The sequence below is a fragment of the Brachycentrus maculatus genome, unplaced genomic scaffold (genome assembly GCF_059751285.1).
Source record: "Brachycentrus maculatus isolate JH-2025_06_01 unplaced genomic scaffold, ASM5975128v1 h1tg000113l, whole genome shotgun sequence".
NCBI classification, from domain to species: Eukaryota; Metazoa; Arthropoda; class Insecta; order Trichoptera; family Brachycentridae; genus Brachycentrus; species Brachycentrus maculatus.
In genome coordinates, this window is record NW_028280866.1 from 437,262 (window position 1) to 669,582 (window position 232,321).

The window sequence follows — 232,321 nt, forward strand, 5'->3', positions numbered from 1 at the left end:
ATATATCCCCACGGCCTCTCCACATATTATCTTCTGTATCGTTTCCTATTGTCATAATCGTAGTTTGTTTAAGATCGGAGATGTACTTTAAATAATTATCTAGAATCCTGTCCGTAGGTTTTGTTAAATTATACGTTTTCGGTATAATCATAAACCCGAGTGGGTTTAATTCAAATTCTTGCTCTATTATCTTGTTTAAACATCGCCCCACGTTATCAATCGCTGCTTCATCATCACCGTCGTAGTAATAAAACGACTGAACACTTATTATTAGAACGTTCACATAAAACAAAGAGTTTTTGAATATCATTTTTAGTACATACTCTTGGTAGTAGTAGATTGACTTATTGGAAACTTGTGAAGGGTGATTTAATTTAACTGGCAATATAAAAGAAATGAAAGTTCCATTATTTCCGAGTCCAATTTAAACTTTTCGGTATTATTAATATAACTTGCCCGAATTCACGTCGGATAGTGAGAGGACTGCAAACTTTTCAACGGCTTTTGTTTAATTTTTGCTAGGGAAATCTATTAAGCTGGAGTTCGTGATCTCGTGGAAGCTATTCATGAGCGGTGTTCGTGCTGCATACTGTGTAAACAACATAAACACACGTACGATGTACGAACACTTTAAACACACAGCTTGTGTGCCTTCACTGCGGTAAATATCGTCACGGGATGCATTCACTGGGACGTTCATAATACATATTAATCACAATATTTTTCCCAAAATGGTGGATCCTTTTTCCCAAATCCGGGTTTTATTTTTACATTATCATATCTCAGCATAGATGAAAAAAAATATATAGAAGTATGAATATTTACTGGGCTTATGACCTGTCATAGATTAGTTAAGTGATCACTTAATACACGTGTAACATTCACCATTCTATCCATGATTGATAAGCAAAATGCTAAATTGTTCAGAACTCATACATATATCATAAATTTAATGACGCTTTATGTGTGAGTTTACTGGGGCCATCTATGGGTGGTTTCATAGGCTGCTGTGAATGAAATAATCGGAAAAAATTATAAACTGCATAAAAAAAAATGAATCAGGCTTTCAGGTGCCTTCCAGTATGTATTGTGTATCCGGTTTGGATCTTACATACATCTAAATAAAAGTATCTGCTAAATAAAATATTTCTCGAACTAACCATAGATGTCCTCCAGTGAACTAAAACATTTATGATATATCGCTCGCTCCTTTCAACAACTTTTTTTTTCAGGAGATCGTTTTTTAAAGTTTAAAAGTATAATAAAATATATTAAAAATAACGATTAAACCACTTATTGAACTTTTTACTGTGCAACAGACCTTTTAAGGTAAAACCTAAATGTTTTTTCTCCATTTGAAAAATATTTAGAGTAATAAAAAATAATAATTAAACAATATGTTTTCTTCAAAATGCAAAAACAACACTTTCTGCCCTGTAGCGGGTAAATATCAAGTTAAAAATATGCCGCTTTTGCTGGGATATTGTACATTTTCTGGGCATTTTGAAAACATGCACAACTGAAAATGGACGATTTTTGAAATATGACGTTGTTGAAAGGAGTGAGCGATATGTATGAGTTCCAAAAAAATTTGAAGTCTGGATGTCTATCATGGGTAGAATGGTGAATGTTGCGTATGATATATTTTTATTATTTGTGTTAAAATTCAATGGTTTAACTAAATTCAATAACAAGTGCGTATTTAAATTAATGAATTTTTTGTTGCATGAATATGCTTTATTAATAATATAAAATAAATTTTAAGTTTTGTATCCGTAAACCACCTCGCTGTTGGGAATACACCATTTATATTTTAATTTAAAGAAACATGTATGTATCGTGTAGATAATATTTTTAAATGAAAAAACATGAAAATGATTTTAAACGTATCGCGTGTTTAAAAACCTAAAACTACCCGTAAATCTATGAATACTGTAGTTAAAAAAAATAAATCTACAATTAATAATATTTACTGGTAGGCTTAAGCGACTTGAAAACAGGAAATAATAGAAATCGAACACCAGGCCTCTGCCTCGAAGTCCACGTCACTACCACCAAACTACAAAAATACTTTTATTATTTTTGTTTAATTTTTAAATATAATAAACACATTTTTTAATACCTCAAAATTGATATCGAAGAATATAGATGTCTGGGAACTTACAGGGCTCATGACCTTTCATAGGATGGTTTAATCGATTACTTTGTACACATGAAACATGCACCATTCTACCCCTGATTGACGATTGATAAAGTTTTATTTATCCTTTAATTGGCACCTTACTTTTTGCGAGTTATCAGCACCATCTATGGTTACGTTGGGTAATTCAAAATTACTATTTCATTTTGAGATCTCGACATAGATGAAGAAGAATATGGAAATCTGGGTATTTACAGGGCTTTTTGCAGATTCGTAAATACGTGAAAATGCTGTGAATAAAATGATCATATTCTCTAGAAAATTTCAAAGACAACCAATCAAACAATTCAATGTATCTAACTCGCACACACGCACACGCGCGTACACACACACACACACACATACACAATAATAATAATTATTAAACCATATCCGCTCCCTGGGTGGAGCATATGGAGTCCACAAACTGTCTCCAGTCTTTTCTGTCGGCTGCCAGCTCCCTTGCATCCTCCCAAGTCAGATCCGCGTGCCAAAGTTCTGACGAGAACTGCCGACGAATTGTCCGCAGCGGTCGTCCTGGGCGGCGCGAACCTGATGCCTTGTGAAAGAGGCAAGCTTGATTAAGCATTATAATACGCACACAAAGCTAAGATAAGCATTATCGATAAAATTAAGAAAGGTGTGTTGAGATGGTTTGGACATGTAGAACGAATGAGTGAGGAAAGAACGGTAAAACAAATTTATGAGGCGAATGTTAGTGGGAAAAGAAGCAGAGGAAGACCGAGAAAAACATGGCACGATCAGGTATGACAAATACTTGAAAGTGGTCAGGTTAGGAGTCGTAACAATCGGCGGGTATGTATGAGGAGATGCATGAACGTGGAAGAGGCGAAGAATGTTTGCAAGGACAGAGTGGTGTGGCGCTCTATTCTCTCTGCCTACTCCTGCGGGGAAGCGGCGTGATGGTTAGTTAGTTAGTTAGTTATACGCACACGATAATTTTAACTGGATGAGGGTACGATACATGGGGTGAGATTCGGCATAATCACTTTCTTTCAAAGTCATATTTTAATTTAATATTTTTTTTTGATTTGAGAAAGTAAATGTTTACATAATTCTGTTTATTCTGTTTATTCTCTCACAACCATGGATTTCTCTCTAGCCAGCAATAATTTTCCTCGGTTGGCGTTTAAATACTTCCAATAAAACGGCAGCGCACTAAAATATTGAACCATTTTATAAAATGCTCAGTCTGTAATTCCTGTAACTGCCGTTTATAAAATGTTTCCCGTATACAAGATGCCGGTACACCCTCCCCTAACGACCGCTTAAAGATTAAACCTTTGGCATTGCAAAGTCGGGAGCTCGTATTTCTGAATGTACCTACGTAATGGGCCCCAAACAGATCTGAGAGACTGGATGGTCCTGAGGTCTGGTATGTGGCACGCTCACAGTTGTTAAACCTGTGAACTTCGTACATCGAAAAAGTAATCTTAAATGATCAACTGTTTTTCGGTTTGATTAGGTTTGTTATTAACGGGAAATTTTTGTACGTTTTTAGTTTGCCACCTTTTATTTATTACTAGTTTAGTTAGGTTAGGTTAGTTATTACCAGGGCTTTTTTAAAAAAAATAAAATAGGTCCCGGAACCCACTTCGCTTTCATCATCATCAAGCTTTTTACTAAAAATAATATTTTCAAATATCATTTAGATATTGATAACAATACCATATTTTATCATTTTGACGAATTATATCAATCTTCTTCTTCTTCTTTTTGTAGATCCTAGGGATCTGTTTGTGCCTCCGCATGTCGCTCTTGGGATGTTGACTCCCAGCTGTCTTTCCATCTTTTCGGAGGTCTGCCTGGGGGTCTGCGTCCTTCAGGGTTACCTTGGAGAGCGACACGTGGAAGTCTGTCTTCTGACATTCTGTTTATATGTTCATTGTATCGCCTTCGTTGTCGTCCCCACCTCACGATTTCCTCCGTCTTACACATGCTTCGGATGTCGGTATTTCTAACTCGGTCTCGCAATGTGTTTCCGGTTATGGATCGGAGAGTCTTCATCTCGGAGGTTCGAAGTGGAGATTTTGTTCTGGAAGTATCTGCTGGTTAAACAAATTTATGAGGCGAATGTAGTTGGAAAAAGTCGGGTATGTATGAGGAGATGCATGAATGTAGAAGAGGCAAAGAATGTTTGCAAGGACAGAGTGGTGTGGCGTTCGATTCTCTCTGCCTACCCCTGCGGGGAAGCGGCGTGATGGTTAGTTAGTTAGTATCTGTTCTTGCCTCAATCCCATAAGGGGCTATTGATCGTACACATGTTTTGTGTATTTTCATTTTACTTTCTATAAAGTGATCATCTAAACCAGCTACGACATGTCGTAAGCCTTGTAAACAGCCAAACATTTAACATCTATGTTAAGATGTCTATATAAATAACTCCTAAATGGACAATCACAAATTTGTGATCTTAAACACACCCAAAATATTACGAAATATAATTAATTGGTTTTGTTCGGTACCAAGTACCGTGTAATGCGGTTTTATTTCCACTTTTTTAATCGAATTTCGTTTCCCTCCAAAGTGAGAAAACTTGAAAAATGGATCAACACAAACAAGTAACTTCTCCCGGTAATAGCATTTTCCTTTCATGTAATTTACGCCGCTTGTTCCGGGATCATGATTATGATGTTGATTGAAAGGCGGAAAAATCAGTCCGCCATAGAGAAGCGTCTTGACTGTAATTTGGCGGGAAGAGCGCCGGCTCTGGCGGGAAAAAGGTTAAGGGGCCAATCAAGTTTAATCATAATCCGTTAAGTGATCTTGAATACCGAATGAGATACTCAAACTCAAATGAATTTTGATCGGATGAAATATTGGAAATTCAAAAATAATGGTATTCCAATGACATTCACTCAATTTTGGAACGATAAATTCTGTGCCTCCTATATAATAAAAAAATACATCCTAATGATTTAGTAACGTAGCATTTTTTCTCATTGGTAAACCTATCTCATAAATTGATTCGCAGTCACTTTGTGGTAATATCAATGTATTTTTTATTTATGTTTCAAACACCGTGCGGTGTGAGAAAATGATGCAGAAAGCATCGAAACACGTGTCACAATAGATTTTAAGAAATAGTGGTATTTACTAAGTAAAACTTAAATTCAAAATGGTAAACCTATCATTATTTTTTCAACAAAATAATTCAAATGTTAGTATGTAACCGTATGTAACTCGGCGAGAATTTAGTCTACCGGTTTCGAGACGCACCCGTCTCTTCGTCAGGACAATCACGATGACAGTATGCAAACAATATTACGCGTCACTACCCAGGGATAAAAATATTAAATACCAATAATAAAGGGTTAAAACTAATAGAATTGGCGTCTTTTATATTTGGAAGTTAACATAGAAAGTACGATCAGGTAAAAAGTTGCGGAGGAAAAGGGAAAGGATCCAAGCAGAGGATGATTCGAAGTAAATTGACTAATACTGTAACGCGTTTTGTAAAACATTTAAAAATTAAAATCAGAAATTGGGGAATGATAATTTATAGACACTGTATAATGGAATTTTCAAAATACGTCCAATTCAAATGAAAGGTTTCTATTTCAAAGGCGCTGCGCATTTAATTATCTGGTGTTGCCAGTACACAAAATGTATGAATTATTTATGATTTGAATCTATTAGCTTTCTGAGCTCCACCAGTTGGCAACACTAAGATCACTTGTTTATGGAAATGGAAACGGTAAGAAAATTGAGCGACATAATTATTTCTCATTTCTTATTCCGACATCTTAAAATATAAACTTTTGAACATTAATCATTTAAAAAAACATACATAGACTTAAGAAAGAAGAGGAGAGTGATAAGATGTATGAAAAAATATCAAATGTTTTCAGAGAGAAAAGTAAGGGCGCCAATTTCACCATTAAAACTGGAAGCAATCCTGCAATTGAAGAATTGTTTCCCGCAGAACCAGAACGCCACACTACTCTATTTTTTAAAACAATCTTCGCATCTCCCACATCATGCCTCACTTCATATGTATGACCTACCCGCCAATTATTCCGACTTCTAACCTGACAACGTTTGACCGAATTTTCCTTGGTCTTTTTCTGCTTCTATTTCTAACAACATTCGTTTCATAAATTAATATCACCGTTCTTTCTTCACTCATTCGATTCACGTGACCAAACCATCTGAGCACACATCTCTTGATTTTATCGATAATGCTTATCTCAGCCTTGCATTCCTTTGATTTGTGTTTTGTGTGACATTTTTTGGTGGAACTACATTTTATATAATAAAATAACACCTATAAAGTTTTTTCTCATTTTTATCGTAAAAAAATTAAATAAGAGTAGATACAAACTACAATAAATAGTTGTTTTTTCCTAATACCACCATTCGAACATCCATCATAGATCTTTTTGGTGCAAATTTGTCTGAGAGATCGCATTTCGACTGCATTCAGTCTATTTTCAACCTTATTTTGCCAATTCCATGCTTCAATTCCATACATCAGGGTTTAGTAGCAGGAAGCCTTTGTGTACTTCCAGTTTAGCTTTCCCCGATTGGTTTTTATTTGCTACAACCGATTTCAGCGCACCATTCACTTTGTTCCCAGCATTCACTCTCCATTCTATATCTTCATCAATTAAAATATGTGTTTAATAATAACGTAAAAAATTGAAGACTTTAAAATGCCAAACAAATAAATAAATGAATTTTATATATCGCTCACTCCTTTCAACAACGTCAAATATCAAAAAACTTGATTTTTCAGGAGATCGTTTTTAAAGTTTAAAAATATAATGAAATGTATTAAAAATAAATATCAAGCCACTAATTGAACTTTTTACTGTGCAACAAATCTTTTTAGATAAACCTGAAGGTTTTTTCTCCATTTGAAAAATATTTAGTACCTACATTAAAAAAAAAAACAAAACCTATTCTTCAAAATGCAAAAACAACACTTTCTACCCTGTAGTGGGTAAATATCAAGTTAAAAATATGTCACTTTTGCTGGAATAAAGTACGTTTTCTGGGCATTCCGAAAACATGCACAACTGAAAATTGTCGATTTTAGATATATGACGTTGTTGAAATGAGTGAGCGATATGTTAATCTAAGAAAGAAAGAAAAAAGATTTCAATAAAAATAAGTTGTAAATTGTTTACCAAGTGTAAGTCCCTCTCCAAGCACAAGAGCTCAGTCTCTTTTTTGGTGAGAACTACGTTTTTAATTTTAAGATTGTTAGAAATGTAAACATTTTATAAATAAATTGAATTAAAATTGTAAAAAAACCTTTTAACCATATTAAATAATTAAATAATAATAAAATAAGTAATCAGAATATGCCCTCGGGTAATTTCTAATTTACATAAGCAAGCAAAACTGTTTAGCTTTGTATTGTGATTTCTTTGATCTTGTGGAAGTAACATAATAATTGATTCTAGTTCAATATTTGAGAAGCTTCAAACTATTGCAAACATTATTTGTCTATTTATTTGGATATTAATTATAACCTCTGGTTGGTTGGAAGATTTATAGCAATAAACCCGGCAACGTATATATACAGGATGCCACGAAATAATTCACCTAGAGTTAAAATAATTCAGTTTTTGCCTGGAATTTTCACTCATGAATTACATGAAATTATAGTAACTTTAAACATAAAGAGTAAATCCACTCACGAGTAGGCATAGGCTATAAAACTAAAAAAGTTGAAGCCTGAGAAGGGTCATGATAAGCGGTATTGCATAAGCCGTAGCACGATTTCAGAGTCACTTGGAAGTTAGGTAATTAAAAAAATTATAATCACCATTTGTGGTTTTAGATTTCAATGTTGTTTCACAGATTTTTAATATTTTAATTTTTTTTTTACTTTTCGGAATTTCGCTTATTTGTTAATAACATACATATACAAACATTCTTACATTTTTACTCTTTTTACATTTTTTTGCGGAGACTTACCAAATCACCTTATGTCTCTTGTCGGCAAAGTTTCACAAGCATTATAAATATTAAAAAGTAAAGATGTTGAGGACACTAGGAGTGTATGTCAAGACAGACGGTTCTGGCGTTCCACCCTCTCTGTCTACTCCTGCGGACAAATGGGGTGATGGTAGTAGTAATAGCAGGAGATAAAGTAAACATATTGTATTTGGTGAACAGAACATTGTGGTATTAAATTCGTGGATATTGAATGATCGGTTTTGCAAAATGTAATATCCAATGCTGTATGTATATGACTGACCGCAACGCAGTGGTTAGATATTCAATGGAAATGCATTTGTAGACTTCTCTGCAATAACTAGAAATGTTGGTGAAAACCAAAAATTATATTTTAATATTTTTAAAGTACAATATCAGTTATTTTGCTTCATAGTATGGCCGGTAAATAAATACTTACATTTTAATAGAAACTAGAAACATAAAAGAAAATTTAGAATTAGCTTGACATCTCCTGGGCATTTACATAGCTTATCTTATAGTCTGTTAAGTCATCTGTCATAGGCTGGTTAAATGATTACTTTACACGTAACATTCACCATTCTACCCATGATTGACAACCACACTAATAAAATTTCTTAAATTTAAAATGTAGAAATATCAATATCAAAATCTTCTAGTACACAACCATGATACACGATTTACACACAACGAAAGTTTGATAGTCCCAAGAATTAACAATATATATCGCTCACTCCTTTCAAGAACGTCATAAATCAAAATTCGTCAATTTTCAGTTAGGCATGTTTTCGGAATGTCCAGAAAATTTACTATATCCCAGCAGAAGCGGCATATTTTTAACTTAATATTTACCCGCCACAGGGCAGAAAGTGTTGTTTTTGCATTTTGAAGAAAAGGTATTGTTTAATTATTTTTTAAAATAAACTAAATATTTTTTAAATGGAGATAAAACCTTCATGTTTTACTTTAAAAGATCTGTTGCACAGTAAAAAGTTCAGTAAGTGGCTTGATATTTATTTTTAATACATTGTATTATATTTTTAAACTTTAAAAACGTGTTCCTGAAAAATCGAGTTTTTTGATTTATGACGTTCTTGAAAGGAGTGAGCGATATGGGAGTCGAACACTTCAATATGTCGTTCCAAACATTTTTAATTTATTGCACGGAGGTCAAAATAAAATATGGAACAAAGGCAAAATAAAGGAATAGGATCGAGAGTTAATTATGTGTGTATTTAAATGGATAAAAACAATAACAAAAAAATGTGAAAAGAACTCCACCGACAACAAGACACACAAGGTGGTTTGGTTGGCCTCTGCAAAAATATTTTAAATACCGCTCATTCCTTTCAAAAACGCCATAAATCAAAAAACTTGTCTTTTCAGGAGAATGTTTTAAAAGTTTAAAAATATAATAAAATGTATTAAAAATAAATATCACGCCACTTATTGAACTTTTTACAGTGCAACAGATCTTTCAAGGTAAAACCTGAATGTTTTTTCTCCATTTGAAAAAAATATGGTACATTTAAAAAAATAATTAAACAATACCTTTTCTTCAAAATGCAAAAACAACACTTTCTGCCCTGTAGCGGGTAAATATTATATGCCGCTTTTGCAGGGATATAGTACATTTTCTGGGCATTCCGAAAACATGCACAACTGTAAAATTTACGATTGTTCTTGAAAGGAGTGAGCGATATGTTTAAAATTCTTCTGTAAATAAATGTATACAATTGAGTATAAAAAGAAAATTTGCCGTGGAGTTTCCTCTCAAATGGACAGTAGTATGAATAAATCCAATATGGGAGTACATAATATTCGAGGAAAGTTATAGTTCCCTCGCAAATTGCTGACACGGCCAAACGTCTGGCAGTTACTGGGAGGAAATTGCAAATTAGCTCATGTCACGGCTGAGCAAATACAAAGGACATACACTTTTAGCGCTGATAACTTTTCTCAATTCCTGTTTCACGAACTTAACACTTCAGAAGTGTCACAAAAGATGGCGCTGCTTAATTTATGGAAGGAAAGATAAAAAAAATATAAATATAATATTTCATTTTAACATATAAACATTCAAACCCTTATCCGCAACCCAATGGTGCATAGGGCACTGTGTCGTATCGACGCAGTGTTTTCTTGATCGTCACTATGTGAAGGCAAGGTGCCTCCTGCGCTTCAGGGACCAGTCCAGTGTAATATTAAATAAATATAAGAGTGTAAAATCACTTATATTTATTTTCACACCCCCTTGGAGATCGAACCCGGGACCTCGAGCGTGCTGATCATTACACTATGGAGGCTGACAACGATGTCAACGATAATTTAGATGACGAATAATATGAAAGTCTGGGTATTTACAGATATGATGACAGGTCATAAGCTGCTGCGGATATTTTTTACTATTTGCAAAAAGCACAGCATCGTCAACACACAACTTAGTCCCTGTCCTTAACTATCCTACCTGCAGATAAGCCTCTAAAATAGATGGTTATTCCTTTAAAAAAATGTCGGTATCGATGAAATTTGGTCATTGGTCAAAAAAATTATAAAAACAGAAAAAAACTATGTAGTTGTTTTAATGTTTATAATGCAGTTTCACCAAGATTCGCGTACCTATGTCAGAACTAAACATTAAAAAATGTAAAATTATTTTATTTTAAGTTTTAATTTTTAAATCACAAAACAGATTTTTGTAGTCTACTAAGTTGTATTTGATTTAAAAATTAATACATAAATTAAAATGGAGTTCTACAAATTAAACGCCAAATTAATATATATCTTATTTTATTTGGTCAATTACTTATAGGTTTCAAGGCAATTTTTTAAAATTATTTTTATTTAAAATTTAAGTCAAATGACAATTGATGAATGAAATCAATAACATAAATATTTTCTCCCTTATTGAAGGGTTAACACTTTATCCTGTCAGCATTTACCATTTATTATTCAGAGTTACAATTCTTAATAACAACAAAAAATAACGGAAAAATAGTGTAAGCATAATAAATCTTCGAATAAAAAATCTCAATTATTCTACTTTCAGTATAATATAAAGATGTTGTGCAAAGTCTACCTATTTCTATTGTTTTGCTTATAAACTTTCAGTATAAAATAAAACAACTTTGATTACCCTTTAAGATTAGTTTAATAAATAGTAACAATGAATTTGGATAATTTACATAGCGTCATTTTCGTAAAATACTACCTCAAAGCATTTTTAGTTTCAAGTTTTTTTTAAATTAGTTAGTTTATACAAGTACATATAAGTACAGTACAGTACAAGTATTAGTTAATATGACAAGTTAAAATTCAACGTATATTTGAATACATAAACAAGAGATTATTTATACCATTTTGGTAGAATTTTTTTAAATATATTTTGACAACCTCAACATAGATGAACAAAAATATGGAAAATCTGTGTGTTTACAGGGTTTATCTTACCATAGGCTGGCTAAGTATGTCCTTCACACACGCGTAACATTCACTATTCTGCCCAGTATTGACAAACACACTACTCAACATTTTGGAATCCTTTTATACAAATGTATTTTTTTAATGTGGAAAATGCAGTAGGTGATAGAAGCAAAAACCTAGGAAACCTAGAAAACCGTAAGGAGACCTAAGAAAACTTGGCAAAATCAAATATTTAATATACTTAGGAGTGATTTATCACTCCTAAGTCAAGAGTCGGAATAATCGGCGGGTATGGATGAGAAGATGCATGAATAAGGAATTGGTGAAGATTGTTTACAAATACATTTAGGCGTTCTATTCTCTCTGCCTACCCTACGGCGAAGCGCTGTTTGTTTATTTAGTTACACATATTGAACATTCCAATTTTTATCACAGTTCACAGTTTGGAAACCATGATATAATTTGAATAAACTTTTGACGTAAGATTTAAAATGAGAATTATTACAGTCCGTTGTGTGAAGCGAGGTTCGTTGTGTGGGTCACGTAATGGACGAACAAAAAGTTCGTTATACCAGGCATTACTGTACAACACTCTCATAATTATAAGATTTTTTTGCTAAATCAGTACTCTTTCTGTGCATTATTTTAGTACTCTATTAGTTACGGCGTTTTCCGGGCAAATGAAGCAGTAAGTCGAGGGTGTAGTCTGCACACAGAGCTATGAGGGTTGTAAAACTAGAATTTTAAGACCGTAATATAAACATACGTGTACATCTCTTGACAATATCTCTTGTGTAATTCTAGGTGTATAATATATTTTAGATCTCTAACGTAAGTATGAAGAAAAAAAAACTGAAATACACCTTTTTTTTGCTCGTTTTTTTTGTTAACTGATTGTCTCTCTGATAGAAAGTTGAAAGGTAGTTTATATTTCTCAATAAAAAAAATGCCCTAAGGGTTCCGAGAACTTTCTTCAAGGGTCACGCTGAAATTTTGGTAGATCTAGTGGAATAGTAGATTTACAGAGGTACTTAAATTGGTTGGAATATATTTATGTTCATGTTTAGTCTAGAGAAAATGGAGATTTTGGGCATCTTGAACATTTTTCATTTGATTTCATTGCTGCCAATGAATAAAATTATATTTTTAATCAAATAGTGGACGGGAATAAAAAAGGGCAAAGAAATTGAACTAAGTATGTAACTTTTTTTTTACAAGAATGTAAGTTATATTAGTATAAAACCACTCACTGAGATTTTGATGTCTACCGGTTTCGAGACGTACCCGTCTCTTCGTCAGAATAATCACTATCGGTCACGAATTGAAACCGGTAGACATAAAAATCTCGGTGAGTGGTTATATACTAATATTATTAACATTTAACATAAAAAAATAAGTAAAAATGACTAACCACAAAGTAAATGATTGAAATATTTATCATATTGAGAATAATATAAATAAGTAATATTATCATAGTATTATCAAAACAAGAAAAAGGGTATTTATAATTTAGCACGTCATAACCTTACTATTATTTTGATATTTAACATAAACTCTTTTAAAATGAAGATTTTGTCAGGCATAAAGACCAATAGACAATTAATGAAATACACCAAAGACAATTCATGAAATTGGGCACAGGTTGGTACTGATTGGAAATCTTGTTATGCTTTATAAGGGTGGCTAAGTTTGTTTTGTAGTTTTAGATACGTCAGTTCAGTGCACGGTAATTTATACTAGAGTATATGAAGATAAAAGAGTGTAATAGTTCTTTACTCCATTTATATGAGGACCTGCCGAATCTTTTTTAAAATATGTATATTTTGTTACAATATAAAATAGTGAAAACAACCATATTTACCTTTTATTTGGTAAACATATTACATTATAATAAATTACTAGCTGACCCGGCAGACGTTGTCCCACACAGGCAGTTAATATTTTTGTAAATTTTGATAAAAGATTCAATCGAAAGGATATGCGAAAATGGTGAAAACTGGTACAATATTAAAAATGGTGAAATGAACGATTATTTTAATGTTAATGTGTGCACTACCATATCGCTCACTCCTTTCAAGAACGTCATAAATAAAAAATCGTCAATTTTCAGTTGTGCGTGTTTTCGGAATGCCCAGAAAATGTACTATATCCCAGTAAAAGAGGCATATTTTTAACTTAATATTTAACCGCTTCAGGGCAGAAAGTGTTGTTTTGCATTTTGAAGAAAAGGTATTGTTTAATATTTTTTTTAAATATACAAAATATTTTTCAAATGGAGAAAAAACCTTCAGATTTACCTAAAAAGATCTGTTGCACAGTAAAAAGTTTAGTAAGTGGCTAGATATTTATTTTTAATACATTGTATTATATTTTTAAACTTTAAAAACGTTCTCCTGAAAAATAAAGTTTTTTGATTTATGACGTTCTTGAAAGGAGTGAGCGATATGTCCTTTGTTTTGCCAGCTTCAATGTGTGAAAATTGATTACATGATTTTCTAACTCGAGAGCGTACGACATGTTGTCAATGAAAAAACATGGATAATACCACGATTTTAAAAATTTATTTAAATAATATATGTTTTAATTTATGTGTAACTTTATATGGCCCTACACGACGGATTTTCCAATTCTTTGCATAAGTTATTTATTAAAGTCTTACGTTTTTTTTTCTTAAATATGGGTATGTACTAAATTTTTCATAATTCCTTCTCTACGATGGACAAAAGAAAAAGAAAATTAAAGAAAATTAAATTAAAGATTAAAGATTAAAGGACAAAAGAAAATTAAAGATTTAATGGACAGTTGTTATAGAAAAATATAGTCGGATCTTTTCAGATCTTTTCATATTATTTTTTGATATCTTATCAAAAATGAAGAAGAATATGAAAGTCTGGGCATTTACGGGGCTGACGACCGTCATAGGCTGGTTTAAGCAATCACTTTACACACGTGTAACATTCACCAATTCTACCCATTATTGACAACCACACTGCTCAATTTCTTGGAAGTTCTATAAATATGAACCAATTTTGAAACATTGTTCTTGAATCACAAGAACTTCATTAGAGACATCTATTGGTGAGATGAAAATACGCTTTTTATTGAGCAGAAACTCTTTTATTAGTATGTGAGGTCCGAATCCCGTAAATGCCCAGACTTCCATATTCTTCTTCATCTTTGATGAGATGTCAAAAATTAATATGAAAATAACTCCTGTAATTGGAGATAATCCAGATTTTGTGAACAAGTATTTGAATACATTTTTTATGTATTTATTTTAAATCAAACACCGATTTTTTGAGTCTACTAAGTTGTATTTTATTAACAAAAACACTTAAAAAATTATATTGTGACAATTGTTTCGCCTTGTTAGGGCATTATCAAACGAATTTCATTCGTGTGTTTTTGTTAATAAAATACAACTTAGTAGACTCAAAAAATCGGTGTTTGATTTAAAATTAATACATAAATTAAAATGGAGTTCTACAAATTAAACGCCAAATCAACAAATATTTGAATACACTCTAAATGTTAATTATGTATTATATCACAGCCACAATTCATCTTTGTTCTCTTTCTCAGCAATATATTTTTTTCAGATCGATATTAATTAAATACACGACGTGTATAAGATATAGCGTATGTGATGGAAACAAGAACTGACACATTATGAACATTGCAAATGAAAGTGTTAAGGGAAGACTCTAAGAGACAGAATTCGAAACGAAGATCGGCGGACTTGTGAGACCGAAGATATCGTACGATGAAGTGGACGTCTTCGTAGAAAAAGAAGAAGATTTTAGAGAGACAATATCAAGAGGAGGAATGAATCAAGAATCCTTAACATTGCCGCTAAGTAGATACCACCAAGTCACCCCCTTCCCGGAAGACCATCAAAGAGATGGAAAGATAGCTGTGCGTCAACATCACAGGAAGAGTCACTTTATTTAAAAAATAACAGATCTTCACATCTAATATAAGAAAATGAAGAATGAGATAACGTTTATTGTATGAAGGCAGATGATCAGTCCTGAACACTAGTCCAAATGAAGATAATATGTGCCATTTTTTTCATCTCATTCAAGGGTGCTTCTGAATGAAGTTCATTATATAATCTAAATTGAAATGTGTACGAATAAAAGTTTTTTTATTCATATTTCAGACTGAGTTTTGAAATACGATCCTTAATTTAAATATCTTGCCTCGGTACATAGTTTCCTATTAGATTCCGACTGCCGGGAAATGCGCGTTAAGTCCAATGATGAGATAAGTTAAAATCCGCAAACTATCGTACCTAGATCTCCACGATATATGCGCACATGCCAAACTGTTTGAATGGAATGATACAATACAAAAGCTACAGCGCTCCAGGTTCCTAATGCAGCTCCAGCCCTCCAGAAACTCCTCCCGTTGCGATGGTTTCAATTAGTTTAAATACACAATCCTCTCAAGAAGTTTGTATTCGAGATAGACTCACAGAAATGAGTTTTGCATTATCTATGGTATAAACGAGATATTGTGTAATTTAGTAAGATATTATGTAATGTATTTACTTTTAATAATTATTACCAATATAAGTATGTGTATTAAAAGCTCTCCCAACCGCAGATGTGATATAGAAGGCTGAAGAATGAATCTCGGCTTTCTGACAGACCTCTCTTGAAAACTCAATTAATTTTATGGTTTATTGTAATATGGAAAATATATATCGCTCACTCCTTTCAACAACGTCATATATATAAATAAGTCAATTTTCAGTTGTGCATGTTTTCGGAATGCTTAGAAAATATACTATAACCCAGCAAAAGCGCCATATTTTTAACTTAATATTTACCCGCTACAGGGCAGAAAGTGTTGTTTTTGCAATTTGAAGAAAGGGTATTGTTTAATTATTTTTTAAAATACTAAATATTTTTCACATGGAGAAAAAACATTCAGGTTATGCCTAAAAAGATCTGCTGCACAGTAAAAAGTTGAAAAAGTGGCTAGATATTTATTTTTAAAACATTTTATTATATTTAAAAACCTCATAAACGATCTCCAGAAAAATCAAGTTTTTTGAAATATAACGTTGTTGAAAGAAGTGAGCGATATGTATTATAGAAATATGGAAACAAAGTTGCATCCCGATTTTACCGATAAAACTAAATATGTAGTTATTTACACTTTAAATCAACGATCAAGGTAACGCTGCACCAATACGATGCAGTGTTCTATACTATTTCGCGAAAGGTCTTTAAGCACAAAAAATCAAGCAAAGCATTTGATGCATGAATATAAACTTTACTCCGTCAATACCACTATTTCTTAAAATCTATTCTGACACGTTTTTGATGGATTCCGAATCATTTTTAAATATGTATTTGAAAATGATGCGGAATGCAAAAAAATACGTGTCAATTTTTTTTAAAAGACAATGTAGTATTTACCAAGTAATATATAAATTTAAAATTGATATATTACCACAAAGTGACTGGCGAATCAATCAAGGCTCAATATTCGATGAATCGCAAAATAATTTTATTTTAACTCATTAAATATTTGACGTGATTGATTTATTTATTTTTAATTAATGTTTTACTTAGTAAATACCACTATTTCTTAAAATCTACTGTGACACGTGTTTCGATGCATTCCGCATCATTTTCAAACACCGTAAACGGTGTTTGAAAATGATGCGGAATGCATCGAAACACGTGTCACAGTAGATTTTAAGAAATAGTGGTATTTACTAAGTAAAACATTAATTAAAAATGGATAGATTTTACCACAAAGTGACTGCCGAATCAATAAATGAAATGATTTATTTATGTTAAAACACCGTTTTTGTTTTGAAAAAATAATATTTATAAAAAAAGATGTATATGGTTTTTATAAAAAAAGAGATGTTGAAAGGTGAGGAGATTAAAAAATCATAAAAATGTTTTTTTAATCTATATATACATATTTTGTCCCCCTCTGTAGTGTAATGGTTAGCACGCTCGGCTACCGTTCTGGAGGTCCCGGGTTCGATTCCCAAGGGGGTTAAAATAAATATAAGTGATTTTTTTCACTATCATATTTATTCAATATTACCTGGTACCTGAAGCGGAGGGCTGATCACCTTTCCTTCATGTGTTAACGATCAAGATAACACTGCGTTTATATGACGCAGTGCCCTATGCACCATTGGGGTGCGGATAAGGGTTTTATTATTAGGATATTATATATACATTCTTAAAAAAGCCAAATTTCAATGAATCTACTTTTTAAAATCATGCGTAGAGACACAACTGGCTTAGAAGCCAGGGCAGAGAAGTGCCGGTCGTCAATTTTAATTTTTTTAAATCCCTTTGACAGTTGTAAACTGTGACTTGTATTCAGAAATACTTGTATTCATTAGTAAAATTGCAATTATGTCAACTATATAGTTGCATTGTTCTACTTTAGCAAGTTGCACCTGCCAAACTAATTACTCCATCAATACAGAGAGAACTCTAGCGCAACAATCACTTGCATAGTACCCAGTACATGTACCAACACTAGAGCAGGTATAAAGACGGAAAGCTAAGTTTATTTATTTATTGGAAAACCAACAGAATATTTACAAAAAAATACCAAAATAACTAACTAACCATCAGGCCGCTTCTCCGCAGGGGTAGGCAGAGAGAATAGAACATCGCACCACCCTGTCTTTTCGAACATTCTTCGCCTCTTCCACGTTCATGCATCTCCTCATACATACCCGCCGATTACTTAGACACCTAACATGACCGCTTTCAAGTATTTGGTATACCTGATCGTGCCAAGTTTTTCTCGGTCTTCCTCTGCTCCTTTTTTCAATTACATTCGCCTCATAAACTTGTTTAACCGTTCTTTCCTCACTCATTCGTTCCACATGTCCAAACCATCTCAATTTACATTTCTTAATTATCTAAGTAAACTTATCCAAGGCATTGCATTCTTGTACGAGAATAGAACTGCATGCATTAGGGTAAGTGGTTCATTTTCGTCCTAGTTTAGCATCTCTACAGGTGTTGAACAGGGATGTGTAATGTCACCGTGGCTGATTAACCTATATATGGATAAATGCATGAAAAAAGTGAAAGATTTAAGTGTTGGATCTAGAATGAATAATCATAAAATATAATGAAATAAAAATCAATTGAATTCCAATTACAGGTTTTCACTAATCAGGTTTTTAGTAATCTAAAAAAAAAAGTCATGTACATAAGTATAACTAGATAGTATTATAACTTATATTTCTTTATCAAATAATCAAATAGTGAAATAGACATCACCAATATTTCTCTTAACGTTTTAAAAGAAACATTGTTGATGTTTATTTCATTAAGCATTACATTCCACATATTGCAGACTCGATTTACAAATTAGTTTTGGTAGGACTTTAAATGGATTATAAATAAATTAAAGGGATTTTAAATAAAGTTTTGTTTCTGGTCTGTGCTATCGGGACTCTAAAAAGCTATAAAAGCTTCATAATTATTTAAAATTTTATAAAGGAAAGTAAAGTCAGTAGTGGTCCTACGGGTTACGATCTTTAATAAATTCATAAATTCATTACTTGGAGCCATCTGTCTATAATTACAATATGATATAAGTTTGGATTGTATAGATTCTATTCGACTAAAATATTTTTTTCGTTTTGAGGTGCACAGTCAAGTAAAACGTAACAGCAGCCGTACGCTGAGTTTGGGCAGTAAGAAGACATAACTTGTGGATAATTGGTGATAAATTACTCAGCTTAGAGAAGTTGTATACCGTATAATTTAAATAGGGGTGCAAGATAGCTTTTTATTGTCTTCGAGCTATTCAAATAATTCAGGTTCTTTGTTGCATTTTACAAATCAATATTTTATGAATACATAACAACACAATACGAAAACCATGTTACAATCCTGAAGAACATTAACAAAAATGTTAATGTTGTTTTTTTTTTCATTTCCTTATTTCGTACCCTTGCTTAGTTATATCTTAAATTTTATATGATGCTTTATAATATTACTACTCACCTTTATTTGCATCCAGTAGTGCATAAGATACTGTATCTAATTGTAGGTATGTTAATTCGATCGTTTTGCGCACCAGGTATCGGTCAGGATAAAATTTAATAAATATTAGAGTAAAAAAACGCATTTCCTTAATAGAGAAAATCTTACGGTCCGATGGTTTTGATAAATACTTAATACACACAATACACACACACCCACACATAGTTGTGCATGTAACACACACACGCAAATGCACAAACACAGACACACACTTACATGTTTTTTTTGTTTTGAGGTGAATAAAATAAAAATGTTTTTTAATTGTAATACCTACATATGTAAAATCAATCATCAAACCTAAAACTATTTGAAAAGGTGAACGATAATTTTTCCAGTTACGACTGGATTTATTTTTTTAAAAAATAATTACATTTTTCGTTACAAATTTAAATAGATTCAAGTTCTAAAAAACATATGAACTGAAAAGTTACAAATTTCCTGAAATCGCCTTGTTACTCCTGGTGCGCCGCAAGTTGCAAAACATTAAGCTACGTAAATTGTATGCTCGCTAGTGATTAGGCGCACATCAGGAGAGCTTTAGCTTAACGAGAAATATATTGTGATCTACGTCGCGTAGAGAATGAAAAGTTTAGTCGAGAAGAAACGTAATAATGAGCAAAGCGTTTAGTAGAAACCACATAAAAGTATAAAATAGACAAATAGTTTTTTGAAATTACTAACGAGTTACTTTAAAGTAATTTTGACAAGTTGAAGTTTAAAAATCATTGGCAGATATAACACAATTTTTTAGTTATAATATATATGCACGATATAACATTTTGAATTTTACGCAGTGGGGTGCGTAGGTAATTTAAATGTGACATTCATACATTATTACCATAAAAAATAAGTACATATTTAAAAATCTTATTAGCACTTCATTCATTCATATATAGCATTCATTTTAGATTGTATATAATCATATGAATTAATGTAAACAATAATTAAAATTAAACGTGGAATATATAGCTACTACAATGTCTTTTTCATCTTGGTTCATCATCAACATCATCATTCATCATCAATATTTGGCTGGTTTTAGTGATCACTTTACGCACGTGTAACATTGACCGATTCTACCCATTATTGACAACCACACTACTTAAATTCTTGGAAGTTCTATATATATGAACCAATTTTGAAACGTTGTTCTTGAATCATTAGAACTTCACTAGAGATGAAAAGAAGCTTTTTTCCTGATGAAAAGAAGCTTTCATATTCTTCTTCATCTTTAATGAGATGTCCAAAAAATTATATGAAAATAACTTCTATAATTGGAGATAATCAAGATTTTGTGAACAAGTATTTGGACACACTCAAAATGTTGTAAATTTCATATTCTTCTTCATCTATGTCGAGATGTCAAAACTCTCTATACGCTACTCGTTAAAACATTCTAGTTTTGACAGCAAATTATTTGAGGTGCATAATTTTCATTTAATTTTGTAAAAAAAAACTGGCTTCTGGCATTGTAATCCATTCGTTATATCAATTTGGCCGACAGTGCAGTGTAGGGCATACAATGATCAGTAGAGCCTTCAATCCCTCCTGTTGACTCACTGAGCACAAAGGACCTGGCTGTGCGCTATTCAGGATTCAGCGTTCACCGCGCGGCCGAGCTTAGTTAATTATTACCGCGATAAGGTATCATGTGACTTTCCAATAATGGCGACCAACGGAATAACAAATGGAGCTTGAATGATTTAAGGAGGCGATATACCATTATGCACCCCATAAACGTAGCAATGCTCAGCTGCACCGCTGCAATCTCTTTACGAATCATTTATTCAATAGGTAATAAATTTCGCATTTTTTTAAACAATGATAACACACACACACACACTCATATATATATATATATATATATATATATTATATATATATATATATATATATATATATATATATATATATATATATATATATATATATATATATATATATATATATATATATATATATATATATATATATATATATATATATATATATATATATATAAATATATATATATATATATATTTATATATATATATATTTTTAGCTTTTCCACTTTATTTTTATTTGACCAGCGACCGGGTTTCATCGTTACCGACATCATCAGACTGGGGATATCGGTAACGACGAAACCCGGTCGCTGGTCAAATAAAAATAATGTGGAAAAGCTAAAAATATTGGTTTTAATCTAATAATATATTAAAATGCAATTCCATCACGAAGTGTCAGTGGGTAATATAAATATATATAGAGCACTGCATCATATAATCGCAGTGTTATCTTGATCTTTAACACATAAAGGAAATGTAATCAGCCCTCCGTGTCAGGTACCAATCCAGGGTAATATTAAATAAATATTAGAGTGAAAAAATCACATTATTTTACCCCCCCCCCCCTCTCTGGGAATCAAACCCGGGACCTCCAGCACGGTAGCTTAGCACGCTAACCATTACACCACGGAGGCAGACAATAGGTGAATATATATAATTGTTATAAATAAGAGAATAAAAAATCTGCAGCTTAATTTGTATGTGTATGTAGAAATTATAAAATATCACAGCAAGAAGGTTAAATTGATGAAGATTGTAGACATTTTTATTATGAGGTTTAAAAAAAATTAAAAGTACATAGTTCGAAAAAAAAAGTAAAAGTTTGATGACTTCAAAAAAATTGAGGAGTGTGGTTGTCAATCATGGGTAGAATTGTGAATTATCTTAAGTGATCAGTACATGACGGGTCATAAATCCTGTAAATACTTTGGCATCCATATTCTTCTTCATCCATGTTGAGATGTCAAAAAGTAAAAATAACTCCCAAGTTGAGAAAACACAGATTTGTGCAGAAGAATTTGGACACACCTAAAATGGTGTGGATATATATATATATATATATATATATATATATATATATATATATATATATATATATATATATATATATATATATATATATATATATATATATATATATATATATATATATATATATATATATATATATATATATATATATATATATATATATATATATATATATATATATAATAATCAATAAATTTTGTTATAATCTAAAGTGACCGCTTAAACCAGTCTATGACAAGTCGTAAACCTTGTAAATACCCAGATTTTCATATTCTTCTTCATTTGTGTTGAGATGTCGAGATGTAAAAATATCTCCTACCATATATGGAAAAAACCCAGATGTGTGCGGAAGGATTTGAACCCACCCAAAGTTGAGGAATAAAATGTTTTCTTCGTTTCTGTTGAGATGTCTCAGATGTATTTTAATAAATAAATTTAAATGGAAAATATCGCAGTAAGTTATAAAATACACAAATCCTTAAAATTTAATACAACATGCCAAAACTTCAAATATTTGGCAATCAAACATTTCAATAAACTCCCTAAAGAAATAAAAAAAAACGATCATTTAAAAATACTAAAAAATTAAAGTTCTATACATTTAAATCTTGAAAAAAGATACAAAAAAATACTATTATATCTTTTATTATTTAACATTAAACCACGAGTGTAAGCCCCTCTCCAAGCACAAGAGCACAGTCTCTTTTATGGAGATTCTTTTATGGATTCAAATGTATTATGTTATAAATAAAAATGTAAATATATCAAATGAATAAAAAAATAAATAAAAATACCAACAGGACTTTCGATTACACTGCTAATAACCCGACTCAATTAACTTGTTCCCCTGTAATTACACAAATCGTCTTTATCGAAAATTTCAAAATATCACTTTTGATCCTACAAAGTATATTGTATTCGCACAAGATACCTTATCATTGTGTATTATCTCCAAACTATCTACCCTTATAAATTGCATTGTCATGAATCTGAATACATCAACCCTCCCTCTACCCCCGCCCCTTCCGACCGCTACCCTGATAGAAATCGACCTGTAATTTTGTTACTCAATCAGTGTTCCTGCCTCAATCAATTTTGTGACGTCATTTCCTGATTTGAATCAGGGGTGGGCTCCGTTCTCACTTCACGACAGAATGATTATAATCTACATTCATTTAGACATCTCAACATAGACGAGGAAAAATATAAATGTCTGTGTATTTGAAGGCCTTATAATCTGTCATAAAGCAGCAGCAGGCACCTCAGTGGTTGGAGAGCTACGTGCAGCGCAGTCAAGGGATAACTAGAAAAGAGTCATTGCTTCTGCAAGGGTCACAACCCTCAGCAATGAGGAATAAGACGGAGAAGAATCTGTCATAAGTTGGTTAAGTGATCATTTTAAACACGTGTAACATTCCCCATTCTAATCATGATTGACAACCACAGTACTCACAATTGGGATTTTTGGATTTCCAAATACACAATTAATCTTAAAATGTTAGTAATATAATAATATAACGCCAATCATCCAGGTTTTTGTCTACCAGTTTCGAGAAGTACCCTTCTTTTCTTCAGGATAATCACAACACCAGCATGCAAACTTATTACACGTGACTACCAATAGTACTATGCACACTAACAGCTACACAAATTGTTAATCACATCCTTAATATAATGATTTTTTCTAATTCTTCCTTCTTATAGATCCTCAGATCTGTCTGTTCCATTATCCGTCTTTTGTGACGTGGACTGTCAATTGTCACGCTATCGCTTTGGAGGTCTTCCAGGTGGTCTACTTCGTCTGGGTCCTCTTGAAGAGCAATTCGGGCCAGTCTATTTTCTTGCATTCTATTGACATGAGCATCCCAGAATCTTCTTCGTTGCCTTCCCCATCTTACTACATCATTTTTCAAATGTTCTCATTTTTTAATTTTAAATATGCTTCTAACCTTATGTTTTTGTCATTTATTTATTTTAAATATGCTTCTTATGCCTATTTATTATACCTGTTTATTGTTTTTATATTTTGCCATGTATTACTTTTGGTTTTTATTTGTGTTCCAGTCTTGTTAACCTTAATCCCATGTCCCAAAATGAGAAATAGAAATTATTCATCGAGAATATTTGATATATATATATATATATATATATATATATATATATATATATATATATATATATATATATATATATATATATATATATATATATATATATATATATATATATATATATATATATATATATATATATATATATATATATATATATATATATATATATATATATATATATATATATATATATATATATATATATATATATATATATATATATATATATATATATATATATATATAAAAAGTTCGTTTGCTTTTGGGTTATCAAAAGCTGTAAATCAATCCGTGCCTGATTGTATTTCCTCCCCTTCCTTCCTCTGGCATTGGATGTACCGGAAGCCGGCAGATGGGGTTTGATTCGCGGTTAACACAGCAGATTGGATCCCCGATATGACTTCTGAACGTTGACAGGGTACTATCACGGACAGTCCAAACTCACCACTTAAACAATACTGAGAAAATTACATACATATATTATAAATCTCATGACGCTTCATGTTCCAGTTTACGGCAGCCATTTATGGTTGATTTGCGAAAACTACTCAACCTTTTATCCGCACCACAATGGTGCATAAGGCACTGCATCATATAAAAGCAGTGTCATCTTGATCCTTAATACATGAAGAAAACGTGATCAGCCCTCCTCTTCAGGTACCAGTAGGTACAGGGTAATATTGAATAAATATTAGAGTGAAAAAAATCACTTATTTTTATTTAACCCCGCCTCGCTGGGAATCGAAACGAGCGTATTGGCTATTACACTACGGAGGGAGACAATAATTAAAGTAAAAAGTAAAGAGACACTATGGAGCCCGTTGTGTTCATACTAAGCGGAATCGACGGTATATTATAGAATAGATATGTAAAAATTTCCCAACATCAATTCCCTATTTATAAAAGTATGTTTGTATTATAATTAATTTAATTTTCCTTTCGATGATATTTTTTTTTAAATTGTTGAATATTAGAATCTCAAAAAGGAGTAATTCAAGGTGAGTCTGTAGGTCAGATAAGTTCTGTGCGACTAATCGTTATGTCGTTAATCCAATGACTCGTCGAAAAATGTGCGATCGTTTTCAATGTCGTTTAGAAGAAACATTTATCATCATTTTCACAATGCGGTTTCCTTTTGAAAACATGGCCGGACAATTGGCCAACGGGCACGTGACTGACGGACATTTGGCCGATGGACATTTGGCCGATGGACATTTGGTCGACGAACATTTAGCCCAAGGACTTTTGGCCAACGAAAATATGGGTGAGGGACACATGGCCGACGGACACTTGGCAGATGTATATTTTAAGGATGGGATGTTTATTTTCATGTTTAACCGACATCTGGCCGAATGAAAACATTGATAGCTTACATTTATTTATTTTTTTATTTATTTTTATTCATTTAATATATTTACATTTTTATTTATAACAAAATACATTTGAATCATTTATACATATGAACAACTTTTATATTTCGATTCGCTGTGCCTCTCCATAAAAGAGACTGTGCTCTTGTGCTTGGAGAGGGGCTTACACTCGTGGTTTAATGTTATTTATCTTTTTTTGTATATTTTTTCAAGATTTAAATGTATAGAGCTTTAATTTTTTTTTCTTAAGTATTTTTATATCATCTATTTTTTTTATTTCTTTAGGCAGTTTATTGAAATGTTTGATTGCCAAATATTTGAAGTTTTGCTGAAATTGCTTCGTGTTGCATTTTGGAGTAGAAAAATCGTTTGAGAATCTCGATGATAAATTTTTGTTAAATTTAAATAATTGTCACCCTTTAGTATTTAAAAAATTGCGGTTTTTTATAAATGGATTCTTAATTTTTTGGATTCTAAATTTGATAATAAATAAATAAATCGATAATTTTAGTGCTTTTGAAAAATAAAATATATTGCATAGGTACCATAAATTGACATTTTTTTAAAAGAAAAATATTTGTGTTTTCATTGTTTCCACAAATTCAATTTCATACTATTTCTGTGAGCCTAAGCGGCTCATTATTACAAATATGTATCAAATTGTGAATCGGGTTCGAACCAAAAAACTCTGACAGAGTCCGTGACACTAACCACGGGACCACAACTCGACACATTTCTAGCTATATTATTCAACGTTTACAAAGAAAAAACAGTTTAATGTATCTTCTTCTTCTTTTTCCTTTAACTACTCCCAACAGTGCATAAGGCACCGCTATCAACGTGTTTTACAAAGTTTTTTTAAAGATTTTTTGTTGTATGGTTATTCTGAAAGTAATGTTTTCAAGTGGTATTATATAATATGAATGATGAATGATAAGAAGAGTATCAACATTTGTCATAAAAAATCATAACATATCCAGTCAAAACGTCTTTAATCGTAATATGTCGAAAACACAAGAATAGTGTTTAGTGTGTCTGCACTGATATATCATCCGTAGAGTGATTTTTCAAATTTTATATTAAATTTTTTATTTGGGTTAGCATGTTTAAAAAAACATTAAAAGATATAAATTAAACACAGAAACACAAATATTAGTATAAAATATTTAGTGTAGATCTAGCAAATGAACTCGTATTTATGAGGGAAAATGTGCATGTGTAAGAGTGTGTGTGTGTGATGTTGACTCTAGTAGGGACATAGTGTGTGTGATGTTGACTCTAGTAGGGACATACATATAACGCAGAGAAGCATAGTTTTTAAAGATCCTGAGAGGACAACATGCTCATCATTCGACTTTTCAGCACAGATTTCAACAACATGTCAACTTGGCTAAAACATGAGTTGTACTCACTAGCGATTCGAAACATAGGTGAACTCCGCGCATAATTAGTTCGAAGGACAGGTACTCTGAATAAAGATTGTGACGTGTGACGCGTACGGTAGCCAGGTACATTATACGTTATTTCGGAATTATCAAGTGTCTGAATAAATAGTAAAAAAAGGTTTTATTTTGAAATTTGAAAATGAACAATTGTTTAGCATCCGAATTATCGTTCAAATTTGAATATGGATTTTCCGCAAATTTGAGTTTCAAAATGTTTGAGCAGCGAGTTCACTGTATTCCAGTTCATCCTTAGAACACCAATATTTATCTTATACACGACTGTGAATAGTGTGAATCCTCTCCCGCGGAAGACCTTTGTTTGAGCGGAGAGCTCTCTCTAAATTTAGAAGCCGATCTATGCGAGCTGTCCGTGACCCCTGGAGCTAGCGACAGTTAGTCGTCTGAACTGTCGCGGGAGCCTTTAAGAAGTGAGAAATCCATCTAAAGTTTTTATTGCCTCGGGAACCACCGAGATTCACTCGCTTCTTTAATCCAGAGCTTTCATCTCGAGACATAAACTTTATTTCAATCCGAAGAAAGACATTATTACGTCCATTTTTTTAACGTGTACATACAGAAAAATTATGGATATATATATATAAATATATATATATATATGTATATATATATATATATATATATATATATATATATATATATATATATATATATATATATATATATATATATATATATATATATATATATATATATATATATATATATATATATATATATATATATATATATATATATATATATATATATATATATATATATATATATATATATATATATATATATATACATTTATATATATATATATATATGTAAATATATAAGGATGTTTCTGCCAGTGTCAAGTATTATTTTTATTTACAAACAAAATAATAATAGAAAACTTAAAAATAGACACTTTCATAAAGTGTATGTCATATTCTTTCCGAAAAATTTTACAATCTAGGTGACGTTAAAAAAACACGATTTTTCAATTAAATAAAAAAATAAACTCTTAATTGAAAATAATTTCAACCTAAATTTGATAGCAAATTTGATCATACTAAATTTGATCATACTGTGATAAATATTATAATTTTAATCTCCTTACTTGGTATACAAACTTATAACCTCTAAACAGTAGTCAAACCCGTTAACTACTACACTATGGAGGCATTATATAAATACTATTTTGAAATTTAATTAAAGTAATATGCAATACAATTTCGTGATTCGTAATAAATATACTAAAATCATTCAAAATTTTACTGTATTAATTTTCAGTGAATAGACAAATTCAGAGTGGGGTGTTCTAGGACACGTTTTCAGTTTTCAGGACCAAAACACTCAACGTAAGGTTGTCAGGTGATGACAAATGACGTCATAAATCCCGGGGCGTCACTTACGTCAGCTGTGTTGGTCCTGGCCCTAGTCGCACAACTAGTGGACTTGACATATTTTTTAAACTAATAAATTAAAACAACTTATTAACATACATTTCATTAATTGATTCGGCAGTCACTTTTAATTACAGTTTTACTTAGTAAATATCACTATTTCTTAAAACCTATTGTGACACGTGTTTCGATGTATTCCGCATCATTTTCAAACACCGTATGTGAAGCTTAAAAGTCCAAATTTTAGAGTTGTTCCTTGGGACGTTGAACGCTGAACCAGGGGTTGGAGATGTTTCTTTTATTTATTTATTTATTTATTGTGTATATCTTTGAATTGAGAAAGCTTTTATTTAGATGTATGCAAGAGCTGAACCCCGGATCGTTTTACATAACGGGAGACGCCTAAAAACATGATTACTTTTTTTTGTGCGTCTTATTATTTGACCAGTTATTTTATTCACAACATTTTGAGTATATTTTAGATACTTGTTCTCAAATCTGGGTTTCCCCACTAAGGAGTTAATTTTACATTTTGACATCTGTCAACAAAGATCAACATCTTCTTCTAACCCTTCTCCGCACCCAATGGTGCATAGGGAATTGCATCATATTGACGAAGTGTTATCTTGATAGCTACATCCATGAAGGCAAGGTGATCACTCCTGCGCTTCAGGGACCAGTACAGGTTAATATGAAATAAATATAAGAGTGAATCACTTATACTTATTTTCACACCCCCTGGGAATCAAAACCCATAACCTCCAGTGTGGTAGCTTAATACGCTTACCACTACACCACGGAGGTGAGGATCAACAAAGACGAAGAAAAATATGAAAGTCTGGGTCTTGCCAGGTCTAATGACCTGTTATAACCTACACTTAAAAACCCTATGACAGGTCATAAGCCCTGTAAATGACAAACTTTAATTTTATTCTTCATCTATCTTCAATTATCAAAATGGAAATCTTATTTTTTTCAAATTTTTGAGCAAGTCCTTCTTTTAATTTAATGTCAATGATTATAAGTACGAGTTGTAGAGTGGAATAACCTGGTAAGTAGTTATGGCGCTAATGGAGGAACTAGAAACGTCCTCGGGATGACAGCCTTAAAAATATAGTTTATAAAATATACACCTAACGTCGTGTCACACTTTCAACTTGAGAATATTATAAAAACTGGTAAATTTATTCAATTTCCTTTGTTTATTTTAAGTATTTTTTTTAAAATTATCTTTACATGGTGTAAGTTTCAAAGGTACACATACCTACTGATACAAATACACTAAATAAAATACAATGCAAAAATAGTAAGTAAAGTTAAACCCTTATCCGCACCCCAATGGTGCATAGGGCACTGTGTCATAAAAACGCAGTATTATCTTGATCGTTTACACATAATGGAAAGGTGATCAACCCTTCGCTTCAGTAGAAATAAAATCGAAATCGACGCCTAGAGTAACTACTTCTAACGATTATCCGCACAAATAATGCATAGGGCACTACCTAGTATCGATGCAGTGTTATCTTGACCGCTATTTACATGAAGGCAAGGTGATCACTCCTGTGTTTCAGGGACCAGTCCAGGGTTATATTAAATAAATATAACAGTGTAAAATCACTAATATTAATTTATTATTAAAGTTATTTGAGAAAATACCACTGTTTAATAAAATCTATTCTGACATGTGTTTCGATGCATTACTCATCATATTCAAACACCGTATGTAGAGTTTATTCCAAATTTTAGAGTTGGGTCGTTGAAGAGGGGGTAGGAGCCGTTTTCATTTGAATAAATAGTAGTATTTTCTTTCTAAAAATTAAATTTAAAATGGTTAGATTTGACCACAAAGTGACTGTCGAATCAATTGATGAAAATATTTGTTTTCACCCCCTCCTGTGAATCGAATCCAGGACCTCCAGCACTTGCCATTAAACACCACGGAGGCGGATAAAAGTAACTTGTTTTAAAAGTTATATAACTAGTTATTAAAAATAACTAGTTACTCCATGGATCACGTTGTTTATTTCAAATTTACAGCTTTTTTCTGTTTTGAAATCTCCTTCGCGCAGTGCTGAAACGTAACGTTTTTGCAGTTATATCGTTATTTCTCCCCATCACAGATTTAACGACTTATCGTAAAATATTAAAGCCGAATAAGGGTTCATGTACCGATATCTGGAATGTCCCATTACTATCCTATTATGTTCGGGGAACAGGGAACACCTAAGTGTTAAGATAAAGTTGTAGTTTTATCGCGTTGTGGAATACACAAATATCGTAAAATGGCATTGTACGCCTACAGTATCATGTAATATGTATTGAATTATATACCAGAATGTTATATATCCATTAAATACAGATAATATATTTTTAACTGTGCACCTATGATCACAAAAATAGAAATATATTCCAACACTCTCCTCAATGAATGATAATTCATCGTTCACTTTATGTAATACTAAGTTGAAACACAAATATCGTAAAATGGCACTGTACGCCTACGGTATCATGTAATATGTATTGAATCTATATTCCAGAATGTTATTTATCCATTAAATACAGATAAAATATTTTTAACTGCGCACTTATAATCACGAAAATAGAAATATAATCCAACACTCTCCTCAATGAATGGTAATTCACCATTCACTTTATGTAATACCACTTTGAAGTGGTATTACACAAGTGAGTATGTGTTTATTCTTTTTCTTCAAACCCTCACTGTATCATGTAAACGCAGTGTTATCTTGCTCGTGAATACTCGTACATGAAGGAATGGTGATCAGACCTCCGCTACAGGTACCCGTCCAGGGTAATGTTGAATAAATGATTCGGCATAAATCAATTAAAAAAAAAAACAAATTCTATGAAGTTTCATTATCATTAATCTTTTGATATATTCAATTATTAAATTGACATCTCAAAGAAGGAATTAAAGATTAATAAAACCAGGTGTCCGTTTAAAAATTGAAACATTTATTTATAATATTATTCATAAACAGTACAATATATCTACATTTCATTTGATCCACATAAACTAACAGATTCTTTGTGGAGTGTCTACAAACTGAAAAATAACTAAATTTATTAATATTAAAAATACAAATCTCCACAAACAACTGAAAAAATGGTCTTGACATCACAGTTCAATACATATAAAATCATGCTTCTAATCTAAGTAAAACGAATTTTAAAATACAAGATTAAAATACTAAGAAATTAAATTTACCAGTTACAAGTTTATTTTGCAAATTTTGTATTGTTTGATCGATTATGTATATATATATATATATATATATATATATATATATATATATATATATATATATATATATATATATATATATATATATATATATATATATATATATATATATATATATATATATATATATATATATATATATATATATATATATATATATATATATATATATATATATATATATATATATATATATATATATATATATATATATATATATATATATATATATATATATATATATATATATATATATATATATATATATATATATATATATATATATATATATATATATATATATATATATATATATATATATATATATATATTTATATATGTATATATATATATATGTATATATATTCAATAAAAGCCTACTTTTTAATATGTTGATATACCTGTAAAACTTTTGATAGGTTTTGTCATGTAAATATTTGATAATATGTATGTTATTGAAGGAAAAAATATTATTGATCGTAATTTCTTGGAAAAAAATTACAAATTCTATATAATTTTGACATATCGCTCACTCCTTTCAAGAACGTCATAAATCAAAAAACTTGATTTTTCAGGAGAACGTTTTTAAAGTTTAAAAATATAATACAATGTATTAAAAATAAATATCAAGTCACTTATTGAACTTTTTACTGTGCATCAAATCTTTTTAGGTAAAAACCTGAAGGTTTTTTCTCCATTTGAAAAATATTTAGTATATTTAAAAAATAATTAAACAATACCTTTTCTTCAAAACGCAAAAAACATCACTTTCTGCCCTGTACCGGGTAAATATTAAGTGAAAATATGCCTCTTTTGATGGGATATTGTACATTTTCTGGGCATTCCGAAAACTTGCTCAACTGAAAATTGTCGAGTTTTGATTTATGACGTTCTTGAAAGGAGTGAGCGATATGTAATATACGAAAAAAATTGTAATTTATAATAAATTATTTTAAATTCAGTTTAAAAGATTTGGTAAAATAGAATCTTTTAAAAACGTTATTATGTTTATTTTACAGATTATAAAAGAAGAAAAAAGAAGTTTTCATAAAAACCGCCTACTTTAAAACAAAAATTTTGGAGAGAAAAGTTTGCGATTGAAATATTTTCTAGAACATATCCCAATATTACTATATCCATGATTCCGCTACGTAATATTATTTTTACACGCTATAAAAATTATTTATTAGCATTGGTAAGACACACAGAACATTAAATAAATATTTTATATAGTATTTTGTTTATTCAAAATTGGATATCATATTATTTACAATTTTTAAGCATTTTCTAAAAAATAATTCACGTCATATAAACGTTATCATCATAATAAAACCATCGACATTTATATAACAATATTTTTTTATTAATAACATATATTATAAAGGGTCATACTTACTTTATAATAATATGTAACATTTAAAGCTTGTGTTTACAGAATAATACTTTTAAAATCTGCGTTCATATTTACAAACAAAAAAACATTTAATAACTCTATATATATCCAAGATCAAATCAACTGTTTATATTTAAAAAAATAATAAAAAATGTTTTATTTTAGATTATAAATAAAATATAATAAAACCCTTATCCGCACCCCAATGGTGCATAGGGCACTGCGTCATATAAACGCAGTGTTATCTTGATCGTTTACACATAAAGGAAAGGTGATCAGCCCTCCGCTTCAGGTACCAGTCCAGGGTAATATTGAATAAATATGACAGTGAAAAAATCACTAATATTTATTTTACCCCCCTTGGGAATCGAACCCGGGACCTCCAGAACGGTAGCCGAGCGTGCTGACCATTACACTACGGAGACGGACTTATGATTATGCGTGTAATAATAACTTGGTTGTTTATAAGTATTTTAAATTGAATCCATGTAATTTATTTATAATATACATCTATACAGACAAATTGAATATTATTTTCGACCTATGCACAAACCCATTGTATTGACCATTTTTTTATTGAAAAATCGCATACGCCAGCTAATTGTCGTCTAAATAAAGGTCATTTTGTTTGCAAAGCTATTCTAAAAAAATACACGTATGATCCGGTGAAGATCGACCAAAATTGTACGATTTTTTTCCAGATGTTAAATATGTTATATAAAGCAGATTTATTACAACATTTTTTTTTACTGACGTTTAATATGTTTTGCCTAAAAAGGGTCTATAATGTGTGATAACTATAGATAAATTTACGTATTTTTGTATTATATTCATTTCAAGCACTTACATTGTGATTTTCCATTTAATAACTTACGAAATTATTTGAATTTATGAAAATGTTATTCTGCAATCTGAAGGACATTTTCAGAAGAAGAGTGAGTACTCCTGATGTTTTAATATATTAACGCAAAATGTATCAACTCATAAATCCAACATAAATATTTGATTTTTTTGAAGACTCACGACTCATAGAAATAGCATATCTGGCAAGAGTCTAGGAGATAGAATAAGGAATAACAGGATAAGAGAAATATGCGAGATCGAAGATGTAGGCAGGTGGGGAAGGCAACGAATGAGACAATGGTATAGGCTTGTGAGGAGAACAGAACCTTCCAGACGTCCTCACACTGGACTGCATGGCCAACCTCAAGGTAGAAGTCTGGAAAGAGATGGATTGACAGCTGGGAATCGACATCGCAGAAGGCTAACAAACAATAGACAACTTAAAAACAGGCCACATGGCCTACACCAAGAAGAAGTAGAAGAAGAAAAAGATTTATTATAAAACAAAGTTCTTTTTTAAGTTGTCACATATTTTCGCTTTAATTTTAAATAAGCGCAACTACGTTGTAATTGTACCATGAGAGATCTTTTAAAATACAAAAATAAAAATAAATTTAAATAAAAAATGTAAAAATCGCATAAGTTTAATATTTGTATTTGTATTTACAAGTAAATGAGTCATTAAAATTATAAGGTACTCTAGAAATAAAAATACACATTTATTTTAGTCATAAACGTAATATTATCTTAATTTAAACAACAATATTCATATCATATTTCTATTCCACAAGCTTTAAAATCTAATTTTAATATAAAACATTATATTTGGATATTGTAAAATTGATCATCTATTAAATATTTTTAGTACACTTTTTTTAAACGAGATATTTATGTATTTAGCTTACAACAAAGCTTAAAATACATGTACCTACAGTTACTTAAAACAAAAAACCATTATTAAATTAACATAAATTAAAATTTTAATACAAAAATAAAGCAATTGTATAAGACCATTTACAGTTGTGCTCGAAACTAGTCGTGTTTACATTAATAAACTCAAAAAGTGGTCTTATACAATTTTTTTTTATTTTTATATTTAAATAATCATGTTATCTACAAACCTAATGCTAAATCTTTGTTTTCTGTAATTCGAATGAAAAAACTAATTATTTGTTAAATCCATACTTTATTTATTGAATTTTATGTTGAAGTTCTGACCAAAAAAGTACGTAAAACTCCAGAAACACCATAAAAAAATATTGATAAAAAAAGTTTCTTTCAATAAACATTAATTTACCATTGTTTTTATTAAATTTATTTTATTAGTGGCATAAATAAATATTGGTTTCACATTTTTAGATTCTTCAAGTATCAATTAAAGAAATATCGTTTTTCTATTTGAAAATGTAAAACATACACGATACATACACAATAAACTATCACACATGCGTGACAAACACATAAAAGTTTTGGACTGTTTTTCGTTATATTAGAAATAGTTTTTTTCAGATTATGCATAGTTAAAAATAGAAATAAATGTCATTTATAATTTATTCACGTATATAATAACATATTCTTTTTTGGTCAAAACGATGAATAGTATAATATGTGTGGATAAATTGAATATGGTAAACATTATCATTTAATTCTATAGTAAAACAAAATGTAAAATTATCTGTTGAATCATTATGAATTGAACTATATACAACACCAATGAGTAATTATTATTAATAAGTATGAAAATTGAAGTACTGAAAAAAAAAATCTGTTTTTTTTGTTACTGTAATATTTATGTACATTCTTCAGCTGCGAAAATTCTTATTAAAAAACATATTAACTAAGAGAAAAATAATACCCTAATTAATATTAAAAATTGTTTTTTCAATGGTTATATAAGTTTTTAACTTACATACGTTTTACTTAGTAAATACCACTATTTCTTAAAATCTACTCTGACACGTGTTTTGAGACATTCCGCATCATTTTCAAACACCGTATTTACCGAGTAAAACGTAAATTAAAAATGGATAGATAGTAAGTACCACAAGTGACTGCTGAATCAATTAATGGTTGTATTAGATTAAGCATAATTTATTATTGTAACGATAAGAAAATATTTCGTAACGTGGATAAAACGCTATTGATTTGCGTACAGAGTAGAAGTAATAAAGTATCAAATATTTTAAAGTCTTATAGCATTTTTAAAATGCTGACAGAATAATTTGTCTTGAGAATCAGATAATTCTCCGAGAATAACATCAATATTATAGGAAGTATTTATTGATATTTTATTTTAATATCAGTTCTTCCTAGTTATAAATCTTGGAACCATAGTTTATTTTATTTATTATATACACAGGTCGGTTGATCAGTTCGGGTACATTTCTTAATCCACACAATACGATTTATGACAAGTATGTCTTTTCATAATATATTTTTTAATGAGTGATTTACACAGAGTATTCGAGAGTATTGGAAGTAATAAATCTTGAATCTTGAATCAAAATAAATATTATTTATTACATAATTAAGATATAAAAAATCACTTTATTCCTATTTATAATTCTTTTAATATGTAGTATCATCCATAGCTTTCATAATAAAAAGTTTGATTACCATGCATTTTAGGTCTTAATGAAAATACTATATTTTTACAGTAATCAGTTTACATGGTCATTCAAGCTTAACAGAATCTAAGAGCGATGATCGTCAATATACGGAAAAGCACAGATTCATTTCACTTTAAGGTTAGGTTAAGTTGAATAACGCTCTCCTTTTTTTATGAAATACCACTTAAGTTTTTAAGTCATATTACACAAGTGAACGATGAATGATGAACGAGAGTGTTATATCGTAGTCATACAGGAGAAAGTGACCAAGTGCATTTCTTACAAAAACGTGATCATTGTCTATTTGATATCTAACTAGCTTATTATTGCCCTGAAAAAATTTCAAAGTGATTTAAAACTTGGAAGTATAATGTATCGACTTGTTAAAAATGACTAACTGCATTGATGTTTATTTTCTGGCCAAGCAAAAGTGACTTAAATGGCCCTCCTGAACATTTTACGTTTTGCTAGTTGGTCACTTTCTCCTGTACGGCTACGATATTACCATATAACCATATCACAAACTTTTCATTTTTCATAACATAAACATTTCATATACACAATTAATAGGTTGAGTTGGGTCTGAGTTAGGTTGAGAGTTGGGTAGGTAAACAAGGTCAAGATTCACTCAGAGGTCGAGTTTGCTTCCAATACTCAATCCATTGTATTACAAGCGATTGAAGAGGTCATCGCTCATCGCTCGATCGCCCGCTTCTCGGACGCTTCTACCAGGAGAACACGGGTTTCGGAAGTTTCACGTGGCACGCGCGAGGGCGGTTCACATCTCGTGGCCCGGGGGGGCGGACGAGCTGCTGCCGCCCGCCAGAGATCACATGACGCAGCAACTCTTGGCTCTGCCCTTCAGCTCGGCCTTCAGGTCGCGTTTGCTCTTACTGCGCCCGACCTGCTTCTAGAAAGAAAAAAAAATGCATAATTTTTTTTAATTGATTCATTTATTTAATCGGCAGCTACTTTGTAATCCAATTTTACTTGGTAAATACCTGGTAAACATGTTTTACTAGGTTTTACCAAATTAACTACCAAAATCCAACAAGTCGGTTTTTTGCTGCCAATACAAAATGCATTAATTTTTACTACCACTACCATCACGCCGTTTTCCGCAGGGGTAGGCAGAAAGGATGGAACGCCACACTCTTCTGTCCTGACATACACTCCTCGCCTCCTTCACATCCATACATCTAGTCATACATGCCCTCCGATTACGCAGACTTTTGACACCGCCAGATTTTAGGTTCTGATTGATCTGATCGTGCCAAGTCTTTTTCGGTCGTCCTCGTTCTGTTTTCCTTCGCACATTCGCCACATATATTTTCTCCATGCTATCTATTCGCTCCACATGTCCATACCACCGTAAAGAGCTCTTCCTAATCTTTTCAATTATTCCTTGTTCAGCCTTACATTCCTTTCTAATATCTTCGTTTTAATTTTATTATATTAATTGTTACATTAATTATATTAATAGTATATTAATATTTACTTTCATTTATTGAATCGGCCGTTACTTTTTAATAATAGCTATCCATTTTTAATCAAAATTTTATTTGGTTAATACCTGGTAAACATGTTTTACAAGGTTTTGACAAATGAACTGCCAAAATCCAACAAGTCGCTACTTTTTTGCTGCGAAAACAATGCATTTATTTTTCATTTCATTAATTGAATCGGCAGTTACTTTGTAACAGCCGTAAACGACCAAATACCGATTAGTCGATTTTTCCAACGTAAATTCAATTAAAGTAATTCAATTAACAACGAAATCCGAGGCTAAAATATGTTTAATAAATGCAATTTTACGTTGGTAAATAAATTTGGTTAGTTAATATTAAAAATCTGTTAAAACTAAAAATAAAATAAAATATTTAATCATTTAAAAAAAAAACGTTGGTAAATAAAGTGTTATGAAATATTGGAAGTTTCGGAAGCTAAGTTCCCATCGTCATCGTAAAAACAAGTGTTTCCTTAATCATTGTAACATGTCTTACCACAAAGTTAATGCCGAAACAAAAAAATAAAATGAAATATTGGTATCAACAAAGTAAAATGATAAACAGTTTTTGAGAATAAGAAAAACGAAACATAAATTTTGTAATTGTAAAACGTCAAAGAATTCCTTTAAAACGATTTTTACTTTAAGTGAGGCCTTGGGAATAAATTTGCATAGTTATATAAGGGTCTAGTGTACAAAATATAACACAAACTGCCGAGAACAGGAGACCCTTTACATTAACACACACAACCCTAATAAATATGTTTCTGTGTTTGCAATATTCTATGGGTATAGTGATGATATTAAAAGGCGATGTTATGGATACTCTCAGAGAATCACTCTAAATCGCTCACTCCTTTCAACAATGTCATAAATCAAAAAACTTGATTTTTCAGAAGATCGTTTTTTTAAGTTTAAGAATATAATAAAATGTATTAAAAATGAATATAAAGCTACTTATTGAAATTTTTACTTGAAACAGATCTTTTTAGGTAAAACCTGAATGGTTTTTCTCCATTTTAAAAAATATTTAGTATATTTAAAAAAATAATTAAACAATATCATTTCTTTAAAATGCAAATACAACACTTTTTGCCCTGTAGCGGGTAAATATTAAGTTAAAATATGCCACTTTTGCTGGTATTTTCTGGGCATTCCAAAAACATGCACAACTAAAAATTTATGATATTTGATATGTGACGTTGTTGAAAAAAGTAAGCGATATATGTTTTATTATTAAACTATTAACATTATATTATCTTACTATTATCATTTAATTTCTTAAAATATATATAAACTGTAATATTAACAAATAAATTTGATAGCTTTTTAATCCCATATATTTATATTAAACAGCCTTGTTAAAATGATTTTTCTTAGTAATATTCTTCCTCTATGGTAAATTATGCATTGGAGTAGGTGAAAAGAAGACGATTTGAGACGATTCCCGAGATTAAGGCAAATGCGATGAAAAAGCTGAAGGACACCACAAAAGAAGCGTTCCAGGACTGTTTTCAAAAGAGGAAACACCGTTGGGATAAGTGTGTGCGTCGGGGAGGTTAATACTGCACTTTGAAGGGAACATAGACATGTAACTTGTAACTAAATAAAACACATTTTGTTTTGTGACGTCAGTCTACGCTTTAATTGAACAGGCCAGTTAGCGTAAATTTCTTGATATGATAAGTATTTTATCATTGGCATCATGTAAATAAGATATCGTTTATACTACAATCCAATTGTGAAATACCATACTAGCTCATTGTTCTTTGAAACGGAAATAAATATAATTTTCAAGGTTCAGATGAAGGGAAATTCAGACCGGTGATATGAAAATTATTTATCCCTTACTTCGCCCCCAATTCTGTCGGCATTGAAATGCCTCTCGGGTTGTCATTTATTGAAACAAAGGATCTGTCAAGAATAACAAAACTGATTTATGTCGGATACTAAAGTATGAATAATGTAAATTCACAAATTACAGTCAAGGGTGTGTTCTTACATACGCAAGAAAACACGGTTTGGGCGGCCGTGTATCCGGCGGGAAATTTCAAATTCAGATTTTTGAACGCTTAGTCGGGTCCATTTTGTATATTGATCAGCACTGAATAAGAAAAAATATATTTATGTATTGATTTATGTATTGATGTCCGCCTCCGTAGTGTAATGGTCAGCACGCTCGGCTACCGTTCTGGAGGACCCGGGTTCGATTCCCAGGGGGGGGGTAAGAATAAATATGAGTGATTTTTTCACTGTAATATTTATTCAATATTACCCTGGACTGGTACTTGAAACGGAGGGCCGATCACCTTTCCTTCATGTGTAAACGATCAAGATAACACTGCGTTTATATGACGCAGTGCCCTATGCACCATTGGGGTGCGGATAAGGGTTTTATTATTATTATTATGTATTGATTTAGCGTTTGTATTATACAACTATAAAAGGTACTATAAGCATTCATCCAAACATATTTTCTAAGTATTCTCAATATTATTAATATTTAAAGCATTTACTTTGAAGATAGTCATTTTTATTTATTTATACTAGTGCACGCTTAACCTCGTAACGCATGTTTGTGCTGAAACCTTTAGTGCATGTTGGTCTTCGGGTCGACCGAAATTCACATGTTTTAAACATTTTGTGTAGTTTTAAGTGTGTAAATGGTGCTATGGTGGTGAAGGGTGGTATTGTTTGCATGCTGTGTTAGTGATTGTCCTGACGAAGAGACGGGTGGACATAAAAATCTCGGTGAGTGGTTATACACTAATAATATTAACATTTAAAAAATAATAATAATAAGTATTTTCATAGACTTAAGTTTTGTACCGACATTTCTTGGAACTGTGTATTACATATGTAGTAAAAAAAAATAAAAAAATAAATTTAAAATTAAAATTAAAATTTAGTTTTCCCACCCACATTTTATTTAAATTTACATCCGAAATTTCCATTTTAATAAAATCATACTTGAAAATCTTATCATAACTTACATAAATGTAATTATTTTTATAATACACTACTTAAATTCACCCAATTTATATCCAATTTGTCAGATTTAAAAAAAAAAAATGAAATCATCGTTTTCAACCCCTGCCTTGTTGTGCACATAACATTTCAGAATTTTGTCAAGCCTCGCACCAATCTGATGATATCGGTAACGACAAACCCGGTAACTGGTCAAATAAATTATATGTGAAACAAACTATATACGTTACTTGTTATTTCATTATGTATATTTTCATACTAAGTAAATGTATTTATATACACTAGAATACATGCATATGGAGCAAAAAATTTGCATTTGATTTTATATAAGTTCCCTCGTATAAAAATAATATAATAAAACCCTTATCCACGCCCCAAAGGTGTATAGGGCACTGCTTCATATAAACGCAGTGTTATCTTGGTCGTTTACACATTAGGGAAAGGTGATCAGCCCTCCGCTTCAGTTACCAGTCCAGGGTTATATTGAATAAATGTTACAGTGAAAAAATCTCTTTTAATCCCCTGGGAATCGAACCCGGGACCTCCAGAACGGTACCCAAGCGTGCTGACGATTACACTGCGGAGGCGGACAAAATCATATATTGAATGAATTATTAATTTAACAGTATTCTTACAAATGCAATGAAATATTATATTCAATTTTTTTTACAAAATTGTTAACAATTGTTTTTAAAATTTCACTTGACATGTATAATTCAAACATAAACAAAAATCCCACAAAGTAACACTGCAATATATTCCTGCCTGTTATCAGGAGCACAGAAGTCGGAGGATAAAATGACTTACCTGTTTTTGAGCGTGGTTCTTGTTAAGTTTTCCTAAAGCGGCTAGGGCGGCCACCTCGAATGCATCCTTCACCCCTTTGACTGAAGTTTTGGCCGACGTCTCTACGTATGTCGTAGCTCCCAACTGTCTACTGACAGCGAGGGCCTGAAAAAGGATAAAACAATATTTTTGTGTTTTAATTATTTTTCTAAAATAGTCAATATAAGTGACCACAAAATAAATGCTATAATTACGTCCATTTTTTTACATTTCAACATCGATAATGATGAATATGGAAGTCTGTTTGCAGGGCTTTCGATGAAAACAAAATATGAGGTAAATGCATTTTTTTAAAGAGTGCTTTAAGCTTGATGGCATTTAAAAGATAATTTTCTGACGAAATTCAGTATTATATGTCTACGGTTTTAGAATAAGTAAACTATTTTTTATGTATAATCAGGAATAAAGAACACGAAAAGGGTTGTAAAATATAATAATATTTACTTTAATGTGAGCAGAACAAAGTTCGAACGTGATTTATTTGACGTTTTTTCGAGTACCCGTGGAGTTTTTAATCACTAGTTTGACGTTTTATGAGGGATGAGTCCAACAAGAACAAATCAATACAGCCAGCTGAAAATATTTCACGTAAACAAAATCAAACATATACATATATATATATATATATATATATATATATATATATATATATATATATATATATATATATATATATATATATATAAATATATATATATATATATATATATATATATATATATTTATATATATATATATATATATATATATATATATATATATATATATATATATATATATATATATATATATATATATATATATATATATATATATATATATATATATATATATATATATATATATATATATATATATATATATATATATATATATATATATATATATATATATATATATATTTATATATATATATATATATATATATATATATATATATATATATATATATATATACATACATATATAAATATTGATTTAACATTTCATTAAAGTTTTACTTGGTAAATATCAATATTTTTTAATATCCTATTGAAACACGTATTTTGTTACATTCCACACTATTTTCAAATACCGTATGTAAAATGAAATGATGCTAAATGCGTCAAAACACAATCGATTTTAACTAAAGGTGGTATTTTCCAAGTTTAATTTAGTTAAAAATGGATACATATTACCACAACGTGACTGCCGAATCATTTGATGAGAAAATATTGATGTTTATTAATTAAGTATAAATATAATAATTAATCACCACGCCCCTCTTCGCCTCTTCCACAGAATTCCATCTTCTTTCATTTAAAAAAACGATAGATGTTTCGTATCGAGCTAAGACACCCCTTATTTTATCAAAATTTTATGTTATATGTTCATATATGTGTTCATCTAATAAATATTATATTGTGTTCTAAAACCCAATTAACCTTGTAAGTGGGATTTAGACTCCAAGGGTTGTACGTTCGTCTTAAATTATCTTACTCAGTGAAGGAATGAAATCAAACAAGACCTAATTAAGGCCGATCGGTGTCAATAGAAGTCTGGAGGATTTTTCATTTAAAACTTTGAGGGTTGATTTCAAACAGGGGAGCGTAATTTACAACATTTACCGACAAGGTCGTCAAACTCTCACCACAAACCTTGGAGATTGAAGTATTTACCTCACGTTAACTCGTCCAGTACCTCTAATACTCGTATATTTCAAATTTGAAAATCATAGTTATATGTTTCTTTTCAATCTACAGCTAAGGCCTCTGACGTCACGAAAAGTCTACCCTGACAAGGTTTCTTCCTGGGGCTATTCATCTTTATTCATCTCGGTCATCTTAACAAGCTTGCTCCGCAGGAATACCGCATCCGATGTACGATTGTTTTCTCTACATTTTATCATGCCTAATTCTCAATTTTCCCCTTCGCATGTTGTTTGGAATGAATACGTTGCGTGCAGTAGTTTGGTAAAACAAAGGTACGTAATATGTTCTTATATTGACGTTTCAACAAAGGTGAAGCAGAATATCTGAGTCTGGGTATTTACAAGGCTTTTGACCTGTTATGGGCGGCTTTAATTGATAACTTTACACGTGCAACATTCACAATTTTTTCCATGATTGAAAACCACACTACTAAAATTCAAATAAAGAACTTCTACATTTATTAATAATCTTATGACATGTGAGTTCACTGGGGCCATCTATGGTGGAATTGATCAATACCATGTATCTATGAAAATTTGAGTAATGTAGTTGTCAATCATGGGTGAAATGGTGAATGTTGCAAATGTGTAAAGTGATCATTTAACTAGCTTATGATAGGTCGTAAGCCTTGTAATTGCCCAGACTTCCATACTCTTCTTTATATATTTTTACATTTTTTTACAAAATAATTATGCCAGTTTAATCAAAAACATAGAATACGACAGATAAAAACAGTCAAACAGTCAAAAGGTGTTTAATAGGTTAAAAAAAATAGTTTATACCTGTTCGCTCGTGACTGGCATCAGATGGTGTTTGGCCAGGAAGTTCTGTATGTCCGGATCTGATCTGAGGTCGCTCCTGCATCCACACAGTATCACTGGAGAGGCCGGACAGTGGGCTCTGATCTCCGAGTACCACTGAGAACAAAAATACTCACATCTTAGTTGACAGAGCGGATATTCTAGCATCACTACCGACACGCGTATCCTGAATAAAACTAATTATCACAACAATTTGGGTGTATCTCCGAATCCAAAAGGTAAGGATCTTGCATAGATTTAAAAGAGTCTCTGCTAAATAAAGCTTACTCAAATCAACCATATACACAAGCCTATGAACTCGCACATGATGTAACGTATGAATCGCATCACAATAACATACTTGGACTCTTCAATTAATACTTAGACTGACGTCATAACGAAATGTACTTTATTTAGAAGTTTCATGACAAGATGGACCCCAAAAATGTTGAGATGGAGACCTTAGGAGAATCAAAGAGGCGTCTGAAAATCTCAAAAATTATGGTCTGACAACATAGCCGCTGTGGGGGGTAGAAGTTGGCTGCAAATAGCAACTGATTGAAGGAAATGGAAGGATGTGGATGATGAAAGAGGCCTATATCCAGTAGTGGAGGACAAGAAGAAGAAGAAGAGTAATGTTTAGGTGGCTTTCAAAGCAGTTGCATCTTCGACGCACACTTATCTCAATGGTATTGATGATGATTATTGGGATTATTATACGTTCAACTTGACATGGAATACTGAGATCATTAACAATGATTATAAGTCGACATTGATATCGTGGTGTGTTTCTCGTTTCATACAATTTGTCTTTGACTTGAGCTTTGATCTTTCTTCTCTCCCCTTTTCTCCCACTCTTTCTTATTCCAGGTATTTTCACTTACTTCAGCCTTCTTCTTGTGTCCAGTATTGAACAAAGGCTCCCGCTTGGACTTCCACAGTTCCCTGTTGGACGTGTTCTTTTTTCGGCGCAGGCCCGCCACTTTCTTAATTTCATTGGACAATCTTGTCTGGAGTCTACCTATGCTTCTGTATCCTGTTCTAGGCCTCCAGTCAAGCAAATTTTTTTCCATCTATCCTTAGACATACGTGTCACATGACCTGCCCAGTCCCACTTTAGCTACACGATTCTTTGAGCCACTTCGGTTACCTTGGTATGTTCCCTTATCCAAAAATTCATTTTTGATCCGTAATGGGTATGTTTAACATTCTTCTCTCCATTGCTCTTTGTGTTACCTGGAGTTTATGTATAATTCGTTTTTTTAGGGTAAATATCTCGAATCCATATGTGAGCATTGAGAGTACACATGCATCGAATGTTTTCCTTTTCAGATGGATGGAAATATGTGGTATTTTTACAGATTGGAATTTTGTAATTGAAACAGTACAAGTACTTATCTTGTAATATAGTGAAACTATTCTGTTATATTCACAAAAAATAAAGAGTGTTTTTTTTTATTTATTAAAACTTGTGTTTTTAAACTGGCAACATTTTTTCTACAGAGTGTCAATTTGACATTTAACAGTTGATTTGTAGTTAGTACTTTTTGCCATTTCACCATAAATAGACTGAATGACCATCGCAAATCGCAGGTTCGGTGAATTGGTCTAAAACAAATTCAGCTTGATCCTCTTTTTAACTCATAAATTTTTTCATCGATGAGGCACATTTTTGGTTAAATGGCCAAGTCTTTGTCGAGACGCCCTTACATCCATTTAAAGTTTCTGTATGGTGTGGTTTATAGGCAGGTGGAATCATTGGTCCATATTTTTTAAAAGCCGTTGCCAGCCAGAATGTTACGGTCAATGGAGAGCGCTATAGAACCATGATTTCTGACTTCGTACCTTAGTTGAATAGCATTGACGTGACAGAGCTGTGGTTTCAACAAAATGGCGCAACACGTGACACTGCGGATGCCACCATCAATTTGTTGCGAGAAATTTAAATTTGTATACCTCTTGGAAAACACCCTATATAAAATAAGAATGACCGAAACGTGATATTACTCGTTTTAAGGACCTAGACTTTACGATCTTTTCATGAATGGCTCATATTGTGTCCGTACTCTTTTGGTCGAACAGTGACTCGTATCCGGACGGAAGCGGAAATTGTATTATTTTCTAATAAGAGTGAGTTATTTTCCGATGGAATTCCTTTACGACCCTCTCTCTGTTAGGGATGTAAAATTTTTATGGGCGTGTTATTTCCAACCCTGATGTATGGAAGTGAAGCATGGAGTTTTTGGAGTTCATGGAGGCAAAACAAGGATAAAAGTGGACTGAATGCAGTCGAAATGTGATCTCTCAGTGCGGCAAAACCAAGCATGATATAAGGAAAAAATGCAAGGATGCGAAATTATTTTAAAAGCATGAAAATGTGATTTTTATTTTTTTATGACGATTATAATTTGAATCACTTAACTAAGCCTAAGACAATCGTTAGTCCTGTAAATACCCAGACTTTCATATTGTTTTCCATCTATACTGAGATGTCAAAATCTAAAAACAGCCCTTATGTGGGGAAACCCATATTTGTGAGCAAGGATTTGGATACACTCAAAATGTTGTCGTATTACATTCGTAAAATTTATATTTGAAGCACTAACTTTGTGATTTTTCATTTTATAATTGAAATATAATTTTGTTTTAAAATCACTTTAAATATTTTATTTTAATTAAGTTATAATAAAATATTTATAGTAATTTTCAAACAAAGTTACATTTTAACAATTATTGTATTTAATTCATTTTTTCTTATTTGTGTTAATCGGGTCGATGTTAGTAGTATCGGGTCAATATTATGTTAGTGACTTACTTTGGTTACGGCGTTCTGCAAGGACTCTGGATCGCTAACAGTGAAGCAGAGAAGGAAGACTCCTGCGTCCTGGTAAGCGAGGGGTCTCACTGTGTCGTACGCCGGGGTCCCTAAAACAAAAATAAATCGTCTATATTCCAATCTGTAAGGAATGTGGGTATGTTGGTGACACATTGGTGACAACAACATAGCTGCAATCGCGGTCATACCCGCAAAGCCTGGTAAGCGAATTTGGTTTGTAATAGAAGCAGAGGAAGACAGAGGAAAATTTGGCATATCAAGTCAAAATAATCGACGTGTTTGTATGAGGAGATGCATGAATGTGCAGTTTATCTCGATCTTCCTCTGCTTCTATTACCAATCACATTCGCCTCATAAATTTGTTTTACTATCCTTTCTTCACTCATTCGATTATATTAATCGTTTAAAAAACCTATGCCTAAACTATCTCAAGACACCTGTCTAAATTTTATGGATAATTTAATTTATTGATTCGACAGTCACTTTCTGGTAATATCTATATATTTTCAATATGTGTTTGAAAATGATACGGAATGCATCGAAACTCGTGTCACATTAGATTTTACGAAATCGTTGTATTTACCCAGTAAAATATAAATATATTTTTTTATCGATAATGCTTATGCCTCGCTTTTTTTCCTTTGTCATAAACATTCGGACATCTTTCATACAACGTACCTAAATCCGTCAAAGCATCCATCTACATCCGGCGCTGCAGTCTGCCTATGGGCGTTTGTCCACTACCCGGGATTTCCGGTTTTGAAAAATGAAAACGACTACGACAGTTTAGCGTGATCGAATTTACGCGCAACGTGTTCACGCACCGATCAAGAGCACCGATCCGAAGAAATATGGACAAAAGCACAAGCCAATTAACGTTTTAAAACGCTAACTGACGTGCCGGACGGTAAAATTCCGCGTAATTCCTGGTAGTGGACAAGCGCCCTATGGCGGAGTTTTCACCATAATCACATAATACCGCGGAATTTTTCCCGCCATTCGTTCCAGCCTTATCTATAAAGTATCTGCTCTGAAGAGAGAATCGCTAATGGCTACATCTCGGTCGCTACCTATGCGGGTTACAAACGACCTATTTGGCCAGAATGGCTCATAGAAAGCCAATGAAACGGGAAGTTTAGACTTTACCGTGGCGGGATTCTGACTTTTCACCGGCGGCCATTACGTTAGCGCGGGAAATCAGTGTCCGAGCGAGGAGTAGTGATGCGAACATCCCAATTTTATAATCGACATTTAGATTCTCGCGAAAAATCGATGAGAAATTATGAAAATAATTATCTGACGTTTCGGTTAGAATATCGAACGTGGTTATATTCGCTGGAAACAAGAGGAACATTTTTGATATCTCAACTATGAGGTTTGTCCGATGGATAGTACGGTTTATGAATAAATTTCTTAAGGAAATTCCAATTAATACAAATTGGCCACTTCGTATTTTTTTCAGTCTCTTACTTATTTACATTTTGACATCTCAAAAAAAAGAAGTCTGGATATTTACAGGGAATGTAAATAGGGTTCTTATAATTGATAAAGAGAATACGTTATATTATTTCTTACTACCCCTGACGTAAAGTGGTATGATGGGTAGTTAGTTAGTTATTCGATCATTCTTGGCAACCGGTTAAAATCTATCGGTTTTCGTCAAAAATCGTATATTCGCATCTCTATTAAGGTTATGTACGAGTTTGACGTCCGCATAAAGGATGTGTTCCCAGATTTAGCGGTGAAATTCGCCATAAACATTCTCGCCTCATTTGGCGAAACGAATCGCTTCCTAATACCGCAAAACTTGAGCCTTTCAAACCCTTTTAACTAATTGGTCCTTAAATGTGGACATCGATAAGATGGAATGAAGAGATTGAAACGTAAAAGAAAATATAGTTTGTTTTCAGATTAAAGGGTAATGAATTCGGATTCAAAGTTACCCAGAAAGGAATATATTTTGATATCTAAGCATCTGATTTCTCTTAATTACAAAATAGAAATCCGTATGTCTTCATAATAAAAATTCTGTAATAGAATTTGTGTAGCATTTTATATGTGTAGGCGTCTAGCTACACCGCCAAATTGGCACCGCTGAAAAATACGAATTCGTTACGGAGATTCCCGAACGAAATCAACGATTGCGGCCAACCGAAGAGAAGAGGCCGAGATTCGCCTGCACCGCTTGGTCCTAACGGACGTGTTTATCTAGCTTCACATTTTTACTTCTATATTTCAATCATTTATAAGATTAAGTATTAATAGTAATTATCAATAATAATTGTAGTGTACGAGCTTATATAAATAAACGATCTGTAAGTAAGAATTCTTTAAATATCCTTTTCTGGCTTCCCGTTTAAATAACGCACACACGCACGAGGTGACCAAATATGTAAGATTTCTAGCTATTTCGATAATCATTAAAGTCATTTAATAGTTCCAACAGAACTTCATATATTTGAGAATCAAATATTTCAATAACCTTTCAACAGATTTATACAAAGAAAAAACTGTTATATCATTAATCTAGTATAAATAATAACTCAATCTCTAAGCACAAGAGTAAAGGCTCTTTTTTAGAGAGGCACAACGTAACTAGTATGAGATATGTTAAAAGAAGAAATGTCTAGCCAATGAATCAAATTGTGTTTGTTTTGTAGTAATACTAAATTAAAAGAATAGATTCAAACAAAACGTACGATATAATTTTTTCTATTATAACAATAATGTTGTAAAACTTGTAAAAAACTTGTAAAAAATGACGTAAAACTTCAGTCGATCTGTATAAATTCAAATACACTAGAGACAATTCTTAAAATATCGTACAGATAGGTACGGATATACTCCAAAATATATAATTTTAAATCATGGTTAACGTAACGAAAAGCGACTACGTTCCATATCGGTTTTTGCCATACGAGGAAGTCATTTGCGAAAATGGCGCTATATAAATTATCCAAAATTATTATCAGTATTATCCAAGTCTGTAAAATTAATTAAATGATAATGAAAAATAAGCAGAGGAACTATGTCGACAATGAGTGATATCAACATAATGAAAATGCGGTTCGTTTTTATAAAGTTGGATTTATACGGCACCATGGTATGTCTGTTGGTCCGGAGTTACTAAAACGCCATCGCTGAAAGAGTTCGCAAAGCTTTTTGTATGATTAATTTTCATAAAAACAGTTTCCCGATGCGGCTTCCTAACACAATTCGTATCATGTCAAAACGTCAGTTGCATAATATTACGTACAGCCCGGCTTTGTGTAGAACAGACGCCATTTTGTATAGATTAATTACGGCGATAAACGAAAGTAATTACAAATTAGCGAGGAATATTCAACGTATGTTTCCACTAATTCCCAGGTTAATTATTTACCAAACCATTAAACTAGAAGCTTCATTTATCCAGTGCTCCGCGGCATACGAATGTTGTGTTTAGTAATGTTGTATTATGTTACAAATACAGAACTTACCTACATATCGCTCACTCCTTTCAAGAACGTCATAAATCAAAAATCGTCAATTTTCAGTTATGCATGTTTTCAGAATGCCCAGAAAATGTACTATATCCCAGCAGAAGAGGCATATTTTTAACTAAATATTTACCCGCTACAGATCAGAAAGTGTTGTTTTTGCATTTCGAAGAAAAGGTATTGTTTAATTATTTTGTTAAATATACTAAATATTTTTCAAATGGAGAAAAAGCCTTTAGGTTTTACCTGATAAGATATGTTGCACAGTAAAAAGTTCAGTAAGTGGCTTGATATTTATTTTCAATACATTCTATTATATTTTTAAACTTTAAAAACGTTCTGCTGAAAAATCAAGTATTTCGATTTATGACGTTCTTGAAAGGAGTGAGCGATATGGTAACATAATCACATCGCCTTCAAAAACATTCATTACAAGAGTAGTGATGCTATACAAGAATCGCAATGAGATAAATCCAAAATATAACTATAAGCGTCTCTGCTATATAACAGCTTTCGAAATCTAACAGAGATGGCTCTAGTGAAGTCACATGTACAGTGTCATGAGATTAATGATATTTGTAGGAGTTCCAACAATTTAAGTAGCGTGGTATAATGGTGAATATTGCACATGTGTAAAATGATCACTTAACCAGCCTACGGCAGGACATAATACCTGTAAATATTGAGATTCTCATATTATTCTTCATCTATGTTGAGATGTCGAAATATAATAATTAATATGCCCCCGTGATTGGTTATCACTGTTATTATCACTTAACAAGTAATGAGAAGAAACCCGATGATGAATAAAAAATGTTTACAAAATATTTTTCAAGTAATGTAAATGACCCGTACCTGAATATTTTTATGGCTCGTTGATTTTGCTTTTCACCTGTCAATGAGAACAACTATAGTTATATACCGACCGACCGAGTTTCTCCAGGGTATGCTTGGCTACAATAGTTTAGAGACTAGAAGGAATGTGTATTTGATTACGCATTTTTATCGATTGTTGCGCGGTATGATCGATAATCTTGAAATTATCCCGAGCATTGGTCTGTATGTTCCCGATAGTTACCTAAGACAGCGTCGGCATAGATTGTTTCACATTCCTATACACAGGACCAACCTGCCGATGGTTATGCCTGTAGGAAGAGCTACCGCTATGTTTAACAATATCACATTGGATATTGATCTGTTCCATGTGTCCGAAGGAGTTTTCCGAAGCGGGATTCTTCTACACCTTTAAGTCTTCTTGCTTACTTTTAATATATACGCCTTGAATATTGTTTGTTATGTATATATTATTTTTTGTTGTTGAATAAATTGAAAATTGAAAATTGAAATTGAAAATTGAAAATACTATATAATACAACGAAACAAGTCGTGTTTAATGAAATAAGTGGAATTATAAAAGTGTTATTTTTTTAATAACCACAATGTAAATGTTTTTAAAATTAACACTAGGTTAAACTTATAAACTTAAACTCTTTTATCTTTTAAACCTAACTAAATCCTTGAAGAAAATTTAATTTTTAAGTACATACGTAGGTACCACGAATACGTAATATGTGAACAGCGTCGAGCTTTATAAAACTGCTTAACTTTACATTAAACTTTGTAACAGAACGGGGGGCGGGCGATCCAAATTAAAAGTAATTTTCGGTTTGACATTCATGCTCCTTGCGAACGTTGACGAATGGAAGCTCGGGGGTGGGAACAGTTCGCAAAAGTGTTCGACTTAAAGTGAAATAAGGGTCGTGAAACGAACGCACATTTCCACATGACGTCGATTCCAAAGGAAAGCTAACGCTTTTACATCGTAGCGTAAATAACTTTTTAAATATTTTTTTGACATCTTCACAAAGATGAATAAGAAATAAATGCTAGAAAACGTGATTTTCAAATATGTCAAGATGTAAAAATTTTTTTTGTAGATAATCCAAATTTGTGAACAAGTATTTGGACACACTTAAAATGTTGTAAATAAATGAACTGGTTAAATTACAAGCTAATATAAATTGAAAATTATGTTTCCCAGCGTTTTTCAAGTTTGTGAATATAATCCAGGATTCGGATTCACAAACAAATGGAAAGAGTCTCTGCTTAATAAAAGCTTTCTTCTTTCCAACATAAATGGGTATATTTAAATCGCACATACTGTGTTGCGAGTGTGATCAATATATCTTGAAGTTCCGAAAATTAAAGTGGTGTGGTTGTCAATCATGGGAATAATTGGGGAATGTTACACGTGTGTAAAGTGATCACCATACGGTTTCAACGTATGTGGTCAATACAAACAATAATATGACAGTAACGTCAAAACTTGACGTGATACAAGCTTGTCACGATATAGACTTTGAATAAGAACGATTAACTTAGTCCAAATCAGTCATCAAAATTTCACTTACAAAATCATTGTTGGCCAGTGTATTTATTGACCGGATTGTTTTTCCGTTACATCCGAAGTTCATTATATCGAGGTTTTACTGTTTAGTTAAAGTCATTGACATTATGTGCCGACTTCCGTATGGAATCCCACCCTGGAAATTTGTATTCATAAAAGTTTTGACAATTGTTTTTCAAGAAGCAGTCGGAAATTGGGAATTTCTCAGTTAAATTAGAAACGTTATCTTTAATTGGGGATTAAGGGAACTGCCGAAGCTATAAATAAAGAGTAAGAATGGCCCGTTATATGTTAATCCTCTTGAATTTTGGTTGAATTAATTGTGACCCATTCTGCGCCGGAGGTAACAGACTGGATAAACATTAAACATAATTAATCGACGAAACTTAAGTGTTTCTTACTACCAATTTGAATAATACGCTTAGAATTAAATTTCCCTTATTGAAAACGCCGCTCTTAAAATATAACGCGGTACCTACCTCAATTAAGTGGATACTTTTTTAAGTGAAACTTGTTGGGCGGCAATTCGATAAAATCGATTATGCGTCATGTTTCTTAGGCATATTTCGTTACACGAAAGAAAAGAAAGAGATAATGTATAGAGCTCTCTCTATATACACATACATATGTACACATACACACACACTCATATATATATATATATATATATATATATATATATATATATATATATATATATATATATATATATATATATATATATATATATATTAATATATTTATACATATATATATATATATATGTATCAATATTTCCATCACTAGAAAATATGCTTTCTATCAGATATATGAAATCATCTACCTGTTACCATCTATCGAAATTCCCCGATTCACTACTATTTTACATCTAGATCTATATTCTATTTTAAATATCTAAAAAACCTCTTTTAAAAACTTCTGATTTGAAACATTCACCAGCAAATCACTTTACTTGCATACAATTTTATGAGGAGGATCAAGTAAGTAATAGAACCAGAGGAAAACCGGGGAAAATTTGGCATGATCAAGTATTTTAAATATTTGAGATCTAATTGAGGTCAAGTTATTGATTATCCCACCTTTGACAAATTTTGTATTTAAATACGAATAGCTGCATTTTTTACATAGTTTGATAATGCTCTTGCAAGACGAAACAGCCGTCACAAAAGAAATAAATTCAGTGGAATCACAAATCTTTTTGCAAATTTACTTACAATAGTAAAATATTTTAATTTAATTAAATAATCACTCACCTGAGGTGTCCCAAACGGAGAATGTAATCTTATAGTCGGTCACATTGTAGGTAGTGCTGTATTTTTCAAATCCAGTTGGAGTGTATGCCTGAAACAATAAATAAACATTGACTAAAAGTCATTTCATACAAAAACATAAGAAAACGCTTGACTAATCAACTAACTAGCAATCCATCGCACTGCTTCCCCGCACAGGTTGGCAGAGAGAATAATACGCCACACCACGTATCTTTGTAAACATTCTGCGCCTCTTTCACATTCATGCATCTCTTTATATATGTACATACCTGCCGATTTTTAGTATTGGACATACTTGATCATGCCATGTTTTCATTGGTCTTCCTTTCGCTCCAATTTCGAGCTTAATTCCCCATAAAAATTTATTTTATCAATCGTTCCTCACTCATTCGTTCCACATGTAAACCATCTAACACACATTTTTTTTATGGATTAAGCTTATCTCAGCCTTGCATTCTTTCTTGCATAGTTTTAACGCACATTCGTCTGAGAGATTATTGACTGCATTTAGTCTACTTTCACCCTCTTTTTGCCAATTTATAAAAATATTTTTTATATATTTTTGTTTATTTAATAAAGTAACGTGTTTTAAATACAATTTGATACAATTTCTATACATTTAAACATATGGCAAACTTATAATTTCAGTTTCGCTGCGCCTCTCCAAAAAAGAGACTGAGCTCTTGTACTCAAGGTTCATTGTTTATTAATGATATGATAGTATTTTTCTTTTCTTTTGTATATTTTTTAAGATTTGCACATAATGAACATTTTCTATACATATATATATATATATATATATATATATATATATATATATATATATATATATATATATATATATATATATATATATATATATAATATATTTATATGTTTATATATATATATTTATATATATATATATATATATATATATATATATATATATATATATATATAAATGTATATTTATATGTTTATATATATATATATATATATATATAATATATATATATATATATATATATATATATATATATATATATATATATATATATATATATATATATATATATATATATATATATATATATATATATATATATATATATATATATATAAATATATATATAAACATAGTTATAGTGAAACCTGCATATGGCGAGTTTCCTTGTTCACAAATAAGTACGTATAGGAAGCAGAGTGTCGAATTTACCATAATATATCACTTTAAACAACCTGAAAGAACTCGTAAAGACATGCCTCCATTTGTCAAAACTGGTACGTAACGAAAAATGTGACATTTTGCAAGTTTCCAAAGGGTGAATAATTTATAACTCAGGAACAGCTCTCTGGTCTGTTACAAAAAGATGAGATTAAAACGAAAAGACTTTATTTAGAAAATTATTAAAATGGGAAAATTAAAAAAAAAATACTTAAAAAAGGTAACGTAAAGCTAACGTGATTTTTTATATTTATTTTTATTTATTTATTTCATAGATACATACATTTTTTTTACTATAAGTATTACGGCCCTTTAGGTATGGCCTGTGTGAGCCGAAATACTAACATGTTAATACACTTTTTTATTTTAATTATTGTTCTTTTTTTTTAATTTTTACATTATATACATTGCATACAATAGATACAAAAACAATTAACAGAATAAGGTTTTACGATACCTGGACTTTAATAAATTCACTTTCCACCTTGTCCTTTCCAACGAGAAGCAAACATCGACGGACACTGTTAAAGACACCATCACTACTGGAATTCTTAATGGTAACGGTCAGAAATTAAATATTGCGTTTGAAGAAATTCTTTGCATGATCAAATATATGACCAAAAGCTTGAAGCGTGGATTTTTTTCCTCCATAGCTTTTCACCATTTAATACTCTCACCCCTTGATATATATTTAATCAAAGACTTTCGTTGGATTGGGACAGCTTTTATTTCTCAAAGACCCTTTATTACGATATATGCAATATCCTAGCCGATTTTTTTAAATACGAGGAAACGCCTGATTTCTTATGCAGCTTATAATTTGACCAGATTATTTCATACACAACATTTTGAGGGCGTACAAATATTTGTTCACTTTTATATTATAACTTAATTAAAATGTCTACCGGAGCTAACTGCTTCCTAATGAAGACTGATTATAATTAAGTTATAATAAAATATTTATAGTGATAAAAACATAATAATTATGTTCACTTATCTGGGTTTCTGCACTCTATTGGGAAAAATTTAAATCTAACTCCATAACATGCTGGGAAATGCCTATTTCTGAGTAGTGTGGTTTTCAATCATGGGTAGAATAATGAATGTTACACGTGTATAAAGTGATCACTTAACCAGCCTATGATAGGTCAGTCATAAGCCCTGTAAACATCCAGACGTCCATATTTTTCTTTCCAGGTTTTCCATTTTGATTTCCTGGGAGGTTTAAATAAACATAAGTATTTTTTGACTTTAATATTTATTCAGTATTACCCTGGATTGGTACCTGAAGCGGAGGGCTGATCACATTTCCTTCATGTGTTAACGATCAAGATAACTATTCATTAATTGATTCGGGAGTCACTTTGAGGTAAAACCTATCCATTTTTAATTAAAATTTTTACTCGGTAAATACCACTATTTCTTAAAAGCTACTGTGACACGTGTTTCGATGCTTTCAGCACTATTTTCAAACACCGTATTGGAACGTATAAACTTAATGATTTTTTTTAATTTAAGATCAAGATAACACTGCGATCATATGTTGCGGTGCCATACATAATGGTAAGTGTTTGAAGGAGAATGTTGAGATGTCAAAAATGTAAAAATAACTCTAGTGGAGATCCCAGAAAATACACAGTCATTTTGACACACTCGAAATGTTATGGAATGACTTTTATTTAATATTCTGTAAAAATTACATCGTTGTCTTTTTGTTGTCAATTTAAATTATAAATAAACGTAGGATATTATATTTGAGCTTGTCTTTTTTAAGTGGACATAATTTTTCGCCGTTTCGATACAAGCGAATGAAAATCCGGAACATTGCCACACGCGGGACAGCCTGAACCGCAGATTTACATAATGTTGTACGGTAAACTGTGCCACCGTACAGATTGAAAATATTACCCGGGCGAGCGGGGAAATTTTATACAGGGCAACATTTTTTCTAGACTGTTTTATGGGCGAATATGTGCGCTTTAAATTGTTCCCAAACCAAATAATAAATGTCGGCCTTTTGGGGAAAGTTTAACAAATTAACATGTCTTTATATAAAATATATTATAAATAACTTGACGTGGTGAAACCACGTTTCTCCTCTAGCCTGGCAAAAATAATCAATTATCAATCGTTTAATTTAATTAGTCTTAGGTACATTTTTCTGTGCGCGCAAATACGTTTTATGGCACCGACCTTTTATAATTTACCTGTCGTAAAACTAAAATGTATTAAAAAAAAAAGGTTTGAATCATAAAAAAACTGTCGCCAACCCGCTGGCCTTTGTGTAAAGGGATTATTTCCCGGCGGTTTTTATTATTATAGTAAAAACATTTGTTTATGATATAGCGCAAATAAAATAAAGTTTGCTAATTGATGTCTAGACGTTGAAAATTTTGGGGGTGGATACAAGCGCACCGTCAGCCAATGAAAAATGGTTTCGAGGGCGTGATCTTCAAGGAGAGAAACCGAATATAACGGGAAGAAATCAGTGGGATCGATCTCTTGGAAGCCAACAGTTGGAAGGATCAGTTGGGAGGAATCAGTCGTAAAAGGAAAGACCGACCAGTCGGACTGGTCGGAATAATCACTTGGAAGCCGGAGGACTTGGAAGTCGGGGACTTGGAAGCCGGCAGTTGGTCGGAATAGAGGACTTGGAAGCCAGCTCTTGGAAGCCAACAATTGGAAGGATCAGTTGGAGGGAGTAAGTCGTAAGAGGAGATCGACCAGTCGGACGGCTGGTCAGTCAGAAGACACAGAGAAGAAGAAGAGTTGGACGGAGCATTCGGAAAATCAGTGGGATCGAGGAGTTGGAAGGAGCAGTCGGGAGAGATCAGGGGGATCGAGCAGTCGGGAGAAATCAGTTAGAAGGAGCATACCTACACCAGGTTTTAAGACTTAAGTGAGGAGAAGAGCGGGAGCTCTACGCCGGGAGAGAGAGAAGATAGAAAAAAGGAAGTTACTCATCCGGAGTATCAAAAGCAGACCCACGCCGGGTCATAAGCCTCAAATTAAGAGCTGAAGCTCTACTAAGAGAAGAAGAAGATAAGAAGCAAGAATCATCGCACGGCGGCCCGTCATAAGAAGAACCTCATCCCAGCATCCCACGGCGCAGCTTTTTCACAAAGGATCACGGCGACCTCAGCATCACGGCGCATCTTTTTCACCAAAGGTTAGAATAAGTTTAATTTAAGATAGGATTAATTAATTTTAAGCTAATTTAAGATAGCAGATAAGATTAGTTTAAGTTAAAGTCGCTTTCGTATAATTTTGATATTTTTAATTAAATTAATTTAAGTATATTTTTTGTGCAGAATTTTCTTTCATCTCCCTACCCCTCTTTCTAATATTCCCAGGGTATATCAGCTTGATAAGGTGGGCGACGTCAAACTTTTATTGAATTTTGTAAAAAAAACATAAAACAATTTATATATGTATAGTATTATAAATTACGACCCACGAAGCGCCTTAGTCCGCCTCCGTAGTGTATTGGTCAGCACGCTAGGCTACCATACTGGAGGTCCCGGGTTCGATTCCCAGGGGGGATCAAATAAATATTAGTGAATTTTTCACTCTAATATTTATTCAATATAACCCTGGACCGGTACCAGAAGCGGAGGACTGATCACCTTTCGTTCATGAGTCAATGATCAAGAAAACACTGCGTTTATATGATGCAGTGCCCTATGCACCATAGGGAGCGAATAAGGGTTTGAATGAAATAGTATTATGAATAACGACCCACGAAGCGACTAGTTTAATCGAATTCTCTTAGTTACATAATATCTATCATATTCATTAAAACAGTTTACTTTATAAAACATTAAAAAAATTATATTAATACTAGTAAATAAATAGATATGCTGGTTATCATTTCACAAAAATACCGCTAAAAAATTGCCGGAGTAAGACAATTATTCCTCATCCTGGCTCCATTCCAACCTATCGTCTTTGTAGTCTGTTGGAGTTCGCTCTCCTCGTTCTCAGGTTGTTGGTCCTTCTTTCATGGGCAACGTCACCTAGGCCATGCATCCGTATCATTTTAGTTTTCTGTAACATCCATGATTTTTTTGGTCCTCCTTTAGATGTGTTTCAAAGAAGATCCAGAGCGATTACCTGGTTCATAATTGGATAAGATAATCTGCGTCCTATGTGCTCATATAATCTCTAAAGCCTTTCTGCTACCTTACGATTGACTTCTTATATCTTCTTCCATTTGTATAATTATATATGTACATATACATATCGCAGTCATACAGGAGTAAGTGACCAAGTACATTGTTTTACAAAAACGTGATCATTGACTATTTGATATCTTACTAGCTTAATATTGCCCTGAAAAAATCGCAAATGATTTTAAACTTGGAAGTATAATATATTGACTTGGTTAAAATGACTAACTGCATTGATGTTTATTTTGTTGCCAAGCAAAAGCGACTTAAATGACCCTCCCGAACATTTTACGTTTTGGTAGTTGGTCACTTTCTCCTATACGACTACGATATGTATATAATTAAATACAAAACTATGAGTTTTACATATTTTTTTTGTAATTATGTATATATAATTTAATGCAGAAAAAAAATACAACAAAACAATTTATTTACAGAAAGTTCTCAATAGATGCTAATTTCTTCTGTTAATTCCAACTGAAATACGAAAGCGGTTTTAAAAATAAACCATTTTTACAACATTCAAAAGTTTCAACTATTTAGATTTTCGATAATGGCCAAAATGGTGAAACGTTACACAGTTTAAAACGCGATGACCAAAGCCAGCCAATCTCCGGTCGCAAACCCTGTTACAAGTGCTAGACTTTCATGTTATCTTTGCATAAATAGATACGTTGTCTCTTTTGAGACATTGTATACCATATATCGTAATATATAACTTTTAAGGGTAAAATTCGTATTTTGGTGCAATAAAAAATCTTAGTAAAATATAAAATCAGTCAGTCAATAATATAAAATTAGTCCAGTATGAAGCAAAATTACATATTATAAATTGTTGTACCTGTAACTTATCTTCAAATAAAAATCAAGGAAAGAGAATAGGTGGGTCCATAAATAAGAGACCAGAATTTATCAAGTGCATATATTTATCTGTAGCACAGATAAAGGCTGCGTTCCGAATTCACAATACACAAGGACCGAGCAAAACCAATATCTTCTAAGCGCATTCAATTTTTCCAATATCCATAGAAGTTTCCAGATTATCTGCTTTGTATTCCCGCCACATCGCGATACAGAAATTATTATCGGTCTGTTGGTATGACTGCACAAAAAACAAGCTCGATAATGCTGCGTTCTTTTTTCGAATACGAAATTGCGGAAAAGAGCGCGAATTCAACCATAGATTTAAATAAATATTTTGAAATATGGACGCGTTCCGCTGTTTGAATTTTCTATGAATTTGAGTGGTGTTTACAAATGAACTCGATAAAACAGAACTGATGCTATTTTTATGGAGAATATTTGCTTGCAGGTTTAAATATAAATAAATATACATGACTCTACACAGGTGACAGGCGCTGTAGCGTAGTTGGGTAGGGGCTCGACTGCGAAAATAGCGTCGCGGGTTCAGTTCCCTCCAATTGCAAAATGAATTCAATTGGTCTGGGTGTTTGTGATATGTTTTTCACATCTACCTTCCCTATCTTTACTATCCTACCTGCAGACAAGTCTCTAAAAGCAGAGGTTTTGAGGGTTATTCTTTAAAAAAATCCTTTAACTCGAAACCTTGTAAGTTACATCAGCTTCGAAATTTTGAGTGGAAAAAAAATCAAAGCATATATATAAATATACATATATAGGTACTAAAAGTGTTCAAAAATAGTATTCAGTTGTAATATTCAAGTTGACTTTATTTCTACGATAAACGAAAAGGTTTAACTTATTTATAGATTTGGCGTTTAATTTAAAGAACTCCATTTTAATTTTAATATTGAATTTTAAAATCAAACACTTTTAATTTAAGTCTACTAAGTTGTATTTTATTGTTAAAAAACATAAAAAAAAATATGACAATAATGGTCACAATTATTGTTTCGTCTAGTTATGGCATTTTAATCTTCACATTCGTTTGAATTAATACAAAACAATTGTCACAATTTTTTCAAATGTGTTTTTAAACAACAAAATACAACTTGGTGGAATAAAAAATTCAGTGTTTGATTTTAAAATTTAATATATAAAGTAAAAGTTTAAAACTAACCGTATATGGTCATGTAACTATTGATTGAAAAAACTTATTTCATCATCACTCAGGAACTTTCGAAGATGAAAGATAAAACTTTAAAGATTCAAGATTTTAATATCGAGATATGCCCTCTAGCTGAGAGATTTATAGTCTGTTTGTTTAAATGGTGCAATCTAATAAAATAAAACTTGAAAAATGAAAGAGTTTTCAGACATACTGAACATTGTATCTCTTATCCATTTTCTGCTCCAAAGCGCATACGCCTTTCATCTTGGTTTTTTATAAAATGAAGGCAAAGTGGTCTTTTTCTTTTGTGTGTGTCATGTCAGGTCCCCCTGACGTCGACTATCATTTGAGAGTAATTGTCTTTGTCTTGGGCAGCTCTGAATAGCGCCTCGACGGTCCTGATCCCCGTCCAATCTCGTATATTCCGGAACCAGGAGATCTGGCTTCTGCCCACACCTCGTCGACCTTTTATTTTGCGTTTTTGATTAGGTGCAATAGTTCGTACTTCTCCCTTCTAAGAACATGCCCCAGATTGGACATTTTTCGGACTTTGATATCAGTCGGCAACTGTCTCCCTGATCTTGATCTTTGGAGCACATTCACGTCCCTGACCATATCGGTCCATAGAATGTGTAGCATTCTAGGATGTAGCCACATTTCGAATGCTTAATCGGTTGAAGTGCTGATCTCAAGGGTCCACAATTCAACTCCTTATAAAAGTACTGACCAAAAATAACAACCATTCTTTGCCAAAGTTTCAGATTGAGGTTATCGTTAAAGAATATATCTCTTATCTGATATGAAACTGTATGAGCGGCCTTAATTCTGGTTTTGATATCGTTTTCTGTGTCGACGTTTTCAACAATAACACTTCCCAGGTTCCATATTCTCTTTATATATTATTTAAATATACTTAATAAAATTCATTTATGTATTAAGCTTTATATAAAATCCTACTTCAAACCTTGAACATAACTGATTTGTAATTTTTATTATAATGCATTGCTTAAATTAATTTTGTAAAAATTATATAAAATCATTGTTTTTAACCCCAGCCTTGTTGTGTATATATCATTGTCAACATATGATATCAGTTACGACAAAACCCGGTCACTGGCCAAACAAAATAAATGTGGAAAAAGCTATGGTTCCTGTTTTATTATTTGAAAAGATTTTATTAATTTTTTGACCATCCACCTGGAAATTGAACCATCATGGTAGCCAAACACGCTAACCATTATACTACGAGGCGGAGTAGTAATTATTATATTTAAAGTGTCTTAAAACGCCATAAAATGAACGGATAAGGAATCTAAGTGAGGAGAAAATGAGAGAACTTGTTAAGAGTATCAATTCTACGACATTCTTAATGGTCCACGTATAAATAACGCCCATTTTAGGCTGCGAGTTTATCCATTATAGCTGTCCCATATATTGTAAAACTTCTATTCTAATGACCTTCCAGGAATATATTTAATCAATTTACAGGATGAGATTGAATATAATAATGTAACAACTATGTAGTTTTGTATATTTTTTTTTCGCCAGGGTTTTGTTGTTTCAGACATCATCAGACTGGTGGAAGGCTAGAAAAAATTCTGTTGTAAAAAATGTTATAAACCCAATAAGGCAAGGGTTGAAAACCATGTTTCCATTTAAGTGAATTGAATGAATTTAAGTAGTGCATTATAATAATTATTACATTCAAGTTGTGGTTAGGGTTTGAAGTAGGATATTGTATTAATGCACAACACTTTTAGTGTATCCAAATACTTATTTCCAAATCTGGTTCTCCAGATAAACATATAAATATCTAATTCATACATAAATTGATACATAAATAAGAATCTTAAAATATGGAGGAAGTGGCACTCAAAAAACTGATCTAAGATGTTCTGGAAATTCATAAAAGTGGAAGTATCTCAAAAACTAGGCACGTTTACTAAGGTCACATTTTCATGTTTTGGTGAGTCATAAGCTGGTCTAACGCCCCTTAAAAGAATACCTTGGTTTATGGGACACCCTGCATATATATATATATATATATATATATATATATATATATATATATATATATATATATATATATATATATATATATATATATATATATATATATATATATATATATATATATAAATATATATATATATATATACATATGTTAAGGGGTACAACATTATACAGTTACGATGCTACATACTCATATACTGTTCTCAGTTCGATAACAACAGTATCAAAAGATATATGGGTGATCCAAGACATCCCTGAAAGTCAAGGGAGATTTCCAATTTACACTTTTCATTTGGCATAGCCATGCGACAGATAAAACTGTTTGTGTAGAACCTTTGATGCGCGATACAGCCTTCAAGTAGGGACGGAGATACGGTAAAACAAAGGGATACACTGGCACAGAAGACAATTCACTCCGAAACTAGATGAGAGAGGATAACACCAACACGGACTGACACGAAGGTTTCGAATCAACAAAGAACATTGAAAAGAAACCTTTGTGAATGCGCCTTTAATCCACTACTTGCAAAAAACAAAAACAAACATATTCCATTACCTGCTTTTGGTAATTGGTTGAAATCCTATTTGTAAAAAGGTTCAAAATACAACGTGTAACGTACCTTATAATAAATTCAATTGAATTCAATCTATTTATTTATAAAAAAAACATACACATAACAAACTAAAATTTCAAGCGTATATACGAACAAAAATCGAAAAAGCAAGAATACTATTGTTAAAGATACAAATGTACCTTGTAATATGCTAAAATACGTTTTTTAGAAACCGAGGATATTTATTATACAATGTTTCAAACGCGCACTTAAGGAAAATTCACTATAACTAGCCATCACGCTGCGTCTTCGCTGGGGTAGGCAGAGAGAATAAAACTCCACACCAACCTGTCATTGCAAACAATTTTAGCTTTTTTCACATTCATGCATCTCCTCATACATTAAAATAATCAATACACAAGGAATATAGGTTCATTATATTCCTAAATGGATTATATTTCGATCGATTTTTTTTTATCAGCAAAAATGTTCATGATATGTATATATGTAATATATTTCCAAATAATTTAATAAACTAAATTATTTTACGCATAGTCAGTCAACAAAACACGAAAAATGACAGCTCTTCCACTGTTGGCATCAACCGACTATAAACTGAGATTACGTGGATGCGTTTGAAGGAATTGCGTTAAAAATCGTTAAATTTGATACAAGAAACATTAAGAAATTCTACTTTTATTGAGATATGTATGATAATATGTGACGCGTTTCGTCTTATTAAGACATTATCAAACACATAATGATATCTTAATAAGACGAAAAGCGTCACATTAAATTTAATATATCGCTCACTCCTTTCAAGAACGTCATAAATCAAAATACTTGATTTTTCAGGAGAGCGTTTTTAATGTTAAATATTATAATACAATAATTAAAAATAAATATGAAGCCACTTTTTGAATTTTTTACTGTGCAACAGATCTTTTTAGGTAAAAGCTGAAGGTTTTTTCTCCATTTGAAAAATATTTAGTATATTTGAAAAAACAATTAAACAATACCTTTTCTTCAAAATGCAAAAACAACACTTTCTGCCCTGTAACGGGTAAATATTAAGTTAAAAATATGCCGCTTTTGATGGGATATAGTACATTTTCTGGGCATTCCGAAAACATGTGCAACTGAAAATTGTCGATTTTTGATTTATGACGTTCTTGAAAGGAGTGAGCGATATGTAAATAAAAGTAGAATTCAATCCAATAACCTTGTTTAATTTTGAAATTGTAACCTAATTTTTTTAAATGGAATTCTACCAAATGTCTGTAGTTACAATAAACTAGGAAACGTATAAATAAACAGGATATTCTTACCGTCTATTTGGTTTGAGACCTATTCATGTATTGTGTTGTATTTCACTGCCTTGTATCATGTCTGCGTAAATTGTAAAACAAAAGGATTTAGAAAAAATAAAGATCTCGAATTTACTTTATTTCTCTCTTTTCAAAGAGACACAATACACAATAGGGTAAGTACCATGTTACCAGCCAAAGTATTTGTCTATGGAATGTGTGTCGATTCGTCTCTTCGGGGAAATCTCACAAATGTGTGACATGCCGGGTGAATTTTATGGAAAACCTCGGCGTGAAGAAATAATAAAACTTCCCTTACTGCATCCAATCTGTACTTGTGAACCAACACAACTTTAAAAGATTCTGAATAAAATCAATGTACGCAAGTAGGTGCTAAGGCAAGCGGGTTGCTAGTTGTTACTGGGGCAAGTTGTTACATCCTAAATAACTCCACCATCACAAGATCCTGTGGCGTGTCAGGCCAGATGGCTTCTTCTGCAAACCCTTATCCGCACCCCAGTGCATAGGCCACTGCATCATATAAATGCAATATTATTGTGATCGTTACATGAAGGAATGGTGATCAGTCTTAGACTTTAGGCACCAGTCAAGGATAATATGTACATATATTTTTTAAAGCTGTCCCACCGCATGCCCAGATCTGATACAGAAGCATCTAGGCTTCCTGACAGATCTGCTTTTGCAAAGCAATTTTTTTGAACTAGGTTCGATATTTATTGAAAATGTGAAACAATATAAAATTGTATCCCGATTTTACAGTGAATTTACATTTAAAAGCTTTCAATCTACCTGTCACTGCCAATCTAAATAAATACAAGTTAAGTAAATGTCCAGGTTAATATTGAATAAATATAAGAGTGAAAAAATCACTTATATTTATTTGACTCCCTCCTCTGGGAATCGAAGCGGGACCTCCTAGAACGGTTGCAGATCGTGCTGACCATTACACTACAGAGGCGGACATCATATCACACATAGAATACTTTGCACCGCAAGATATTCAAATTATATTTTTTGTAAAAACTAGCCCCTTCCTCCCCTAGGTATCTGAATAATATATTAGTCCCACCTCCACCCTTTACAATTTCAAGTTATTCATCCCTGATAAGAAAAGTTTTTTGCACAAAAAATACGTTTTTATAGAAAAACTTCAATGTTACAGGTTGGTGAAATGACTCAACCTGCTTTTGACGTTTTAAATACAAAAGTAAAATAAAGTTATACATATTACACACGGCGTTCTAGATTATTCAGCCGTGTGTCGTTAGCACTTGAAAAGTTTGAGAGACCTATGACATTTACAAAAGCGTTGAAATATGTACTCGTATATACTACAAATACAAATATGGTCTAAATTTTTTTTTAAAAATGTGTTTTAAAAATGTCAAATAACTGGTTGCTGGCTGATGAGATCATTTTTTCTTGGCAGTTATAGCTTGCATCGAATTTTGATACGTCTAATTAGCTGATTCTTCTGAAACGCATAGCTTTTTAAAGTTTGCTTAAGCTATATTTTTTATTAATTTATAAATTCTTTATTGTTTGGACAGAGTTTGTATTCTACCTTTTCGGGAATACACACACACACACACACACACACACACACACACACACACACACACACGCAGACACACACACACACACACAGATGTAAATGTATATATATATATATATATATATATATATATATATATATATATATATATATATATATATATATATATATATATATATATATACATATATATAACGTGGTAATATTTTCCTTTTGAAAATTAAGTGTAAATAATATGTAAAGTGGGTGTATAATAATAAAATAAACAATGTGTTGCTTTGTAATTAAAGTTTATAATTAAAGTTTATTCTTAATTTATCTTTATAATATGTTTCTATCTATCTATCTATCTATCTATTTGATTCTGACAGTTAATAATATTATCGGAAGTCTTTTGTTTAATTCTGTGCGACGCATGCGGCATCTGGTGGTAGAACTGTTTTATGTAGGTACTTTTTGTAAGTACTTAATAAAATGTATAGGTAGGTACCTAGGTATTTTATTACATCTCCCCCCTTGGGGATGAAAATTCATAGTAAAATTTTCACTCGTCCTCCGGATCATCTTCTTGTAGTGAAGGGACTGGTATAAGTTTAGTGATATGATAAAGTTTTTATTTTTATTTTTTCCTCCTATCTTTTTTCCTTCTTTTTTTTTCTTTCTTTTTTTCTTTATTGTTTTTTTTTCTTTCTTTCTTTTTTTTGTATTTTTTTTTTCTTCTTGACCCTTTTAAAGAAGACACAGTTTTTCTCAATCCATTTGTTTTTTTCTTTTGAATTCCTTCATTTTTATTCAGATCTCTTAAAGTATCTTCTAATATAACCAAATGTACAACTTTTAATTGTTCATCTGCATTTTTATTCGATTCTAAAACTGGGTTCCGGCTTAGACAATCTACTTCTAAATTTTTCTTTCCTGGAGTATATTTTATTTCATCTTTCGTAGAAGTTTTTTCTACTTTATTTTTATTTTCATTTTTCAAGCACTGTTTCTGTGTTATTTGTATGTCTTCATTTTTATTCTGATCTTTTAAAATATCTTCTAATTTAACCAAATTTACAACTTCTAATTGTTCATCTGCATTTTCATTCGATTTTAATACTGGATTCCTGCTTAGACAATCTACTTCTAAATTCTTCTTTCCTGGAGTATATTTTGTTTTATCTTTCGTAGAAGTTTTTTCTACTTTATTTTTATTTTCATTTTTCAAGCACTGTTTCTGTGTTATTTGTATGTCTTTATTTTTATTCTCATCTTTTAAATTATCTTCTAATTTAACCAAATTTACAACTTTTAATTGTTCATCTGCATTTTCATTCGATTTTAATACTGGATTCCTGCTTAGACAATCTACTTCTAAATTCTTCTTTCCTGGAGTATATTTTATTTTATCTTTCGTAGAAGTTTTTTCTACTCTATTTTTATTTTCATTTTTCAAGCACTGTTTCTGTGTTATTTGTATGTCTTCATTTTTATTCTGATCTTTTAAAATATCTTCTAATTTAACCAAATTTACAACTTTTAATTGTTCATTTGCATTTTCCTTCGATTCTAATACTGGATTCCTGCTCACACAATCTGCTTCGAAATTCTTCTTTTCTGGAGTATTTTTTATTTTATATTTTGTAGAAATTTTTTTCACATGATTTTTATTTTTAATTTTATCACTAGTTCTTAAATTTCCACGTCTTCTTTGATTATCTTCTAATCGTTTTCTTTGATCATCTTCTAATTTTTCTCTCTCACTCCGAACATATTGTAGTAATTGTTTTAATACATCTAATGTTTCATAATCCATTTCCAATTAACAAAATTGTCGTTTTATAACGTGGTAATATTTTCCTTTTGAAAATTAAGTGTAAATAATATGTAAAGTGGGTGTATAATAATAAAATAAACAATGTGTTGCTTTGTAATTAAAGTTTATAATTAAAGTTTATTCTTAATTTATCTTTATAATATGTTTCTATCTATCTATCTATCTATCTATTTGATTCTGACAGTTAATAATATTATCGGAAGTCTTTTGTTTAATTCTGTGCGACGCATGCGGCATATATATATATATATATATATATATATATATATATATATATATATATATATATATATATATATATATATATATATATATATATATATATATATATATATATATATATATATATATATATATATATATATATATATATATATATTTATATATATACATATATATATATTTAAATCTTCCCATTGTCTGTTTCACTGATTAAAAATAACATATAGACTAAGTTTCGCACACAGTGTTTGAAAATGATGGAATGCATCGAAATACGTGATACAATAGATTTTAAGAAAAAGTAGTATTTGTGAAGCGAAATTTAAAAAAAAATTAATCCATAAGAGTATTACCATAAAGCAACTGCCGAATCTATCTATTGTGCTCAAATCTAGTTTTTTCATTTGTTATAACACATGTATCCCATTTGACACAGCACTAAAGCGTAAATTATTCTTTTTTGTAGTTTTCGTTTTACTGTGAAGTTACTTGGCCCGTACTCTTTGCGTAAAGTTTTTATTTTCCATCTGAAGCAGCTTCTCATTTCCATCCGCCATCCAACCTCTCCCACAAAGCCTCCGAGAGTCACAGAGCGGAGCCTTCAGCCGGATTGACTATTCAATTTTCACCCTGAAAACCGTCCTAAAAACATACGGGTGGATTTCAGTGAGAGACAAGTACTGAAAACTGAAAATATGATTGAGCAAGAACATTCTAGGTTCGAGGAAAAACGCTGTGATTGTTTCAACTGAAATAACAAATAAAAAATATCGTTTAATATATACTCTGAAGGCAATGTCTATCGCTTACTTTAAAAGAAAAAAAAACTATTGGCTTAGTACATATTGTGATGAAAATAAATATTTTATTTTATACAATAAATATTATATAAATATTATGTAATAAATATTATATTTTGTAAATATTTAATGACATTAAGGACAATAGAGTATAAACTATGGAGAAATATGAATCAATGCAAAATAAAGCTGCATTCTTCTAACTCTTATCCGCATCCAATGGTGCATAGGGCACTGCATCGTATTGGCGCAGTATTATCTTGATCGTTACTTACATGAAAGCAAGGTGATCAATCCTACGTTTTAGGGACCAGTGCAGGGTAGTTAAATCAATATAAGTGTGTAAAATCACAAATATTTTTTTCACCTCTCCCTGGGAATCGAACCCAGGACCGGTAAGGTAGTTAAACTCGCTGAGCAGTATATAAAAATAATAATATAGCTACATAGAGTATATAAAAATAAATCTGTGCATTCCAGACAAATTAGCTGTTTTAATGTCTCAAGCTTCGATCACCTACAACTGGTAGGGTACAAGGTAAATTAATGTTACCAACTTGCAATCATTGCACTATATTTAGCGGGCATGCATTTTCGTTGCAGAATCAAAGGCATTTAATACTATTCCATCACTAGTTAGCAACAGTGAGAGTGAGATGATCTTCATATAAAAAGTTGAAATAATTATAAGCATATAATTTTAATCGCAAAAATATGATGATATTTTGCGGATAAATTCTCTTGCAAAAAAGAGTTCTCATATCTCGCATACTTGACTTTCATCCTTGAAATTCCTCCATGTCTTTAAACAAATAAATTCCGGCCAATTTTTGATTTCCTATAGAGAAGGGTAGCATTTTAGGGTCGATGTAAAAATAAAATTACTCCCCTGAAAATAAAACAGGAGGTAAAGCGGGGAGGGGGGATGATATGTAAATATCCGGGAGAGGAGAGATTTACAGGAATTTGGGAAAATTATTTCCCCTTAGTGCCTTCCGCCGTAACTATATGATTTTTATCTGGAACAGCTCCGAGCCGATATTTTATAAAATTTAATAAGTTAGGCACTTGTTTTTCATAGATCTAACTGTCAAAACGCAAAATGGCATAAATGATTAATGTGACAGCTCGAACTAAACTGGAAATAAAAACTACAATATACAATATCCACAATATTTTGTTTCAGCTAATGGAAATACTCACATTATATTCTCATCTAAATAATAAACTTCTCAATCCATAACATTTTGAGTGTGTCCAAGTACTTGTTCACAAAATCTGGATTATCTCCAATTACAGGAGTTATTTTCATATTATTTTTTGACATCTCATCAAAGATGAAGAAGAATATGGAATGTTTTGAATATTGAAAGCATTAACTTTGTGGATCATCTTGATAAATTATTTCGAGAAATAAAAATACTTTGTATTCTGATCCACTCACAAATGTGAGTGGATCAGAATACAAAGTATTTTTATTTCTCGAAATAATTTATAAGAATATGGAAGTCTGGACATTTACGGGGCTTACGACAGTCATAGGCTGGTTTAAGTGATCACTTTACACACGTGTAACATTCACCAATTCTACCCATTATTGACAACCACACTACTCAAATTCTTGGAAGTTCTATATATATGAACCAATTTAGAAACCTTGTTCATGAATCACTAGAACTTCACTAGAGACATCTATTAGTGAGATGTAAAAAAGCTTTTTACTAAGCAGAAACTCTTATATTAGTATGTGAGATATCTGGATTATAATCACACACATGAGAAACGCCAGAAAATACCATTTTCATTTTTATTTAAGCTTATAATTTGACCAGATAAATTATTTACAACATTTTGAGTGTGTCCAAATACTTGTTCACAAAATCTGGATTATCTCCAATTACAGGAGTTATTTTCATATTATTTTTTAACATCTCATCAAAGATGAAGAAGAATATGGAAGTCTGGGCAATCTATATTGAGATATCAATGATGTATGGGTGTAAAAGGTATTTATTATTTTTTGACACCACAACATATATGAAGAAGTCTGGCCATTTACGGGGCTAACGACCGTCATGTTATTTTATGCTAGTTTAAGTGATTAGCTTTGAGAATAGGTGTTTGCGGAGAATCTTAGGCGTGCGGTGGTTTGACTTTGTGAGGAATGAAGAGATAAGGCGTAGGACGCAGCAAATCTTGGTCACAACTGTCGTCAAGAAAAGGCGATTCAGTTGACTTGGCCATGTACTTGGCATGCCTCCTGAGAGCCTTAATCAAGCTTGCCTTTTTTACAAGGCATCAGGTTCGCGCCGCCCAGGACGACCACTGCTGACAATTCGTCGACAGTTCTCGTCAGAACTTCGGGACGCGGATCTGACTTGGGAGGATGCAAGGGAGCTGGCAGCCGACAGAAAAGCCTGGAGACAGTTTGTGGACTCCATATGCTCCACCTAGGGAGCGGATATGGTTTATTATTATTATTATTATTATTATTAACAGATTCATTTACACGCGTGTAACGTTTACCAATTCTACTCGCGATTGAAAACCACACCACTCCAATTCTCGGAACGTCAATATATATTGTTCAAATTTGAAACATAGTGCTTAAATTCATTAGAATTTCACTAGAGACATATATGGTGAGATGAAAAACGCTTTTTTTGAGCAGAAGGTTTTTATTGAGATTTCGTGTGAGGAGAGCGATTACTTAAACTAGCCCATAACGGTCGTAAGCCCCGTAAATGCCCAGACCTTTAAATTTTTCTTCTTCTTTGTTGAGATGTAAAAAAATATATGAAAAATAACTCCTAATTGGAGATAATCCAGATTTGCGAACAAGTATTTGGACACAAGACAGATGTGTGGAACAGAAAGATTTGCGTGGCGTTCTATTATATCATCCTCTGCCTACCCCTGCGAGGAAACGATGATAGTTAGTCAGTTAGTTAACTAATGTTCATAATAAATGTGTTCATAATTACTATACAACGCAGATTTTAAATTTTATTGGTCAATAATTTTCTCTTCATTTCGGTCAAATCTCGACGCTGTGAAATTATTAGTATATCCTCTTGAAAGTCCTTTTTCCTTTATTAATGGTAAAGAATTCCCACAGCAACTTGGCACTTTACGGATACTATTAAGGAATGCACAATTTGTTCTTAGTTTTATGCAATTTCTCTCTCAAGGAGCACGGAAAGAATGCAAGGAGTTTGAGAGGATATGCATTTCGTATTTTTATTTTTCCGCAAAGTGGTTAAGTATAGTTATTCATTTTCTCAACTTCTCTTCGCTTCAAACATTGCTATGGGTAGAAAATTTTCCTGAACTTTTCCAAAATATGAGTGGAATACAGATGGCATAATTTATACATGAAAAAATCTAAATTCTGACAACTTCGTTCTATAACATGCAGCGGAACCTCTCATAACGAGTAATTCGTATAATAAGCAAAAAAAAATGTTAAAATGTTGCAGCTTTAACGAGCGACATTCCGCATAACGAGTTACAGAAAAAGAGCCATTTTTACGACATTCACTTATGAGCCAGGACTTGTGCGCTACTCAAAACAAAAATAATAAAAAAAATTATTGGTATTAATCAGTCTTGTTAAAGAAGCGGTTAGCTTTGAAACCGGTAGACATTGTAATTAAGTTATAATAAAATATTAATAGTGATTTTAAAACAAAGTAACATTTTAATTATAAAAAATATTTCTCTTAACGAGTAAGATTCTGGAACGCATTATGCTCGTTATTAGAGGTTACATTTTATATGATTATAGGACATTAAAAATGATCCTTCGACATCCTTCATCCTTTGAAATACTAAATCACGTCAAGTTATCCTTGATCTTCTTTTGCTTCTATTGCCAACTACATTTGCTTAGTAAAATTGTGCTACCAACATGAAATTTAAATATGTAAACCTCTAAAAAATATCCCTATATATCAAAACATATTTTTTTTAGTTGTAACACATTTTTGACCAGAAAAACGTAAATCCACTCGTGAAAATTAAATTACATATTATATTTTGACATCTAAACATAGAAGAAGAAGAATATTGAAGTCTGGGCATTTACTGGGCCTACGAACGTCATAGGCTAGTTAAAGTGATCACTTTACACACGTGTAACATTCACCAATTCTACCCATTATTGACAACCACACTACTCAAATTCTCAAGCTCTATATATATGAACCAATTTCGAAACATTGTTATTGAATCACTAGAATTTCACTAGAGACATGATGAAGAAGCTTCTTTTTAAAGCAGAAACACTTATATTTGTATACGAGGTCCATGATAACAAGTCAAAAATAATACGGTAAATAACTCCTTTATTTGGAGATCCGTAGTGTAATGGTCAGCACGCTCGGCTACCGTTCTGGAGGTCCCGGGTTCGATTCCCAAGGGGGTAAAATAAATACAAGTGATTTTTTCACTGTCATATTTATTCAATATTACCCTGGACTGGTACCTGAAGCGGAGGGCTGATCACCTTTTCTTCATGTGTAAACGATCAAGATAACACTGCGTTTATATGACGCAGTGCCCTATGCAACATTGGGGTGCGGATAAGGGTGTTATTATTATTATTATTTGGAGATAATCCTGATTTGTGAAAAAGTATTCGGACACCTTTAAAATGTAATATTTACATTATGTTGTAATATTTACATTATGTTGAGATGGTTTGGACATGTAGAACGAATGAGTGAGGAAAGAACGGTAAAACAAATTTATGAGGCGAATGTTAGCGGGAAAAGAAGCAGAGGAAGACCGAGAAAAACATGGCACGATCAGGTATGCCAAATACTTGAAAATGGTCAGGTTAGGAGTCGTAACAATCGGCGGGTATGTATGAGGAGATGCATGAACGTGGAAGAGGCGAAGAATGTTTGCAAGGACAGAGTGGTGTGGCGCTCTATTCTCTCTGCCTACCCCTGCGGGGAAGCGGCGTGATGGTTAGTTAGTTAGTTATGTTGTATATGTAATAGAATACTTTTAGTCCAGGCTCACAACTCAAGGACTACCTACACTGTCTTTGTGTCCTCCCTTCAGACTATCAAACAAACAAAACGCACGGCGAGATAAGCTCGGGGCTCTCCCTCTTGTATGAATAACGGCCAAACTTTCAATAAACACGAAATATTGTATAGTCGTAATAAACACTTTCTTGTAATCACAATATTTGAGTTGGCTCCACTTTGAAGTTATTTATATCAAGATAGTATTGATTCCAACATACATACAAAGGAATCCCGAAATCCGAATTAATTGGGGCTGTAGCCTGTTCGGATTTGTAAAATTTCGAATCACATGAGAAACTTGTAGTGTAGTGTTTATGTGTTTTGTATTGTTCATTTAGCTCTAATGTTAACTTATATGAGTTTATCTTAATTACCTAACGTCCAAGTGACTCTGAAATCTAGCTACGGCTTATGCAACACCGCTTATCATGACCCCACTTAGGCTCAACTTTTTAAGTTTCAAAGCTTATACCTACTCGTGAGTGGATTTACTCTTTATGTTTAACGTTACTATAATTTCATGTAATTCATGAGTGAAAATTCTAGGCAAAAACACTCTGAGGTTGTTTCTTTTGAGGTATATGTACATTATTTGCATTTTTTTGCGTTTAACTAATATTACAGTACTTATGTAGCAATACAGGTACAGTACTGTTTCCTTTTTTTTTTTAAAAATTCAATAATATAAAACAATATTAGGTTTGATATTTTAATTGAAAAACACTTCTTTTTTTACCACTTGAGTACAATAATTTAAAAAAATATTATTTTTTTACTCAAGTGGTAAAAACACAATTTTTTTTCATTTAAAATTTCATCATGTCTTACCACAATGTGAATGCCGATACAATACATAAATTAGAAAAGATATAATGATTTTATGTAGTGTTTTCTTCTGTGCGTGTTTTTAAAATTATTTCCTTCAAAATCTTGTAAAGATTTTCGGAGTTCTGCTTATGGGTCACCATTAGAACATCTAACAAACATCGTTTTGACGCACATTCGTCTAAGAGATCGCATATCTTCTGCATTACAGCATACTCCCATCATTCTTTCGTCATATTTTTTTCCGAAAGAAAAAGTAGTTTAAATACATCCGGTTTTTCTAATATGGATTTTTTTGTTTATTGTTTTTATTAAATTTAAAACTTTCTTATGTGACGTCTCGCATTTGGGTAAAACGATAACGTGTTTTCTTTTCTCGGCGAATTTCCGGAATGTGAGGGAAATGTGTATTTCCTGCACGTCTGCTCCTCCTTATGAGGGCGGGAACACTTCCTGCTTCCCGAAACTAAAACTCTACAAACATAACCAGAGATATCCTTGCAGCAGTAAGACGACGTTTTCATTTAAGCTGAGACTCGTTGAGAGGCAGAGACGTGCTCCTTGCAAGCTGCACCTAGCTACAGCACTCGCAGCAGGTGAAAACATAATAACATGGTGCTCCAATTTCTTCACATGAGTGTCTTGTTGTTATTTCACATAAATATAATATATGTAAAATACATAATCAAAATACAAATATGTTAAAACAAAAAAAAATAAAAATAAATTCTCCACAAGAGTATATTGGTGTGATTTCTCATAAATTTTCATACTCGTTTTTGAAAATCATTCCTCAAAATATAAAATACACTCGGACATTAATTGAGAGTGAAAAATGGTTTTCCAATTTTTTCACAAGAGCGTCTTGTTGTTATTTCACAAAAATAAATATTTGAAAATTCATCCTGAAAAAAGAAATATGTTTGATATAATACTTTTTAAGAAAGTCTGAGACATTACTATTTATCATTAAATTCCTAACTGTCCATCAAACCTCCTCCCTTAGTTTTTCCCTCTACCTCCTTACCTAAACTCCCTTTTTCCTTTGCCCTCCTTTTGGTTGGTTGGAAGATATTGCTTATTAGAAGTAAGGCCGCTAATGCTCTTATTTATTTTCTGTACATGAAGTTTAAATAAATAAATTATAATTGTTTGTAATTTATGTTTTTTTAAATGTTAATTCGTAATTTATGTTTTTTTTAAATGTTGAAGTACTATCTACCCTCTGATTGCAAACAGCTATACATGGTATCAAACGTTTTGATCAATATCACAAGTCTGTTTTTTGTTGGTTGGAAGATATTGATTTTTGGCAATAAGCCAATGTACTTATTTATTTTCTGTACCTGAAATTTAAGTATAATATAAAATAAATGTTATAACAAAAAATCATAAAATGGTATTCTACAAAATTTCATCACATGAGTGTCTTAGTATTATTTCACATAAATATATTTATAATATCCGCCTCCGTAGTGTAATGGTCAGCACGCTCGGCTACCGTTCTGGAGGTAACGGGCTCGATTCCCAAGGGGGGTAAAATAAATATAAGTGTTTTTTTCACTGTCATATTTATTCAAGATTACCCTGGACTGGTACCTGAAGCGGAGGGCTGATCACCTTTCCTTCATGTGTAAACGATCAAGATAACACTGCGTTTATATGACGCAGTGCCCTATGCACCATTGGGGTGCGGATAAGGGTTTTATTTTAATTTTTTTTATTTATATATAAATATTCATCCTCAAAATAGAAGTATTTATTAACTGATTCCGCGGTCACTTTGTGGTAATATTTATTTACTTTTAATTTAAATTCTACAAGGTTGAAATTCAAATTCTATAATTCTACAAGGTTGCCACTATTTCTTAAAATCCACTGTGACAAGTATTTAAATGCATTCCGCGTCATTTTCAAATACCGTGTGTGACACTATTTTCTTCATAAGACAGTTTTGATTATTTTAATGAATATTTATAAATAAACAAAAATAAGAAACAGCTCTAACCCCCTCTTCATACTTCAACGTACCAAAGACAAAACTCTAAAACTTAAATTTAGCTCCACAAACAATATATGAAAACGATGCAAAATGCATCAAAACACATGTCAACATAAATTCAATGAAATAGTGGTATTTACCAAGTGAAACTAAATTTTAAAATGCAAAGATATTACAATAATCTGACCGTTTATACAATTAATGAAACAAATTGTGCACCCTTCAAGTTGTGTTTTACGAAAATGGCACAAAATTTAGACTTGGCTTCGGATATGGTGTTTGAAAATGATACAAAATGCATTGAAACACATCGCTCACTCCTTTCAAGAACGTCATAAATAAAAAATTGTAAATTTTCAGTTGCGCATGTTTTCGGAATGCCCAGAAAATGTACTATATCTCAGCAAAAGTGGCATATTTTAAACTTAATATTTACCAGCTACAGGGCAAAAAGTGTTGTTTTGCATTTTGAAGAAAAGGTATTGTTTAAATATTTTTTGAAATATACTAAATATTTTCAAATGGAGAAAAAACCTTCAGGTTTTACCTAAAAAGATCTGTTGCACAGTAAAAAGTTCAATAAGTGGCTTGATATGTATTTTTAATACATTGTGTTATATTTTTAAACTTTAAAAACCTTCTGGAAAATCAATTTTTTTGATTTATGACATTCTTGAAAGGAGTGAGCGACATGTCAAAATAGATTTTAAGAAAGAATGATGTTTATTAAGTGAAATTTAATTAAAAAAATGAAATATTTAAAAGCAAACCATATTTTATTATTTATTATCAACTAAAGATTTTTTTCTGCAAAGAAATGCAAACAGTTTGAAAAACGCACTTGATGTGTTATTAATTCCACGTCCTTCGCAGGCTCTGTAGAAAGCCAAGCAGTAGAAAGGTTTTCTATCGTTGTGGTTGGTTCCCTGTAGTCTGGAAGGACGATTCAGGACACAAAGGAGTTGCAAGAATTTCTCTCACTGACAGGCAATTACTTGCAATGGCGGAAAATATATAGCGAGGCTTTGTCGGCGTCACTTGCTTTATATCGTAGTTATAAAAGTCGGATTTAACCCACTTAAACTAACGTTAAACCGTTAGGAATGATATAAAAATAATTGATTATTCGTCTTTATTAAGACAACATTATCATATATTTTAACATATCATTCGTAAGTGTAGATTTATCCAGTATCTTATAGACAGGCGCCGTAGCGTAGTTGGGTAGATGCTCGGCTGCGGAACTGGCGTCGCGGGTTCGATTTTCGCCAAGCTCCACTACATACTGGACTTTTGATAGTTTTGCAATGAAACTTTTATGCTTAATTTAAATCAAAATCAACATAAAAGTCTAAATTAAAATCAATAAATGCACTCATTATCGATAATATTGTAATATTAAAACATTCGACTTTGGACGTTGAATTGTATTTCATAAAAAAATATTTTAAAATAAAATATTGAAGTAGTACCTACTCACGACTCAAAGTAGTATTGAAAATCTTATCTGTACACTTTAGTACACATCGCGCGCACAGACTATGAAAGCGCGCCGCTGTCATGTCAAAAGATGTGGGCAGGTATATGTAGTACTGATATTAATGTATTTAAAAAAAACTTTTTTACTCAATACAATGTAACGTCCGATTTGTTTTGTTAAACGTACACTTTTTTTATATACTTCAATTTCATAATATTTCTGTGAGCCTAAGTAGCTCATTATTAGAAATAGGTATCAAATTGTGGTATTGTAGGTTCAAACTAAGAAACTCTGACTCAAGAGTCGCGACACTAACCACAGGACCACAACTTAACACCAACAACTACAACAAATTTTGATTAATTTTCAATTAATGTTTTACTAAGTAAATACCACTATTTCTTAAAATCTACTGTGACACTTGTTTCAATGCATTCCGCATCATTTTCAAACTCCGTATGATGCGGATACACATAGATTTTATAAAATAATGGTATTACTAAGTAAAACATATATTAAAAATGGATAAATTTTACCACAAAGTGACTGCCGAATCAATTAATGAAAATTTGATTCGTTAAATGTCCAATTTCACTTGTAAGGCGTCCAATTTGGTTTGTAAAACATCCAGTTTAAAGTGATAAACCTATTTAAATTTAAATGAAAACAAAGATAAAATTGGAAAACAAAATCAATAAATGCAAATACATCATATTGACACTGTTATTTTATTACAATTTCAATTGAAACGTGTGACGCGAGAGGACGAGCTAGTTGATATGGAGATTACCTGGAAGTGAAATGACAGGTGCGATAAATCTGTGATAATTTACTACCGAGAGCTTTTAGGGAGAATAAATTATTTGTCTGGCTGAAAGAGGATAATAATAAGCCTTGGATTTACAATCAAAATTTATGCTTCTAAAAAGTGAAGTGAATTTTCTTTCACGGTTTTTTTTTTTAAATTACACACTCCAAAAGATTTTTCATCGATCAATTCAGATAGTAAATGTAGTTGACATCAGTAGCACTACCTACCTCTATGATAAAACAGGCCGATAAATCATCATACCCTTATCTGCACTTCAATGGTGCATAGGGCACTGCATAATATAAACGCAGTGTTATTTTGATTGTTAACACATGAAGGAAAGGAGATCAGGCCTCCGCTTCGGGTACCAGTCCAGGGTAATAAGGAATAAATATTAATGTGAAAAAATCACTTGTAATAATTTGCCCCTCTTGTTCTGGGTCGGAGAGTCTTCATCTCGGAGGTTCAAAGTCGAGATATTTAACAAGATATTTAACATATATTGTTTATATATTATATCGTTTTATATTGTTTATATATGTCACTAAATGAACATGACGTTGGATATTTCTTCTTCCTGGATACATCCCAACTTATCATCTTTGTAGACTGTTGGGGCCAGCTCTCCTCGTCCTCAGGTCCTTATGTTATGGACAACGTCACCTAGGCCATGCCTTCGTATCATGTTTTCTCTCGCATCACCCATAAATTCTTTGGTCATCGTCTCGATGTCACAGCGTTTGCCTAGTTCAAAAATAATCGGATTATTTGCATCCTATTTGTCCATACCATCTCAACTGCCTTAAATTTTACTTGGTAAATACCACTTTTTCTAAAAAGTGGAAATAGTGGTATGTACCAAGTACAGCTTAAATTAAAAATTGCCAGTTTAACCTGGTATCATACGAGCCTATATAAATATAATTTGCACATTTAGAAACATGCATGTGCCCATACCATCTCAATTGCCTTTTCTCTACCTTACCATCGATGTCTGTTGAACTTTTTAAACAAAATTGTAAAAGTATAAAATTAATTTGATTTGATTATGAAGTCGAATTATCATACATGCACAAAATGAGATTTTAGTTTGAGTTAGGAGACTATTCTAAAGTATAAAACTTTTCAAATTTGTCTTCAGAAGCATACAAGAAAATCTATAGTTTGCTCAAAGTTTCGCGGAATTCTATAAGATTTCCGAAAGTTCTCGGAATATTCTAAGCTAAACTGAAGAAATTAATTGGGAACATTTTTCTGGGTTATAAATATGGCGAGTTTCATCGAGCAAAAGTCATATCTTCATTCGTCTTACGAAGGAAAATAAGACAGCTACTCTTTCAGATATAAATATATTTAATAAAAGATTAAATAGAAAATCAAAAATGGAATTAAGTAGACAAGATAATTTCGGATCCCGGTGGGATGTAGCGTGACTGTGGAAGGCGTCTTAGTGGAACAGGTGAAAACAGGAGGACTTGTGCGATCAAACGGACCTGCGACGTGAAGTGATGGGGCAAGTAAGCATGGCTACAATCGTCTCAGGATGCCTGACAATCTCTATGTGGAAAAACCCTGGCATGAAAAACGGCAGCAAAATTAAAATATATAAAACTTGTGTGCGACCCATCATGACATATCGCTCGCATATTTCACTTATCCTGGTGTTCTTCATTCTATGTTGTAGACTCTTGCCAGATGTGCTACTTAGATTCTTCATTTCTAACACTCTTAGCGCGTTTTTTGTTACTGCGGTGTCCGCTCTACATCAATCTCATATCGCTCACTCCTTTCAAGAACGTCATAAATCAAAATACTTGATTTTTCAGGAGAAAGTTTTCAAAGTTTAAAAATAAAATACAATGTATTAAAAATAAATATCAAGCCACTTATTGAACTTTTTATTGTGTAACAGATCTTTTTAGGTAAAATCTGAAGGTTTTTTCTTCATTTGAAAAATATTTAGTATATTTAAAAAAATAATCGAACAATACCTTTTCTTTAAAATGTAAAAACAACACTATCTGCCCTGTAGCAGGTAAATATTAAGTTAAAAATATGCCGCTTTTGCTGGGATATAGTACATTTTCTTGACATTCTGAAAACATGCACAACTGAAAATTGACGATTTTTGATTTATGACGTTCTTGAAAGGAGTGAGCGATATGAGATTGATGTAGAGCGGACACCGCAGTAACAAAAAACGCGCTAAGAGTGTTAGAAATAAAGAATCTAAGTAGCATATCTGGCAAGAGTCTACAACATAGAATGAAGAACACCAGGATAAGTGAAATATGCGAGATCGAAGATGTCGTTAAGGGGGAAGGCAACGAATAAGACAATGGTATGCGCATGTGAGGAGAATGGAACTATCCAGACTCTCTCGCGTTGCACTTTAATATAAAAATACAACCTCAAAATAGAAATATTCATCCATTTTTAATTAAAATTTTACTTGATAAATACCACTATTTCTTCAAATCTATTGTCATGTGTTTCGATACCTTCCGCATCATCTTCAAGCACTGTATGTGAAGCTAAGTCATTTTTTTGTCTAAAGTGTTAAAAAAAAAAGATGCGGAATGCATCGAAACATGTGTCACAATAGAGATTTCAAGAAATAGTGGTAAAAAAAAACCCAGTAAAAACCCAGTAAAAGTTACCCAGTAAAATCTTAATTAAATGGATGGATACTATAAAAAAGTGACTGCTGAATATATTTATGAACATTTTTTGGGTGGCGTTATTTGACGATTTTTTTATATGCTTCAAATTTTCAAAACAAAATCTTTATGCGGTAGGGTTTTATACCTTCAAACATGACGGACAAAAACGATATTTTATTAAATTCATGAAAATATCCGGGCAAAATGCCGTAATAAATGACCAGATCAATTTTATCAATAAGCGCAGTGCAGCCGATAGCGTGGAAGATTGATTCACTGGCTCGATATAAGACCTAATGATTTATCGACTGGGGAGGGTAGGTGGCCTTCCAACCCCTAAACCCGCCGAATAGAGCCTTAAAAAATAGGCAAAATATTACACGAAAAAGAAGAAAATTGACTGTTGGATTAATTAAAGACCGCAGAAGAAACGAGACATTTTACTGGACTGAGAGATAAATTGAATCCCATAAGCGTTACTACATTAGTATTTAATCTTTCACAGGCGCCGTGGCGTAGTCGGGTACACGCTCGACTGCGAAACTGGCGTCGCGGGTTCAATTTCCGATAACTGCAAAATAAATTCAAAAAAGATTTATTTTCATTTGGTCTGTATGTTTGTTGTGTATTTTTCACATTCACCCTTTCTATTTTTACTGCCCTACCTGCAGACAAGCCTATAAAAAACAGAGACTTTGCGGGTTATTCCTTTAAAAAAATGTATTTATCATTATGACATGTCAACATAGATGAAGAAGAATATGAAAGTCATAGGCTGGTTATGAGATCAATTTATATATGTATGAAATTCACCATTCCGCCCGTGATTGACAACCACACAACAGAAATTTTCGGAACTTCTACATATCGCTCACTCCTTTCAAGAACGTCATAAATCAAAAAACTTGATTTTTCAGGAGAACGTTTTTAAAGTTTAAATATATAACACAATGTATTAAAAATAAATATCAAGCCACTTATTGAACTTTTTACTGTGCAACAGATCTTTTTAGGTAAAACCTGAAGGTTTTTTCTCCATTCGAAAAATATTTAGTATATTAAAAAAAATAATTAAACAATACCTTTTCTTCAAAATGCAAAAACCACATTTTCTGCCCTATAGCGAGTAAATATTAAGTTAAAAATATGCCGCTTTTACTGGGATATAGTACATTTTCTGGGCATTCTGAAAACATGTACAACTGAAAATTGACAATTTTTGATTTATGACGTTCTTGAAAGGAGTGAGCGATATATAATATTATTAATCTCATGACACTGTATATGTGAATTCTCCTTCTTATGTAAATTCTTGACAGCATCTTTGGTTGAGTTGAATAAACTTTCTATTTAGCAGATTTATGTAGGCTTATATTACACGTGTATAAAGTGATCACTTTACCAGCCTATGACGGGTTTTAAACCCTGTAAATACCTAGACTTCCATATTCTTATTCATTTTTGTCGGAATTTAAAAACAACTCCCAAGTAAATAAACCCAGATTTATGAACAATGATTTGGACACACCGAAAATGATGTGTATAACATATTCTACAATATAAATGTTCCGAGCAATCGATCATCGTACTTCCACTATTCGCAACTATTGGCATGGATATCCCGTTCAAAGAGTAAAATGAAACGTTTCCATATAATTTTGGCCAGAAATCGACAAAAAGTTTTCATCATTTATGTTAAGATGTCAGAATATATTATATGTTACATTTATACGTTGTCCACCTCCGTAGTGTGATGGTCAGCACGCTCGGCTACCATACTGGAGGTCTCGGGTTTAATCAAACCTGGCAATCGCCAGGGGGTGTCAAATAAATATTAGTGATTTTTGTACATTAATATTTATACAAAAATTCTCTGTTCTGGTACCTGAAGCGAAAGGGCATGTCACCTTTACTTCATCTGTCAACGATCAAGACAACACTGCGTTTATATGCAGTGCCCTATACACCACAGGATGCGGATAAATGTTTGAATGAATGAAAAATGAATAAGTTTTGTTATGACAAATGTAAATAAAAATAGAGAATAGGAAACGTATTTCAGTTATACAATATTCGCCCCAAACTTGCCGTCACCTTTCGGGCTAGAGAGCATCAAAGATAAATGCTGAAAAATATAATTTTTCGCATGGCAACACTCGATATATCATTCTGTCTTGACTCTCGGTTAACACTGGAAAGGAAAGCATCCCCTGAGATAGCGGAGAAAGATCAAAACCCAGTAACACCTTTTAAATCATCTTCTCAGGTAGAGGGTTTTCAAGAATAACGCTAAAGAAATGACTAAATTTTAAGAACGAATTATTTTTCAATAGAGCGATATTTATTTATTTATTTTTATTTCATAACTAACTAACTAACTAACTAACCATCACGCCGCTTCCCCGCAGGGGTAGGCAGTGAGAATAGAGCGCCACACCACTCTGTCCTTGCAAACATTCTTCGCCTCTTCAACGTTCATGCATCTCCTCATACATACCCGCCGATTGTTACGACTCCTAACCTGACCACTTTCAAGTATTTGGCATACCTGATCGTGCCATGTTTTTTTTGGTCTTCCTCTGCTTCTTTTCCCGCTAACATTCGCCTCATAAATTTGTTTTATCGTTCTTTCCTCACTCATTCGTTCTACATGTCCAAACCATCTCAACACACCTTTCTTAATTTTATCGACAATGCTTATTCTCAGCTTTGCATTCCTTCCTTATTTCACTATTCGTACATCTATCATACATCGTTTTGTTACACATTCTTCTGAGAGATCGCATTTCGACTGAATTCAGTCTACTTTTATCCTTCTTTTGCCAACTCCATGTTTCACTTCCATACATCAGAGTTGGAACCAGAACAGTTGTGCACTGCCAGTTTAGCTTCCGCTTATAGGTTTAGGCTAAATGCATACCCAGTTTTAAAAAAAAGTTACTTGGTTTTGGGTCACGGCAGCTGAGGGGTGAGTTGAAGAACCTCGTAAGGACTTAAGGGAGGTACACGATGATAAACAATGTTTATACTAAATATGAATTATTCGAGTTTTTGTAAGGGCTGGGTTTAAAGGGTGAGTAAACACGTATTTTTGTTCCCTGTCAAAAAAAGCACGTGGCAAAGATAATGGGAAAATAACAAAATTAAAAAAAAAAGTTAAACGAGATATTTATTTTTGGGCTGTATTTGTAATTTATGATTCTTAATACAGCTAAAGTAGGTACGAAAAAAAATACGTACACAAAATATCTGATTTATAATTCTATAGCCTGAAAATAATAATGGTTATAAATATTAGATTAAGCTCAGTTAAGTTCATTTTTGGGCTATGATCATAATTTATAATTCTAATATAACTAGTATAGGAATAAAAAAATTTCCCAAATAAAAAAAATATAATTTTGAAGTCTAAATAATAGTTACATTGAATTTAAGTTACAACATTTTGAGTGTGTCCAAATACTTGTTCACAAAATCTGGATTATCTCCAATTACAGGAGTTATTTTCATATTATTATTATGGTATTTTCTGGCGTTTCTCATGTGTGTGATTATAATCCGGGATTCGGATCTCACATACTAATATAAGAGTTTCTGTTTAATAAAAAGCTTCTTTACATCTCACCAATAGATGTCTCTAGTGAAGTTTTAGTGATTCATGAACAAGGTTTCTAAATTGGTTCATATATATAGAACTTCCAAGAATTTGAGTAGTGTGGTTGTCAATAATGGGTAGAATTGGTGAATGTTACACGTGTGTAAAGTGATCACTCAAACCAGCCTATGACGGTCGTAAGCCCCGTAAATGCCCAGACTTCCATATTCTTCTTCATCTTTGATGAGATGTCAAAAAATAATATGAATTTAAGTTAAATGAGTGAATTTTTGGCTGTAATCGTAATTTACGATTCATCCATATATTTTTTAATTTACATACAAAAATCAATATATAAAATAAAATAATACTTAAAACCCTTACTATAACTTATTTGTAATTAATAGATTTATATTATCCACACACACTTCGTGATGGTATTGCATTTAAATATATTATTAGATAAAACCAATATTTTTAGCTTTTCCACTTTATTTTTATTTGACCAGCGACCGGGTTTCGTCGTTACCGACAACATCAGACTGGTCTGATGTCCAGCGTTCGCTGGTCTGATGATGGTTTTAATCTAATAATATATTATTTATTATTTTTTTTATAAGGCACTACTTAAATTCATTCAATTTAAATTCATTTTGTCATAAAAATTATACAAAATCATGAATTTCAACCCCCTACTTTGTTGTGTATATAAAATAGCATTTTGTCTACCCTCTCACCATTCTGATGATGTTAGTAACGTTGAAACCTGATCACTAGCCAGATAAAATAAGTGTTGAAAATACTGTACATACAGTTGTTATTTTATTATAATTAAAGTATGTTTTTGTCGGCATAAAATGTGTAAAAGGATAAGGATATCGATGTGCTTCGAGCCTTTCAAATTTCCCCAGAGAAATATCCTTTCAATCTTATACACTTTCATATTCACAAAATATAGTGTAAATTGTAGTACAATGCCCAAAGATCTATAAATGTGTATGTCCATATAGTATAAATACAAAAAAATGAGACAAACTTAGTTAGGTACGTAAATAATAATATGAGAATGAAATGTTTCGAGAACGTTTCAACTCCATCGATTGCAATTTCACTTCTTCCTCTCCTTTTGGCCTTACCTACACCTAATTGGTGCATAAAGTACCACTCCAAACGTTAAATAAATACAGAACAATGAGTATTTTACTTCAGATACCTGGATACAGTAGCAGAATGAGTTTTATGGAATCTGGATAGTAAGGTACTTCAGGAGAGAAAGGGGAAAAAAGCAGATAAAAATGTTCACCAAAACCAAGATCATCACTGGAAGAGAAGAGACTTTACTAAATAACTACTAACCATTATGTCGTTTCACCGCAGGGGTAGGCAGAGAGAGAACATAATGGCACACTCTTCTCTGTACGCAAAAAATCTTAGCCTTTTCCACATTCAAATATCTTCACACACGTATTTTGAAACTTGGAGATTTTTAACATGTCGTTTTACCTTAATTTAAGAAACTGAAGATAATTGCACTTTATTGTAATTCGCAATTTTAATTATCAATTTTAACTTTAAAAAATAATAAAATATACACATTCATTAATTTGCTAGATCTACACTAAATATTTTGTACTAATCTTTTTGTTTCTGTGGTTAACTTTAATTGGTTTGTTTAATGTACATGTATATATTTTAATTGTTTTATTTTACATATCGCTCACTCCTTTCAAGAACGTCATAAATCAAAAATCGACAATTTTCAGTTGTGCATGTTTTCGGAATGCCCAGAAAATGTACTACATCCCACCAAAAGAGGCATATTTTGAACTTAATATTTACCCACTATAGGGCAAAAAGTGTTGTTTTTGCATTTTGAAGAAAATGTATTGTTTAATTATTTTTTAAAAATATATTAAATAATTTTCAAATGGAGAAAAAACCTTCAGGTTTTACCTAAAATAATATGTTGCACAGTAAAAAGTTAAATAAGTGGCTTGATATTTATTTTAATACATTCTATTATATTTTTAAACTTTAAAAACGTTCTCCTGAAAAATCAAGTATTTTGATTTATGACGTTGTTGAAAGGAGTGAGCGATATGTTGCTGTCGTTAAAAAATCAGAAACTCAAACAAATTGATCAATATTCTTAATGGAATTTGTCATCGTCTGTATAATAGTGTGTCTATGGTAAGTCTAGGTATATTTGTAATATTATCTACAGTGTGCTGTATTGGAAAGTGGTCTCGCTCTGTTTAACCACTCAAAATAGGACAAACACTCGTGAAACTTAAATGGAAATAGGTACTCAGGAATTAAATTAATCGGATAAATAAACTGGAAGCTTGGTATTTGGGTCAAAAATTTCCATATCGGAAGCAGGCCGATCCATTAAAAGAGAAAAGAAGGTAGATTTAAATATATTTTATACGTTAATCAAAATACAACTTTGTTTTAAAATCACTATAAATATTTTATTATAACTTAATTTTATATTCCTAAATTTTACTTTTTTGGAATCTGAGCCCGCCATCCACCCGCAGCAGTCATAGAGTCCTGAGGGACTCTCTGTCAGCTGCGCATAGAGGAAAATCTTCAAAATATTTCTGAAGAAATAAATAATGCTCTATTCAATTAATGAGGGGGGAGGAGGATGTACGGACAGAGGCCGACACTTCGTCCCCACCCCTCGGGATCCCCTCAATCCTAAATTTTACTATACGAAAGCTTGATAAAGAAGCGGTTAGCTTCGAAACCGGTAGACATTATAATTAAGTTTTGGACATTATAATTTAGCTAACCGCTGAAGCTTGATAAAGACGCGGTAAGCTTCGAAACCGGTAGACAATATAATTAAGTTTTAGACATTATGATTCAGCTAACCGCTAAAGCTTGATGAAGAAGCGGTTAGCTTTGAAACCGGTAGACATTATAATTAAGTTAAAATGAAATATTTATAGTTATTTTAAAACAAATTTATATTTTAATTATAAGTAAAGAATCATTTCACAATCCCCTCAATAGTAATTTTTGTTCTCATCCTGGCCCTATACGTATTCAATTAGTGCATAAGGTATTACTCCAAAATATGTAACGACAGAGTAATGAGTCCAAGCAGAATGAGTTCAATGCATGAAGCAGGCCGATCCATTAAAATAAAAAAGAAGGTAGATGATGCTATCAGATTGATTTTACAAAACGAAAAATAGTTCATTTACAATGTATTGAGTTTATTATCCCACATATCGCTCACTCCTTTCAACAACGTCATATATCAAAAATCGTCAATTTTGAGTTGCGCATGTTTTCGGAATGCCCAGAAAATGTACTATATCCCAGCAAAAGCGGCATATTTTAAACATAATATTTACCCGCTACAGCATTTTGAAAAAAAAGGTGTTGTTTTTTTTTTTTAATAAACAAAATATTTTTCAAATGAAGAAAAACAGTCAGGTTTTACCTAAAAAGATCTGTTGCACAGTAAAAACTTCAATAAATGGCTTGATATTTATTTTTAATACATTTTTTTATATTTTTAAACTTTAAAAGCGATCTCCTGAAAAATCAAGTTTATATATATATATATATATATATATATATATATATATATATATATATATATATATATATATATATATTTATATATATAAATATATATATATATATATATATATATATATATATATATATATATATATATATATATATATATATATATATATATATATATATATATATATATATATATATATATATATATATATATATATATATATATATATATATATATATATATGACGTTGTTGAAAGGAGCGAGCGATATGGGATAGAGACCGGAGTAGAGCCAAATCTCTTCTTAGAACTTCAGAAATGAAGGCATTGAGGTGCATAACCGGAAACACGTTATGCGACCGAATAAGGAACACGGAAATTCGGAAAATGTATAGTGCGCAGGATATAGTCAGACGGGGAAGACAGCTAAGGTGATTCTGGAATGCCCGTGTCAATAGAATGCAATGAAAAAGACTCCCGAACTGCTCTTCAAGAGATCCCAGAGAGATAAAGACCACCCGGAAGACCTCCAAAAGCGTGAAAGCTGGTAGTCTACGTCAAGAGACGAATTACGGAACAGAAAGACAAAATTTGAGTATTGTAAGTGGTTGTCAATCATGGATAGAATGGTGAATATAAAAATGATCACTTAAAACAGCTAATGACATGCCGTAAGCTCTGTATATAAGCACACTTTGATATTTCCATCCCAATTACTTATTCAGTGTATAAAATGATCACTTAAACATGCCAATGACATGGTGTAAGCTCTGTATATCCGCAGACATTCGTATTTCTATTTTAATTACTTATTCGGAGTAAAAATGATCACTTTAACCAGCTAGGACATGCTGTAAGCACTGTATATAGACTTTCATATTTCCGTCTCAATTACTTGTTCAGTATATAAATTATCATTTAAACCAGCCAATAACATGTGATAAGCTCTGCATAAAAGCAGACTTCCATATTTTCATCTCATTTACTTATTTATCTATATTGAAAAATCATTAAAATATTGATATAGTAAATATTTCTCGTTTATAGATTTGTCATTCAATTTATAGAACTCCATTTTAATTTATGTGTATTTTAAACGTTAAAATCAAACACCGATTTTCAATACTACTAAATTGTATTTTATTGTTAAGAAATGCATAAAAATAATTTTTGTTACAATTTTTTCACCACGTTGCAACGCGTTGTAGCATTTTCAAACGAATGTCACAAATTTATTATTTTAAAACATTATTTTTTAACAGTTAAATACAATTAAAAAAATCAATGTTTGATTTTAACATTTAATTTATAATTATTTCTTATGTGGAGCAAACCCAGCATATGTGAACAAAAATTGGAACACGTTCAAAATATTGCTAATAAAGTTTTCAGCTACCAAATAATGTAAATTAAGGGTTCGGCAACAGACCTGAATAATTCAAACTCTACATTTTTAGTTAAAGACTTAATTTAGTTCAATTTCCAGCAGGCGGTATAACACAATGCGATAAAAAATATATCTTCTTTTAATTACACGGCGTGGTTCGTTAGTGTGTTCGCTACGTAGTTGGATAATGAATTCACGTGTTTCGGTAACTGAATCATTCCTCTGCCCCCTACCCTCTACGCCGGAAACGGAAATCATCGCGTTGATTAATAGCGGTCACTGAATGCATCGGTTATCTTGGTCCACTGCTTAGTATACCGGCCCAAAGTAAGGGACGTCCGCCTCCGTGAAATGTGGTTAGCGCCCTTGCTTCCGTTCACGAAGTTTCGATTCGATTCACTGGAGAGTGATTTATGTATATATATATATATATATATATATATATATATATATATATATATATATATATATATATATATATATATATATATATATATATATTTTTTTTTTTTTTTATATATATATATTTATATATATATTCCATTTGGGTGATATGGTAAGAAGAAGAAGTTGTCAATCATGGTTAGAATAGTGAATATGACACAGTGTATAAATAATCACAACCAGCCAATGATATGCAAAAGGAGTGAATGGGGTAAAAATAGACTAATTGCAGTCAAAATACGATCTCTCAGACGAATTGGCGTCAAAACGATGTATGACAGATGTTCAAATAAGGGGAATGGTCAAATAAGGAAAGAATGCACTTCCATATGTGTTACATTCACCATTCTACCTATCATTGACAACACCAATACTTAAATTTTTGGAACCATGTGTACATATCTTATCGATCTCATGACGCTTAACGATTGAGTACATAAGAGTTTTCTATGGTTGGATTGAATAAGCATTTATTTGAGAGAGATCCTTTTATATACAAAGATCATAAATACGTTTATTTATATAAGGTAGATAATAACTTCAAATCCAGTACATAAATAAATTAAGTGCATTAAGTGATTATTTATACCAAAAAAAATGACAGGACGTTAGTCCTTAAAACGCTTAGACGTCAATAATTTTATCTCAAAACACACCTTCATCTAAATTGAGATATTGATGAAAGCTTCAATAAAAGCAAAGTTTAAACAATGATTTTTTAACGCTATTGAACGACTACCTAATAATAAATAATGGTGTTATACCATATATATTATGGTTGTTTTCTATAACATTAATCACGATATTTTCCTGAAAAATATGATTATCTGTTTACCTTGCTGGAGCCATTCGCAAATGAGTTTCGTCGAGTTAGCAAAACAAAGGCAATATTAAAATCAGACAAAGTAGGAAGAAAAATAAGACTTGTCATGATTTATGTTTAGTACGGAGGTGGAATTTATAACCGGGAAAAGTTTCAAAATACCTGGACTTTTGAGGATTCTCAGTTCCTACGTTGTGAAGCTAACATTACTTTGTTAACAAAATCACTCGAAGTTTTTCATTAAGTTTTATATACAAAGTTACTGGTACCACGATGTGTTCCTGGTAAGACGAGATAGGGGGGTACGCAAATGCAAGAAATTTAAGCAGACAATGTATGGCCGAATGTTAATAGGTTTTGAGATACTGTATTTGGAAATTAGCGATTTTATGAAAAATATCAATTTTTAGGCAGAATAAAAAAAGGCTAATTGATTGCCATTACAATATTTTTTTATTGGTAGGTGACCTAATAACAAAAGCTTTATAACCAATAAAATACCAAAAAACAGTGATTACTATGACAAATAGTGTTTTTCATATTAAATGTATTTTTACGTTACTTGGAAAAAAAATCATACATAAAAAAACACTAGGACATTAAACGTACAAATTATTTAAAAAACATCCTAGTTTCATAAGCTTTTCAAAAATGTATAAAAACCAATATGTTTATAAGAAAAGGATATTAAAAACTATATATATATATATATATATATATATATATATATATATATATATATATATATATATATATATATATATTTATATTTATTTATATATATATGAAGAAGAATAAGTACTAAGGAAATATAGTTTTCCTGAATGCAATCATAACAGGTAAAGGTGTTCAGAGAGGGTTGAAGGAGGAGCCAAGTGTCAAAGTTCGACATTCCAGTTAAATGCAAAATGTCACATACCTCCCTCGGGATGTTGAGAAGTCTGGAGCCATCATTTATAGCCTCCAGCATTGGAAATTCTTCTGACGTTTGAAATGGGTTGTTTAATCCCCGAACTTATCACCGACAAATCTCGCGTCAGGAGATTTTAATTGAATTTTGACTGTTGTGAATTTTTATTTATTTATTTACATTATTTAAAAATTACGGGTACGTTTTTAAAAAAAAAACTTTTCGATTCTACAGCTCGAAAACTATGAATATCTTTTAAAAAAATAAATAAATACTAAACATTTTTTTCAATCGTAGCAATAAAAAATTAGGGTAGGTTTTCTTTAATAAATAAAACGTCAACATTACTGACAATCATTTTTATTTGGGTATCAGTTTTTCAGCCAATTTCGACAAATAACTTGTCATTTTCATAAATGGATCCATTTATCGTCGTAGAAGACACGACAGCACTCGAAACCAATTAGAAAAGCACATGGGAAGATCCTCACGCATTCCTGGAAGCCTGGGTATAACAGACATCAATAGTAGGACAGAGAAAAAGCAATTGATATGGTATGGACACAAAGGACGCCGAGAACCTGATCATATTATCAACGAGGCAATCGCCATGGATCTCCCTCGAAAGACATCTAGAAGAATACCAAAAAAATCGTGGATGCTACAGAAAGATAACATGAATCGAAAGCATTGCCTAGGTGTCGTTATCCATGATAGAAGGACCTATAACCTGAGGACGAGGAGAGCTGTTTTCCAACAGTCTAGAAAGACGATAACAATGTCAACTGGAGTGTCCTTCAGAGACAAAATAAATAATTCACGCATTCATGGAAGCCCGGGTGATCAATAGTGAGGCGGAGGACAGGCAATTGAGATAGTTTGGGCACAAAACACGCAGAGAACCTGAACATAACCAGGTATTCGCCATGGATCTCTATTGAAAGACATCTAAGAGAAGACCAAAAAAATCATGGATGCTACAGAAAGATAACATGAGCCTAGGTGACGTTGTTCGCAATAGAAGGACCTAAAATCTGAAGACGAGGGGATGGAGATGGAGTCAGGAAGGAGAAGATTGTCATTGTAATATATTCCATTTTTTACAACTTGAAAAATCATGAAAGGAGCCTTTTATACAAATGTATACAAACATGCGAGAATAATACCACACCGTAATGGACATAAATATAAATTATGTTATCTTCATCGTAAAAGATAAGGGACGAGAAATAAGATGCTCCCGAGAGAAGAAAACGATGTTTACCAAAACGAGTATGTATACATTTCAAGGGCAGACAAGACTAGGTAATGCGCAATTTCTATTCATTTGGAGACCCACAATCGGACCAAGCTACGCAGAAACCGTCCAATCCGCAATTTGCAAAATTTGACTTTTTGCGAATGTGAAACGGGAGAATATAATGTGGACGGCCGAAAAAGCACGACCGGATCAATCGGAATCTAACATCTGATGGTGTAATAATTCTGCGTAATTGGGGGGCATGTACGACTAGATGTATGGATATGAAGGAAGCTAGGAGTGTATGCCAGGACACAAAGTGTGGCATTCCATCATCTATGCCTACTTTTTTCAAACTTCTACCATTTAAGTAATGTTCTATTATTTTTAAATAAAAAAAACATTAAAATGTAATTATCTTCTTCCTTTTCTTAGTGTTGGCTTTGTGGCCTGTTTTTTTTAAGAGGAATTAGCCTCCTGCGATGTCGAATCCCAGCTGTCAGTCAATCCATCTCTTTGGTGGTCTGGGGGGCCGTTTACCTTGGGGTTGGCCGTGCAGTGCAAAATTGCGGAGTCTGAATGGTTCCATTCTCCTCACATGCGCATACCAATGTATTTTTCATTGCCTTTCCCACCTAATGACATCTTCGATCTTGCATATTTCTCTTATCCTGGTGTAATTATTTCAGCTTGACAATTTGTGGGTTGGGCGGTTTCTGCAAATCACAGTCCAATTTGCTCGTACCGGAGAAAGTGCCCGTAGGATTAAAAATAACTCAAAACATAATTTTATAGTATCAAAACTCACTTTGTATAAGGCTCGATTCGAGTTTGGTTGGGATACTTTTAAGGGATGGTAATTTGATGATAATTTGCATACAAAGTGAGGGTTATTTACAATACACCGCTGGGTATAGTTATACTAAGAATTAAAGCAAACAAAAAAAATCTTAAGCGAATTTTCCCTTTTTAAACTTTGCAAATTTGAAAGAAAAATTTAAAAATCAAGGCTACTGGTAACATATTTTTTCTCGAATGTAGTATGTAAATTTAATCGTATACTCTTAGAGATTAAAAATACCTTTTATGTAGTGTAATGGTAAGTATGTTAACAACCAAAATGAGGTGCAGGGTACGAATACTGACTGGGTAAAAATAAAGCATTTTTTCGTCAAATGATTCGGCAGTCGTTTTGTGGTAATATCTATCCATTTCAAATGTAACTTTTGCTTAATAACCACTTTATTTTTAAATTTCGCTATCTCTTATGATATTTTGGTCAACCAGGAACGTTGGGGTCAACCAATTTGGTCACCTCGTGTGTGTGTGTTATTAAAACGGGAAGCCAGAAAAGGATATTTAAAGAATTCTTACATACAGATCGTTTATTTATATAAGCTCTTACACTTCAATTACTATTAATATTAACTATTAATGTTTAATCTATATTCTCATTAATGAAATTTTGAATTAAAATGTGAAGCTAGTTACACGTCCTTTAGAACCAAACGAAGCAGGCGAATCTCGGCCTCTTCTCTTCGGTTGGCCGCTTTTGTTGAATTCGTTCGGGAAATCTCCGTGGCGAAATCGTATTTTTCAGCGTTGCCAACTTGGCAGTGTAGCTACACGCCTACAATATGAAGAGGAGGAACGGATATTCCATCTTGATATAGGATACAAAAAATCAAATTTGTAGCCCCACCAAAACAAATATAGTCAAAAAAATTTTTTTGTTGGAATGTTTGTTTTGATATATCCACGTATGTATCTTAAAACAATTAAAAAGTTTAAAATATTTTTATTACATTTTTTTATTGATTTGTAGAGCTCCATTTTAATTTATGAATTAATTTTTAAATCAAACACAGATTTTTTGAGTCTACTAAGCTGTATTTTATTAAAAACACATAAAAATCAATATTGTGACAATTGTTTCGCCTAGTTATGGCATTGGTTTGAAAATGCCATCATGACTCAAATAATCTATGTTTGATTAAAAAAATAATTCATAAATTCTTATGAATTATTATTTTATCTCCTGGATATTTATTTTTAATATTGTAAATCGACTTTCAGTTAAATCCTCAGTTGGCTGAAAAAAGTATCCTTTTATATTCAAGTTTTTTACTGACATTTCTTGGTGGAATTGCATTTTATATAATAAAATATACTATGAAGTTTTACAATAAATCATTTAAAAAAATAATAAAGAAATAGTGTAAGACGATTCCTTCTTCCATTATCCAAAAATTCATTAAAAAATAAACTAAATATGTTGACAGCATTTTGAGTAGGTATGTCCTAATACTTCATCACATATCTGAGTTTTCTCAACTTTCACTCTTTCTGACATCTCAATATAGATAAAGAATATGAAGGTCTGGGCGTTTACAGGGATTATGAGATGTCAAAAAAATGTTCATATAAATGATCAATTCTTGAATGGATAATGGAAGTGGGTAGATCTTAAATATATCGCATTATTAGGCCATGTCGTATTTAATTGTATGCCATAAACAATTTTCATTCATATAGTTTTATAAATGAATGTTGTAAAATGTGAAAAATTTAGAAAATGTGAAAAAGTTAGAATGACGTGTGTGGTAAAATAATTCAAAATTAAAAATCCATTATAAAATTATTAAAAAAGAATTGTAAAAAAATATACATTTTGTAAATTAAACCAAGTATAATGGATTCTAAAATAAATTTATGGTAGCAAGCACGATGATAAAAGTTCTCCAACATTAATATAAAATTCCTTACTAAAAGCTTTCGATTTTTTTGTTGCTCTTCAAAGAATTTATCTACGTTTATAACAGCATAATTTTCACCTAACAGTACTTAACTTTTTCGTGTCTTTAAATACAATCTGCGATGTTTTATTCTCTTTACGTGACGATACTAAGCTATATAGAACGATTAGCATATCAAAAACGGTTTATCATCTCAAACTGCCATAGACAGCCATTTACGCCATAAACATCATGTAGTTTATGGCATTTTTCACCGAAATTTGTCTCAACTATTTCTTAAGCACGCGCGACAGATGAATCATGGATGAACGGGTTTCCTATACATACACTGTTAAACGTAATACTCATAAATATATTTATAAAAAAAAACACTTATATTAGACTAGTTTTTGAGTTTATTAATGTAAAAACATCACTTGTTTCGAGAACTACAGACGTTTTCATCAACAGGTGAAAATACATACTGTCTATATTGGTTTGTATTTTAACTAGTTGATGAGAACATCTATAGTTCTCGAAACCAGTCGTGTTCACATTAACAAGTTCAAAAAATTAGTTCTATACGATTGATTCTTAATCTCTTATTATACATTAAAATAACCTTAATTAATTAATTATACATTAAAATAACCTTAATTAAAATTCTTTATTACTTTACCTCATAAAATCAATTTTAAACTCATTTAAAAATGACTTTGTGTCGCGAACTCCCTCCTTACATATGACCAGTACGCTCTTTAAGAGGTAACTCGATATTAAAAAAAAACTGTTAAATGTATGAATGAATGTATCAAGAAAATTATGTAATGTAATGTATGATGTAATGATGTATTAAGAAAATTATGATAAACTTTATTAATACATATTTCGTAGTCGTACAGGAGAAAGTGACCAACTAACAAAACGTAAAATATTCAGGAGGGAATTCAAAAATAAACATAAATTCAGTTAGTCATTTTTAACAAGTCAATATATTATACTTCCAAGTTAAAAATCGCTTTGGGATTTTTTCAGGGCAATATTAAGCTAGTAAGATGTCAAATAGTCAATAATCACGTTTTTGTAAAAAAAAGCACTTGGTCACTTTCTCTTATATGATTACGACATCAGGGCAATATTAAGCTAGTAAGATGTCAAATAGTCAATAATCACGTTTTTGTAAAAAATGCACTTGGTCACTTTCTCCTATATGACAACGACATGCATATCTATCATATTTCAATAAAATGTCTTTGTTATTAGTACATTATACCCACTCATAGAGATTTCAATGTCCTGATATATAGGAATTGATGATTTCAAGTCAGTTTTCGCCATGATTTACTCATTTAGAGTCCGACATTTTCATATTCGCCATTCCACATTTCATAAGCCCATAGTCCAGCCATAGTAAAACGCTCCCTAATCCCCGGCCTAGCGAGGCTTACACCCAACCACGGCTGGCACATTCGATAAGAGAATTAAAAATATTTCCGAATGCATTTTTTAATCCTACTGGCGAAAAATGTGGTGTAACATATTCTGTCAACGGCGCACATAATTAAAAATTAGAAAAAATACCACAAAATAACTAGAATCCAGTTTACAAATCATATGAACAACATCTATGGATAAAATCATATATCGCTCACTCCTTTCAAGAACGTCATAAATCAAAAAACCCGATTTTTCAGGAGAACGTTTTTAAAGTTTAAAAATAAATATCGAGCCACTTATTGAACTTTTTACTGTGCAACAGATCTTTTTAGGTAAAACCAGAAGGTTTTTTCTCCATTTGAAAAATATTTTATATATTAAAAAAAAAATAAAACAATACCTTTCCTTCAAAATGCAAAAACAACACTTTCTGCCCTGTAGCGGGTAAATATTAAGTTAAAACTATGCCTCTTTTGCTGGGGTAAAGTACATTTTTTGGGCATTCTGAAAACATGCACAACTGAAAATGGTCGATTTTTTATTTATGACGTTCTTGAAAGGAGTGAGCGATATGTGTGTGTGTGTGTGTTTGAAATGGAGTAAAATAAAAACATATCTGGGCTCAAAAAATTCAACAGCCTTGTAGGAAAAATCATAAAGAAGAACGATATGAAAATAATTTCATTCATTGATTCGGAAGTTATTGTACTTTGTGGTAATATTTCTATTTTAAATTAAAATTTTATTTCTCAAATACCACTATTTCAATAAAAATAAATAGTGGTATTTCTTTAATTTATTTTTTTTAAACTTTTTTAAGCCTCTCGTTTATAAACAATGGTATTAACCAAGTAAAACTTAAATTAAATATACTTGTAAGTTGTCATTAAAAAAACTAATTTATTTTTTCAGTAAAACGTTTAAAAAAATTGAATCAAAAATGTAAAACAGTCCTCAGTGCATTAAACATCATTACTTGAGATTAATCATGATTTTTTCCCATATCTTATTTTAAGTCCCTTTCCTCCAAGCATAAGAGCTAGTCTGTTTGGGAGATATATTACATATTTTAAAACGCCAAAGTCCTTTGAAGCTTAAGTACGCTTTATCTATCCATTGTTGTAGAGAATCCTGTCCTGAGAATATATATGTATATATATATATATATATATATATATATATATATATATATATATATATATATATATATATATATATATATACACACACTCATAAGTCAGTTAAGATTATGGTTTTTGAAAGAGAAGAATGCAGATCTGAATGTAAAATATTGGTAAACGGAGAGATTTTGGAATAGGTAGATGATTTCGTGTATTTGGGTAGTATGTTTTCTAGGGATGGAAAGATTGATAAAGACATAGAAAGGAGAGTGAATGCTGGGAACAAAGTGAATGGTGCACAGAAATCAGTTATAGCAAATAAAAACCTATCAGCGGAAGCTAAACTGGCAGTGCACAACGGAGTCCTGGTTCCAACTCCAATGTATGGAAGTGAAACATGGAGTTGGCAAAAGAAGGATAAAAGTAGACTGAATGCAGTCGAAATGCGATCTCTCAGAAGAATGTGCGACAAAACGATGTATAATAGATGTTCGAATAGTGAAATAAGGAAGGAATGCAAAGCTGAGATAAGCATTATCGATAAAATTAAGAAAGGTGTGTTGAGATGGTTTGGACATGTAAAACGAATGAGTGAGGAAAGAACGGTAAAACAAATCTATGAGGCGAATGTAATTGGAAAAAGGAGCAGAGGAAGACCGAGAAAAACTTGGCACGATCAAGTATGCCAAATACTTGAAAGTGGTCAGGTTAGGAGTCGTAACAATCGGCGGGTATGTATGAAGAGATGCATGAACGCGGAAGAGGCGAAGAATGTTTGCAAGGACAGAGTGATGTGGCGCTCTATTCTCTCTGCCTACCCCTGCGGGGAAGTGGCGTGATGGTTAGTTAGTTAGTTTTTATGAGTCAGTGTTTGATAATTGTCATTATAAGACAAAACGCGTCACAAATTATCATATACATATTTGTAAATAAAAGTAGAATTCAATCCAATAACCGTGTTTTATTTTGGATATATTACCCAAAAATTCAAAATGGAACTCTACCAACTGTCTGCAGTTACAATAAACCAAAATATCAATTAATTATTTATAAAATATATTTCAACACGACAATGAAACAAAAGCGGACGATTTCAAACATTTGCTTATTTAGAATAACACGTTATTCACTATGATAACAAACATTTTCCGCCGAGGTCGCGTTTTGTTAATATCACAAATACGACCCTATAGATTTATTGCGTAAAGGCGGTTATTGTGTGGGTGAATATTAATTTAATTGTTTGGTACGCACATTTCCTTGTTTGCAATAACAATCAGTTTAATAACGTACTCCATTAACCCTGTCAAACCGAGATCAATAAATTACTGAATTCATTATTTTATTTATAACAAGTGAATTGTAACGTTGTGTTGCAACTAAAATAAAATCTGAATAAATATATAGTTCATGTATTTTGTTGTTGACATCTCAATATGGATGAAGAAGAATATGATATTCTGGGTATTTACAAAACTTATGACCTGTCATAGGTTGGTTAAGTGATCACTTTGCACACATGAAACATTTAGCATTCTACTCATGATTGACAACCACACTACTCAAATTTTCGGAACTCCGAGGTAAATGAATTCTCATGACACAGAACATGAGTTCACAACAGCCATCTATGTTGGATTGAGAAAGCTTTTATTTTGCAGGGACCATTTTATTTGTATGCATGATCCGAACCCCGGATTATTTTTACATACTGGGAAACGCCTGACGACATAATTTTGAATTTTATATGTAGCATGAAATTTGACCAGTTATTTTTATTCATAAAATTTCAGTAGTGTGGTTAAAACAAAAACAATATTAATTAATACTTGCTGATAATAAAACCCAAATAAAAAGTGAAATTAAAATTTTGTACTGACATTTCTTGGTGGAATTGCATTTTATAGTCTGATGATGTCGGTTACGACGAAAGCCGGTTGCAGGTCAAATAAAATTCATGTGGAAAAAAGTACAAAGTTGTTATATTATTCTATATAAAGAGAAATATAATAGGTAAATTTGAAATATAACACTTGTATCACTGATATCACTTCATAAACCATTGCATCAAATTGTTGCAATATATATTTAACCATTGATTACAAGAGGGCTAGGTGATCAGTCTTGCGCTTTAGATACCAGTCCAGGATAATATTAAAGAAATATTAGAGCGTAAAAACTTTTATATTTATACCGGCCCCTCCCTCCCCCCAGGGAATCGAACCCGGGACCTCCACCATAGTAGCCACAAGAGCTAACTATTACGCTCTATGAAGTCGCTTTGTAGATTTAACGATGTTATTTTGGTGTAACATCATTTTAAAATAAAAATACACCTTAAAAATTCCATACATTTAAAACGCTATCCCAATTTTAAAAAAAAAAACAAAAATAATATAATATAAATCCATCGTATTCAAGAAAAAACTGCTTGCTTCGGAATTTCGACTTCGGAATTTGATAAACTTCAAGGTCATGTTGTTATTTTTTTAGAAACAGTCGTTAGATATACTTAAATAAGGGTACTATATATGGTATCCACCCAAATTCAAAAATATCAAATTAATAGGAATAATATTTTTATACCCTTTATTTACAGGATTCGTAACGTACTTTTTGTCCTTGTTATGTCAACTTTGGTCAATTCCAAATGTCGCTTTACTTTTTTGGAGAAAGAGAAAAAAGAGAAAAATATACACAATGTTTTCATGTGATTTTGATAGTACGAACCTATACATAAGGGATGATTGATGGTTGTATTCCTGAAGAAAAAAGGAAGCATTTTTTAACTGATGAAATTCGATTCAAGATTTTCTGAAGAAACTTTCAACAAAATATATGACATTGTATTAAAATAAAAATTATATTATAACGTTCGTTTCTGTAGTGTAATGTACATGCGTTTGGCTACTGTATTGGAGTCTAGGCTCAATGTCTACGTTGTATTTTTCAAAAGTTATATTTATTTGTCTTTTTTTTTAAATAAAAAATAGACTTGAAATCTTTTGAGACACAATTTTGTATATGGTGTGGAATTTTATCAAGCGAATTAGGTTGGTAATAGAAGTAGAATGAAGAAGAATGAGTAAAACTTGGAATGATAAAGTATTTCAAATATTTGAAAGTGTTCCTGAGAATGGGTATGATTGCGCAAGAGCCGAAAATTGTGTGCAAAGATAGATTGGTGTGGCGTTCTATTCTCTCTGAGGAAAGTTAGTTAGTTTTAGTTTTTAACACATTTTTGCCAAACAATGTAAAGTAATTTACAGAAGTTGTAAATATACGGTGTTTGAAAATGTCTTAAAATCTATTGTGGCATGCATCGAAACACATGTCACAATAGATTTTAAGAAATAGTGGTATTTATTTAAAGTAAAACTTAAATTAAAAAAAAAAAAAAGTAAAAGTTACACCATACAGTCGAACCGTCCTAGTTCTAGTTTTTATTTAAGTTTTGCTTCTGTATTATAGAGATTTGCATCTCCGCTATGTTAATAGTATCGCCATCAGATTTGAAGTTGAGGAAATTGAAGGTATTTTTCCACCCTTACCATAATTATTCAGGTCTAGGGGGTTAATAGCCGCGCCAACTGTTTGCATAAGTAATTAAAGACTATTGACCCAGAATCACTTTTCATTACAACCCTTGGCCATATAATCGTTTACACCTCTGCGGAATTATGGATTATTCACACAATTGAATGAAGCAATTATTTTAGTATGGAAAATTATCGTTGTATATATGTATGGTTGAAATGTTAGCAATCTATTTTTACCAAAGTGTAAGGAATTAGCACAATTTGCAACATTTTTAGTGTTTACAAATCTGGATTATTCCCAACTAGGAGTTATTTTTGATAAAAAATTTACATCTCAGCATGGATTAAGGTGAATATGGATGACAAATGAAAAAGTTTCTGCTCAATAAAAAGGTTATTTCATATCATCATGGATTTCTCTAGTGAAATTCTACTGAATTCAAACAAAATGTTTCGATTGAAATCAATATATCTAGAAGTTACAAAAATTTAAATAGTGTGGTTGTCAATCATGGGTAGAGTTGGGGAATGTTACACGTGTATAAAGTGATCACTTATACCAGGCTTTGACGGTCGTAAGCCTTGTAAATAACCCAGATTTCCATATTCTTCTTCATCTTTGTTAAGATGTCCAAAATGTTAAAATAACCCCTAAGTTTAGAAAACCCAAATTTGTGAACAAGTATTTGGATACACTCAAAATGCTGTGAACAGATCTATTGAACGATGGAAAACGGTCAAAATTGCGATAATTTGACGACAGGTCAACATACCATAGTCTGATTTAATAAAAGTAATTTTAAAAAATTCGTGCTCCATATAAAGCTCCTTATACTTATTTTAATAGATTTTATTATTATTTCTTTATTTATTTAATTTTACAAAATATTACAATGTAATTAATTTACTACACATTTTTACTTATAACATATCTTATACTATCAATAGTTACGCTGTGCCTCTCCGAAAAGAGACTGAGCTCTTGTGCTTGGAGAGGGACTAACATTCAATGTTAATTGTTTAATCTTAAATAATTATACTTTAGTATTTTTCTTCGTTTTATATTTCTACCATTTTTTTTTCTCAATTAACATGTCGCTCACTCCTTTCAACAACGTCATAAATCAAAAAACTTGATTTTTCAGGAGATCGTATTTAAAATTTAAAAATATAATATAATGTATTAAAAGTAAATATCAAGCTCTAATTGAACTTTTTACTGTGCAACAGATATTTTTAGATAAAATCTGAATGATTTTTCTCCATTTAAAAAATATATCGTTTATTTAAAAAAATAATTAAGCAATACCTTTTCTTCAAAATGCAAAAACAACACTTTCTCCCCTGTAGCGGGTAAATATTAAGTTAAAAATATGCCTCTTTTGCTGGAATATAGTACATTTTCTGGGCATTCCGAAAACACGCACAACTGAAAATTGTCGATTTTTGATATATGACGTTGTTGAAATAAGTGAACGATGTACAAAAGGTTTATAAAAAAAATTTTTTAGAGGTTAATGAAATATGTATTTTGTTCCCATGACACCATTGTTAATTGAATGCACGTTTTTTCACTCAACTGAAATTTTTATACTGCATAAAGAGGAAACAATTAGTTTTCCCAACAGATTTCCATATTATGTAAAACTCGGCATGCACTTGTGATTCCATCCACTTAGCGGAGTGCATCACACCCTTCCGCGTCCCGACCTGCCAGGGTGGGGGTTGAACACGAGCGGAGGGATGATCGGATGGCACGTTTTAATGAGAGGTCGAGATGAAAAGGCAAACCCTTTAACTATGTATGCGACACTCCAATCTGAAAGACTTTCACGCGAAACGTTTATTTTATTTTATTTTTTTTAAAGTTTTCGTAAAACGTGGTATTTCTAAAATGTGACGTGTATTTTGTGTAAATTAGAATTGTTTTTCAGGATATTACTCATTTTTCATTTATTTTTTAAGCCAGCTTTACACTTAATTTAATAATAAAATAATAAAACCCTTATCCGCACCCCAATGGTGTAAAAGGCACTGTGTCATATAAACGCAGTGTTATCTTGATCGATTACACATGAAGGAAAGGTGATCAGCCCTCCGCTTCAGGTACAAGTCCATGGTAATATTGAATAAATATTACATTGAAAAAATCACTTATATTTATTTTACCCCCCTTGGGAATCGAAACCGAGACCTCCAGAACGGTAGCCGAGCGTGCTGACCATTATACTACGGAGGCGGAGGCTTAATTTACATCATGTATATATTAACACCTTCTTGCAGTATACAAAACATTGCTTTTTATTTTTTTTCAGGTATTTTCATTATTGTTTCGTCATTCACTTTGTGGTAAGACATGATAACATTGTAAAAGTAAAACACGTGTTTTTTACCTTGAGTGGTATTAAACAAGTGTTTTTCTTTTACAATTACTTTTTATTCTTCATACATTCAGGTATCCCATTATACATTTTCAAACCCCTTTACATTACACAATCTTACGAATTTGATTTTTTTTAAACAGCGTCTCCCAACAAAGTTAAGAGGCGCTTTTATAAATCGGCAGTTACTTTGTGGTAAAAATGTCATCTTTGGATACAAAATTTATTGTACATTTGGTAAAAATTCATTACCAAACAATACTGTATCAAATGTTTCGATAAGTTATGTTTTAAAATGATGTTGACTGCATCGAAACACGTGTCACAATAAAGTTTAATGTGAAATTAGGAATATTTACCAAGTAACAGTAAAATTTTAAAACGTAATGTGTTAAAATCATTTATTATTTACAAGTGTATTTAATAAACAATACTACCAATAAATATTTTATTTATTGTTTCGGCATTATCTTTGTGGTAAGATATGTTACACTGATTAAAGAAAACACTTGCTTTTTGGTATGGTATGTATAATAACTTATTATACAGACCTGAATGATGGAAGTTTAACTTCTGAAACATGTAGTCTATAATAAAACTCAAGTGGTAAAAAACAAGTGTTTCTTTAATCATTGTTACTATCAATAAACATGAAAAAGTAGTACGTTGTATTATTTTTCAATAAAATTCATTGGTTCATAGCTAGCACGTTGTATTTTTGATAAATCTTCATCTTTTCTATTCAATCTATGTGTTCTGTACGTATTTTTGTATAAAATTCTATTACACATAGATTCTACTACCAACGCGTGCTGATAGAATGGAATTATATTCTACAATAAATGCAGTCGACAGACTTCTCCCTTATTCAAAGTCCTGTTGCTTAATTACACCCAACTCGCTAAAACCACTGATTATTTAAAAAAGTGGACAGATTTAGTGTTTATTTACGCATGCACAAAAGCCTGAACGAAAGTCTTTAAAGAAACAATTTTGGTAGAAAGTTATGCATGAAATATTTGAAGAAATCTTTGATTACGGTAGAAAATGTACATTATTTTTTCGTATTTGGGATTTGATGTGCGTGTTCACAATTGACGTTTGCGCGTGTTCACAATTGTTTTCAAAAATTCATGTACAAAAAAAAAACGAAAAGATTCCGTATATAAAAAATTAATTGATTGGTCTCACCTGCTACATTCTCATCCAATTAAAACAAAAAAATGTTTTACTCGGTAAATACCACTATTTTTAGAAATACCAGATATGTTTAGGATCCTTCTTTCCTCTGTCTTTCTCTGCTCTTATTTCTAACTACTGACCTGTACAAGAACACATTTAAAATGGCCAAAAAAGATTTTTTTGTATTGTATCTATTTCACATCTTGAAAATCAGGGGACCCTTGAACGGAAACGGAAGGACTTTGAATACAATGGAATCATCTCATTTACATAATGTTACTGAAATGCAACGCCAGCTGAATGCAATGAAGATAACAACAGCGAAGAATGTTGAGTGCATCCTCCATAATTTAAAAAAAAGAGGGTAGGAGAGAATATAGATTAAGGTAATATTCCCAGCACAATGCAGGCATGAAAGCATTCATCTAGCTTAAATGCATACGGTATTTAAATGGGTACACAGCTTTTCATATTTTGCAGTTACTGAAATTCAACGATAAATCCACACTGATGCTTTTATTGCACGATTTTTTTCAGGAAAAATAAAGAGTCTGTTGAATTACAAATACACATATACACCAAAATTACAATGTAAGAAAATTGTTTATGCAATCCAATATGACATGGTCGAATGATGCTGAATGATCAGATCTCAGATCTGTCCACTTTCGTTATACACTTATGAATAGCACTTTTAAAGATAAATGTATCACTTATTCAGTATTTAGAGAGGATATTAATATAGAATTTTTATTTAGGATCTTACATATAGTAGTCATACAGGAGAAAGTGACCAAGACTATTTGATATCTTACTAACTTAATATTGTCCTGAAAAAATCCGAAAGCATTTTAAACTTGGAAGTATAATATATAGACTTGTTAAAAATGAAGCACTGCATTGATATTTATTTTCTTGCCAAGCAAAAATGACTTAAATGGCCCTCTTGAACATTTTACGCTTTGTAAGTTGGTCACTTTCTCCTGTACGACTACGATATGTACAATAAATACAGATGCGAACTCACACGTGAAGCGTCGCGTGGATTATAAGATATACGAATGATACTTCATCACCTAACATATGTTGTAATGTCAAAATATAAAAAAATAACTCCTAAGAGAAACCCAGATTTGTGAACAAGGATTTGGGCTCACCAAAAATTGTATAAACTTTATGTAAAGCATATTTCCATACATTAAATACTCGCATACATCGAATCATTATAACTTTATTTAAAAAAATATTTCGAGGCGAAATAAACACGATACATTTGGACGAAGTCCTGGACATTTCAACTTCACTCTTGTAACGGTTTTTCGGGGTTCATAACAGTCAACTGTGGCGGGTTTTCAGCCAGGTGATTTTCGCGGGAAACACTCCAACTCGGCCGCCATTTTGTCGAGTTTTACAAAAAGCATTTCTCGACGTCGCAATATGCGGAGAACTTTAATTGACCATGGCGGGAACTAATAAAAACTTTGTCCTCGGTTGCCGTAAAAAGGTTTGGGGGAGATGTATTATATTATTCGCGCAGGTCGGCGCCTGTAATTGAAGATGGCAGAAGTATATTGGACATTTTGAGGTAAAAATATTTAGTATTATTTTTTGACATCTCATCAAAGATGAAGAAAAATATGAAAATCTGGGCATTTACGGGGCTGACGACCGTCATAGGCTGGTTTAAGTGATCGCTTTACACACGTGTAATATTCACCAATTCTACCCATTATTCACAATCACACTACTCAAATTGTTGGAAGTTCTAACAAATTTCGAAACTTTGTTCTTGAATCATTAGAACTTCACTAGAGTAATCTATTAGTGAGATGAAAAGTAGCTTTTTGTTAAGCAGAAACTCTTTTATCTTCATCTTTGATGAGATGTCAAAAAATAGTGTGAAAATAACTCCTGTAATTGGAGTTAATCCAGATTTTGTGAACAAGTATTTGGACACACTCAAAATGTTGTAAAAAGATGTAGAGCTATTGTTAAAAATGAAATACTTTATTATTTAATATTTCTTTATTTTACATATTCAACTGCTAATAAAGCAATGCTTTCAAAAAGCTAAATATTTCACCTTCAAAAACAAATTCTTTTAAAAGGATATAAGTGAATCCTCGAGTAACCTGATACTTCTCTGTGAATATTTTCAAAGACAAAGTGGTGTGGCGTTCTATTATCTTTGCCTACCCCTACGGGGAAGCGGTGCGATGGTGAATTAGTTATTGTATATGAATGCGAGAAAATTATCTAAAAAAAAATAATAAAAGTCTGGATATTTATAGGACTTACGACCATTCTCTCTGCCTATCCCTGCCGTGAAGCGCCGTAATGGTCAAATAGTTATAGTGGACATTACAAAACGACATTATAAATTCAAGTTTTTCTAAAATTAAATGAAAATATCAATTGAACTTTTCATTGATTGATTTGACAGCCTTTGTGTTAATATGAATCCATTTTTAATATGATTACTTGGTAAATACCACTATTTCTATTGTGTAAAAGTGGTATTTACCAAGTTAAATTAAAAACCAATTTAATATTTACCGAAACCATGCATTGATCGGGGTTTGGAATGAGATCCGGTTGAAATATCACCATTATTATCGTTCTAATTATCAAAGGTAGGTACTTGAAACCAATTTAAGCTAAGAGCATTTTAAATCATGAATTGGTTAGTACCTATTGCTTGATTCAGAGCACCCATTAAAGAAACACGTGTATCCAGGGCATCGATTACAAACGGATTTAAATAGGTTAACTAAGAAGTGTGATAAAATAAAATAAAAAATAAAAAAAATAATTTTATTTTCAAGCGTTTCTCAAGTATGTGAATATAATCCAGGATTCGGACCTCAGATACAAATGGAAAAAATCTCTGCTTAATAAAGCTTTCCTCATTCCATCATAGATGGCTATTGTGAACTCGCACATACTGTATTACGAGTTTGATCATATATCTAGAAGTTAAAAAAAATCAGCAGTGTGGTTGTCAAACATGGGTAGAATTGGTGAATGTTACACGCATGTAAAGCGATCACTTAAACAAGCCTGTGACTATCGGAAGCCTTGTAAATGCCCATACTTCCGGATTTTTCTTTATCTATGTTGAAATGTTAAAAAAAATTGATATATATATTTATAATTTTTTTTAAATATATAAATTTTTTTCTATTCAATTTATCTTTAAAAACACTGACGTAAATATGTAAAAATCTATTATTTATAATTTTCCTTGTGTTTATAAACAAGGTATAAACACTATAAGAAGTTAAAAAAATATTATTAATGGATTCGGCAGTCACTTTACGTCATATCTATCAATTTTTAATTTAATTATGTTTTAATTGGTGCGGTATTTGAAAATGATGCGGAATGCATCGAAACACGTATCACAAAAGATTTTTAGAAATAGTGGTATTTAACAAGTAAAACTTAAATTTTAATTATTAAAATAGATTTTGGATTTACCATATACAGAGGAAACTCTAGTCCAGTAAATAAGATTGTCGTATTTATTACATGAATTCGGTTGTTGCCGAGAACAAATTGCTTTTCTCTTTTCTGAATGTGCATGTCACCCTTCTCTCATTGCGACAAAACACTTTGCATTCCTCTTCATAACACGTCATCCTTTGGTAATTCCTTTTCAGTGCAAGCTGCTAGACTTTGAAATGATCCATCCCTGAAAGGTGCCTCCCTTTATTAACTTTTCAGGAAACGTCTGAAACATTACTACCTTTCCATTTATTCTAAATCACCTCATAAACACTCGTCTTTGTTCCTACCTATCTATCTACCTATAACTTCACTGCTGGTCCCAATTTCATTTGCCTTCTCTTCAGTGTGCAATTCAGTTTATTTGATTTCTTTATCATCGTTCAAATTCAAACTATCATATTTTATAATTAAAATGTAAATTTGTTTTGAAATCACTATAAATATTTTATTATAACTTAATTATAATGTCTACCGATTTCAAAACTAACCGCTTCTTTATCAAGACTGATTAATACTTAATAAGCGGTTACCTTCGAAACCGGTAGACATTATAATTAAATATTTGTAGTGATTTTAAAACGAAATAACATTTGAATTATGAAATGGAAAATCACAAAGTTAGTGCTTCAAATTTATATATATTATATTTTATTAACGCACTAACTTGTCAATTCTAACATAGATCATTTAACATTTTATGACATATCAAGAAGAATATGGAAGTCTGGGTATTTACAGGGCTTATAACGTGTCATAGGCTGTCAATTTACACAAGTCGCGGACGGGTCAGGAGTCGAAAAAATCGACCGGTATGTATGAGGAGATGTATGAATAAAGAAGAGACAAAGATTTTTATATCACAATTCAAGTCTGAGTAAGTAATTAAAATTAATATCTTACAAAAATGCCAGTATATTAATAAATAAAAATTATTATAATTATTGTTTGCAATTTTTTTTAAATATGTTTAAAATTGTGATTTAGATAAATGTATACAATTTATGTTAATAAGAAAAAAACTTCATCTGATTGGTCAATATTGTTTTCTTCAAGTATCTGGCCTTCTTCTTGAGTTGTGTTTATAAAAAATGGATGACCTTAAGAGTATAATTTACTCTTACGGAGACTCACAGAAAAGTGAAAAATACTTTATGGCAACAAAAAATATGTCATTTACAGAATTCAGTATTGTTATATTTAAACTACTCCAAATTATCCATTCAACTCTGTCCTATTATTTTCAATCGATACTGTATTGAATAAATATATAATATTCTCAATATTATTAATATTTAAAGCATTTACTTTGTAAGTACTCGAAGGATTACACGGTAACGTTCCTCGGGTTTTATTTAACATGCAAACAAGTTTCACTATTTTCTTTAAAAAAATGAAATTATAACTAAAAAACTAACCATCACGCCGTTTTTTCGCAGAGGTAGGCAGATATAATAGAACGCCATACCAATATATCTTTTTTTGTAGAATAGAATCATATATTTATGGTCGATTTTTGGTCGACCCGAAGACCAACATGCACTATAGTTTTCAATACAGACATGCGTTACGAGCCGAGGTTAAACGTGCATGTTGCACGTTTAACCTCGCATGTGTTAGACATTTTGTGTAGTTTTGAGTGTGTAAATGGTGCTATGGTGGTGAAGGGTAGTATTGTTTGCATGCTGTGTTAGTGATTGTCCTGACGAAGAGACGGGTACGTCTCGAAACCGGTAGACGTAAAAATCTCGGTGAGTGGTTATATACTAATTTTATAAACATTTTTGTAAAAAAATAAATAAGAATAAATATATGATTCTATTCTACAAAAAAAAGATATATTGGTATGGCGTTCTATCATATCTGCCTACCTCTGCGAAAAAACGGCGTGATAGTTACTTTTTTAGTTATAATTTAATTTTTTTAAAGAAAAGAGTGAAACTTGTTTGCATGTTAAATAAAACCTGAGGAACGTTTCCGTGTAATCCTTCGAGTCTGAAACAAGTCCTCTGGTTTATTTATTTTTCTGTTGGTGGTAATATATTTTAATTAAGTCTCCGTTCCGGGGGAGGGGGCGCGCTGTCGCGAGGCACACCTGGCGCGCGGCCTTGGCGCCCCCATCTTCCCGGAGCGCCAACAGCGCCCCAGTCTTGTAGAATTAGCGTAGACTGACTCATATCGCCGGGGTCCGATTCTCGAGTAAAGCTCACAGAAGTTTGAACAAGTTATTTTAATATTCATTTTAGAGAAAAAAAGACAAATATGTGGAAAAACGTTATATGATACAAGTTCGAATAGTGATATAAGGAAAGAATTCAAGACTGAGAATAAGTTTTATCTATTTTTGTATATTAAAAGCATTGTTAATTTTGTGGTATGGTAATATAACACTCTCTTTATCATTCATCCTTCACATTGTGTAATACCACTTTAATATACAACTAATTCGTGACTACCGATTTTGGAACAATCATTCCATCATCAGGTCATTAAAATAAAATTATTATGGTTCGACATTTGTACAAAATAAAATTTAGAATTTTTTTCCAAAATTTTATTTTTGTATAAATATAAAACCGTAATAATTTTACTTAAATGACCTGATGATGGAATGATTATTCCGAAACCGGTAGTCACGAATCAATGTTTATAAAAATGGTTTTACACAAAGTGAACGATGAATGATAAGGAGAGTGTTAAGTATTATCTCATTAATTGAGTCGGCAGTTACTTTGTGGTAATATTTATCTTTATATGCTTTACTTGGTAAATACCACAATTTCTCTAAATCTATTGCGACACGTGTTTCGATGCATTATGTATAATTTTCAAACACCGTATGAGAAGCTAAGTCTAAATTTAAAGTTGTTTCCTCGGGACGTTGAAGGATGAAGAGGGGTAGGAACTGTTTTTCTTCCAGTGGAAACATAGACAATATGTAAAGACAAGGAAATAGTGGTATTTACCACTGTTTCCTTGTCTTTACATATTGTAAAGGAAGACAGAATGGATTTTTTACTTGAAAGCGGCCGGGTCAGGAGTCGTTATAATCGTCGGATATATATGAGGAGATGCATGAATGTAGAAGAGGCGAAGAATGTTTGCGAAGACAGAGTGGTGTGGCGTTCGATTCTCTCTGCCTACCCCTGCGGGTAAGCGGCGTGATGGTTAGTTAGTTAGTTAGTTTTATCGACAAAATTAAGAAAGGTGTGTTGAGATGATTTGATTTTTTTTTCAAAAAGATTCAGAAGTTTTTGCGACAAATAAGTAAATAAGTATTATTCTCAATATTATTAACATTTAAAGCATTTACTTTGTGGTTAGCCATTTTTACTTATTTATTTTTTTACAAAAATGTTAATAAAATTAGTATATAACCACTCACCGAGATTTTTTGAAACCGGTAGACGTAAAAATCTCGGTGAGTGGTAATATACTAATTTTATTAACATTTTTGTAAAAAAATAAATAAGTAATCAAATTTTGTAAGAATTTTTTTTTAAACAAATTATTTTTTTTAGAATATCAATTAGAAATAAGCAAATATAACTCTCATGATAAGGGGATATAATTTTTTTTGTACGGGTTTTAATCAAATTCAAGTATTTTTTTTACTTATTTAATTGAAATTTATAGTTTTATAGACGTTGCCATCTCGTCGCATGGAAATGCCCTAACAGAGTGAAAATAAGAGTTAGAGAAAGTAATTTCTCATAAGAACAGTTGTTTTGAAAAAGACTTAAAACAGTGTGTTACATAAGATTATTAACAATCCCGTGAAACTATCTATTCTATACATAAATTGTATCCCAGTGCTACCAAGCGTAGAATTGATACACAATGTTTTATTTTCTCGAGGAGATTACTTTCAATACAATGCTCCATCCCCGCCTTATCTCTCTCCCCAAGGGTTGGTTTAGTGCTAAGACATCCAAAGGTCCACAAAGTACATCCATTTAAGTTCACTTACGTCCATAAATTTAATACGTGCAAGCTATACGGCATATGGAAATACGTGATTATGATTCTAGGCCAAGGCAACTAGGCCCCTCTCAAAGTGTGGATGTGAATTTCTACTGAAACGATATACATATATATATATATATATATATATATATATATATATATATATATATATATATATATATATATATATATATATATATATGTATATATATATATATATATATACACACACATATATATATATATATATATATATATATATATATATATATATATATATAAAAATATATATTTATATATATATTATAGGTCTTCCACCTCCCAGGAGCGGACCGGAGAGTGACAGGACATAGTTGTAAATAAAGAGGAAGAAGAAGAAGAAGAAATAAAAAATAGTTATTTAAAAAGGCATGTAATATGATTTTCTTTTCCTACTTTGATTTCAAGTTTATTAAAGATATCACCTTAGGTGAAAAAAGTTTCATGGGTAGTAGTAGTGGAAGCTTCTCGTCTAAATTAAAAAAGTTCTTGCAGCCGCGGGGCGCTGAAACGGGTGGAAGGTGTTGAGACAACACCCTTGATTTTCTGTGCCAACTTATTTAATTTTTTATCTCTCATTCCTTAGAATAATAAATTTTTCAAAACAATATAAAGTGATCACTTAACCAATCATATGATAGTCGTAAGCCCTGTTATGTCCAGATTTACATATTCTTCTTCATCCATGTTGTTATGTCGAGAAATAATGAAAAACAATACTTTCATATAATTTTTTCTTATAATTATTTTATCATTAAAATTTTCATATAATTTTTTGATATGAAAAATAACTCCAATAATAAGAGATAATCCAGATTTGCCAATAAGTATTTGGAAACACTCAAAATGTTGTAAAAATATTAAATTTTAGAATCTAATACTATAGGTTAAAAAATTAGAAAAACCTTAATTAAATCTCTAGTCTGGAGCATACTGTTATATGGAAGCAAAATATGGACTATCGGGCAGGCAAAATGGGGAGACTGAAAGCGTTTGAGATGTGGTGCTATAGGCGCAAATTGGGGATTCATCGGTCGGAACATGTTAGTTACAACGAGGTATCAAACAGGACTGGGGAGTCTAGATGCTTACTCAAATAAGATATTTTTTTGTTGACATTTCAACATAGATGAGGAAGAATATGGAAGTCTGGATATTTACAGGTCTTTCACAAATCCGGATATCTCCGATTATAGAAGTTATTTATCATATTATTTTTAAATGCCCAGATTTCCATATTCTTCTTTATATATCGCTCACTCCTTTCAACAACGTAGTATATGAAAAAACTTGATTTTTCAGGAAATCGTTTTTAAAGTTTAAAAAAATAATAAAATGTTATAAAAATAAATATCAAGCCACTTATTGAACTTCTTACTGTGCAACAGATATTTTTAGGTAAGAACTGAATTTTCTCTATTATACTATATTTTCTGGGCATTCCGAAAACACGCACAACTGAAAATTGGCGGTTTTTGAAATATGACTTTGTTGAATGGAGTGAGAGATATGTTTTGTTTACTATATCAGAAACGTGTGTTTAATTTTATCGACAGATGTTTTAAATAAAATTAGCTTAACTGGTCGATGGGAAATTGATTTTACTTAGCTATTCTCGGCAGCTGAGGTGTCCGAGTGGTTAAGGAGTTGGACTTGAAATCCAATGGGTTCTACCCGCGCAGGTTCGAGTCCTGTCCTCAGCGAACTTTTTTCTTTTAATTTTATTTATTTTTTTTAAATTTATAATTTTTGTTTTTGTTTTTAATTAATATTATTTTATTTCTTTAAGCTAGCAACGAGAGAAAAACTTGGCACGATTACAAATGCCTAATACTCGAAAGCCGTCAGGTTAGGAGCCAAAATAATCGGCGGGTATGTATGAGGAGATGCATGAACGTGGAAGAGGCGAAGAATGATTGCAAAGACAGAGTGGTGTGGCGAGTCCTGTCCTCAGAGACATATTTGTACTAGATTTTTAAAAATTAAATCAAGATATTTTATTAATACCTCGACATAGACGAAGAACTTCTTTTCAACGCTGCGCAGAGTGGTGCAGTTAGATATCTCATCTCTTAGGTCGAAAATCTGAATAATGCAAAGCTCTACAATAATTCCATTTTACTTATCCCGGAACTTAAAGAAAAAGCTTGGTATAAGCTCAATTAAAAAATTAAAGTTTCCCAGCATATTGAAAACTTTTGTAAAAGTAGATTTGCTCGTTAGTGGCAGAAAAATGAGGAAAAAGTCGTACTTGTTTATTTATTAATACAAAATAAGACATTAATAAACACACACAAAACAGACGATGATACTTATACATTATGATATCTCAAAAAAGATGAAGAAGAATATAGAAGTTTGGGTATTTATAGGGTTTACGATCCGTTATAGACAAGTTTAATGATCACTTTATAAGCGTGTAAAATTCACTTTTCTACTCATGATTGAGAACCATACTACTGAAAATTTTGCAACTCTTGTATTTACATCATATATATCGGAAATAAATGAGATGTGTCTGAAGGAGTTTAAAAATACGAATAGTAAGGGTCAATCATGGTTAGAATGGTGAATGTTACACGTGTGTAAAGTGATCACTTAAACTATCATATGAAGTGTCATAAACCTTGTAATTACCTGATTACTTACGACATCTATGTCCTACTTCATGTAACTAGAAATAAGAATAGAATAAGACTGCCATAAAAAAACATCGTAAAATTGTATTTTGTAAAAAGGTTTTTGAAAATATAAAATGAGATTTGGCGTTTAATTTGTAGAACTCAATTTTAATTTATGTATTAATTTTAAATCAAACACATATATTTTAAGTCTACTAAGTTGTATTTTATTAACAAAAACACATAAAAAATTAATGTTGTGACAATTGTTTCGCCTTGTTAGGGCATTATCAAACGAATGTGAAGATCAAATGGACTACGGTCCTTATGTAGCTATACAATTCTTAGTGACAGTTTTAACAAACTTGTGATTTAAAATTAATACATAAATAAAATGAGATGCCTGAATGTATGAAGAATGAAAAGAGTCTGAATGGATTTTAAAAGAAATGTTATATTTATTGTAAAAAATATGTAAATACGTATGATGTTAAATTAAATGTTCATATTTATTTGTAAGTATACTAAATGTTATATGGGCTAACTTATGAAATAAAATAAAAATGTAATATTTAAAAATAAAAATAACAAAAAGTTCGCTGAGGACAGGACTCGAACCTGCGCGGGTAGAACCCATTGGATTTCAAGTCCAACTCCTTAACCACTCGGACACCTCAGCCGTTGAGATGACATGCCTAAAAAAACGTTTTCTTTCAATCAAATAATACACTTTTGACGTGTTCATTACCATAATTATTAGAATACAGTTGAATACATTTCAACATTTGTATTTGTTTAGGTGACAGGTATCAAATATGCTAAAATATCATTTGTTGCCTGCGGAGGTAAGATCGGAAGCCAAAATACAGCACTTAAGGCCCGGTATTCGTTAAATCGCAACTTAATATTCCCTACAACATTTTGAGTGTGTCCAAATACTTGTTCACAAAATCTGGACTATCTCCAATTACAGGAGTTATTTTCATATTAATATGAAAATAACTCCTGTAATTGGAGATAATCCAGATTTTGTGAACAAGTATTTGGACACACTCAAAATGTTGTAAATAAATTATCTGGTCAAATTATAAGCTTAATAATAAAAATGAAAATGGTATTTTCTGGCGTTTCTCATGTGTGTGATTATAATCCAGGATTCGGACTTCACATACTAATATAAGAGTTTCTGCTTAATAAAAAGCTTATTTACATCTCACCAATAGATGTCTCTAGTGAAGTTCTAGTGATTCAAGAACAAGGTTTCTAAATTGGTTCATATATATAGAACTTCCAAGAATTTGAATAGTGTGGTTGTCAATAATGGGTAGAATTGGTGAATGTTACACGTGTGTAAAGTGATCACTTAAAGCAACCTATGACGGTCGTCAGCCCCGTAAATGCCCAGACTTCCATATTCTTCTTCATCTTTGATGAGATGCTAGAAAATAATAATATTCTCTAAATCCAGATAACATTTTACGTACCGTAGAACGGGGCTTCTTGAACTTTGATGTGTTACTTCAGCCCAGTACAAAAAATAGTATTTGGTCTTCAATAATGAACGTATGGACATGATTCATTGTTTCCCTGGCAGGTGACACTATTGTCACGATACTTCGATCGATACCACGATCTAAATATTTTTTTTTGTACTGGGCTCAAGTAACACATCAAATTTCATGTAGCCCCGTTCTACGGTAATTGATCTTTTTCTTAAAACACAATTTTTTCATTGAAAACAATTTTTTTATTCGAAATAATTCTATGGTTTTGTAAAAAATAATAAATAATGTTTGTTTTCCAAAGATATTCTTACAAACAAAAAATATCCAAAAAACATCTTCAAAAAAATCGGGCGTGGACACACGTGCAGCCCTGACCGCGGCTGAACGGATTCTGATTTGAACGCTCTTAGTCTTAAACAACCTATGACAGGTCATCTTCAAACCCTTATACGCACCCCAGTGGTGCATAGGGCACTGCATCATATAAACGCAGTGCTATCTTGATCATTAACATATGAAGGAAAGGTTATCAGCCCTCCGCTTCAGGTACCAGTCAAGGGTAATATTGAATAAATATTATAGTGAAAAATTACTGATATTTATTCGCCCCCCCCCCTGGGAATCAAACCCGGGATCTCCAGGACAGTAGCCGAGCGTGCTGACCATTACCCTGAATTTAAACAGAATTTAGATTTAACGATATAAAAAATACTTCAAGCAGGATGAAAGCAGAGTGAACGCTGTTAGAATGCGCTCCCTCAGACGAATGTGTGGAAAATCATTGTATGACAGAATTAAAAACGACGATATAAGAAAGGAATGTAAGGCTGAACGAGGAATAATTGAAAAGATTAGGAAGAGCTCTTTGCGGTGGTATGGACATGTGGAGCGAATGGATAGCGAGAGAATGACTAAGAAAATATATGTGGCGAATGTGAGAGGGAAAACAGAATCAGATCAATCAGAACCTAAAATCTGGCGGTGTCAAAAGTCTGCGTAATCGGAGGGCATGTATGACTAGATGTATGGATGTGAAGGAGGCGAGGAGTGTATTTCAGGACAGAAGAGTGTGGCGTTCCATCTTCTCTGCCTACCCCTGCGGGGAAACGGCGTGATGGTAGTAGTAGTAGTAGTAGTAGTAAAAATACTTCAAGTATTCAGACGCCGTATTATACTCAAGTAGTTCCCAAAGTGTAAGCTGTTTATGGTCAAATAAAAAAACTTTGATCTCTGCTTTATGGTTCCAGTAAAGTTCGAGGATAGTTTAATAGGAATTTTCTTCATGGAAGTTTTTAAATGGTAATAACTTACGGCTCAATAAATAGGGTGAGATGTCTTGAAAAATACACCTATATATTTACTTATTTTTTAACATCTCAGCATACATGATAAAGAATATGGAATTCTGGGTATTATGAACTCATAAGAGGGCTTATGAACTATCATAGCCTGGTTAAGTGATCATTTTTACCCACGTGCAATATTCACCATTGTACCCATGATTGCACCCACTATAGCTATGAGTTCACAAAAGCCATCTATGTTGGATTGAGAAAGCTTTTATTTAATCTGTCCGGGAGTATGGACGTAAATTAACGTCAGTGCGAATTTTCCTTTAAGGAATATCGAAGTCAATGAACGTCGAAGTCCGTCTGTCAGTTAGTATGATGTTACTTGTATAGTAATGACATCTGGTGATATTTGTGTGTAATTTTGTCATCATTGAAAAATATTTGGAATAGATGTTTTTTTATTAAATTATTTAAAAATATTATTTTTTGACATCTCATCAAAGATGAAGAAGAATATGGAAGTCTGGGCATTTACGGGGCTGACGACCGTCATAGGCTGTTTTAAGTGATCACTTTACACACGTGTAACATTCACCAATTCTACCCATTATTGACAACCACACTACTCAAATTCTTGGAAGTTCTATGAAGTTTTTTGTCGACCCGAAGACCAACATGCACTATAGTTTTCAATACAGACATGCGTTACGCGCCGAGGTTAAACGTGTAATTTTATTAACATTTAAAAAAAAATAAGTAAAAATGAATAACCACAAAGTAAATGCTTTAAATATTAATAATATTGAGAATATTGCATTCATTCCTTATTTCATCATTTGAACATCTATCAAACATCGTTCCCACACACATTTGTCTGAGGTAAAAGCATTGTTTATGTTATGGTGAAATATGTTATATTATCCTTATTTGTATATTACAATTGTCTGTTACTAATATCAAATGTTCAATATACATATGATGTGTTTGTTTACTTTTCATCACCAAAACATATTACATACTAAGATTTACATAACATTATTATTAATATCTAGAAAGCACTTACTGAATATACACGTAAGGGTAACAGTAATGGGAAAACAGATACATCTTTAATAGAAATAAGTTAAATTTATTTAAGCAGGTGCCGTGGCGTAGTTGGGTAGACGCTCGACTACGAACCTAGCGTCACGGGCAAAACGAATTCAAGAAAGATTTATTTTGCATTGGCTTAGGTGTTAGTGGTGTATTTTTTCACATTTACATTACCTATCCTTACTATCCTACCTGCAGATTAAACTTTAAAGCGGGATATTCCTTTTTATGTAATTAAAAAATTATTATTAAATTAACCTTTCCGGTAGTACAAAAATTGATGACCGAATTTCTCTGGGGAGTGGGTTCTATTTACATTATTTTATTTTTCATTAAATCGATGTATTATGAAGATAGAAATTATGTTTAAATACAACATTTTGAGTGTGTCCAAATACTTGTTGATGTCAAAAAATAATATGAAAATAACTCCTGTAATTGAAGATAATCTAGATTTTGTGAACAAGTACTTGGACACACTCAAAATGTTGTAAATAAATTATCTGGTCAAATTATAAGCTCAAATAATAAAAATGAAAATGATATTTTCTGGCGTTTCTCATGTGTGTGATTATAATCCAGGATTCGGACCTCACATACCAATATAAGAGTTTCTGCTTAGTAAAAAGCTTCTTTACATCTCACCAATAGATGTCTCTAGTGAAGTTCTAGTGATTCAAGAATAATGTTTCAAAATTGGTTCATATGTATAGAACTTGAGTAGTGTGGTTGTAAATAATGGGTAGAATTGGTGAATGTTACACGTGTATAAATTAATCACTTAAACCAGCCTATGACGGTCGTCAGCCCCGTAAATGCCCAATCTTCCATATTCTTCTTCATCTTTGATGAGATGTCAATAAATAATTTGTTTTCTACTTATTGTAACATTTATTTTTGATAATTCACGGCTGAAATAGGTACCAAATAGTGTTTTGTTGATAATATGAGAAAACGCGTGTTAACGACAGATATTTTAAACAAATTTGGTATAACTAGCCGATAGAAAACAGATTTTATTGAGCTATTTTCTAAAGCTGAGGTGACCAAGTGGTTGGGTGAGGTGGCGTGATGGTTAGTTAGTTAGTTACATAAAAAAGTGGTATTATAGAAGTGAATGGAAGAACAGAACGAGGACGGCCGAAAAAGATGTGACAAGAATAGATCAATCAGAACCTAAAATCTGGTGTGTCGAAAGTCTACGCAATCGGAGGACATGCATGACTAGATATATGGATGTGAAGGAAGCTAGGAGTGTATGTCACGACAGAAGAGTGTGGCATTCTATCCTCTCTGCCTACCCCTGCAGATAAACGGCGTGACGGTAGTAATAGTCGTAGTACATAGATTAAAGATTTTTTTGGTGGAGTGACCAAATTTATACAGTTAACATACCAAGAAGCCACATGAAAAAATCATCATAGCATCTGAGTCAATAAATGGATACTTATGTATATCAACAGCTATGCTGTCGGATTCTCCAACAGCTGAGGTGTCCGAGTGGTTAAGGAGTTGGACTTGAAATCCAATGGGTTCTACCCGCGCAGGTTCGAGTCCTGTCCTCAGCGAACTTTTTTGTTATTTTAATTTTATTATTTTTGTTTTATCTTAATTTTATTTCTTAAGTTAGCTCATAAAACATTTAGTATGCAAACTAATATTAACATTTAATTTTACATCAGTGTGGAAAAAAGTGATTTGTGAAAAAAAAACTAAAATTTCAAATATCTCATATATTTTTAATTCAACTTCATTGGTAATGTCAAAAGTGTCCACTTTGTGTCATATATATTATATAATCCTCTTATTCTAACCCAATGGTACATAGGGCACTGCATCGTATTGGCGCAGTGTTATCTTGATCAGTACTTACGTGAAGGCAAGGTGATCACTCCTGCGCTTCTGGGACCGGTCCAGGGTAATACTAATTGAATACTATAGTGTATATTTATATAAATATATATATATATATATATATATATATATATATATATATATATATATATATATATATATATATATATATATATATATATATATATATATATATATATATATATATAAATATATATATATTTATATATATATATATATATATATATATATATATATATATATATATATATATATATATATATATATATATATATATATATATATATATATATATATAAATGTATATATATATAAATGTATATATATAAATGTATATATGTATATATATATATATATATATATATATATATATATATATATATATATATATATATATATATATATATATATATATATATATATATATATATATATATATATATATATATATAAATATATATATATATATATATATATATATAAATACATATATATATATATATATATATATATATATATATATATATATATATATATATATATATATATATATATATATATATATATAAATGTATATATATATATAAATGTATATATATAAATGTATATATGTATATATATATATATATATATATATATATATATATATATATATATATATATATATATATTTATATATATAAATATATATATATATATATATATATATATATATATATATATATATACATATATATATATATATATATATATATATATATATATATATATATATATATATATATATATATATATATATAAAAATATATATATATATATATATATATATATATATATATATATATATATATATATATATATATATATATATATATATATATATATATATAGTGTGGGTGTTTGTGCTGTTCTTTGTAAGGAAATAGAAACGACACAAAATCCTATTGGATCTGTTCAACAAAAGCTCGCTTCAATTACATTCTTTCAATTACACACTCCATGAATTCCGTACAGTTTTGATCCTCTGAGGATTTTAAAGCGATGTTTATTTTGTTTTCTTCGTTTGACCTTCCTAATAAATTTCATAAAGACGTTACTTAAACATTTTATTTGCGTCAACTACGTACATTAAATATGTCGCCTACTTTAAAAATCCGCCAGAGCAAATTTTATAATATTTTAAAATAAATACTCTATCGGAATGCCAATTGGGGGTTTATTTAAAATATTTAAATACTTGAAAACCCTGCAAAAAATACTTAAAAATAACGTTGTATCTCCGCTATTTTCATGAAACATATTTAATAAAATATTTTTGTTCTGTTTTTTCTTCTCAAAGCCTCTCCTGCCTCCTCTTTCCATATTTTTACTACTCATGTACGACTCACTGATACATGCATACACACCCTCTTACACACACATACACACACACACACACACACACTCACCCCAACCACAAACATTACTTTCATTCATCACTAATTATAATAAGAATAACATTATCGGTGGATTTTTGTAATTGGCTGTAGATTTATTAATTGATATTGTATATTGTATTGTTATAGCTGTTAAAACCCCAAATAAATAAATAAATTAAAAAAAATAAAAAAATAAAGAAACATGCCTTCTGACCCATATCAGCCCATCAGAGAGCGGGGATAGGTCAAAAATTGAGATGACGTCATTATCGGTTTGTGTCTCGTGTTTTTTTTTAAATACTGAAAAAAATCTTAACAAATGTTAATATTATTTATTTCATAATATTTATCGAAAGATAGACAAATCTTTTAAACATAGATGTTACCCGGTTAATTTTGTATTTTTTGGAAAATCGACTTACATGGATCTGGCAGATTTTGAAAGTAGGGAACACAAATACTTTACTAATATTAGTATTTTTTAATAAAATATTAAGTACTTACGTTATCCAGAGTAAATTGTCGTTTACGTCGTTATAAAAATCAACGGAAGGTAGTTGTACTTACCTAGAAAAATAAAAAAAACACATTTTATAAAAAACAAATATTTAATGTTTCTTTTAGAATAAGTGTTAATGGTTAAATTAAGAAAGGTGTGTTGAGATGGTAAGGGCATGTCAATCGAATGAGTGAAGAAAGAACAGTTAAACAATTTTACAAGTTGAATGTGGTTGGTAATAATGGATGCAGAGGAAGACCGAGTTAAACACAGCATGGTCAAGTATTTAATTACCTGAATGTGGTCAGGTACGAGGAAACGCATACAACTTGCGTAGTATGGTTGTCAATCTTGTTACACGTGTATAAAGTGATCACTTAAACCAGCCTTAATAGCCCAGGCTTTTATATTCTTCTTCATCTTTGTTGAGATACCAATATAAAATATTTCATTTAGGGTAAATTCAAATATTCATGTTAAAAGATAATGGTTTAAAATTATCCACCTTTATTTTTTTAGGCATTTTTAAAGTTTCTTTTTACTTTTAAAAATGAGATAAAAGTTACGACAGAGATTCGTAAGAATATATAAGGCATTGTGGTCGGAAATAATTTTAAAGATAAAAAGACAACTGAAAGGATATTTTCCAACCTTCAGTTCTATTGTTTCGTTCAATGTCCTGGAACGGATGGCAAGTCTAGTATAAACAAGGATTTAAAATTTTACCAGCTATTTTGACTATGATAATATAACGGAGATCCTTTGAATATTGGTTTAAAAGAGAGGATAGTATTGATTTCCTTTCTAGTAAAGCAAAATAACAATTTAGACAAAATAATAAAGAAAATCATTTAAAGAACTTAAAAATAGCACAATAATTTATATTTTAGGATAAAATAAGCAAAAGATTTATTTTTGCTATGAAGATATTAGTTATTTTTTTAACATTAATGTTACAATCAAACATTGATTATTTGAGTCTACGAAATTGTATTTTATTGTTAAAAAACACATAAAAACAAATTTGTGACAATTGTTTCGCCTTGTTATAGCATTTTCAAACGAATGAAACAATTTCGCCTTATTACGACAATTTTTTTAATGCATTTTTTAACAGTGAATACAGTTTAGTAGACTCAAAAAATCAGTGATTTATTTTTAAATTTAATATGTTAATTAAAATGGAGTTAGACAAATTAAACGCAAAATATTATAAATAAATTAGTTTAGATAATTTTTTTTCTTTTGCATATTAAAAGCATTATTAACTTTCTTCTTCTCCGTCTTAATCCTCATTGCTGAGGGTTGTGACCCTTGCAGAAGCAATGACTCTTCTCCAGTTATCCCTTGACTGCGCTGCACGTAGCGCTCCAACCACTGAGGTGCCTGCTGCTGCCTTAATTTGATCGGTCCATCGTGTGGGGGATCTTCCTCTCCCTCTCTTTCCCTCCAGGCTACCGATCACAACTAGGCGTTCCAGGCTATCCTCGTTGCCACGCGCAACGTGTCCAAAGAACTGGAGAATCCGTCGGGTACAGATATTGGCCAGAGACAAGCCATCCAAGCGTAGTTCCTGGCGAATGGACTCATTGGTGCGTCTAGCTGTCCATGGAATTCGGAGCATGCGCCTCCAACACCACATTTCGAAGGCATCAATTTTTCTCCTTTCTGCTGCTTTTATAGTCCATGTTTCAGCAGCATAGAGAAAAATGGAGTGGACCAAGCTCCTGACAAGCTTCATCTTGGTGTTGTTACTCACACCCCGGTCTTTCCAAATTTTGTCTAGCTTAGACATGGCACTTTTGGCGATGGCGATACGACGTCTAATCTCTCCTTCACAAGTTCCTTCATTGCTGATTTGAGATCCAAGGAACTGGAACTCGTTTATTATCTCTAAACCTTCCAGTGAGTTCCCGAGATCACCAAACTTCTTAGATCGATCTATGATCATGATCTTGGTCTTGCTTTGGTTAATCTCTAGTCCCAGTGCCTTGCTCTCAATCTCTACTCGTTTAAGGAGATCTACCATCTCTTTTGGGTCTTTGGCCAGAAGTGTTGTGTCGTCCGCATATCGTATATTGGACAGCTTTACGCCACCAATGGACACTCCTCCATTCCATTCGTAGAGAGCCCTGCGCATGATGTATTCCCCATAGATGTTAAACAGGTCAGGGGAGAGTATGCATCCCTGTCTTACACCTTTCTCAGTGGGGAAGCTTGCAGTGTTTATGCCATTGATTCTTACGATTGCCTTACTTTGGGCATAAAGTCCATGGATGAGTTTTATCAAATGGGATGGGACTCCCATCTCCATGAGTACTTTCCACAGATGTTCCCACTTCACGCAGTCGAAAGCTTTTTTGTAATCGATAAAGCATAAAACTGTTGGCGTCAGGAACTCTCGGCTTTTTTCGATCACTTGGCGGATGTTGAGGATCTGCTCTCTTGTTCCTCTTCCTTTCACAAAACCAGCTTGTTCCTTTGGTATTTGCCATCCAATGTAACTGTGTAATCGTGCTTTTAGAACATATAGCATTATCTTGCTGGTGTGAGAGATAAGTGCTATTGTCCTATAGTTTTCACACTTTTTGGATGAGCCTTTTTTGTGAAGAGGAATGAAAACAGATTCAGCCCATTCCTGAGGCCATGTTCCCGTTCTCCATATGAGGTTGCAGAGATCCAGCACTGTTTTTATGCCCTTATCCCCTAGTTCTTTTAGAAGCTCGGCCTGTATGCAGTCATTGCCGGGGGACTTGTTGCATTTTAGTTTTTTCAGTGCATTTCGAATCTCTTCTTCCAAAATGTCGGGTTCCATGGTTTGATTCTCAAAGGAAGGACTTCCTGCTGTTGAGGTCTCGGCATATAGTCCGGAGCAGTAACCTCGCCATCTCTCCAAGACGCTGCCAATGTCCGTCAGAACGCTTCCATTTTGGTCCTCTATTGCCCATGTCTGAGGTTTGAAGGCACGGGTTAAGAGTTTAACCTTTTGGAAAAGATCCTTTGTAGTGACGCTATTCGCTTTATCTTCTATCTCAGCACAGATATCCGAAATTTGTTTATTTTTGTCTCGTCGGCAATGTCTTTGTATATCTTTATTGAGCCTAGAGTATTCTTGTTTCGCTTCTGCAGATGAGGTTCCTTTTACTCTCATCGCTTTTCGCTTTGATATCATATCCCATGTGGGGTCTGATATCCAAGATTTCCTCTTTTCATTTCTCGGCTCCTGATATTTCATTGCAGTCTTGACAATTTTCTCTTTGAGACTGTTCCAACGCTGTTCGACATTTTCTGAGGAGTTTACGTTGAAATCAGCGTCTTGTTTCCTGATATCTGTGCCAAAACATTTAATTGCTGGCTCATTGAGGTTTAAAGTTTTAAACTTATCCCTTTTTATAATTTTGAACTTGGCTCTGATTTGTGCAATCAGCAGATTATGATCAGAGCCGCAATCTGCACCAGGATAAGTTTTAACATTACTTACCGATGACCTCCAGCGGCTATTTATCATGATGTAATCAATCTGGTTGCGACATCTATCACCCGGTGATATCCATGTGTATAGGCGTCTGATGTGCTGTTTAAACCAAGTATTCATGATTGTCATTTTTTCTTCAATAGCAAATTGGATCAAACGTTCACCTCTATCATTTTGGGTGCCAATTCCATAATGGCCAACTGCACCTTCGAGGTAACTGTTTGATCCAACTTTTGCATTGAGATCACCAATAACCATTGTTATTTCTTTATTGGGTATTTGAGCCAGCGTTTCTTTGAGAGCAGAATAGAAAAGATCAATAACTTCATCTGGAGCATTGGCAGTCGGTGCATACACTTGTACAATATTCATTTTGCAGGGTTGAGTGTTCAGTTTGATGTGGATCATTCTGTCATTAATGGGGTTATATCCAATGACAGACTTACTTAACTGAGATGTTAAAATTACCGCTACCCCACTAAATGTTGTATTTGCATTGCCTGAGAAGTATATTGTATTACCGTTTGCTGTTGTTAAGTGTCCATTTTCGGTCCAATGTGTTTCTGAGACTCCTAATATGTGTATGTTATGGTTGGTCATTTCTTTTTCTAGAATATCCGTCTTTCCTGGCAGGCGTAATCCTCTGACATTCCAGGTGCCAACTCTGTGTGTATTACGCACGGATATTCTTGTATTGGAATTAGCTTCACCAGTCGCACATTTCCCACATGGTGCCTGGTGCGTCACACCGATGTGCCCGGTCACCGATTTCCCACCTTGGGGCCCGGACCCCCAGAGGCGCCGGGTGTCAACCGGATCGCTCGACGGCCTTCCTATTTGTTTGCTTGCTTTCATTGGGTTGTCTTGGGAAAGTAGTGCAGTGGTTTCCCGTTGCCTTCTGCACCGCAGTACTCCAGTCGTTGAGGCTGTTGCAGCTGCGCCTGGAGTAATCTGTTGGGCAACCGTTCTGGCATCCATTGCCTCCGCTCGCTTCCAGTTCTGATGGGTACTGCTGCCCTCCATCAGTGCAGTAGCCCAGCTAACTCGGGCTGTGGATGCCGGCTGTCCAGTTTCCTGGCAGCCACCATCCTTAGGTACACGGCCTGCACCGGGACCATCCAGGGAGCTCTTCGCCAGTTCAGTACTGATGTGAGCCCTCCAGACCCCCGTCTCCCGTCTGTTCACCTACCCAGGCTTCCAAAGGGGTTGGTTACCGCAATCTCTTCCTGGGTTGCTAGGTTTAACAGGGTTCACCACGGGTAGGTGGGAGTGGAGTTGATGCAGAGAGGCTAGTATGTACACAACTTGTATAGTTACATTGTATTGCGCATCTGCATCCACGAACCCCCAACTATGATATGGTAATCTAACACTGCCCATATCATTCATAATTGTGATATTACACAAAGTGAACGATGAATGACAAGGAGAGTGTTATATTAGTTCTTATTTGATGTCAAACTGAATAACTCTAATCTATTCTAGATTTTGGTATTCACACCGCATAGTGGAAAGAGTTAATAAACCAATTATAGTCCAACTATTAATTGTTAATTCGGTTATTGTAATTCAGTTACCATAGCTTAGAAAATAAGGTAGATTTTTGGAGCTCAGCCAACTGACCTACAGACCTCACAATTCCAAGGTATTGGAATTATATACATACAAACTAACCTGCTTTTGTACGTACAAACATTGCATCGCATTGCTTAGCTCCGGTAAAAAACCTCAAGTCGGAAAAATAAATTATGAATTTACAACAATGATTGAGAGGATGAAATCCATCAAGGTATCGTGCCGTAAGACGAATCTGGGTGTGAAATATTGGTAAATGGGGAAATTATGAAACAGGTAGATGATTTCGTATTATTTAGAAAAATATTTTGTAGGGATGGAAAGATTGATAAAGAAATATAGTGGAACCTCTCATAACGAGCATAATTCGTTCCAGAATCTTATTCGTTAAGCGAAACACACACTAATGCAATGGCACGGAAGTCTTGGCTCACAAGATAATGTATGAATGAATGAAAAGGGGACTTGCCCTTCCTCTGTAACTCGTTATGGGAAATGTCACTCGTTATAGGATTAATCGTTATGAGAAGTTTCACTCTATTTATTTTTCCATCCCTTTTTATTTTATTATGAGATTTTTTTATTTTCCATTACTGAAATCACTTATGGAAAATAAAATCCTTTCAGCCAAAAGATAAACAGGCAACCTGAATTTCAACTCTAATGTACGAATGCGCAGCATAGAGTTGGCAATGGAAGGATTTAACTAGACTGAATGCAGGATTGCGATCTCTCAAACAAATATGCAGCAAATGACGTGTGATACATCGCTCAGTCCTTTCAACAACGTCATATATTAAAAATCAACAAATTGAGAGGTGTGCATGTTTTCGGAACGCCCAGAAAATGTACTATATCCCAGCAAAAGCGGCATATTTTTAACTTAATATTTACCCGCTACAGGGCAGAAAGTGTTGTTTCTGCATTTTGAAATAAAGGTATTGTTTAATTATTTTTTATAAATATACTAAATATTTTTCAAATGGAGAAAAAAAACGTTTAGGGTTTACCTTAAAAGATCTGTTGCACAGTAAAAAGTTCAATAAGTGGCTTAATATTTATTTTTAATACATTTTATTATATTTTGAAACTTTATAAACGATCTCCTGAAAAATTAAGTTTTTTTGATACATGACGGTGTTGAAAGGAGTGAGCGACATGTTCGAAAGGTGAAATAAGGAAAGAATGCAAGGCTGATATAAGCATTATGGATAAAATTAAGAAAGGTGTGTTGACATGGTTTGGGCTGTAGAAACAATAAGTGAAGAAAGAACACTTAAAAAATATAGGAGAAAAAGATTTAAAAAAAATAGTAAAAAATAATAAATGTAAATTTTTTAGACTTACAGTATTTTTATCGATAGCTAAAAGCATATTATGTAAGTGGTAAGTTCAATAAGTAGACCTTACTTTCTCGGTATTTTCATTCCAATAATGGATTCACAATGGCTCCAGTGAAGCCACGAAAAGATTACATGATTTTATATATCAGGAACACTCGCATACGAGACCTATTGTATAATATATGTACTCACTCATGTCGTATATTTTGACTATGTGCTTTTTATTATTTATGTGGAATAAATTATAGCCAATTTTAAGTATTTTGTTAGTAAAAGATATACTAAAAAAGGACCAATTTTTTTGTATTAATAATAAAACTTATTCTTCGAAATAAAGAAAAGAGAAAATAAAAAAGATAAAATAAAACAAAAGAGTTATCGAAAGAACAGGAGTTAAAAAAATTTAAAAATATTTTTGCTTTATGTATTTAAAAAAGAAGGAAATAAATTTGATAGAATTTATAGTATAAATAAAATTATGTGTGAAGTGAGGTCCAGCTCTCCCAGGGCTTAAATGTTAGGTATAGAATATGCTATGTATGTATATATATGTGTGTATGTGTGTGATAGTGGGTAGACTTTTTCTCATCACGAATACTGTGTTTACTCCACATGGAGGAATTTATATTAAGATTTTTTAAATTATTATATTATATATCAGTACCAAGGGACTCGATAATTTACGTTATTTTTCATAATGAGAATCACGACAAACAAATTAATATTGTTTCGACTTCAAAATGTTTTTGTGGCGCCATTTTGACCTATTTTTTCGTGACAATAAATTACGTAACTCGAGGAAATCGTCGAATTGACCAAAAAGTTAACAATGGCCGTCAAAATTTATTTTTTAAAAGGCGGAATCTCGCTTTCTTCGCCGAATAATTGAGTAAGAAAGTTGGATTCGCGAGATAAAATGTGAAGTTCCCACTCTTTGTACGGAAAATTCAAGTTTTTACACGACTGTGGTTTGTAAAAGAATTTTAACATTACTGGAGAGAGATAAGGAATTGTAATTTGATAATGAAATGTGAATTTGAGGAAGATTTTAATATTTTTTAATCACCGTTAATATAACATTGAAAAATGTTCCTTGTTCTTGACCTATCAGTTTATATGTAGCTCACTTAATCCGATAGATCGATTTTGATGAAATCCGACGAACCTCTTGACAATAAGGAAATCAGTTCATCTCGATACTTAATGTGATTTTTTAGAGAAAATACTTAAATTTAGAGATTTGACTGAGAAACTAAAGTCTTTTCTATAATATTTGATACCTCAATAAATATTTTATCCCCAGATTTTCAATTTGTTAATTTTTTTTGCCTAAAAATGTGTAACCAGAAACGTATATGTCTTTCAAACACTCATTTTTTATTTTCATATTTGAATGTATTTGGATAGTTTTATTTATTTTATCACTCAAGTATAATTTACGTATCGTTATTAAAAATAATACGATCGATATTATTTAAAAAGACAGAAAGTGATTTTATACTGGGAAGTTTTTATTTTTACGTTTTGATTTTTGAGGTTTTTTAATAACAGTTTTATAGCAATATCATCAAAAAATATTATCAATAATCAGAACATGATTTTCGATTCTATTTTTTTTTTGCGAGAACCATTTCGCTTTGCGAGGGCACTTGTCAAACTGTGTCGAAAAAATGCATAAATTTATACTAAATATTTAGGGTCCAATTGCTTTCTTTTGTCTTTATCGATTTGCGTTAAAAGTTCTACCTCTACAACGATGGGATTATGTTCGATATTGTTTTTCAGCAGAATGAACTAAATAATTCACCGTCCGATCTTTGAACCGGATCACAGCGATGCAGATCTTCTGATGCAAATCTGCCGAATGACAGGATCTTACCCATCTACTCGTAAATATAATACTAACGTCCCATTCTAGTTACTAGACTCTACTAGAAGAGTTTAGGGATAAAGAGTAAAGGAATAGAATATTTCAATGCCTACTATAAATTTTTATCTTGACGATTTCTTTTATTGCAACTTATCTAGTTTGTCGGGGTGATTCAGATTTCTCCAAGAGCATTCCTAATTTATGTCCTCGGCAGTTAAGAAACTATCCTCGGCACTAGAATGCTAAACACAATACAACTTTGACAGCCGCGAGTGCCACAAACTCTTTATTGTGGGACAAACTCTCAGGAAAGGTATGAATAATTAATATGGAATTATACTCAAACTAACTTCGGACTTTATTCCCTACCCCCATCCCATTTCCTCCCCTTTCAACTACATACATAGTACGGGGTTGAAAGAGACACCAGTATCGATAAACTATATTGTCAGCAGTATCCACAAAGTCTTACCTCAACCAGTGCTTTCTGTATATTTAAAACAGGCCGTGAATTATTATTAATTATTAAAAATAAATATTTTATTTATTGTTTCAGCGTTCACTTTGTGGTAAAACATGATGAAATGGGAAAAAAATACTCGTTTTTTTACCACTCGAGTTTATTAGATATTTGTTTTTATTTAGACCTGAAGATGGAAGCAAAGCTTCCGAAACTTATTTTTTTTATTTGAACCCTTATCCGCACCTAATGGTGCATAGGGCACTGCATCAAATTGACGCAGTGTTATCTTGATCATTACTTACATGAAGGCAAGGTGATCACTCTTGCGCTTCAGGAACTAGTCCAGGGTAATATTAAATAAATATTACAGTGTTAAATCACTAATATTTATTTTCACCCCCCCCCCCCCTGGGAATCGAACCCGGGACCTCCAGCACGGTAGCTAAACACGCTGACCATTACACCACGGAGGCGGACAAAACCGAAACTAGTCGTTCCAATCAAATAAACTCAAGTGGTTAAAAACGAGTATTTTTCTTTTACAATTTAAAACGAACATATCAATTTCATACAGTAAACTTGTTATTAAAAATAGCAATCAAATTATTGTAGTGGATAGCCGTTCGTTAAACGTCATGAAATAGAAATCTCAGATTCCCTCTTTAATTTTTAGACTGTATTATTAATACGAAAAGTCATAAACTACTAGAAACATTAGAAATTCATAGAAATATATAATAATAATAAACCCATAATTAACAATATGTCTAAAGCGTTCCCCCTATTGTCCATGTTACCGATGATACAAAATAAAGAATACATAAATAATGATTAAAGAAAACACTTTTTTTTTTTTTTTTTAAATTTTTATTTTTTTTTTATTTATTTATTTATTCGGGAATTGTACAGCTTACATATAAAAAAATGATATAAAACAATAGTTACATTAACATTAATAAACATTACATTACATTGACAAAAAATAGTTACGTTAAAAAAAAAGCCAATTAAACAATTCCACAATTAATTCCACCCCACAAATCCACTCATTAATTGTTTTAATCACTCATTTCACTCTCATAAATTAAAATTATTTCACCTTGTTCCATACAAAGGCCAAATTATGAATTATCTTGAAAATTTAGAAATACAAAAAAACCTGAATTCTAATAATAATTTATTAAATAATATATTGTTTCAAAATTCTTCGCCATTGCTTTCCATTTTTCTTTATTTTCAAACTCCATTCCTTGACTAACCCCTTCCCCTTACTTTCCCCTCTCCTTATTTATAGAACAATTTTATATTTTATATTTTAGTTATTATACAGACCTGAATGATGGAAGTTTAACTTTTGAAACATGTAGTCTATAATAAAACTCAAGTGGTAAAAAACGAAGTGTTTTCTTTAATCATTGTAACATGTCTTACCACAAAGTTAATGCCGAAACAATAAATAAAATACATAAATAAAATAAAAAATAAAAAAACAGCTTCTACCATCATTTTATCTTTCAATATCTCAAGTTACTCTAAAATTAAGACTAAGCTTCACACACGGTGTTTGAAAATGGTGCGGAACGCATCGAAAAACTTGTAACATTAGATTTTAAGAAATAGCGGTACCTATTTCAAAAGTGAAAAGTGAATTATAAATTAAGCATACGTTTAACCTAATAAACTTTTGCATTCATACATTCGTTTTTAGGTACAAAGATCAAATCTTATCATATGTTGCCAACTAACATATCGCTCACTCCTTTTAAGAACGTCATAAATAAAAAATCGTCAATTTTCAGTTGTGCATGTTTTTTGGAATGCCCAGAAAATGTACTATATCCCGGCAAAAGAGGCATATTTTTAACTTGATATTTACCCGCTACAGGGCAGAAAGTGTTGTTTTTGCATTTTGAAGAAAAGGTATTGTTTAATTATTTTTTTAAATATACTTGATATTTTTCAAATGGAGAAAAAACCTTCAGGTTTTACTTAAAAAGATGTGTTGCAAAGTAAAAAGTTCAATAAGTGGCTTGATATTTATTTTTAATACATTGTATTATATTTTTAAACATTAAAAACGTTCTCCTGAAAAATCAAGTTTTTTGATTTATGACGTTCTTGAAAGGAGTGAGCGATATATTCTAAATGAAAATTAATGAAATTATTGATATTTAGGATTTCTTAAAATACGATCAGAATTTTTAAATTTTATTTATATTTAGAGTACCCTTGATAATAAAATAATAATGATGATAATGGCAAATCAAATAAATCCGATATTTTTTTAATAGTTCATGGTATATGTTATCTAGGAGGCAGTGACACAACTGAAGTTTCTCAATTATTTCTCCAGGATGTTTAGTTCTGAGTTGCCAGTGCAACGAACATAAGAATGTTTCAAATCTAATTATATTTAAGTACTTGCCTACCCACAACTTTAAAACTTTATATTGGTAATGTACATTCAAATATTCCGCAATATAATTCATAAGTTAATCTGTAGTTTAACTGTAAAATACCCTTTAAATATAAATCACAAACAAATAAATATAATTAAAAATGAACACATTGTCAAGAATTTCATTTCAATGCCATTTACATTGTCTTTGAAAATAAGACTCGTTTAAAAATATGTACATGTGTATATTGCTGTTGAAGGGAGAGGTACGTGTGGAGAAGAGTTTGAGGAAAATTATAGTATCATTATCCTTTACGGAAAACCATTTGAAGGAACCGCACGGTAGACCATTGTTGGAAAAGTGTAAAAAGATTACGACATTTTCTTAATGCGAACTGAATAACCAATTGGATAGAGAGTTTAAAATGGCTATAGATTCAAAGGATGTGTGGAGATAGTTTGCTTGTTCGCAGTTTGCCAAAAGTGAAGAAGATCCATATTAGAGAACAAGTATTTGGAAACACTCAAATTTTGTAACTAACTAACTAACTAACCATCACGCCGCTTCTCCGCAGGGGTAGGCAGAGAGAATAGAGCGCCACACCACTCTGTCCTTGCAAACATTCTTCGCCTCTTCCACGTTCATGCATCTCCTCATACATACCCGCCGATTGTTACGATCCTAACCTGACCACTTTCAAGTATTTGGCATACCTGATCGTGCCATGTTTTTCTCGGTCTGCCTCCGCTTCTTTTCCCACTAACATTCGCCTCATAAATTTGTTTTACCGTTCTTTCCTCACTCATTCGTTCTACATGTCCAAACCATCTCAACACACCTTTCTTAATTTTATCGATAATGCTTATCTCAGCCTTACATTCTTTCCTTATTTCATCATTCGAACATCTATCAAACATCGTTTTGCCACACATACGTCTGAGGGATCGCATTTCGACTGCATTTAGTCTGCTTTCATCATTCTTTTGCCAACTCCATGCTTCGCTTCCATACATAAGGGTTGGAACCAGAACTCCATTGTGTACTGCCAGTTTAGCTTCCGCTGATAGATTTTTATTTGCTAAAACTGATTTTAGTGCACCATTCACTCTGTTCCCAGCATTCCCAGCATTAATTATAATTAATATTTATTTATTTGAACTTCATATACAGAAAAGAAATAAGTACATTGGCAAGCTCATTAATAAAAAGCAATATCTTCCAACCAACTAAAAACAGACAAGTGATATAAACCAAAACTTTTGATACCATATATAGCTGTTTGTAATCAGAGGGTAGATAGTACTTGAATAATTGAAAAAAAAAACATATTTTACAAACTGACATTTAAAAAAACATAAATAAAAAAAAAAGATAATAAAAAGGGCAAAGGAAAAAGGGAGTTTAGGGAAACAGGTAGAGGGAAAAACTAAGGGAGGAGGTTTGATGGACAGTTAGGATGCTAATGATAAATAGTAATGTCTCAGACGTTTCTTAAAGGTAATTCATTCCTCAGTCAGGCCACTTGGACAGAGAATGAATTATTGAAGAATGGTGTGTTATGGCGAGGAATGTAATATTAATATTTATATATTTATGTATATATATATATATATATATATATATATATATATATATATATATATATATATATATATATATATATATATATATATATATATATATATATATATATATATATATATATATATATATATATATATATATATATATATATATATATATATATATATATATATATAAATATGGAACAGGTGGAACAGGTAGATGATTTCGTGTATTTGGGTAGTATGTTTTCTAGGGATGGAAAGATTGATAAAGATATAGAAAGGAGAGTGAATGCTGGGAACAAAGTGAACGGTGCACTGAAATCAGTTACAGCAAATAAAAACCTATCAGCGGAAGCTAAACTGGCAGTGCACAACGGAGTCCTGGTTCCAACTCTAATGTATGGAAGTGAAACATGGAGTTGGCAAAAGAAGGATGAAAGTAGACTGAATGCAGTCGAAATGCGATCTCTCAGAAGAATGTGTAACAAAACGATGTATGATAGATGTGCGAATAGTGAAATAAGGAAAGAATGCAAAGCTGAGATAAGCATTATCGATAAAATTAAGAAAGGTGTGTTGAGATGGTTTGGACATGTAGAACGAATGAGTGAGGAAAGAACGGTAAAACAAATTTATGAGGCGAATGTTAGCGGGAAAAGAAGCAGAGGAAGACCGAGAAAAACATGGCACGATCAGGTATGCCAAATACTTGAAAGTGGTCAGGTTAGGAGTCGTAACAATCGGCGGGTATGTATGAGGAGATGCATGAACGTGGAAGAGGCGAAGAATGTTTGCAAGGACAGAGTGGTGTGGCGCTCTATTCTCTCTGCCTACCCCTGCGGTGAAGCGGCGTGATGGTTAGTTAGTTAGTTAGTTATATAAATATATATATTTATTAATATTATATATATATATATATATATATATATATATATATATATATATATATATATATATATATATATATATATATATATATATATATATATATATATAGATGTGAGCAGAATAAAGTTCGAACGTGATTTATTTGATGTTTTTTCGAGTACCCGTGGAGTTTTTAATCACAAGTTTGACGTTTTATGAGGGATGAGTTCAACAAGAACAAATCAATACAGCCTGCTGAAAATATTTCACGTAAACAAAATCAAACAAATACACACACATATATATATATATATATATATATATATATATATATATATATATATATATATATATATATATATATATATATATATATATATATATATATATATATATATATATATATATATATATATATATATATATATATATATATATATATATATATATGTATATATATATATATATATATATATATATATATATATATATATATATATATATATATATATAATGAAATGTAAAAGAATTTAAAATAAAGAAAAAAAAACTCTCGTAAAACAGAATTTTCATTTTAAAATCACTATTTAACAACGTGACGTGTATTTAGCAGGTCGACTAAACCTTCCAAGTAAAGTATTAGATTTGGACTCTATTAAGCGCTATAAAGCAGGATTTAGCTCATTTACAATGGGACAGAGCAGGGGTTAGGGGGCGCAGTAACTTCAAATCCCTTAACCCGCCCAAGGACAAGGGAGTATTATGAAGATCCTTACCGCAGTCAAAACTAAGGACGTCTAACTGAAATTCATGTTCCTAATTTCAGTGTGAGAATTGGAATATAACAAATAAATTTAATTTAATTAAAAACTCAAGTTGAAACAAAATTTGTTTTGTAACTCGCATTCGTTTAAACTTTTATCGTTCTATTTCTTATACTGCATTTTTTCCTTTTTATTACGTTTTTTTCCACATTTTTCTGGGTAAAAATTTTTACAATTTCCTTCATGTAACATTTTTACCCATATATATGTATATATATATATATATATATATATATATATATATATATATATATATATATATATATATATATATATATATATATATATATATATATATATATATATATATAATATATATATATATATATATATATATATATATATATATATATATATATATATATATATATATATATATATATATATATATCATTTTAACGACAGTGTTAGGGTTTACTACTTCTACCGTCTCGCCGTTTCCCCACAAGGGAATAATAATAATAATTTGGATAATTTGTATAGCGCCATTTTCGTAAAATACTACCTCAAGGGCGCAAGGGAAGTCAGTGGATGGGATGCCACACTCTTCTGTCCCGACATTAGTCATACATTCCTACCGATTACGTACACTTTTGAAACCTCAATCTTAATAGAAACAGTGGAAGACTGAAAAAAGCATGATCAGGGAAAGTGATAGTTATTTAATTGAATGTGTGATTATTTTAATCGATTGTAATACCAAGTCAGCTGTGATATTTTCCTACGCTGATATGGGTATTGAAGTTTCCATAATATATCATTCGCATTCATTCAATTGGAGGTCCTCACAAAACGTTACATTTGAATAATCGCAATATCCTTCACGGTCTCCAGTGGCTCGTGGTGGCGGCGGGAGGGGGCGCGCTGATGATGTCGCATTGTCCAGAACAAAACCCGAGCAGGAGACATTCACGCCACTCCATTGTATCGGGCAAGCCTCCACAACGATACGACGAGCCATTCATACCCTATTCATCGCAATTCTTCACCGCAATGTTAGCATATTAAATATACGAGTACTTCTTCATTAAGTGATATTGTATGACAGATGGTTTATACACACCACTCACTCCTTTCAACAACGTCATCTATCAAATAACTTGATTTTTCAAGAGATCATTTTTAAAGTTTAAAATTATAACACAATGTATTAAAAATAAATATCAAGCCACTTATTGAACTTTTTACTGTGCAACATATATTTTTATGTAAAACCTGAATGTTTTATCTCCATTTGGAAAATATTAAGTATATTTAAAAAAAATAAACAATACTTTTTCTTCGAAATGCAAAAACAACACTTTCTGCCCTGTAGCGGGTAAATATTGAATTAAAAATATGCCAATTTTGCTGGGATAAAGTACATTTTTGGGCATTCCGAAAACATGCACAACTGAAAATTGACGATTTTTGATATATGACGTTGTTGAAACGAGTGAGCGATATGTACTGTACATATGGACAATGAAAGGCAAATCTAGCAAAACGTTACTTTAATAAGACATTTTTTTGTTAGAAAAATCAACAGCTACAAATACAAAACCGTAAACAAAATAATTAACACAAACCCAATCACAGGTCTTCCTAAATAAATACATGACACTTTTATATTTTTACAAAAATGTTTGTAATATTAGTATTTAACCACTCACCGAGACTTTTATGTCTACTGGTTTCGAGATATACCCGTCTCTTCTTCAAGACAATCACTACCACAGCATGCAAATGATACTACCCTTCACTACCATAGCATTATTTACACACTTAAAAGTAAATAGTGCTATTGGAGTGAAGGGTTGTTATATAGAAAGGAAGATGTTATACACAACAAGGCAGGGGTTGAAAACCACTAATTTTGTCCGGTTTCACACCAGTCTGATGATGTCGGATACAATGAAACCCGGTTGGTTGTCAAATAAGATTAATGTGGCAAAACGTCATAGTTCTTTTATGTTCTTTTATTCTATAAAATGCAATTCCTCCAAAATATGTCATTACAAAACTTAAATGAAATTATCAAATATAATTGGTTTACAACACCATTTGGAAAGAAAAAAAAGTGATTAACTTTGCACCACCCTGTATAATGCTCTATATAATACTATAACAAAAGTTCCTTAACATACAATAAACTTGGTATGAGTTACAATGGCTTGTTGAATGACCGCTTATTGAATAACACGATATCCCTGATCCAATGACACAATACTGATCCAGCTCAGTTTCTTCTTATTTACGGTCAAGCTCTTTGAATGCCAATTTATTTTATTGAGGTATTATTTTATAGGTGAAGAATACGTTCTTTAACGAAGTAAAACTACTGATTTGAAATAACGTAATTCTTTCTAACGAATCCACGGCTCGTAATTCTATAGTCACCTGGGATGAGGTAGAATAACGAATTTACTAAACTAACTACGAATATTTCTCAGTTTTAAATTTAGTATATATATCTATCCCTGCAGATGCCAAGGTGCCCGTCGAAATTTATTAGTAAAAGTACAAAAAATAAAATTGGTTGAAAACAAATTTTGAGTTTTATTGTATTTATTTAATGTACTACATTTGGAGTTAGTACACAAATCTGGATTATCTCCACTTTCGAGTTATTTTTAAATATGTAAAATTAACTGGTAAGTGGAGATAACCCAGTTTTGTTTACAAGTATTTGGACACACTTAAAATGTTGTTAATAAAAAAACAGGTCAAATTACATGAGAAAATCATGTTTTCAGGCGGTTCGCAGTGTGTAAATATAGTCCGGAGTTCGGATCTTGCATACATGTAAAAGAGTATCTGCTTAATAAAAGGTTTCCTAAATTTAACACAGATGGCTGTTGTGAGCTCATATGTGCTGTGTCACGAGATTGATCAATATATCCAGGAGTTCCAAAATGGGTAAAATTGGTGAATATTGCACGTGTGATCACTTCACTAGCCGTGTAAATACCCAGACTTCAATATTCTTCTTCATCTATGTTGAGATGTTAAAAGAAAAGTATTCATAATATTTTTTTACATCTATTTAAAGATGAGGAAGAATATAAAAGTCTGGGCATTTACGGGGCTGACGACCGTCATAGGCACCAGCTTTAATTGATTACTTTACACACGTGTAACATTCACAAATTCTACCCATTATTGACAACCACACTACTCAAATTCTTGGAAGTTCTATACACTTATATGAACCTATTTCGAAACTTTGTTCTTGAATCACTAGAACTAGAGACATGTATTGGTGAGATGAAAAGAAGCTTTTTTTTGAGATGTCAAAAATTAATATGAAAAATAACTCCTATAATTAGAAATAATCCAGATTTGTGAACAAGTATTTGGACACGCTGAAAATGTAAGAAAAGTATTCATATGAGTAATCCTTTCTTCCTTGTATCTCCGCTTCCACATCAAAAGTGCAACCCTACGTCATCGCTTTATAGTATTACTTGTTAGGGAACTAACTATCTGCAATGTAATTATTCATTAGACCACTAAAAGTACCCCTTGATAGCCGAAAGGCAGTAAGTCTGAATCTATTATGGGCCACAAAGGCGACTAAGTGGACTTATGTTACTATGCCTCTAGCCTATACTGAATAATGGTCCGGACTACCACTCTGCCGTGCCAAGCACAGAGGAGTTATCTCATACTTTTGGGTCAAATGAATAATTTGAAAAGAATCTAGGTAATAACAGGGCTTACGATCTGTTCAAAGCTGGTTGAAGGGGGTACTTGCAAACACATGTAATTACAATTCAGTAACAGCCAGACGTGTATCCGTGCATATATAATTTTTTCAGAATATTTTATTTTTTTATCATTATCTTAAAGTCCATACTTTTCAATAACTGTTTTCTTTTCAAAACCATATATTCTTCTAGGAGAAAAACTTATTTTTTAAATAAAAAATGACGTTTTAAGCAAAAAAATTAATTACGTTAAACGTTACCTGTGTTAAAAGAAAATTATGTTTCGGGCTATCGAATATCTCGCCTTAAGTGATCACTTTCCACAAGTGTAACATTGACCATGCGCTACCTATGATTGAAAACCACATTTCTCAAAATTTTGAAACTCATACGTCATGTGGTTCACATTTAGTTTCATGTATGAGTTCGCGACAGCATCTATGGCTGATTTGAGTAGGCTTTTGATGGGTCGTAGGCCCCTTAAATACTCATACATTCATTTACTCATCTAAGTTGAGGTGTCAAAATGTAAGTGGAGAAACCCGGATATTACACAATTTTTTTTGTGGATATGTATTTTTGTTTATAACGTTTCACTCTTAGTACTAGTATGATTATATAAAAGTTTATTTATTTCAATTAAATACTGAAAATAAAAATGTTCTTTTATCAAAAAGGGGTGAATTTGTTTTCAATAAATATTGATATTCACTAAGTAAAACTTGAATTGAAAATGGTTTATATTTCATTATAATCTACCACCTAAAAATGTCATTGAATTGAAATTTTTGAGTATGAGACAGCTTTTTTCTTGACCATAAAAAAACAATTTGAAAATAAAAATTAACGACTCATTCCCCGTTTGGCTTAGATTTCAGATACACCCTATGTGCTTAGTTTGGCAGTAGAGTCGTTAATGGATTCCTTTGGTAGTGCTGATATTTGTCTGTTTCCGCAAAGGACTAATGAAGATTGATTGCCATAAAAGAATTTAATTTTGGTCCTTAAAAAACAGGATAAATTACTTTTTGAAATAAAATCGTTCCAGGTTTTTTTGAATAACGAAAATCACATAGTTTCTGATTAGTTCGTAGCTTTGATATTTTATATAATATATACGAGTACATATATATATATATATATATATATATATATATATATATATATATATATATATATATATATATATATATATATATATATATATATATATATATATATATATATATATATATATATACATATATTTATAAATGTGTGTATAAAATGGATAATTCTTTCCAATTTATTTTCTATCCTTAAACACTTATACATATACACTTGAAATATAATGTTAAGCTGATTTATATGTATAATTCTGCTTAAACAAAAGCTTTGTAAAATGAAATTGTGGTGCATAAAAATACGTTGTTTCTCTGTGAGACATTATGAATCTTTTTATTTTTCTTGCCTTCGTTTGCTCACATTGGTGCACAGGGCACTGCATCGAATAAATTCAACGTAAAGTTGAACTCAAATTATAAAGGGTCCGCCAAATAACATTTTTTTTTTGAAAATGGGGCGCAAAACATCGAGTGTAGCTTCGGCTGTGTGGCACGTAGCGCCGTCCTGTTGAAACCAAATGTTGCCAATATCCTCCTCTTCAATTTTTGTGAACAAAAATCCGTTCAACATGGCCCGATAACGATCGCCATTGACTAACGGCCACTCCTTGCTCATTTTCAAAGAAAAATGGCCCAATTATGCCTCTGGACCAAAATCCGCACCAAACAGTGACTTGTTTTGGGTGTACCGGCTTTTCAATGTATGCGTGCGGGTTTTCTGTGCCCCAAATACGACAATTTTGCTTGTTTACATACCCGCCAAGATCAAAATGAGCTTCATCCGAAAAGATGATTTTTTTGGCAAAATCGGCATCTTCTGTAAGTCGAATGTCGCAATATTTCTCAGCGTTGTTCAAGCGTATACACAACCATATTCGCTCAGCGGAAGGATAAAACTAATTATCTGTCAAATCAAACATGAGCTAAATGTTACCATTCACGAAATAAGCACTAGTTAAAAAAAAAAACTTTAGATGGCGGACCCTATACGTAATACCTTTGAACATTCACCTAAGTTATTCCTATTTAAAAAAGTTCATAGATGAATACTGTGAAGGGTATTTTAGTAAATATTGTCTTTTTTTTAAATATTGTTTTTCTTGTTACGAGGACTTTCTTAAGAAATACAGGTAGGTACCTATCTAAGGAAATTTTGAGAATCTACGCTCGTCGCAACGTTGAAGTTTTTAATCACTTGAACTGGCCAAAGTTTTGAAATCACGATCGTGGATAATTAGATGAAACTTTAACAACGAAAAAATTCGTTGCTAGAAAATTGCAATTAATTTCTAAGATTTATAAAAATTCTTCATGAATTTCAGGAAAAAAATCTTTTAAAAATATGCATTATCGATAGTTTTGATAAACCGTGGGATTATCGATCAATTCACGATAATTTTTGCTGATTTAAATTATGTTTTATATGAAAACGTCATGCTTTTAATATAATTCATATTTTTATAAATTTACAGTACATATTATAAATTGTTACTGCAACTCATATATTATATGTATTTATATATTTATCGCAGAGAACTTGATCATATTGTGAACCAGGCAATCGCCATTGATCTTCCTCAACGAAAACATGATTCGAAAACATAGCCTAGGTGACATTGTCCATGATAGAAGGACCTACAATTAAAGGAAGAGGAGACCTGACCGCAACAATCTACAACGACGTTAAGTTGGGATGGAGTCAGGAAAAAGAATAAGATATATCTCATAATATTGATTTTTGACAAAATTCCAACCTATAAAATCAATATTTCTTTTTTTTTTACAAAAAAGTAACACTTTGTTAGTTACAATAAGTGAACAGATAATTGAAAAGGCATTCACCCACAAAGGGATGCCAAACTCTTCACATATTATTTTTTCCAAATCCCCCGTTTAACAGTCAACCAACAGTCAAACTAATAATCAGCTGAAGAGGTAACCTACGATTTAAATCAACGGTGGAATGAAATATTTACTCTGGAAAAAGAGTGTTCATTTGGTTGTTACGTATAACCTTCTTCAATCATACTGACAGCATACGGAGGAGAGAGACACCCATTGCTGAATATGTGCTCCTGGTAGAATTATTAACTTTACTCATCCCCTTATTCGCACACATTGGTGCGTAAGGCACTATATATGGGATAGTTGAAGTGTTATCTTGATTATAATTACACGAAAAAAAGGTCATCAGTCCTACAATATAAGTACAAGTCAAATTTAATAACTATCATATTAATAAAATTATAAACCGAATATTAAACAACTTATAATTTATAACAGTGCTAAAACTATCCTTACATATGCCGTTAAGAATTTCTCTCACATAACACAAGAAAGCACCTCCTAGCAAAGCATACGAATCACAATTAACACACTTTATGGTAACGAGCATAGAACTACAAGATCCAAAACAAAGGAACACACCAATAAAATCTATAGCTTATCTCTTTTAATAAAAAAGAAACTTGATTATTATAAAATGAATGTGTCGGGTTGTGGTCCCGTGGTTAGTGTCGCGGACTCTTCAATCAGTGTTTCTCGGTTCAAACCCACTCTACTACAATTTGATACCGATTTCTAATAATGAGCCGCCCAGGCTCACAGAAATAGTTTGAAATAGAAATATTTGTGTAAATAATAAAAACACAAATATGTACCTTTAAAAAAAAAAGAAATTAAATTGTACAGTCTGCTATGATTATCCATGATGCCATTTTAAATTGAAATTAAATTTAAAAGAGCTAGTCATAAATGGATAATGGAAGTCACTAGATCTGAAATAGGTCGTATAATTCAGCCATGGCGTATTTGATTGTGTTAACAATAATCTTTCATTGTAATTTTCTAAACAAATATTTAAATTGTGCCCTCGGCACGAGAAAACTCAGTGAGGGCACTTTATTGTAATTTGTAATTATGTACGTATATTTATTTTCTATCACAAATTTAGTTTCGTATTGCATATTTCCATCTCCTCATATATTATATTTTGCAATGCAATTATAAATTTAGGTTAGAATATAAACTGAGAAAAATTAACGAATATCAATCAATCGGGAACCGAAAATATAACCGTTACACTTTAAATGTTAGAAATATATTTAAAACTTTATTTTTGATATTTGAAAATACCATATTGTAAATATATATAAACGCTTAAAAATAACGGTTCATTCTACAAAACACAATATTATCATATTATTTATATTCAAAGCATTTACTTTGTGGTCAAACATTTTAATTGATATTAGTAATGTTAGTAAATAACCACTCACCGACTACTTCTGTCTACCGGTTTCGAGACGTACCCGTCTCTTCGTCAGGACATACACTACAATTTAACAATCATGCGAACAACACTACACCACACCCACTTAGTACTATTCACATACACTATCACTACACATGCAAAACATGCAGAGCGAGTTGTTAGTCCCACCATGCCAGTTTCCAGTCAGTTTCCAGTCAGTTTCCCAAAAGCATGGTGGGACTAACAACTCGCTCTGCATGTTTTGCATGTGTAGTGATAGTGTATGTGAATAGTACTAAGTGGGTGTGGTGTAGTGTTGTTCGCATGATTGTTAAATTGTAGTGTATGTCCTGACGAAGAGACGGGTACGTCTCGAAACCGGTAGACAGAAGTAGTCGGTGAGTGGTTATTTACTAACATTACTAATATCAATTACAATATTATCAGCTCAGATAAAATAAATAAATAACCAGAATGACCTAGCACAGTGAGATTTTTTAGGTACATGCATTATTTATTTACATCATTAGTTTAACAAGGCGAAACAATTGTTACAAATTTTAGTTTTATATGTTTTTAACAATAAAATGTCAACAATGTTTTATTGTTACATTTAAAATATATGAATTACATGCATTATATTTAATAACAATTGTCTTTTTTGGTACGGAGATCAAATAGAAATACTTTTCATGTCGCATATCAAGAAGCCACATAAAAAAGTCATCGGAGCATCTGAGTCAATAAATGGATACTTATGTATATCAATAGCTATGCTGTCAGATTCTTCAACAGCTGAGGTGTCCGAGTGGTTAAGGAGTTGGACTTGAAATCCAATGGGTTCTACCCGCGCAGGTTCGAGTCCTGTCCTCAGCGACATTTTTTTTGTAATCCTTTATGTTTTATTTTTTATTTTCTCAAAATATGTAGATTAAAAAGGTTAAAAAAGGAAAACATTAACTAAAAAAATTACCATCACGCCACTTTCCCGTAGGCGTAGGCAGAGAGAATAGAACACCACACCAATCTGTCTTCTGCAAACAATCCTCGTCTCTTCCATATTCACATGTATCTTCTCATAAAAACACGCCGATTATTCCGACTTCTGACCTGACCACGCCCAAGTATTCGAAATACTCGATCATGCCAAGTTTTCCTCGGTCATCCTCTACTTCTATTACGAACCACATTCGCCTCGCAAATTTGTTTTACTATTCTTTCTTCACTCATTCGATTCACATGCCCAAAACGTAACTTCATCAATTTCATTAATAATAGGTACTTATCTGAGCTTTGTATTCTTTCCTTATTTAACCATTCGATTTTTATTTAACCACATCTATCGTACCTCGTTTTGCCGCAGATTTGTTTGAGGGATCGCATTTCGACTGCATTCAGTGTACTTTCATCCTTCTTTTCCCAATTCCATGCTTCACTTCCATACGTTAGTGTAGGATCTAGGCGATATTTTTTTTGATATATTTATTTATTTTATGTTAAAATAATAAAAGTGTAGTCGTGTGATACATTTTGGTGCAGCTTTCGAAATATTCTCAAGATATAATAAAATTTTGCCATATCGCTCACTCCTTTCAAGAACGTCATAAATCAAAAATCGTCAATTTTGAGTTGTGCATGTTTTCGTAATGCCCAGAAAACATACTATATCCCAGCAAAAGCGGCATATTTTTAACTTAATATTTACCCGCTACATGGCAGAAAGTGTTATTTTTGCATTTTGAAGAAAAGGTATTGTTTAATTATTTTTTTAAATATACTAAATATTTTTCAAATGGAGAAAAAACCTTCAGGTATCAACTAAAAAGATCAGTTGCATAGTAAAATGTTACTTATTTATTTTTTTCAAAAATGTTAATTAAATTAGTATATAACTACTCACCGAGATTTTTACGTCTACCGGTTTCGAGACGTACCCGTCTCTTCGTCAGGACAATCACTAACACAGCATGCAAACAATACTACCCTTCACCACCATAGCACCATTTACACACTCAAAACTACACAAAATTTTGTGTAGTTTTGAGTGTGTAAATGGTAGTTAATAGTTGTAAATAGTGCTATGGTAGTGACGGGTAGTATTGTTTGCATGCTGTGTTAGTGATTGTCCTGACGAAGAGACGGGTACGTCTCGAAACCGGTAGACGTAAAAATCTCGGTGAGTGGTTATATACTAATTTTATTAACATTTTTGTAAAAAAATAAATAAGTAAAAATGACTAACCACAAAGTAAATGCTTTAAATATTAATAATATTGAGAATAGTATAATGTTAAATAAGTGGCTTGATATTTATTTTTAATACATTGTATTTTATGTTTGAACTTTAAAAACGTTCTCCTGAAAAATCAAGTTTTTTGACTTATGACGTTCTTGAAAGGAGTGAGCGATATGCTAAATAACAAATGTATAACTACTGTTTGTTGTTTATTTCTCGTGATGTATTCGTAAATCAATTAAGATCTTAATATTGACGTGTGTTTACATACTCGTTTGTACCGATGTATACAATAAACACATGTTCACAAAACATACACGCGAGTAATAAATAGGCAGCCAAAATAGACATTCCGATAGTTAAAATAATAATTTGTTATTTTAAACGGCCGAATGTGGAAGAGGCGAAGATTGTTTGAAAAATAGACCGATTGGTGTGGCGTTGCCTGCTGAGAAGCGACGTGATGGTGAAGTAGTTTTTATTACCTGCTCAAAATCAGTCGGATTTAATTTTTAACACTGATAATTGGAAGCGAAATACAAAAGTTGCAAAAATAAGGATGAAAGCAAAGCGAATAATGATTTTGCGATTTCTTAGAATAATGTAAGGTAAATCGTTGAAAGTATATGAACAAGAACTGGCAAAAAAGGGATGAGAGTAGAGCAAATGCGGTTGAATTCTGATGGCTTAGAATCTAAGCCATCGGAATCTAAGCCTTAGATGAATAAATTGTCTTAAAATGTTTTTCATAGGAATGTAAGATTGAGTTGAGAATAAAAATAATTGAAAAAAATAGTCATCATCTGATTCGGAAATCACTTAATGGTAATATCTTTTCATTTAAATTTTAAGTTTTAATTAGTAAATACCAATACTTCTCGAAATCTAAGAATGTGATGCGGAATAAATCGAAACACGTGTCATGACAGATTGTACAAAAAACTGGTATTTACCAAGCATACTAAAAAAATGAAAGATGAAATTTATGTAAAAAACTCCGTTATTTATTATGTTAAAATTTAAAAAATAAAATTAAATTACAGCAAAAAAAAGTTCGCTGAGGACAGGACTCGAACCTGCGCGGGTAGAACCCATTGGATTTCAAGTCCAACTCCTTAACCACTCGGACACCTCAGCTGCTGAGACGACCTGCCTAAAAAAACGTTTTCTTTAAATCAAGTAATATACATACTTTTGAAGTGTACTTTACCATAATTGTGTAATAATCGAACAAAATGATAGCCTATAGTATTTATTTAGGTGTTCTTAAGATTAAAACAAGTCGTATAGTCGTCAATAAAAACAGTGATAATTAACCGCGGTAGCATATTTATTTTAATATTTATTATTAACTTTTGATATCCCAATAGAGTTGATGAAGAATTTGGAAGTCTGGGTATTTACAGGTCTTATGACCTATCACAGGCTAGTTTAGTGATCCCTTAACACACGTGCAACATTCACCAATCTCCCCTTGATTGACCACCACACTACTCAAATTATTGGAACTCTTAAATATATTATTTTATCTATTTTATCTTAAATATATTATTATGACATCTCATCAAAGATGAAGAAGAATATGGAAGTCTGGGCATTTACGGGGCTGACGACCGTCATAGGCTGGTTTAAGTGATCACTTTACACACGTGTAACATTCACCAATTCTACCCATTATTGACAACCACACTACTCAAATTCATGGAAGTTCTATATATATATATATATGAACCAATTTAGAAACCTTGTTCTTGAATCACTAGAACTTCACTAGAGACATCTATTGGTGAGATGTAAAGAAGCTTTTTATTATTATTGTGAACAAGTATTTGGACACACTCAAAATGTTGTCTTAAATATATTTTGATCAAGCTTTTATTTAGCTCTTAGATTCTTTTATAAGCTTTTCTCAATCCAACTAAGATGGCTGTTGTAAACTCATTTGTACTGTGTCATTAGATAGATTTAAATATATCTAGGAGTTCCAAAATTTGAGTAGTATGGTTGTCAATCATGGGTAGAATGGTGAATGTTGCACGTGTGTATTGTGATCACTTAACCCGTGCCACATAAATACTCAGACTTAAATATTCTTCTTCATCTTTGTGGAGATGTTAAAAATGTAAAGTCATATTTTTTACGCTAAGCTGCACTCGTAATTTTATTTTTACATTTATTGTTTAACTAAGCATTTTAAGTTTATAACAACTTTACCGTGTCTTTTCCCCACATAGATCTGACTATAATATGTATTTGAATAAAAAACGATTTACCTCAGAAAAAACAGCTTTTATGGGTACAGTTATAAATTAAATTGCATAAAAACAGTTGCATTCAGAGTTGCATCTGTTGAAGGGGTTCCTGAGGCCTTTGAAGCTTTCAAAGATGTAATTATCAACTTTAACCAGTACGGTACACGGAAATCGCTTTATTTGAGTCAGAACTGTACTTAGAGATCTCTTTTTTCGGCTGACGTTAAAATAGCTCAAAGGGAAAACGAAGCGATGAAAGGCTGAAGCATTTTTAATGGAGTATCAAAGTTGTGTGCATGTTTAAAATGTTTGTATCATTTTTGTCAAAGTAGAGAACAAATTTAAAAGAAAAACATACTCACGTAAATAATTAACTATCCATCACCCCGTTGTACTGCAGGGAAAGGGTAGGCAGAGAGAATAGAACGCTACACTACTATTTCTTTTCAAATATTCTTCGCCACTTCCACATCCATTCACCTCTTCATACATACCCACCGATTTCATTTGAAATACTCAATAATGCCAAGTTTTCCTCTGTTCCTATTTTCAACTACTTTTGCCTCATAAATTTGTTTCACTTTTTTTTCTTCACTCATTCGTTCCACGTGTCTAAACCGTCTAAATGCTCGTTCACAAATCTGGGTTTCTCCACTTAAGGAATTATTAATATTTGAAAACATGGCCGAATGATGCAACCTTTTTCAGATCTACCCATTTCCATTATCCAAAGCTCGTTTATATTTAGTTTCATTTTTATGACTTATGGAAAATGGAAGCAGGTTGTAAAACTTTCATGCATAATTAATACTAAATTTAATAATAATAAATAATAAAACCCTTATCCGCACCCCAATGGTGCACAGGGCACTGCGTCATATAAACGCAGTGTTATATTGATCGTTTACACATGAAAGATAGGTGATCAGCCCTCCGCTTCAGGTATTAATCCAGGGTAATATTGAATAAATATGACAGTGAAAAAATCACTTATATTTATTTTAACCCCCTTGGGAATCGAACCCGGGACGTCCAGAACGGTAGCCGAGCGTGCTGACCATTACACTACGGAGGCGGACAAAATACTAAATTTAGTAATTGTAAAAGAAAAACACTTTTTTTACCACTTGAGTTTATTTTATTATAACGATTAGTTTTTATCGATCTTCAGGTCTAAATATAAACAGTTTATATTTGGAAAGATGGAAGCATAGCTTCTTTAAATTTAGACCTGAATCGATGAAAACTATTCGTTGTAATAAAACAAACTCAAGTGGTAAAAAACATGGGGTTTTCTTTTCAATTTCAGCATCATGTCTTACCACAAAATGAATGCGGAAACAATAACTAAACTCAGTATATTTAAATAAAATGTTCTCTACTTACATTATGCAGGGTGTGTTGTCGTTTACGTCATTATAAACATCAACGTAATGGTAGTTGTACTTACCTAGAAAAAGAAAAAAATGCATGTTTTATAAAAATATATTCTTTCCATTATAACATAATCCCAAATCCACAAACTTTGTCTACTAGCGTGTTGAGATATCATTTCTTGAATGTTTTTCGCAGATACTTTGTGGCACATTTTATAAACTTAATAAAATTAAACAACTTTGTTTTAACCATTTTTTATTGGTAATTTTATTGGTTATGTTTTAGAATCTAGTGCATAAACCCTAATGATGACAAGGTTCTCGTCGAAACCGGTTGGATAAAGTGTACCAATAAAACAGTGGTTAAAGGAAGTTGTTTAATTTTATAAAGTTTTTTAATTAATGTTTTACTCAGTAAATACCACTATTTCTTAAAATCTACTGTGACACGTGTTTCGATGCATTCCGCATCATTTTCAAACACCGTATGCGGAACTGATGCGGAATGCATCGAAACACGTGTCACAGTAGATTTTAAGAAATAGTGGTATTTACTAAGTAAAACATTAATTAAAAATGGATAGATTTTACCACAAAGTGACTGTCGAATCAATTAATGAAATTTATAAAGTTTGTTGAGATATCTACTAATTTTTTTTTTTATGAAAAGCTACATGTGGAATTTGATCCAGCATTTTAAAATTGAATTCAGACACATTCTTCCTAATTTAATTATATGTACCTGGATACTTACGTAATATTTTACTGAAGCCATAAAACTAGCATTGAATTCGATCAAATTTATTTGCCGGCGAAGAAAAAAAATCGCTCAGTTATTCGATGCATAGATCGAAGCAAAATCCAAATTTCTATTCCACGGACCGAATTTGAATATAGATTGAAAGGATGGAAGATAGAGCCTTATTTCTCCAAGCCTTTTAAGCCTAAAAAGATTTCAGGAAAGGTAGTAAAATAAGAGCCAAACAGAACTAGTAAAGCCAACTGACCGAGCTTTCAAACGAAATTAGCATGAAATCGGAGTTACACCAAAAAGCTTTTTATCAGTTTATGCTAATTTTTTGTTTCGTGCAAAGCGATTTAATAAATGTACATTTTTAGTTGTATAAAAATATAAATACGCAAAATATGGAATTGGTAAAAGAAGGATGAAAGTAGAGTGAACGCCGTTGAGATGCGTTCCCTCAGACGAATGTGTAAAAAATCGTTGAATTGAAAATGAGGGTATTAGAAAGAAATGTAAGGCTGAACTAGAAATAATTGAAAAGATAAAGGAAAGTCCTTTAAGTTTTTTGGACATGTAGATCAAATGGATAACGAGAGAATGGCTAATAAAGTATGTTTGGCAATTGTGAACGGGAAAAACCAGATCGATCAGAACCAAAAGTTTGGTGGTGTCAAAAGTCTTCGTAATCAAAATGAATGTATGACTAGATGTATGGACGTGATGGAAGCTAGGAGTGTGTTAGGACAGTAGAGTATGTCGTTCCATCCTCTCTGCCTACCCCTGCAGTGAATCGGCGTAATAAACGTAGTAAAAGATTTTTAAATATATATTTTTTCTAGGGTTAAAATTTTTATAAAGATTTGGAAAGAAGATTATTCGGAACAAAGAAAATGACGCACTGACATCAGTTGTATCAAATGAAAGTCTAACAGCGGAAGCTGTACTAGTAGCAGTTCGCAGCGAAAACCTAGTGCTAACGCAGTGTCGGGTTGTGTTCGGGTGGTTAGTGTCGCGGACTCTTAAGTCAGAGTTTCTCGGTTCGAATCCACTCTACCACAATTTGATACCTATTTCTAATAATGAGCCGCTTAGGCTCACAGAAATAGTATGAAATTTAAATTTTTGTGTAAATAATAAAAACACAAATATTTTTGTTGTTAAATTTAAATTAGTTTAAATTAAACACTTATGTGAGAGTAAAAAGTGGAGTTGGAAACGAAGGCAGAAAGTAGACTGTTTCTATGTTGGTGATTTTTATATTAGTTATAGAGGTCTTTTAGGGAGGCCTCATATGAGGCGTCAATGTTTTTTTTAATGATATTATTGAAGGCATAATTTTACATATCAATATGTTTTTTACCGAAAAAAACACTTTTACATTTTGAAATCTCAACATATATATCGCTCACTACTTTCAACAAAGTCATATTTCAAAAACCGTAAATTTTCAGTTGTGCATGTTTTCGGAATGCCCAGAAAATGTACTATATCCCAGCAAAAGCGGCATATTTTTAACTTAATATTTATTCGCTACAGGGCAGAAAGTGTTGTTTCTGCTTTTTGAAGAAAAGGTTTTGTTTAACTATTTTTTCAAATATATTAAATATTTTTCAAATGGAGAAAAATCATTCAGGTTGTACCTAAAAAGTTCAATAAGTAGCTTGAAATATATTTTTAATACATTTTATTGTATTCTTAAACTCAAAAAACGATCTCCTGAAAAATCAAGTTTTTTGATTTTTGAAGTTGTTAAAAGGAGTGACCGATATATGAAAAATAATATGGAAGTCTGGATATTTACTTGCATGCATTTAAAATAAGAGTCTCTGCTAAAATAAAAAAAAGCTTACTCAAATCAATCACAGATGGTGGCGACATCTTGATTGGCGTATTTGTTCCACTTCCGTTATAAATTCGGTTCGTTTCAAAACAATCCTATTTTGGTACGTGGAAACATGTTTTAATTAAACGGAAATGTGTTTGTATGCAATATACATTCCTAACGTTCCATCAAAGAAAGGAAGAGAAACATGTCTGCAGATAAAAATAACATTTCAATCTGAGACCATATGGGATATAGCATATCTCCCAACTTCCTGGTCCGCGATTACAAATGAAAGCTAACTATGCCATGTTTACTAACTAAATAATTAACTAACCAACACGCCACACCCGCAGGGGTAGGCAGAGATAATACAAATGTCTTTGCAAAAAGAAGATTCGACATTCATACATCTTCTCACACATAACCGCCAATTATTCAGACTCTATACCTGAAAAAAGTATTTTAAATACTTGATCATGCCAAATATGCCTCGGTCTTCTTCTCTGTTTCTATTACCAACCACATTCTCCCTTATAAATTTGTTTTACTATCCTTTCTTCACTTATTTGATTCACTTGCCCAAACAATCTCAACACACCTTTTAAAATTATATCTCATTCTTCTTCTTCTTCTTCTTGGTGAAGGCCTTGTGGCCTGTTTTTAAGTGGGGTTAGCCTCCTGCAATATCGTTTCCCAGCTATCGATAATGCTTTTCTAATTTTATTTTATTTTCATTTGCAATTTTATCGATAATGCTTTTCTCAGCCTTGCATTCTCATCTTTTATCACCATTCCAACATCATTCATACATCGTTTTGTCGCACATTCGTCTGAGGGATCGCATTTCGACTGCATTCAGTCTACCTTTTTTTGCCAACTTCATTTCCGTACACTAGGATTATGTTATGTACTGCTAGTTTAGCTTTCACCGATGGGTTTTTATTTACTTTAACTGATTTTAGTGCACCATTCACTGTGTTCCTAGCATTTTCATTCCTTTCTGTATCTTCATCAATCTTTCCATCCCTTAAATATTTGCAAATTCGAAAGGAAAAGAATGGTAAATATTATAAAACCAATAAAGAGATCAATAAAATAAAGAAAGGAGTGTTGAGATGATTTGGACATGTGGAGCGAATCAGTAAGTACAGAACGGTCAAACAAATCAATTTGGCTAATGTAGTTGGAAAAAGGAGCAGAGGAAGACCGACAAAATTAAGCACGATAAGGTATGTCAAATACTTGAAAGCACCCAGGTTACGAGTCAAAATAATCGGCGGGTATGTATAAGTAGATGCATGAACGTGGAAGAGGCAAAGAATGTTTTCAAAGACAGAGTAGTGTGGCATTCTATTCAAACTGCCTATCCCTGCAGAAAAGCGGCGTGATGGTTGGTTAGTTAGTTAGTTAGTGATAAACAGATCACTTGAATCAGTCAATCACAGGCCGTCAAACCCTGTTAATACCCAAATTGTCTCTTATATTTTTATCTTTGACTTATCATATCTATAAATTGGGATATCAATAAATATTATTTATAAAATGAGAGAGAATTTTCTGCTTAATTATATCAATATCAGGTTTCAATAATCTCGATTTCAATACAAACCACGGTGAAATTAAATATTAAATTCGGAGTTCAATTAAATATTCGCAGATCTGACAGACTGTTATATTAAACCACAAAATGAGTATTGAATCGGATCGTTTGGTTCACCAATATAAGTGATTCCAAATTAAATTCATTCATAGCCAGAAAATTAATTTTCTACATTTTTAGCATCCCAACATAGATGAAGAAGAATATGGAAGTCTGGACATTTACGGGGCTTACGACCATCATAGGCTTAGTTTTTTTTATAATTATTTGTTTGGCAGTCACTCAGTGAAAGGATGTTTTTGCCAGTGTCAAGTATTATTTTTATATACAAAAAAAAAATTTACAACAATTAAGTTCATAGACTTGGTTAAGTGATCACTTTACAATGTGTAACATTAACCAATGCTTTTTATTCATTGATTTGGCGTTTCATTTGAAGAACTCCATTTTGATTTATGAAGAGATTGGCGTTCCATCCTTTCTGTCTACCCCTGCGGGGAAACAGCGTGATGGTAGTAGTAGTAGTAGTATTAATTGTTAAATCAAATACAGATTTTTTAGTCTAAATATCGGTGTTTAATTTAACAACTAATACGTAAATTAACCAATGCTACCTAAGATTGACAAAAACACTAATAATTTTTTTGGAACTTTTATATATACTGTTCAAACTCGTGACACAATATATGTTAGTTCACAACTGCCATCTTTGTTGGAATATTAAGGTTTTTATTATGCAAAGACTCTTTCTATTTGTATGCAAGGTCTGAATGTATGCAATTCTGGATTAAATTCACATACTGGAGACCCGCCTGAAAACATGATTTTTTATTTAGCTTATAATTTGACCAGATATTTTATATTCAACATTTTGAGTGTGTCCAATAGCCGTTCACAAATCTGGATAATCTCCACTTAGGAGTACGAAAAAAATAACTTCTGAGCGGAGATAATACAGATTTGTTAACAAATATTTGGACACACTCAATATGTGAATGAATTTGCTATTTTAAGGAGTACATTTGCAAAGTCGCTTTGATCAAATTTGAATTGAAATTTAACTTAAAATAAAAATTTAACTGAAAGCAAAGCCATTTGTAAATAATTAATAATAGTTCTCGAAAGATCAAATACTCAATTCGAGAATTTCGTCCTTTGAAATGTAGAATCAATTTACAGGGAGAAATAATATTTTCATTTCAACTGCTTTTAAATATGATGAATTTTATATTTACTGATTTGAAATCGAGTAAATTTATTTTAAAGTTATAATAACTCATTATATTTTTTAATTTATTATTAGATTAAAACCAATATTTTTAGCTTTTCCACTATTTTTATTTGACCAGCGACCGGGTTTCGTCGTTACCGACATCATAAGACTGGTGAGAGGCTATACAAATTGTTATGTTATATATAAAAGAAGGCAGGAGTTGATAACCATGATTTGATATAATTTTATTGAGAAATTAATTTAATTAAATTCACATACTGGAGATACCTAATCCAGATTTGTGACTCTCAAAATATTGGTTTTAATCTAATAATAAATTAAAAAATGCAATTCCATCACGAAGTGTCAGTGGATAATATAAATCCATTATATTTTTAATTGTATAACATATATATGCAATCTATGAAGGTTCCAGACTTCACTTCAGGGTTAAAATAATATAAATGGAAAATTACAAAAATCATATTTTATTTAATAACAACCAGGAATAACGAAAGTAAACCAAATTATTTACGTTTTTTACCAATGGTTTAAAAATATAAAAAGGTAAAGATAATAAAAATATCAAACAAGCAAATAAATATGTTTATTTGTGTACCAAATTTTCCCAGTATGGTCTATCAAAATCAGATATAGTAAGCTGGATAAAAGAAGCAAGAAAAGCACTGAATAAGAAAAATGTTTTTTTTTTATATTTAATGATAAAAACCAATCAGGCAAGAGTCTTCGAGAAAGAATAAGAAACGCTAGGATCAGGGAAATATGCGAGATCGAAGATGTCGTTAGGTGGGGAAGGCAACGATGGAGACAATGGTATGCGCATGTGAGGAGAATGGAACCATCCAGAATTCCCACATCGCACTGTACAGCCAACCCTATGGCAAACGACTCCGGGGCAGACCACCAAAGAGATGGGTAGATAGCTGGGAATAGATATCGCAGGAGGCTAATCCCTCTTAAAAAACAGGCCACAAGGCCTACAACAAGATGAAGAAGAAGAAGAAGATGAAAACAACGATTTGTGTGTCCAAATATGTTCCCTCAACTCAAAATATTGTAGATAAAAATAACTGGTCAAATTATAAGCAACAAATACCTAAATAAAATGAAAATGATGTTTTCAAGCGTTTCCCAGTAACTAAAAATAATCCATGGTTCAGATCATGCATACAAATAAAAAGGGTCTCTTCTAAATAAAAGCTTTCCTCAATCCATTAAAGGTGACTGTTGTGAACTCATATGTACTGTGTCACCAGATTGATCAATACATTCTTTTCAATCATGGATATAATGTTGAATGTTACACGTGTGTAAAGTGATCACTAAACCAGCTTATGTCGTAAGCCCTGTAAACATCCAGACTTTCATATTCTTCTTCATCTATGTTGAGATGTCAAAATGTAACACCGATTATTTATTGACAATGTTTAAAATGCGTTTCTGGAGAAATCACGTGGGAGAGCATGTTCGGATCGAGTGGTGAGGATAGCAGCGGACAGCAGCATAAGAGGTAGAAGACTCTCAGGAAGACTATCTAAACGATGGAGATATAGCTGATCTTCCACCTCCCAGGACTGGACTGGAGAATGACAGGACATAGTTTTAAATAAAGAGGAACAAGAAAAGTAGAATGGTGAATGTTGCACGTGTATAAAGTAGTCCCTTATTCAACCTATGACAGTTTTTTTTCACATTATTTTAGAAATTGAACTACATTATGTCGAACTTTATAAAATTCAATAACTTTGTTTTAACCACTTTTTAATTATAAGTACACTTTAACTTACCGGTTTCGACAAGAACCTTGTCATCATCAGGGTTAATTAAATTTTAAAACATTAAAATACTCATAATTAATTACATTCCCTTACCAAATACTTCCACACGTTTTAGAATTTAATAAACCTTGATGAAGACAAGGTTCTTGTCGAAACCAGTAGGTTAAAGTGTAATTTTAATAAAAAAGTGGTTAAAAAAAAGTTGTTTAATTTTTTAAAGTTTATAGAATATGCCACAAAGTATATGCGAAAAATATTAATGAAATCAGTGGCAAAAGTGGTAGATAATCGATGGCTATAGCAACTTTGATTAAATTTTTCGAGCAAATATATCAGAGGATTTATTTGGTTTTCAATGTTTCCATGATAGATTTATCTCACATGTTTATAAAATATCAAATGAACCTTTCATATTGTGATACAGTATTACAAGCCAAAAATGTAAACACACTGAAATGAACTTTAAAAACTTCAATGTGTAACCGAAGTAAATAAGAAGACTTTCAATAACGAATATTGCAAGTACAGGATGTGTGTATATCTGTTCAAATTTACGGATGAGTTAATAAAATTTATAATATTTTGAATGTGTCCAAATCTTTTTTACAAATCCGAGTTTGTTCACTAAGGAATTATTTATATTATTTTTTGACATCTCATCAAAGATGAAGAAGAATATGGAAGTCTGGGCATTTACGGGGCTTACGACCGTCATAGGCTGGTTTAAGTGATCACTTTACACACGTGTAACATTCACCAATTCTACCCATTATTGATAACCACACTACTCAAATTCTTGGAAGTTCTATATATATGAACCAATTTAGAAACCTTGTTCATGAATCACTAGAACTTCACTAGAGACATCTATTGAACAAATATTGATTTTGTGAACAAGTATTTGGACACACTCAAAATGTTGTAAAGGAATTATTTTATATTAATATCTCAAAAAAGATGAAGAAAAATTTGGAAGTCTGGATAGTTACAGGGATTATGACCTATCATAAACATTTTAAGTGATCACTTTATACACTTATGTTACGTTCACCATTCTGCCCATTAATGCAATATGTTCCTCTGATTATTCTTCTTAGTGTAGTTAGCCAATCCATCTCTTTGGTGGTCTGCCCGGTAGACGTCTACCTTGGTGTTTTGAGTGCAGTTCAATAAGGGGGAATCTGGATGGTTCCATTCTTCTCCCATATGTATACATTTGTCTTCTTCGGCGCCTTCCCCACGTCGTTAGCGACACCTTCTATATAATATGTTAACTTATGCAATAGGATGTTCCATAATGGTCAGAATGGTGAACGGTATACAAGTGTATGATGAGATCACTAAGTCAAGCCTATGCCTATTCCTAAGACCTGTAAATACCCAGACTTCCAGATTCTTTCACTTATAAAAAAAATGTATTTCATTAGTCAAATGAAATACCAATATAACAAATATATTATTAACATATAATAGATAAAATAAATGGGCGAAAGGCTAAAAATTATTTAACAAAAAAAATCATCAATGTTTAGAGACTTAAATTAATGTAATAATTTGTGGCGAGTCTTTTTCTTTAAATATATGAATTAATACATGCGATTCATCAAGGATAAGATCGAGGGTCGAAGAGATGTCGGAAGAAGGCGGATCTCCTGGCTCCATAATATACACGAGCGGACAGGAGTACAGAGCGAGTGTTTTTGCCTAGAATTTTCTCTCATGAATTACATGAAATTATAGTAACTTTAAACATAAAGAGTAAATCCACTCACGAGTAGGCAATGGCTATGAAACTTATAAAGTTGAAGCCTGAGTAGAGACATGATAAACGGTGTTGCATAAGCCGTAGCTAGTTTTCAGAGTCACCTGGACGTTAGGTAATTCAAAAGAAAAAAAAACAGGAGTACAGAACGTAAAGAAGCTGTTTCGGACTATCTAAAATGATGATACATTCTTTCAATGGATAATTACCGTTGGGAGAACCCGACACGACATGTAAAGAAGAATATATGTCTCATATCGAATAAATATATGGTAAAGTTCAATACGAAAGACGATTAAACTCTTTCCAATCAATTTTATGCATTATCCAATAAGATTGCAATGAAAAACTTGCAATATCAGCAAAACTTGAAAATACCTTTAGATTTGGCAAAGACTTCCGCTTCACCCGGTGCTACTGTATAATAAATAGTTTCATATTGAAATTCTGCAGCGAGTTTCAATGAAAATGAAAATCTGATTCAAGCGTTATTAAAAGGGAGGAATTTACTTCATCCTTACATCAGGATTTTACATTATGAGTCCGAAGAAATGACGATGCCAACGTATGTACATATGACGTACGAAACATGGAAAATATTTTTAATCAACTTTGAAATGTGAAATTACTTGAAATGGAAAAAATTCAGATTTACATCAAGTAACATATGAAAAGGAAAAATACTACTACTTAATTTAAAAAAAATATATTTTTTATTTTGACATCTCAACACGGATGAAGAAGAATATGGTAAAGAAGTTGGGTATTTACAGGGCTCTAGGCATGTCATATTTCGGTTTATATGATCACTTTACACATGTGTAACATTCAACATTCTACCTATGATTGACAACAACACTACTCAATTTGAAATCCTGTATAATACATAAGTCACATTTTAAATATTGGTGACATTTATTGTGGGAATAGTTTTCGAATCGTTGGTCGTCTAAAAAGATTGATTTGAAAATGAGAAAAATATCTGAATAAATGAGAAATCTACGAGATGTTTTTTGCTATAAAAAGGTAAAAACGCTACAAAAACACGCCGAAAACTTTGTGAAGTGTACGGTGAGGATGCTGTGAGTGAACGAAGAAGGAGTTGTTTGATCACTTAACCAGCCTATGACGGGTCATCAGCCCTGTAAATAAATACACAGACTTCCATACTCTTCTTTGTGTGTGTGGATATGTAAAAATGTATATTATCCTTATTTATTGTAACTGCAGACAGTTGGTAGGATTCCATTTTAAATTTTTGGGAAATATATCCAAAATTCAACAAGGTTATTGGATTGAATTCTACTTTTGATTACATTTACATAAGTATATGATAATATGTCACACGTTTCGTCTTATTAAGACATTATCAAACAGTGTAGTGTATCGGGTTGTGGTCCCTAGGTTAGTGTCGCGGGATCTAGAGTCGTAGTTTCTCGGTTCGAACCCACTCTACCACAATTTGATACATATTTCTAATAATGAGCGGCGTAGGCTCATAGAAATAGTATGAAATTGAAGTATTTTTGTAAATAATAAGAACACAAATATGTTTGCTTTAAAAATAAATTATTAATACATTTTTTAAAATTAAACCCTTATCCGCACCCCAATGGTGCATAGAGCACTGCGTTATATAAACGCAGTGTTATCTTGATCGTTTACACATGAAGGAAAGGTGATCAGCCCTCCGCTTCAGGTGCCAGTCCAGGGTAATATTGAATATATGTAACAGTGAAAACATCATTATTTATTTTACCCCCCTTGGGAATCGAACCCGGGACCTCCAAAGCGGTAGCCGAGCGTGCTGACCATTACACTACGGAGGCGGACAAAGACAAAAATACTAATACATATGTACAAAATGTACATATGGACAAAAATATTAATAGGTGCATATGTAAATAAAATACAATTCAACCCAATAACCTTGTTTAATTTTGGATATATTACCCAAAAATATATTGTTCTTATTTAAAATATATTATACAGCAGGTCATTAGTGATAGTTACATATACGAGTATACGTAAATAATTAATATATACTCGTGCGTTCCGAGAAGCAGTAAACCCAATTAAAGGTTTTTGCGAGTCAATGTCTTTATTCTATTTCATCATTGATATGCTAGTAAGGAATAGTAGTAGTTACAAACAGATAAATCAATTCCGATACCCTGCTCTAAATAATTATTCATCTGGAAAGTTCCCTTCCCTGTGATCAAGTTCTCGGTTGTTTTCCTAGATCTTTGTACTCATAATATATATGTATTATGTTTTATAACATGCTTTATATAACATAATAATAATAAAACCCTTATCCGCACCCCAATGGTGCATAGGGCACTGCGTCATATAACGCAGTGTTATCTTGATCGTTTACACATGAAGGAAAGGTGATCAGCCCTCCGCTCCAGGTACCAGTCCAGGGTAATATTGAATAAATATTACAGTGAAAAAATCACTTATATTTATTTGACCCCCCCTGGGAATCGAACCCGGGACCTCCAGAACGGCAGCCGAGCGTGCTGACCATTACACTACGGAGGCAGACATATATTATATATATTATATTATATTATATTATATTATATTATATTTTATATTATATTAATATAATATAATATAATATAATAAGTTATAAATAATTAAATGTAACGACAAGGAACTCTGTATATTTATGTACATACTAGTACATATGACTATTTATAAATATAATTGAATGTACTCTACCAAAATAGAGTAATAACGATGTAAAAACTGAAAAACTACGCATTCTAAACTGATTCAATCGAAAATTCGAAAAACAATTTCCTTAATTTATACATTCTTGTTTAATTTGTAGTGCTCCATTTTAATTTCTATGTTAAATGTTAAAATCCAACACTGATTTTTTGAATAAACTGAATTGAAATTTCCTGTTAAAAAAAAACACATTAAAATAAAATTTGTGACACATGTTTTGCCTTGTTATGGCACTTTTAAATGAATCTCCAATTCAAACGAAACAATCGTCACAAAATTAATTTTTGTGTTGTTTAACAAATAAAAAAACAATTTAGTAGACTCGAAAAATCAGTATTTGATTTTAACATTTAAAACATAATACTAGTTTATTAGGGGAGATTTTGGAACAGGTAGATGATTTCATATATTTGGGTAGTATGTTTTCTAGGGATGGAAAGATTGATAAAGACATAGAAAGGAGAGTGAATGCTGGGAACAGAGTGAATGGTGCACTAAAATCAGTTTTAGCAAATAAAAATCTATCAGCGGAAGCTAAACTGGCAGTACACAATGGAGTTCTGGTTCCAACCCTTATGTATGGAAGCGAAGCATGGAGAAGTTGGCAAAAGAAGGATGAAAGCAGACTGAATGCAGTCGAAATGCGATTGCTCAGACGAATGTGTGGCAAAACGATGTTTGATAGATGTTCGAATGATGAAATAAGGAAAGAATGTAAGGCTGAGATAAGCATTATCGATAAAATTAAGAAAGGTGTGTTGAGATGGTTTGGACATGTGGAGCGTATGAGTGAAGAAAGAACGGTTAAACAAATTTATGAGGCGAATGTAGTTGGAAAAAGAAGCAGAGGACGACCGAGGAAAACTTGGCACAATCAGGTATGTCAAATACTTGAAAGCGGCCGGGTCAGGAGTCGTAATAATCGTCGGGTATGTATGAGGAGATGCATGAATGTAGAAGAGGCAAAGAATGTTTGCAAGGACAGAGTGGTGTGGCGTTCGATTCTCTCTGCCTACCCCTGCGGAGAAGCGGCGTGATGGTTAGTTAGTTAGTTACTAGTTTATTTTCAAACTTTTTCGGCGTGTAACATAAGCTAGCTACTATAACTGATCAACTAACTAACTTACCATAATACGACATCCCCGCAAGGATAGGCAGAAAGAATAAAACGGTTCACTAATCTGTCTTTGCAAACAATCTTCGCCTCTTCCACATTCATGAATCTCCTCATACATACCCGCCATTTATTCTGACTCCTGACCTCACCACGGCACCTCACCACCCAGATCATATATCTAGAAGTTGGTAAATGTTGCACGTGTGTAAAGTGATCACTCAACCACCCTAAGCTAGGTCATAAGCCCTGTAAATGCCCAGACTTCCATATTCTTCTTCAACTATGTTGAGATGGCAAAAATATGTAAATGAATATCATGTTTTACAAATGCATGTCAAAACAAAATGGCTGTCTTGTTTACATGGAAAAGTTAGCTTTGTTTACTTATTGCTGTCAGTGGAATAGAACTCCTGTATAATGAATATTCATATAATGAATTAGCATTTTCCGGATATAACTTACCAACCTATATTAAACTAATAAAACACCCTGGAGAGTGTTTGGGTCACCGCTGAATTCAAATTCACCAAGAGACGATTTTATCATTATTAATTTGAATCACCCTTTATAAAAACAACGTATACTGACTAACTAACTAACCATCACGCCCCTTCCCCGCAGTGGTAGGCAGAGATAATAAAACGCCATACCACCTTGTCTCTTTGCAAACATTCGCCTCTTCCACATTCGTGCATCTCCTCATACATACCCGACGATTATTTCGACTTCTGACCCGGCCGCTTTCAAGTATTTACCATACCTGATTTTGCCAACTTTTCCTCGGTCTTCCTCTGCATTTGCCTTATAAATTTGTTTAACCGTTCTTTCCTCACTCATACGTTTCACATGTCCAAACCATCTCAACGCACCATTCTTAATTTTAATCTCAGCCTTGCATTCTTTCCTTATTTCACCATTCGAACATCTATCATGCAGTGTTTTGCCGCACATTCATCTGAGGATCGCTTTTCACATTTTAACAAAGTATACTTTGAAATCAAATCATTATTGTAAGTACAATTTCATGTTTGGAATTGTAATTATTGATTATCGATGGAATCACTTATTTCTAGTTATCATATTATCACAGAATCTTTTTATCACGGATAAGTATCTCTTGCTTTGTAATATCTTTGTAAAGCTCAAAGTTCTTCAGTTAAGTATATTAAACAAGGAAAATAAAGAGTTAAACAGAATGTAGCCATCACTCGACAAATAAAAGTAGGTACGGATCATTTGAAAAGAAAATGGTACATTTAATTGAATCGATATTAATTTTAACACACTAAAGAAGACTTAAATAAGATAAATTAATACCATTTCAACAATTGATTTGGCAGTCATTTTGTAATAATAATAATAATAAAAAAAATGATAATTTGTATAGCGCCATTTTCGCAAAATACTACCTCAAGGGCGCTTATAAAGGAATGGAAAGGAATGCTGGGAACAAAGTGAATGGTGCACTGAAATCAGTTACAGCAAATAAAAACGTATCAGCGGAAACTAAACTGGCAGTGCACAACGGAGTCCTGGTTCCAACTCTAATGTATGGAAGTGAAACATGGAGTTGGCAAAAGAAGGATGAAAGTAGATTGAATGCAGTCGAAATGCGATCTCTCAGAAGAATGTGCGACAAAACGATGTATGATAGATGTGCGAATAGTGAAATAAGGAAGGAATGCAAAGCTGAGATGAGCATTATCGATAAAATTAAGAAAGGTGTGTTGAGATGGTTTGGACATGTAGAACGAATGAGTGAGGAAAGAACGGTAAAACAAATTTATGAGGCGAATGTTAGTGGGAAAAGAAGCAGAGGAAGACGGAGAAAAACATGGCACGATCAGGTATGCCAAATACTTGAAAGTGGTCAGGTTAGGAGTCGTAACAATCGGCGGGTATGTATGAGGAGATGCATGAACGTGGAAGAGGCGAAGAATGTTTGCAAGGACAGAGTGGTGTGGCGCTCTATTCTCTCTGCCTACCCCTGCGGGGAAGCGGCGTGATGGTTAGTTAGTTAGTTAGTTTAATAATAATAATGATAGGATTATGATGATAATGAAATACAAAAAATAAAAGGATTAAAACGTCGTCAATCAGTCTCGGGCCGTCGAGTCTGGAGCGGGGAAAAGATAAGCCGACAAATTAAAACGCCTTCCTCTTGATCCCCATAAAGAATGGCCAAGGTGTTGGGCAGGACGCCTTCCTGAGCGATGGTCGTTGATAAAGAAGCGGTTAGCTTCGAAACCGGTAGACATTATAATTAAGTTATAATAAAATATTTATAGTGATTTTAAAACAATGTTACATTTTAATTGTAAAATAGAAAATCACAAAGTTAGTGTTTCAAATATAAATTAAAGTTTAAAGATTTAAAGAAATAGTGGTATTTAGCAGCTAAAATAAAAATTAATATAGATTTCATATTATTTTTGACATCTCATCAAAGATGAAGAAGAATATTGAAGTCTGGGCATTTACGGGGCTGACGACCGTCATAGGCTGGTTTAAGTGATCACTTTACACACGTGTAACATTCACCGATCCTACCCATTATTGACAACCACACTACTCAAATTCTTGGAAGTTCTTTACATATGAACCAATTTAGAAACCTTGTTCTTGAATAACTAGAACTTCACTAGAGACATCTATTGGTGAGATGTCAAAAATAATATGAAAATGACTCCTTTAATTGGAGGTAATCCAGATTTTGTGAATAAGTATTTGGACACACTCAAAATGTTTTAAATAGATTTCATGTTTGAGTCTTGAGCCAATTTTCCAATCCTTCAAAAATGAACATCAAAGAAGATAGAAGGTGTTTTTTTTACAGTTTAATTCACTTTTCCATCAAACTTCTCCGGGCAATATAAGTCAGTTGATTCTGTTACGCGTAACGCAATACAAATATATTTCTGGATCAGATAATGGAAGGAAAAGATAAGCTGTTTGGAATTCTCTTTCTACGAAGCATTTATTGGAATTTCTCGATTGTTGAATCCACTCATTGTTATTCTCTGTTTACATTCACTAAACACTTCTTCCTTCAGTTACTTTACTGTTATTGATAAAGATGAGATTTTTCTAATAGAAAAAACTTACATTATACTCTATATTCTTCACCGTTCTATTCACGCTTTCTCTCTTAACCGTTTTAAGAAAATATTTATTAAATTCTACCCACGATGACGCTTATCGAGAGTACAGTAAACTCCCGATTTTCCGGGGTCGGGTTAACTGGGAAGCCGATTATCCGAGTCATTGAAAAAATAATTTTTAAATGTTTCACAATAGTAGGTACCTACTTATAATGTCCAAACACGTCCTGAGGGCCGAACACATTTGTTGTTCGCAGTGATAGAATGACAGTTTCTCACTTATTTAACATAATATATTATTAGATTAAAACCAATATTTTTAGCTTTTCCACTTTATTTTTATTTGACCAGCGACCGGGTTTCGTCGTTACCGACATCATCAGACTGGTCATGACTGACATGTCGGTATCAACGAAACCCGGTCGCTGGTCAAATAAAAATAAAGTGGAAAGGCTAAAAATATTGGTTTTAATCTAATAATATATTAAAATGCAATTCCGTCACGAAGTGTCAGTGGATAATATAAACTTATATAACGTGTTTATGAGTTAAGTAAAATGCACTCCCTCAGACGAATGTGTGGAAAAATCATTTTACGACAGAATTAAAAACGAAGATATAAGAAGGGGATGTAAGGCTGAACAAGGAATAATTGAAAAGATTAGGAAAAGTGCTTTAAGGTAGTATGGACATGTGGATGGATGGCGAGAGAAAATACTTGTAGACAAAAACAGAACGAGGAAGGCCGAAAAAGACTTGGCACGATCAGATCAATCAGAACCTAAAATCTGGTGGTATCAAAAGTCTGCGTAATCGTAGGGCATGTATGACTTGATGTATGGATGTGAAGGAGAAGAGTGTATGTCAGGACAGAAGAGTGTAACGTCCCATCCTTTCTACCTACCTATGCGGGGAAACGACGTGATGGTAGTAGTAGTAGTAGTAGTAGTAGTATATATATATAAATATATATATATATATATATATATATATATATATATATATATATATATATATATATATATATATATATATATATATATATATATATATATATATATATATATATATATATATATATATATATATATATATATATATATATATATATATATATATATATATATATATATATATATATATATATATATATATATATATATATATATATATATATATATATATATATATATAATCAACGATGCTAAAATTATGTTTAAAATATACACTCAAGTCTAAAATCTCAACATACACAGGAACCAGAGCTTTATTCAGAGTTTATGGCCAAAAGCTTTCTGTAAAAACTTCGCTTTTGATAAAACCCACCGACTTGAATTTTCCACCCTTAATGATGCAACTTCCTCGCTGTGGAGCAGATTTTTCCTTCCTTTCATACAGCCTTCCTTACTGAGGGTAGTAAAGATAACACACTTCACTATATATACCATGCAGCCCTTATTTCGGCGCTAATTCGGAAAAGGATATTCCACGCGACAGAATTATTCAGACGTCGACTTTATTATTTTACTTTGAAAATGGTTCGTACATTTTAAAATTAAACATTTCAAACTCGTTTGAGTAGAAGAGGAAAAAATATCTCAGTTAGAAGGCATATTTTAACCCTTTTTAATGTGTATACCACTAGAGATATGAAAAATATAAAATAAAGAGCAGAAACCCAAATTCATGAACAAGTATTCGGACACACTCAAAATATTGTGAATAACTGGTGGAATTATAAGCTGCATTAAAACAGGTTTTTCAGGTTTCCCATTTTGTAAAATAATACGGGTTCGAAACTTGCATACAATCAAATTGGTCTCTACTAAAAAAAAATTCTAAATCCAATCATAGATGGCTATTGTGAACTCAAGCATGGAACGTCATGGGACTGATTATGAATGTTACACTTTTGTATATGTTTATATTTAAAATTAAAAGTAATATTTTTTTATAAACTGTGCGATTTGGTCAACATCGATTATTGTAATGGTATAAACACGTGGAATGCTCTTCCACCAGTGGTTAAAAATAGAAAGAGTGAGATAATCTTTAAAAAAAAACTCAAAACACATTTGTTTTCTAAATCATTTCCACCATTTTCTTTTCCCCAATGCATTCACGGCGAAGCGCCCTTGAGGTACTATTTTATGAATATGGCGCTATATACCGTATCGAACAGATTTATTGAAACAAAACAATTTATATCACAAATCTATATTTAACATGATCTCATTTCGGCTCAATCAAAGATTTACTCTCCCTGGCATCTATTATGTAAGGTTTTGGCACGTGGATGCCATTTTTCGTCTCGAAACCATACCTGAATCATGGACAAAATGAACTTTTCCACCGTAGTGCAATCAACTTTGGAGAGCCGATTCTTACAGATTGCCGATAGATTTTCAATTAATTTTATGTCTGGCAAAATTTTTGACCAGTCCAACACAGTTGATTGTTTTTGTGTGAAAAATTTCATAATTTTTTTGGATTCGTGGCAGGGGATTAAATCCTCCTAAAATATTCCATTACCATTTGACCCTTGTTTTTGAATCTCTGGTAGTATCATTTCCAGAAGAATTAGATGATACTTCTCGCTATTCATCATCTCAGTCACTAAAAGAAGCAGCCCTAGTCCATAGTACGAGGAACACCCCCAAAACATTTTTTTAGAGGGTGTTTAAAATACGAAAAAAAGTTTTGTTTCAATTAATCTCTTCGATACTGTAAATCATCCAAATTTATTATTATTACTACGTGTTCGCAATCGTTTGGCGATCATCGTGAAACAACATTCAGTACATGATTCATACTCTACAACCTTTCGTGAAATATCGACTGTCATAAATTTAAGCCGAGTCTCTTTATCTCGGACTGCAAGGGGGATGATTGGTTGCACCTACGTGGGGCAGCAACTGTATCGAGGAATTAGCTACAAGGGTGATATTTTATCCATCCCTCTAACTGCTCCGATCTGAAAAAAATCCCTCGAAAGAGTTTTCAGATACAGGGGATGGTATTATTGATCGGTTTACAAGATATATGTTTTCATATCGTATTATTAGAATAAATCAGAACATGATTTATGATTTGACTAAATTCCTTCCTTTTTGTGATAGACTTTTCTCCTTGAGAGGCAAAAGTAACAGTAAATAAAATTGAATTTTGGGATAAACAAACTCAACTAATTAAAACCTTTATTTAGTATGGGTATTTATTAACGATTTTATAATATTTATAAAAAAAAATAAAACTGTTGAAGGGTCAACTAAGGGTTGATGGTCCCAAGGGTGAACAGTGGAACAATAGAGGCATACATAGAAACATACACACGTTCGTTCAACACATATTTCAGGGCATTTTTAATTTGTTGCCAGCGGAGGTAAGAGGGCAATCAAAAATATGGACCAAAGGCAAAGACAAAGTAATGGCTAAACGATAAAGAATTGAAATTGAAAAATAATAATAAGTTTTTATTTTTCTTTTCTTTAAACATATAATTTTAAAATCAATGAAAGTAAGAAAATAAATAAAAATAGGAAAAAAATATGAAGGAAAGAACTTTACCAAAAAGACACATAAGGTAGCTTGGTCTACCCAAATAAAAATGTGTATGTATTTTTAAAAAAATATTTATAATTTATATATTTTAAAAATATTAATAATTGTAAAAGAATTTTAAAAAAACAAATAACTGAAAAAAAGCAGTGATTTCAACCATTTTTATTCATTGATTCGGCCACCATACGTTGTTTGAAAATTATGCTAAATAAATCGAAACACGTGTCATAGCTTAAATGAAAAACCAATTTTTTCATGTTAAAAATAAGAATTCGATACTTTTAATATACTTAATATACGTTATTCCTAGTTTTTTTTTTGTATTAATTTTTAAATCAAACACAGATTTTTTGAGTCTCTAAGTTGTATATTATTGTTAAAAAACACATCAAAATTAATATTGTGACAATTGTTTCGCCTAGTTATGGCATTTTCACGTTCATTCGTTTGTAAAAGTCATAACTAGGTGAAACAATTGTCATGATATTAATTTTTATGTTTTTTTTTTATGAATAAAGTACAACCTACTAGACTCTGTATTTCATTAAAAAATTCATAATAATTAAAGAAAACACTTTGTTTTTTACCACTTGAGTTTTTATTAAAGACTACATGTTTCAGAAGTTAAGCTTCCATCATTCAGGTCTGTATAATAACTAAAATATAAAATATAAAATTTTTCTATAAATAAGGAGAGGGGAAAGTAAGGGGAAGGGGTTAGTCAAGGAACGGAGTTTGAAAACAAAGGAAAAATTGAAAGCAATGGCGAAGAATTTTGAAACAATATATATTTAATAAATTATTATTAGAATTAAGGTTTTTTTGTATTTCTAAATTTTCAAGATAATTCATAATTTGGCCTTTATATGGAACAAGGTGTAATAATTTTAATTTATGAGAGTGAAATGAGTGATTAGTATCTATTATATGATTTGCAAATTCCGAAAAATAATTACTAACAAGACCGCTATGATGTTCTTTAATTCTAATCTTCAAATATATTGGCCAAACTGCGAGAAATTTGAAGATTAGAATTAAAGAACATCATAGCGGTCTTGTTAGTAATTATTTTTCGGAATTTGCAAATCATATAATAGATACTAATCACTCATTTCACTCTCATAAATTAAAATTATTACACCTTGTTCCATATTAAGGCCAAATTATGAATTATCTTGAAAATTTAGAAATACAAAAAAACCTTAATTCTAATAATAATTTTTTAAATAATATATTGTTTCAAAATTCTTCGCCATTGCTTTCAATTTTTCCTTTGTTTTCAAACTCCGTTCCTTGACTAACCCCTTCCCCTTACTTTCCCCTCTCCTTATTTATAGAAAAATTTTATATTTTATATTTTAGTTATTATACAGACCTGAATGATGGAAGTTTAACTTCTGAAACATGTAGCCTTTAATAAAAACTCAAGTGGTAAAAAACAAAGTGTTTTCTTTAATTATTGTAACATGTCTTACCACAAAGTTAATGCCGAAACAATAAATAAAAAAATTCATACATAAATTAAAATTATAGTTTTTTTTTTTAAATTCCAGATGCCCCGCGTAATATATGGGAATTGTGCTACGTATTATTTATAGGAATATACGATAATTTATCATTGTTAAAATACCCATTAGAGCTCATAATAGCTTGAGGTATAATAATAATCCTACAATATTTATATTCCAGACCTTTCTCCCGTCGAGAACCAATTTTCTTAGGAGTTTTTATATTTATGGATATTTTGATTATTTCTGAATATAATATTTCTATTATTATTTGTAGGGTTCAATAGATTGGCTGCGGAGTTGGAGGTTTCGAGTTCCATTCCCTGGGTGGTTCAAATATTTTCTTGTTATTTATCACACACTGATTTATTCACAATTCATTTTGTGTCCAAGTTCTCGTTCACAAATCTTTAGAGTTTCTCCACACCAAAATTTATTTTTACATATTAAAATTACTCCCAAGTAGAGAAACCCAGATTTGTGCAAAATAATTTGCACATACCCAAAATGTTGTGAATAAAATGCTGTGTCGGGTTGTGGTCCTGTGGTTAGTGTCGCGGACTCTCAAGTCAGAGTTTCTCGATTCGAACCCACTCTACCACAATTTGATACCTATTTCTAATAATTAACCGCTTAGGCTCACGAAATGGTATGAAATCGAAATATTTGTGTAAATAATCTTCTTCCTCTTCTTCATCTTGTTGTAGGCCTTGTGGCCTGTTTTTAAGAGGGATTAGCCTCCCGCGATGTCGATTCCTAGCTATCGACCCATCTCTTTGATGGTCTGCCCGGGAGTCGTCTACCATGGGGTTAGCCGTACAGTGTGATGTGGGGGAGTCTGGATGATTCCATTCTCCTCACATGCGCATACCATTGTAAATAATAAAAATACAAATATATCTCTTTTTTTTAATTAAGAAAAAAACGGTTAAATTATAAGCCGCGTAAAATTTTAAAATCACGTTTTCAGCCGTCTTCCAGTTCGTGAAATAATTTGGTAAGGATATTGCATACATTTAAAAATAAGGGTCTCTAACTAACTAACTAACTAACCATCACGCCACTTCCCCGCAGGGGTAGGCGGAGAGAATCGAACGCCACACCACTCTGTCTTTGCAAACATTCTTTGCCTTTTCTACATTCATGCATCTCCTCATACATACCCGACGATTATTACGACTCCTGACCCGGCCGCTTTCAAGTATTTGACATACCTGATTGTGCCAAGTTTTCCTCGGTCGTCCTCTGCTTCTTTTTCCAGCTACATTCGCCTCATAAATTTGTTTAACCGTTCTTTCTTCACTCATACGCTCCACATGTCCAAACCATCTCAACACACCTTTCTTAATTTTATCGATAATGCTTATCTCAGCCTTACATAGGGGTCTCTACTGAATAAAAAAAGCTTATTCAAATCAACTGTGAGGAATAAAATATTGAGTATGATAATGCCCTCACACGTCGAAATAGCTTTCATAAAAACATTATTTTTGACATCTCAACAAAGATGAAGAAGAATATGGAAGTCTGGGCATTTACGGGGCTTACGACCGTCATAGGCAGGTTTAAGTAATCACTTTACACATTAATTCTATCCATGATTAACAACCACACTCCTGAAATTCTTGGAAGTTCTCTATACATATATGACCCCGTAAATGCCAAGCTTCCATATTCTTTTTCATCTGTGTTGAGATGTCAAAAAATTATATGGAAATAACTCATATAATTGGAGATAATCCAAATTTGTGAACAAGTATTTGGACACACTCAAAATAAGCTAATTCAATAAAATCATTTATCGTGCTTAGATTTTTACTAATGATAACATATGAAATTATACAAAGCAAATTTCAAAATGTGTTGGGAATTAAGTAAATAATTTCCTCTCAATTTTTTTTCGTTTCAATACTACTTTTTTTCTCATCGACGAATCAATAATTTAAATTGATTTTCGATTGTAAATGTCGCGCTGCCTTCATTCGCTTCAAAAACTCCATTATTTGATAACATCATTGGAACTTTGAAGTTCGAAGCTTTGCTGCGTAAATGGTGATAGAAATCCATAAAAAAATATCCTGACACGGCCAGGATATGATGCTTCACATAAAAAATAATAAATGATTTTTGAAAATGGTTCCCTCAAAAATATATGTAAAAACTGATAAGAATATTTGCATATCAAGCCTATAAACACAATTTTTTTTAAAATTAAACTTAAAATCTTCGAATTTATTATTAGATTAAAACCAATATTTTTAGCTTTTCCACTTTTTTATTTGACCAGCGACCGGGTTTCGTCGTTACCGACATCATCAGACTGGTCGCTGTAAAAACCCGGTCGCTGGTCAAATAAAAAAGTGGAAAAGCTAAAAATATTGGTTTTAATCTAATAATAAATTAAAAATGCAATTCCATCACGAAGTGTCAGTGGATAATATAAATCTATTAAAATCTTCGTATTCACAAATCCTGTTAAAATTTTACCTTATAACAAATACTATAAAATTATAGTTAAACAACAAATGTACAGTTTTTTTCCATATTTATTATATTTGACCAGTGACCGGGTTTCGTCGTCACTGCTATCATCATCATCATCGTCATATACAGTAGAAGGAGTCGTTAACCAATGGTTCTAGATTTACCTATAAGTATATTATTTAAATTGAGGTTTGTACAAAAAATCTTTTTTTTATAAAATTATTTAAAAACCTTTTTCTTGTTTCGGCATTCACTTTGTGGTATGATAGGATTCAATATAATAAAACTTGAATATTTTATTGTTAGAACTAGTTCCGGAAGCTGCAGATGCTTCCATCTACGGGTTTGAATATAAACTGATTATATTCAATCTTTTAAAAATGCAAAAGGAAGACCAAAGAACTCGTGGATGCTGCAGAAAGAAAATATGATTCGAAAGCATGGCCTAGGTCATTGTTCTGCAAAGTGTGTGCCGCGGCACACTGGTGTACCGTGGTGATTAGTTAGTGTGCCGCGGAAAAAAATCTAATTCTGTGAAAATGACACAATTGCTCCAAATTTTTATTGCCTGTGCTCAGTTAAGTAGGCTCGCATTTCGCATTAAACATATTATGTTAAATATGTTACCATAATATGGTGAATATGCGCCTCTGAAATATCTTAATTTGGTAGGTGTACCTTGAATAAAAAAAAACAGAAGGACCTACAACCTGAAGATGAGGAGAACTATCGATAATAAGGGATGGAGCCATGAAGAAGATATACTTTATCGCCCACTCCTTTCAAGAACGTCATAAATCAAAAATCGACAATTTTCAGTTGTGCATTTTTTCGGAATGTCCAGAAAATGTACTATATCCCAGCAAAAGAGGCATATTTTCAACTTAATATTTACCTCTACATGGCAGAAAGTGTTGTTTTTGCATTTTGAGAAAAATGTATTGTTTAATTATTTTTTTAAATATACTAAATATTTTTCAAATGCAGAAAAAATCTTCAGGTTTTACCTAAAAAGATCTGTCGCACAGTAAAAAGTTTAATAAGTGCCTTGATATTTATTTTTAATACATTGTATTCTATTTTTAAACTTTAAAAACGTTCTCCTGAAAAATCAAGTTTTTTGATTTATGACGTTTGAAAGGAGTGAGCGATATATTAAGGGGGTCTTAATGAACACACACATACATGGAGAATATACGAGAATCTACAATGCTAAAGCTTGAATTAAAATGCATTGAAAACATCGTTTGTTAGCAATAATAATATCCATCAATAAGGCCGACGTCTAATTAAAAACTCGTATAAGGCAAATTACATAGTTTCATAATAAATTATATATATTACGTTTTCCTCAATGGCTACGTAAAATTAATACTATAAGATTTACGATAATACTTCTTTACTGGAGCAAACTGATCACAAGATATTAATCAAGATTTATTAACTTAAATTCCTCAAAGGCTAAAGAAAACGCTCCATTTTATAATTTTCGCAATAAATTAGTCCATATTATCTGAAGGGCAGTCGGGAGTGGGTGAAAGTATTCAATGTGGAAGTAAGTTTCTAATCCTCTTCCTCTCCAAAAGTAGGGAATTTATGTCCTCGGTATATAAAAGTGCCGCAAAGATTGAAAATGGAAAATGTTTGTAAGATTCCGGCCAACTTTGGGTATAATCTGGTTAATTTTAAGTGACAGGACAGTCTCACGATTTCTCAGTTCAAATATAATTTAATTATGACCGCATTTCACTTAGAGGATTTGTTTGTTTAGACGCCAAGAGACCGCGTAAACTCGACATTGAAAATTTTCCTATTTCATTTGTTTATTTATTTAATCATACACGTAATGACCAATCACAATAATGTGCTTTTACAACAATGTGAGTGTGTCCAAATACTTGTTCATAAATCTGGATTTTCTACAATTATAGGAGCTATTTTTTTTATTTTTAACATAGATGAAGGAGAATATGGATAATTAAAAGTCTGGGAATTAACAAATACAATTTATATATCGGGTGTACCTACTGAAAAAAACCTTAACTCGAAAATATGCAATTTTGACTTAATGATACATATTATGATGTTTTCAACGTTCTACAAACTGGAAAAATATACTAAGTGTTTTAAAATGTCCTATATATGTGGTTTAAAAGTAAATTCATCTTTTAAGTTTAAAAGCGGGTATTTTATTCAGACTAAAAGCGTTATAAACGGATTATTCAAACAGGGATTTTAGAATTTTTTCGAAAACGTTTTTCGCCAGTATACCCACGATATGTAATTAGGTAATTGTTGATATTTTAAGAGTGTTATCAAGTCACGACCGTCATGGGCTGGTTTGAGTGATCACTTTATACACGTGTAACATTCACCAATTCTACCCATTATTGACAACCACACCACTCAAATTCTTGGAAGTTCTATATATATATATATATATATATATGATCCAATTTCGAAACATTGTGCTTGAATCACTAGAACTTCACTAGACACATCTATTGTGAGATGAAATAAGGTTTTTGTTAAGCAGAAACTCTTTTATTTGTATGTGAAGTCCGAAACCTGGATTATAATCACATACATGAGAAACGCCAAAAAATATGATTTTCATTATATTATTTTTAGCTTATAATTTAACAAGTCAATTTATTTACAACATTTTCAGTGTGTCCATATTTGAGATCAGCTCTTCATATTCAGGAAATCAAGGCATCTCAATATTTAACATATTTTTTTTATGAAAACACTTAAATCCAAGGTTTAACTGAGAAAATAAAGTCTTTTATATAACATTTTACATATAAATAAAAAAAAATATGTCCAGACTCTCAATTTGAGAGATTTTTTTGCTTATAAACGTGTCTCCACAAAAGTAAAGTCGTTGAACACCCATTACATTTTTTCAAACTTTATTTTATAACCTAAAGCACAATTCATGTATTATTATTTAAAAATCTACGACAAATTTTAGTGCACCGTTCACTTTTTTCCCAGCATTATAGTAATAATATTTATCAAAGTTAGTTCTAGGGTATTTTCTTTAAATAGGGTAAAAATATACAAAGGTTTGAAAACCATTATATATTACGGAAAATATTGTGAATAATAAGATTAGTCACGGTAAGAAAATAAACACTTTTCCTGCTACCCTGGGGGCATATTGAATTATACCGGAAACCGGTCCAGATTTAGTGTTGCCGCTTACAAAAGAAGCGGGAATAAAGGGAAAAAATGTTGTTTAATGTAGCGTGAGGCTCGCGGTGAACTTATTGGGGACCTTGTAGGGTTGATTTGTCGCCAGTCTTAACTCCTGGCGGCTTTCTACCTTCATCCAACCTACTCCTTGCTCCTCATGCTCCCCTGGTACTCTGCCTTGAGAGTGTAGTAGGTTATGTAGAAGATTGAGGCCATTTTATGGGGAAAACTGATTTTAAAAATTTATTTACAACATTTTGAGTGTGTCCAAATACTTGTTCACAAAAATCTGGATAATCTCCAATTACAGGAGTTATTTTCGTATTATGTTTTGACATCTCATCAAAGATGAAGAAGAATATGGAAGTCTGGGCATTTACCATATTAAAAAATAAAATAAAAGAGTTTCTGCTCAATAAAAAGCATATTTTCCATTGGTGCCTCTAGTGAAGTTCTAGTGATTCAAGAACAATGCTTTAAAATTGGTTCATATAAATCACTTAAACCAGCCTATGACGGTCGTCAGTCCCGTAAATGCCCAGACTTCCATATTCTTCTTCATCTTTGAGATGCCAAAAAATAATATAATAGTTTTATTACTACTACTACTACCATCACGCCGTTTACTGCAGAGGTAGGCAGAGGGGATGAAACGTCATACTTTTTTACTTCACATCCATACGTCTAGTCATACATACATACATGTCCTCCGATTACGTGGACTTTTGACAACATTATATTTTGGGTTCTCATTGATCTGGTCGTGTCAAATATTTTTCGGCCATTCTCGTCCTCTTTTCCCGCTCACATTCGCCACATATATTTTCTTAGTCATTCTCTCGTTATCCATTCGCTCCACATGTCCATTTATTTATATGTCCATGCATGTCAAACTGGCTGTTCACAATAGAATGCTGGTACCGACACTGATGTAGGGAAGCGAAACGTGAAACTGTTTATTGTGAAAGTTTTCTTTTAATTTTTAGTAGAAATCGTTATTTTTAACTGATCGTTTCCGAAACCGTTATTTTTTAACTATTTCACACACTGGGAGATGCCTGAAAACATGAATTTCAATTTCTATGATACTTATAATTTGTCCACTTACTTTATTCACAACATTTTGCGTCTGTTAAAAAATCTGGGTTTGTATAAAAAAGCTTTTAAAATTATTTGACACTTTGTCGTTATTAAATATCTTTCGAGTCGAAAGCACAGCATTTTATCTTCAATATAAGGTTTCTATTTTCCACCCCGCTACCTCCTGAAAGCTGTGGGGGTGTGTAAGACAAAATACAGACATTGACCCCGAGGTTCTGAGCGCTGTAAAAAGCTTCGCTGTAACCTCACGACCCCTAGCATAACAAACAATCCAAACTTTGTGGACTGACACGAAATCAATTAAAGTAGTATTTTAAAACGAAACGTGTATTACACTGAACAGAGGGAATTTAAAATTCTTCACCATTTTATCATAACACATACACAAAAATTGAAGTATTAACATTTTACTATCATTCTTAATGCTGAAAGGCTTATTATATATTTTTCCAACCCTTATCCGCACCCAATGGTGCATAGGGCACTGCATTGTATAAACGCAGTGTTATTTTGATTGTTAAAACATGGGGGAAAGGTGATCAGCCCTCAGCCTTAGGAACCAGTACAGGGAAATATTGAATAAATATTAGAGTGTGAAAAAAATCGCAAACTACAGTCTCCTAAAATTTAAGTAGAGATGGAGCAAGGAAGAAGAAGAGTACTCGCAGGAATTCAATTCCCCACCCAAATATCCACGTCTCCTTCTAACCCTAATTCTAGAAGTGCCGTCATAATCTCTTAAATGAAAAAGCTAAACTCATTTAAAATATGAATTATATTTATTAAAAATTGGGCGTGTCCAACTACCTGTTCACAAATCTGGGTTTTCTGCACTTATTTATACATTTTTGACATTTCAACAAGGATGAAGAATAATATGGAAGTCATGGGTATTTACAGGACTTATGACCTAACATACATCCAAATAAAAGGGTCTCTGCTCATTAAAAGCTTTCCCAATCCAACCATAAATGGCTGTAATAAAGTCACACGTAATGATGAATATAATTAATATGTGTATATAATTTGTATCTAAAAAGTATAAAGAGCGTTTTCAATAATCTGTTTTTTTTTTAAACATTTAAACTGTAGCCGTCTGGCCACGCCATTTGGTGTTGTCAGGTTGACAACACTGAATTATACTGCTACTGTCAGGTTGACAACACTGAACGGATTCAACAAAAGCAGCCAACCGGAGCGCGGGGGCGAGAATCGCCTGCCATCGCTTGATTGTTAAAGAACGTATATTTTAGCTTCATGTTTCATTCAAAGTTCAATTATCAATTAGATAAATTATAATAAGTTAATATCAAATCGTGTAAGAAATTTATATCAATAAACAAACTGTAAGTAAGCATTTCTTTTAAATCTCCTATTCTGGCATTCCGTCACCAAAACACTCTTGCCCACCATAAAATCTATACAAATATTCGAAAAAATACGGCTAATACTTTGTAAAAACAAAATTTCTCCCTCAAGTAAGCCCTCGTATTAGCTAAAAGGGTAAATAATGATTTTATATTAAGTTCTTTTAATGAGGCACTAAAATTTGGTTTCTAGAGAGTTCCGAGTCGGCTATTTACAAAGCTCATTAGGATCAAATTGTTAAGCAGTTGTTCCTAATTACGGTATGTTTTTTCATGGCTTTACGTACCACTGAAAGTATAAAGCTCATTGCCAAAAACTGTAATAAAAGTCCCGTATAGATTAAGTATTGTAACAATATTTTAAAGTAACTAAAGTCTTCTTCTTCCTTTTCCTGGGTCCATCCTAACTTATCGTGTTTGTAGACTATTTGGGTCAGGTCTTCGCGCTCTCATATTATAAATCCTTCTGTCATGGTAGCGCCTCCTAGGCCATGCCTTCGAACCATGTTTTCTTTCTGCAGCATCAATGAGTTCTGATCTTCCTCTAGATGTCTTTCGAGGAAGATCTATGGCGATTGCCTGGTTCACAATGTAATCAGGTTTTCTGCGTCCTATGTGCCCATACCATCTCAATTGCCTTTCCTCTAACTTCCCATTATGAATGCGGGAACTTTATGGGACACTCCAGCTGACCAATATAAACATTCACATTTCAGCAGTTTCTAGTTGCCTAGAGTACCTAGCTGTTATACATCGTCCAGCATTCGGATCAATAAAGAAGTACGTGTACTAGCCAAATGCCAGGTCGTAAGCCCTGGGATGACTTTCATCTTCTTTCTTATAAAGAGGAACGATACATGTTTCATATCAAGTTTACCTATAATATTGACATCTCATCCGTAAGGTAAATAATCCAGTGTCTGAAATAATAAATAAAAGTAATATTGTTATTATTATTTCAGAAAAAGACTTGGCGCGACCAGATCAATCAGGACCTAAAATCTGGTGGTGTCAAAAGTCTGGGTAATCGGAGGTCATGTATGACTAGATGCAACATTTTGAGTGTGTCCAAATACTTGTTCACAAAATCTGGATTATCTCCTATTAAGCTTAAATAATAAAAATGAAAATGGTATTTTCTGGCGTTTCTCATGTGTGTGATTATAATCCAGGATTTGGACCTCACATACTAATATAAGAGTTTCTGCTTGATAAAAAGCTTCTTTACATCTCACTAATAGATGTCTCTAGTGGAGTTCTAGTGATTCAAGAACAAGGTTTCTAAATTGGTTCATATATACAGAACTTCCAAGAATTTGAGTAGTGTGGTTGTCAATAATGGGTAGAATCGGTGAATGTTACACGTGTGTAAAGTGATCACTTAAACCAGCCTATGACGGTCGTCAGCCCCGTAAATGCCCAGACTTCCATATTCTTCTTCATCTTTGATGAGATGTCAAAAAATAATATGACTAGATGCATGGATGTGAAGGAGGCGAGGAGTGTATGTCAGGACAGAGAGTGTGGCGTTTCATCCTTTCTGCCTACCCCTGCGGGGAAACGGCGTGATGGCAGTAGCAGTAGTAGTTTAAGTAAAATTTTCCTTCCCTTTCAAGTGATTTTCGTTAAAATATTCAGTCCGCAAGTTACGGCCATTTCGAAAAACTGTTGACAAAGTTTTGTTTACCTGTAGTTTAATCCGAGCATTGTAACTTTGCCACTCATTTTTGAGAGTGCATATAAACAACATTATCCCTAATCCCCCCGTGTTTTTGCTTACACGATTGTCTTAATTCCCGAAACATTTAATGTCGCCGTACTGGCGACGTAACTTAAGTAGCTAAGTCCCAAAAAGTTGCCGCGAAATTTAGAATAAACTTGATTTAAAATTTGCAATTCAAACATCGAGGTGAGTTTTATTTATTTATTTCATGCATTTATTTATTTTATCATCTTATACATAGTCATAATAATGAGTCTTCACTGACATCTTTGATGAAGAAGAATATGGAATTCGGCATTTTGTGGTAAAATCTATCCATTTTTAATTAATGTTTTACATAGTAAATACCAACCAATAGTAAATAACTAACTAACCATCACGCCACTTCCCCGCAGGGGTAGGCAGAGATAATCGAACGCCACACCACTCTGTCTTCGAAAACATTCTTTGCCTCTTCTACATTCATGCATCTCCTCATACATACCCGACGATTATTACGACTCCTGACCCGGCCGCTTTCAAGTATTTGACATACCTGATTGTGCCAAGTTTTCCTCGGTCGTCCTCTGCTTCTTTTTCCAACTACATTCGCCCCATAAATTTGTTTAACCGTTCTTTCTTTACTCATACGCTTCACATGTCCAAACCATCTCAACACACCTTTCTTAATTTTATCGATAATGCTTATCTCAGCCTTACATTCTTTCCTTATTTTTTCATTCGAACATCTATCAAACATCGTTTTGCCACACATTCGTCTGAGGGATCGCATTTCGACTGCATTCAGTCTGCTTTCATCCTTCTTTTGCCAACTCCATGCTTCGCTTCCATACATAAGGGTTGGAAATACCACTATTTCTTAAAATCTACTATGACACGTGTTTCGGTGCATTCCGCATAATTTTCTAACACCGTGTTCGAAAATGATGCGGAATACATTGAAACACGTGTCGCAGTAGGTTAAAAAAAATAGTGGTATTTACTAAGTAAAACATTAATTAAAAAAGAATATGGAAGTCTGGGATTTACGGGGCTTACGACCGTCACAAGCTGGTTTACGTGATCACTTTACGCACGTGTAACATTCACCAATTCTACCCATGATTGACAACCACACTACCTAAATTCTTGGAATTTCTATATATATATATATATATATATATATATATAGTTCCATTTTGAAACTATGTGCTTGAATCACAAGAATTTTACTAGAGACATCTATTGGTGAGATGAATGAAGCTTTTTATTGAGTAGCATTTGTATGTGAGGTCCGAAACTTGGATTATTATCACATACATGAGAAATGCTAAAAAATATACTTTTCATTTCGTTATTTTAGCCGATGATTTGACCAGATAATTTATTTACAACATTTTGAGTGTGTCCAAATACTGGATTATCTACAATTATAATTTTTAGTGAAATTCTAGTGATTCGGGGACAATGGTTTTGAAATTGGATCATTTATACAGAACTTTCAAGGATTTGAGTAGTGTGGTTGTCAATCATAGGTAGAATTGGTGAATGTTACCAGCCTGTGACGGTCGTTAGCCCCGTAAATGCCCAGACTTCTATATTTTTCTTCTTTATCTATGTTGGGATGTCAAAAAAAACTTATATTAAATTAAATTATACAAAATTATTATTATTATTACATATTTATAACGCTTCTACCCTCAGCCCGCTTATTTTTGTCATATCAATACATTTCATTCCCCCGACGTTCGAGCCTCTCACAATGGGTATCTGTTACCATTACGGGACGCGACATGTGGCACTTTTTCATACGTTTACTTTTGTACTTTATTAAATAAGTGTGCGACCTTCGAACTCGACAACAGTCAAGGTGATATCTTTCCTACTCCGGGGACCGTTTTTAAAAAGCAATCGCGAGACGAAATTGACGCTTTCGCTCGGCAATGAGGCAAAATACAAATTGCGTTTGGCAATTGAATTTGTATCTTTGGATAAAACAACAAAGAATACATGCAATAAATGTTTTTATTCATATTACTTTGTTTTTTTGTTTCTTTTTCTTTTTATGAATTTCATTTATTTGTGTTAAACATGTATGTACAAACATATACGTATATACATATATGTCTTTAATAAAACTAAAATAAAGTGGTATAAAACAAGTATTTTCTTTAATCATTATATATGTACATATTGCAAATATACACTCCGTTATAAATTGATATACGTTTTTGACATCTCAACATAGATGAAGAAGAATATGGAAGTCTGGGTATTTACAGGGCTTATGACCGTCATAGACTGGTTAAGTGACCACTATGATTGACAGCCACACTACTCAAAATTAAGGTTTTTTTTCTTTATTCCTTCTTATTTGCATTTCACAATATATTATAATCACAAATGCAACAAAAAATATTTATTTTAATCCAAAAAATGATCCCACAAAGGCACGGCCTGTGTGTGGGTACAAATATTATTTTAGGTTATAATAAAGGGCACCGAAAAGAATATAAAAGGAATCAATAATAAAAAAGATCACAAGTGCTAATATAAACTACAAATATTTGATTTTAAAAGAAAACACAAAATCACAAAATCATGTGAAAATGAAAAAAGTTAAAAAATAAGCATGTACTATATGAGTTATAATTTAAAAGAAGAATCTACTTAGATGTGTTTTTTAAATAAATAATTTAAGCAAAATTTTACACAAAATTAGATAATTATTGCCTATCATACAGTCTTTGTGGAATGAATAAAACAGTTTAGGAGCTGTGAAAAATGAGTGTCTGCGCGAGTCTGGATTTGCAAAAAGGAATTCCTAGTACACTATCGGTACACTCTGGCTAAATCTATTAACATATTTTAGACACTGTAGGAAAAAGATTTCTCTTAGCTCCAAAAGTTCAGCTTCCTGAAATAATTGGTTGGATGGAAAAATATTTTCTTTTAAGCATGATTTTAACAATTGACCAATGTTATGACAGTAGTATATATGAGTTCACAAGAGCAGATTTATTCATAATTTACATACGTACATTACACCCGAATTTTCAATATTTTGTGATTCGGATTCCCCAGTTAACTATGTAAAACGCGACAACCCTCTCAGAATCTACAACAATGAAATTGTTTTTTTAAATCAACTAACAACCACTCACAAATAACACCAGTTTTGACATTAAAAATAAAATATCGACGGGATATTATTCAATTCCCGTTCCCAGAGTTAACGAGTTGCATAACAGAGGCCATAATATATCATGGCCTAGATGCTAACTGCTACTAACATGTGGCTTACATCTGTGACTAGAGAACAAGATAAATAAAGGATAAAAGGATGTAACATATTTTGTTTTGCTACGTAAAGTGGCACATTCATGCTTTCCTGATACACACATCATAAATAACACACAAGAAAAAAATTTCAAAAATAATAAGCTGGCCATTATTATTGTGAACCATTTATTAAATTGTCCGCCTCCGTAGTGTAATGGTCAGCACTCTCGGCTACCGTTCTGGAGGTCCCGGGTTCGATTCCCAAGGGGGGTTAAATAAATAGAAGTGATTTTTTCACTGCAATATTTATTCAATATTACCCTGGACTGGTACCTGAAGCGGAGGGCTGATCACCTTTCCTTCATATGTAAACGATCAAGATAACACTGCGTTGATATGACGCAGTGCCCTATGCACCATTGGGGTGCGGATAAGGGTTTTATTATTATTATTATTATTTATTAAAGGGCGTTGTACAAAAATAAACCACAACATTTTGAATGTGTACAAATACTGTTAAAAATAAACTAACTAAGTATATGACATACCTGATTGTGCCAGGTTTTCCTCGGTCTTCCTCTGCTGTTACTGTTAAAAAATACTGTTAAAAATATGAACAACAAAATGTTGTAAATAAATTAACTAGTCAAATTATAAGCAAAAAAATATGAAAAGGACGTTTTCTGGCGTTTCTCATGTATGTGAATACTGTATAATCCAGGATTTGGATCTCACATACAAATGAAAGCTTTTCTGCTCTGTAAAAAGCTTAATTCATATCACCATGGATATCTCTAGATAAATTCTAGTCAATTCAAGCATTGCGCTTCGAATTTGAACAATATATTTTATATAAAAGCACCAAGAATTTAAGTAGTGCGGTTGTCAATCATGAGTAGAATTGGTAAATGTTACACGTGTGTAAAGTGATCACTTAAACCAGACCATGATGGTTGTAAGCCCCATATATGCCCATAATTCCATATTCTTCTTCATCTATGTTGAGATGTCGAAAAAAAAATGAATAAACCACTGAAAAAAAATACTCTCGTTTTATTGATCGATATGAAAGCATTATAGCGATCTATTATAGACTTCATAGTAAAATACTAGAGTAAAAGAATCATAAGATATTTGAGTAAAAATATCAAAACTTACGCAAACACCTTTTCGCTCTTAAATTTTAACAGCAATCCATCATTTTGCACCGCGAATTTCACTTATTTCATATGAAAAAGCAAATAAGGTATTTTTAAAACAGTTTCTCTTTTATATGTACTATGAAATTTTATAGACTTAAGTTGTGATACCTGGAATGGGTAAACGAAGGATAAAATCCTAGCTAACGCCTTTGAAATGCGATCTTCTAGAAGAATGTGTGGATAAATCGACAGAATGACAGAATATAAAATGAAGATATTAGTCTGAAAGGAATGGCAACATTTTCAGTGTGTCCAAATACTGATCCAACATGTGAAATAATCAGCTTAGGATCTTGCATACATGCAAATAAAAGGATATCTGCCTAAAACTTCCCAATCCAACCATAGATGGCACTAGTGAACTCGCAATGTCCTGAGATTAATGATATATGTAGGAGTTCCAAAAATTTGAGTAGTGTGGTTCTCAATCATGGGTAGAATGGTGAATGTTACACGTGTGTAAAGTGCTCACTTAATCAGCCTATGACGGGTCATAATCCCTGCAAATACCCAGACATCCATATTTTTCTTCATCTATGTTGAGATGTCAAAAAAATGTAAAATAACTCCCAAGTGGAGAAATCCAGATTTATGAACAAGTATTTGGACACACTCAAAATATTGTCGGCTATTAAAATATCGTTTCGATACTTGCATAAAAGCATAATCAATCAGACCTCGAATCGATATCGTTAGTAATTCTATGAATTTAATAGTCATGGAATTTTTTATTTATGAAAATTTTGTATACATATTCAAGGTGACTTTAATATTTCTATATTTTAACTAGGGCTGGCAATATAAGGGTATAACTGGCAGTATAACGAAATAAAAGGGTATTTTTCAGACAACTTCCGGGGATAATTTTTGTAGTAATATTATGCTTTGTGATATTTTGTTTACAAAACATATTAAACATTCATCCGAAATGATCGCTTCGTAGAGAAATTCAGGAGGAATTTCATTAAATAATATTTCATCATTTGATGTTCGCAATAAATATGTAGGTACTTTGTTTATCCATGCAGGGATGTACAAAAGAAAGCTCGTTGGGCTCGCGCGAGCCTTTTGCTATTCGAAAAAAAAGGTAAAAAGAAATATTGATAATTTCCTAAATATATTCGTATTAATCAGCAGTGTTCTTGTTACACAAGCTATGGCGAGAACTGGTATGCAAACCCGAGAGCTCTAACCATAAATAAAGGCAAAGAAATCAACCCTCCAAGTCCAAGATACTATTGTATTATTTGTAAGACATTTCTTGGTGGAACTACATTTTATATTTTAAAACAATAACTATGTATGTAGTTTTTTGCACATGAATTTTATTTGAGTAACCTACATCACCAGTCCGATGATCTGAGGTTAAACATGCACTAGCCTCGGCTCGTAACGCATGTTTGTGCTGAAACCTTAAGTGCATGTTAGTCTTCGGGTCGACCAAAAATCGCATGTGTTAAACATTTTGTGTAGTTTTAAGTATGTAAATAGTGCTATGGTAGTGACGGGTAGTATTGTTTGCATGCTGTGGTAGTGATTGTCCTGACGAAGATACGGGTACGTCTCGAAACCGGTAAAAATCTCAGTGAGTGGTTACATACTAATATGATTAACATTTATGTAAAAAAATAAATAAGTAAAAATGACTAACCACACAGTAAATGCTTTTAGTTGTGAATTTAGTTATGGCAAATAAAACCCTTACAGCGAAGGCTTAACTGGCAGTACACAATGGGGTCCTGAATCCAACCCTAATGTATGGAAGTGAGGCATGGATTCTCCAAAAGAAGGATGAATGTAGTTGAACTGCTTTCTATGAATGTGCGGCAAAATATTGCATGATAGATGTTCGAATGGTGAATGATATGGGCGAGGAAATGATACACGGTTCAGATAAGCACTAAAGATAAATTAAAGAAAGGTATGTTGAGGTGGTTTGGGCATGTGAATCGAATAAGTGAAGAAAGAATAGTAAAACAGATCTATGAAACGAATGTAGTTGGTAATTGAAGCAGAGTAAGACCAAGGAAAACTAGTCACGATTAGAAACATACATTTGTTTTTCTATTATTTCTTCACTCATTCGATGCATATTCCCTAGCCATCTCAACACACCATCAAAATTTTATCGATTGTGCATAGTAAGCAAGAAAATAAAATATTATTGGGTCTTGAAAACTTTTTTTAAAGACCAGGCATACATAACATACCTTTGCGAGCCCCTCGATATAAAATAACAAGCCCCTGAAATATTTGAAATGCGTCCCTGTATGTAAGTAAAAGATATTTTAATATTATGAAGGTTTAGTATGTCTCGTGGGATACCAATAATAATACTCGCAAGTAAATATTTCAAACGTATACGTAGTTACACAAAAGCGAATTTCTAGGGAAAAGTCATTCTTAAAATTCATTATGTTTCCAACGTTTTTGGGTATGTGGGTTTCCCCACTTGTTATTTTTACATTTTGAAAGCTCAACATAGATTGAGAAGAATATGCAAGTCTGGGTATTCACAAGGCTTATCACCTGTCATAGGCTGGTTAAGCGGTCCACCCTTCTACCCATGATTGACAATCATACTACCCAAATTGGTTTTCACATATCGCTCACTCCTTTCAAGAACGTCATAAATCAAAAATCGTCAATTTCCAGTTGTGCATGTTTTCGGAATGCCCAGAAAATGTACTATATCCCAGCAAAAGAGGCATATTTTTAACTTAATATTTACCCGCTACAGAGCAGAAAATGTTGTTCTTGCATTTTAAAGAAAATGTATTGTTTAATTATTTTTTTAAATAAACTAAACATTTTTCAAATGGAGAAAGAACCTTCAGGTTTTACCTAAAAAGATCTGTTGGACAGTAAAAAGTTTAATAAGTGGCTTGATATTTATTTTTAATACATTGTATTATATTTTTAAACTTTAAAAACGTTCTCCTGAAAAATCAAGTTTTTTGATTTATGTCGTTCTTGAAAGGAGTGAGCGATATGAGTTCACAACAGCCATATATTGTATGTTGGATTTAAAAAGCTTTTTTTTAGCAGAGACTGTATTTATTTGTTTGCAAAATCTGAACTCAAGATTATTTTTAAAATTGAGAAACGTCTAAAAAAATCCTTCTCCTTCCTGTGAAATCCTTCTTTCCTGCAAAATCTATTTTTTAGGAATATATTTATACCATACCCTTACCCTTTTACTCCCTTCCTCACACACACACTCCCACCCTTTTTTGTTGATGTTTTTGATGGTTATTATAACATAAATGTGGAATTGTGGAATTGGCTTTATTTTTATTAATGTAACTATTTCTAATTATATACTTTTACTAAATGTAAATCTGTGCAATTCCTGAATAAATAAATAGAACATTATTGTTTTTTATGTAGCTTATAATTTCACCAGTTACTTTATTCACAAAGCTTTGAGTGTGTCCAAATGCTTGTACACGAATCTGAAGAGTTTCTCCATTTGCAGTTATTTTTACATTTTTTGTATTGTATTTCTTCATATTTATTTCTAATAATAGTACCCTATGCTCCCATACACTTTGGGTCCATATCAGACTTTTGTAACAAGGTCAAACTTTTAATTTCAACAGTTTTCGTGATTACGGGTAATATTAATATACCACAGTTTAAATATAAGTGGAGAAAACCCAGATTTGTGAAAAAGTATTCGGACACACTCAAAATGCTGTGTATAAATTTCACGTATTTTTTTTAACGAATTTAATCCCTCATTATTTTTTGCGAAAGTCATAAAATTAATCGGCTAAATTAAGTGTTAATATTTTTCTCAGGTAGGTACTGATTTTTTAAAGATGTCTTCTTTGATAAGATCGTTAAGTTTCCTTTGATATGGAAGAAAATTATGAAAGGCATTCTTTGCAAAGATGGCTGAACAAAGTATCTAAAAATATAATTTCTTTTGATCAATAAAGTGTAAATTTCTTGTGATGAACAAATATATGTATATATGTATATATATACATATATATATATATATATATATATATATATATATATATATATATATATATATTTATATATATATATATATATATATATATATATATATATATATATATATATATATATATATTTATATATATATATATATATATATATATATATATATATATATATATATATATATATATATATGTATATATATATATATATATATATATATATATATATATATATATATATATATATATATATATATATATATATATATATATATATATATATATATATATGTATATATATATATATATATATATATTGTATATATATATATATATATATATATATATATATATATATATATATATATATATATATATATATATATATATATATATATATATATATATATATATATATATATATATATATATATATATATATATATATATATATATATATATATATATATATATATATATATATATATATATATATATATATATATATATATATATATATATATATATATATATATATATATATATATATATATATATATATATATATATATATATATATATATATATATATATGTATATATATATATATATATATATATATATATATATATATATATATATATACATATATAAATATATATGTATATATATAAATTAACAAGTAGCTTAATGATCGTAGCACCATCTGTGGTTAATTTGAGTAAACTTTCATTTAACAACAACCCTTTTATTTTTATTTTTAAATGTATGCAAGATTCTTAATTAAGAAAAGTGCGTTGAAGATGCTTTGATCATGTGAATCGAATAAGTAAAGGAAAAACAGTAAAAGAAATTCACGAGGAGAATGAGGTTGGTAATTGAAGCAGAGGAAGATCGAGGAAAACTCAGCATGAAATATTTCAAATACTTGAAAGTGGTCAGATCAGTATGAATATGGAAGGGTCTAAAAATGTTTGCAAAGCCTGATTGGCGTATTGTTTTATTCTCTCTGCCTACCCATGAGGAGAAGCGGCGTGATAGTTAGTAACTCGAAGTCAATTGATTGGTTGAGTGAAATCCTTGCGACCCGGAGCCATATTGCTTCTTGAACCGAAATCAAAGGCCTCTATAATTTTATTATTCACCTAAGCATCGGCTGATAAGCAAAGCAAATTTCCTAACTGGATGTGGTTTGGCAACTTGTACTGAGACACTCACCGTGTACCTCAAATTACCGCTAGCGATGTGCTAATGTCGAATTCAGATCAATAAATTATTAGTTATGTTAAAATCAAAGCCCATACTGAAAATTAAATTCCACATGTTCTCAAACTTATTTGATCCATGGTCCCCTTTTTCCGACTAAGAAATTACGCAAGGCCCCGCTGGAAATTTACCTTTTAAAATTGAAATACAACAGAAAAATGTTATGAACTCTTTTTTTATTTAAGTTTTACTAAGTGAATACCATTATTTCTTAAAATCTATTACACATGTTTCGAAGCATTCCGCATCATTTTCAACAACGTCATATGTCAAAAAACTTGATTTATCAGGAGATCGTATTTAAAGTTCAAAAATATAATAAAATATATTTAAAACAAATATCAAGCCACTTTATCAGGATATCGTATTTAAAGTTGAAAAATATAATAAAATATATTTAAAACAAATATCAAGCCACTTACTGAATTTTTTACTGTGCAACAGATCTTTTTAGGGAAAAATCTGAATGTTTTTTCTCCATTTGATAAATATTAAATATATTTAAAAATATAATTAAACAATACCTTTTCTTCAAAATGCAAAAACAACACTTTCTGCCCTGCAGCGTTTAAATATTAAGTTAAAAATATGCCGCTTTTGCTACGATATAGTACATTTTATGGGCATTCCGAAAACATGCACAACTGAAAATTTGCGATTTTTTATACATTACGTTGTTGAAAGGAGTGAGCGATATATCATACATGGTTTTGCCGCACTGAAAGATTGTATTTCGACTACATACGGTCTACTTTCACCCTTCTTCAGCTCCAACCCTTTACTTCCCATACATTAGGGTTGGAACCAGATAATGTTTACACTACACCCATGTTCTATTACCTTCGCCTGGTAAACAAACGATGTTTTATTGGAATTTTGAGTTGTAACGTTCGCAAGTTCGGAAAGTGCAGACTGCAATTTCACTGTAAGTGTTTCAATATTGACCCAATCGGGATGCAGTTTTACGACGAGTTGTTTTAAACAATTCAAAACTCACAAAATTCAAATTAAATTGGTTTTACGATGGGATTTATCTGACGCAACAAATCCTAAGTTTATTTCTTTATTTATTTTGTATTTATAATATTCCCGATGAGTAATTTCTATTTCTCGTTTCGGGACATGGGATTAAGGTTAACAAGACTGGAACACAAATAATAAAGTTGTAAAAAAGATTCATAAAAAATAACCCAAACTAAAACATGGCAAAATATAAAAGCAATAAACAGGTATACCAAATAGGCATTAGAAGCATATTTAAAAAAAAAAAAAAGAAAAACATAAGGTAAGAAGCATATTTCAAATAAACAAATGAAAAAATATAAAAAATTAGAAAATATAACAAATGAGAAAATATAAAAAACAAAAGGTGAAAACAAAATAAAAAAATATGACTAAACACTACATATATTTCATTCAAGTATTTTTTCAGATCATTTATTTTGGATCCCCCGAATGGGTTCTTTATTATATGTCAGGCAGCTGGTTGATCTGGGAACAGGCAATATATTTTAACCTTACTCCAAATTTTGTGGTGTTTATCGGCTCCACATGTATTTGGAAGAAGAGACATGAGGGGTTGATGCCCTCAGGTGGCATTCTAAGGACATGTCCCAACCATGTCCACCTTCTTCTCTTCAGGACTTCCAGTATGAGGGGCTGTTGAGTTCTTCTCCTCACATCATCATTCCTGACGAAGTCATACCACTTTATACCCAGTATTCGCCTCAGGCATCTATTTTCAAAACTTGCTAGTTTCTTGCTTTGAGCTTTGGTGAGGTGCCACGACTCACATCCGTACAGCAACACTGTTAGGATGCAGGCGTTAAAGAGACGACACTTGGTTTTTGTCGAGTAAAGCAGTGAGTCCCAGACATTGCGCATTTTATTGAATATAGCTCCTGCCATTCCGAGCCGTACATTCAGTTCCTTCTGGACACTACCATCCTCCACCATGAGTGTTCCAAGGTATCTGAAGGTGTCGACTCGAACGAGCGCTCGTCCCTCACAAGTAAGATGTTGATCACGGTCCGGACAGGCTGAGTTGCACATGACATTGGTCTTTTTGGCGTTCACTCTTAGGCCTAACCGAGCGGAGTTTATTTGGAGGGAGTCAATTATATCCCCGAGGATTCCGGCGCCCCGGAAGGCCGCTGACGACCATTCACCGACTATACTCAGCGGAACTTCGAGACGCCGGACTGACCTGGGAGGAAGCCAAGGAGATGGCGCGTGACAGAGTGACTTGGAGACGACTCGTGTTGGCCATATGCTCCACCTAGGGAGCGAACATGGAAAAAAGAAAAGAAAAAAACATGTATTTTGTTATGTCCTCGTGTATTATGATTATGAATTTCTTTGTTAAAAATCGGTTTGGTATTTCTGTGAGTCGTTTTAAACATTAAATACGTAAATTAGATTAAAACCAATATTTTTAGCTTTTCCACTTTATTTTTATTTGACCAGCGACCGGGTTTCGTCGTTACCGACATCATCAGACTGGTGATGTCAGAATAGACAACCACACTACAAATTTTTGAACTAGTATATATCAAATATAGTATAAATCTCTTGACGCTTCATATTTGAGCTCACGGCAGCCATCTATGTAGTTTGAGAAACCTTTAATATAAAGACCCTTTTATTTAGACTAATGCGAGATTCTAACCGCCTAATTTTAAAAGTTAATTAAACGATTATGACCGGAACTGATACAAACACCGCCACTGACTTTGGAGAGCCAGTAAAATTGCTTTCTACTTTTGATGGTTATGTTCAGCAGTTACACTTATTCGAGCACTTTCCTTTTACGACCAGCTATGTATATTCCACCCAAGCGTCTAAGTACACTGTAATCGCAAATATCAAATCAATTCAATCTTAATTATTGATTTTGCTACTCCTACTAGCGTCACACAGAGAGGATATAATGCAACGCTCCACTATCCTGACACACGCTCCCAGCTTCATTCTACATCCATATAATAACTAACTAACTAACCATCACGCCGCTTCCCCGCAGGGGTAGGCAGAGAGAATAGAGCGCCACACCACTCTGTCCTTGCAAACATTCTTCGCCTCTTCCACGTTCATGCAACTCCTCATACATACCCGCCGATTGTTACAACTCCGATTGTGACGCCGATTGTGACGACATTATTTGTAATTATTGTAAAGCTAATTTTATCTACACCACGTAGTAAAAACGTTTACTTCCATACGTAATCGATGCCCTGCGCGTAAAAATACCCAAACCATATACAAAATACGTAAGCCCTATATATATACCCAAACATCCATATTCTTCATCATCTATGCAGTGAAATCAATAAATAAAAAATATTGGTTACGATTTATTTTTATTACGATTTACGTTTTCTGTTTCTGGATCACCCTGTATCCCGTAGTTCCGTTGTACAATGGAAAAGAGGAAATTGCCGCAAGTCGGGGATATTGGCTTGTTTATTTTCCAAACTCTTATAGCTGGTGTATTGGAGAGATAAAAGAAGGATTCCCTAGTTATATGGATTGCATCTAGAGCTAAAAGTTACACCAAAATAAAGCAGGGTTATTGTACAGAACAGAAATACGTATTCCAATACAAACTTCCTTTTGCCAGCGACATCTACGATGCATGACCTTCATTAAGTAGCGTAGCTATTTATAGCCATTGTATTTGAGCTAAAAATGTAAGATTCTCTAGTTTTATTGATAGCACCTCAAGCTAAAAGTTACACGAATTTAAAGTACGATAACTGAGCAAGAAATATATATTACGATACAGGTTCCTTGTGACATTGACTTGTACAATGCGTGACCTTTATTAAGTAGCGTAGCTATCATATTGGCGTTGTGTTTGAGATATAAACGAAGGATTATCTTGTTTTGATTGCACCTATGGCTAGAACGAAAATAAAGTAGGGTTATTGTACACGCTAAAAATACATATTCCAATACAGGTTCCTTCTACCATTAACGTCTACGATGCATGACTTTCACAAAGTAGCGTAGCTACCTTATAGCCTAAAAATACGTTCATATTTTTTTTTTTGACATCTCATCAAAGATGAAGAAGAATATGGAAGTCTGGGCATTTACGGGGCTGACGACCGTCATAGGCTGGTTTCACGTGTAACATTCACCAATTCTACCCATTATTGACAACCACACTACTTAAATTCTTGGAAGTTCTATATATTATATGAATCAATTTTGAAACATTGTTCTTGATTCACTAGAACTTCACTAGCGACATCTATTGGTGAGATGAAAAGAAGCTTTTTATTGAGCTGAAACTCTTTTAGTAGTATGTGAGGTCCGAATCCTGTATTATAATCACACACATGAGAAACGCCAGAAAATATCATAAAAATATCATAAATATGTGTCCTAATACTTATTATTAAATAAAAAGTATTTGGACACACTCAAAATCTTGTAGAAAAATACGTTGTTCAAAGGACCACACCATTATAGTGACCAAAACCACGTGGAAAATTATTTTCCCATCCTTTTCGTTTGCATCAATCTACTCTCAACTTTGTACGACCGAATAATTAAGCAATGGCATCTTCAAATCCACGCGTCTGCAGCGAGCTACCTGTATGTAGCGTGAAGATATGCTTTTTTGTAAATAATTTTAATTTTCCAAATTACCAAACGCGTATACAGAGATTTTTTAACACAAAAAAATGTTACATTTGACAACAATATTCCAATGTGTGGGATAGAAATTATTGCAAACTTTTGTGACGCAACGATGAAGGATACAGCAGAAGAGGTCGATATATGTAGATGAAGAGGATCCGCAGCCTGTACCTTCATTTTTAGAAGCATGCACACTCTTTGAAAGATTGAAATCATTCAATTAATAACTGATTCCAAAAAAATTAATTGCAAAGCCCAAAAATATAATGTATAAAATATATCCCTAAATATAACATTGCTTTCTTAAAAATATGGTCTAATTAACTCCAAAAATTTAATTCTTGTAAAAATTCTACCCTAACGCAAATACTCCTTTAAATTCCTCAGTTTAAAGTCCTCGTTATTTTTTTTCTGCGTTAGTGAACATAAATTTAAAGTATTATATGTATAAATAGTACGAGTAACAAAGATATTCTATAAAAGTTATTATGTGAATGTTTGGAATAGGTAGGTACCCTAGTATTTTAAAGACTCTAGCAAATGGTTGAAAATATTCCATGTGTTCAATTTCAAAATACCAGCGATAAACTGCTTTTAAAGGCGCCATCATGTGACATTCTTTGTAATAAAAACTAAACTTTTTCTCTTAATTATCCCAACACACACCCGTCCCTTTATTTAACTACCAAACTTTTAAAGGTAAAACTTAACACATTTTAAATCCACTGATTTACTCTGTTTTCTTTATAGAAGATCATTCAGTCAAAGTGACTGAGAAGTTAATTATTTTATTTATCTTTACTCGGTAAATATCACTATTAAAATCCATTATAACACGTGTTTCGATGCATTTGACATGATTATCAAACACTGTATGTTAAATTTATCCTTAATTTGAGAGCTGTGGCCTTGGAACATTGAGGAAGACCGAGAAAAACTTGGCATGATCAAGTATGTCAAATACTTGAAAGCGGACTAGTCAGGAGTCGGAATAATCGGCGGATATGTATAAATGTGGAAGAGGTGAAGATTGTTTGTAAAGACAGATTGGTGTAGCATTCTATTATCTTTGCCTGCCGCTGCGGGAACGCTTCGTAAATTTGTTTTAGCTTTCTTTCATCACTCATTAGTTCCACATGTCCAAAACATTTAAACAAGCTTTCTTTTTATTTTATTTTATCGGTAATGCTTATCTCAGCATTTGCTTATTTTACCATTTATCGTACATCGTTTTTCAGCGCATTTGTCTGAAGGATCGCAGTTCGACTGATCGTATTTATCATGTTCTTCAAAACTAATAATAATTGAGCAGAAAAATCCAGTTACCTTTTTCGGTTTACATCCTTACTATAAAGAAAACCCTTTTCGCTTGGAAATCAGAAAAGCCTAAGCCAATAATTTTCTTTCTTGTTTTAAATTCGATTTTCTTTCTGAAGGTTTTCCCCATTCCTGATAGTATGTAAAAGTACCAATATAAAAGTTTGCGGCTTAAAATGTCTGCAAAAGGGTTTTGTCAACCCTTCTTCGGCAAAATTGTGGATTATTTTTTCTTTTGTCTAACTTGGCCTTTGTAAGAGACAGTGTTTTTATCCATAGGACAAATTGGTTTAACCAAGTGTTCAACTAACCACTACATGAAAGCAAGTAGCAATAAGGGTTGACAATTAAAAAAAAAAGATTATTTTATAGGAATAACCCGCAAAGCCTCTCCTTTTAGAGTCTTGTCTGCAAGTAGGAAAGTAAGGATAGGGAAGGAAAATGTGAAATATGCATCACAAACACCCAGACCAATTGAAAATAAATATTTCTTGAATTTATTTTGCAACTAGCCGAAATCGAACCAGCAACCCCAGTTTCGCAGTCAAGGGTCTACACTACTACGCCACGGCGCCTGCCGAGACGATCATTTCAAGGTGAAGTCAATTTTAGGATAACTCATTTTTCATTATGTGTTATACCACTTAAAAACAACTACTCCGTGTCTACTAGTTTCGGAATAACCAAACCATCATCAGGTCAAATGTAGACTAAAGTGAAATTCACAATATTTTAAGTTTGTCCAAATACTTGTTCACTAATCTGGGTTTTCTTTACTTAGGAGTTATTTTTACATTTTCGACATCTTAACATTAATGAAGAAGAACATGTAACTCTGTGTATTTACAGGGCTTATGACCTGATAAGGCCGTAGAACCAAAAAATTGGGTAATGTGGTTGAAGTATGAAATGTTACACGTGAATTACGATACCTCTTAAACCAGTCTTTGACAGGTCACATATGCCCTGTAAATAAATATCTTGATTTCCATTTTTTTATTTATGTTTTACTCGGAAAATGCTTTCCGTGTCATCTTCAAACACCGTATTCCGTATTTTTCTTCATCTTTGTTGAGATGTCAAAACGTAGTATAATTTTGTTTTTTAGACGCCATAAAAGATGATACAAAAACTGGCTGTCGCTTTTTTATATGGACAAAACTCTGTCGAGTTTCAAAGCGAATTTGGTGAGAAGTTATTATATAGAACACCTGGGACTGAAATAAATACTGAAAATGTTTCTGTTGTCAACAGATCACGCCATAAATCCTGACGCAGAGGTCCTGCTGCCAGCTTCGCAAGGACTAAAAGAGCGGTATTATCATTTCATAGGATAAGAATATAATATCGTTTATTACAATAAAAACAAAACGATGTATGATAGATGTGCGAATAGTGAAATAAGGAAGGAATGCAAAGCTGAGATAAGCATTATCGATAAAATTAAGAAAGGAGTGTTGAGATGGTTTGGACATGTAGAACGAATGAGTGAGGAAAGAACGGTAAAACAAATTTGTGAGGCGAAGGTTATTGGGAAAAAAAGCAGAGGAAGACCGAGAAAATATGGCACGATCAGGTATGCCAAATACCTGAAAGTGGTCAGGTTAGGAGTCGTAACAATCGGCGGGTATGTATGTATGAGGAGATGCATGAACGTGGAAGAGGCGAAGAATGTTTGCAAGGACAGAGTGATGTGGCGCTCTATTCTCTCTGCTTACCCCTGCAGAAAGCAGCGTGATGGTTGGTTAGTTGGTTAGTTAATGATAAACAAATCGCTTTTACCAGCCAATCACAGGCCGTCAAACCATGTTAATACCCAAATTGTCTCTCATACATCTCCTGAAGCGGCGTGATGGTTAGTTAGTTAGTTGGTTACAATAAATTATTTTAAAATACTTATTTATTTATTACAAAAATGTCAATAATATTAGTGTTTAACCTCTCACCGAGATTTTTATGTCTACCGGTTGCGAGACGTACCCGTCTCTTCGTCAGGACAATCACTACCACAGCATGCAAACAATACCACCCTTCACCACTTTAGAACCATTTACACGTGTAAAACTACACAAAATGTTTAACACATGCGATTTTCGGTCGACCCGAAGACCAACATGCACTAAAGGTATATCAATTAACTTGTGATTCATGTCCTTCTAAATATATTGGTAGAACGTCGCGTAAATTTAATATGTATTAGAATAAAAGAACACATACGATGTCTAAACAATAATAACTTCTCCGAATTTGCCAATCACCTCATAGGCTCAAATCATGTCTTCAAAAAAGTCACGGGAGTAAAAATATTAAAGACTAATAATAATGTAAAAATGACTAACTACAAAGTAAATGCTTAAAATATTAATAATATTATTTTAAAATATCACATTATATTCTTGAACATGCAGAGGAAGAGTGAATGCGTTGAAATGCGTTACCGCAGACGAATGAAAAAAAATCATTGTATGACAGAATTAAAAACGAATATATTATATATAGGAATGTAAGGTTGAACTTAGGATAATTGACATGTGGAGCAAATGGATAACGAGAGAATGACCAACAAAATAAACTCCGGGAATATGAGGGGGTAAAAGTCATATTACTGTTTTTTCAGTCTTACATTCATTTACCTCGGACTGGTACCTGAAGCGTGAGATTGATCATCTTGCATTCATAAAAGAAACAATCTACATAACATTGCATCGATGAGATGCAGTGAACTATGTACCATTGGATGCGGATATGTATACGTCCGCCTCCGTAGTGTAATGGTCAGCACGCTCGGCTACCGTTCTGGAGGTCCCGGGTTCCACGCCTAGGGAGGGTCAAATAAATACCTTCGTGTGTTAACGATCGAGATAACACTGTGTTTATATAATGCAGTGCCCTATGTACCATTGGGGTGCGGATAAGGGTTTGAATTGAAATTGAATATATACATATATTCAGATGTAAAATATTCAATTTGGATAGATATTTTTAGCTGTAACCGGAAACGGGGTAACGGAACTCCGCGAACTTACGTGAACCTAACGGAAGACGATGACTCGGTTGACCCCGTCTAGGTCACTTATATTGGTACAATGGCAGGTACATAGTTAGGGGTTGAACGGAACTACATACTTATAAACGCTCATAAGTCTTCGATTCAGACTTTGTGTCCACTCGTGTATAGCATCATGGAGCCAGGAGATGAGCCTTCTTCCGACATCCCTTCGACCCTCGATCTTACCCTTGATAATTCGTTGCAGTAGCTGGTACCTTTCTCCTCTAAGCGCATGTCTCAAATTGGACACTTTTCCTGTTTTAATATTCGATGTTAGTTCCCTATTCAATCTGTCTCTTTAGAGAACTCTTGCATTGCTTACCAAGTCCACATATCGCTCACTCCTTTCAACAACGTAAAAACAAAAAAAACTTGATTTTACAGGAGATCGTTTTTAAAGTAAAAATAAACATCAAGCCACTTATTGAATTTTTCACTGCCAAACAGATCTTTTTAGGTAAAACCTGAACGTATTTTCTCCATTTGAAAAATATTAAGTATATTTAAAAAATTGTTAAACAATACCTTTTCTTCTAAACGCAAACTTTCTGGCCTTTAGCAGGTAAATATTAAGTTTAAAATATGCCGCTTTTGCTGGGATATAGTACATTTTATGGGCGTTCCGAAAACACGCACAACTGAAAATTAACGATTTTTGATTTAAGACGTTGTTGAAAGGAATGAGGGATAATATATATGAGGCCTTTGGCGCAAAACTGGCCAAATCCTTTTTTTCATATCTAGATTAACCTACTGCAAATGATTTAAGACGTGCTAAAATTTTAGATGAAATCTTTAATTTCTTTAATCTTATTACTGGGTGTAATTATTGGCTGAAAAAATAAATAGCTAAAAACGTGCTAAATAATATTATTTGGCATATTTTAAATAATTTGTAGAAGGTAAGTCAGGATATGAAAAATTGAGGGTCACAACATTTTGAGTGAGTCCAAATACTTGTTCAAAAATCTAAATTATCTCCAATTATAGGAGTTATTTTTTAAATTATTTCTTGATATCTCAACATAGATGAAGAAGACTATGGAAGAATATCCCGTCCAGAATTCCATATTCTTCTTCATCTATGTTGAGATGTCATAAAATAACATGAATTGAGGGTTAGTCTACTTTTGCGCTGACGGCCTCATATCATTATTAATATCACTATTACCAATTTGAAACACCAATCAATGATGGAGTAAATATTTACTAAACATAATATTTTTTTGCAAATTTTGTATCGTTTAATTTCTTTTCAGATTCTCTTTCTGTTTCTCTCTCTGTCTCTCAAATGAAATCTCTCTTATTTTTTTAAAGAATTTTCACTTCTATCACGTGTACGGCATTGCACGCTCGATTTTTTTATCTGTCCCGTTCCGAAGGGGGTATCAATTTCTTTACTAGCGCTCCACAGTTTAGTTATCGGTGGTACATCGTCAAATTTGCACGCGTGTGCATCTTGTTCTCGATACGCAAGCGTTATTTGGCAAATACCGAGTGTTTTTTCTCGTTTCTAATAAGAAATATAATTAATTGTATTTTTAAAAAATAGAATAACAATAGCATGATAAACATTTTGACATAAGTCGAATTTGTAAAAAAAACGTATTTATAGCATTTTACTTGGGGTATTGCCAGTACCCCCTTCGGAACCCGCGGATTGTTTCGTTTTTACTCCGGACCGGAAAGGTTAAAGGATCTTTCAACGGTTAAGCGTGGTTTTTCAGCGCGTAGGTGTTGTAGGAATCTAGAACAAAACTGTTTAAAAACACCCGAGGAAGCCTCCTTTACTTAAATTAAATACTAACTCAACAAAGATTACGTTTATTGTTACGTGGATCTACATAAAGGATCCGTTTACACGTTAGAAAGAGATTTTATTAAGACAGTTAGTTTTAATACCAAAGCGTTTCCATTCGTGAAAATAATTATCCACCTGCAGCTAGTATTATATAATTACATATAAACATATAGACGTACAGTTATGTTATTTAACGTTTCTAAACAAGGTTAACTTAAATTTTGCTTAAAATTACACAAAATAATTTCAAACGATAATCTTTATTCTTAATGTTTTAAGCGTGTTCAGATCCTTTTTTATAAATTATAATAAGTTAAAGAAGGGGGACCCTGAAGCTCAGGAGTGATCACCGTGCCTTCATATAAGTTACGATCAAGATAACACTGCGTTAATACGTTGTGCAGTGGCCTATGCACCATTGAGTGGGGATAACGGTTAGAGAAGACAAAGATGTATATGAATGTCTTGTTTTTTGCAAGGTTTACGATCTTCTTTCACATGCATATATATATTTATATAAATATATATGTATTACATTTACCATATTTTAATCTCATTATAAACTTCTTCATATGTCGCTCACTCCTTTGAACAACGTCATAAATCAAAAATCATAAATTTTCAGTTGTGCATGTTTTCAGAATGCCCAGAAAATGTACTATATCCCAGCAAAAGCGGCATATTTATAACTTCATATTTACCCTCTACAGGGCAGAAAGTGTTGTTTTTGCATTTTGAAGAAAAGGTATTGTTTAATTATTTTTTTAATTTACCTACTTAATATTTTTCACATGGAGAAAAAACATTCAGGTTTTACCTAAAAAGATCTGTTGCACAGTAAAAAGTTCAATAAGTGGCTTGATTATTTATTTTGAATACATTTTATTATATTTTTAAACTTCAAAAACGATCTCCTGAAAAATCAAGTTTTTTGATATATGACGTTGTTGAAAGGAGTGAGGATGTGTCGAAATATCCACGAAATCTGTATCTAAGTAACTGCTTAGTACATTAAATCTAGCATTTGTGAATTAAAATTACCATAAACTAAAAATATTCGTTTAATTTCGGGGCGTTTCTTGCTATCGGGATAGCACTGTCAATAACAGTGACGTGTTCCGGTGTATCGGGACGAACGGCAGCCCTTAATACATTTCACAACGAACCTCGCGAAGGGATGACTTCCTAACTATAACGTGTTAAGGGTTTTATTTATTAACTACTATGTAATTATGATACACTTCTTAAATTCCCTCAATTTAAATTCAGTTTGTATAAAAAAATATATAAGAGTTTCTGCTTAGTAAAAAGCTTCTTTACATCTCACCAATAGATGTCTCTAGTGAAGTTTTAGTGATTCATGAACAAGGTTTCTAAATTGGTTCATATATATAGAACTTCCAAGAATTTGAGTAGTGTGGTTGTCAATAATGGGTAGAATTGGTGAATGTTACACGTGTGTAAAGTGATCACTTAAACCAGCCTATGACGGTCGTAAGCCCCGTAAATACCCAGACTTCCATATTCTTCTTCATCTTTGATGAGATGTCAAAAAATAATATACAGGGTGTAGTAAGAATAAACAAAAATCCACTTAATGATTTATCTTCTTCTTCTTCTTCTTCAGCCCTCTGTCTTCCACTGCTGGATATAGGCCTCCTCCCCTTCTTTCCATTTCCTCCGGTCGGTTGCATTTCTCTTTGTCAGAGCCATAGTCTCTAGTGCATATCGCTGACTATTTTCAACAACGTCATATATCAAAAAACTTGATTTTTTAGGAGATCGTTTTTTAAATTTAAGAATATGATGAAATGTAGTAAAAATAAATATCAAGCCACTTTTTGAACTTTTTACTGTGCAACAAATCTTTTTGGGTAAAACCTGAAGTTTTTTTCTCCATTTGAAAAATATTTTTATTTAGGGTATTTTTAAAAAAATAATTAAATAATACCTTTTATTCAAAATGCAAAACAACACTTTCTGCCCTGTAGCGGGTAAATATTAAGTTAAAAATATGCCCCTTTTGCTGGGATATACATAGTACATTTTCTGGGCATTCCGAAAACATGAACAATTAAAAATTGACGATTTTTGATATATGACGTTGTTGAAAGGAGTGAGCTATATGTGTTGACTGACAGTATTCATGAATCGTACACTTTTCTTTTTAGACAGGTTAGAATCTCCTTATTTTGCAGAATCTGTTTGAGCTTGCCAAAAGCCGCCTAGCTCAGTCCTTTTCTTCTTGGCAGCTCAGCCGTTTGGTTCTCCTTGCCCAGTTTTATCTTCTGTCATTATAAACAGGGTTTATAGATCTTCTATAATGATCTTTAACCCTTACTGTTCCAATGTCGAATCTCATTCGACATCGATTTTTTCCTCTTAAGTCCTATGTCGGATGTTATTCGTCATTGTTTTCATCATAAGTATTATTTATTTAAATTCCAAGCTTACATTATTGTCACTAGTATCTATTACAACAGTATGTGGAGCAGAGGAGAAAATACTTTTTCCCAATTGGAATATAACTGTCTACCTAGATTTTTTTTATACTGGGGGACCGGAAAGGGTTAAACCTTGTTCATAATAAGCAAGGAAATTAATAAATGCAATATCCATCTAAAACAATCTCTAGTGGACCATCCAAGCATAAAAATGTCCTGGTGACCTAAGGGTTAGATTCTATGAATGCGGTTGTAAGTTGCACCGCCCCACACTGCGCGCCCGTGTTGTGTGCATTACACTGCACTTGTCAGTTGGCGGATATGTTGGACAGTTTATTCGGGAACTGGAATGGATACTCAATGAAGCGGCAAAACGATTTCTCGATTCAACGTTTCCATTTAGACGCCACGTGTCACGAATTTGTTCGTTTCTTTTGAAAATACAAAAATGGTCAAAAAGTATGCGAACGTAGCCGTAGTAAAGTGACCACGTATGTATAATACATCAATTAAGAATTACATCAATGACGAATGTAATAATACAATAATGTAAATAAAACATCAATTACGAATGAAATAATATTATAAAATAATGTAGAAATACATCAATGATTAAAGAAAACACTTCGTTTTTTACCACTCAAGTGGTAAAAAGAGAGGTGTTTTCTTTAATCATTGTAACATGTCTTACCACAAAGTTAATGCCGAAACAATAAACAAAATAGAAATACATCAATCACGAATGTGTGGCAAAATAACGTTTCAAGATATTCGAATGGTGAAATAAGAAAGGAATGCAAAGCTGAGATAAGCATTATCGATAAAATTAACACAGGTATGTTGGGAAGGTTTGGACACGTGGAACGAACGAGAGAGGAAAGAACGGTAAAATAAATCTTTGAGGCGAATGTAGTAGGAAAAAGGAGCAGAGGAAGAGCGAGAAAAACTTGCAACGATCAGGTATGTCGAAAACTTGAAAGCGGTCAAGTAGAATGGTCAGCACGCTTGGAAGTCTGATCGCCTTTCCTTCATGTGATAACGATTAAGATGACACTGCGTTTATATGATGCAGTTCCCTATGCACCATCGGGTGCTGATAAGGGGTTCGAAGAAAGTGTATAAAATCAATCACTATCATTCTCCAACTTCAAAATATATATTTGAATGTTTCACTTCACATTATGCCAACTCAAGAAGGCGTTCTTTCCAGTTCATTTTCCAATCAAAGTACGCCATTGTCTTGTATTAGCACTTGTTTCACTGATAAAACGTGCCAAAGTCGAAATATACAACTTGGAAGAAAGGCGATGGTTAATATATGGACGTTTGAAAGCGCAAAGGACCTAAGTGTTAAATTGACAATTTCATTAATTGATTCGGCATATAAGGTGTCATATCACTAAAATGTAAGCAAGATTCATAGAAAAAAAATCACAGTATTTTGAATGTGTCTAAATACTTGTTCTCAAATAAAGTTTTTTTTCCACTTTGGGGTTATTTTTTTTTAACATCTCACCGCGTATGGTACTGCACGCACGATTTTGAGTGGCAATTTCACTGAAACGAGAGCATGATTCATTGGTGATGTCAACACCCTTTTTAGATGTATGAAAGATCCGAACCCCGGATTATTTTAACATACTGGGAGACGCCTGAAAACATGATGATTTAAATTTTATGCACCTTACATTTTGACAACTTATTTTACACATTTTGAGTATCTAAATAGTTGTTCACAAATCTGGGCTCTTTCCACGTCGAAGCTATTTTCAACTTTTTTTTTGACATCTCAACGTAGACCACACCACTCAAATTTTCTCATGGCACAGTACAAATGAGTTCACAACAGGCATCTATGCTGAGTTGAGAAAGCTTTTATTTAGCAGAGACCATTTTATTTGGATGTATGCAATACCCGAACCCCGGATTATTTTTACTATAGGGCCTTTGGTCTAAATACACAGACTTATATTTTTCTATAGTAAAATAACAATTAGTCCGCCTCCGTGGTGTAATGGTCAGCGTGTTTAGCTACCGTGCTGGAGGTCCCGGGTTCAATTCCCAGGGGGGGAGGTGAAAATAAAGATTAGTGATTTAACACTGTAATATTTATTTAATATTACCCTGGACTGGTTCCTGAAGCGCAAGAGTGATCACCTTGCCGTCATGTAAGTAATGATCAAGATAACACTGCGTCAATCTGATGCAGTGCCCTACGCACCATTAGGTGCGGATAAGGGTTATAAAAAAAGAAAATAAAAAATAACAAGTATGTAATTTTATCCACATTAATTTTATTTGACCAGCAACCGGGTTTCGTCGTAACTGACATCATCAGACTGGTGTAACTAGACAGACAAAAGTAACCGACATCATCCACCAAGAAATATCAGTACAAATCTTTTAAAAAAAAAAATCTTTATCTATGTATACGAGATGTCAAAAAAAAACATATTTAGGCTAACAATTTAAACGACACATATTCGCACTTGTTCCCGTTTCACTCTCCAGCGCGACACGAACATTATATTGATGGGAACATTTCGCGTTCATAAAATTGAGTGTCTGACGTTAACCCCTCTAGTTCGGAGTATCAGTCAACTGTTATCAACCCTTTCCGCTCAATATTTTCTCAACCTGAGAATTTCCATATTAGAATGGCGGTAGGTACTTCTTCTCTTTTCAGCTGTGGACTTGCCGCTTTTTCTGGAATACTGAATACCCTCTTTGGCAACGGGCTTGCTCCCTTTTACGGAAGAACGAATATCTCCTTTCTGGTTGCCTTTTTGCGTTTTGGTATCGACCTCTTTAAAACGTTCATGGTTTACGTTTGTTTTGCCTTTGTAGTGCAGTGAATAAAACGTTTAGTTGCCATGAAATAAGCCATATAAAAAAACGCGCTAAGAATGTCAGAAATCAAGGAGCTAACCACCTCTCGTGAGATTTCTTGATGAACTCTCATGAGAGGTGGTAACACATATCGCTAACTCCTTTCAAGAACGTCATAAATCAAAAATCGACAATTTTTAGTTGTGCATGTTTTCGGATTGCCCAGAAAATGTACTATATTTTAGCAAAAGCGGCATATTTTTAACTTAATATTTACCCACTACAGGGCAGAAAATGTTGTTTTTGCATTTTGAAGAAAGGGTATTGTTTAATTATTTTTTTAAATATACAAATATTTTTCAAATGGAGAAAAGTCTTCAGGTTTTACCTTAAAAGATCTGTTGCACAGTTAAAAATTCAATAACTGGCTTTATATTTATTTTTAATACATTGTGCTATATTTTTAAACATTAAAAACGTTCTCCTGAAAAATCTTGTTTTTTGATTTATGACGTTCTTGAAAGGAGTGAGCGATATGATAAAAATAGTGAATGACAATGGTACCATAAACCAAGCTAGGACACAAAATGCCGAACTATCCTCTAATTGAACTGAAGGCTTGTTGACGATAGTCAACAGTCCGGCTTCTCCTGAGGAAATGTTCTCATCATTTAAATTCGTACAGATACATAGGTAAGTAACAATATCTCCATGTAAATCTCGTGTTCAAAAACCTACTCACAAATTTATAATACATTTATTCTCAAATTACTGTTACAAATTTAAAAAATACTTTTATAATAGTAGATAAAATACTTGTGTTGCTTGGAAAAAATAAAGAAACGACATTATAAGTTTCCCTTAAAATTAATGTTGATTTTTCTCTGTCGCTCCTTGTTTCGGCAGAGCAGTTTATAAATTCATAAATTATAGAAATACAAAGCGCTTTTTTTAAAGGCGGAACGGCGTTCCGGCAGATTTTTTCATTGACATATTTTTTAAATTTTCAAAATCAGTGAGACGAAACAATGTTTGTGCGTAATTACAATATTTATTTTTATAATCGTTAAAATGATTAAATATTGTACTCTAATGAATATTTCAATGATTTATGCATATTAATTTTTAAAATTAAAAGCTTGATGTGAAGTGAGTTGCAAGATCTTTTTTATGAAAAAAAAGCATTGAAAAATCAAATCTGAATTAAAATGAGATACGTCTACTCGTATATTCATTTGAAACAAAGTTATAAAACGTATAATTAAAAAGTTGATGCTTCAAATGTTAACAAATTTCACAAAAAGTTTTGATTCATGTGCTTTTATGAAATTAATGAAACATGTTTGGATTGGGTTTATTTTCAGAAATTTTATTCACCGATTAATTGATCTTTATTGATCTTTAAAACCACAACAATATCAGATATATAACGCATTATAATCATCAATATGAGGATTCAAAGACGGGTTATTTATTTAAAATATATGATCACATTATCGACCTTACATAGAATCTCGTTTTCGTTTTCAATCTCCATTTTAATACAAATTGAAACCATCCGGCAAAGGCTTTTCCACCCTTGATGGCCATCCCTTAAATGGTACTTCCCCTTTCCCCACCCTTAAAAATGGGACAATATTGGCCATTGAAGACAATAGTTAAACCTGAGGTGGGTAATTTATCGCCTACTTTTATTGCGGAGCATAGAGAATATACGATTACTACCCGCTCCATAGAAATTGAATTTTATCCTTAGAAATCCAGGAAAATATTCTTTCAATATAATTGTGCCCGATCGCAGAGATACAGGTTTTTGACTTCAAATTAAACATTTTACAAAACAAACTGAACGCCTTTTAAATTGAATTGGACGTTTTACAAAACAAATTGGATGTTTTATTTTATTTTATAACAAAAGGTCTCCACTTAAAAATTGACGTTTTAAATCTCAAATTGAACGTCTAACAAATAAAAGTGGACGTTTTCAAAACAAATTGGACGCTATATTAGATTTTATAAAAAAATGTTACAGGTCAAAAAAATTCAAAGTATGATTTAAAGTACTTAGTATTGAAAAACTTGTTTGAAAACTAGAGTACACATCGCGCGCACAGACTATGACAGCGCGCCGCGCAGGCTTGCCAACTTGACGACTAACGCACTTGCTAGTCTTAAGTATAAAAAATGTAGGCAGGTATTCAAACTGACTGTATATATAATACTAACAGGAAAATATTTTTATTAATTCAATCTTTTTTTATAAAATACTCGTACGATATAACGTTCAATTCGATTCGCTAAATGTACAGTTTGATTTGTAAGCCGTTCCATTTGCAGTGAAATACCTGTAAAAGTCTTTCCCATAAAAATTGAGAGCGTTTATTTTTACCAAACTTAAAAATTATACCATGGAGTTGGCAAAAGAAAAATGAATGTAGACTAAATGCAATCGAAATTGCGATCCCTCAGACAAATGTGCGGCAAAGCGATGGATGATGACGATTATGATGATGGTGTTCTAATGGTGAAACAAGGAAAGAATGCAAAGGTAAGATAAGCATTATCGATAAAATTGAGAAAGGCGTGTTGAGATGGTTTGGGCATGTGGAACGAATGGGCGAGGAAAGTACGGTAAAACAAATTCATAAAAATACAAACACACATTTATATGTGAAAAAATTAAGGGAAAAATATGAGGATATTTACCAACGAATATTGAAATTTTATATGATGAAAAAAAAAACGGATACTGCGTTTATATGATTCAGTGCCCTTTGCACCACTAGGGTGTTGATAAGGATTTGTTGTTTTTGTATTTTGAAGTGACTTTGAAATATACTTGAGTGGGTTTACTCTTGATGTTTAAAGTTGGTTTATTTTATGAGTGAAAATTCTTGGCAAAAACACAGAAATGATTGGAAAGAATAATTAAACAGATTTTATTACTTTACAATACTGGTAATATTTTTTAGTTGGCTTTGTTTAAAATTCCGACAAGTCTAGAGTCTGATTTGATCCAGAGGATTGTAACAACCCTTGCGTATTTATGTTACAATAAACGTCTGTGCTGCCATAAATAAATTCCTAGCCCAAGGACTAAGGGTAGGTACCGCTCGTATTTCCTCCAGGGCCGAATCCGTTATACGACATAAAGGCTACAGGATTACGAGTTTAATAAGATTTCCTTGATAAAGAAAGCAGTCCTCTTGCGCGAGTCCTTACAGTTTATTTCCGGCAAAAAAGTTTCCGTGGGCAGCTCCGCACAAACGCCTCGAGTAATTATTAAACGAGATGTTTCGTACGCAAAGGGGTTTGCCAAATTCAAAGGCTTTTTCTAAAATGATTTATTATGAATTCATATTTTTGTGTATGTATTCATTTACGAGTACATATATATATATATATATATATATATATATATATATATATATATATATATATATATATATATATATATATATATATATATATATATATATATATATATATATATTTATTTATTTATTTATTTATTTATTTTAAAGTAACAATATGATCAGTGTTTGTCAGATATTAAAATAAACAATTATTTTAATTCGCTAAAATCTTTACAGTAAAAATGGCATGATACAAAAAGATAATTAAAAAAAAAACTTCATACAGCAAAACAACCTATGACAGATGTTCGAATAGTAAAATAGTGCAAAACTGAGATATGCATTATGTATAAAAAAAAAGGTGTGTTGAGATGGTTGGACAAGTAGAAAGATCGGTAAAACCATTTTATTGGTAGCTGAGAAAAGGAGCAAAGGAAACCGAGGAAAACTTGGCATGATTAGGTATGTCGAGTAATTGAAAGCAGTCGAGTCGTTAATCGAAATAATTGACAGGTATGTATGAAGAGATGCATGAATGTGGAAGAGGCCAAGAATGTTTGCAAAGACAGAGTGGTATGGAATTCTATTCTCTCTGCCTACCCTTGTAGGGAAGCAGCGTGATTGTTAGTTTGTTAGAAATTTTGTATCATAGTCAATGCTATAAGCAACATATTTTCTTGAATTAATCGTCGGGTATGAATGAGGAGATGCATGAATGTAGAAGAGGCAAAGAATGTTTGCAAATACAGAGTGGTGTGGCGTTCGATTCTCTCTGCCTACCCCTGCGGGGAAGCAGCGTGATGGTTAGTTAGTTAGTTAGTTAGTTATAAAAAAAATGATTTAAAACAACCAACATGAGTTATATTATGCTGGACGATGTATAGCACAGATTTGTGTGGCGTCATTTTATTTCTGGTTACCTCTGCGGAGAAGCGGCGTGAAGGTCAGTTATTTAGTTCGTTTGCAAAATTATTACAGGTAAAATACATTATCGCTAATATTTCTCCATCACTAACTTTCAATGCAATATTTCAGAATTTTCTCTGCGCAAAATTAAGGATATCACGTACTCGCGTGGTGGGTGAATAAATAAATAAATTCCGTTTGAGTTAAGAAATAATGATAAATTATATAAAGTAAGCAGATCCGGCACGGAAGGGATGAAGAACCAAACGCCCGAAAAATGGGAACGGTCCAGGGCCGCATGAGGCAGCGCTGGCGCTGGATGGGCGCCGTACGGGAAACTCTGATACGCCGCGATGTCTCAATAAACATTTGTAGAAATGTTTTCTGAGGGAAAACGAAGGTAAAAAGGGATTTTCCCGGCAGAGTGAATCTTGGGTGGGGCCCTTTGTATGGGAACATTTGAAGAAATAAGGAAAAAACAAGTATTTCTATTGCCTCTTGCAAAGCCAGTCTTTCAGTTTAGTCCCGAGGGTCTTATTCGATCCGCACTTTATACAGGGTCGGCCAAGTCGGACTGAATTATGTAACGTACACAGAATGTTCGTGATATAAATCATTTAATACAATTTTTGTTGTTTTTTATACAAAAACAATTGCTATCACAGTGCTCAAATTTTCGAAACTCCTAGATGTATTGATCATTCTCATGACACAGTACATATAAGTTCAATACAGCCACCTATGTTGGAATGAGAAAAGCTTGTATTCGACAGAGACCCTTTATATTTAGAAGTTTTAAAAATAGTTCGAAGTTCCGAGATATATGATCAAATTCATGACACAGTACATATGAGTTCCCAGCAGCCATCTGTGTTGGATTGAAATGTATGCAAGAGCCAACTCCAGATTATTTTAAAACTTCATACAGGAAAACGCCTGATTTGTTTCGTATTTTTTCATATATGTTGAGATGTCAAAAAATATGAAAACGACTCCTTAATGAAGAAAATGCAGATTTGTGAACTAGTATTTGGACACAATCAAATGTTGTCAATCAAGTATTTTGACGGTATCTTGACGTTTGTATGTACTATACGTAATATGGTGGAAGATGATCACTTATATAACTCGCTAGTAATTTCATATTATTTTTGACATCTCATCAAAGATGAAGAAGAATATGAAAGTCTAGGCATTTACGGGGCTGACGACCGTCATAGACTGGTTTAAGTGATCATTTTACACACGTGTAACACCACACTACTCTAATTCTTGGAAGTTCTGTATATTTGAACCAATTTAGAAACCTTGTTCTTGAATCACTAGAAATTCACTAGAGACATCTATTGGTGAGATGTAAAGAAGCTTTTTTTCAAGCAGAAACTCTTATATTATGTAGTATGTGAGGTCCGAATCCTGGATTATAATAACATACATGAAAAACGCCAGAAAATATCATTTTCATTTTTATTATTATTATACCAGTTAATTTATGTACAACACTTTGACTTTGGTTTATTAAATATAAATAAGTATTTCTAGGTCGCTCTAAGTAAGTGGTTTTAGGATAGATATATCTAGAATGCGTTTGCCAGACTTTGAGTAGAGTTGTTGTCATCAATATGTCATTAATAAACCCATATCCCGTACAACAGTGAATTTCTTTCTCGATGACAAATGTTTCAGGACGAAAAACCTCCTGAAAAACTGCGTCAGTACAAGCGTTTCAATAATCACAATATTTCTTTCAGCGAACGGGAAAGTAGCCCGACTTTTGGAAGGATAACGTTTTTCTCTGATAGAAAAAGTGTTACAATTTGGCGAGATAAATCTCCCAGATCGTGATATAAGGCTATATTAAGGGGAACGCAATATGGCGTCCCGTTGTTACACTGACGTTTCGTTCCTTGCTGGATAATATAATATATAATTCACTTATCTTTTGGGCGTGAATAAATCATACTATATTAATCCTTTGCTTATACCTTATACAACACTTCATGTTATTTCTTGAAATTCAACCAAAGATACGCTCATTTCATCAGGATGAATTGTAAATAAGCATTCAATATAACCATTATCAGAATATTTCTTCATGTTACTAACTTACTATGATGCCGCTTCTCAGCAGGGGTAAGCAGAGAGAATACACACTATTAATTGTACTCACTTTACATCATATCTCATATACATGTATTAACATCTTCTTACATTACACAAAACATTTCATTATAAATTCTTTCACACTCTTTTCATTATTCATACATTCAGGCATATCATCATTCATTTTTAAACCCTTATATATATATATATATATATATATATATATATATATATATATATATATATATATATATATATATATATATATATATATATATATATTGTATATATATATGTATATATATATATATATTTATATATATATATATATATATATATATATATATATACATATATATATATATATATATATATATATATATATATATATATATATATATATATATATATATATATATATATATATATATATATATATATATATATATCGTTGTATTAATCTAAACAACATTTATTCAACATTTTCAAACTATTTTGCATAAGAAACATTTTAAAAATACGTTTTGAGATCTTCAGTCCAACACTTAACGGTTGTATTTTTATCAGCCAGTATACTCGGTATTTTCACGTATATTTTCAGGTTTTCAGTTCCACTCTCTAGCATCAAAGAGGAATAAAAAATAGAATAAAACACAATTTTCGGGAGATGTTTGTATTATTTCAGCTGTTCGTTGCGCAGAAAGGCTCTTACGCAGTTTGATTTAATGCTTAATGGAAAAACGGTGTGGACCAAATTTTGTAATGGTGACACTTTAATTGCCAGCTTTAAATATGACACCCTTCCCAAAAGGTATGCAAGTAAAAAATATCAAATTGAAACTTTAAAAAAAATTACATTTTGAAATCTCAACACAGATGAAAAATATGGAAGTGTGGGTTTTTATAGGGCTTATGACCTGTCATAGGCTGGTTAAGTGATCACTTTACACGCGTGCAACATTCAAAATTCTAGCCACGATTGACAACCACACTACTCATTTTTTTAACTCAACTGCCAGATATATTTATCAATCTCATGACACAGTACACAACAGCCATCTATGTTGTATTAAGAAAAGCTTTTATATAACTGGAACCCTTTTATCTGTATGCAAGATACCAACACCGGACTGTTTTTACGTACTGGGAAAAGCCTGAAAACATTATTTAATTTTTTTATGTGGTTTATATTTAAGCGTGTTTAGCTACCGTGCTGGATGTCCCGAGTTCGACTCTCAGGGGGAATGAAAATAAATATCAGTGATTTTAATATCGAATATTTATTTAATATTACCCTCGACTGGCGCAGGAGTGATCATCTTGCCTTCATGTATGTAGCTAGCAAGATAACACTGCGTCAATACGATGCAGTGGCCTATGGACCATTGGGTGCGAATAAGGGTTTGAAGAAAAAGAATTCAACTTATTTTGTAATACTAGTATATGTACATACTACTCGTATATTGTAGTCATACAGGAGAAAGTGACCAAGTGCATTTTTTTTTACAAAAACGTGATCATTGATTATTTGATATTTTACTAGCTTTATATTGCCCTGAAAAAAAATCCAAAAGAATTTCATACTTGGAAGTATAATATATTGACTTGTTAAAAATTACTAATTGCATTGATGTTTATTTTCTTGCCAAGCAAAAGTGACTTAAATGGCCCTCCTGAACATTTTACGTTCTGTCAGTTGGTCACTTTCTCCTGTACGACAACGATATATGAATGGTTTATGTATTAATTTTAAATCAAACACAGATTTTTGAGTCTACTAAGTTTTATTTTATTAACAAAAACACGTAAAAATTATATTGTGACAATTGTTTCGCCTTGTTAGGGCATTATCAAACGAATTTTCGTTTGATAATGCCCTAACAAGGCGAAACAATTGTCACAATATAATTTTTTATGTGTTTTTGTTACTAAAATAAAACTTAGTAGACTCAAAAAATCTGTGTTTGATTTAAAATTAATACATAAATTAAAATGGAGTTCTACAAATTAAACGCCAAATCAATAAATATATGAATGACTTGATAAACTGTTCTGTTAAATTCCCAAATAAAATAGAATACAAACTAAAAATGCAATAAAATATTGGTCATATTTTATCTAAAGGCTGGAGTTTTTTTTATTTATTTGCGACGCGGAAAATCAATACTTGACCACGTAATATTTTTCATCTCCTTCATCCAACCATCACCCTGTAATGTTTGTTTTCTTGACTCTATTCGTTTATTGAATAATATTTACGAGTGCGATATTGTATTGATGACTCCGCTACAAAACTTTATTGAGATGTACGGGAGTTATGAGCAGAGATATTGGATTTCATGATGGTATTGTGTGTCTTAAAATAAAACGTGCAATATCACATCGTGCAAACTTTTTTCCTAATCTTTAAACATAACTTGCGTTCAATCAAAGCTAATTCTAACAAATTAAATGAGGACTTAAACAGCATATCAGAGTGGCTTAAAATTAACAAACTTAAACTTAACGTTGGAAAAACTAATTGCATGGAATTAGAAAGAAGAAACCCAAACCCAAGGATGAATGTACATTTATATATATATATATATATATATATATATATATATATATATATATATATATATATATATATATATATATATATATATATATATATATATATATATATATATATATATATATATATATATATATATATATATATATATATATATATATATATATATATATATATATATATATATATATATATATATATTTATATATATATATATATACATATGTATATATATATATATGTATATATATATATATATATATATATATATATATATATATATATATATATACATATGTATATATATATATGTATATATATATATATACATATATATATATACATATGTATATATATATATATATATATATATATATATATATATATATATATATATATATATATATATATATATATGATGAAACTATGGAAAAAGTTAACGAAATTAAATATTTGGGTATAATATTGGATTCAAAATGAACCTTAAATGCAAATTTAAACATGTTTATAAAAATTATATCAATTTTTTTTTTCTTTCTTAGTAGATTAAGGAATAAATTAGATAAAGATACTTCAGAACTCATTTTTATATAACAATCATTATTTCACATATAGATTACTGCTCAACAATATCATTTTTTAAATATTTTTTTACTTAGTAAATACCACTATGGTATTTACTAAGTAAAACATTAATTAAAAATGGATAGATTTTACCACAAAGTGACTGCCGAATCAATTAGTAAAAATATTATTTTTAGTAAATGAAGGAAATTTAAATAAATAAGAAATTATACAAAATAAAGCGATAAGAATAGTTCTTAAGAAAAAAAATATACATAAATAAAATAATATACTAAACTGGTTTTCTATAGAAAGATACTGTAATTTAATATGCTGATCTTTATACATATTTTTTTACGATAAATTACCAAAATATTTTAAGGATAAAATAGTTTTAAACGAAAATTGTCATGAACATATTTCTAGAAATAATGATAAAATAAGACTGCCATTGTTGAAAAAAACCGGGTCGCAAAATTGTTTAATGTATAAGGGTTTGAAAATATATGATGAGATGCCTGAATGTATGAAGAATGAAAAGAGTCTGAAAGAATTTAAAAATGAATGTTTTGTTTACTCTAAGGAGAAATAAATATAAATATGGATGATGTAAATTAAAAGTAAATAAAAGTTTATACTAGTTGTAATATTAGCTAACTTAAGAAATTTAAAAAAAATTCAAATTAAAACAGGCCAGACAATTAAAATGGATTTTAAACAACAAAATTAAATGTGAATCGAATGAGTAAAGAGAGAACATGAAGGGAAGGTCATTGGTAATAGAAGCAGAGGAAGACTAGAGGTAGTTCAAATACTTGGGCGTAGTCGGGTCAAGAGTCGGAATAATCGGCGAGTAGGTGTGATAAGATGCACGAACGTGGAAGAGAAGAACATTGTTTGCATGGACAGTGGTGTTCCGTTCTATTCTCTCTGCGTACTTTTGTGGAAAGCAGCGTGACGGTTAGTCACCTGTTAAGTGCTTTAACTTTCTCTTTAGAAGTATTTTTCTTCTTATTATTTACAAAAATACTTAAATTTCATACTTTGTATTTCTGTGAGCCTAAGCGACTCACTATTGAAAATATGTATCTAATTGTGGTAGATTGAGTTCAAACCCAGAAACTCTGACTTAAGAGTCCGCGACACTAACGACAGGACCACAACCTTACAACAAATTTATAAGTTTTTAAATGAATCAATTATATTTTATTGAAATTTAATTAGTTTTTAATTGAAATAATATATGGGTGAATCTGAAACAGTCGTTTGACAACACCTTCTACTGCGTTTTGTATGGGGAAATATCAGTGTGTACAAAATTTTGTGTGAAAATAAAAAGACTATATATAAAATTAAAATAGACTTACATCATTGAAGTTATCCGAGATGAATCTCTGCACTAGCGACGTCTTCCCGCTGTGTGAATCCCCCACCAACACTACCTTCACCTCCATCTCCTCCTGATCTCTGCTCCCCGCGTCCGCCGCCTTGTTCTTGGTGGACCACATGACCCCACGACCTGCCACTACCACTCCACCGCTCTACCACTCTGCCACTCTACCACTGCCGCTCCTCAGCACGGAGCCATGCCACCGAACGACACCACCACACTCTCAACTTGACCGCAATCACCACTGATTGAAGTCCAACGCTTTTTTTTTCAATTTGAAATACGTCTATGACTGTCCTGAAACAAACCAATGAAAAAAATATATTACAAACAATAAAAGTCAAAGCTTTTTTATAGATTTAGGGTTTAATTTATGGAACTCGATTTAATTTATGTATTAAATGTTTAATCAAACACTGATTTTTTTAGTCTACTTTGTTGTATTTTATTCTTAAAAAAACACATCAAATTCAATTTTGTAGCCATTGTTTCGCCCAGTTATAGCATGTTCGTTTGAAAATGCCATAACTAGGCGAAAAAATTCTCACAAAATTAAATTTTATGTGTTTTTAAAAAAATACAACTTAGTATACTCAAAAAATAAGTTTTTGATTTAACATTTAATACATAAAAGTAAAGTCATTAGATATATATGGATGCCTTTGTATTTATATAGTAGGTGACTTGTCATAGACTGGTTACGTATTACTTTCTACAAGTGTAACATTGTAACATTTACTATTGTACCCATTATTGACCATCACACTCATCAATTTTTTAGAACTCATACATATAAATATATATATATATATATATATATATATATATATATATATATATATATATATATATATATATATATATATATATATATATATATATATATATATATATATTCATATATATATATGTATATATATATATATATGTATATATATATATATATATATATATATATATATATATATATATATATATATGTATATATATATATATATATATATATATATATATATATATATATATATATATATATATATATATATATATATATATATATATATATGTAATAAAACTTAAGTAACTTAGTACCTATATAAAACAGTTCTACCACCAGATGAACAGTCGCACTGAACAAAACAAAAGACATCAGATAGAAAAAAATATAATATTCTGAACTGTCAGAATCAGATAGATAGATAGAAAAATATTATAAAGATAAATTAAAAATAAACTTTAATTACAAAGCAACACATTGTTTATTTTATTATTATACACCCACTTTACGAAGAAAAATATTACCACGTTATATTTATATATATATATATATATATATATATATATATATATATATATATATATATATATATAAATATATATATTTACGTATATATTATATGTGTACCTATAGTCTGATGCAGACGATGGTTCAGTAATTGCATCCCATTGAGGGTGTAAGGAGGATCCGTGGCGACTGGCGGCAGACTAGACATCGTCTGAAGAGGATTGTATAGAAGGCAAATTTAATAATATCCCTTAAACAATGTATATAAACAAGCTGTTGCATAGAAACATTCAATTTACCGCTTTGATGTTTCTTTACCATATTCTACCATAATGGAAATAAAGTCTAACACTCGCCTTATCATTCATCGTACACTTTGTGTAATAACACTATTAAAAAAACACTACTTCATGACTTCCACCATCAGGTCAAACGGGGTGTAAACGGAATTGTTACGGTCTGACGTTTATACGAAAATAAAATTTTGAACGAGAGAAAGAAGACAAATGAATCACAATGGGAATATTTTTAAAAGTGGACTTGTAGTTAAATGTGTTTGATAAGTTAAGTCTTTATTAATGGTTTTAGTTATCTCTATTTTTTCTAGATTATCTAAACAAATACCAGTTTTATTTACAAGTTGATTTATTAAAATTATGGTCTTCAGATATAAGGTGATTAGAAAATTCAATTATTGAAGCACCTTAGATGTTCTTTAATTCTGATGTAGAATTAACGCGATGTTTCCCCAAAGTTGCTAAACAATGCTTTTAATATACGAAATAAAATATAACATAAAATAAAATATTGTCTGCCTCAGTAGTCTAGTGGCTAGAGTATTCGTCACTTGGTGGTTATATCTATGCATTTTTAATTTAATTTTCCCTTGTAAATACCACTATTTGTCCGCCTCCGTAGTGCAATAGTCAGCGCGCTCGGCTACCGTTCTGGAGGTCCCAGGTTCGATTCCAAGAGGTGGGTCTAATAAATATAAGTGATATTTTCTCTGTTATTCAATATTACCCTGGACTGGTACCTGAAGCGAAGGGCTGATCACCTTTCCTTCGTGTGTTAACGATCAAGATAACACTGCGTTTATATGATGCAGTGTCCTTTGCACCATTGGGGTGCGGATAAGGGTTCGAATGAAAAAAAATAGTGAAATACCATTATTTCTTAAAATCTATCGTGACACGTATTTCGATACATTCCGCATCATTTCCTAACACCGCATTAGATTTTAAGAAATAGTGATATTTACCAAGTAAAAGTGAAATGAAAAATGATTGGGTAAGATTGGCGCAATATATTTTTTAATCATTCCCTAAGGAACACCGTGTATAATACTTAAGTATGTTTGTTGTACAGAATGTGTACATACTCCTCATAACGAGAAGAACCACTTCAACTAGAATTGCATTGCGTAAGCCGGGAATAACAAATTTGCATTATGTGGGGGATGTACAGTAAAGCTTCGATATAACGGACTAATTGGAGGAAGGACTGTCCGTTAAAACCAAAAAGTCCGTCATATAAAAATAGTTAAAAAATATAACAAGATTTACACGGTATTTAGGTATAAATAAACAGTACAAAACACAAAAACAAATCTATTGTCTTCGGAATCGTCATGAAGTGACGTTGCTGTTTGATATCGACGCGCTTGCTTTCGGTAATCCTGTTTTGAAAAAGAAATCAAGTTTTGCTTGCACTTTTGAAGTTTGCTGTTTTTTTATATTTAACTTTTTTAAATTACAAAAATGCGTTGTATAGTTGAAGTTCGTTATCTGATTGAAAGTCACTAATTGTTATTAGATCGTCGATGTGTGATCTTACCACTGATAACATCATTTTTCGGACACAGATAATGAAATTCAACTATTCGTATAGTGTAGTTGAATTTCATTATCTGACGAATAGTCAATAAATGTTATTTGATCGTCGAGATGTGATCTTACCGCTGTTAACTTCACTTTTGGTAGTGTCGTAGTTGCTTCGGCTAGGTGCAGTCTACGGATCAGGACGGCATTTTGTCTCAAAAACTAGTGCTTGATTATCATGACTTGATTATCACTATGGCGTGATTATCATGACCGCTAAAAATTGTTTACGTGCGGCGACACTTGAATTTAAGCATGCATAATTTTATCAGGAATTTTAATTCTGTTTATATTTAGCCCGAAGAATTCCGTTTAATAGAGGTCCGTTATATCGACGTTTTACTGTACAACAATCCGGCAACGAATTTGAATGAAGCTTTGTAAGCTTACCGTAATTTGAGTGCATGAGCGTGCTTAGAGGTTTCAACATACGAGTACGTAGGTAAAAGATTTAACTTTAGAACAGAATACACCGTTTCCCAACTTACGACTACTCAAACTTAAATCTCGACTCCCAACGAGCGGCCCTCGTTAAGGATGTAAACAATTCACTAAATTATAAGCTCAAGATTTTGCAATTCTGATTTGTTAAACCCTAATTTGTTTAAAAGATGTAGAAAATGTAATAAAGTTATATGGATTGTGGTCTCACTGCTATGCGGATGATACTGAAATTTATTTTAATTCACAATATTTTCTGTCCAAATAATTATTTCCAAGTGTGGGTTTTCTCGACATGGGAGCTATTTTAACACTTTTTGACATCTCAACATAGATAAAGAAGAATACGGAAGAATATTTAAAGGGCTTAAGACGTATCAAAGGGAGGTTAAGTGATCACTTTATACACGTGTTACATTTACCATTCATATGTCTTCATATATAAATCAATATTTAATATGGCTCCAGAGTATCTTTTATATAAAAGAGCTGTGTTTTCCAGAGGAATTGGTTTATCGACATGGTACGCTTCGATCGCCATCAACAACTGCTCATGGTAATGTGATCTTACCAACCAGCGCACTAAATTTGTAGCTTGCCTTTGCTGTCGCGAGACCGATGGCGTAAAATGCTCTTCAAACAATATTTAGAAATTGTGAAAATGAGATGATTTTAAAAAAATAAAAGGAAAACAAATTTATTTGCTAAATCATTTCCACCACCCCATTGTTTTCAAAATTAAATTAGAGAAAAGCACCTTTGTGGTATTTTTTTACGAAATGGCGGAATATAAATTATCCAATATTATTGATAAATTAATTGATATTTAATTGCAAGTTCATACCATCAAAATAACTATTGTAAATCTCTTTTCAAATTTTATCGTTAAAACCTGACGTGATATTCAAAAGCTCGCTAGAATGTTTTCTTAAAAGCATAGCTTTTATAAGTCGATGGAGTTAAGGACCTCACAGAAATATGACATTTTATTAGCTATTCAAAGCGACAGGAAGCTATAAGCTGCACATATTTGCATCTTATTCAGCTCTACGATGCGCGTATTTGCACATGATGCACTTTAATCTGAAGTCATATGATTCTTCGATATTGACTAATCTATTATACAACAAACATCTTTAAAATCACTCTGCTATCGAAAGCTCTTTTATATTCGGTCATATATATGTTCACATTTCTTAAAAAAGTATTGTTTTAATCTTGTTAATGTCGATAATTTATTTTACACCTGTGATATATTTATTTTGTTCAAGAAGCTTAATACTTAAGGATTTGTAAAATAAAACAACTTTGTTTTAACCACTTTTTATTGGTACATTTAGGAGTTTTTTTTCAATCATATTTTCATATGGTGTACGGAGTACGTGGAAGTTTTTGGTAAGTGAAAGGAAATTAACTATGAGTATTTCAATGTTTTAGAATTAAGTACATAAACCTTGATGATGACCAGGTTCTTGTCGAAACCGGTTGGGTAAAGTGTACCAATAAAAAGAGGTTAAAACAAAGTTGTTTTATTTTATAAAGTTTATAAAATGTGCCACAAAGTATCTGCGAAAAACATTCAAGAAATTTAAAGATTTGAATTACGAGTATAATCTAGTATAATTACAAATAATTAATATTACCTGATTTATAAGTGAACCTTTTAATTGTGTTATACAATTCACTGTGGCACAATTATCACACAACTTAGAAATATATTTTGATAACTGTGATACTCCGAAATTTCAGGTTACAATCATGAAAAACGCATTAAACCAATTTTACAAACATGTGTTTGTAAGGAAACTAAATAGTTACATCAAATGTTTTAATTATATTTGATTATTTTTAATAAACTAAGAAGAAAAACAATAAGAAAACACAAATTTTGTTTTAAATACAAATTCCTACAAATAAACACTTTAACTTCTTGCTCACTTTTGATAACAGTCGTGTAGTTATTAGTTTATTATTATTAATAAACTAAAAAGAAAAATACAAAGAAAACACATGATTTGTGTTAAACACAAATTTCCAAAAATAGTCACAATTACATCTTGCACAAGTTTGATAACAGTCGTGTAGTTATCAGTTTATTATTATTAATAAACTAATAAGAAAAACGCAAAGAAAACACACGATTTGTGTTAAACACAAATTCGTACAAATACACACACTCGCTCACTTTATAATAACAGTCGTGATTAGTAATAACACAAGAATAGTTTTAAAATTTAGCTGATTTTTTTATTACTTTCACACACAGACTAGTGTTCCTGTATAATTTAAAGCTACACTTCTCGCGACGATAGGGGAAAGAATGAGGCAGATAGTCGTGGTATGGTATGGGGGAATGGCGCTAAAGTGACGGCATGCACAAAGTGAGGATAAAAAGTGAAGGTAGGAGGTACTCCGGGGTGAATGTATGAATGGAGGTGGCGAACAAGTGTGTTCTGAGAAGCAGCAAGGGACCGAGGCAAGTCCCGTCTTGCGTTCTGTGGGGTATTTCGTAATAGACCCGCAGCGGGTGGTCGGAATGAATGACAATTTTTAATTAATATTATATTTCGATCATGTATATAATGATCGAAATTTTTAATTAATATTATATTTCGATTTTGTCCGCCTCCGTAGTGTAATGGTCAGCACGCTCGGCTACCGTTCTGGAGGTCCCGGGTTCGATTCCCAAGGGGGGTAAAATAAATATAAGTGATTTTTTCACTGTCATATTTATTCAATATTACCCTGGACTGGTACCTGAAGCGGAAGGCTGATCACCTTTCCTTCATGTGTAAACCATCAAGATAACACGCGTTTATATGACGCAGTACCCTATGCACCATTGGGGTGCGGATAAGGGTTTTATTATTTTTTTATTATATAAAACCTATTGCTAACATCACGCCGTTTCTCAAGGGGAAGTATTTTAAAGGCGTTCACTCTGCTTTTATCTTTTTGTAATTTTTCACCTTCTTTATTTTGCCAATTCCATGTTTAATTTCCTTGGCCATTTTCGTAATATACTAACGTATTTTTCGTAAAATACTAACTGAAGGGCGTTTCGATATATGATTCAATGCTTATTCTTGGACAAAACGATAATAAAAGTTAACTTTGGACACAGCGTCCCATTGCCTGGTATTTTTTTTGCATCTAGTACATCTAGCTTGGGTCCGTTAGGCAGCTTGTGCACTACACGGAATTCGCCGTCCAGCAGTCCGGTTTTGAAAAATAAAAGCGACTACGACAGTTTAGCGTGATCAAATTGCACCGTAATCACGCACAGATTGAGCACACCGATCCGAAGAAAGAAAGACAAAAGCACAAGCCACTCCAAGCCAATCATCGTTTGATCACGCTAACTGAGGTGCTGGACGGTAAAATTCCGTGTGGTGCACAAACGCCCTTAAGGTCGCATAGCCATCGAACGCAGTTTTAACACATTAAAAAATATAAAGTAACGAAGACAGTTAATTATTACGTGATTTTTTTTAAATATACGATTGAAAATTCAAAAGTAGTTTTTATTTTTTATTTTAAATAAAAATCTGAAAAGAGTTTCGTTTTTTTTAAGAGCGAGCAACCATAACCGGAATTTAGAGCAGTGTCAGCCAATCAGCTAGGACAGTATAGGTGGTATTTTACGAAAATAGCTGTATATAAATTATCCTATTTTCTAAATTAACTTTATAATGAATTACTATTACGTCATATCTTTGCGCGTATACATATTTTTTTGGGTACTTATGCCGATTTTACTATAATACACAATATTGCATTTCCGTCTTTCTCCTGCTCCCAGTACGAAATACTTAGAATAGGGTTCACTCCACAGGAACAACAGTGATCAAAGTTTGCATGCCAATCAATCTTGCAGGTAGATCGATAGTGACGTCACAAGTGTCGTTGTAGTAGTCAGGTCAAGAACATATATTACTAACTATAGTTATACTAACGTATGTATACATACGTTGAATTTGAACAAATAGTTAGTAGTGTTAGTACATAATATATATACCATATAGTTAACGCATCCGTTTCTTGCAACAACACTCAACAAAATACTAATCACATGCGTGATTTGTCTGTCCGAAAACCAGGATGCACAAAGGGTAACTTTTGTAGTAATAGTTGGTTTCATTTATTTCATTAAAAAATCAAAATTTCACATGCTATATGTATATTTTTTTATTAATTTTATTGCTCTTCTTTTTGTATTTACGATATTAAATTTCATAGATTTTCTCGCTTGGTTTAACTGTTAAGTAGGAATACAAAAAAATACAAAAAATACCGTAATAAAAGTTCTAATATATTTTTATAATAATAGATTTATATTATCCACTGACACTTCGTGATGGAATTGCATTTTTAATTTATTATTAGATTAAAACCAATATTTTTAGCTTTTCCACTTTTTTATTTGACCAGCGACCGGGTTTCGTCGTTACCGACCAGTCTGATGATGTCGGTAACGACGAAACCCGGTCGCTGGTCAAATAAAAAAGTGGAAAAGCTAAAAATATTGGTTTTAATCTAATAATAAATTTTTATAATAATACACCACGTTCGTTAGCAAATATGTCAGTCTTTTTAGTCACCCTGTTGTCAAAATTCTCATGTGAACATTTCAGTATGCCCACCGTATTCCCAGAAGTGCACATCGCCAAATTGGTAAGTAATCAGCCCTTTAAGCTTCCGACATGGCTCCGTCCCTCTCCCGCCCCGTGACGCCCGACGGTCGCGAGGGAGACAGGGATATAAAAAAAGGCTGTAAAATCTCAACAGGGTAGTATGGGATTGGCGTCTCGCTCTGGCACGTTGATTCGATGTGCGGTTCGAGTCCTTTCTGAAAAAAAGGCCATTTAACATAGTCCTTGAAAGGAAATAATCGTTTGGGGTGCAATTATCGGTAATAATGTTATTTTTTAAACATTGTTTTATTTGGTTTGAAGTACATAATATGATGTCAATTTTAAAGGAATTCGGGTTTTATAACTACATATAAAATATATTCTTTCATTAAATGAATCGGCAGCCACTTTGTGGTAAAATCTATCCATTTTTAATTAAAGTTTTACTTAATAAATAGGCACCACTATTTCTTAAAATCTACTGTGACACGTGTTTCGATGCATTCCGCATAATTTTCAAACACCGCATACGAAGCTAATTATTAATTTTAAAGATGGGTCCTTTGGACGTTGAAGATTGAAGAGGAGGTAGGAGCTATTCCTTATGTTTTTTTTTAATTTATTTTATTTTTTATTATTATTTTTATTTTTATTTCTTATCTCATTGTCATATTGTTAATTATGGGTTTATTGTTATTTATATTTTTATGAATTTCTATTGTTTCAAAATGTTCACATACGGCGTTTGAAAATGATGCGGAATGCATCGAAACACGTGTCACAGTGGATTATAAGAAATAGTGGTATTTACCAAGTAAAAATATATCATATCTATTGATACTTCATTTAACCCTTTTCGGCACTCAATGGTGCATAGGGCACTGCATCGTATAGAAGCAGCGTTATCTTGATTGTTGAACCCTGCGCTTCAGGTACCAGTCCAGGAGTGGAACATGGAGGAAGCATGTTCACAAGGGATGGAAAAGTGGATAAATATAATATGTTGAGAGAAGAGTGAATGCAGGGAATAACATAAATAGAATAAAGGTTAAATGGATATGTGGAGCGAATGGATAGCGAGAGTATATAATAAACACTAAGAAAGTATATTTGGCGAATGAAGGACGAGGACGGCCGAGAAAGACTTGGCACGACCAGATCAATCAGAACCTAAAATCCAGTAGTGTCAAATGTCTACGCAATCGGAAGGCACGCATGACTAGATGTATGGATTTAAAGGAATCTAGGAGTTTATATCAGGACAAAAGATTATGGCGTTCCATCCTCTCTGCCTGTCCCTGCAGAAAAATGGTGTGATGGTAGTAGCATTAGTAGTAGTAGTAGAAGTAAAAAATCATTAACATTTATTTTGAGCCCCTGAAAATCGAACCCAAATTGGTAGCCAAAGGTGATAACCACTAGACAACGGAGACAGACTCTAAGTACTGTATAATCTCAAAAAATAATTACTGACATACGGTGTTTAAAAATGATGCGGGATACCGTAGGACGGGGCTACTTGAACTTTGATGTGTTACTTGAGCCCAGTACAAAAAAAATCTGTATTTGGTCTACAATAATGAACGTACCGACATGATTCATTGTTTCCCTGACAGGTGACACTTATTGCCACGATACTTCGATCGATACTACGATCTAAATTTTTTTGTACTGGGCTCAAGTAACACATCAAAGTTCAAGTAGCCCCGTTCTACAGTTCATCGAAACACGTGTCACAGTACATTTTAAGAAATAGTGGTATTTACTAAGTATAACTTTAACTTCAAATCTATATATAGGTTTTACCACAAAGTGACTGCCAAATAAATTAATGAGATAATTACTCGATTCGCTTTTTGAATCATGTATACAAAACAAACTAAGCGAGGGTTGTCCAAATGGTTGTTATGAAAAGTCAAGTTAAAACGTCTTGAATTAGTGATTCCGCTCGCAAACAAAGAGGTACATACATACTCCTAAACTTTGTACACAAATTGGCATAAAGTTGCGGTTTTCCGAGAATTTCAAGAAAACTGTGCGCCTTAGTTTTTGATATATCATGATATTAGATTTAAGTTTTGTACTGACATTTCTTGGTGAAATTGCATTTCATATAATAAAGGAACAACCAAAAAGTTTTTTTTTATCATATTATTTTTTGACATCTCATCAAAGATGAAGAAGAATGGAAGTCTGGGCATTTACGGGGCTGACGACCGTCATGGTTGGTTTAAGCGATCACTTTACACATGTGTAACATTCTCGAATTCTACCCATTATTGACAACCACACTACTCAAATTCTTGGAAGTTCTATATATATATATGAACCAACTTTGAAACATTATTCTTGAATCACTAGAACTTCACTAGAGACATCTATTGGTGAGATGAAAAGCAGCTTTTTATTGAGCAGAAACTTTTTTATTAGTATGCGAGGTCCGAATCCTAGATTATAATCACACACATGAGAAACGCCAGAAAATATCATTTTCATTTTTATCATTTTACCTTATAATTTGACCAGATAATTTATTTACATTTTGAGTGTGTCCAAATACTAGTGAACAAGTATTTGGACACTTTCAAAATGGTGTAAAGTTTTTTTTCACTTAAATTTTATTTGACTTGTGACCGGGTTTCGTTTTTACCGATACCATCATACTGGTGAAAGGCTAGACAATGTTGTATATACAACAAGGCGAGGGTAAAAATAATAGGGTCTCTGTTAAATAAAGGCTTTCTTAAACCAACCATAGATGGCTGCCGTTAATTCAAACATGAAAATTTATGATATTTGGATATACATATAGATGAGTTCCAAAATATTTAATAGTGTTGTGTTATTTTATAGTGGTTGACAATCATGGGTAGAAT

At 32.0% G+C, this 232,321-nt stretch overlaps 1 protein-coding gene and 5 non-coding genes across 6 annotated transcripts; 3 read left to right on the plus strand and 3 right to left on the minus strand.

Annotated features, from left to right (window-relative positions):
- Positions 1–36,858: 36,858 nt before the first annotated feature.
- On the minus strand, positions 36,859–221,502 carry LOC148310009 (ras-like GTP-binding protein rhoA). The gene is made up of 6 exons (XM_088259171.1): positions 221,183–221,502; positions 54,701–54,788; positions 47,541–47,650; positions 44,708–44,842; positions 42,196–42,339; positions 36,859–37,803 (listed from the first exon to the last, which is right to left on the minus strand). The coding sequence occupies exons 1-6, from the start codon at positions 221,321–221,323 to the stop codon at positions 37,723–37,725; spliced, it is 699 nt and encodes a 232-aa protein (XP_088115297.1). The 5' UTR covers positions 221,324–221,502; the 3' UTR covers positions 36,859–37,722.
- Positions 116,717–116,798, plus strand: TRNAS-UGA (transfer RNA serine (anticodon UGA)). The gene has a single exon. It is a non-coding gene; the product is annotated as a tRNA-Ser (tRNA).
- On the minus strand, positions 118,314–118,395 carry TRNAS-UGA (transfer RNA serine (anticodon UGA)). The gene has a single exon. It is a non-coding gene; the product is annotated as a tRNA-Ser (tRNA).
- TRNAS-UGA (transfer RNA serine (anticodon UGA)) lies at positions 123,092–123,173 on the plus strand. Its single transcript has one exon. It is a non-coding gene; the product is annotated as a tRNA-Ser (tRNA).
- TRNAS-UGA (transfer RNA serine (anticodon UGA)) lies at positions 148,621–148,702 on the plus strand. Its single transcript has one exon. It is a non-coding gene; the product is annotated as a tRNA-Ser (tRNA).
- TRNAS-UGA (transfer RNA serine (anticodon UGA)) lies at positions 151,118–151,199 on the minus strand. Its single transcript has one exon. It is a non-coding gene; the product is annotated as a tRNA-Ser (tRNA).
- Positions 221,503–232,321: the final 10,819 nt, after the last annotated feature.

Bases quoted from the DNA above. Each gene is read 5' to 3' on its own strand.
- LOC148310009 (XM_088259171.1), bottom strand. From the start codon at position 221,323: ATGTGGTCCACCAAGAACAAGGCGGCGGACGCGGGGAGCAGAGATCAG. The intron at 47,651-54,700 runs GTGAGTGATTAT...TTTTTGTTTTAG, and splicing joins CTCCGTTTGGGACACCTCAG to GGACCCCGGCGTACGACACA. The intron at 37,804-42,195 runs GTAAGTCATTTT...TTTTCTTTCTAG, and splicing joins AGAACCACGCTCAAAAACAG to AAGCAGGTCGGGCGCAGTAA.